Source organism: Ranitomeya variabilis, chromosome 3, assembly GCF_051348905.1.
Source record: "Ranitomeya variabilis isolate aRanVar5 chromosome 3, aRanVar5.hap1, whole genome shotgun sequence".
Classification (NCBI taxonomy): Eukaryota; Metazoa; Chordata; class Amphibia; order Anura; family Dendrobatidae; genus Ranitomeya; species Ranitomeya variabilis.
In genome coordinates, this window is record NC_135234.1 from 160,006,843 (window position 1) to 160,287,406 (window position 280,564).

The window sequence follows — 280,564 nt, forward strand, 5'->3', positions numbered from 1 at the left end:
AAAATATGTGGCACTGAAATACGTGATACGTGGCACTGAAATACGTGATACGTGGCACTGAAATACGTGGCACTGAAATACGTGGCACTGAAATATGTGATACGTGGCACTGAAATACGTGGCACTGAAATACGTGGCACTGAAATACGTGGCACTGAAATACGTGGCACTGAAATACGTGATACGTGGCACTGAAATACGTGGCACTGAAATACGTGGCACTGAAATACGTGGCACTGAAATACGTTCAACTGAAATACGTGGTACTAAAATATGTGGCACTGAAATACGTGATACGTGGCACTGAAATACGTGATACGTGGCACTGAAATATGTGATACGTGGCACTGAAATACGTGGCACTGAAACACGTGGCACTGAAATACGTGGCACTGAAATACGTGGCACTGAAATACGTGGCACTGAAATACGTGGCACTATGACTGTCAGAAAATGTTCATTAAACGGTTAGGGGTGAGGTTAGGGGTAGAGTTAGGGTTAGGGTTTGGATCCCTTTATCACCTTGATGGTGGTGGGTGGCTTTTCAGTGTGTTTTCTGTTTTTTTTCGAAAAAATGCATGCGTTTTTAACGCAAACAAACGCATGTGCTTAAAAACGCAAGAAAATACTGCAGGTTGTATTTCTGAAAATGAACGCATGCAGAAAAAAAACGCATGCGTTTGAAAACGCGACCAAACGCGTACAAAAAAACCGCATGCGTTTTCAATGTTAAATATAGGGAAAAAACGCATGCGTTTTTTTGTGCAAAAAACGCTGCAGACAAAAACGCAAGTGTGAAACCAGCGACGCTTTTTATAGCAAAAAAGTTTTTGCGTCTCCACATTTTGAGACCTATAATTTTTCCACATTTTGCTCCACAGAGTCATGTGAGGTCTTGTTTTTTGCGGGACGAGTTGACGTTTTTATTGGTAACATTTTCGGACACGTGACCGTTTTTGATCGCTTTTTATTCCGATTTTTGTGAGGCAGAATGACCAAAAACCAGCTATTCATGAATTTCTTTTGGGGGAGGCGTTTATACCGTTCCGCGTTTGGTAAAATTGATAAAGCAGTTTTATTCTTCGGGTCAGTACGATTACAGCGATATCTCATTTATATCATTTTTTTATGTTTTGGCGCTTTTATACGATAAAAACTAAAATATAGAAAAAATAATTATTTTGGTATCGCTTTATTCTCAGGACTATAACTTTTTTATTTTTTTGCTGATGATGCTGTATGGCGGCTTGTTTTTTGCGGGACAAGATGATGTTTTCAGCGGTACCATGGATATTTATATCAGTCTTTTTGATCGCGTGTTATTCCACTTTTTGTTCGGCGGTATGGTAATAAAGCGTTGTTTTTTGCCTCGTTTTTTTTTTTTTTCTTACGGTGTTTACTGAAGGGGTTAACTAGTGGGGCAGTTTTATAGGTTGGGTCGTTACGGACGCGGCGATACTAAATATGTGTACTTTTATTGTTTTGTTTTTTTTATTTAGATAAAGAAATGTATTTATGGGAATAATATATATTTTTTTTTTATTATTTATTTAGGAATTTTTTTTTTTTTTTTTTTACACATGTGGAAATTTTTTTTTTTACTTTGTCCCAGGGGGGGACATCACAGATCATTGATCTGGCAGTGTGCACAGCACTCTGCCAGATCGACGATCTGCTGTGCAGGGCTGCAGGCTTACGAAGTGTCTGCTCTGAGCAGACACTCGGTAAGCCACCTCCCTCCCTGCAGGACCCGGATGCCGCGGCCATCTTGGATCCGGGACCTGCGGCGAGGAGGGAGGTAGGAGACCCTCAGAGCAACGCGATCACATCGCGTTGCTCCGGGGGTCTCAGGGAAGCCCGCAGGGAGCCCTCTCCCTGCGCGATGCTTCCCTATACCGCCGGTACACTGCGATCATGTTTGATCGCGGTGTGCCGGGGGTTAATGTGCCGGGGGCGGTCCGTGACCGCTCCTGGCACATAGTGCCGGATGTCAGCTGCGATATGCAGCTGACACCCGGCCGCGATCGGCCGCGCTCCCCCCGTGAGCGCCGCTGATCGGTGATGACGTACTATCCCGTCGGCGGTCATACGGGCCCACCCCACCTCGACGGGATAGTACGTCAAATGTCGGGAAGGGGTTAATGAGACCATGAGCTTTGTCCCATTCCTTTGAACACAATCTCTCCCATTCTTGGTATATTTCTTGTTTTAACCCTATTTTAAAGTTGTTTTTAATTGTTCTTCTTTGTCTGGTTTTTATAATAGTGAAATAGTTTCTTGGGGCGTTTTGTCTTGTTATGTTGTTTATATTAATTTTTGGATTAGTAGCAATATGTTATTGCATACCCGTGTGGCCCTGATAAATAAGTTTATGATTATGTCTACTTATATTGATATTTGATCTGCTATATATCTGATGGGTGTATAGCTTAATCACAATTCATCTATATATAAGTGTTTCCTATGGGTATATGGTTATTTATGGTATATGCAATACTATGGTTATCCATATGTAATGTATGATATATGATGTGGTATCATGTGGATACACGAATGCCATGTGTGTATGTGCATGCACCTGGCTGTGTATGGATACATATATGTGTCTGTGTGCTACTGTCATTATTACATGTGTTATACTTTGGTCTTAATATGTGGTCCTTATCTATTTAATTTTCACCTATATGGTGTAAATGTATATATATATACATATATGTCTTATGGTTATCTATGTATTAATTTGTATTTTCTTCTCTTTTTTCTTTTTCTTTTTAGATCTTTCGCCATATTTATTATAAATATTATATAAATATTATGTCATTATTGTATTTTGTATACTGTATCGACTGGTGGTAATAAATGTTTAGTGTGCACTTTACATTGCACTTATGCACTTTATAGTTATATGGATTTTATATATTGTTGCTTAATATATGTATCATTTAACACTGCTGCTACATATTACTTTGGCGGTACACTTATCTTTTGTCACGTCACTCTCCCCTCACGACTTGTTTGCGCTCCAGCTTGGAGCGCACGCTGATGCTTCTTTCCCCCACGTGGTGCGCTCCATGGAGACGCGTCAGGTGGGCGGAGCCTAGCTTCGGCGTTACCATGCATGGTAATATTCACGCGGCTTTGATTAGCTGCTCGATTCACTTCCGATTTACACGCCACTCCTGATTGGTTGGCTGTTATTTAAATACCACACCACCAGTGTCCAGTTTATTCCCTCGTCAAAGCTCAGGCGAAACGCGCGTCGGGCGGGTGCCGGCTGTCACAGGACCTTCTACATGGTTAAGTATCCTATTTCTTGTTTCAGGTTTTTACCTTTCACCTCTTAAACCCATTTCATGGTCCCTTGTGTCCATAACTACTGGAGAATATTATTGAATCGCAGCATGTTATATGCCAATTGCATTATGCTGGTACATGGGCAATTTTGTGTTGCTGCGACTACACTCCATTTTTGTGCTATATAAATAAATTACACTATGTTAGTACAATTTGATGGACATGTTTGGTGATCATCTAGTGTGAAATCTGATACTTAACCCTCACATATATAGAGAAGTATTTATTTAACCAGTCCTCTCCCCCCTTTTTTATGTATATAGAGAGACATGATATGTTCACTTTCTGTGCGTTATTATTGGATATAATATGGTCTGGACTGGCTATAAAACTTACCATCATTGGTCTTTGTGAGGTTTGGCACTTTTCTCCACTTGTTTTTGCTTCCCTTTTTGTATATGTTATATGGTAATTTATGATTGTTAATAAAGAAACTTTTTTCATAATTTTTTTGAGTTGTGCATTATGTTGTAGGTTCAGTATGTCCTAATGTAGTTCGTTTTTTTTTGTTCTGACAGCCTGTGGAGACACGGGGGGTCAGTGGGTGCTCTTGTCCACTGGCCCAAGACCATATGGACCAGGGCTTATCCCACTGAATGCCCGCACTCCATTCCCATGGGTTGAATACTACTCAGACAACACAGGGTTAAAGAGTAAAACAGTGCGGCAATACTTTATAGAACCACCAAATAGACAATAATAATTTGAACAGTCCCAGTAAATGCACAAGATGGTGCAAAATTAGAATCTCTCACCCTTACGCTGGCTCATCAGGATTATAGCAGCAGCAAATTCGGGGATTCCAGGGCCGATTACTCCTGCCTGTGGCACCCCACTTTTTGTAGGCACCCGCAGAGTGGAGTGTAAGCTAAAGAAGCTGACAGTCCATTGAGGCACGTTGACAGGTGACTGGATGACCCCAACCTGGCTTCTCCAAATGTCTCCATGGAGCCAGGTGACTAGATAGTCCAAACCAGGTTTCTCCAAACATTTTCATGGGGATCAGTTGACCGGAGGGTCCCAACCTGGTTTCCCCAAACATATCCATGGGTTCTGTGATAGTCAATGGTCATGTTGCCCTGGTAGAGCTTTCCTTTATGGAATCACAGTGTCCTGGCTGTTGTTCTGTCAAGTCACTCTTGATACAGAGGCATATCCCTCTTATATAGTTAACAGATAGGTCCTTCAAGTCATCATGCACAGGTCAATGGGAAGGTGTGATGAGATTATCTATCATAGGCAGGTAACATATGGCATTAGACCCAGAACAGATAAAGGTTCAAAGGCACATAGCATAGATCTATCATCATGATAGCAGTAAGCATTAGAGGTACTTATGGTTTTAGATGCTTATCAGGAACCTCATGAGGTTATGCCTATGTTATTTATTATACAACTGTCCTGTGGATTAGCTGAATTATCAATAGGGATTCCCAGGGACAGTCATCGTTGAGCGGTGGCGCCATATCCGCTGGCAAGTAGGGTGCCTACCTCCGCTGTTAGGCAGGAGTCCAATCAGCAGGGAACAGTATAGCGAGGTACTTGTCAATTCTTTTGCACATGTCACTTTATCAGTGTGATATTGTTCACCTTTTTTGCACATCTTTTATTATTGCCGTCTACCCTTATTATTAATCCTTATACGGCATTCCCTGTCTGCTCCTTTCCCTCTATATGCACAATAAGTGGTTGCATGACTCACCAGCATAGGGTCTTCTAGGAGTCTTAGGGATAGCCGCCGAGGAGCGGGGGTGCCATCACTCGAGTATTTGTCTCAGGATCCCAACCTCTGCTGACAGATAGGCGTTGTATGCAGGCAAACTGGTGCAGGGTGAACAGAGCCAGCATGGTTGCTTGTATGGTGATTGATGGTTACATTTTTTAGAGGAATTTATTAAAAGTTAAATTTTATCTGATTAATCTTTAAGTGGTATAGGGTTAAATTGTTAGCTTTCTTGATTCATTGACCTTATTAGATTATTGTTACAATAATTTTTCAGTCCCTGTTGAGGGCAGAGCAAAGTCCTACAGTGTGCAGGCGCTAGGCCTCTCTGACCTTTCCTGGCGCCTGAACACTGCTGGACTTTGCCGTGATCTCAGCAGGGCAGAGAAGTATGTCTGCGCAGGTAGCTGATGCAGGGACAAGTCATCCACACGAACCAAGAAGGAGAGCGGCGATAGTAAGAAGATGGGAGGTGCCGGACCAGGACCAGCGACACCCCAAGGACCACCCCACCCCACCCACAGGTGAGTATAATAAAAGTTATTTTTCTTCTCTTGCAGGTCGGGATGGGGGCAGATATACAACATTATAGATTGCTTTATATCAGCCCTGAAAGGTGATGGCCGTAACTCATATCGGCCAAACCTGGTGACAGGTTCACTTAATTGTGATAAAAATTACAATATATTTACCAAGGAGATGGTTACTGATAGAAGGATAGGTTGAAACTCAGGACTTTTGTGCACATCTCTACTCACCATATAAATGAGATGTGTTTAGAAATATATTTATCAAGCAGGAAGTATACATTTTCCTCTAAGTGTCGCACTTGATCATACTGCGAAAGAATATTCAAGTTGGCAATTTTAACTAATAGACGCCTCTGTTTACAGCACAGCTTAGTAAAGTATTACAAATCTGCTATATTCATCAGATATTTTATCACTGCCATTAAGATAATCTTGTCAAAAGGAATGATGTTTATTACATCCATGTCACAAACGGTTACTTCTAAATGATACACTTTTTTCTAGCCTGTCACTTTATTTCACAATAAATGGAGAGACATAATACAAGCTATTTGTATTGTATTTAGAGCCAATATTTGGGGCACAGTGTAATTGTCATTGTAATTCTTATCTGAGGGACATACAGGAGTAATTATATATTTTCTAATGATATACTTTATTAATAATGAACTGTACAGTTAGTAATTTTGCTACCAAAGACGACGTGCAAAATAGTAACTAATAATATGGTGCTATGAATCAGCAGAAAATCAGGGTGATAGCAGAACAAAGGCTGAAGATCATCTGGATATAAGACCAATGGTACATTTAGATGAGTCAATAAATGGCAAATGAGCGCTCAAAGGAATACTCGTTTTTAACTATCGACCCATTTAACGGGTCAGAAATCACCCAAATGAATGTTGGGTGCGATGAATTTCAGAAGCATGAATAGTATCACGCTATCGCAGTCACATATCGGGTTTTGCATTTGTTATTGACATATGCCTTGCCTCATTTAACACCAGCCAGTTTCTAAGCAACAGATATTTGTGTGGAAAAAAGGTGCAATATTTGATAAGCGGGAGGTCAGATCCAATATAATTTTCATAGCAGTTCCTATTCTATTATTAAGGGCAAAGATACGTGTATTTATGAGTGTATATTTACCAAAATCTTACTGTCACTTCCTTCAGTGGCACCTACTGTATATCAGCATCTTAGTGTCTTCCATTTTTTTCATTTTCTGTTTGGCAGATTCCTGGCTACCAGAGAGACCTTATCATCTCTACATTTTCAATTCCGGATTGGAGTGTCCACCCTTTCTGGGATTGTTGGAGATACCTGCCGTGCTTTATGTGACGTTCTGCGTGCAGAATTCCTCCCCCAACCCACAACTGAACTGTGGATGGAAAATGCTGCAAAATTCAAGGAAATTTGTAATTTTTCAAACTGTGTGGGGGCTGTGGACGGCAAACACATTCAGGTTATGAAACCTGCTGGAAGTGGGTCTGAGTATTTCAATTACAAAAAATACTTTTCAATTGTTCTCATGGCGATTGCAGATGCTGAATGTCGATTTGTCGCCGTTGACGTTGGCTCATTTGGACGAGGAAATGACTCACAGACTTTCAAAAACTCTGACATGGGCCAACGTTTGTATGGTAATAATTTCAATTTTCCATCGCCACAACCTCTTCCGAACACTGAAGGACCGCCAATGCCTGTTATTGTTGTTGGGGATGAATCGTATCAAATGTGTGCCAGCCTCATAAAACCATACTCGAGTCGGGACTTGAATCACACCAAAAGGATTTTCAACTACCGACTGACAAGGGCACGAAGAACTGTGGAGTATGCCTTTGGTTTGCGGCATCTAAATGGCCCATTTTGGGAACACCAATCAATCTAAAAACTGAGAAAATTGATGTTGTGGTCAAAGCGTGTGTTGTTCTGCACAATTACATCCTGGCAAAAGAGCGTCAACAATTAGAACTTGGCGAAACTGTTGCTAGCACTTTGCATGATTACCGTGATCACCCTCTGAGGCAAATTTTTAAGGCAAAGAAGTGTAATATTCTGCAATGCCAGAAACAATCACCAGATGTCAACCCCATTGACCATGCATTTCACATGCTTAAGATAAAACTTAAAGGGAACCTGTGGGCAGGATTGTGCACAGTAACCTACAGACAGTGTCAGGTCGGCGCCATTATACTAATTAAAATAATACCTTGGTTGATGAAATGTTTTCTTCATCAGGAAATTATCACTAGAGGAGAACTGGCCTTGTGCCTCCTGGTCCAACCAAAGCTCCAGCATTGATTAGCCACTCTCTCACTTTACAATGCACACAGAAAGCTGTGGTATGGACAGGTTATACACAGCTCAACAACTGAATTATACTAGATCTGCAGGAAAGAAGACGGTGATTCTATTATAACCGCTGCACCCAGTAAACTAAGTGATACAGATGCTAGTATCAGGCTCTCTGTCCCTATATTATGCTGCTTTCAGATTACATAGAAAAACCTTCTGACAGAGTCTCTTTAAGAAGGAATCATCACCTTTTGTGCATTTCCTCTTTTATTCCTTGTGTAAAGGCAAGGTATTGTAAAGGTAAATGGAATAGGGTGTTCTGTCATGATCTCTGCAGGCAGAGATCATAGCAAGCCTATAGAGGGACAAGCTCTCGGAAGATGGAACTATACTGACCATGAACTAAGCCTGCCGCGCAACTAGAAATAGCCAGGTAGCATTTCCTATTTATCGCTAGATGCCCAGCTCTGGCCTAAGACCTAAATAGCTAGCAGAGGGAAATATAAGACCTGGCTCACCTCTAGAGAAATATTCCAAAGAAGACAGTAGCCCCCCACATATAATGACGGTGAGTTCAGATGAAACAACAAACGCAGCAGGAAAATAGTCTTAGCAAATTTGAGGTCCGCTTACTAGATAGCAGAAGACAGATAGTATACTTTCATGGTCAGCAGAAAAACACTAACAAAACACCATCCAGAGATTACCTTAAACTCTGGCATTAACTCATAACGCCAGAGTAGCAATCCCTGATCAACGAGAGCTTTCCAGACACAGTAACAAAACTTCAGCTGTGAACTGGAACAAATAGGCAAAACAAAACATGGACAAAAGTCCAACTTATCTAGTAGTAGTCTAGAAGCAGGAACAAGCACTGAGAGGCATCAGATAACATTGTTGACCGGCAAGAAACCACCAGAGAAATGAGCTTAAATAGCGACACCCACTACTGATGGAATCAGGTGAAACAGGAAAGAGGATGACAAGTCCAATTCCACAAGCGGCCACCGGGGGAGCCCAGAATCCAAATTCACAACAGTACCCCCCCCTCAAGGAGGGGGCACCGAACCCTCACCAGATCCACCAGGGCGACCAGGATGAGCCCTATGGAAGGCACGAACAAGATCAGAAGCATGAACATCAGATGCATTGACCCAAGAATTATCCTCCTGGCCGTAACCCTTCCAGTTGACCAGATACTGGAGTTTCCGTCTGGAAACACGAGAGTCCAAAATTTTCTCCACAACGTACTCCAACTCACCCTCAACCAACACCGGAGCAGGAGGCTCAACTGAAGGTACAACAGGTACCTCATACCTGCGCAATAACGACCGATGAAAAACGTTATGAATGGAAAAGGACGCAGGGAGGTCCAAACGGAAAGAAACAGGATTAAGAATCTCCAATATTCTATAAGGGCCGATGAACCGAGGTTTAAACTTAGGAGAAGAGACCCTCATAGGGACAAAACGAGAAGACAACCACACTAAATCTCCAACACAAAGCCGAGAACCAACACGACGATGACGGTTGGCAAAACGCTGAGTCTTCTCCTGGGACAACTTCAAATTGTCCATAACCTGCCCCCAAATGTGATGCAATCTCTCTACCACCGCATCCACTCCAGGACAATCCGAGGATTCCACCTGACCGGAGGAAAATCGAGGGTGAAACCCCGAATTACAGAAAAACGGGGACACCAAGGTGGAAGAACTGGCCCGATTATTGAGGGCGAACTCTGCCAATGGCAAAAAAGCAACCCAATCATCCTGGTCAGCAGAGACAAAACACCTCAGATATGTCTCAAGGGTCTGATTAGTCCGCTCGGTCTGGCCATTAGTCTGAGGGTGAAAAGCAGACGAAAAAGACAAATCTATGCCCATCCTAGCACAGAATGCCCGCCAAAATCTAGACACAAATTGGGTACCTCTGTCAGAAACAATATTCTCAGGAATACCGTGCAATCGGACAACATTCTGAAAAAACAGAGGAACCAACTCAGAAGAAGAAGGCAACTTGGGCAGAGGAACCAAATGGACCATTTTAGAGAAACGGTCACAGACCACCCAGATGACAGACATCTTCTGGGAAACAGGCAGATCTGAAATAAAATCCATCGAGATGTGTGTCCAAGGCCTCTTAGGAATAGGCAAGGGCAACAGCAGTCCGCTAGCCCGAGAACTACAAGACTTGGCCCGAGCACAAACGTCACATGACTGCACAAAGACTCGCACATCTCGTGACAGAGAAGGCCACCAGAAGGATCTTGCCACCAAATCCCTGGTACCAAAAATTCCGGGATGACCTGCCAATGCAGAAGAATGTACCTCAGAGATGACTCTGCTGGTCCAATCATCCGGAACAAACAGTCTATCAGGCGGACAACGATCCGGTCTATCCGCCTGAAACTCTTGCAAGGACCGCCGCAGATCAGGAGAAACGGCCGACAAAATTACTCCCTCCCTAAGGATACCTGTGGGTTCAGAATTACCAGGAGAGTCCGGGTCAAAACTCCTAGAAAGGGCATCTGCCTTAACATTCTTAGAACCCGGTAGGTATGACACCACAAAATTAAAGCGAGAAAAAAATAAAGACCAGCGCGCCTGTCTAGGATTCAGGCGTCTGGCAGTCTCAAGATAAATCAAATTTTTGTGGTCAGTCAATACCACCACCTGATGTCTAGCCCCCTCGAGCCAATGGCGCCACTCCTCAAACGCCCACTTCATGGCCAAAAGCTCCCGATTCCCAACATCATAATTCCGCTCTGCGGGCGAAAATTTGCGAGAAAAGAAGGCACAAGGCCTAATGACGGAGCAGTCGGAACCTTTCTGCGACAACACTGCCCCAGCTCCGATCTCCGAAGCGTCAACCTCAACCTGAAAAGGCAGATTCACATCAGGCTGACGCAACACAGGGGCAGAGGCAAAACGGCGCTTAAGCTCCTGAAAGGCCTCTACAGCATGAGGGGACCAATTAGCAACATCAGCGCCTTGTCTGGTCAAATCAGTCAGTGGTTTAACGACATCCGAAAAACCAGCAATAAATCGGCGGTAAAAGTTGGCAAAGCCCAAAAATCTCTGAAGACCCTTAAGAGAGGAGGGCTGAGTCCAGTCACAAATAGCTTGCACCTTGACGGGATCCATCTCAATGGAAGAGGGAGAAAAAATATACCCCAAAAAGGAAATTTTCTGGACCCCAAAAACGCACTTAGACCCCTTCACACATAAAGAATTAGACCGCAGAACCTGAAAAACTCTCCTGACCTGCTGGACATGAGAGTCCCAGTCATCAGAAAAAATCAGAATATCATCCAGATATATTATCATAAATTTATCCAGAAAATCGCGGAAAATATCATGCATAAAAGACTGGAAAACTGAAGGGGCATTAGAAAGACCAAAAGGCATGACCAAATACTCAAAGTGGCCCTCGGGCGTATTAAATGCGGTCTTCCACTCATCCCCCTGCCTGATCCGCACCAAATTATACGCCCCACGAAGATCAATTTTAGAGAACCACTTAGCACCCTCTATACGAGCAAACAAATCAGTAAGCAATGGCAATGGGTATTGATACTTAACAGTGATCTTATTCAGAAGCCGATAATCAATACATGGTCTCAAAGAGCCGTCTTTTTTTGAGACAAAGAAAAACCCAGCTCCCAAGGGAGAAGAAGATGGACGAATATGTCCCTTTTCCAAAGACTCCTTTATATATTCCCGCATAGCAGCATGTTCCGGCACAGACAAATTAAACAAACGACCCTTAGGATATTTACAACCCGGTATCAAATCTATGGCACAATCGCACTCACGGTGCGGAGGTAACGACCCAAGCTTGGGTTCGTCAAAGACGTCTTGATAATCAGAGAGGAACTCAGGGACTTCAGAGGGAATGGACGACGAAATAGAAACCAAAGGTACGTCCCCATGAATACCCTTACATCCCCAGCTCAACACAGACATTGCTCTCCAGTCCAAGACTGGGTTGTGAGACTGCAACCATGGCAATCCCAGCACCAAATCGTCATGTAAATTATACAGCACCAGGAAACGAATAATCTCCTGGTGATCCGGATTGATACGCATGGTTACTTGTGTCCAGTATTGTGGTTTATTATTAGCCAATGGGGTGGAGTCAATCCCCTTCAGAGGAATAAGAGTCTCCAAAGGCTCTAAATCAAAACCACAACGATTGGCAAAGGACCAATCCATAAGACTCAGAGCGGCGCCAGAGTCAACATAGGCGTCCGTGGCAATGGATGACAAAGAGCAAATCAGGGTTACAGACAAAATAAACTTAGACTGAATGGTGCTAATGGAAACAGACTTATCAAGCTTCTTTGTACGCCTAGAGCATGCTGATATAACATGAGTAGAATCCCCACAATAGAAACACAATCCATTCTTCCGTCTAAAATTCTGTCGCTCGCTCCTGGACAGAATTCTATCACACTGCATACTTTCTGGCGTCTTTTCCATAGACACCGCCAGATGGTGCACCGGTTTGCGCTCCCGCAGACGCCTATCAATCTGAATAGCCATTGTCATGGACTCATTCAGACCTGCAGGCAAAGGGAACCCCACCATAACATCCTTAACGGCATCAGAGAGACCTTCTCTGAAAGTTGCCGCCAAGGCGCACTCATTCCACTGAGTAAGCACAGACCATTTACGGAATTTTTGGCAGAAAACTTCAGCTTCGTCTTGCCCCTGAGATAGTGCCATCAAAGTTTTTTCTGCCTGAAGTTCCAAATGAGGTTCCTCATAAAGCAAGCCCAAGGCCAGAAAAAACGCATCCACATCGCGTAACGCAGGATCCCCTGCTGGCAATGAGAAGGCCCAATCTTGAGGGTCACCCCTGAGCAAGGAAATCACAATCCTAACCTGCTGAGCAGGGTCTCCAGCTGAACGAGACTTCAGGGACAAATTAAGCTTACAATTATTTCGGAAATTCTGGAAGCTAGCTCTATTCCCTGTGAAGAACTCCGGCAAAGGAATTCTCGGCTCAGATACCGGAGCATGTACCACAAAATCTTGTAAATTTTGTACTTTCGTGATGAGATTATTCAAACCCGCAGTTACACTCTGGAGATCCATTATTGTCAGGTGCACACAGAGCATACAGAGATTAGGAGGAGAGAGAGAGAAAAGACTGCAGCAAGGCAGACTGGAGGAAAAAAAAAAAAAAAAAAAAAAAATTTCAGCAGACTTCTTATAACTCTCCTTTCTCAACCTGGGTCTTTAACACTTTATGGGCCGGTCAAACTGTCATGATCTCTGCAGGCAGAGATCATAGCAAGCCTATAGAGGGACAAGCTCTCGGAAGATGGAACTATACTGACCATGAACTAAGCCTGCCGCGCAACTAGAAATAGCCAGGTAGCATTTCCTATTTATCGCTAGATGCCCAGCTCTGGCCTAAGACCTAAATAGCTAGCAGAGGGAAATATAAGACCTGGCTCACCTCTAGAGAAATATTCCAAAGAAGACAGTAGCCCCCCACATATAATGACGGTGAGTTCAGATGAAACAACAAACGCAGCAGGAAAATAGTCTTAGCAAATTTGAGGTCCGCTTACTAGATAGCAGAAGACAGATAGTATACTTTCATGGTCAGCAGAAAAACACTAACAAAACACCATCCAGAGATTACCTTAAACTCTGGCATTAACTCATAACGCCAGAGTAGCAATCCCTGATCAACGAGAGCTTTCCAGACACAGTAACAAAACTTCAGCTGTGAACTGGAACAAATAGGCAAAACAAAACATGGACAAAAGTCCAACTTATCTAGTAGTAGTCTAGAAGCAGGAACAAGCACTGAGAGGCATCAGATAACATTGTTGACCGGCAAGAAACCACCAGAGAAATGAGCTTAAATAGCGACACCCACTACTGATGGAATCAGGTGAAACAGGAAAGAGGATGACAAGTCCAATTCCACAAGCGGCCACCGGGGGAGCCCAGAATCCAAATTCACAACAGTGTTCCTATTCGGTTGTCATTGACTAATCGCTACCAAATGTTTACAAGTGAGTGACATCATTTTCGTACAACCAACATCAGTTCCATATCCACAGATATCTTCTATAACTGAGCATTAATAATGGAGGGTAGGAAACATGTTTCATATTTTGGCTATGATACAAAGATATTAGCAAAACCGATGCGATTTTGTTGTCTGATCATTCTGTATCATTACTATAGAGTGATCATCACTGTGAACATGAAGTTCAGATTGTATCTACCACCCACTGGAAGCCTACAGAGCTCTGATCTAAGCTAATCCTTGTTCATGGCTTTAACCTCAGCTATCACAGTGATAATGACAGAATCTTTTGGGTGGAGGGGAACTGTTAGTGCTCAATTCACATTGCGCTTGCAGTGTCAATTTTCAACAGCACCTTTTTTCAGACTCCAGTGGATGTATTCTGAACATCATGCTAAAAATAATCTGTATTGCTGCCTTATTAAGATAACAGTCTTAGGGCATACTTTATCCACCTCCAGACATTTCAGATCTGACCTCCACACTGCCAGACCAGCAACCATAGATGAAGGGTGAAACAGGCTGTTGTACACACTTGCAGCAGCCCTACCCTCCCCCATAGGCTCCACTTAATTTATGCATCTGTGTCTGGGCCTGTTTCCACCCTTCAACCATGGTTGCTGGTCTGGCAGTGTGGAGGTCAGATCTTAAATGTCCCGGCGTCTTATCCGGACCTGGTCGGCTTTTATCTGCGCTTGCCCTTTTGGCGCCATGGGAGTGCTTCAGAAATGCTTCAGGTACATTTGAATTTAATATAGTCTGGCTTTTAATACATTTTGGAGGCCGTAATGGCACAGTGTATATACAAAACGTAGAGTAGGACTGCCCCATTATGAGAATGCCGTGACGTGGCGGGGTAGCTCAAAGAATTGATCAATTGTTTCCTAAAAGTCTCAGTTTAAAGTTCAGTTAGAAATTAATTTGTGCACATGCACCTTATGGATTGCGTGCTGACCATAGGCAGTGCTGGCTTCTTGGCTTTTTCTTTACTTAAAGAGGATCTTCCACCAGTCTTAGCATTAGTTAAAACTGACCACAACACAAGATTGTGGCTGCGGATCTGAATAAAATATTTTTTTTATTTCTTTATTTATCCTATCCAATGCAAATATTAGCTTGTAAAGTTTACATTATAATCCATGATAAGCTAATATGGATGTTAGAAGATTATCTTCTCTGGGGGCATGTACTTCTACCCATGGATGATGTTGACCAGTTATAGGCAGTCCCTGGATAAAGCATTTCCATGCGGAACTTGCGTTGGGTGCAGTGTGTCCCAGATTCTTTGTCTTTGCTTCTTGTTAGGCATATCTTGGTTACGTATCATTACTTATATGTTATCTATACCTAGTTCCACTTAGAACATAGATACTACTTAGATAGTTCTACTTAGAACCTCTGCATGTATACAGCTCTGGCAAAAATTAAGAGACCACTGCAAATTGTTCAGTTTGTCTGATTTTTCTCTTTATAGGTATATTTTTGAGTAAAATGTAAATTGTTCTTTTATTCTATAAACTTCTGACAAAATGTCTCCAAATTTCCAAGCAACAATTATTGTATTTTTTTCTGACAAAGAAAAATGGTCAAAATTTTTAAAAAACCCAGTGCTTTCAGACCTCAAATAATGCAAAGAAAACAAGTTCATAATCATTTAGAAACAACAATACTAATGTTTTCAGGAAGAGTTCAGAAATCAAAATTTTGTGGAATAACCATGATTTTAATCACAGCTTTCATGCATCTTGGCATGCTTTCCACCAGTCTTTCACATTGCTTCTGGCACAAAAATTTAAGCAGTTCTTTGTTTGATGGCTTGTGACTATCCATCATCCTCTTGATTATGTAGCGCCCCCACTGCCGCAGGGCCGAGGGGTACCCGGTACCGGGCCTCTGAGTCTCTGCTCTGGGGTTGTCAGGGTGGCTAGACCCGGTCCGTGACCTTGCTGAGGGGCGCCCAATGAAAGGTGTGGGTGGTGATGATGTTGTAGTGGTGCGGTGCAGGTCACAGTAAATAACAAGGACACCAGGTTGCAGTCTCTTTACCTCTTTACTGAAGGCTTCAGGATCCTCAGTCCGGAATACGGTTAACCAGGCTGCGCAAGTCCGGCCGGTCCGATGGCACCTCCAGAGTTCCCTTTGCAGGTGGAAATCTGTGCCTACCTTCTAGCGCTTGTGTGTTGTGGTCCTTCCCTGCTGTGCTTACGGGATAGTCCCCACAACTGTTGTGTCTGTTTCTGAAGTTCCCTCACAACTCGATTATGATGTTCTTCTTCGTCCCCCAGATGATATGGCTAGGACGCACCCGTATGACGGGTAGGCTCGGAGCTCTTCCTGGACCCTAGTGTCGCCCCTCTCCTGTTGTTGCCCCCTATGTCTTCTTAGGTGATTTGGGTGAGACAGCCCGCCTATAACTGACTGTCCTGCCGTAGGTTTGAAGTTAGGCCTGGAGCTCTATACTTCCTCGGCGTTCTGGCCACCGGCTGCGCGCCTCAGTAGGATGTTGCCTCGTCTTACAGCACGACTCCTACTGGTGTTTCTCCTTGTTGCGTTGATCTCGTTTCTCACTCAGCACAATAAACCTCGCTTCTTGTCCTTTCTTAGGGCACCGCCGCTATCTCGTGCAGGCGCGGTCCCGTAACGTTCTTTCTGTTCGCTAGGCCTCTGTCAGGATCCCACCCCTGACAGGGACCCCCCTGAATCTTCCCCTGCAACACCCTCTGCCACAGGATGTTGCCTGGCTCCAACCCAGTCAGCTTCTCTCTAACTTCCTGTCTAACCCCCAGTTTTACCAGATTGTGAGGAGTGGCCTAATACATAGCGCCCTTAGCTCCCCCTGGAGGCCAGACTGTGAAGTGCATTGGTGTCTGTGATACCTGGTCAGGTGAACTCCTTCAGTGCCATCAGACGTACCATAGCCCCCCTTAGCGGCGGAGCATCAGTACTGCAACGACCAGAACTCTGGGGCGCTGCAATTACATTCCAGAGGCTTTCAATGGGGTTCAGGTCTGAAGATTGGGCTGCCCATGACAGGGTTTTGATGTGGTGGTCTCTTAATTTTTGCCAGAGCTGTATAAATATATATATATATATATATATATATATATATATATATATATATATATATATATATATATATATATACACACACAGGTCCTTCTCAAAAAATTAGCATATAGTGTTAAATTTCATTATTTACCATAATGTAATGATTACAATTAAACTTTCATATATTATAGATTCATTATCCACCAACTGAAATTTGTCAGGTCTTTTATTGTTTTAATACTGATGATTTTGGCCTACAACTCCAGATAACCCAAAAAACCTGTCTCAATAAATTAGCATATCAAGAAAAGGTTCTCTAAATGACCTATTACCCTAATCTTCTGAATCAACTAATTAACTCTAAACACATGCAAAAGATACCTGAGGCTTTTAAAAACTCCCTGCCTGGTTCATTACTCAAAACCCCCATCATGGGTAAGACTAGCGACCTGACAGATGTCAAGAAGGCCATCATTGACACCCTCAAGCAAGAGGGTAAGACCCAGAAAGAAATTTCTCAACAAATAGGCTGTTCCCAGAGTGCTGTATCAAGGCACCTCAATGGTAAGTCTGTTGGAAGGAAACAATGTGGCAGAAAACGCTGTACAACGAGAAGAGGTGACCGGACCCTGAGGAAGATTGTGGAGAAGGACCGATTCCAGACCTTGGGGAACCTGAGGAAGCAGTGGACTGAGTCTGGTGTGGAAACATCCAGAGCCACCGTGCACAGGCGTGTGCAGGAAATGGGCTACAGGTGCCGCATTCCCCAGGTAAACAGCGGCAGAAGCGCCTGACCTGGGCTACAGAGAAGCAGCACTGGACTGTTGCTAAGTGGTCCCAAGTACTTTTTTCTGATGAAAGCAAATTTTGCATGTCATTCGGAAATCAAGGTGCCAGAGTCTGGAGGAAGACTGGGGAGAAGGAAATGCCAAAATGCCTGAAGTCCAGTGTCAAGTACCCACAGTCAGTGATGGTGTGGGGTGCCATGTCAGCTGCTGGTGTCGGTCCACTGTGTTTCATCAAGGGCAGGGTCAATGCAGCTAGGTATCAGGAGATTTTGGAGCACTTCATGCTTCCATCGGCTGAAATGCTTTATGGAGATGAAGATTTCATTTTTCAGCACGACCTGGCACCTGCTCACAGTGCCAAAACCACTGGTAAATGGTTTACTGACCATGGTATTACTGTGCTCAATTGGCCTGCCAACTCTCCTGACCTGAACCCCATAGAGAATCTGTGGGATATTGTGAAGAGAAAGTTGAGAGACGCCAGACCCAACACTCTGGATGAGCTTAAGGCCGCTATTGAAGCATCCTGGGCCTCCATAACATCTCAGCAGTGTCACAGGCTGATTGCCTCCATGCCACGCCGCATTGAAGCAGTCATTTCTGCCAAAGGATTCCCGACCAAGTATTGAGTGCATAACTGAACATTATTATTTGATGTTTTTTTTGTTTGTTATTAAAAAACACTTTTATTTGATTGGCCGGGTGAAATATGCTAATTTATTGAGACAGGTTTTTTGGGTTATCAGGAGTTGTATGCCAAAATCATCAGTATTAAAACAATAAAAGACCTGACAAATTTCAGTTGGTGGATAATGAATCTATAATATATGAAAGTTTAATTGTAATCATTACATTAGGGTAAATAATGAAATTTAACACTATATGCTAATTTTTTGAGAAGGACCTGTATATATATATATATATATATGGTTGGTGTGTTTGGCACTATTTGAGTACATGCATTAAGCTATCCAGATACCTGTATATCTTCCAGGGATACTGAACAGGTAAAATACACATGATTTTCTTTAAAACAAAACCACAAGATTCTTTTAATGTGACATCCATTTTCTAAACACGAACATGAAAGAAAATATAGTTTCTGTTCCTGTTTTTGCTACTGAAAACTACAATTCACTCCACTATATGACTAAACCTGAGTTATTCACTTTTCCTTCCTCTCTATCTATTCAACACTTTGTTGGCATTTTTATAATGCCTCGGAAGTCTTGAGAAATGGGGAAAAGCAGTTGTGTGCTGTGCGAGCATTCGGGTCTGCGTTACAGAGAGATTCAATGCTAGCTAACTACACTGCTCAAAAAAATAAAGGGAACACTAAAATCCCACATCCTAGATATCACTGAATGAAATATTCCAGTTGTAAATCTTTATTCATTACATAGTGGAATGTGTTGAGAACAATAAAACCTAAAAATGATCAACGTAAATCACAACTGATATCCTACGGAGGTCTGGAGTTGGAATGATGCTCAAAATCAAAGTGGAAAATGAAGTTACAGGCTTATCCAACTTCAGTGGAAATGCCTCAAGACAAGGAAATGATGCTCAGTAGTGTGTGTGCCCTCCACATGCCTGTATGATCTACCTACAACGCCTGGGCATGCTCCTGATGAGGCAGCAGATGGTCTCCTGAGGGATCTCCTCCCAGACCTGGACTAAAGCATCCGCCAACTCCTGAACAGTCTGGTGCAACGTGACATTGGTGGATGGTACGAGACATGATGTCCCAGATGTGTTCAATCAGATTCAGGTCTGGGGAACGGGCGGGCCATCCACAGCGTCAATTCCTTCATCTTGCAGGAACTGCTGACACACTCCAGCCACCATGAGGTCTGGCATTGTCCTGCATTAGGAGGAACACAGGACCAACCGCACCAGCATATGGTCTCACAAGGGGTCTGAGGATCTCATCTCGGTACCTAATGGCAGTCAGGCTACCTCTGGCGAGCACATGGAGGGCTGTGTTGCCCTCCAAAGAAATGCCACCCCACACCATTACTGACCAACTGCCAAACTGGTCATGTTGAAGGATGTTGCGGGCAGCAGATCGCCCTCCACGGCGTCTCCAGACTCTGTCACATCTGTCACATGTGCTCATTGTGATACAGAGTATATCGTAGCACTACTGTGAAGGTGCACAAGTAGGTTCCCAGGCCCAAAGTGTAATAATATAAAACATGGCACTCAAATTAGTTTTTGCAATCCAGTAATATTTTAATGCAGTCATGTCACAGTAACATGAGACGTTTCGGTCCTATATGGACCTTCCTCAATTGGACTGCTGAAAAGATAGGAATATATACAGTGGAATGTTTAACTGTATACTATGGAGTCAGGTCTCAGCAGAACATTGCTTTGATCAAGATGAAGAGATAGTGGGTAGCGTCTGTTTCTTCATCTTGATCAAAGCAATTTTCTGCTGAGACCTGACTCCATAGTATACAGTTAAACATTCCACTGTATATATTCCTATCTTTACAGCAGTCCGACTGAGGAAGGTCCACATAGGACCGAAAAGTCTCATGTTACTGTGACAGGACTGTATTAAAATATTACTGGATTGCAAAAACTAAGTTGAGTACCAAGTTTTATGTTATTATATTATGTGCTCAGTGTGAACCTGCTTTCATCTGTAAAGAACACAGGGCACCAGTGGCGAATTTGCCAATCCTGGTGTTCTAGAAGTCAGACCATCCTCATGGAGTCAGTTTCTAACCGTTTGTGCAGACACATACACATTTGTGGCCTGCCGGAGGTCATTTTTCAGGGCCCTGGCAGTGCTCCTCCTGTTCCTCCTTGCACAAAGGCTGAGGTAGCAGTCCTGCTGCTGGGTTGTTGCCCTCCTACATCTCCTGGTGTACTGGCCTGTCTCCTGGTAGTGCCTCCAGCCTCTGGACACTATGCTGACGGACGCAGCAAACCTTCTTGCCACAGCTCTCATTGATGTGCCATCCTGGATGAGCTGTACTACCTGAGACACTTGTGTGGGTTGTAGAGTCTGTCTCATGCTACCATGAGTGTGAAAGCACAACCAACATTCAAAAGTGACCAAAACATCAGCCAGAAAGCATTGGTACTGAGATGTGGTCTCTGAGAGAGACTGCTCTACCTTTACACCAAGGCACCTATATTCTTGAGAGGTTATGTCCGCCACTGCAGAATACCCTTACTAACCTGGACAAATTCCCCTGATGAACCCCCTGAACAGGGGAGGAAACGTGTTGGGAAGAAGAAGGGAGACATATTTTCCAGGGTGGCTACATCTATCAAGGGCATTATAGAAAAACAGGCTCACACTTGGGTACTGCCCTTGTTAGGGCGGGAGTTTCTTTACACTGGGCACGACAGGGAAAGTAGAACCTAGTGTACCTCCCCCCCTCCTGCATCCGGATCCTGAGGTTACAGGAACCTCCAGTAGATCGTGAGGCGACAATTGGGTGAGATTGTGCCATTTTTTTCTAGTGCACTGCTAACCATGAGCACTTTCAGTAAATGTTTTATTTAAACTGTTTTTAGGTATACATATTAAAGGCTAAGTTTTATATTTATCTAGTGGCTGGCTATGCTGTTGTGCCTGAATTTTTGATAGTCAGATTGGTTTGGAGCCTGACGTTCCGGTCTTGTTGGCTGATATATATTAGAAAGTGAATTACCCACTGCAAGGTGGAGATCACCATAAATTACAGCTGAAAAAAGAAGTCAGATGGATTATTCATCTTAATACCCAAGGTTCATTAGGTTTGAATGACAGGATTGATCTGTCAGTATTTTTATAATGTAATGTCGGATTTATGATTGTTTGTATTGTAACTTTGAGCTGATGACGTCTAACACATTACTGCTCAAATAGGAAGTAGTTTTACATCACCACTTGTTAGGACCCATAGAAGCTTTGGAAGAACGCGAAACGGCCATCCTCATTCACGGCCTTTGCTGCCACCTGCACTCCCCATCTATGTCTTCTAAATAAGAGTAAGGGACTGTTATTGCGGATTGGTGAGTGCTGCTTTTTCCGGTTCTATTTTGCAATGTACTATACAGTAAGATACCGCTAGTGATCGCTGCAGGGATAGAGATATGGCCCTTTTTATTTAGTTCTAATTTTTATTGTCTGTACCAAGGAGGTGTTAGGGTATTCTCTGGTAATGTGTCTTTAAACTGCTCTGATCATAAAAATTAGCACCAACAAAAAAGGCCCATTTTTTAACTGTATGAAAGATTAAAAAAATACTTGGGAGCAGTGGGAATAAAATAAGCAAAAACTGTCAAATTGTGACCTGGTGATGGGTCTTCTTTAACCACTGACAGGACACATAATAGCAAGTGCAGTGCCCCAGAGTCCTATTCATTGCAGTAATGTCGTTCTTCCACCAGGGGGAGTGATGTTATGTCTGAAGGCAATAAAGGAGATCACTTTACCAGGTATCACAAACAACACAACACACTTCACACTCCAGTCCACCAGGGAGAGCTATGCTTCTATCTATTAGGGCACTCTTCACAATTAGGTAAAACTGGTGAGCTGGATAGGAAGTTAGGCAGAAGCTGACTGGGCTTCACCCAGGCAGCACCCTGTCAGGCAGCCAGAGGGGAAGGAGGAACATCAAAGAGCTGCAGATAAAGAGGTCCCTGACAGGGGTGGGATCCTGTCAGAGGCCTAGCCAGAGGGTCACGGAGCTGCGCCTGCCCCACATGCGACAGCATCCTAAGAAAGGACACAAACGAGAATTGTATTGCGGAGGGTGAGAAACAAAGTCATAGCACAAGGAGAGGAAAACCAGAAGGAGTTCTGCCCTGCAAAAGGCTGCCTCCTTTCTGAGGCGCAGGATCCGGTAGCCGGAACACCGAGGGAGCAATCTTCTCCAAGCCTTGCTCCAAAGACCGGCAGGACAGATAATTCCACGTTACCTGCCCGACCTATACCCAGGAGGCACGGAGGCAACTTGTGGGGGCTGGGGCGTGCTAGAGTCCCTGTAAAAAGCCTCAGGTCATCAGTCATACGGGTTGTTCCTATCCATCTGGGGGACAGAGAGAAAGACATAACATCTAGAACATCTACAGCAGTTGCGAGGACCTTATGAGAGGCTCAGCAGTAAGGTACTACAACATCCAGGCGCTAGAGGAAGGCTACTGATTTCCACCTGGATAAGGGGATTCTAGATTTGCCTTCAGACCGGCCGGACTATGCCTACCCTGTGGTCTGTACCCTGGACTGTGGATGCTGAAGCCTTCAGTAAAGGTAAAGAGACTGCAACCTTGTATCCTCGTTCTTCACTGCGCCTCACACCATCCACTATCTACACTCTGGGAAGCTCTGGGGATACACTTCACCTGTGGGAAGGTATACCATCTAGCTGCGATAACATCACCCCAGCGGACCCCTCACAGCAGCGTCGGTCACCCTGACCGAATACCACAGGTGGCGTCACGTCACGAACATACCCCTTTAAAGACCTTTCCCTCATTTACAATGGACGTCCCTAGGGCCACGGACCGGGTCAGCCACCGTGACATCCCCATCGAGAACCGAAGGGCCCGATTCCGAGTACCCCACTGCCCTACTGGGGGCGCTCCACAAGCATGAGTCATGCTTTCTCCACCCACATAGAGTGATTGACAGATTTTCATATATGAGTATGCATACAGGAAGAACTGCTGATCACTTTGTCTTGGCAGTCAAAAGCTAAATAATACTGTTTTTATAGCATGTTTATATTATTGTCATTCTGTGTCCAAAATGGGTCTTTACAGTAACAATCTATGCAGGATAAATGGCCACCTCCCTGTTGATCTCTATTGCACATGCAGCAATGCAGAACAGACTGCTGCACTGCTCAGATTGTGTACCAGTAGAAAAGGATCTTCCTTATGGTCTGTGATGACACAGCATTTGTTCTTGATTAGGCCAGATGTGTATCAGTCCATGTAGCTTGTTGTTATGCAAATGTTGAAGGACAAACTATGCAGGTCATGTGAACACTCGAAGAATGAGAGATGGTCTCCCCCCACCTTCCCCCAATCCTGTGGAAAAATGCCTGAATAAGAGCTATGAACTATAAAAGGAGGATCTGCCTCTGCTTTCCAGATTGCTACATGACAGTAGCCACGGCACCATGGCTCCAACTGGAGTAATACAGAGTGACACTCTACAGGATTTCAGCTTAAGGGACCACGGCCCCTGCTGGAGGAATACAGATCTGCTGAATTGACCATCACTGAACCCTCAGAGACATTTAGAGAATCCAGGTTGGGACAATCATGTATCCTGGTCACATATCTCAATGGACTCTGTCAGCTTCCTAAGCTTGCCACTACCCCCACTCTGTGGGTGCCCGCAAAAAGTGGAGTGCCAATGGTTTCGGGAAGTTGGCCCCAAAGTTGCAGATGTTCTAATTCCTGGCGAGCCAGCATAAGGGTGAGACTCTGTCATTTGCACCATCTTATGTACTTGCTCGGTCTATAGTACTATATGCCATTGTCTATTGGTGTTTCAATAAAGTATTGCCATACTGTCTACCCTTACCCTGTGTTTTCTAAGTAGTATATTGCCCATGGGAAAGGAGCAAGAGCGTTCAGTGAGATGAGCCCTGGTCCATGCGGTCTTTCTAAAAGACAACCAGGCCCGTGGATGAGAGCACCCAATGACCCTCGTGTCTCCACATGGTCCTTATTCGATTTTACTCCAGTTTCCCTATTGCATTCCACTGAAAACAGTAAGCTTATTATAGATAACAGACAGTACTGTAGTGAATTAATTCATGCTCCTATTATATTCTGTTTTGGCATTCACTTTCATGATATTTACAGCATATATTTTCCTTATATCATCATATTGTTATTGCACATGAAGTTTGCAAGAGGAAACAAAGAACAGCCTCATGCTCGGAAAATATACCTCATTTCTGATCATTGGGAAACATACTAATTTTTTGGCAATGTGTAAAAATTGTTAGTTGTGAATTATGAAAGTTCATTGTGCTTGGCCCATAACTCCTGTACAGCTGGCATTTGTCAGGTCCAGTGGCCGGGCTTTAGGAATACTCCTCAGAAGCTGTTTTCTGTGATAAACTGCAATTTCTATGTTCTATTTTTGTGGATTATCTACAGCAGCATAGTGCAGTATTCAGGGATTCCTGGCTATATAATGCTTATCATAATTATCCATATAATAGTCCTGAGTATAGTCACTGAATGCATTACCTATGCTGTCACTGAGCACAGTCAGGTTTCAGTCTTTTTCCCTATCACCAGCATGAACTCATCACTCAATACCCATATTCATGCTCTTATATTCAGAGAAAAGATACCGATTTAGTTTTTTTTAGTGAAGGCTTTTAGAATGTAATAAAAGCATTAATCTTGTACCACTAAATTTTTCTATAAAGCCAGATCTGCTTGAAGGTCTCAATACCAAAATCTTTAAAGACAAACTAAAAAAATATAATTGATCTACAATATAAACAGCGCTTAACTTACCCCCACTGACCATTTTTATATTTACTCATGCCCATTATGATGTTAGCCACAGTTTACCCCTGGCTATGGCAGTTAGTTTACTTATATAGTGCTATTCTACTCCACTGCACTTTAAAGACACTGTCCCCATTGGGGCTTGCAATCTAAATTCAGTATGTCTTTGGAGTGTGGGAGGAAACCGAAGTACCCGAAGGAAAACAAACATGTGGAGAACATACAAACTCCATGCAGATGTTGGTGGGATTTGAGCCAAGGACCCCACCCTGCTGAGTTACAGAGCTTATCACTGAGCTGCTGTCTATTTTCACCCTTAGGGCAGAGGCACACTGCCATATTTCTCGTGCGATAATCGCATCGCACTGCATGGACTGGCTGGCACCTATCCTGACCCGAGCATGACAGCATGATGGATTACTATGCAGCTGTCAAGCTCAGGTCAGGAGAGCTGACAGCCAGTAGGAGTTTTACAATGCGCTTCTCGAACGAGAAATACGGCAGTCTGTCTCTGCCCTTACAGTGACCCACATTCAGAGTGGGACCCCGGAAGAGGTTCATATGACATGAATGTGCCTCAGTGCCTCTTTTACCAGAACCATGGTATAAATTTTCAGCTAATAGTTAGAATTAGGGCTCAAGTCCACTTGCGTTGAGATCGGATGAATTCAATCCGTTAAAAAATCGGATTGAATTTGGACCAATGTTAATCTATGATTGTGTGCTCATCTAAGTTTTTTTTTCCAGCTCGGATCGGATCACGATCGGGCTGGAAAAAAATCGCAGCATGTTGCGATTGTAATCAGAAAACGGATCGCATCCCACAATAGAAGTCAATGGGTGCGAGAAAAAATCGCACAGCACTCGCACCATATATATCTTTGTATTGCATAGAGATATAGATAGAAGAATAGCCGGTAATTCCTTTGTCGGCTTCTGTAAAATCAATGCAGAAGCCGACAGGATAGAAGACATGGATTACATACAGTAAATCCATGCAGAATAGTTAGATATTTAGATGTCAGTGACCAATATAAATAGTATAGTGTGTGTGCAAATTAGGGGACATGTATGTATTTAATAAAATAATCTTTTCGGGGAAAAATGTCGTAGGCTCCCGCGCAATTTTCCAAGCCACAGAGGGAAAGCCAGCGACTGGGGACAGATATTCATAGTACAGGAATGGACCATGGTTATTGGCCCCCCTGGCTACAAACATCTGCCCCCAGCCACCCCAGAAATGGCGCATCTCTAAGATGAGCCAATTCCGGCACTTAGCCTCTCTCTTCCCACTGCCCAGTAGTGGTGGCATATGGGGTAATAGTTGGGGGTTGATGCCCCCTTTGTATTGTAAGGTGACATTAAGCAGGCTTAGTAATGGAGAGGTGTCAATAAGACACCTATCCATTACTAATCCTATAGTTGGTAAAGGGTTATATAAACACCACACAGTAAGAATAAAGTATTTTAGTGAAATCATACACCACACAGTTTTGCCATCTTTATTAGACTGCTAATCCATGCGAAACCCTCGATCTCCTGTAAGAAATAAAAAAATAACAAACCAACAATATACCCTTACCTGTCCGGCATTCAGTCCCACGCCATAACTCATATCTGGAGTATATACAGTTTACAACGGGAGCGGTGCTAATGCTAGTAAACTACTGGCTGTAAACTACTGGGGAATGAATGAGAAGCTGCCGGCGCTTGCTTCTGAGACAAGCGCTGACGTCACTGAGTCTGCGCTCCCTCACAGCCTGAACTCAGATGAACTCTTCAGCGTGGGAAAATGCCAGCTGATTTTCCCACGCTCAAGAGTTCAGTGCTAGTTAGGCTATGAGGGAGCGCAGCATAAATGACATCACCTCTATTCACTGAAGCTGTTCTCGCAGCCAGCATGAACTGCTGTGACTTCAGGACCATGGGAAAATGCCAGTAAATTACAGATAATTGATGAATGTAAATGCTCATCTTAAAATCGCATTGCAATCGGATAGCAAATGCACTGCACTCTGATGTAAATCGGATGCTAGGTGTGAAAAATCAGATTATACTCGCAGAAAAAATGCATGACACTTGCATGACAATTACTTTGCACTTGTCTGACTCTCCTGCATCAAAATCAGACCGATTTTTAATTCGCTTGTATGTCTCCAGCCTTATGTTGCAGATCATCCAGAAAGTTTTTCACAGGGATTAGTCCTGTTTTAATACAACAGAACTAATTTACGGCTTTTCTGAGCAGAATCCAGAGCGGTAAAATCTGCAGTTCATTCATTATACGGCATAGCATGTGAATGGAGCATAAAATTCCCCATTCACATGCATTGACAGCCAATTGTTAGTTGAATCCTGAAATTGTGACTGTCATGTCAGCTAGTAAAACTCAAGAAAACTCAAGTTAAAACGAATATGTTAGTTTTATATTTATATGCTCTGTTACAGAATATTCTTTATAAATGTCATTAGATAAACACTATTGCCATTTATCCTATTAACCTATAGGATAAAATCTATAACCTATAATAAAATAATAGCAGTCACAGACTTGACTTTACAAAATAACATTAATTAAAAATAATGCGCAGAAGTGCCCCTAAAATGACCCTAATGTATCAGATTTTCTATCTAATGTCAGGTCCAAACTTTTGGTTTTTGAGATCCTAGCATGCAGAGGAGGACAACCCTCACAACTATCACAACCCTTGGCGGTCAAAGCGAGAGATCCCGCATGTTATCATGAAATCTGGTGCTTTCAACTAAAACAGTTCTGCTGCATTATATACAGTGGGTACGGAAAGTATTCAGACCCCTTTAAATTTTTCACTCTGTTTCATTGCAGCCATTTGGCAAATTCAAAAAAGTTCTTTTTTTTTCTCATTAATGTACACTCTGCACCCCATCTTGACTAAAAAAAACAGAAATGTAGAAACTTTTACAAATTTATTAAAAAAGAAAAAACGAAATATCACAGGGACATGCACGGGGACAGTAAGTAGGATTTTTTTTATGTACTTTTCTGACGGGTTCCATACATTTCCTGATGGGTGCCAACCTATCGGCGCCCGCGAACATGTCACAGGGGCGCCAATGGGCAGGTCTCTTGATGCACTTCCGACGGGGCCATGTTAAGTGCCTATGTCAGAGACAGCCGTATTTAACATGTTAACAGCCGAGGGTGGATCACAATTACACCCACGGCTGTTAGAGGCACATGTCAGCTTATGAAATCATCTGTTATTTGCTGGAAAATATGTTGGCTCGGTGCTGGAGTCCGCATCATACAGGGGGAGGTGACCTATGGCGTACCGATACATCATAGTTCGTAAAGGGGTTAAATGTTTTTAATTTGTATTTCGATTGTTTTGTCATTGTTAATTGTAATAAACTATTTTTGAAGGTGATCACCATTGCATACATACGTTTTTCTTGCTTTATTATATAGACAGCAGTTACCGTCAGCTATATTGATGTTACAGAATGATAACTGATGTGTAAATAATGCGGCAACAGTTTTAGTTAAAAGTGTGAGGTGCCAAGATGAAACATGAAATCTTGTGCTTTGCCAATGACGGTCGAGGGTTTTAGGATCCTTTTTATAGAATGTCAGATTCTTTAGGGTTGCATTAGGGGCACTTCAGTGCATTATTTCCAGTAAAATCACATGTCTGTGGTTACCCACTGCCCACTGTTTCTTAAATAAGGATAGCCCCAGATAGGTGAAACTATAGATCTAGCTTGAACTCCCAGATCTTTTAGACCATGCAATACCATTGTAGGCTGTGGTGCTGCTTGGCCAAGTGCTGGTGCCTATCCTTGACATTCCTCTCTGTGAACCAAAGCTAAGAGCCACATCCAGTGTCTGGCTCAGCTCTGAAACACTTCGCAGCCCTCAATAGACAATCATTGAGTACAAATTTTCATTTTCCCTGCAAAAGAGCAATAAATGTGTCTAAGGAGAACCCACGGTTTGACCTGGGGTTGGCCAAAGGTAAATGTCTTCTCCATGGCCTTTGGATATACATTGTAAAGACATGTCATCCTCTAAGTATTGAGATAAATTGTTATCCCTTTGTAACCACAGCTCTTTCCAATACTATGATGAATGAGCACTATCCTACACTGCGCCGTACAGCTTATTTAATACTGTGTACTGTGCTGGAGGATTATAGCTACGAGTCTGCCTCTGCAAGAATGTCCACGGAGATGCAGACTGTCTGGAGTAGGATATGAATCTATCTACAGGATGGGTGGCATTAAATGACCACACAAAGTCACAGTTTGTAAATGACTTTTATTGGACATTGTCGCTAATGCTTTCTATAAATATGGCTGTTATTGCTTCTTTATAGGTTGTGTGCATCTGACAGGTCGTTAGTGACACTAACGTGGTATATAATCGCTAATGTGCATACATTTGCAAACTGACCTTTAGATAGGCAATTTCTTTGCCCAGGTAATATACCTAACATCTGTATCAGAAATGCCTTGTCAGACATACAGCATCTAGAAATGGTAAAATACATAGCTAATTTTATGATTTAGCATGGAGAGAAATGCTTTACCTTGGAAGTTATAGCTTTTGGAAGAAGGAGAGGAAAAAATGAAAGCGCAAAAATAGAAAATTGCCCCATCAGGAAGGGGATAAATAAAAGTAAACTGTTGACTTATCTCTTTTCCTAAACTTATTTATAGGTTTGTAATACATCCTGAATTTGAAGAGATCCATCCCTTTTTAAGTCATAGTAATAGAACATGTCAAAGAAGCATAATGATGCTAACCTTGGTTTCCCAATTGTTAGTTTTTTTATTCCAATGGCACGAAATGGTCTCTTTGCTCACTTTAAAGTAAATACAATCATAGGCAGCAAAGTTGCTTTGTAGCTCTGGGTTCTAATCCCACCAAGTACAACATCTGCAATAAGTTTATATCTTCTCCCCATGTTTGCGTGGGTGTAACACTGCGTAATGCTGGTGGGTGTGGACTGCGCCATGGGCCGCGCTTCCCCTGGAGGGGCTGACTAAGCAATAAGTGTTCACTAGAGCCTCTCATGGTGATGTTAGGCTTGGCCGCAGATAGTTGCCAGGTACCACTCCAGGGCAGTCTCCATGTCTGCAGAAGCTGAAGGGAGGGTCAGAGGTGTGGTACAGGGAGGCAAAGACAAAGCACGGTCAAATGGTCTGAGGTCAGTGCAGGCAGCACAGGATCAGTGTGAATAGCCAGAGTCAGGAGCAGAGAGATCAGACAGGGTGGGTAACTACAATCAGAATACGGGATAACATGCACAGGAACAAACGGGGCAGGAGCAAACATTAGGGCGAGGAATGGTAGAATGAGCTACCTTAAATAGAACCTGCTCACACGAGATAGGCTAGGGAGCCATATCTCTGCGGGACACAGCAGGGTTAAATTCCTGCAGAGACTGGCCACCCCCTTCTATGACCAGATGAAACATCATGCTTTAGCAGCCTATAGCAGGGAGGTGCAGGTGTAAACCAACTTTTGTGGACTGGCCTGTTGTGAGAAGAAATTGCATGGTGAGTGGGGTGGCACTAAGGAGCTATGCAAGTTGTACCATGAATGTGGGTTTCCACCGGTTTTCTACCACACTCCAAAAACTTACTGATAGGCAATTTAGATTGTGAGCCCCAATGGGGACAGCGATGGTGATATCTGTACACTGCTGTGTAAATTATTGAAGTTATATAAGCAAGGAAAATAAATAATTAGCTATGGTTGTTGTTTTTTCTGCAGTGTTATCACATTCACCATTCTCTGTTGACTGGTAGCAATCTATGTGTCTGAAGAAGGTCTGTAGACCGAAACATCACATGTTGCGCTTATGATAGCTTGATTCAAAAAATGATCATCACTATCTTTGCCACTAATTGGAGTCCTGGGTTCTTCTGTTATTATTGTACTTATGTATATATCTCAATAATAAAATATGTAGAAAGTTTGAGTAGCTTAACGAGTTTTCTCAACTTAAAATGTTAAAGACCTCTCACCAATACCAGATTGGTCGGGTTTGACACCAGTCACCCCCACAAATCCGGCGGTGGTTGGATTTAAACAGTTAATAGAGACAAACGGCACAGCCAGGGTCACTTTGTAGTGGCAGACAGACTTTGCTGTTTTTGTGTCTGGTCTGGTCACTTCCTCTTCCCGACCTGAGTTAGGACCTGCAGTCCCACAGTGATTTATCCTTGAGCCTCCGTCTCAGGACATTCAACCTTTCCTGTCCATCAGTATGTGGCTTCAGTCTGCTGTCTGTTCATTCTGTATTCGCGATCCTCCTTTCATTTCCTCTCTCCTTCACGTCTGTTCGGGTTGAGAGCCCCGCCTCGTGTGCCATCTGTAATCTCTCAATATGTTCTTAGCTTGGGTGGCACAGTCAATTCATCACGATCTCTTCAATGACCCGTCTCATCACCAGCATTCACCATGATTCACATGCAAATTAAAGTCTTCCTCAATTTCGACATCTTTTCTTGTTTTTGATTGTCGCACAAATCTTTGTCTGCGAATCCTTCATCCTTATCATATAAATTACCCACTGCACCCGCTAAGCCGTGCAATCTGGAACGTATAGTGTTAAAAACGGAAAATACAACAGATTTTCGCAATAGCGCTTCAACGCAGAATTTCCCATTAACTCTTTCTTATCCTGATTCCTCATCTTAGAGGCATCATTGTTATTAACTCTTGATTTATCTGTACAAATAGTTGATTTTATGATGATTTCATCACAAATTTGTTAATTTCACAATTTCAACTTGTTCGGTGGTAGGATATGCTGAGACTTGTAGTCTAACATCATTGGGAAAGCCAAAGATTAGTTTGATTAAACAACTTTTGACAAATCGTGTAGCATCCCTTAGTATAAAGTAACCTAGATTTTTTTTCAAGAATTCTTAATTCTTTTTCATTATTATGTTCGTTTCTTTAGAATATGTGGAAAATACGTTGTAAGGCTTCCAAAATGTGGACGGGTTCGGTATACACCAGGGCTTGGGAAGAACACAAATGTGCGCAATCCTTTATCTAAAGTGAAATTTCTCATTATCACGAAATGCTTCTTGGGGTGGCGAGAGAAGTAATACTTACAATATAATGTATGAACGGTTTTGTTTGGCTTCAAATGTCCATGAACCTCAAGCCGATTCTCTTGAATGTCACCGCTCATAGAGTTTCATGAGCCTCTATAAATAGCGCAATCTAATTTGGATTTCAGACTTCCTAATAAAAATACACAACAAATGCACAGAAATGGCTCGCTTTTGCCATCTACAGGCATTTTGAAAAAATAGCAATACAAATTCTAATCCATCCATACGATTAGCAGCATCATTCGCTAAAATCTAATATTAGACACAACCACATAATAGGAAACATCTTCTCCCATTGATTCAATAGAAAATCTGAGTTCTGCTGAAATCTTCATGGCACTATTCAAATCAGTATGGCCTCCCAAAAATAGAATTTCATGCGTGCATCATTGTCTAATAGAGGACCTGTCCCTTGCTAAAAAAATTAGTTTAATACCTTGTAAAAGTCCCTGAACTCCCTTAATTTTGCATCTTTTTTAAATTTTCACTCCATTGCAGAGATATTCACATTTGTTTATTCTGGAGTGCAGTATGAGACGTCTCTGATTGCAGTCCAACTGAGAGTTACTTCACAGTTGTCTTTGGGAAATTGGTCCTTTACCCATCCGTCCCAGATTATGCCAATCAAAGCTCAGCAGCTGATTTAGCAGTCTCAGACACAGCTATGATTGGGAGCCTATAGGAGGGAGGGGTGAAATCTCATGCTCTCAGAGAAGACTCTAAAAAGAACGCCCACTTGGACTGCAAGTAGAAATTTCACATAGTGCGTTCCAGATTAAAGAAAGGTGAATATCTCTGCAATGGAGCAATGCTGCGCGAAAATGAAGAGTGGCAACATCCGGGGAGCTCAAGGATTTTTACAAGGCATGTAACTACATTTTTTTTCTACCAAGTGACAAGTACCCTTTAAATTGAAATTCCAAGCTTTAATTGGCTGCTGTAGACACAGAGGTCCAGCATCATCATAGTTGTAAAGTGTTGCAGAATATGTTAGTGCTATATAAGTAAAATTATTATTACTGTTGTTTTGTTGTTAAAGTGTTTCTCACTTTCCTGGAGTAATTTGTTCTCCATCAGTGGCTTTGCGCCATTTTTTAAGTTGTCTTTTTTTTATTTTTTCCTCGAATACTTTATTCATGCAGATATTTTTAGACAGAACCATTAAATGAGACTTGTTAAAATGTTTGCATTCCCTGGGTCCAGTAAAGTTTATGGCAGATTTTTATTTGGCGCAGTTGAGGATTGTGCAACTTTTTATGTTAAAAAAAGTCACAGCAATCATAAAAGGTGAAAAACAGCATTTTTTATTTTGTGCAAAATTTCTGAACCCCGTGCACCATTTTCAAGAATTGGGAGCAACAACGTAAACGAAATACCACCAGACAAAAAATGAAAAGTGACTAAAAATTGCAAATGATAAATTGAGCTCAGAATCATTCCAGAAAGAAGCTGTTACAAAATAAATCATCTCTTGCTCAGATTTGATGTATCTAGATTTTTTGTAGCTAAAGTGGTTGCCTGGGATTGCAAAATAATTTATCACAAACACTTCCACTTATGTCTCGGGGTTGTTTTTTTTAAATACCTGAACTTTAGCTTTATTTGCTTCAGTGAAGCTGAGTTGCAATACCAAACACAGACCATAAGGAAGAATGGCGCTGTTTCTGAGAAACAAACTAACTCTGTTTCCTTACTTTACCTTCCTTAAAGGGAATCTGTCAGCAGGTTTTTGCTATGTAATCTGAGAGCTGTGTGATGTAGGGGCAGAGAGCCTGATTCCAGTGATTTAACACTTAATGGACTGCTTGGTATAGTCTTGATATAATCCCTGTTTTCTCTTGTGTAGATGTAGCAGTGGTCAGAATGCTGAGCCCTGTATAATTGAGCCCACACACCTGATTGGCAGTTCCTTATGTACACTGTGCAATATCAGCAAGCTGCCAACCAGTGGTGAGGGCGGGATTACACAGATTAGCCTGACTGGTGTGCACGTGAGACCTAGTCCTGCATTGATAATCTCCTGCTGATTGTATTGAAACTACAACGCACAGTTTAATAAGTGACACATCAATGGAATCAGGCTCTTTTGCTCTATATTATGCTGATCTCAGATTAAGAGTACATTCTCATCCAGAAAAGTGGTTCTATTTTTTTCTCACTTGTCATTCGCGTGCTGTCCATTTGCAATATAGTTTTTAACTCAGCAGCTATTAATCATTTATAGGACCATGTACAGTTTCCCATCTTACAGAATTATAATGTTTCTGTAAAAATCGGATGCTATTCTGTGGCTCAGCATGGTATCTGATTTTTTCCTCACACCCATCAGATTTCGGAGTGAAATTGCAGCATGGTGCGATACTTTTTCTCATGCCGAATACAGCTGAGAAAAACCGCAGATCTGCACTTCCTCAACATTAGACTGAGTGCAATACATTTTTTTCTCTTGTTCCACCCGTCCGATTCATACGCGAGTCTGAGTGAGTGAACCCTGAACAGCAAAAACCTACTGACAGATTCCCTTTAATAATCGGTTCTGACATAATGAGCCCACCTCCTACCCCAACACACTCACTCACTGACCACTCCATCAATGGAGGATTTTATTTTTGTCAGTACACAGTCTACTATAGCAGCTAGAGTATAGCGTCAATTTCTATCTCAGTCTAGTTCAGTTTCCTCACCCAATGTCAGTTTATACAGTACATGCAAGCAGTGCAAAGTATAGCAAAAATCAATAGTGTACGGACATGGCGACTACCTTAGATAATAATGGAGGAGATTCGGAGCCATAAACCTAGAGCAGCTCGGCCTTTACTACCACTGATTAATATTTCTCTGCTCCTTACGTAGTCTGCTGCGTGCTGTCAGCGATCCTGACCGTACCAGTGTTTGCTTTGGCCGTTGCTTTATTGAACCAGTGTATCATTAACTAAGGTTGATTGTGTTTCTTGTTTGTCACTTTGCCATTACAGATGCCGGTGTTTATGGCCAGGGCAGGGGGTCTTTATACCCTGATTTGTGCCAAGCTACCTAAGGTTATGTGCTCTTAAGTGTGTCTATTCCTCACACGTCTGCTTTAGCTAATTTAACAAACAACCAGTACAGAGGACATTATAGGACAGCTAAGCTCATTCATTTATTTAATAAGCATATTATATTATGCCCATATGTAATATTTCATATAGAATAATATTTTTTTTACTTGCCAAAATTTAAACGCACTAAAGAAAACTGTCTGACTGGTCCAAAGTAATTAGGAAGCCAAGCTAATAACTATCCAGCAAGTAGTGACATCACTTAGGCCCATTGCTAGTTAAAGGGTTGTCCAACCCTGAGGATGCTTTTGCCCATCCCTACAGCTTCCTGAATCCTAGTGGGGTTTATTGTATACACTGTTCACATTCAACTTCAGTGGTAGCCATGTGATCAACAGTGCGACTTGCGTAGTTGTAGCCACGTGCCAGATAGAGCCTCAGCCGCTTCTTTCAATAGCACATTGAGCTCAATGTCTAAAAATCTTGTGGGCATGTGACTGCAACTGCAACTATTCAATTTGCATACTGGGCTTCATGTGACTACCACTAGAACGGGCAAGTGGAGCTGTATAGTAGCAGATTACAAACTGCTAAGATTATGTAAGCTGCTGGTCTTGCTAAGGGGGTAACGACCGTAGTTGCAGGGGTCACTGCTGCGACCGAGCCTGGAAGGTCAGGGGCCTGCCAACGTCAACAGAAACTTCAACTGGATGCGCATCCTTGGATGCACATCCAGTTGAAGTGTATTGTACCGCACAGACCCATTGGTTTCATGCATGGCAATACATGCTGGTGGTCGATCAGAGGCAAGAAGCTGACGCCGATATGCGCGTGACTGGGGTGCATAGCAGTGACATCATGAGCTTCTGTCGCATGCTGAAGTCAGTTACTGGCTTCAGAAGAGGACACCACACGTTGGGAAAGTGAAGGGAAGGGAAGTATTTATGTATTTTAAATCAGTGGCCATACTACTACATGTATGACTATGGGCCGCACATTATACTGCGTGGCTGACTATGGGCTGTGCATTATTCTTTATGGATGAATATGAGGTGCATTATACTTTATAGAGGACTATTGGCTGTGAAGTATACTATATGTAGGACTATGGGGGTGTGCATTATACTATAGGAAGCACTATAGACTGTGCTTTATACTCTATGTAGAACTATAGGGAATGCATTATACTTCTGCTATGGAGCCCCATGAATTCTTTGTTCACCCCTAGTGAGTATAATAGTTTTTTTTGTCTATACACTAAAGAACAGCGGCAGAATGGGTGGATATACACCAGGTTGGTGGATATATATACCAGGACAGGGCCCAGGATAGGGGACATATACCAGGATGGGGGATATACATACTAGGATGGAGGGCAAATATATATAATATATATAAATATTATTTATTCAGGATGGGGGTCCTGGTCCAAATCTTGCATCGGGGCCCATCAGACTCTAGTTACGCCCCTGGGTCTTGCTAAAAATTTCCTCAAGGGTGGACAATTAAGGCTTAACTGATGTCACTGGTTCTTTGTAAGGTATATTTTAAATTAACCATCAGGACAGTAAGATATATATACCTATACATTTTCCAAGTTTGTCTGCACCCTCTCAGCCTAGAATTTATAGAATTTATAAAAACTAATTTACCACATTATAGATATAATTTCCACCCACTCACATTCATACATTAAACTTATCCATTGACTCATATCGGAACATTCAATTTGATGCGCACTAAAAGAACAAGTTAGGAAATGTACAATGCACAGCATGCCTAAGCAGATCTCTGATCACATCACAGATGCAAAAGTTTAGTGTTATGTCTACAGCTTGAGTATCAGATCGAAGCTTTACATATAGATACAAGTCCAAAACCAAGCAATTATCAAAAATGCAGCACCAGAACTAAGTTTTTTAAATGTATGCAACACCAAAACTCAGCTCATTACATAACAACAGCACAAGGATCAATCTTAAATGGATTTTCTGATTGATCCAAAGACACTAATTATGCTAAAGTAACTAAACATGCTATACTGAACAATTTAATGGGTTCCAGTGCCATGTTTTTTGTCCTCCACACCATCTTCTGTTTACCTGGCTGCAGCGATGATGCCCCATGTACTCCTTGGGCTGTACAACTTTAAGGCTAGTTTAATAGGTTCACCCTGTACGGGAAACATTACCCTTTGCATTGTACACAGCACCATCACTTTGTAAAATCAAATGCTATTTGCTTGCTGAAAAGAATGTTGAAAATGGTCCAACTATCCATGAGAGGACTGCCTCCTGCAGAAGAATGCAGGAAACACAGTGGTGTAATTGCTTCATTTACCTCCTGGTAGAAGGCACTGAACTTAGGGTCCACATGCACCCATCAGTGCCTATTAAAATACTCAACTGTGTTTGCCTTATGAGTGACCTAAGAATGCAGATATCATTGAAGTCCGTGGTGGAGCGAGTAGGATTGAGATCAGAATCTGTTATTTTAAAAATCAGATTGGGAGTAAGGGGAGGAGAAGCAGACATATTCCAGAACGGGCCTTCCTTGCTCATTGCACCTTTACTGAAATTGTGACCCTGAACAATTTTCTCATCCTACGGTATTAGTACCTACTGTGTGACATATGTACTTTGAAAATATGCAAAAATAAAATCCAAAGTAATATCCCCATGTATCCTAGGATATAATCCATTTATCCCTCTTTTTTAACTGGCTCTAAAGGCCCCGTCACACATAGCGAGATCGCTAGCGAGATCGCTGCTGAGTCACAAGTTTTGTGACGCAACAGCGACCTCCATAGCGATCTCGCTATGTGTGACACGTACCAGCGATCAGGCCCCTGCTGCGAGATCGCTGGTCGTGTCGGAATGGCCTGGACCTTTTTTTGGTCGTTGAGGCCCCGCTGACATCGCTGAATCGGTGTGTGTGACAGCTCCCCAGCGACCACACAACGACTTACCAACGATCACGGCCAGGTCATATCGCTGGTCGTGATCGTTGGTAAATCGCTTAGTGAGACGGGGCCTTAACATAACTGGCTGCAGCGGGACCCCCCCCCCCCCCCCCCCCCCGCCTCATAGACATGATCTCCCGTTGTTTATCATTAATTTCAAGGTTTTGTGCTTCTTTAATGGGGTTGTTCCATCTGAGACAAGCTAATTCCTATTGCAGTCAGGAAAGAAGTGTCCATCCAGTCGTTGATGAAAAGTCAACCCATGTTCATGAACGGCTAAAAGAACAATCCATTATTTTATTTTTATTCTTTGATCCAATTGTAAGTACATCAGGTACACAGTTGTGCGGTTCATTTATTCCTGATTCCACTCGTTTGATGTCTATAAATCATAATACCAAATAGACCTCCACTGTCTTCTTTATAATAACCATACACACCAGCACTCTACTTAGTGTCTATGTGAGTGCAAGAGATAGCCAAAGTCCCTTTTTCTTGAGTGGTGGGGTCCCAATGGTAGGACCATCAGTGATCAGCAAGATTGCACTTATTCTAGGTAGTATAAGTAATCGTTTTATCTCTTTATACAACCCTTTTAAAGGGATTGTCCACCTTTGGGGATATTTGTTTTACTTAAATGCATGTATTTTGGGCTAAAAATAATTTTTGCATTTAGTTTTTATTACAAATTTAGCACCATATATTTTCTATATCCTTTGTGTTGCAGTCTATTGCTGACTGTAGAATGAGAGTCCCTCAGTGAGCTAATTCAGGTTGAATAACGGGAGAATTTGCTACTTTTTTCTGTGCCCTTCTCAGCTAATTTATGGATCATTCTGACATCAGTTTTCATGTATAAGGGCTTTCACGTGAATCACTCGTATCTATGACTAGATGTTTCCAGCCAGCTAACGCTCGGCACGCTCATTGCTATCTAAGGCTACTTTCACACTAGCGTCGGGAACAACCCGTCGCTGCGCGTCGGGCCGACGTTCCCGACGCTAGTGTGGTCTCCGCCGCACAACGGGGGCAGCGGATGCATATTTCCCACGCATCCGCTGCCCCATTGTGATGTGCGGGGAAGTGCGGGGAGGTGGGGGCGGAGTTCCGACTGCGCATGCGCGGTCGGAAAAAGCGGACCGTCGGGAGCAAAAAACGTTACATGTAACGTTTTTTTCTCCCGACGGACCGCTACCATACGCCCAAACGCCGCCAAACGCATTCACCGTTTGGAAATGCGTCGCAAATGCGTCGCAAATGCGTCGCTAATGTTACTCTATGACGAAACAACGTATCCAGCAAAAACTTTTGCTGGATGCGGCGTTTCGCAAAAACGACGCATTTGCGACGTATTGCAGTTAACGCTAGTGTGAAAGTAGCCTAACGCTGCTGGTGATTAAACTAAAGTAAATAATGACAACATTCAATAGCGCTTACGCAGGTGGTAAATTAACTTAAAATGAAGTTAATAACAATAGTGTGGTGATGTGTTGGGGGGCGGGATTATGTGTGGTAATGGGGTGGGTGGGCGGGATTATGTGTGGTGATGTGTTGGGGGCGGGATTATGTGTGGTAATGGGGTGGGGGACGGGATTATGTGTGGTAATGGGGTGGGGGACGGGATTATGTGTGGTAATGGGGTGGGGGGGCGGGATTATGTGTGGTGATGTGTTGGGGGGGCGGGATTATGTGTGGTAATGTGTTGGGGGGCGGGATTATGTGTGGTGATGTGTTGGGGGGTGGGATTATGTGTGGTAATGGGGTGGGGGGGCGGGATTATGTGTGGTAATGGGGTGGGGGGGCGGGATTACGTGTGGTGATGTGGTGGGGGTCGGGATTATGTGTGGTGATGTGTTGGGGGCGGGATTATGTGTGGTGATGTGTTGGGGGCGGGATTATGTGTGGTGATGTGTTGGGGGCGGGATTATGTGTGGTGATGTGGTGGGGGTCGGGATTATGTGTGGTAATGGGGTGGGGGGGCGGGATTATGTGTGGTGATGTGTTGGGGGGCGGGATTATGTGTGGTAATGGGGTGGGGGGGAGGGATTATATGTGGTGATGTGTTGGGGGCGGGATTATGTGTGGTAATGGGGTGGGGGGGGCGTAATTATGTGTGGTGATGTGTTGGGGCGGGATTATGTGTGGTGATGTGGTGGTGGTCGGGATTATGTGTGGCAATGGGGTGGGGGGCGGTATTATGTGTGGGGATGTGTTGGGGGCGGGATTATGTGTGGTAATGGGGTGGGGGGCGGGATTATGTGTGGTGATGTGGTGGGGGGGCGGGATTATGTGTGGTGATGTGGTGGGGGGGCGGGATTATGTGTGGTGATGTGTTGGGGGCGGGATTGTGTGTGGTGATGTGGGGGTCAGGATTATGTGTGGCAATGGGGTGGGGGGGCGGTATTATATGTGGGGATGTGTTGGGGGCGGGATTATGTGTGGTGATGTGTTGGGGGCGGAATTGTGTGTGGTGATGTGGGGGGGCGGGATTATGTGTGGTAATGTGGTGGGGGCAGGATTATGTGTGGTGATTTTATGTGTGGTGATGTGGTGGGGGCGGGATTATGTGTGGTAATGTGGTGGGGGTGGGATTATGTGTAGTAATGTGGTGGGCAGGCGGGATTATGTATAGTAATGTGGGCGGGTGGGATTATGTGTGGTGACATGGTGGGGGGGCAGGATTATGTGTGGTAATGTGGTGGGGGGCGGGATTATGTGTGGTAATGGGGTGGGGGGGATTATGTGTGGTGATGTGGTGGGGGTGGGATTATGTGTGGTAATGTGGTGGGGGGGCGGGATTATGTGTGGTAATGTGGTGGGGGGCAGGATTATTTGTGGTAATGTGGTGGGGGGCCTGGATTATGTGTGGTGATGTGGTGGGGGGTGGGATTATGTGTGGTAATGTGGTGGGGGGCTGGATTGTGTGGTAAAGTGGTGGGTGGTGGGATTATCTGTAGTAATGTGATGGGGTGGGATTATGTGTGGCAATGTGATGGGGGGCGGGATTATGTGTGGTAATGTGGGGGGGCAGGATTATGTGTGGTAATGTGGTGGAGGGCGGGATTATGTGTGGTGATGTGGGGGGCGGGATTGTGTGTGGTGATGTGGTGGGGGGGCGGGAATATGTGTGGTAATGTGGTAGGGGGCGGGATTATCTGTGGTAATGTGGTGGGGGTGGGATTATGTGTGGTAATGTGGTGGGGGGCGGGATTATCTGTGGTAATGTGGTGGGGGTGGGATTATCTGTGGTAATGTGGTGGGGGGGCGGGATTATGTGTGGTAATGTGGTGGGGGTGGGATTATCTGTGGTAGTGTGGTGGGGGGCGGGATTATGTGTAGCAATGTGGTGGGGTGGTGGGATTATGTGTGGCGATGTGGTGGGGGGGCAGGATTATGTGTGGTGACATGGTGGGGGGGCGGGATTATGTGTGGTAATGTGGTGGGGGGCGGGATTATGTGTGATAATGGGGTGGGGGTGGGATTATGTGTGGTGATGTGGTGGGGGTCGGGATTATGTGTGCTAATGGGGTGGGGGGGCGGTATTATGTGTGGTGATGTGTTGGGGGGCGGGATTATGTGTGGTGATGTGGTGGGGGGCGGGATTATGTGTGGTGATGTGGGGGGGCGGGATTTTGTGTGGTGATGGGGTGAGGGGGTGGGATTATGTGTGGTGATGGGGTGGGGGGCGGGATTATGTGTGGTGATGTGGTGGGGGGGCGGGATTATGTGTGGTGATGTGGTGGGGGCGGGATTATGTGTGGTATGTGGTGGGGGGCGGGATTATGTGTAGTAATGTGGTGGGCAGGCGGGATTATGTATAGTAATGTGGGCGGGCGGGATTATGTGTGGTGATGTGGTGGGGGGCGGGATTATGTGTGGTAATGTGGTGGGGGGGCGGGATTATGTGTGGTAATGGGGTGGGGGGGATTATGTGTGGTGATGTGGGATTATGTGTGGTAATGTGGTGGGGGGGCGGGATTATGTGTGGTAGTGTGGTGGGGGGCGGGATTATTTGTGGTAATGTGGTGGGGGGCCTGGATTATGTGTGGTGATGTGGTGGGGTGGCTGGATTATGTGTGGTGGGGGGCGGGATTATGTGTGGTAGTGGAGTGGGGGGCGCGATTATGTGTGGTGATGTGTTGGGGCGGGATTGTGTGGTGATGTGTTGGGGGGCGGGATTATGTGTGGTGATGTGGTGGGGGGCGGGATTATGTGTGGTGATGTGGTGCGGATTGTGTGTGGTAATGTGGTGGGGCCGGGATTGTGTGTGGTAATGGGGTGGAGGGCAGGATCATGTGTGGTGATGTGGTGGGGGGCGAAGCTACTGTGCAGGGGGCGGGATTAGCGAGTAATCATGATGCCTCTTATATATAGATAACACTGGTCTACAAAAAAAAATAAATTTCTGGCATAGACTTTAAGAACAGTTTTAGACTAATTTGAGGGTGCTGAATTCAAATCTGATCTTATAATTTTTCTACCTCATCACATTTTTGCGCTATAGGTATATAGCCCATTTTCATGAATTACATGATAAATATAAAGCGTAATTTTCTAAATTTTCTTTGGGCGCACGCAGGTTCAGGTTTTGATCTCCCCCAGGTATACATCAAATATATTTTATATTCATGTATATTGCTGTGCTGTCCTACATTAGCAATTGGCTACCTATTGTTTGGCCTGAATATAGGCCTACATAAGTGGGCACCTTGTTACATTGGGTTATATAATCCCTGGCTATTATGCACTTTTTTTGCACTATTTTGCACAGCGCTATAAAGTTAGTTTACTTTTTGCACATAAATTATTAATATAATCTTACAATCACGGTTTTTTGGATACTGTTTACACCTTTTATTGGTACCTTTGCATTTTATGACATGCACAGCTTAAAATGAGATAGTGCACTGGGGGTTATTCTATTGAGCATTTTGTCTCCCTGACCTCGTAAGTAGGGTATATATACCTTTTATATGTGTTATTTTTTATAAATTCTTTTATTATTGTATGTAATTGTTGCCAATTGTATAAATAAAGGCCTATTCTTTTATTCCCGTATTTCATTGATTTTTTCTGGTGATCTCCTATCCACGGTGGTTTGGTATTTGTCTCTGATGATAAATATAAGTAGTGTATGAAAAGTGCCGGTTTATACGGTTCACTAAGGTAAATTTAGTTTTCATTTAGTCTCCCAATAAATGTGAGAATATCTTTGTTTTCTTTGAACATGCATTATTCTCATTTATTATGATAACACCCTTGTTTTCTGTGCTGCTGGGACAGTAGAGCTACAGCAGAGCATTGGGTGAAAACTGAATGGCCTCAGCGACAGAGTTTGGCATCTGGCGATAAGAATGTCATCCATGATCCTCGAGTGGATATGAAGGACATTGTCTTTTCTCCCTTACATATAAAACTTGGATTGATGAAGCAGTTCATCAAAGCTCTCAATAACAGAGGAGAATGCTTTAACTATACTGTATACAGGTCCTTCTCAAAAAATTAGCATATAGTGTTAAATTTCATTATTTACCATAATGTAATGATTACAATTAAACTTTCATATATTATAGATTCATTATCCACCAACTGAAATTTGTCAGGTCTTTTATTGTTTTAATACTGATGATTTTGGCATACAACTCCTGATAACCCAAAAAACCTGTCTCAATAAATTAGCATATTTCACACGTCCAATCAAATAAAAGTGTTTTTTACTAACAAACAAAAAAACCATCAAATAATAATGTTCAGTTATGCACTCAATACTTGGTCGGGAATCCTTTGGCAGAAATGACTGCTTCAATGCGGCGTGGCATGGAGGCAATCAGCCTGTGACACTGCTGAGATGTTATGGAGGCCCAGGATGCTTCAATAGCGGCCTTAAGCTCATCCAGAGTGTTGGGTCTTGCGTCTCTCAACTTTCTCTTCACAATATCCCACAGATTCTCTATGGGGTTCAGGTCAGGAGAGTTGGCAGGCCAATTGAGCACAGTAATACCATGGTCAGTAAACCATTTACCAGTGGTTTTGGCACTGTGAGCAGGTGCCAGGTCGTGCTGAAAAATAAAATCTTCATCTCCATAAAGCATTTCAGCCGATGGAAGCATGAAGTGCTCCAAAATCTCCTGATAGCTAGCTGCATTGACCCTGCCCTTGATGAAACACAGTGGACCAACACCAGCAGCTGACATGGCACCCCACACCATCACTGACTGTGGGTACTTGACACTGGACTTCAGGCATTTTGGCATTTCCTTCTCCCCAGTCTTCCTCCAGACTCTGGCACCTTGATTTCCGAATGACATGCAAAATTTGCTTTCATCAGAAAAAAGTACTTGGGACCACTTAGCAACAGTCCAGTGCTGCTTCTCTGTAGCCCAGGTCAGGCGCTTCTGCCGCTGTTTATGGTTCAAAAGTGGCTTTACCTGGGGAATGCGGCACCTGTAGCCCATTTCCTGCACACGCCTGTGCACGGTGGCTCTGGATGTTTCCACACCAGACTCAGTCCACTGCTTCCTCAGGTTCCCCAAGGTCTGGAATCGGTCCTTCTCCACAATCTTCCTCAGGGTCCGGTCACCTCTTCTCGTTGTACAGCGTTTTCTGCCACATTGTTTCCTTCCAACAGACTTACCATTGAGGTGCCTTGATACAGCACTCTGGGAACAGCCTATTTGTTGAGAAATTTCTTTCTGGGTCTTACCCTCTTGCTTGAGGGTGTCAATGATGGCCTTCTTGACATCTGTCAGGTCGCTAGTCTTACCCATGATGGGGGTTTTGAGTAATGAACCAGGCAGGGAGTTTTTAAAAGCCTCAGGTATCTTTTGCATGTGTTTAGAGTTAATTAGTTGATTCAGAAGATTAGGGTAATAGGTCGTTTAGAGAACCTTTTCTTGATATGCTAATTTATTGAGACAGGTTTTTTGGGTTATCAGGAGTTGTATGCCAAAATCATCAGTATTAAAACAATAAAAGACCTGACAAATTTCAGTTGGTGGATAATGAATCTATAATATATGAAAGTTTAATTGTAATCATTAGGCCATGTGCACACGTTGCGGATTTCTTGCAGAAATTTCCTGAAGAAAACCGGAAATTTTCTGCAAGAAATCCGCATTTTTTTTTTTGCGTTTTTTTTCAGTTTTTTTCGCGTTTTTTTAGCATTCTGCAAGCGTAATTAGCTTGCAGAATGCTAAAGTTTTCCAAGCGATCTGTAGCATCGCTTGGAAAACTGACTGACAAGTTGGTCACACTTGTCAAACATACTGTTTGACAAGTGTGACCAACTTTTTACTATAGATGCAGCTTATGCAGCATCTATAGTAAAAGATAGAATGTTTAAAAATAATAAAAAAAATAAAAAAATGCTTATACTCACCCAGACATCTCATAAGCGGCGTCCGTTCGTCTTCCAATAGCTGGTCTGTGCGCACAGGGCCTTCCGTGACGTCACGGTCACGTGAGCGGTCACATGACCGCTCACGACCAATCACAGGACAGTGACGTCATCGGCAAGGTCCTTCGCCGCACACCAGCTACAGGAACCGAACGGCAGCGTGCAGCGGTGAGGCGGGAACACTGCGCGGGACATCGAGGGTGAGTATAGGACTATTTTTTATTTTATTTCTTATTTTTTGACCAGTTATATGGTGCCCAGTGCGTGGAGGAGAGTCTCCTCTCCTCCACCCTGGGTACCAACCGCACATAATCTGCTTACTTCCCGCATGGTGTGCACAGCCCCGTGCGGGAAGTAAGCAGATCAATGGACTCCTAGGTGTGCGGAATCCCTGCAATTCCGCATTTTTAATGAACATGTTGCTTTTTTTTCCGCTATGCGATTTTTTCGCGGAAAAAATCGCAACATTTGCACAAAAAATGCGGAATACCTTGTAAATAATAGGAGGCATATGTTAGCGTTTTTTTCGCGTTTTTATCACGTTTTTATAGCGAAAAAACGCGAAAAAAACGCTAAAAATCCTGAACGTGTGCACATGGCCTTACATTATGGTAAATAATGAAATTTAACACTATATGCTAATTTTTTGAGAAGGACCTGTATGTTCAACTTTTCCTGGTCTAAGTGAAGAGAAGAAAAGGGCTGGAATATTTGATGGACCTCAAATAAGAACACTTGAGAGACCCAAATTTTATCACATCAATGAATGAGACAGAAGAAAGAGCTTGGAATGCATTTTGTAATGTGGTGCAGAATTTTCTAGGGAATAAGAAAGCAGACCACTATGAAGAGATTGTAGAAGAGCTACTAATGAGTCTGCGAAATCTTGGATGTAGAATGAGTATCAAGATTCACTATTTACAAAGAAATTTGGACTTTTTTCCAGAGAACCTTGGGGATGTGAGCGAGGAACAAGGGGAGCGTTTTCATCAGGACAATAAAACAATGGAAGAACAGTATCAAGGCCGTAGGGACTCACATATGATGGCTGACTATTGCTGGAGCTTGATGAGATTAAGAGACAACCCAGAAGCTGTACATCACAGATCAGCCAAGAAAAGATAGTTCAAATAACTGCCATTTGTCATTCACCTGTGTGCCATATATACAGGTCCTTCTCAAAAAATTAGCATATAGTGTTAAATTTCATTATTTACCATAATGTAATGATTACAATTAAACTTTCATATATTATAGATTCATTATCCACCAACTGAAATTTGTCAGGTCTTTTATTGTTTTAATACTGATGATTTTGGCATACAACTCCTGAAAACCCAAAAAACCTGTCTCAATAAATTAGCATATTTCACCCGTCCAATCAAATAAAAGTGTTTTTTAATAACAAACAAAAAAACCATCAAATAATAATGTTCAGTTATGCACTCAATACTTGGTCGGGAATCCTTTGGCAGAAATGACTGCTTCAATGCGGCGTGGCATGGAGGCAATCAGCCTGTGACACTGCTGAGATGTTATGGAGGCCCAGGATGCTTCAATAGCGGCCTTAAGCTCATCCAGAGTGTTGGGTCTTGCGTCTCTCAACTTTCTCTTCACAATATCCCACAGATTCTCTATGGGGTTCAGGTCAGGAGAGTTGGCAGGCCAATTGAGCACAGTAATACCATGGTCAGTAAACCATTTACCAGTGGTTTTGGCACTGTGAGCAGGTGCCAGGTCGTGCTGGAAAATGAAATCTTCATTTCCATAAAGCATTTCAGCCGATGGAAGCATGAAGTGCTCCAAAATCTCCTGATAGCTAGCTGCATTGACCCTGCCCTTGATGAAACACAGTGGACCAACACCAGCAGCTGACATGGCACCCCACACCATCACTGACTGTGGGTACTTGACACTGGACTTCAGGCATTTTGGCATTTCCTTCTCCCCAGTCTTCCTCCAGACTCTGGCACCTTGATTTCCGAATGACATGCAAAATTTGCTTTCATCAGAAAAAAGTACTTGGGACCACTTAGCAACAGTCCAGTGCTGCTTCTCTGTAGCCCAGGTCAGGCGCTTCTGCCGCTGTTTATGGTTCAAAAGTGGCTTTACCTGGGGAATGCGGCACCTGTAGCCCATTTCCTGCACACGCCTGTGCACGGTGGCTCTGGATGTTTCCACACCAGACTCAGTCCACAATCTTCCTCAGGGTCCGGTCACCTCTTCTCGTTGTACAGCGTTTTCTGCCACATTGTTTCCTTCCAACAGACTTACCATTGAGGTGCCTTGATACAGCACTCTGGGAACAGCCTATTTGTTGAGAAATTTCTTTCTGGGTCTTACCCTCTTGCTCGAGGGTGTCAATGATGGCCTTCTTGACATCTGTCAGGTCGCTAGTCTTACCCATGATGGGGGTTTTGAGTAATGAACCAGGCAGGGAGTTTTTAAAAGCCTCAGGTATCTTTTGCATGTGTTTAGAGTTAATTAGTTGATTCAGAAGATTAGGGTAATAGGTCGTTTAGAGAACCTTTTCTTGATATGCTAATTTATTGAGACAGGTTTTTTGGGTTTTCAGGAGTTGTATGCCAAAATCATCAGTATTAAAACAATAAAAGACCTGACAAATTTCAGTTGGTGGATAATGAATCTATAATATATGAAAGTTTAATTGTAATCATTACATTATGGTAAATAATGAAATTTAACACTATATGCTAATTTTTTGAGAAGGACCTGTATGTGTTTTTAGATTGTGTAGTTTAATTCTGTAACTATATTTGATTTGCTGTACATAGACTTTGTAATCTTTGTTATTCCTTGATTAAAAATATACAAAATATAGTACCGAAAATCATGTGTTCTTATCATAAAACATTAGGAGTAATTTACATAAAAAATTGAAAATATCTCGAAATCCTGATGTGATAGCCAAAAACGGAGTTCATATTCGTAATCAGCAGCCAAAATTGACTTAAAATATGTTTTAAAACCTTTTGCCAGAAGAATTGCGTTGACCAGTGTAATCGATGGGCTGTTAAGATGTCAGTAATGTTTTGCAGACCCAGTGGTCTGTGCACCATTGTGGAGACATCCATGCCAGATATTAATATTGATACGAATGTCATATCAAACTCAGCAATGGAAGGCTATAGGTTCGTGAAAAAATCGGAAAGCAGTTGGATGCCATCTGTGTGACATCCGTCTGTCATTGAATGATAGATAGGAGAAGGTAGTGACATTTTTTTTTCTCATCCCTGAAAAACTGATGGATCTCTGACCAAACTCTGAAGAAACTGAGCAAAATCACTGATCAAACTCAGTTTGTTTTTATTCAGTCGCCATGACAGCACAACGAGAGAGGGGATCCGCCCTTCAGGGACAGGAAACCTCAGGCATAAAAAGGGCGGCACCTCACTCCCCCGCCAGTTGGTTTCCTGTCCCTGACGGGGAACCTCTTCAGGCAGACCCTATGAAGAGGGTTGAAGATTTAAAGAAGAGATCCCACATCTGACAGACCGATGCAGGTAGCGGGGGTCCCCTACCTCGGTCTGATCAGGTTGTGGAAGCACCACACGGCAGGGGCACTGTCTGTGTCGGTGACAGCAGAGAGAAGCGGCCTCTGGGGGTAGCCGACTTCTATTGTGGGCCGCATGTACCTGGTGAGTATTGGGGCTGCTTTCCTGGGGTCGTGCCTGCCGGTGCCTCAGGGGATCTGTGCGCTATTCCACGGGCGCGCTGTCTACTCCGGGCGGTACTGGCGTCTCCTCGCGCGTGTCGGCCGGCGTTGCTGCAGTCGCAACCGGAAGTGACGTTTCCGGATGTTGCGACGGGCGGCACGGCTTGATGACGCGACGGGGCATGCGCAGTAGTGCCGTCCCCGAGTAATGGCGGCGCCCTGTCGTCCGGATGGCGCCGGATCTCAGGGGCGTTGCGGGGGGGCCCTGGGGAGCGTGCCCTATTTGCACTTAGTGCAATTCGCACCACCTGGATTCCCTGCTGTCCCCCATCAGGGGGTGGTACCGTGGGGGTTTATTAAGGAGCTCGTGTGAGCTGCAAGCTGCTCCTGATTCTTCATTTCTGCAATGGATTCGTCGGACGGAGCATCGCGGCGGCAGCAGCAGCAGCAGCAGCAGCAGCAGCAGCAGCAGCAGCAGCAGCAGCAGCATGAATTGGAAGAGCCTCGGGTCAGCTCCCAGCAGCGGTCTAGTGGCAGTAGTCGCGCTGGTGGAGCTAGATCGGCTCAGAGATCATCAAAGTCCTCAGGCCGTAAGGAACCTCCGGCTGATAAGGACCCCCCAATTACGGTACCATTCGCTACAGGGACGGGTAAGTGAGCTACGTGAAAGTATGCCTTCTGATTGCTGTCCCTCCTTGTATTCCCTCTCTCCTTATTAGGGGAGAAAATGTACCTCCAAATCCAAGCATAGGGAGTGCGCCATATGTACGGAGCCACTTCCAGAGGGACATAAAAAGAAGCTGTGCAAATCCTGCATACAGCATCTATTGGAGGAGGAGGCCCCTGACCTAACGTCTACTCTTAGGGACCTGGTTAGACAGGAGGTCAGAGATTCCATGAATTCCAGCTCTCAAAAAAAGGTCACCAAAAGAAAGAAAGAAATTTCATCCCCAGTGTCAGATGTGGATTCTGAGTCAGGCGGTGTGAGCTCGGATTCACTTCCGTCTTCATCATCCTCTGAAGGAATAGAGTCCAGCCGAGCCTGTCTGTCGCTAGATAGGGTTAATCATCTAGTGAAAGCTGTTAACAACACCATGGGGATTGAGGAAACTCAGTCTGAAAGTTCTATTCAGGACATCATGTTTAAAGGCATAGACCGTAAATCCAAAAGGTTTTTTCCGGTAGTAGAAAAAATCAAGTCGCTGATTACGAAGGAGTGGAAAAAGCCCGAAAGGAAGGGGTCACTACCACCAGCTTTCAAAAGAAGGTATCCTTTTGAGGAAGAGGCTTCGTCTTCTTGGGACAAGGTCCCAAAATTGGATGCTGCGGTGGCCAAGGCGTGCAAAAAATCGTCTCTCCCATTTGAGGATTTAGGCAACTTGAAAGACCCGCTTGATAGGAAAGCTGATGTGTTCCTTAAAGGAGCTTGGGAGACATCTGCGGGATCTCTGAGACCAGCAATTGTGGCCACCTGCACGGCCCGGTCGTTGATGGTGTGGCTAGGCCACCTGGAAGACCAACTTAAAGATAAAACTCCTAGAAGTGAGATCCTGTCATCTATGTCCATAATTCAGGATGCGGCAGCCTTCCTTTCCGATGCATCAGCGGATTCCGTCAGGCTGGCCGCAAGATCCTCAGCCTTATCCAATGCAGCCCGCAGAGCACTCTGGATAAAATGTTGGCCAGGAGATTTGCAGGCCAGGTCAAAATTATGTGGCATCCCCTGTGAGGGGGTTCATTTGTTTGGTCCAGTGCTAGATGAGCTGCTTGAGAAGGCTGGTGACAGTAAAAAACGATTCCCTTTTTTGGGGAGACCCTTTTACAGGAAGGATTACACCAGAGGATGGTCTTATCGCCGAAGATCCGAGAGGGAGCCGAATAGAGATTCGACCAGATATTACAACAGCAGACGAAGAGGTAGAGGTTATATGTTTAACTCCTCTCGAGACTCCAAAAAACCTCAATGACGGGCGGACCAGGTGGGTGGTAGGCTTCTAGCCTTCTATCCAGCCTGGTTGAAGATCACCAATAGTCCATGGATCCTCAGTATCATCAAAGAGGGCTTAGAGTTGCAGTTCCATCAGATGCCTCAGGACAAATTCAAATTAACTCCTATCCGTTCTTCTTCCGCAGAACAATTGGCTTTGGAGTCAGAAGTCCATGATCTCCAAAAAAAGGGGGTTCTGATTAAGGTACCCACAGAGGAACGAGGTAAGGGGTTTTACTCCCCTTTATTCCTGATTAAAAAGCCAGATGGGTCGTATCGCACCATCATCAACCTTAAAGGCCTGAATGAATTCTTGCTGATCCCATCCTTTAAAATGGAATCTGTGAAAACAGCAATAAAGCTACTTTTTCACAATTGCTTTATGGTCGTCTTAGATCTGAAAGACGCCTATTACCATGTCCCAATACATGTAAATCATCAGCGCTTTCTCAGGGTGGCGGTTTCTCTTGCCGGCACGGTACAGCACTTTCAGTATCGAGCACTCCCTTTTGGTGTTGCAGTTGCACCCCGGGTTTTCACTAAAATCATGGTAGAGGTTATGGCACACCTTCACGAACAAAACATACTAATAATTCCATACTTAGATGACTTGTTAATTGTGGGACGTTCAGAGTCACACTGTAAAGACCAGTTGGGAAAAGTGATGACAGCATTACATGGCTTAGGATGGGTTATTAATCTCAGAAAATCGCGTCTTCAGCCCGTAACATCACAGGAGTTTTTGGGTCTTATTGTGGACTCGGTTCAGCAGGAATGTCGCCTGCCGGACTCGAAAGTCCACAGTATTCACCGACTGGTCACCAGAGCGATTAATAATCCTGTAATCTCCTTAAGGGGGGCGATGTCACTTTTGGGTTCTCTTACTTCGTGTTTTCCGGCAGTACTCTGGGCACAATTTCACACTAGGACTCTGCAGTGGGATGTGCTACATAATTTTCGTCGGCTGGGCGCTAGCCTAGATAACAAATTTTCTCTATCGGTTGAGGCCACTGATTCACTAGTTTGGTGGACACACATTCCAAATCTTCGTCGAGGAGTACCCTGGTCAAATCGGGTCACGCGAGTAGTGACAACTGATGCTAGCCCCACGGGTTGGGGGGCTCACTGGGAAGATAATTGCGTGCAGGGATTGTGGTCCCAGTCTGAGCGAGCGTCATCCTCCAATCTAAAAGAATTGTTGGCGGTAGAACGTGCCTTAAACGAGTTTCTTATACCTCTACAGGGTAGACATGTCAGACTACTCTCTGACAACCAAGTGACCGTTGCCTATATTAACCACCAGGGAGGTACGCGGTCTAGATCATTAATGGATGTTGCAAATCGTATTTTTCAGATGGCCGAGAATCACCTGCTCTCCCTTACAGCGCTCCACATAAAGGGAAAACTAAATACCAGGGCCGATTATTTAAGCCGCAACGAGCTCAAACAAGGGGACTGGTCTCTGAAACCGGCTGTCTTCAACCAGATCGTACAGTTATGGGGATGTCCGGAAATAGATCTCTTTGCCAATCGTGGAAACAGAAAACTACATCACTTCTGTTCCCTAAGTCCAGGGGACAACCCATACGCAGTCGATGCTCTCTCAATCTCCTGGAACTTCAGGCTCGCCTATGCTTTTCCCCCTCTAAATCTGATTCCTTTAGTTCTGAGGAAAATTCGGGAAGACAGGGCCCGAGTGATTCTGATAGCCCCGTTCTGGCCCAGAAGATCGTGGTTCCCATGGCTGAGAAACATGTCCATTTCCCAGCCATGGATCCTACCAGAGATACCAGACCTCCTCTCCCAGGGTCCAGTCCTACACCCACGAGTAACCAACTTACACCTAACAGCGTGGAATTTGAGAGGTCACTTCTGAAGGGGAAGGGATTCTCTAAAAATCTTATCAATACACTGCTAAAAAGTAGGAAAACCTCCACGACTAACATCTATGTCAGGGTCTGGAGAAGATTCCTTTCAAGTTCGGGGGCACAAATTGATCAAAAACCTAATATTACGCAAATTTTAGAATTTTTACAAAGGGGCCTAGAGATGGGTTTAGCCACCAGTACCCTCAGAGTTCAGGTTTCAGCCCTGGGGGCGCTATATAATACTGACTTAGCCAATAATCACTGGATATCTAGATTCTTCAAAGGTGTTACCAGATCCAGACCAGTTATTAAACAAAGAATAGTCCCATGGGACCTAAATCTCGTGCTCTCAGCTCTAACACAAGCCCCGTTCGAACCTATTGATACTGTTCCAATTAAAATCCTGTCGGTCAAAACAGCCCTCTTAGTTGCCCTCACGTCTGCGAGAAGGGTTAGTGACCTACAAGCATTGTCGAGACAGCCTCCATATATGCAGTTTAGGGAAGATAGAGTGATTATGAGACCTGACCCCCTTTATCTTCCAAAGGTTGCCTCAAAATTTAATAGATCCCAAGAGGTGGTCCTACCTTCTTTCTGTTCTAATCCCTCTAATGATAAGGAACATCGGTTTCATTGTTTAGACGTACGTAGGTGTCTTCTCAGATACATTTCAGTAACAGACACCTGGAAAAAAGATCACTCCTTATTTGTATCCTACCAGGGAGTTAGGAAAGGGCTTAGAGTATCGAAAAATACACTATCCAGATGGATTAGGGAGGCGATATCTCTTGCTTATACCGCAGGTGGCATGGAAATTCCGGAAGGTATAAAGGCTCATTCCACTCGAGCGGTAGCCACATCCTGGGCTGAGAGAGCTGACGTGTCGATTGAACACATTTGTAAGGCGGCCACATGGTCTTCTCCATCCACCTTTCTTAAGCACTATAGATTAGATCTAGGTGACTCCTCCGACCTCACATTCGGGAGAAGGGTGCTGGAGGCAGTAGTCCCTCCCTAGTCACTTTTTAACTTCTCTGAAAGTCTCTCGTTGTGCTGTCATGGCGACTGAATAAATACGTACGCTACTTACCTGGTAGCAGTGTTTTTTCAGGAGCCATGACAGCACCCTTATATTCCCTACCCTTTTCTTTATTGGGATCGACACTTCCTGTAGTAATTCCTAAGTTTACTCACTGGGTGAATTGTACCATATTTAATATTGTTGTGTATTACTAACCTAAAAGGTCCGCTTGTACTCTGTAAACCAACTGGCGGGGGAGTGAGGTGCCGCCCTTTTTATGCCTGAGGTTTCCTGTCCCTGAAGGGCGGATCCCCTCTCTCGTTGTGCTGTCATGGCTCCTGAAAAAACACTGCTACCAGGTAAGTAGCGTACGTATTTCTCGCATATAAAAAAACTGACATCTGAATGAGGCTTTTTAGCATCGGACCACATCAATGCTGAATATGTTGTGAAACAAGCCTCCTATTTAATGAACAATGAATGCAAAATAAAAAGCAAATATGATTTTTACCCCAAATTCATGCATTTTCATTGCATTTTATTCATGCAATTTATGTGAAAATGTTCCCAAAGATGGATAAACCCTCTAATGTCTCTACCAGCACATGGTGAGGCTTATAGAGAAGAAATCAGTGTTTAACATATGCAAATAATAAAGGCCCGGGGGAAAAATGGTAAAATGCTCAACACGAGCAAAAGGCCTCAGGCCAAATACATTTTTCCTTTAATTTTCCTTTTTGCTGCCTGATGTTTGTTCTCATTATGTTCCTGATGGAATTGGAGCACCCACTTGGACCGTGGGGTACTCGGTACCGGCTCCGGTGGTACTTAAAGGGGTGGTCACAGTGGCAGTGACCTGGTCCGTGGCTCTGGGAGTCCAGTTAAAGGGGATGTGGATGAAAAGTGGAAATAAAGTCTTTAACGGATGATTTGTGATGCCACCTGTGGTGTTCGGCCTAGATGGCCAACGCTGCTTAAAGGGACCACTGGGGCTGATGTTAATGCAGCTTGGATGGTTCTGCTCTCCACAGGTAGAACGGGGCCCCAGGGCTACCTGATACAGTTGGTAAGGTATGGTAAACGATGGGGTGCAGGACTGAGGGCGCATGTAATGATTGAGGAACACAAGGGTAGCAGTTTCCTTTAACTTTTACTGGTGAAATACAGGTACCATCCAGGGTACAGGTAGCATGTGGTGTTGGGGTCCGGGCAGCCTGGAAAAAGCTTGGGATCCACTTAGCCAAGTGGGTTCAGAGGCCTTCCTCCTGCACTTTGTACTCTGACCCTTGCTGCCTGAAGCTCTGCATTAGTCCTCTCAGTGTCTGTACTCCCAACCCGTATGGCTGACAGCTTGAGCCTGCCATGTGCACTGCCTATTCACTGGCAGCCCCAGGCTCCTGACCTGCTTTGTTGCCTCCAGGTGTCAGTTGGGGTCAGGAGACTTGGAATCTCCTGCCCTCCAGATTCGGTGGCTGGGTATGCAATCCTCTCACGACCACAGACTCCGGTGTCCGGTTTCTTTGCGCTTTATCTTGGGGTAAGCCCAATCACAGCTCCAGACCCGTCTCTCTCCTCATGTCCTTTTTTTCCCTTCAGTCAACTCTCTAACCCCACCTCCAGACCAGAACCTATAGGGAAACTACCCTGAAACCGGGTTTAGAGCCCCCCCTTCTGGTCTGGAGTTAGATAGGTGTTGTATGTTTGTATTACCTGCCAAGTGGATCCTTCCTTACCTCCAGGCATGACATCACCCCCCCCCCGTGAGGAAGGCAATGCCATTGTGGCAACCAGACACATGGGGTGCCATAGAATAGTATGTCAGTTCATGGCACAACACTCTACATCAGCAGTTCCCAATCTTTCTGTGAGCATGTTGCGGGATGCAGTAACAGACAGGAGGCAGAGCAAGGGTTAACAGTTTTTACTGTGAACAGATTTTTAATCCACGCAATGAGAACTATGGTAAATGGGAGGGTGAGGCAGGGTATGGGTATGCAGGTAGACTGGAAAGTAACAAACATTTCTTAAACGGATAACTTATCTGGTCCAGGAGACTCCCAGACTGGAATGTCCACGAGCAGTAAGATGGCGCCAACAACAATCAGTGTGCGGTGAGTCCGGCATAGTTCTCTAGACGTGGATGAGCAGGGTCCTGAGGGAGCGGCGAGTCCTTGCTGTCTGCCGTGGGTTCTAGGTTCTGGGAAAGCAGGGTCGGCAGAGGAATAAAGTTCAGCGTCTGGCCAGAGCTTAACGAGGCTTGACTGGTGGGGACCGGGGTTTCAGGGTACAGTTCCCGATAGCAGGCCCGATCTTTCTTAGGTGGCAAGCGCGCAGCACTTACAGGCCCGGAGTCTCTGTCACTTTCTCTTTTGGGAGGCAGAGGACGCTCAGCAGGTTCTCAGTCACAGTCTCTGGCAATGCTAGCGTGAATGATGCAGTGTGGGCCTGCTCTACTCCTGTGCTGCACTTCTACCTGCCGAGCGCTGTCTCTTCCCGCCAAGTCTCTCTGCTTCCGTGCGCTCTCTCATTTAACCTAGCCACGCCCCCTGCCAACAAGTGCAAAGGTCTCTAAGCTTACCCCCGGCCAACAGAGGAGACGGCCCTGACAGTTCCGGACCCGGCATAAAAGAGGTACCCCCGGCCCGATGCTTCTTCTTACATTTTTTACATTGACAACAGCATTCGACTCTGAGACATGGTCACAAGCCTAATCCAGGCCCCCTCCATACAATACTAGCCTACTACCATACAGCACTACTGACACACCATTACTTGTATGAAGACAGCCAAAACTTCCCCACAAATATCATACTGAAACCATGTGCATCCTTGTCATTATCCTTACATCCAAGGGTTCTGCAAGGGTTTGTTATTTTCATATGAAAGACATTGACACATTATCACATCCGACTTCAAACTCCCCTCTAACAGTACCATCCTATTAGCAGATTCATATTTAGTTCTTGCCTCCTCCCACGTAACCCCCACAAGCATATGATACAACCTGGATACCTTCTCTTCATAATTGGTTGCTAGACCAGGTGCTAATGCACCAAGCTGGCCACAACTCTTGGACCCACCAGCCACATGTGGCCCCCAAGCCACAGGTTGGTGACACCTGCTCTACATGATTGCTCATGTAGAGATGGGATATGTAATACTAGGCCCAGTGACGGACACTGACAGCTTGGGATCCCTGTGTTATATATTATGAGGCAGTGACCGGTGTTACATGTAGGGGTCGCTGTATGTTCCCCCCAGGATGTGCATGGAGGCATATTGAGGCCATGGGAGTGCATTACAGTCACAGGCGTAGCTGTGATTGCAATGCAAAATAAAAAGTAAGTGTTAGTCCTGGACAAGTTATTTGTCCAGGGAAGATTGACTTTGACTTTGGTCCATGGGTCCCTTGTTGCCGAGGACAACCCCAAAGGACGGAAAGTAGAGGTGATGGGTATCCATGGGGAAGTACGAGAATAACCAACTGCAGAGGTTAATTTTTCCACCCCATGTGGTGACTTTAAACATGTGGTGGGAGTGGTGAAGACCCTTCTATATGGGCTGTGTTGGGAAGAAACTTGCCCCTGTTCTTGTCCCTGTGGGAGACCAGGGTCAACCCTCTCAAGGTAAATGTTGTGCCAGGTGCAGAACCCTAAGATCCCAAGTCAGGGATACCTGCCATAGTGGTCGCCAACCTAGGGCCAGAGTGTAGCCCTGATAGATTTCCGCTAGAGGTAATGGCAGGAGAAGTCAAGGATGTCGTTTGGGGTGCAGAAACTGAAGATCCCAAGTCAAGGATACCTGCCATAGGGGTCGCCAACCTAGGGACAAAGTGTAACCCAGATAGGTTCCCCTAGAGGTTGTGGCAGGAGAGTTGGAGATCCCACTGAACCCCGAGCTGGAAATGTCCCCTGGTCAGTTCGGGACAGATCAGTTCCAGGGTCCCACACAAAGACGCAGGTATAAAAACGCACGTATAAAAAGAAAGCCTGGAGGAATCAGGAAGGAGTGGTCGTGGAGGCAACTAGGGATGTACGCATGAGGAACCCTCTGGCACCGGCCAAGGATGTGGCGGGGTTCATGGTAAAATGGAAAGAGCTCTCGCTAGATAGCAGCATCGAGACGCTCGGGTTCGGGTGCGACATGGTACGGATGTACGCCTGGAGTTGCTGGGGAGGACCTCGGTGTTTTGGCGGGACGTAGTCACCGAGGCACGGGTAAGGGTACATAGGAAATGATACCAGATGCCCGAGGGCATGTTTTTAGGTCACGGAATGAGCAGCAGAGTTAGTGAACCCCAAGTAAACAAGGTCGAGACCACCCAAAACTGGCTCAAATCTGTTAGTCAGGAAAGTGGGCGTGTCTTCTGCAATGGAGAACGGTTAGGTGGGTGGTCATGTAACAAAGTATGGAGGAGAAACGCAAAGGGGAGGGATGCTTGTATCAATCAATGGTTCAGGACTCTACTTTGTTTTCTCGATACTGTGTCGGGTGGGGGTGTCACAGGGACGTGCAGATGCCCTGTCACACGCTCAAGTGGGGTGACAATTGTTCAACCCCACTGGTTTGAACAGAAGGGATATGTGAGGCAGTGACCTGTGTACATGGGGTCGCTGTATGTTCCCCCCAGGATGCGTACGGAAGCATATTGAGGCTATGGGAGTGCATTATAGTCACAGGCGTAGCTGTGATTGCAATACGAAATAAAAAGTAAGTGTTAGTCCTGGACAAGCTATTTGTCCAAGGCAGATATAAGAAAGCCTGCTGGGCTTTTGTGTTTTGAAACAAACTACAGGATGGTAGTCATGCAGTTCGTTTAATTCCTGACTGAGTTTTCCATGTGGCTGAAGGCCACAGGTTGCTTGTAAACAAACCCTGAAGCAGAAGGTTGGGTGTGTCAGGTTCAATGTCAGTTTCATGTTGGCAGTAGTACAGAGCAGGAGGCTCTGCAGAGCTCCACCTGTGTGAGGCAACACAGGCAAGCGGACCCAAACAGTCACAGTGCAGTCACCCACAGCAACTGGTCTCAGGAGGTGAACTGGCATGTTTATTGGCTGCAGACTGGAGGATATGGTTCCCGTCTGTGATCCGGAGGATATTGTGTATTGTGTAATGCTGTGAATTGAACATTGAAGAGACTTTTGTTTTGACCTTTGCTGGGTCACTGCCTCATCACTGCACAGGGTTCTACCATTGCACTACAATATATATATATACACATACAGTGCCTTGCGAAAGTATTCAGCCCCCTGGAACTTTTCAACCTTTTCCCACATATCATGCTTCAAACATAAAGATGACAAATGTAAATTTTTGGTGAGGAATCAACAACAAGTGGAACACAATTGTGAAGTTGAACGAAATTTATTGGTTATTTAATTTTTTTGTGGAAATTCAAAAACTGAAAAGTGGGGCGTGCAATATTATTCGGCCCCTTTAGCTTAATACTTTGTTGCGCCACCTTTTGCTGCGATTACAGCTGCAAGTCGCTTGGGGTATGTCTCTATCAGTTTTGTTCATCGAGTGACTGAAATTCTTGCCCATTCTTCCTTGTCAAACAGCTCGAGCTCAGTGAGGTTTGATGGAGATCATTTGTGAACAGCAGTTTTCAGCACTTTCCACAGATTCTCGATTGGATTGAGGCCTGGACTTTGACTTGGCCATTCTAACACCTGGATACGTTTATTTGTGAACCATTCCACTGTAGATTTTGCTTTACATTTGGGATCATTGTCTTGTTTGAAGACAAATCTCTATCCCAGTCTCAGGTCTTTTGCAGACTCCAACAGGTTTTCTTCAAGAATGGTCCTGTATTTGGCTCCATCCATCTTCCCATCAATTTTAACCAACTTCCCTGTCCCTGCTAAAGAAAAGCAGGCCCAAACCTTGATGCTGCCACCACCATGTTTGAGAGTTGGGATGGTGTGTTCAGGATGATGAGCTGTGTTGCCTTTACACCAAACATATCGTTTGGCATTGTTGCCAAAAAGTTAGATTTTGGTTTCATCTGACCAGAGCACCTTCTTTCACATGTTTGGTGTGTCTCCCAGGTGGCTTGTTGCAAACTTTAAATGACACTTTTTATGGATATCTTTGAGAAATGTATTTCTTCTTGCCACTCTTTCATAAAGGCCAGATTTGTGCAGTGTACGACTGATTGTTGTCCTATGGACAGACTGTCCCACCTCAGCTGTCCAACCTCTTGGCTGCATCTCTGATCAGTCTTCTCCTTGTTTGAGATGAAAGTTTAGAGGGACGGCATTTAGGACAACATTGGATCATTTCGATATCCACAACGAACTTCTGGAGTGAGTTTGCTGCACTGAAAGTAAAGGGGCCGAATAATATTGCACGCCCCACTTTTCAGTTTTTGAATTTCCACAAAAATTTAAAATAACCAATACATTTCGTTCAACTTCACAATTGTGTTCCACTTGTTGTTGATTCTTCACCAAAAATTTACATTTGGTATCTTTATGTTTGAAGCATGATATGTGGGAAAAGGTTGAAAAGTTCCAGGGGCCGAATACTTTAGCAAGGCACTGTACATTTATATATCTTACATAGTCTCCTTTATTATGTATATTGCCGTTTCTTATTACACAGTGCCCTCTCTTGCTATGTACAACTCTGTCCCTTATATATGGGATTATATAGAGCCATGTACCATTCCATCTTGTTAGCTATATAATGCAATGACTGCTGATGGAGCATGGGAAAGCTTCTTTTCTAATGGAGGAGCTGATGGACTGGTCGTCTGGTCACCAGCTGCTCTATCAGCAGACATTTTATATCTAACAAGAGAGGGGGCTATGTAATAAGAGAAGGTGCTGTGAATAACAAAAAATAACAAGAATACACTATTTAAGAGACAGCACTGTACATAACTGCAGATGAAGCTATATAATAATAATTGCCGCCTCGCCATTGCCAGAGCAGCCGCCCCATCACCGCCAGAGCTACTGCACCTCCGACCTTCTGTCTCTTCCCCACTATCCCATAGAATGTAAGTCCGCAAGGACAGGGTCCTCTCCCCTCTGTACCAGTCTGTCACTGTAAACTTGTTTACTGTAAACAATATTTATAAACCTGTATGTAACCCCTTTCTCATGTACAGCACCATGGAACTAATGGTGCTATATAAATAATAATAATAATAATAATAATAAGGGACAGCACCATACTGTATATAACTAGAGAGGATGGTGCGTAATAAGGGACGGTGTTATACATAGTAAAAAAGGAAACTATGTAACTAAGGATGGCGCTTTACGTAATAAGTGAGTTCAATATATACTAAGGGACTGTGCTATGCATAATAAGTGAGTACACTATATAATAAGAGACTGCACTATACATAATAAGTAAGTCCACTATATACTAAGGGACTGTGCTATAAATAGTAAGGTTACATTCCTCAGTCCTTGTGTAGTGTCACTGTGCTGCCCACTTTTACAGACTCATTGAGCATGTCCTATGCTGATCCTCAAAATCGGATCAGAACAAAACATTCTCAGATCTGTGATTTTCATGTGTGCATGAGTGGACCTATAAAACTCTACGAGTCCGTGTGCCATACAATAAAAAAATCTGGAAGCACACAGACATTTCACACAAATGTTTTAATGTAGATTAAGGGATTTTACAGATAACATTATCACTCCACGTCACACAGTGCAGATACAGAATAAAGGCCCCGTCTCACATAGCGATTTACCAACGATCACGACCAGCGATATGACCTGGCCGTGATCGTTGGTAAGTCGTTGTGTGGTCGCTGGGGAGCTGTCACACAGACAGCTCTCTCCAGCGACCAACGATCAGGGGAACGACTTCGGCATCGTTGAAACTGTCTTCAACGATGCCGAAGTCCCCCTGCAGCACCCGGGTAACCAGGGTAAACATCGGGTTACTAAGTGCAGGGCCACGCTTAGTAACCCGATGTTTACCCTGGTTACCAAAAAAACAAACAGTACATACTCACCATCTGATGTCCGTCAGGTCCCTTGCCGTCCGCTTCCTGCTCTGACTGAGTGCCGCCGTACAGTGAGAGCACAGCACAGCAGTGACGTCACCGCTGCGCTCTGCTCTCACTGTACACCACCGCTCACCTACACACACATACACACAGAGCACCACTCACCTCTCTGCACATTTCCATGCAGCTGCAGCATCTTCGTCGCCAGCAGCTTTCTATCTGACACAGAAGCGCGCTGTATGCTGACGTCATCCAGCCACGCTGCTGTGTCAGACAGGAAGCAGAATGGATCTCTGCAGCTGCACTCCGCTGTAGGCATCGCTCCCTGCCCGCTGCATATGGGGCAATCTGGCCAAGGGCCCCCCCCCCCCCCGAAGCATCGGGACCGGAGAAAAAGGTCAGACTGCCCTCTTTATTAGCCCCCCTGCAGAGGCCCCCCCCTCTACTTCCGGGCCCCGATGCAGCGGCTGCACATGAGGTATGTTCGCCCCTGACCAGGCTCCCAAGCCACATGTTGGAGACCCTGCTCTACATCATTCTTCATGTGAAGAGCTGAGATATGTAATACCAGGCTCCCAAGCCACATGTTGGAGACCCCTGCTCTACATCATTGCTCATGTGAAGAGCTGAGATATGTAATACCAGGCTAAATAATCCTTCTGCATTTGAATATTCCAATGAGCACACGCTGCATTCCAGCAGAAACCCCAACACGCAGCTAAGCCGCTGGCCCAGATACGAGAAATGTATCATTAAGGTGTGGGAGAAGATAAATATCTCCTGGTCAGGCCCACGTCCTCATTCCTATTCAATTTCATGTAACATTTCTTTTGAGAACGTATCTCTTAACAGCATCTCCTTTCATATTCCGTTCCCATCAGCTCCGCAGTCAGCAGGATATTTTATTTCTATTTTTGCATGCAAGTGCATAACCACAACAATTTTGCAATGCAGTTGAGAGAGGAAGAAATAGACCATTGTAAATTTGTTCCCGTACACTCAACCGTGTGGCAACGAAGCGGCGGAAGAGGCTTTTCACTTGTTATGTCAGCATGTGCGATCTGCAGAGGGAAATTAGACAAGCTCCGACATAGACGGCAAGGGCACTGCTAGGAATTATGGGTAATGATTAAAAGCATCTCAGCTGGACTGAGCTAACAGCTGCTCCTTTTTCCGCCTCCAATTCTCAGCTGGGAGACCAATCACCTTAGGGGCCGCATGTTTTTTTTTTCCTTTCCCTACAGCTAATTCCTCCTCATTAATTAAATTATTAAATGACTTTAGTATCTTTGTTTAATGCCTTTGCTTGCAGGTGAATATATAAATTGTCACTCAGCTTTGTGCCAGAAGCAGAACATAATACTGTCTGTGAAATTAACTGGGAGTAAGGGTCTGCGTTGCTCCTGCCCAGAGCACTCGAGCAATTTAATAATTAAAGCTAAACCTCGGATAGCCGGCCCAGCAGTTAAAATGATATTGCTCTCACTGTGAGAGTCTTCTTGTGCCCCCAGAGTTTGTAGCAGCCCTTTAGATATATGGCATTGTTAGGCGCTGACTGCCCCATATGACACAGACTATACCAAAAGTGATTCGATGCGCAAGACCAAACTTTGGGATAAAGCTTCATGTTACTCTAGTCTTCGTCAGTATGAATGTTATATTTTACTTAACATTCATATTATCAACCTGGCACACTATGCAAGCTAATTGAGATACTATGCTATTACTTAAAGTAGAAATAATGAACAGTTAAAGGGATGAACTGGTCAGTAAACATCATGCTTTTTAAATTAAAGAAGCACTCGCATCAAAGTTTTTATCCTGTTCACATATTGCAGTCATCATATTATACAGCACTATGTACTTACAATTGCTCATTTTGCCTTTCTGTCTAGCTAATTCTTCTCATTTTTTCTGCACTATGTAGAAGCAGGAAGTATCTCTTCCCTGCATTTATCATTCCACTCTTCAACTCCTGACCTAGCTGCTCATGATTCATACAGGAAAAAGAGACTTCATGTTTCTACATAAAGCTTAGAATGATTCAGCAAGTTAGTTTTTAATCACGTGATGTCATAGACCTAATGGAAAAGAGAAGAATTAGTTGGGTAGAAAGGCAAAATGAGCAATTGTAAGTACACAGTGCTATATCATATGATAACTGCAATATATTAAGAAGATAAAAATTTTGATGGGAGTGTTTCTTTAAAGGCAACCTGTCAACAGGATTTTGCCAAGTAAACTACTCACATGGCCATATTGGCCAATACCTGTGATGAAGAAATCTAGTTTGTGGATTTTGTGTAATCAGGGTTTGAAGTTTTCTTATAATGATGGCATGATATAAGATGGCACCAATGCAAAGTTTAAACCAGGATGACAGTAAAGACAACAGGAGCACTGGAGGGGCCAGAGCAGAGCCGAAGACCCTACCTACAGTCTTGGCCCGATACACTGTATAATATGATAATATAGTGTAGTGGACTGAACAGAAGGGCTCCTTCTATTACTCCTCATTCCGGTTCAAGTGAAGCTGTCTGTATGATAATAACACTAACCTCTGGTCTCTGTGAAGGTGATATTGACAAATCTGAGGTAAATGTTAATTTTTGAATAAAAAAATTGTTGAAACTGAGTTTTAGAATATTTAATGAGCAACTAAATTTTTACATTATATACTGTATATAATGGCCACATGGGATAATTTTTGGACACTTTACGAGACTTTATATAATTTGATTTTCTGTTGAATTTACACAAGAGGTTTCAAAATTGTTTGTGACAAATGTCAGAATGGCATTATATGTTTCTCCATATTGACAAGTAGCCTCCAGTCATTGTATTGTAAAACCTGCAATTCTAATTTTTTTTCCAGCACCTCTAGTAATTTTGAAACTGACCGGTGAACTGCACTGGAATTTTTAAACTTTTTTTTTATTATTATTGTGTTGTTGTGCATGAAAGCAAAGTAATGCATCACACCATGTTCACCCGGCCCAATTTTCAATGCCAAAGCTACTTTTAAAAATCAAAAGAATGGCACCACAACCAAGTAAAGTCTTAGAAGACGTCATGAAGCATCAAATCAAGCACAGCAGTGTTCCAAAGACCATCCAGGCAGTATTAACAGTAACCAGCTTAGATCCGCCTGCCCAGCAGTGAAGTGTCTATGGACATTACTTTAAAATGTCTGCAAATATTAAGCAAGGCAAATGTGAAAGAGCGGAGGCACGCCATAGGACTGGAAATTGCTTTGTGCTGCGTGTGACTTGGATCTTAACGTCTGCTGCAGGTTTTAATATCATTTCCTGTTGTGCAGGGTTTCATCTAACATATCCTCGCAGTGGAATCTATGCAGGCCAGTCACATAGCGATGAGAAGACATGAAAGCGATTAAGGCCTCATACACAATGGCATTTACATAACTGCCTGTGGTCTTGGGATTTCTGTTGCTGTGTTCGCCAAATTATGAAAGTCGCACAAGTTGAAATATAAAGGAAAATCATTGGAAGCCATCAATATCACCTAACTGAGCTGCGGGTGATAGGGGATCATTGCGATGACCGGAGCGTATTGCCATCTATAGACTTAGATAATAGTTGGCAGATCGTGCTTTTCTTTATTTTAGCTGAGCCTCTTGGTATTGGACATCTGTTACCCATCAGGATAGCATGGGAAGGACATTCACAATCATTGCCATGTGAGTGCACTTGGCATCAACACCTTAGTGGTAGTATATACCGTATACGCGGTATATACAAACAAACTTCTGGTAATTGTCGCTCAGTCACTTATCCAATTATATCAAACCTAACTAGTGGCAAAACAGAGCACCCCTCACCTCTCTGCACATTTCCAGGCAGCTGCAGCATCTTCGTCGCCGGCAGCTTTCTATCTGACACAGAAGCGCGCTGTATGCTGACGTCATCCAGCCACGCTGTGTGTCAGACAGGAAGCACGGCCAGGAAGCAGGATGGATCTCTGCAGCTGCGCTCCGCTGTAGGCATCGCTCCCTGCCCGCTGCATATGGGGCAATCTGGCCAAGGACCCCCCCAAGCATCGGGACCGGAGAAAAAGGTCAGACTGCCCTCTTTATTAGCCCCCCTGCAGGGGCCCCCCTCTACTTCCAGGCCCCGATGCAGCTGCACCGGCTGCACATGCGGTATGTCCGCCCCTGACCAGGCTCCCAAGCCACAGGTTGGAGACCCCTGCTCTACATCATTCTTCATGTGAAGAGCTGAGATATGTAATGCCAGGCTCCCAAGCCACAGGTTGGAGACCCCTGCTCTACATCATTGCTCATGTAAATAATAAAGTTGTGGCATACATATTACACACATGGGGCACACAAAATCTCATGCATCAAAATTGATACCAGCACTAGTGTACCATGTGCGTATGCTAGGACCAAGAATAGGGACAACTGAAAAACAGAAATCCTAACACTCCACAGAGAAACAGTCAATAGGTCCCATACAAAATAGCTTTATTAAATATATATTAAAAAACAACAACATGGAAGGAAAAGGTACATAGGGAAAAATGGGGCTGGTGAAAAACTGTACGACAAAGCATAGTACACATAGGGCTACAAGGTACCACCCACCGCAACAGCACACAGTATATTACTGACGTAGACCACACAAGGTGGATGAAAACATCTAAAAACACACATACACCGATCAAACTCCATGAGGCCGATACACAGTATATTAAGTATAGTGCAAGTGCACAGAAAAAATGCAATCACTGAATAACAGCCATTTACCGCGGTGATACATGTTACAGGGATATTACCTGATGTGCGTTGAACGGTGGGGGACCCTGAGCCCACCTTCGTCGCCGGCAGCTTTCTATCTGACACAGAAGCGTGCTGTATGCTGACGTCATCTAGCCACGCTGTGTGTCAGACAGGAAGCACGGCCAGGAAGCAGGATGGATCTCTGCAGCTGCGCTCCGCTGTAGGCATCGGTCCCTGCCCGCTGCATATGGGGCAATCTGGCCAAGGCCACCCCCCCGAAGCATCGGGACCAGAGAAAAAGGTCAGACTGCCCTCTTTATTAGCCCCCCTGCAGGGGCCCCCCTCTACTTCCAGGCCCCGATGCAGCTGCACCGGCTGCACATGCGGTATGTCCGCCCCTGACCAGGCTCCCAAGCCACAGGTTGGAGACCCCTGCTCTTCATCATTGCTCATGTGAAGAGCTGAGATATGTAATACCAGGCTCCCAAGCCACATGTTGGAGACCCCTGCTCTACATCATTGCTCATGTGAAGAGCTGAGATATGTAATACCAGGCTAAATAATCCTTCTGCATTTGAATATTCCAATGAACACACGCTGCATTCCAGCAGAAACCCCAACACGCAGCTAAGCCGCTGGCCCAGATACGAGAAATGTATCATTAAGGTGTGGGAGAAGATAAATATCTCCTGGTCAAGCCCACGTCCTCATTCCTATTCAATTTCATGTAACATTTCTTTTGAGAACGTATCTCTTAACAGCATCTCCTTTCATATTCCGTTCCCATCAGCTCCGCAGTCAGCAGGATATTTTATTTCTATTTTTGCATGCAAGTGCATTACCACAACAATTTTGCAATGCAGTTGAGTCATGGCAACTGATACTGTTAACTTTACCTGAAACCTTCCTTATAAAATCTGGTGATGGGTTCTCCTTTAAGAAAATGTTTGCAGACTGTAAGAGTGAAAAATACGATCTGACGTCTTTTTTTATTCAATAATGGAACAAACTCAGGAGGTATACTATACATGACACATCACACTTTACGGTCACAGTTCACTTTGATAGGCACAATATTTATTAAAGTTACAGTTCACTGTTTGGAGGTTGTTATAAGTGATGCTGTTTCTCTTGTTTCCTGATCACCCTAGGTGGCACAGAGCAATCAAGGAGTACCTAAACACTTTTCCTGTAAAGCTGTTGCAAAGTTATTACTTTTTGGAATATACTCTATGCCCAGTTTGAGCTCCTATAAAAGCTGCTTTCAGCTGCTGCTCAGTGAGATCCTTACAATATTTTAAACAATCTGTGCATAGGACTTCTCTTTTCTAGAGGCTCAGAGAGTGAATGTCCCATGTACAGATTGTCTGAATGTAGTATAAACATTTTGATGAACAGCAGTTAAAAGGAGCGACTAAAGGAAAAGAAACTGGGCATTGAAAGTAGTGTAGCATGAACTAGCATAGTGTCTAGGAGACAAAATAAGCTAATGAAGTCTATTTGAAAACTTGATAACTTTGCAACAACTGATTGATAATTGTATGTATATATATATATCTATATCTAGATATACAGTAATAATAGCAAAAAAGTGAGAGCAGCACAGAAAAGAAAAACAAAAATCAGGGTGCAGGGCCCCTCAGGCTTGTACCAAACCTTGCCTTGAGAAAGGCTCTCCACGGGCCGAAACGTTGCCATTATGGGCTATTAAATTTAAATACCTTCATAACTTTATCCAGAATGGTGTGCTGCCTCTGATTTTTAGATATACAGTAGATATACAGTACAGAGCAAAAGTTTGGACACACCTTCTCATTTAAAGATTTTTCTGTACTTTCAGGACTATGAAAATTGTAAATTCACACTGAAGGCATCAAAACTATGAATTAACATATGTGGAATTATATACTTAACAAAAAAGTGTGAAACAACTGAAAATATGTCTTATATTCTAGGTTCTTCAAAGTAGCCACCTTTTGCTTTGATGACTGCTTTGCACACTCTTGGCATTCTCTTGATGAGCTTCAAGAGGTAGTCACTAGGAATGGTCTTCCAACAATCTTGAAGGAGTTCCCAGAGATGCTTAGCACTTGTTGGCCCTTTTGCCTTCACTCTGTGGTCCACCTCACCCCAAACCATCTCAATTGGGTTCAGTCCTGGTGACTGTGGAGGCCAGGTCATCTGGCGTAGCACCCCATCACTCTCCTTCTTGGTCAAATAGCCCTTACACAGCCTGGAGGTGTGTTTGGGGTCTTTGTCCTGTTGAAAAATAAATGATAGTCCAACTAAATGCAAACCGGATGGAATAGCATGCCGCTGCAAGATGCTGTGGTAGCCATGCTGGTTCAGTATGCCCAATCCCCAATCCCCAACAGTGTCACCAGCAAAGCACCCCCACACTATCACACCTCCTCCTCTATGCTTCACGGTGGGAACCAGGCATGCAGAGTCCATCCGTTCACCTTTTCTGCTTCGCACAAAGACACGGTGGTTGGAACCAAAGATCTCAAATTTGGACTCATCAGACCAAAGCACAGATTTCTACTGGTCTAATGTCCATTCCTTGTGTTCTTTAGCCCAAACATGTCTTTTCTGCTTGTTGCCTGTCCTTAGCAGTGGTTTCCTAGCAGCTATTTTACCATGAAGGTCTGCTGCACAAAGTCTCCTCTTAACAGTTGTTGTAGAGATGTATCTGCTGCTAGAACTCTGTGTGGCATTGACCTGGTCTCTAATCTGAGCTGCTGTTAACCTGCGATTTCTGAGGCTGGTGACTCGGATAAACTTATCCTCAGAAGCAGAGGTGACTCTTGGTCTTCCTTTCCGGGGCGGTCCTCATGTGAACCAGTTTCTTTGTAGCGCTTGATAGTTTTTGCAACTGCACTTGGGGACACTTTCAAAGTTTTCCCAATTTTTCAGACTGACTGACCTTCCTTTCTTAAAGTAATGATGGCCACTCGTTTTTCTTTACTTAGCTGCTTTTTTCTTGCCATAACACAAATTCTAACAGTCTATTCAGTAGGACTATCAGCTGTGTATCCACCAGACTTCTGCACAACACAACTAATGGTGCCAACCCCATTTATAAGGCAAGAAATCCCACTTATTACACCTGACAGGGCACACCTGTGAAGTGAAAACCATTCCCAGTGACTACCTCTTGAAGCTCATCAAGAGAATGCTGCCAAGAGTGTGCAAAGCAGCCATCAAAGCAAAAGGTGGCTACTTTGAAGAACCTAGAATATAAGACATAATTTCAGTTGTTTTACACTTTTTTGTTAAGTATATAATTCCACATGTGTTAATTCATAGTTTTGATGCCTTCAGTGTGAATTTACAATTTTCATAGTCTTGAAAATACAGAAAAATCTTTAAATGAGAAGGTGTGTCCAAACTTTTGGTCTGTACTGTATGTGGCCGCTGTAGCCTAATGTTTCATTTAGACATGAGAGAAAGGAATAACATTTGGCTTTACCCTGAACATGGTGTCTTAGGTTGCAAGGCAACTCTGCACCAAGTGCAGGTGCGTAGAAAATATATTTCCAGTGTCATGTCTGTCTTGTGTGTATGCTTCCCCCTGCTTGGGGGAAAAGGGGATGTCTTTAGGCTATTCTTTATTATTACCCCTTGGTATATCCCACAAAAATTATCACTAAATAAAAAGGCCCATATCTCTGGAACTGTATGGCAGATTTATAAAGAAAATCGAAAAAGGGGGGAATAGCAGGAATGAGATAGAAGCAAAACTGGGAACTTTTGACTTAATGAAAATTTCTCCTTAAAATGGGCTGATACTATCAGTATGGGTGCAGAACAATCATTCATAAAAACGTTGTATCCCTATCCAGTTAGCATATTGATTTGCAATTATTTACGGGTCACTCAGCCATCGGACGGGTGTTTTGCTCACTCGTCAGCTTATTGGTGTCATGTTTTCTCTAAACAAAGATCAGGAGGGAGAAATCTTATGAACGTTCTTTTAGCTGATTATATTGGCCCATGCGAAAGGGTCTTGACAATGACCACTGTGGTGATATCTATGTGGACAGCACTTTACTGCTGTGGTTAATGTTTTCTTTGTTTAAATCTGCTGTAAAACCCCTTGAATATACAAGGAGGAAAGGAAAAGCTATTTAATTGATCTGATACTCCATTTGATTAGAACTTAGTAAAGCAATGTAAATAGCAAATCTCTACCAGTGTTTTTTATAACAGCTTTAATGTGCAATATTGTTTGACAGAAAAATCATGATTTCCTTCTTCACATTTGTGACTGGCTTTCAGATAAAAGTAGGCACTAGATTGCTTAAACTTAATTGATTATAAATTTGCATTGAATTAAATGTAAACCAATTCAGAGCCACGATCTTAATTAAAATAAAATATATTTGTTTTTCTGCTTATCCATCAAAGCTGCAGGCATGAAAAGAAATACACTACAAGAAACATTCAATTTCAGAATTCAAATAAAAAGAATTTATTTTTCTCTGCAGCCATCCTTATGAAACTGTGTTCTTTAAAACAAACTGAATGTACCATGCATACTATTTAAATGATTAGTAATGATAATTTGTAAAAAAAAAATAAAAAATACATAGGATTTATGCAGAGAGGTAAATCATTGTTAATACAGCTCACCTAATTTTACAATTACATCATTTTACAATCTCATAATTTACATAGTTTGTATTCACTTCCCTGCTGTTCTCAAGATTATGTGGTCCCAACAAAAGGGCTAGGCCAACGTGGCGATACTGGTCATGTAACAGGAGATCTTAGACAAGGTGTGTGACCAAAAATAGGTGTGTGACTTGTCTATGATTTGTTATAATGTAAGAGGAAGCAGTGATATGCATGAAGATCCCTTCCGCGATGTGACCATAGCGAGGAAAGACCACCATCTCCTGGCCTGGCTAAATCAAGTGGAACCAATTTGTACTGGAAGAATTGCAGGGGGAGCAGCTTGGTGTGCTGGACCTGGTAAGGTAACTCACAGGACAGAGTTCTGGGATATAAAAGCCCTGCTTGCAAAACTGCAGACAGATTTGGAGCCAAGAGAAGAGCAGACACGGACCAGGGAGGGAACTGAGGTCAGCCTGATAGGCCTCAGCTGGAAGTCTGTACCACCTGGGTGCTGGTCAGCACCTTACAATGTTCAGACTACGTCCAGGAAAGTTCAGAGGTCCAACTATGCTGGCCAAGACCAGGACCTGTGCCAAACGCTAGTCAAGACCCAGAATCCAGAAGCTGCCTGTCAAGACCCGAGCCCCAGTTCCATCTACTGCAGGCCCAGTAGACATTCACCAATGGTTATGCAACGAAGATTCACGAGGAGACGATGATTAGAGAGGCACGCCTGCGATTGCAGAGGGACAGGGCAAGTGAGCAGGGCCGTAACTTTCAGCTTTAATGTATGGTACCGGTGTCAGGACAGCAGGTTGAAAGGGGGCTGTTTGGTGTGTGGGAAGCTCAACGTGCTTTAATAGACTTCATCAGAAAGACTTGCGGCCTAGCGGGAAAACTCGATGACCCCACTAGGGCCAGAGTGGAAGAGAGAATCTACGTGGTAACTCCCGTGAATGTGCATACCACCTTCGGAAAGAGGACATTATTATTATATAAAGGCACAGATGATTGGCCTCGGGGAGACCAAAACATCCAACACCGCGGAGACACCATCACGTGTTTCTCAACGCAGTGATCCAGAACACTGCCCCCATCCCTTATGAGAAATATGCAAATGCATGTAGGATAGCTGCGGAGACACCATCACGTGTTTCTCAACGCAAGCAGTGAATAGCCAGGCCTTTCCCCGGGAAGGACCAACCACGGGAAGGGCAGCATCCAATAAAGGAAAACATCCAATACAGGAAAACCACCTATGCCAAGCATGGTATCCATCCACAGACAGCTGTTTCGGGGTGTTTGCCCCTCATCAGTGTGGAGTAGGAATCTGGCTATTAGGAGCAGTGCCTAGTAAAAGGCTGTAAAGGCACAGATGATTGGCCTCGGGGAGACCAAAACATCCAACACCGCGGAGACACCATCACGTGTTTCTCAACGCAGTGATCCAGAACACTGCCCCCATCCCTTATGGGAAATATGCAAATGCATGTAGAATAGCTGCGGAGACACCATCACGTGTTTCTCAACGCAAGCAGTGAATAGCCAGGCCTTTCCCCGAGAAGGAACAACCACGGGAAGGGCAGCATCCAATAAAAGAAAACATCCAATAAAAGAAAACATCCAATACAGGAAAACCACCTATGCCAAGCATGGTATCCATCCACAGACAGCTGTTTCGGGGTGTCTCCGCGGTGATGGTGTCTCCGCGGTGTTGGATGTTTTGGTCTCCCCGAGGCCAATCATCTGTGCCTTTACAGCCTTTTACTAGGCACTGCTCCTAATAGCCAGATTCCTACTCCACACTGATGAGGGGCAAACACCCCGAAACAGCTGTCTGTGGATGGATACCATGCTTGGCATAGGTGGTTTTCCTGTATTGGATGTTTTCCTTTATTGGATGCTGCCCTTCCCATGGTTGTTCCTTCCCGGGGAAAGGCCTGGCTATTCACTGCTTGCATTGAGAAACACGTGATGGTGTCTCCGCAGCTATCCTACATGCATTATTATTATATAGTGAATAACTTTCATTGCTATTTCACTTGTATCGTTATTTGGTTTATTTGTTGATTCGCCTTGTTATTATCACCAACTGTATAGTATTACTGTAAATTACTATTGTATTTACAATATATCATTGCCTGACCGTTCCTGCCTTGCGTTATCTGTGCGTTGCATCCATTCACCTGCACTGCAATTACACACAATTTTAGAGCTGCGAACTAGTTTTGTTGTAGTTTTTGTTTCTTTGGCCTCAGGTCACACTTGATTTTGCCCCAATATGCTTCAATGTAAGTCATGTGTGACATGTCTTGTGGCCCACCTCAACTAGGCGTATACGGATGAAAATGCTGCATGACAGAGGACACCGTGACTCCGTCTGCATCATTATAGTCAATGACTCTGTCAGCGCATGGATGTAAGCCCCGACAGAGCTACTGAACGTAAAGGCAAATGCTATGTGAACCCAGACTTTGACTCCTAACTGCACATTATAATGTGCAACTCAATCTGTCAGATTTGGATTCTTTGGGTCCAACACAGAAAATTAGTCAGAGGAACCAACTTTCCTTGCACAAATTTATAAAAGGCTAATTTTTTTTATGTAGGGCATACAAATTGAAAAGAGGTATTCCCATCTAAACCATTCTCAGCAGCACTAGTTCTATAACGTCTATAGATTTACGTAAAAGCATAGCAGAGGATGTTCAACTGTTTATGAAGTTTCCATCAGCAGTGAATATTGGGGTGAAGTAAGTGTGAGTTTATTTTGCTGTTATTGCCAAAAATTGGGCTTTGAAGAACTGGAAGTGCAGCAGTAACGTATGGGGGCACAACATACTATAGGGGCAGAGACCCTGGACTTCAGCTAGTTATCACTTACTGTGCTTGGACCTGGAGAAGTGCTGTGCGCTAGGCGCGAAATGGCTGTTGTTCTTCACTTCCCCGCTCCCCATTCATGATAAAGGATTGTCCCGCCACATGGAATAAAGGACATTACCCTTTTTTAAGAAGCAATGGTAAGTGCTGTTGCTTTTTTCAATATTGAACACACTTGGTCTTCAACATATTTTCATGCACCACCTAGCTCAACATTTTGTGGCATGCTTCATATTAAGGACTGATTCAGACTGCAGTCAACAGTTTGGTGCCATTTCTTCTGTTGTTTTTTTTTCACTTACTGGGCTGCTTGCTGCAGTTTAGATCTACCAGTTCTTTGAATGCGGAGCTCTGTATAAATCCGCCCACATCACTGATTGGCAGCTTTCTGGGTACACTGCGCATAGGCAGAAAGCTGACGATTGGTGATGGGTCACGGTTACATAGAGCTCATGAATATGTAGAACTACCTGGCAGGAGGTTTACGAGAGCCTCTAATGATAATCTCCTGCTGATAAAAAAGTGATTTTATCAAAAAAGCAGAAAGCAGCCCAGTAAGTGATACGCCACTGTCACAGGGTCTCGGTCTTTACATTATGCTGCTCTCAGAGCGGCAAAAACCTGGTGACTGATTCCCTTAATGACCTGCACTTAGGGCTGTCACTAGGAATTTCGGAGCTCCATACTGTCAAAATTTTCGGGGCCCCCTTGAGACTCCACCCCTTGAACTGTCCACAGTCAAAAGATTTTTAAAGCCGCCACCACCACGACAAGGTCAGACCCTATCCTACTCTAACCTATTAAACATTTGTTAAAATATCCAATACAATTTAGGTATATTTTTATTTATTTTTCAATTTTTAAATGACCAATACCACATACAGGGGACAGATACCACCGCACCATGACCAGACACCATATTACCACCACATAGTGACCAAATAATAGCACATACAAGGAACAAATACCACCACACCATGTCCAGACCACATATTGTTAGGTGTCGAGTTCCCGCCACTGCACAGGGGGAATCTCGAACCATGTCCACTGCGGTCTCCCATTCTCCAGCCGCAGTGGAACCTGCTCAGCAGAAATGTCGGTCCCAGCATCTGGCTCAAGCTGATACTGTGCGGATGGTTCTGCCTTTGTAGCCAGCACTGATCAGCAGCGAGCAGGCCTTTCTGGGACTAAGTCCTGCTTTTCCCATACTGAGCATGCCCACGGTACGACCTCCCATTGGAGGTCGGGCGTCACATGCTCAGGTCCTGTTGTGGCTCCTATTGGACCATCAGGAAGGTCCTGGAGTGCTACTGCTATAAAAGGTTTGCATGGCCATGCGCTAGTGTAAACTTGCTAATGTGTGTGTGTGGATGTATGCCTGTCGATGGATGAAAGCTCCGAATCATTCCCATCCATAGTGTTATTGCCTGCTCGCGAATGGTGGAAGCTACCTAGCGCCAGACAGTGCTACTCTGCACATCCAGCACACAATTCAGCATCTCTCAGCAGCGACCACCAGTGCGGCGCCATGCACTTAGTGCGCTTTCCTGGCCCTGGTTAGGGTGGTTAGTGGCATCCGCCAGAGCGGCATTTTACGCACTCTTGTGCGGTAAATTATTAGTTCTGTTCTATCCCTGACACCACAGTAACGGCGTCGAGCGTAAGAGGTCTAGAGGAACTCTGTCCCCGTGTCTTGGGAGAGAGTTCTGTGACTTTTTACTTGCGCTCTCTGCGCGGTATCGCAGCCCTATGACGCAACAGGGTTTGCTTCCTTCATACCGGGTGAAGCTAACCCGTGTGTGTATTCACATTATACCGCCATCTAGTCCGCCATTACCGAGCAGCAGGTATCCTTTCTGCATGGTGGACCCCAGACTGCGAACGCACCTTATATCCTCTCTATTTATTATTTGGTGCGTTCCGCCAGTCCTAACACATATTACCACCATATGATCACCAATAACACCACATACAAGGAACAAATACCACCGCACCATGACCAGAAACCATATTATCACCACATAGTGACCAAATAATAGCACATACAAGGAACAAATACCACCACACCATGTCCAGACCACATATTACCACCACATAGTGAACAAATAATAGCACAAACAAGGAACAAATACCGCCACACCATGGCCGGACAACATATTACCACCACATAATCACTGAATACTACAACACCGATCAGTAATAAAAAAAAACAACACAATGCTAATATCACCATAAGTGCCAGTATTCACAGGAGATCTTAGTATGCAGTGTCTGTGTACAGGTAATACAGTGATCACGGGTGACATTGTACACAGGACCGCTGTATATAGTATACAGTATAGCATCAGTGTACAGGTAACACACTGACTCACCAGTGACATCTCTAGGTGAAGTCCTTCATCTTTGCTTTTAATCTTCATCCAGCACAGACCGCCGTCACTTTATCCAGCCAGGGCTCGTCTCTACAGGAAATAACAGTTATCTAGAGCACTACTTGCAGAATACATTACTTATTTTTTTCCGAAATACTAAGTTACAGCAGATGAAGAAAAAAAGCAACAGTGTTGCTCTGCACAGTAACAGGACCCCCCCCCCATTTAAAACAGTATCCTCAAAAAAATAAAATAAATACATCACTGCAGTAATAATATCCCTTAGTTAGCCCCTATGGTAATAATATCCCCATCCTGGCCTACGTTTGTCTCATTCCTGGCTCCAGCCATATGTTCTCCTATCCTGCCCCCATGTGATGTCCCTTCCTGCCCCATATGATCTCCCCATCCTGCCCCATGATCCTGCCCCATCTGTCCCATGATCCTGCCCCATCTGTCTCCATCCTGCCCCATATTCCTGCCCCATCTGTCTCCATCCTGCACCGTGTCTCCATTCTGCCCCTGTGTCTCAATTCTGCACCGTGTCTCCATCCTGCCACATCTGTCTGATGATCCTGCCCCATCTGTCTCCATCCTGCCCCATATTCCTGTCCCATCTGTCTCCATCCTGCACGTGTCTCCATCCGGCACCATGTCTCCATCCTGCCCCCGTGTCTCCAATCTGCCCCCGTGTCTCCATTCTACCCCCATGTCTCCAATCTGCCCCTGTGTCTCCATTCTGCCCCAGTGTCTCCAATCCTGCCTTGTGTCTCCATTCTGCCCCGTGTTTCCAATCCTGCCCCCGTGTCTCCAATCCTGCCCCGTGTCTCCATTCTGCCCCGTGTCTCTATTCTGCACCTCGTGTCTCCAATCCTGCCCCATGTCTCCATTCTGCCCCCTGTCTCCATTCTTCCCCTCGTGTCTACAATCTGCCCCTTGTCTCCATTCTGCCCCCTGTCTCCATTCTGCGCCGGGCTGGATGGAGACACATGGTCCTGTCGGTGAAACATTGTGGCTTACCGCTTTCAATAAAAATAATTTAAAAAAACAAACAAAAAAAACCCCTTTTTTCTTACCTGGCCGCACTCCTGCGGCGTAGATCCCTCCCGGCGTTTCAGCGTGCTCTCGCAGACGAATGACAATGATGGCATACGCCAGCGATGCACGCTGATGTCAGCTGCCAGTCTCCGATTGGCTGGAAGCTTTAACCATTGCCGTGCGGGCCCTCATGGCAAACTGAACCTGGTTCAGTTACCGATAGAAGCCTGCCGCTGGGGCCCAGGCCCGATGAGGCAGAAGATCTGGGGCCCGATGTGGGCCCCCTCTGCCCACCAGGCCCGATACGCCAGTCAGGGCAGTAATGCCCTGATGGCGGCCCTGCCTGCACTCATTGCCAGGGACAGCCCTTCATCTCCTGTACTGTTGTGAATTCCGTTCTCGGGCTCCCTCCTGTGGTCGTGAATGGTACTTTGGTGAGTTCTGTCCTTGGACACCCTCTGGTGGCTTTGAATGGAACTGCTGATCTTTGAGGTTGGCTTTCTCAGCTGCCCTCGTTTATTGCTTCTGCTCGCTTCCCTGTCATGATCTCAATGGCAAGAGAACATAGCATAAGCATATATAGGAACTAGCTCTTGGAAGATGGGAACCGAGCTGACCATGAACTAAACCTAACGCACAACTAGCAGTGGCCGGGTAGCATGCCTACGTTGGTTCTAGATGCCCAGCCCAGCCGGAGGACTAAATAAAGCTAGCAGAGGAAAATATTAGTCCTAGCTCACCTCTAGAGAAATACCCCGAAAGGAGACAGAGGCCCCCCACATGTATTGGCGGTGAGTTGAGATGAAATAACAAACGTAGTATGAAAATAGGTTTAGCAAACTTGAGGTCCACTTACTACATAGCAGAAGACAGAAAGGACACTCTCATGGTCAGCTGAAAACCCTATCAAAAAACACCATCCAGAAATTACTTTAAAACTCTGGCATTAACTCACAACACCAGAGTGGCAATTCCCGTTCACAAGAGCTTTCCAGACACAGCAACGAAACTACAGCTGTGAACTGGAACAAAATGCCAAAACAAACATGGACAAGAGTCCAACTTATCTAGTAGTTGTCTAGGAGCAGGAACAAGCACAGAGAGGCTTCTGATAACATTGTTGACCGGCAAGCAACTAACAGAGCAGCAAGGTTATATAGCGACTCCCACATCTTGATGGGAACAGGTGAACAGAGAAGATGAAGACACCAGTTCAATTCCACCAGTAGCCACCGGGGGAGCCCAGAATCCAAATTCACAACAGTACCCCCCCCTCAAGGAGGGGGCACCGAACCCTCACCAGAACCACCAGGGCGATCAGGATGGGCCCTATGAAAGGCACGAACCAGATCGGAGGCATGAACATCAGATGCATTCACCCAAGAATTATCCTCCTGGCCGTATCCCTTCCACTTGACCAGATACTGGAGTCTCCGTCTGGAAACACGAGAGTCCAAAATTTTCTCCACAACGTACTCCAACTCACCCTCAACCAACACCGGAGCAGGAGGCTCAACGGAAGGCACAACCGGTACCTCATACCTGCGCAATAATGACCGATGAAAAACGTTATGAATAGAAAAGGATGCAGGGAGGTCCAAACGGAAGGAAACAGGGTTAAGAATCTCCAATATCTTATACGGGCCGATAAACCGAGGCTTAAACTTAGGAGAAGAGACCCTCATAGGGACAAAACGAGAAGACAACCACACCAAATCCCCAACAGAAAGCCGAGGACCAACACGACGGTGGCGGTTGGCAAAAAGCTGAGTCTTCTCCTGGGACAACCTCAAATTGTCCACCACCTGCCCCCAGATCTGATGCAATCTCTCCACCACAGCATCCACTCCAGGACAATCCGAAGATTCCACCTGACCAGAGGAAAATCGAGGATGAAACCCCGAATTACAGAAAAACGGGGACACCAAAGTGGCAGAGCTGGCCCGATTATTGAGAGCGAACTCCGCCAATGGCAAAAAAGCAACCCAATCATCCTGGTCAGCAGACACAAAACACCTCAGATATGTCTCCAGGGTCTGATTAATCCGCTCGGTCTGGCCATTCGTCTGAGGATGGAAAGCGGACGAAAAAGATAAATCTATGCCCATCCTAGCACAGAATGCCCGCCAAAATCTAGACACGAATTGGGTCCCTCTGTCAGAAACGATATTCTCAGGAATACCATGCAAACGAACAACATTTTGAAAAAACAGAGGAACCAACTCGGAAGAAGAAGGTAACTTGGGCAGAGGAACCAAATGGACCATCTTAGAAAAACGGTCACACACCACCCAGATGACAGACATCTTCTGAGAAACAGGCAGATCTGAAATAAAATCCATCGAGATGTGCGTCCAAGGCCTCTTAGGAATAGGCAAGGGCAACAATAATCCACTAGCCCGAGAACAACAAGGCTTGGCCCGAGCACAAACGTCACAAGACTGCACAAAGCCTCGCACATCTCGTGACAGGGAAGGCCACCAGAAGGACCTTGCCACCAAATCCCTGGTACCAAAAATGCCAGGATGACCTGCCAACGCAGAAGAATGAACCTCAGAGATGACTCTACTGGTCCAATCATCAGGAACAAACAGTTTATCAGGTGGGCAACGATCAGGTCTCTCCGCCTGAAACTCCTGCAAGGCCCGCCGCAGGTCTGGAGAAACGGCTGACAATACCACTCCATCCTTAAGGATACCTGTGGGCTCAGAGTTACCAGGCGAGTCAGGCTCAAAACTCCTAGAAAGGGCATCCGCCTTAACATTCTTAGAACCCGGTAGGTATGACACCACAAAATTAAACCGAGAGAAAAATAATGACCAGCGCGCCTGTCTAGGATTCAGGCGCCTGGCGGTCTCAAGATAAATCAAATTTTTGTGGTCAGTCAATACCACCACCTGATGTCTGGCCCCCTCAAGCCAATGGCGCCACTCCTCAAAAGCCCACTTCATGGCCAAAAGCTCCCGATTCCCAACATCATAATTCCGCTCAGCGGGCGAAAATTTACGGGAAAAGAAGGCACAAGGCCTCATCACGGAGCAGTCAGAACTTTTCTGCGACAACACTGCCCCAGCTCCGATCTCAGAAGCGTCGACCTCAACCTGAAAAGGTAGAGCAACATCAGGCTGACGCAACACAGGGGCAGAGGAAAAACGGCGCTTAAGCTCCCGAAAGGCCTCCACAGCATCAGGGGACCAATCAGCAACATCAGCACCCTTCTTAGTCAAATCGGTCAATGGCTTAGCAATATCCGAAAAACCAGCAATAAATCGACGATAAAAGTTAGCAAAGCCCAAAAATTTCTGAAGACTCTTAAGAGAAGAGGGCTGCGTCCAATCACAAATAGCTTGAACCTTGACAGGATCCATTTCAATGGAAGAGGGGGAAAAAATATATCCCAAAAAGGAAATCCTCTGTACCCCAAAAACACACTTAGAACCCTTCACACACAAAGAATTAGACCGCAAAACCTGAAAAACCCTCCTGACTTGCTGGACATGAGAGTCCCAGTCATCCGAAAAAATCAGAATATCATCCAGATACACAATCATAAATTTATCCAAATAATCGCGAAAAATATCATGCATAAAGGACTGGAAAACTGACGGAGCATTAGAAAGACCAAAAGGCATCACTAAATACTCAAAGTGGCCCTCGGGCGTATTAAATGCGGTTTTCCACTCATCCCCCTGCCTGATTCGCACCAAATTATACGCCCCACGAAGGTCAATCTTAGAGAACCACTTGGCCCCCTTTATGCGAGCAAACAAATCAGTCAGCAACGGCAATGGGTATTGATATTTAACAGTGATTTTATTCAAAAGCCGATAATCAATACATGGTCTCAAAGAGCCGTCTTTTTTTGACACAAAGAAAAAACCGGCTCCTAAGGGAGATGACGATGGACGAATATGTCCCTTTTCCAAGGACTCCTTTATATATTCTCGCATAGCAGCATGTTCAGGCACAGACAGATTAAATAAACGACCCTTTGGGTATTTACCACCCGGGATTAAATCTATGGCACAATCGCACTCTCGGTGCGGAGGTAACGAACCAAGCTTGGATTCTTCAAAGACGTCACGATAGTCAGACAGGAACTCAGGAATTTCAGAGGGAATGGATGATGAAATGGAAACCACAGGTACATCCCCATGAGCCCCCTTACATCCCCAGCTCAACACAGACATAGCTCTCCAGTCGAGGACTGGGTTGTGAGATTGCAGCCAAGGCAATCCTAGCACCAAATCATCATGTAGATTATACAGCACCAGAAAGCGAATAATCTCCTGGTGATCCGGATTAATACGCATAGTTACTTGTGTCCAGTATTGTGGTTTATCATTAGCCAATGGGGTGGAGTCAATCCCCTTCAGAGGAATAGGAGTCTCCAAAGGCTCTAAATCATACCCACAGCGTTTGGCAAAGGACCAATCCATAAGACTCAAAGCGGCGCCAGAGTCGACATAGGCGTCCGTGGTAATAGATGACAAAGAGCAAATCAGGGTCACAGATAGAATAAATTTAGACGGTAAGGTGCAAATGGAAACAGATTTACCAAGCTTTTTAGTGCGCTTAGAGCATGCTGATATAACATGAGTAGAATCACCACAATAGAAACACAACCCATTTTTCCGTCTAAAATTCTGCCGCTCGCTTCGGGACAGAATTCTATCACACTGCATACTCTCTGGCGACTTCTCAGTGGACACCGCCAGATGGTGCACTGGTTTGCGCTCCCGCAAACGCCTATCGATCTGAATAGCCATTGTCATGGACTCACTCAGACCCGCAGGCACAGGGAACCCCACCATAACATCCTTAATGGCATCAGAGAGACCCTCTCTGAAAGTCGCCGCCAGGGCGCACTCATTCCACTGAGTAAGCACAGACCATTTACGGAATCTTTGGCAGTAAATTTCCGCTTCATCTTGCCCCTGAGATAGGGACATCAAAGTTTTTTCTGCCTGAAGCTCCAAATGAGGTTCGTCATAAAGCAACCCCAAGGCCAGAAAAAACGCATCCACATTGAGCAACGCAGGATCCCCTGGTGTCAATGAAAAAGCCCAGTCTTGAGGGTCGCCCCGGAGCAAGGAAATCACAATCCTGACCTGCTGTGCAGGGTCTCCGGCAGAGCGAAATTTCAGAGACAAAAATAATTTGCAATTATTTCGAAAATTCTGAAACCCGGATCTATTCCCCGAGAAAAATTCCGGCAAAGGAATTCTCGGCTCAGATACAGGTGCATGACAAACAAAATCTTGCAAATTTTGTACCTTCGTGGCGAGATTATTCAAACCTGCAGTTACACTCTGAAGATCCATTACAAACAGGTGGACACAGAGCCATTCAAGGGTTAAGAGGAGGTAAGAAGCAGCTAGACAGCAATTAAGGGCTAGGCAGCAAAACTCTGAGGGGAAAAAAAAAAAAATTTCCCTTCAACACTTCTTTTTCTCCTGCTTCAGCCCAAACAATTAACACTTTGTGGGCCGGTCAAACTGTCATGATCTCAATGGCAAGAGAACATAGCATAAGCATATATAGGAACTAGCTCTTGGAAGATGGGAACCGAGCTGACCATGAACTAAACCTAACGCACAACTAGCAGTGGCCGGGTAGCATGCCTACGTTGGTTCTAGATGCCCAGCCCAGCCGGAGGACTAAATAAAGCTAGCAGAGGAAAATATTAGTCCTAGCTCACCTCTAGAGAAATACCCCGAAAGGAGACAGAGGCCCCCCACATGTATTGGCGGTGAGTTGAGATGAAATAACAAACGTAGTATGAAAATAGGTTTAGCAAACTTGAGGTCCACTTACTACATAGCAGAAGACAGAAAGGACACTCTCATGGTCAGCTGAAAACCCTATCAAAAAACACCATCCAGAAATTACTTTAAAACTCTGGCATTAACTCACAACACCAGAGTGGCAATTCCCGTTCACAAGAGCTTTCCAGACACAGCAACGAAACTACAGCTGTGAACTGGAACAAAATGCCAAAACAAACATGGACAAGAGTCCAACTTATCTAGTAGTTGTCTAGGAGCAGGAACAAGCACAGAGAGGCTTCTGATAACATTGTTGACCGGCAAGCAACTAACAGAGCAGCAAGGTTATATAGCGACTCCCACATCTTGATGGGAACAGGTGAACAGAGAAGATGAAGACACCAGTTCAATTCCACCAGTAGCCACCGGGGGAGCCCAGAATCCAAATTCACAACACTTCCCTATTTAACTCTGCCCAGGTCGTTAGTTCATGCCAGCTGTCAATGTCTCAGTACTGGTTCAGATCTCTCTTGGAATTCTCAGATGACCTGACTACTCCAGCAGAAGCTAAGTCCTTGCTAGTCATTTGCTGTTCATTGGTTTTTGAATATATTTTTCAGTACATGCTATGTTTCAGTCCAGCCTGCTATTATGATATTTCCTTGCTAGCTGGAAGCTCTGGGGGTGCAGAGCTGCACCTCCACACCGTGAGTCGGTGTGGAGGTCTTTTTGCACAATCTGCGTGGTTTTTGTAGTTTTTTTACTGACCGCATAGTTCCCTTTCCTATCCTCTGTCTTTCTAGAGAAGATTCGGCCTCCTTTGCTAAAATCTGTTTCATTCCTGTGTTTGTCACTTCCCTCTTAACTCACAGTTAATATTTGTGGGGGGCTACCTTTACTTTGGGGAATTTCTCTGAGGCAAGGTAGGCTACTATTTCTATCTTTAGGGGTAGTTAGCTCTTAGGCTGTGAAGAGGCGTCTAGGGAGAGTTAGGTACGCTCCACGGCTATTTCTAGTGTGTGTGATAGGATTAGGGATTGCGGTCGGCAGAGTTACCACTTCCCCAGAGCTTGTCCCAGGTTTTCTGTTTTAACCATCAGGTCACTTCGGGTGCTCCTAACCACCAGGTCATAACAGTACAGCTGGCCCACAAAGTGTTAATGCATCTCAAAAGAGGAATAAGAGAAGTTCTGAGTCAATTTTTTTTTCTTTGCAGCTTGTTTTGTCTTTCTTTTCCCCTTAACCTCTGGGTGGTTCAGGACTCAGGTGTAGATATGGATATTCAAGGTTTGTCCTCTTGTGTGGATCAACTCACTGCTAGGGTACAGAGTATTCAAGATTATGTAGTTCAGAATCCGATGTTAGAGCCTAGAATTCCAATTCCTGATTTGTTTTCTGGGGATAGATCTAAATTTTTGAATTTCAAAAATAATTGCAGACTGTTTCTTGCTCTGAAACCCCGCTCCTCTGGTGATCCCATTCAGCAAGTAAAGATTATTATTTCTTTGTTGCGTGGTGACCCGCAAGACTGGGCATTCTCCCTTGAGCCAGGAAATCCTGCATTGCTTAATGTGGATGCATTTATTCTAGCGCTTGGATTGCTTTATGACGAACCTAATTCTGTGGATCAGGCAGAAAAAATCTTGCTGACTCTATGTCAGGGTCAGGATGAGGCAGAAGTATATTGCCAGAAGTTTAGAAAGTGGTCTGTGCTTACTCAATGGAATGAATGTGCCCTGGCAGCAATTTTCAGAAAGGGTCTTTCAGAAGCACTTAAGGATGTTATGGTGGGGTTCCCCACGCCTGCTGGTCTGAATGAGTCAATGTCTTTGGCCATTCAGATTGATCGGCGTTTGCGCGAGCGCAAAGTTGTGCACCATTTGGCGGTGTCCTCTGAGTGGAGGCCTGAGCCTATGCAATGTGATAGGACTTTGACCAGAGCTGAACGGCAAGAACACAGACGTCAGAATGGGCTGTGTTTTTACTGTGGTGACTCCTCTCATGCTATCTCTGATTGTCCTAAGCGCACTAAGAGGTTCGCTAGGTCTGTCAACATTAGTACTTTGCAGCCTAAATTTCTCTTATCTGTTACTCTGATTTGCTCACTGTCGTCCTACTCTGTTATGGCATTTGTGGATTCAGGCGCTGCCCTGAACTTGATGGACTTGGAATTTGCCAGGGGCTGTGGTTTTTCCTTGGAGCCTTTGCAGAGTCCTATTCCCTTAAGGGGGATTGATGCTACGCCATTGGCCAAGAATAAACCTCAGTACTGGACTCAGCTGACCATGTACATGGCTCTCGCACATCAGGAAAATATCCGCTTTTTGGTGTTGCATAATTTGCATGATGTTGTCGTGTTGGGTTTGCCATGGTTACAGGTTCATAATCCAGTACTGGATTAGAAATCAATGTCTGTGTCTAGTTGGGGTTGTCAAGGGATACATGGTGATGTTCATTTGATGTCAATTTCTTCTTCCACTCCTTCTGAAGTCCCTGAGTTTTTGTCGGATTACCAGGATGTATTTGATGAGCCCAAGTCCATTGCCCTACCTCCTCATAGGGACTGTGATTGCGCTATTAATTTGATTCCTGGTAGTAAGTTCCCTAAGGGCCGACTGTTCAATTTATCTGTGCCAGAACATGCCGCTATGCGGAGTTATGTAAAGGAGTCCTTGGAGAAAGGGCATATTCGCCATCTTCGTCGCCGTTGGGAGCAGGGTTCTTTTTTGTGGCCAAGCAGGATGGCTCTCTGAGACCCTGTATAGATTACCGCCTTCTCAATAAAATCACGGTCAAATTTCAGTACCCTTTGCCTCTGTTGTCTGATTTGTTTGCTCGGATTTAGGGGGCTAGTTGGTTTACCAAGATTGACCTTCGAGGGGCGTATAATCTTGTGCGTATTAAACAGGGTGATGAATGGAAAACAGCATTTAATATGCCCGAGGGCCATTTTGAGTACCTGGTGATGCCATACGGGCTTTCTAATGCTCCATCTGTGTTTCAGTCCTTTATGCACGACATCTTCCGGAAGTATCTGGATAGGTTCATGATCGTATATTTGGATGATATTTTGGTCTTTTCGGATGATTGGGAGTCTCATGTAACGCAGGTCAGGATGGTGTTCCAGGTCCTTCGTGCTAATGCGTTGTTTGTGAAGGGCTCTAAATGCCTCTTTGGAGTTCAGAAGGTTTCCTTTTTGGGCTTCATTTTTTCCCCTTCTACTATTGAGATGGATCCTGTCAAAGTTCAGGCCATTTATGATTGGACTCAACCTACATCTGTGAAGAGTCTTCAGAAGTTCCTGGGCTTTGCTAATTTTTACCGTCGCTTCATCGCTAATTTTTCTAGTGTGGTTAAACCTTTGACTGATTTGACGAAGAAAGGCGCTGATGTGGTGAATTGGTCCCCTGCGGCCGTTGAGGCCTTTCAGGAGCTTAAATGTCGTTTTACTTCGGCCCCTGTGTTGCGTCAGCCAGATGTTTTGCTCCCTTTTCAGGTCGAGGTTGATGCTTCTGAGATTGGGGCAGGGGCTGTTTTGTCTCAGAGAAGTTCTGATGGCTCCTTGATGAAGCCGTGTGCTTTCTTTTCTAGAAAGTTTTCGCCTGCCAAGCGTAATTATGATATCGGCAATCGGGAGTTGTTGGCTATGAAGTGGGCATTTGAGGAGTGGCAACATTGGCTTGAGGGAGCCAAACATCGCGTGGTGGTCCTGACTGATCACAAGAATCTGACTTACCTCGAGTCCGCCAAGCGGTTGAACCCTAGACAGGCTCGATGGTCACTGTTTTTCTCCCGTTTCGATTTTGTGGTCTCATACCTTCCGGGATCTAAGAATGTGAAGGCTGATGCCCTTTCTAGGAGTTTTTTGCCTGATTCTCCGGGAGTCCCTGAGCCGGCTGGTATTCTTAAAGAGGGGGTGATTCTGTCTGCCATCTCCCCTGATTTGCGGCGGGTGCTGCAGGAGTTTCAGGCTGATAGACCTGACCGCTGCCCAGTGGAAAAACTGTTTGTCCCTGATAGATGGACTAGTAGGGTTATTTCTGAGGTTCATTGTTCAGTGTTGGCTGGTCATCCTGGGATTTTTGGTACCAGAGATTTGGTTGCCAGGTCCTTTTGGTGGCCTTCATTGTCACAGGATGTGCGTTCTTTTGTGCAGTCCTGTGGGACTTGTGCTCGGGCCAAACCTTGCTGTTCTTGTGCCAGTGGGTTGCTTTTGCCTTTGCCTGTCCCGAAGAGGCCCTGGACACATATTTCCATGGATTTTATTTCTGATCTTCCTGTCTCTCAAAGGATGTCTGTCATCTGGGTGGTTTGTGATCGGTTTTCTAAGATGGTCCATTTGGTACCCTTGCCTAAATTGCCTTCCTCCTCTGATTTGGTTCCATTATTTTTTCAGCATGTGGTTTGTTTGCATGGCATTCCGGAGAACATTGTGTCGGACAGAGGTTCCCAATTTGTTTCTAGGTTTTGGCGGTCCTTTTGTGCTAAGATGGGCATTGATTTGTCTTTTTCTTCAGCGTTCCATCCTCAGACAAATGGCCAAACCGAACTAACCAATCAGACCTTGGAAACCTATCTGAGATGCTTTGTTTCTGCTGATCAGGATGATTGGGTGACCTTCTTGCCATTGGCCGAGTTCGCCCTTAATAATCGGGCTATTTCTGCTACTTTGGTTTCGCCTTTTTTTTGTAATTCTGGTTTTCATCCTTGTTTTTCTTCAGGGCAGGTTGAGTCTTCTGACTGTCCTGGTGTGGATTCTGTGGTGGACAGGTTGCAACAAATTTGGACTCATGTGGTGGACAATTTGACGTTGTCTCAGGAGAAGGCGCAACGTTTTGCTAACCGCCGTCGCTGTGTTGGTCCCCGACTTCGTGTTGGGGATTTGGTTTGGTTGTCTTCTCGTTATGTTCCTATGAAGGTTTCTTCTCCTAAGTTCAAGCCTCGTTTCATTGGTCCTTATAAGATTTCTGAAATTATCAATCCTGTGTCGTTTCGTTTGGCCCTTCCAACTTCTTTTGCCATCCATAATGTGTTCCATAGGTCGTTGTTGCGGAGATATGTGGCGCCTATGGTTCCTTCCGTTGATCCTCCTGCTCCGGTGTTGGTTGAGGGGGAGTTGGAGTATGTGGTGGAGAAGATTTTAGATTCTCGTATTTCGAGACGGAAGCTTCAGTACCTGGTTAAATGGAAGGGCTATGGTCAGGAGGATAATTCCTGGGTTGTTGCCTCCGATGTCCATGCTACCGATTTGGTTCGTGCCTTTCATTTGGCTCGTCCTGATCGGCCTGGGGGCTCTGGTGAGGGTTCGGTGACCCCTCCTCAAGGGGGGGGTACTGTTGTGAATTCCGTTCTCGGGCTCCCTCCTGTGGTCGTGAATGGTACTTTGGTGAGTTCTGTCCTTGGACACCCTCTGGTGGCTTTGAGTGGAACTGCTGATCTTTGAGGTTGGCTTTCTCAGCTGCCCTCGTTTATTGCTTCTGCTCGCTTCCCTATTTAACTCTGCCCAGGTCGTTAGTTCATGCCAGCTGTCAATGTCTCAGTACTGGTTCAGATCTCTCTTGGAATTCTCAGATGACCTGACTACTCCAGCAGAAGCTAAGTCCTTGCTAGTCATTTGCTGTTCATTGGTTTTTGAATATATTTTTCAGTACATGCTATGTTTCAGTCCAGCCTGCTATTATGATATTTCCTTGCTAGCTGGAAGCTCTGGGGGTGCAGAGCTGCACCTCCACACCGTGAGTCGGTGTGGAGGTCTTTTTGCACACTCTGCGTGGTTTTTGTAGTTTTTTTACTGACCGCATAGTTCCCTTTCCTATCCTCTGTCTTTCTAGAGAAGATTTGGCCTCCTTTGCTAAAATCTGTTTCATTCCTGTGTTTGTCACTTCCCTCTTAACTCACAGTTAATATTTGTGGGGGGCTACCTTTACTTTGGGGAATTTCTCTGAGGCAAGGTAGGCTACTATTTCTATCTTTAGGGGTAGTTAGCTCTTAGGCTGTGAAGAGGCGTCTAGGGAGAGTTAGGTTCGCTCCACGGCTATTTCTAGTGTGTGTGATAGGATTAGGGATTGCGGTCAGTAGAGTTACCACTTCCTCAGAGCTTGTCCCAGGTTTTCTGTTTTAACCATCAGGTCACTTCGGGTGCTCCTAACCACCAGGTCATAACACTGTACACCTTCCAGACATTCAACTAAAGCCACCACAGCACATGTCACCACTGTCCCCCCTCTGGACCATCCAGCTCAGCCCAGTAGAGGAGGACATACAAGAAATGGTGTGCACTCCTTTTAGTCCATGTGTCGGATAACCACCCTCCTTAGGCCACAGCACAGCTGTATACAGATTCACTGCTCTGCATACTCAGGCTTCAGAAATAAAACAGGCCGACAGGTACTGATGGGCTCCTTACATACATTGACATGTTCTCTGTGAGTCGTCCGCCCGGGCCGTGGGGTACACGGTACCGGGTCCAGGGGGCCACAGCTGCATCTGGAATTTACGTGTGGCTTCCATCCTCCTCTGAGCAAGTGACATGCTGGCTGCAAGAGAGGCCAACATTTCACCCACTTCAGCTACTGCCCGGCAATGCAGCAGTGCTCTGGCAGCCCACTCTGTTGGTGCTCCCTCACCACTCCATGCTCCAGCAGCCACTCCACTTCCACAGATGCCATCAGCTGCTGTCATAATGGGTATACTTGGTCTCTTAGAGCAGCTGCATCCCACAATTGCCTCTCACACTTTTTAAAGCCAATGTTAACAAAATAGAATTTCAGGCACATGGATAGAAGATGGTGTCTAGGAGATAGTGATGGAGTGCCCGCTAGGACCGTGGGGTACTCAGTATCGGGCCAGTTCTGTTTTAGAAGGGGTGGTCACGGTGGCTGTGACCCAGTCTGTGGCCCTGGGCATCCAGTAAAAGGGGGTTTAATGGGAATGGGAATAAAGTCTAATGTAGTATGTTCGTGACGCCACCTGTGGTACTCGGTCAGGGAGGGCCGACACTGCTTAAAGTGGTCCACTGGAGATGATGGTATTACAGCTTAGATGGTACAGCTCCCCACAGGTAAAGCTTAGTCCCCGGGGCTCTTGGTGCAGTTAGAAAGGATGATATATGGTGAAGTGCAGGAAAGAATTGGAGGACACAAGGTTTCAGTCTCTTTACCTTTTACTGATGCAGTTCAGGTGCAGGTTACATGTGGTCTTTGGAATCCGGGCAACCTGGAAGCGATTCGGAATCCCCCTAGTCAGGTGGGGTTGGAAGCTTTCCTTTCTGTGCTGTGTTCTAAGTCCCTTGCTGCCCTAGGCTTCATACAAGGTCCTCTCTCAATCTGTCCTTTTAGGTGGACAGGCAGCTCGAGCCTTTTTACAGGTGTCCCTTCTCGTGGTGACTCCGGGCTCTATCTGCTGCTGTGCCTTCAGGTGTAGTTGTGGTCAGGAAACTTGGAATCTCCTGTCCGCCAGTTTCTGCTGTGGAGCATACAGTTCCCCACAACCTCGGACTTCCGGCCTTCGGTTTCTTGGTGCTTTATCCTGGAGGGAGCCCACTCGCAGCTCCCCTCCAGTTTATCTCTCCTCCTTTGCTCCTTCTCCCCTCACTGTCTCCTACAGACTCACTCCTGTCAGGAGCTACAGAGCCGCACGTCTGCTTGGCTCCAGTTTTCCTCACAGACGCTCCTCTAACTCCTCCTCCAGACCAGAATATATAGGGAAGCTATCCTCAAACCGGGTCTAGAGCTCCCCCTTCTGCCTTCGGGTGTAGTTGTGTCCAGGAAACTTGGAATCTCCTGTCCTCCGGTTTCTTGATGCTTTTTCCTGGAGGGAGCCCACTTGCAGCTCCCTTCCAGTTTCTCTCTCCTCCTTTGCTCCTCTCCTCACTGTCTCCTACAGACTCACTCCTGTCAGGAGCTGCAGAGCCTCATGTCTGCTTGGCTCCAGCTCTCCTCACTGACTCTCCTCTAACTCCTCTTCCAGACCAGAATATATAGGGAAGCTATCCGCAAACCGGGTCTAGAGCTCCCCCTTCTGCCTTCAGGTGTAGTTGTGTTCAGGAAACTTGGAATCTCCTGTCCGCCAGTTTCTGCTCTGGAGCATACAGTTCCCCACAATCTCGGACTTCCGGCCTCCAGTTTCTTGGTGCCTTTTCCTGGAGGGAGCCCACTCGCAGCTCCCCTCCAGTTTCTCTCTCCTCCTTTGCTCCTTCTCCCCTCACTGTCTCCTACAGACTCACTCCTGTCAGGAGCTACAGAGCCGCACGTCTGCTTGGCTCCAGCTCTACTCACAGACGCTCCTCTAACTCCTCCTCCAGACCAGAATATATAGGGAAGCTATCCTCAAACCAGGTCTAGAGCTCCCCCTTCTGGCCTGAAGTCAGAAAAGTGTTGTTTGTATGTGTTACCAGTTAAAGGGATTCTTGTCGCTTCCAGGCATGGCATCACCCTCCGAGTGTAGAAGGCAATACCACTCTAACAAATGAATTCTTGGGGTGTTACAGTGAAAGGAAAGTTAGATTTAGAAACCTGAGCTGCCATCAGTTCTCTGTAACTTGTGATGCACCCCATCTTTCTTCTTATCCTGGTCACATCCAGTCCTGTCCTCATAAACTGTTAGGTCACTGTTTTCCACCCACAACATCAGCAAAGTTACCTCACGCTGCGGTGATCATTCCAGCGATCTGCAAGATGTTATGATGTTTTCATTATTCCATTTACGACGGCCTACTACATTTTTACAGCAGGCTGACATGGGCTTTAAACCTAAGCTCTGTAATTTTATAGTGCATGGGAATGGTGGCAGCTCACTGCCGTGTGTTGTCGTACATCTGTAGCAGGGCCGTCAATGACAGCACGAGACGCCAGAGACTTAGACGGTACGAAGAATAAATGGATGATTAGATAAGAAGGTCACAGAATAAGAGCAGCACAAGCAGAATGCTGAATTTTATATAGGAGATATACAAAACGAAAAGATGTCCCTTGGAAAAAAATAAAGGCTACATAGTGCGACAACAACACTGTGTTAAATATCTATGACAGCTCTGTGGATCCGAGGACACAGACGGATTCTGAACAGACCGTTCTCTAGTTCAAAATTAGTAAAGGAGAGAGGAGTAGGCTCTACTCTGAAACTCGTTGCAATAAATTGGAAGATTTTTATACTTACCACCTGGATTAACCTTTGTCAGCGGCAGCACTGGGGATTTACCACACTGCTCTCTCCTTTACTTGTTATGTCCTCTCCATGTGGTGTGAGTACAGCGACCAAAGCAGCAGCCACAATTGGATTATACATCACGCTTCACTTTGTTGTGCCGCGCGCAACCTCACAAGGTGAGCAACCAACCATCCAACGCACCCTTACCTGTTGCCCACAGTGTTACACAGGGAGCTCCCCTTGTTTTTATCTCTCTAGTTCAAAACTAAGGACAGAAAAATAAAGCTTACAACTGTCCAAGTGCCAAGTTGCCCATCATTTGCTAAAGTTAGAGGGGTAGCTGTGGGTTTTGTTTTTTTTAAGAGCCCAAGATCGTGCTCTTCACCCAATTGCCCTTAAAAAAGTGAACAGCGCCACATAAAAAAAGCCCAAGTATGCGGCCTATCGCAACCCATTCCCAAACGAGAAGGGCCCCAATAAACTTTTCTCCAACTCTCCTGCCCAAAAGTAGAGTAAGTGATCGATGACCTCCCCTCACCGAAGCTCAGGGAGAGCCAGTCATGGCCACAGTATCCACCTAGGCCTGCCATCCCAGTGGAACTAGGACCTCTGCCTCCTGGAGAAGGAGAGCTGGAGCTCTGCAGCGGGGAGTGGACCCTGATGGCCACACACTCCCACTCCAGACCGATAAATAATAAGGGATCCGCCAAGTTGTATTGATCCATTTATCGATTAGTGTGAAGTCCATTCAGCTGTGATTTTTGCTACTGGTTTCTGAAATTGTGGCAAAAATGCTGCAGTTTTGCAGCACTTTTAGAAAAGCACACAGTGGTTGCAACATGGATGCAAAGTGTTCACACAATCTAGAAGTTTTACTTTTTTATATGAACTTTACTATTTATCTTTGGGCTCATTTCCACTGGCGAGGAAAACGGACGAGTGCAATCCGATAAAAAATCGGATTGCACTCGGACCAATGTTATTCAATAGGTGTCTTTTCATTTGCGATTTTTTTCTCAGCCGAAATCGGACTGAGAAAAAAATCGCAGCATGCTGCGTATTGCTGCGATTCTCGGACGAGACTCGCCAATGCAAGTCAATGGGTGCGAGAAAAAAATCGCACAGCACTCGCACCATGCGAGTTCTGTCCGATTTTTACGCACCGGAGTCCTTTGAAAAGCAGGTAATTCAGCGCGGTGTACAGTAAAATCACACTGACAGGTTAGAATAGAATAGATATATACACATAGAATAGGTATATATACATATATATATATGTCAGTGAGACACCTATATATGTATATTTATATTTAATGCAGCGCAAGATAGCATTAAAGCCGCTAATTCAATTGCCGGCTTTTCATTTCTCCTTCCCATACCCGACATGATATGAGACATGGTTTACATACAGTAAACCATCTCATATCCCCCTTTTTTTTTGCATATTCCACACTACTAATGTTAGTAGTGTGTATGTGCAAAATTTCGGCGCTGTAGCTATTAAATTTAAGGGTTAATTGGCGGAAAAAATTGGCGTGGGCTCCCGCGCAATTTTCTCCGCCAGAGTGGTAAAGCCAGTGACTGAGGGCAGATATTAATAGCCAGGAGAGGGTCCATGTTTATTGGCCCCCCCTGGCTACAAACATCTGCCCCCAGCCACCCCAGAAAAGGCACATCTGGAAGATGCGCCAATTCTGGCACTTGGCCACTCTCTTCCCACTCCCGTGTAGCGGTGGGATATGGGGTAATGAAGGGTTAATGTCACCTTGCTATTGTAAGGTGACATTAAGCCAGATTAGTAATGGAGAGGCGTCAATTATGACACCTATCCATTAATAATCCAATTGTATGAAAGGGTTAAAAAAACACACACACATGATTAAAAAGTATTTTAATGAAATAAACACACAGGTTGTTTTAATATTTTATTGCTCTCTCAATCCATCCGGAACACCCTCGCTTGGAAAAATAATAAACCAACAATATACATACCCTCTCTGATGAACTGTCACGTCCAACGAGGTAATCCATCTGAAGGGGTTAAAATATTTTACAAGCAGGAGCCCTGCTAATGCAGCTGTGCTCAGTGCCTGTAAGCCCCGGGGAATGAAGGAAATGTAGGTCAATGACCTATAGTTACCTTCAGTCGCGGTGATGCGCCCCCTGGTGGATGTCCTCATGAACAGCAGCCTGGGAACTTTTTCCCACGCTCGAGGTCATATGAGGACAACCACCAGGGGGCGCATCACCGCGACTGAAGGTAACTATAGGTCATTGACTTACATTTCCTTCATTCCCCGGGGCTTACAGGCACAGAGCACAGCTGCATTAGCAGGGCTCCTGCTTGTAAAATATTTTAACCCCTTCAGATGGATTACCTCGTGGGACGTGACAGGTCATCTGAAGGTATGTATATTGTTGGTTTATTATTTTTCCAAGCGAGGGTTTTCCGGATGGATTGAGAGAGCAATAAAATATTAAAACAACCGGTGTGTTTATTTCATTAAAATACTTTTTAATCATGTGTGTGTGTTTTTTAACCCTTTCATACAATTGGATTAATAATGGATAGGTGTCATAATTGACGCCTCTCCATTATTAATCTGGCTTAATGTCACCTTACAATAGCAAGGTGGCATTAACCCTTCATTACCCCATATCCCACCACTACACGGGAGTGGGAAGAGAGTGGCCAAGTGCCAGAATAGGCGCATCTTCCAGATGTGCCTTTTCTGGGGTGGCTGGGGGCAGATGTTTTAGCCACGGGGGGGCCAATAACCGTGGACCCTCTCCTGGCTATTAATATCTGCCCTCAGTCACTGGCTTTACCACTCTGGCGGAGAAAATTGCGCGGGAGCCCACGCCAATTTTTTCCGCAAATTAACCCTTAAATTTAATAGCTACAGCGCCGAAATTTAGCACATACACACTACTAACATTAGTAGTGTGGAATATGCAAAAAAAAAGGGGATATGAGATGGTTTACTGTATGTAAACCATGTCTCATATCCTGTCGGGTATGGGAAGGAGAAATGAAAAGCCGGCAATTGAATTAGCGGCTTTAATGCTATCTTGCGCTGCATTAAATATAAATATACATATATAGGAGTCTCACTGACATATATATATGTATATATACCTATTCTATGTGTATATATCTACTCTATTCTAACCTGTCAGTGTGATTTTACTGTACACAGCACTGATTTGCCGGCTTTTCAAAGGACACCGGTGCGTACAAATCGGACAGTAATACGGATGTCATACGGATGATGCGATTCCAAAAAACGGATGATGCGATTAAAAATCGCATTGCACTCTCATGACACTCGCATGACAATCGCATACGCTACATCCCTTTTTTCGGTCCAGATTACGGACCGATTTGTCTCTCGCCAGTGGAAATGAGCCCTTTGTGTTCCAATCTAAGTGATATCTAGACATTCTGTATTTAGTATAGAAGCTATGGCAGTAGGGAGACAGAAGCGCAGAATTGCAGATTTTCTACTACATTTCCAGCATACGCATTAAACATATCACAAATGTAGAATCAGTGTTGGAAACATGGCCTCTGGTTTGCAGTACAATAGTGACATCATGTGGTGAGAATGGGTATTGCCAACATATTTTAAAGGAGAAGCTTCCACTTACCATGTGCTGCTCACTCTGCAGTAGTTACAAGCACACAGAGACATGAACGCGGAAACATGTATTTTGGCTAAATATGATTCTTATTATTTGCATAGTGCTGTATACTTGGCGTCTATTTATGCAGAGAAGTCGACCGAGTAGAGCGCCTAATGGGCTGAAAATGGTGGGTTGCTGAAAAAATAGGAGTGGTCTTTTTGACCAGATCAGACCTCAAATAATTTCAGACCTTAACTTAATTACCACTCATCGTTCTTGTGTCCTCTTCACTTTCATACGTTCCGGCACACATGTTCCTGGGCAGTTTCAAGACACTCTGTGTGGCTACACACTACATACGTTTTGCACGTCAGTCTATGGTATGTTTTCACGGGGCATATTGCTTGAGTATTTGCTGCGGATTGGACGCTGTGTACAGATGTTACAGCATAGTGGAGGGGATTTTATGAAATCCCATCTCCACTATATGTACAAACACGCAGGCGGTAAACCTGTGTATACGCACATGTGGCACATCTTTCTAGACCGCAGCATGTCTATTTATCTTGCCGAGATGCTCCGTCTCTGCAAGATAAATAACAGTCTATGTATAGGATGCGGTGATAATGAACACATGCGGAATTACCGTGCGTACAAAAGCCGGCAGCGCTTTGGGTGGAGCGGGATATCTGCTGCATCCAAAGCGCTGCCAATACGCCCTGTGGACACATAGCCTTAGGCTACTTTCACACTTGCATCGGTACGGGTCCGTCGCTAAGCATCGGCGCGACGTACCGACGCACGTTGTGAAAATTTGGCACAACGTGGGCAGCGGATGCAGTTTTTCAACGCATCCGCTGCCCATTGTAAAGTCCTGGGGAGGAGGGGGCGGAGTTCCGGCCGCGCATGCGCAGTAGGAAATGGCGGTTCCGAGGTACAAAAAAGTTACATTGAACGTTTTTTCGTGCCGACGGTCCGCCAAAACATGACGCATCCAGTGCACGACGGACGCGACGGACGGCTATCCGTCACAATCCGTTGCTAATAGAAGTCTATGGGAAAATGCAGGATCCTGCATTCTCAAAAAACGACGGATTGTGACGGAAGCTGAAAAACGCAAGTGTGAAAGTATCCTTAATGAATGGGGCTGCTAAAGTAAGATGCGTCTAATTAAGAAGCACATGCAATGAAATTAGCTGTATTTTACAACTGATGTGCACCGCCAACAGAAATGCTACTGTGCATCCGTCACACATCGAGCACTAACTAGTGGGTTTTTTTCCCATTTATACTATTCTATCCCAGATTCATTTAGGATTGCATCTGCATTATTTTCAATTATTATAGATACCGGTTTTCATCTCTTATGGGCATATGTTGATCCTTATATGGACAATATGAGAGGAGATAGACATATATTTTGTGTATGTATATAAAAGTGTTTCCCACATAGAATTTGACGCAGATAGTTCAGTGTCTTGAATTATGATGGATGCGATACCCATATAAATATAAGTTTATATATATATATATTTATATATATATGCAATTATTGATAACTGAGATTATGTTTATTTTTGTTATGGATTTTTCCACATATTTGTTCTTTTTCATTTTCTTTTTACATGGATTCACTATATGATGTGGGACATAAAATGTGATTTTAATCAGTTTATTTATGTCATTACAGATATAGGTATTTCTTGATAAAGGCTTAAACAAGCTGAAACGTTGATTTATATACCTTATTCACTTACAATATTTGGCCACCGAGTATTGGACGCATAATAAATTGCATCATCCCTTTTTGGAAAACGCGAAATAAACAGCATCATTTATTTGGAACTTTAAGTGTGCCAGAGTTGTTTTTTGATATCTATTTGCTATTTTTCTCCTGAGCACCTCACATTAAGCAGTGAGCACCCCCTATATTCTCTAACAGAAATGCTATGCCAGCCAAGGACTGGAGTACATTTCTGTCATAAGTCATGGATCAGTTTTGATGAATTTACAAAGCTGGTCTCGCCACACTCTGTCCCACCCAAGATCTGCCACTTTGGAGGCGCTAGTCGGGTCTGCTGTAAGAACACCGAAAATCACAACAGCAGCAGATCACCTTCAGTTACGTATGTGTTATGTAATTACATATATAATGTAAATGATAACACAGGTCAACAAAAAAAATTTTTTTTTCTGGTGTCCAAAATATTTTAATGAATTTGGGGTATTTTTGGGGTGCTGATTCTGAATATGTCATCAGTTTTGCCAGATTGGCTCAAGTTTTTTACATTTTTGGTATCTTATTTATAGCACTTGTTGGTAAATGCGACGCATCATCTCATTAATTTCTTTGGATTAGTACTTGAACTGAGCAGTTCTCAATATAGTTTTGTGTTAATTAGTGTTCTAAAAGTTTGTTCATAGCTTGATTTTTGCACTAACTTTATGTTGTTGTCTGTTTTCCAGTGAAAAGCATGAACTCATCAAGAAGAAGTTGTCTTAACGATCCAGACTCATTCTGTTACATTTGTGGTGAATACACACTGCCAAAACATAGAAGAAACATAACAGACTTCGTAAAAAAAAGTGTATTTTGCCTATTTTGGGGTTATGCTTGGGGACCAAGACAAGTTTTGGGCACCACACATAGTGTGCAAAGCATGTATCGAATTATTACGAAAATGGAGCAAAGGACAAAGAAAAAGCTTCAAATTTGGTGTTCCAATGGTGTGGAGAGAGCCAAAAAATCATCATGATGACTGTTATTTCTGTGCAGTGCAAGTGCAAGGATTCAATAAGCATAAGAAACGAAAATGGGAGTAACATGGAATCTGCAAGAAGGCCTGTCCCTCATTGTGAAGATGTGCCTGTACCTGTGTTTACCATAAATAACAGTCATCATGATGATTTTTTTGGCTCTCTCCACACCATTGGAACACCAAATTTGAAGCTTTTTCTTTGTCCTTTGCTCCATTTTCGTAATAATTCGATACATGCTTTGCACACTATGTGTGGTGCCCAAAACTTGTCTTGGTCCCCAAGCATAACCCCAAAATAGGCAAAATACACTTTTTTTACGAAGTCTGTTATGTTTCTTCTATGTTTTGGCAGTGTGTATTCACCACAAATGTAACAGAATGAGTCTGGATCGTTAAGACAACTTCTTCTTGATGAGTTCATGCTTTTCACTGGAAAACAGACAACAACATAAAATTAGTGCAAAAATCAAGCTATGAACAAACTTTTAGAACACTAATTAACACAAAACTATATTGAGAACTGCTCAGTTCAAGTACTAATCCAAAGAAATTAATGAGATGATGCGTCGCATTTACCAACAAGTGCTATAAATAAGATACCAAAAATCTCAAAAACTTGAGCCAATCTGCCAAAACTGATGACATATTCAGAATCAGCACCCCAAAAATACCCTAAATTCGATGAAATATCTTTGGCACCAAAAATGCTGTTGACCAGTGTAATCTATGATTCATTAAAGCTTTTGAAGCAGCACAGTTAGGGCTCCTTCTCACTTGCGAGCAACTCGGATGAGTGTCGCATGGTTAAAACCTGGCTCTGGTCCCGGCAGTCAGATCGCAACGTGCGGCCGCATAGAATTACATGCAGCCGCACACTGCGCTCCTCTGTGCTGGCAGCAGCGCAGGGGTATTGCTCATCCGAGTCTCGCACAAGTGAGAAGGAGCCCATAGAAACATTTCTGTTCTCAGCTCCCGGGAACATCTGGCATAAGAGCTGAAAAAAGTTAATTGTGAAAAAGCCGTGCAGATGCTGGAATGGTCGGTGGCCACAGAGGTCAAGACAAGTGTAGCTGCTTTACTACGAGCTCAGTGAGGGAACAGTTATGTGTATTTTACTGTTTTTTAAGGTAAATTTCACCACTACCAGGAGGCTTAACATCATTTGCCTGTGAAAATCCATGAGCAATGATCTGATCACTATTATCTAGTTTCAAAAAGGGTTTTATTAGTCAAACTTTACAAGTAGCTGTCCAAGACCAACAAGCTTAGGTTTTCCATGCAGGGGATAAAACCAACATTAGGTTAACTATGGTACTTGGAATCATAGAATGTTAGGGTATGTGCACACGATCAGGAATGGCTCAGTGTTTGTTCACGATTTGATGCAGGTGAAATCTGCACATGAGGTCACTGGCAGGTCACCTGCTTTTTTTCCGCATGCATTTTTGATGCGTTTTTTCATTGCATGCTATTTTTTTCTCAATTGAAATAAAGTTACCGTATTTTTCGGACTACAAAACGCACTTTTTCCCCCCCAAAAAAGGGGGGGAAATAGGGGGTGCGTCTAATAGTCGTAATGCAGGCTTACCCGCAGTGGTGTGGTGGCGGCGGCAGAGGTGCGGGGATGAGGAGGCGCAGTGAGCTGTATGGCGTGAGCGGGGTCCCTTTCACAGGTGAGGTGATGCAGCAGCCCGGTAAGCAGCAGAGGCGGGTGAATCATGTTGTGATCGGTGGTGGCGGCCATCTTCCTGAGGCCGCGCGTGCGCAGATGGAGTGCTCTGCTTCCCGGGGCTTCCGGAAAATGGCCGCAGGAGGCCGCGCGTGCGCAGATGGAGATCGCGGTGGCCATTTTCCTGAAGCCGAGTTCGCAGATTTAGATCTTGACTTCAGGAAAATGGCCACCGCGATCTCCATCTGCGCACGTTCGGCCTCCCGCGGCCATTTTCCTGAAGCCCCGGGAAGCAGAGCACTCCATCTGCGCACGCGCGGCCTCAGGAAGATGGCCGCCGCCACCACCGATAACAACATGATTCACCCGGCTCTGCTGCTTACCGGGCTGCTGCATCACCTCACCTGTGAAAGGGACCCCGCTCACGCCATACCGCTCACTGTGCCTCCTCATCCCCGCACCTCTGCCGCCACCGCAACCCTGCCGGTAAGCCTGTATTAACCTGGCTCCGCTGCGTCACCTCACCTGTGGAAGGGACCCTGCTCACGCCGTACCGCTCATTATCCCCACACCTCTGCCATCGCCACACCACTGCTGCAACCCTTACATGGACACCAGGCCGTGGCGTCACCCACCTAAGCAGGAAGGGACCCTGCTCAGGTGCACGCCGTACTGCATCACCGCACCTCTGCCGACACCATGCCTCCTGTGACCCTGCTCCGCCACCGCCAGCCCTCAGGTGAGATACCGTAAATTCGGACAATAAGATGGACCCCATCTTATAAAAAAATCTTTTTTTTCTGCAATTTTCCACCCAAATTTCGGGTGCGTCTTATGGTCCGGTGCGTCTTATAGTCCGAAAAATACGGTAATTGAAAGCTGGCTTCTGGGAAGAAAAAAAAAATGTGTTTTCCTGTTTGCAGATATATTGGGGTATGTGTCTGATGACCGGAGATAACCCTGTCCCCAGCGCTCACGTGCACTGCAGCTCTTGCTATCAGCTGATCGCGAGAACTGCAGTGTATGTGTGCTTCCGGCTAAAACAAAATTTACCATTATTTAAAATAGTACACTTGTAGTAAGCTGCGTTACCGCACTTAATACGCATGTGATTAGGAAGATAATGCGGTTTTACAGCATCTAATGAAAATCTATGGGTATTTTACGCAGCCGAGACTGAGCATTTCCGCTACATAAATTGACATGCTACGGTCTAGAAAGATGCGCTGCATGTCCTCCGTGGGTGAGCCTCGGGCATCAGTGCACACTAGTGATGAGCGAATATACTCGTTACTCGAGATTTCTCAAGCATGCTCGGGGGTCCTCCGAGTGTTTGTTAGTGCTCGGAGATTTAGTTTTTCTTGCTGCAGCTGAATGATTTACATCTGTTAGCCAGCATAAGTACATGTGGGGATTCCCTAGCAACCAGGCAACCCCCACATGTACTTATGCTGGCTAACAGATGTAAATCATTCAGCTGCAGCAAGAAAAACAATCTCCGAGCACTAAAATACTCGGAGGACCCCCGAGCATGCTCGAGAAATCTCGAGTAACGAGTATATTCGCTCATCACTAGTGCACACATAGTGGGCATGGGATTTCTTGAAATTCCATCCACTATGCTGTAACAGCTGGACACTACGGGTTGGACGCTGTGGATGTACGCAGCTTCCAACCCGCAGCGTTTACAGACCGTGGTAAAATACCCTTCGAGTTGAAAGGGACCTTCAGGGTCATCGTGTAGAACCCCCTGCTCAATGCAGGATTCAATAAACCATCTCAGACAGATGTCTCTTCAGCCTCTGTTTGAAGACTTCCATTGAAGGAAAACTTGCAACTTCTTGTGGCAGCCTGTTCCACTCATCGATCACCATCACTGTCAAAAAGTTTTTTCTAATATCCAATCTGTATCTTACCCATTTCAGTTTCATTCCATTGCTTCTTGTGCTTCCATGTGCAAATGAGAATAATGACCGCTCTGCACTGACATCCCCCTTCAGATATTTATAGACTGCTATTAAGTCTCCTCTTAGACTTCTTGTTTGCAAGCTAAACATTCCCAGATCCTTTAACCGTTCCTCTTAGGACATACTCTGCAGTCCGCTCATCATCTTGTTAGCTCTTCTCTGAACTTGCTCCAGTTTTTCAATGTCTTTTTTAAAATGTGGTGCCCAGAACTGGACACAGTATTCCAGATGAGGTCTGACCAAGGAGGAGTAGAGGGGGATAAATACTTCATGTGATCTAGACTCTATGCTTCTATTAATACATCCTAGAACTGTGTTTGACTTTTTTGCTGCTGCATCACACTGTTGACTCATGTGCAGTCTGAAATCTGTTAGTTTATCCAAGTCTTTTTCACATGTTCTGTTGCTTAGTTCTATTCCTCCCATTCTATAGAGGTAATTTTCGTTAATCTTGCCCAGATGTAGAATCTTGCATTTCTCCCTGTTACTATTTTATTAGTCACTGCCCATGGTTCAAACTTATCTAGATCCTTCTAAATCCTTTCTCTGTCTTCTCTAGTGTCAGCTATCCCTCCTAGCTTTGCATTACCTGCAATTTTGATTACTTTACCTTCACTTCCCTTGTCTAGATCATATATAAAAATGTTGAACAATACTGGGACCAGGACAGAGCCTTATGGTACCCCACTTGAAACACTATATTTTTCTAGTATATTATTTTTGTATTGCTTACTAGATCCCTGTTTATTTTGGCCTACGAAAGTGATGTAAGAACTCTGGAGCACAATGCTCTGAAGGAGATTCTTTACCAGGAGTAGATATATTGGGGTATATAACGGCCCTCTTGGAACAGAACTTATCAGTTCCCAGTTTTTGAAGTCCTAGCAGGTGCTGGACTAAGTTTGTAAAGCAAGGGTGGGGAACTTCTGGCCTTTTTCTGTGGCTCCAGGCAGATTCCTGGGGACTGAAGTGCTCGGGCTGCCAGCCCTTTAATCCCCCACTTGCACAGTGAGCACCACATGCAGCATTCACTACTAGAGATGGGCGAAAACAAATGTTCGGCTTGTACCGGACAGCGACTCTTTCTGCTGAAGAGAAAGAAAGAGAAAGAAGATCAGGTATCCATTATTTTCAATTGGATTCGGGTACTGTTCTGGTACAGGAACTGAACTTCCTAAAAAAGTTCAAACTCAGGTACCAGAACCTGAACTTCAACCAGTCCACCCATCCCTATTCATTACTAAACACTGCATGCGCACGCAATGAAGGATTACATTCTCATGCTGCCCAGTGTCTGAGATGTATATGCCCCCTAGCCCTCCCCAGTGATGTATATGTCCTCCAGCCCTCTCCAGTGATGTATATGGCCCCAGTGATGCATATGATTACCAGCTCTCCCCAGTGATATATGTGCACCCAGACCCCAGTGATATATATGCCCCCAGCCTCCAGTAATTTATATGCCTCTCAGCCCTACTCAGTGATAAATATTCCCCACAGCAATGTCTATGCCCCAGCCCTCCCCAGTAATATATATTCAATCCAGCCCTCCCCAGTGACGTCTATGCCCCACAGTGATGTATATGCCCCTTAGACCCCACTAATGTATATGCCCCCAGCCCGACCCAGTGATATATATTCCCCCAGCAATGTTTGTGCCCTCTGCCCTACCCAGTGATGCATATGCCTCCAAGCCCTCAGTAATGTATATCCCCCCAGCAAAGTATATGCCCTCAGCCATACCCAGTGATGTATATTCCTTCCAGCCCTACCCAGTGATGTCTATGCCCCCAGTCTTACCCAGAGATGTCTGTGCCCCTCACAGATTCTCAATTGGATTACGGTTTGAGCTTTGATAAGCCACTCTAAAACATTCATACGTTTCCTCTTCACTCGAGTGGTGCCTTAAGGTACCGTCACACTAAGCGACGCTGCAGCGATACAGACAACGATGCCGATCGCTGCAGCGTCGCTGTTTGGTCGCTGGAGAGCTGTCACAAAGACCGCTCTCCAGCGACCAACGATGCCGAGGTCCCCGGGTAACCAGGGTAAACATCGGGTTGCTAAGCGCAGGGCCACGCTTAGTAACCCGATGTTTACCCTGGTTACCAGTGTAAAATGTAAAAAAACAAACAGTACATACTCACCTTCGCGTCCCCCGGCATCCGCTTCCTGCACTGACTGAGCGCCGGCCCTAACAGCAGAGCGGTGACGTCACCGCTGTGCTGTACTTTCATTTTGCGGCCAGCGCTCAGTCAGTGCAGGAAGCGGACAGCGGGGGACGTGTGACAGAAATCAGAGGGTGAGTATGTACTGTTTGTTTTTTTACATTTTACACTGGTAACCAGGGTAAACATCGGGTTACTAAGCGCGGCCCTGCGCTTAGTAACCCGATATTTACCCTGGTTACCATTGTAAAACATCGCTGGTATCGTTGCTTTTGCTGTCAAACACAACGATACACGGCGATCTGACGACCAAATAAAGTTCTGAACTTTAATCAACGACCAGCGACATCACAGCAGGATCCTGATCGCTGCTGCGTGTCAAACTAAACGATATCGCTAGCCAGGACGCTGCAACGTCACGGATCGCTAGCGATATCGTTTAGTGTGACGGTACCTTTAGTAGTATGCTTTTGTTCTCAAATCACTGATAGACTGGAACAGGTTTTGCTCTTGAATAACCCTGTATTTTACACCATCCATTTTCCCCTCAACTCGGACAATTTTTCCTGTCCCTGCTGCTGAAAACATCCCCCCACAGCATGATACAATTTTTGTGTGGCCAGCTCTATGGAGTGTACAACTATTCTAGTCTCTGCTTGGAAACACTGCAACTTCTTCAGGGTTACCTTTGGTCTCTGAGCTACCTTGCCTATTAATTCCCTCCTTGCCCGGGCTGAGTTTTGGTTGGCGGTCCTTTCTTGACAGGTTTGTTGTGGTACCATGTTCTTTCCATTTGATGATAATGAATTTGATAGTGCTTCAGGGGGATCAGAGATTGGGATATATTTTTTTAATACAAATTCTCAACATTTTCTGACTTGTTTGGAAATCTCTTTGGTCTTCATGGTGTTGTTTGGTTAGTGGTGACTCTTGCTTAATGCTGTGGCAGCCTCTGTGACCTTTCAGAAAAGATGTGTATATTGACAGACCATGTGACACTGATTGCACACAGTTGGACGTCCTTTCACTAAGCATGTGACTTATAAAGGTAATTGCTTGCACCAGAAATTTATAGGGGCTTTATCGCAAAAGGGGTGATACATTTACACATGACAATTTTTAGATATTTGATCCCATAAATTTAATTTATGCCTATATGTTTCTCCCTCCACTTCACCAGACTATTTAGTGCTGATGCATCACACACAAATCGGATTCCAAAAATATTTAAACAAGTTATAATGTAACAAAATAGGTAAAAAGTCATGCCACTGTATATACTGCAGTCACAGTGTCTCCCATGATGTATATACAGCAGTCCCAGCATCTCCTGTGTGATGTATATGCTTAAAAAAAATTATTATCACAAAGAGTTCACTACGCTCCAGACCAACGCAAACCTGGAAAAGCAGTAGTGAGAAACAAAATGCTCAATATCGCCGAATATCAAAGCCGCACCAAAGAGGAGCAGCTTCAGCCACCACATTAAGAGGGGTAAGTTAACTAATTGTTTGCCCAAATATAGTAGGGTATTTTTCAGGTTTATAATTTTGTGCAGCACCCAAATTATGGTAGAAATTCCCAAATGGCTATTAGCAGAAAAAAGGTTCCCCACCCGTTGAAGAGGAACAGGTGTGGAGAAGGCATAAGATAGAAACAGCAATGAGGCTTGCATTTCATGTGGAGGCGATTTCTCCACTAGCATTTCAAGCAATCAACAGTTTGCTGTTTCCAGCCACCTGTGCCCCATAGTTTCATCCCAATGAGACTTCGCGCCATCAAAAGGTGTCTTTGCAGAAGCAGTGGAGCTTTAGGCCGGCGTCACACTAGCGAGTTTTACGGACGTAAGAGCGCAGAAAATACGTCCGTAAAACTCGCCAAACAAACGGCACAATTATTCTCAATGGGTCTGGTCCTATCAGCCGTATATTACGGATCCGTATTATACGGCTTTCTACGGCCGTACAAAATCGCAGCGTGCTGCGTTTGTCAGCGTATTGCGCAAATAAGACGCCAATGAAAGTCTATGGGGGCGAGAAAAATACGGATTCCACACGGACCAGCAGTGTGACTTGCGAGAAATACGCAGCGGTGTTAGTGAAAAGCCGATAATTCAATTGCCGGCTTTTCATTTCTCCTTCCCCAACCCGACAGGATATGAGACATGGTTTACATACAGTAAACCATCTCATATCCCCTTTTTTTTTGCATATTCCACACTACTAATGCTAGTAGTGTGTATGTGCAAAATTTGGGCGCTGTAGCTGCTAAAATAAAGGGTTAAATCGCGGAAAAAATTGGCGTGGGCTCCCGCGCAATTTTCTCCGCCAGAGTGGTAAAGCCAGTGACTGAGGGCAGATATTAATAGCCAGGAGAGGGTCCATGGTTATTGGCCCCCCCGTGGCTACAAACATCTGCCCCCAGCCACCCCAGAAAAGGCACATCTGGAAGATGCGCCTATTCTGGCACTTGGCCACTCTCTTCCCACTCCCGTGTAGCGGTGGGATATGGGGTAATGAAGGGTTAATGCCACCTTGCTATTGTAAGGTGACATTAAGCCATATTAATAATGGAGAGGCTTCAATTATGACACCTATCCATTATTAATCCAATTGTCTGAAAAGGTTAAAAAACACACACACACGTTATTAAAAAGTATTTTAATGAAATAAACAAACAGGTTGTTTTAGTATTTTATTGCTCTCTCAATCCATCCGGAAGACCCTCGCTTGGCAAAATAATAAACCAACAATATTCATACCTTCGGATGAACTGTCAGGTCCCACGAAGTAAATCCATCTGAAGGGGTTAAATCATTTTACAGCCAGGAGCTGCGCTAAAGCACTCGCTCGTGGTTGTAAAAACCCCGGGTGCTGAAAGGAAAGCAGGGTGATCTGTACTTACATTGAGTTGCGGTGAGGCGCCCTCTGGTGGATGTTCTCATGAACTGCAGCCTTGGAAAAGTTCCCACGCTTGAGTTCATGTGAGTTCATCCACCAGAGGGCACCTCACCGCGACTCAATGTAAGTACAGATCACCCTGCTTTCCTTTCAGCACCCGGGGTTTTTACAACCACAAGCGAGTGCTTTAGCGCAGCTCCTGGCTGTAAAATGATTTAACCCCTTCAGATGGATTTACTTCGTGGGACCTGACCGTTCATCCGAAGGTATGTATATTGTTGGTTTATTATTTTGCCAAGCGAGGGTCTTCCGGATGGATTGAGAGAGCAATAAAATACTAAAACAACCTGTTTGTTTATTTCATTAAAATACTTTTTAATAACGTGTGTGTTTAACCCTTTCAGACAATTGGATTAATAATGGATAGGTGTCATAATTGACGCCTCTCCATTATTAATCTGGCTTAATGTCACCTTACAATAGCAAGGTGACATTAACCCTTCATTACCCCATATCCCACCGCTACACGGGAGTGGGAAGAGAGTGGCCAAGTGCCAGAATAGACGCATCTTCCAGATGTGCCTTTTCTGGGGTGGCTGGGGGCAGATGTTTGTAGCCATGGGGGCCAATAACCATGGACCCTCTCCTGGCTATTAATATTTGCCCTCAGTCACTGGCTTTACCACTCTGGTGGAGAAAATTGCGCGGGAGCCCACGCCAATTTTTTCCGCGATTTAACCCTTTATTTTAGCAGCTACAGCGCCCAAATTTTGCACATACACACTACTAACATTAGCAGTGTGGAATATGCAAAAAAAAGGGGATATGAGATGGTTTACTATATGTAAACCATGTCTCATATCATGTCGGGTTTAGGCAGGAGAAATGAAAAGCCGGCAATTGAATTAACGGCTTTTCACATATATCGCGCTGAATTAAATATAAATACATAATATATATATGTGTGTCTCAATGAGATATATATATATATATATATATATATATATATATATATACACACACACACACACTGTATATATGTTTTAACGGACATTTGAGCGCATAAATCCATTAGATGACGGTTTTGCAAGCCTGCCAGAAAATATCGCAGTACAGATGCCATACGGATTACATACGGAGGATGCCATGCGCAAAATACGCTGACACACCCTGCCTACGGAGGACATACGGATCACTATTTTGGGAACATTTCTCCGTATTACGGCCATAAAAAACGGACCGTATTGTCTTACGCTGAGTGTGACGCCGGCCTTACACTTCACTAATGCACAATCATATCTGAAGACATCAACAGGACAGAAGTAGGACCGTGCTTTTCCTTTCGACTGAAAATGGGACGAAAAAAAATAGCCGGGTGTCAAAAATGATGGCCGAAGGTGAGGCTCATGGTGGGATCAAGAACATCTCTTGATTGATAATTTTCTTTTGCCAGAAGATAGCCATTACTAGTGTAACAATGAAGTAATAGCCATTACTGAAGGTTGAGGGGGATTAAGTTTTGGTTGGCTCTGATGTAGGGGGCATTTCTGGCCCCAAAATAACACCCCTTAGTCTCTTGAGGTCTCTTCTAACATCACCAGAAGTCTAGAATAGCTAAAAAGTATATTCATGGCCACGACTACTAGCAACTAGCTGTTTATTTATCAGTGGATGTAACAATGGAGGCCTGAGGTCCTGCAATGCCTGCATTCCTGCAATGCCTGCATATGAGGAAAGAAACATAGCAAACCAAAAAAATTACACTACACTTCTAATTAGAGGTATTTGTTACTATTATTACTACAACTACTACATATTGGGATAGGATCATGGAGCTGGGAATATCCCTTTAAGTAGGGGATTTCTGGCAGCATTATTATGTGCTTCACCTATATTAACCCCTTTCTGCCAGCTGACGGAATAGTACGTCAGCTGGCAGATCTCCTGCTTTAAGGTGGGCTCCGGCGGTGAACCCACCTTAAAGCCGCGACATGTCAGCTGTTTTGTACAGCTGACATGTGCGCGCAATGAGCGCGAGCGGAATCGCGATCCACCCGCGCCCATTAACTAGTTTAATGCCGCCGTCAAGCGCTGACAGCGGCATTTAACTAGCGCTCCCGGCCGCGCGGCCGGAAGTGCTCGCACCGCTGACCCCCGTCACATGATCGGGGGTCAGCGGTGCATTGCCATAACAACCAGAGGTCTCCTTGAGACCTCTATGGTTGTTGATGGCCGATTGCTTTGAGTGCCACCCTGTGGTCGGCGCTCAAAGTACACCTGGATTTTCTGCTACATAGAGGTGATCTGTACTTCACCTCTATGTAGCAGAGCCGATCGAGTTGTGCATGCTTCTAGCCTTGTATGGCGGCTATTGAAGCATGCCAAAATTTTAAAAAAGTGTTTAAAAATATAAAAAAAATAAAAAATATATAAAAAGTTCAAATCACCCCCCTTTCGCCTCAATCAAAATAAAACAATTAAAAAAAATTAAACATACACATATTTGGTATCGCCGCATTCAGAATCGCCTGATCTATCAATAAAAACAAAGGATTAACCTGACCGCTAAATGGCATAGCGAGAAAATAAATCAAAACGCCCAAATTATGTTTTTTTGGTCGCCGCGACATTGCATTAAAATGCAATAAAGGGCGATCAAAAGAATGTATCTACAGCAAAATGGAATCATTAAAAACGCCAGCTCGGCACGCAAAAAATAAGCCCTCACCCGACCCCAGATCATGAAAATTGGAGACGCTACGGGTATCAGAAAATAGCGCAATTTTTTTTATTTTTTTTTAGCAAACTTTGGAATTTTTTTTCACCACTTAGATAAAAAATAACCTAGACATGTTAGGTGTCTATGAACTCGTTATGACCTGGAGAATCATAATGGCAGGTTATTTTTAGCATTTGGTGAACCTAGCTAAAAAGCCAAACAAAAAACAAGTGTGAGATTGCACTTTTTTTGCAATTTCATCACACTTGGAATTTTTTCCCCATTTTCTGTTACACGGCATGGTAAACCCAATGGTATCATTCAAAAGTACATCTCGTCCCGCAAAAAATAAGCCCTCACATGGCCATATTGATGGAAAAATAAAAAAGTTATGGCTCTGGGAAGGAGGGGAGAGAAAAACGAAAACGAAAAAAGCTCCGGGGGTGAAGAGGTTGATATCTTTTTACTTGGGACTTACTGCATGTCCGCTATATTGTTTTTGCTGTATTTTGGTGTATTTTGTACTCAATAAAATGATATGTTTGCATTACGCAGGGGTGCTTGTCAAGAAGTAATCCCTTTTTTCTCTACTTATTTTTTTTTGGTGCATTAATGCTAATCCCAGCCAGCTTCACCAAAGTAGGCAGAAAATGGGCAGAATGAGAGCATGGTAATGTCCAACCATCTAATTTATGTTTACTCGTGGCATACGTTATGCCAGAAACCTGGCACACATCACTTGTAAGAGGTTCTTAATTAATTAAGTGGCATGTGCCTCTTAATTAACCAGGAGCCTCTTACTTTACCATGCCTCTTCATTGAGACTGGCATGTACAATGCCAGTCGCAATGAATCAGTGTGTATTTGCTGCAATCTTCCAATCAGGGGCGGCTGGCTAGCAAACTTTGGCCTGGGGGGCAATCACAAAGCAGTGGCCTTTGAGTTCAGCAGCCCATCTTTAGCTTGCTTATTTCTGGTACCTGCATTAAAGCACCAGAGGTAACAGGCTTTAAAGACAATGGCTGGAACATGAATATGGGAACAGAACAGCGCTTACTACATGGTGTTAGGCTAGGTTCACATTGGGTTAAAGCAGCCCGTTCAACACTTGCGATAAACGGGCTGCGTTAACGCAAGTGCTGACATGCCATCGCGCTAGCGCAGATAGAGCTAGCAGATGCTCTATCTGCGCTAGTGGTGATGGACCCGGGAAATGCTGCAGCCTATGTCCGAGGGTCCGTCACTCAATGACGGCACATTGCTAGGGCACACCCATTTTGGGCGTGCACTAGCGATGTGCCCGAAATAGGGCTTAATGGCAGCGTTAACGGACTACGTTACACTGTTATGCTGCGGTGTAACGCAGTCCGTCTAACGGACTGCTTATAACGTAATGTGAACCCAGCCTTAGGGGTTGATACGCTTAGCTGCTTACTCAGGTTTATTAAAGTCTCCATAGACCAAGGCAGGCTTCAGAAAACAAAACCAGAGTCTTCCTGGATTAACAGAAAAACAAAACAAACAAAGTTCAACAGAGTCCTTTCTCTGCTGGTTTCAACCTGCAGACACCACACACTGTCCTCAGCTCCTCCTTGGAGCTACATGGGAGTGTTTCCTCTCCCAAGACACCACTGACTGAACCACAAGTCCAGGTATACATCACATGTACTAGTCATGTGATCATGACATCACTGCAGGTCCTCATACACCAGCAGGTCCTGCAGGGAAAAGGGGTACAGTGAGCACCCTCCCTCCAGCACTGTGTGTGCTCACATAAAACCAGCCCATTAAACTCTAATACCTCTCAGCACCTAGTGTGCTGGAAACACAAAAATATTCCGGTTTCACATCACTGACTGTTGCATGCGCAGTGACAAGTACCTCCCTTCCTCCACAAAGCCAGTGACTCTGTCACAATGGATACTGCAACAGAACAGAGCTTACTGCATAGACACAAGAACAGAACGGATCCTACACAGATACAGTACCAGAACTGAACCTACTACATAGATACAGGAACACAACTGAACTTACTACATACATACATGTGAAATAAGTATTGAACACGCTACAAATTTTCTAAAGGTACATTGACATGAAATTCCCACCAGATGTCGGTAACAACCCATCCAATCCACACATGCAAGGAAATCATGTGTTACTCACTGCGCTTGTAACATCACCACTCCACATGCAGTTTGCCTACTTACAATCACGTGCCAGCTGCTTTGTCTCTATGCAAATTGCATAAGGATTGGTAATGTGATGAAAGCAGAGAGTGTCAGAACAGCCGAATCCTAATAGTGCTTAACACTGTGTTGGGAGTGATATCCGACAAGTGTCCTGGACATCTCTTTAAAGGGAACCTGTCCCTTCGAGAAACGCTATTTATTAGCAGATATGGGTTTAATCTACAGGTATTTAGAGTTTAAAGCCTGATTAGCTGGCTTACTGTGAAAGCGTTGGCTACAAAGAGAAAATTAAGTTTTATTCTCCCTGCTGCCATTCGCTTCCTGTTATTCAATCGGTGCAAGAAGCCCTTACAGTCACCACTCACTAGAAAGTGAGCTTGCTGTAATAACGTGCCAGGATTAAGGCTGGGTTTCATAAAACTACCAACATTGGCAGTAACATATGACAATCCATCAGCAACACGCAAATGTGTTGCGTGTGCTGATGGGAGCTGGTGAGTGTATGCAACAGCCATCTAAATGCCGCTATTAATGACTGACAAGGGCAATTCACTATTTCAAACAGCAGCAATCAAGGCGAGCTCTGATCACTGAACGTTACAGGCAGATGCTGGCTGTGAATCGCATCCATCTGCCTGGTATTGAGCAGACTCAGCTGTGTACAAGCACATCCCTATCGTGACATAGTCACGTCAATGTGCGCACAATGTGTGTCCTAAACTTGGAAAGACAAATGAAATTCCTTAACACTAATTTTGAATGATCGCTTATAGATTTAGTAAATGTGCCCTAAACAAATGAATGTTTTTACGCACCACAATACGCTATTACATACAACAGAGGCAGATCTAGGTTATCTGGTACCCAGGGTAAGAAGTCAAGTGGTTTGAGTAGCTGTCATGTGATCGCTTATATGCGATTTACATACTCAGTCATGTGCCAACTAGCTTCTTTTCAGAATTCTCTCATTCTTGTTCAGTGAAATACTACTGCCTCTGCTTCACTGAGAAAAGCATCAAGAAAAACTAGTGGTCACGTGACCGTAAATATGAAAATCGCATATAAGTGGTCATATGATGATCGTCGGACCCAGCAAGCAGAGCCAAATCCTCACAGTATATTACATGCTGTTAGGATTGGGCATGTTACAGTGCTTGTTTTATTTAAAAGGGGTTCTCCAGATTTGTGATTAAAGTCTGCAGTCACTGTCACAGTTCGTGTACTGCACACTTACAGAATGCTCCCATGCCAGTGGAAAAAGTGGACGGTCATGTGAGTGCAAGTATGCAATTTGCTTCCGGACACGTTCCAACAAAAGGTGTTCGACTTCACTTGTATTGAGCAAGGCATTGCATGTCTAGTCGGCAGAAGAGACCTCCCAGTCTCACGGTCGGCATCAGAGAATCCTGGCAGCATGCACTATGAGAATTCAAAAGTCAGAGTGACTGCAGACTTTCATCACAAACTTGGACAGCCACATTTCCAGTTTTTAGAGAGTCCTGTATTTCAGCTGATGTTATTTGTGGGCTTTTCTTTGTATCCTGAACAATTTTCCTGGCAGTTATGGACAACATTTTTGTTGGTCTACCTGACTGTGGTTTTGTTTTTACAGAGCCCCCGATTTTCCATTTGTTAATCACAGTTTGAATGCTGCTGACTGGCATTATCAATTCCTTGGATATCTTTTTGAATCCCTTTACTGTTTTATACAGTTCAACTACCTTTTCCCATAGCTCCATTGACAATTCTTTTGCTTTCCCCATGACTCACAATCCAAAAACTTCAGTGGCTGGATGAAAGATGCAAGAGTCTGTCTGGATCCCAGAAACACTCAGCTTTTATGCACACACTGATTACAAGCAAACAGGTCACAGGTGAGGATGTTACCTTTAGTAGCCATTCAAACCCATTTGTGTCAACTTCTGTGCACGTTATCAGGCCAAAATCACAAGGGTAAACTTTTGATCAGGGTCATTTGGATGTTTTGGGTCATGATTTAAAAAGAGAAAACACAGTAGTTTGACAAGAAATGGCTTCACCCAACCAATAACCATGGGTGGTGAAAAAGTTTTGGTGTTATCACTCACATTTTCCGAAAAGAGGCCAAGAAAGCAAAAATTCTGCCGGGGTATGTTAACTTTTGAGCACAACTGTACATGTGAACAAGTATAAAGATTTCAGTTCACGTCTACTTGCAAGTTAAGAGCATTATGGGGTCCGTGGTTGTTGTGTGAACGGGTGTGTGGCCACAAGGAGCAGATTGACCTAAAAATTATGCCACAATACGGATTCTACCTGAAGCCAATTGTAAAGTATGTCTTTAACCCCTCTACGTAAAAGATTAAAGCTAGGGACCTATATAAACGGTGGACGCTACATGTGGTACCAGCTGAAAAGGCTACTAATACCAGATTTAAGAGCAAAGTGCTATAAAAGGAGTGATTGTGAATTCTCATTATAAAGTTTTTCTTAAATCAAAGATTTTTTTTTTAAAATAAATGTGTTAATATTCCAAGATATATCAAACATCCTTTTTGATTTTGTTTAAGATTTCTGGTAAATTTGCTCCCTTCAATTATACATGGGAAATTATTTGGCTGATTGATCCTTGTAAATTGTATGATTTATGAATAGTTTAGACATTGGTGTCCAGCTCGATGATTCATTTGGCAAACATTCAGCAGAATGCTTCTATAAAACATAGAATACAGTTCAATAAGCAGAGATTAACTAACTGATTTACTGACCATCTCTGTATGCTGACTCTTAAGATTGTGGGGCTCTAGTCTACAATGAACATGGAATTGATCATTTCTTGCATGACAGTTCTGGATCAAAAGAGTGATTTGGTTTTTTTGCACAAGTCATATTTGTGTAAAAATGAGACTTACAATCAATAGATTCATAATGATAATACTTATGAGCCATGACGGTTAGCATGTATTCCTTCCTAAACACAACATGTTTCCCCTTGTTAGTCTCAAGGTTCATCAGGAGGATCGGTGGAGATAGGAATGTTCTATCACAAAGGCCACAAGGATGCGCAGAGCACATTATTATTTGAATAAAAATAAGTTCCATCATTGGATTTGTTTAAAAAAAAAATGTTCCTGTGCTGAGGAAGCAAGAGAGTATACAGACATAATACGGGATTGAAGCGGATTCTTTGAGGTAAAACATTGCTTAAAAACAGGCAATGAAATGTTTTGCCTCACAAAAAGAATCAGCTGTGATCCCATGCTGTCCTGTCTGTATACTCTTGCTTCCTCCCCTGCCCAGGAGATGTGCTATGATCAGACCATGTTCCTGCACCATCAGACACGGCCATTACACAATACACAGCAGGGGCACATTTATAAGATTATCTTAGCACAGGAACATTTTATTTAAGCACATCCAATTGTGGAACTTATTGTTATTCCAAGATCTATTGATTAAAATGCATTTGTTCATGGCAAACCCCACTTAATGCTTAGCTCGAAGCATATTAATATTCAGTATGTCCAATCCTTTGACTAAAATTTGCCTTCGGGGAACAGTTGAAGACTCGTTCAGATGCAAGTGATTTTTCTTGTGGGTAAAAAATGGTCTACAATTCATAGGTGTTTTGGTTCAGATTTTAGGCAGTGTGTCAGATTTTACCACCAGAGTCTCTTTATTTTTTCTCGTATGAAAAAAAACAAAAACAAAAAAACAGTCCTTGAAAAATGGACAGCACATGGATCGCATCAGAGTGCGGTCTGATTATTTTCATGGACTCAGACTTCAATCGGCAAGTTTGACCTGTGTCTCAGATCAAAACCTGACACTCAGTTTTTCTTCATGTGCTCCGCCTCTTTCTCCAATTTCTTCCCTCCTTTCCAGACATCTATAACCAACAAGTATAACCTGACCCCTCAGAGCAGACCGATTTATAGACAGATTTGAACAGTTTTTCAGAGTGAATGATCGTAGCAGGAGAAAATTAGTGTGGCGGAAGCATTTTTCTGTAAAAATATATATTACAAAGCTTTTCATCTTCGATCATACTGTTGATTTATAATAAAAAAAAATATTACCAATGTAGTTACTCTTTAAGGCACAATAAAAAGTTTGTATTACGATCAGTGTTTTGCATCAGTAATAATAAACCAAAACAGGGAATGAAACAAAATACCATGGGCTGTGTCAAGTATAAGCATATATGAGTTAATACTTATGGAAACAGTGACCGATGTCCGGCTGCAGCTCTAGAGTTTATAACAAAAAACTTCCTGAAATAGAACTAGAAAAAGTCTACTGCCCAAATGACTGTCACTTACTGTATGGAGTGCCAGGCTCGAATTTATGCTGCCCGTGGTTTGGGCACCATGTGTCACGACTCTGTTGTTGGGTGTCAGCAACGCTAGGGGTGACCTAGCTCACCCTGTTCTCCAGATTACTTCTGATGGTGAAGACACTAGGGCTACATACCTTGCCTTAGCTCCTGAATCCGCCTTCAGTCTGTACCCCTCTCCCACCCAATGAAGAGGGGAGTAGCAGTGTACAGTAATACACCAACCATAACAAGGTAATACGAAAAAGGATAAAGGAAAATACCAATCATACAAATACACACACAAACAACAGAGGAATGCACTAGGGAGTGGAGGATGCGGTTAAACCAAAGTAGGAAAAACAAGATGTAAGGGATCTCACAGGGGAAGGGGGGGGGGGGGAGTTGACTTCGCTCACCTCGAGGGAGGGGAGAGAAGGACCGAGCAGGGATCGGCTCTCTGGCGCCACCACTTGCCTCAGGTCAATCAGGGAACTGCACTGAGGGCAAATAGTCGCCTTATAGGTACGAGTTAGTGAGGCGCTCCCAGTGAGGGGGAATATATATCATCAGTCCAGCCTGGGGATATATATCTAAACTTCCCGGCCGTCACTGCCAGAGCTCCTCACTAAAACAGTATGGTATTTTGCCACCAATTTCTCATTTAAAATAAGCCCCATCCGACAGCAGGCTTATCCCAGGTCAGGAACCAACCCTGGGGTAGCGTATAACATGACCAACGGAGTGTGCAGACGTGGGGATTCGTGGATCGAGATAAAAGAGCAGCCCAAGATTAATTTTATATTTATTCGCCGAAGAGGCGTACTAGAAAATACAGCTATACATACAAGAGCAAATATATACAGTCAGGAGTGTAGTACAAGGATAGGGTATAGACAAGATGCAATTACCGTGTTATGTAGCATGTGACCACAGGGAGGCGCTGATGGATCACAGGTCCAAATCTTAGTTACAGGCTTTCCGGGCTGCATCAGCAAACGTAACCTCCGGCCATCAGAAAAACGCAGTCCAAAATGAGGGGCTGCCTTATATCTCCTAGGCTGCTACCTCACACATCTGCTCCCACCCCTGGGTGGTGCAGCCTCTCTCCTCCCATGTCTGAGAATATGATTTTCTGCCTAGAACTGTGGCTGGCCCATATCTTTGCGCCCGAAGCTCTATATGGGTTGGTTGTACCGCCACTGGGTTCTGCTGTATTTTATCTGCGCATAGAGACTAAATATGACTACAGTATGTAATTATTGCTAGCTATACTTTATAACTACATGATCCAGAGTGCTACAGGTGGCTAACTAATATGTGCACGTGGGAAAAGGAACGCCGATTCAGAATATGTGCTTGGTTCATCATAGACATATTGCATTCTGTTATAAGTTATTTTCCATATTTAATAACTCATAGCTTTGCTGTGCCATGTGCTTGGTCACACAAAGAGGTTCAGGTTTCTATAGTTGCAAAAGAGTTCGCACCCTTGTGTTAACAGCTTTAAAAGAGCTTCTCCTAGCTCGTTTAATTAAAAGAAAACAAGGAGCCTGTGGAATCCAAAGGGTGGGGGGCACATTCAAGATGTCCTGAACTTAGAATCCAAAATGGATTGTCCCTTGTCCCTCACACAAGGGAATTATTACACACTCAAAACCTAGCAAACGTCTCAGATAAACCCAACAAACGCGTTCTCAAACAACCACCAACCTCCAGCCATGCAGCATAAACTAGATCTGACAATGAGTGCTAGACAGGGCCCAGATTATATAGGAGATGGGAGTGGCTAACCGTGCACAGCTGAGAGCTTAAATGATCCCAGAGCTCTCAACTGAGCAGATTAACCCCTGCACTGCTAAAATAAATGTATACTGTTTAATATGAAGGTGAAGTGCTTGCTTCTAATCAGTGCAGGAGTCAGAACAATCAGATGCTGCAGTCTTCTGGCTCCTCTCTGTTGCGGTAAACCAGTGATACCATGAATTAAATGACAGGTTACCTTTAACAGGTAAAATTCTGAACACACTATTGCATAATGATACCAAAAACTGCAGATCTAATTAACAAAAATTCGGCAGTGACATGAGGCCACTTAGAATGTATAAAATGACTAGGACGGTATGAAATCAAATGTTTTTTAAGGTAGGTTATAAATAAAAGTAACAAAATATTTCTTTGTAGTTCAGTTTATTTATATATTTATCACAAATGCTCACAATATCAAAGCATTGTCCTCAGCATGCTAGATGGAGACATTATAAGAAAAAAATTATCATATTTTCTAATTTTATATTTAAAAAGGTCTGAACATTTCCATTATCTGTCCTTACCCAAGTTTTCACACTTTTCTGAAAATATCAATTTGGTTGCTATACTTCCAAAGCAACATGTGGGGAACAAAACTGGAGGAACATTAGGTAGGAATAACGAAAGGAATCGGCATGACGGCACAATTGAGGTTAGCTGTACACTAAAGGATAAAAAAGCATCAATATATTGCCTTCACAGTAAGCAACAACAGTTTAGTAACAGTGAAACACAAAAATTTGGAATCTGAAGCAAATAATTCACTAGACAAAGATCATTAGCATTAGGCATACAGCACAGAGTAAGAATCCAGGGTGCAGCCTAGCTTTAGGCCTACTGGATGCCATTCAAAGCACAACATAGCTCAACATGACTCTTCAAGTATTGTAATATCACAGATTTATTTTAAGTAATGTGGTATATGGCAAAATAAAAAAAGAAGTATGCCTTGTAAATAAATATATAGAGATATATATATAAAAAAGATTAGATAGGCTATATTTGTTTTTCTCACGTACTGATTTATATAAACGTATAGAACATTTAATAAATCGTTGGTAAGGACGTCTCCGTCCCTTCGCTTGTATCAGCCACTGCATGCACAGCCAGGTCGAGGCAGTTAATGGATTATCATAGTAACAATACAACTACAGTATGACTAAAGAACACACATAGTGCCATCATACGAAAAGCCTTCCCGGGAGGAAGTGTGCAGTTAGACACTATATAGGCTACTCTTCATGGCACAACTTTACTGGAACGGATGGTTACACTACAAAATGGGAACACGGAGTGCTTGGTAAATGTGTCGTGTGCTCTAACATTCTGTAAATTCCTTCTTGATTCCTTCAGCTTCTCATGTAATAATGGGTGGATCCTGGGAAGACAAAGAAACAATGTATCACATACTTGCCACTAAATATATTCAATAACTTGCCTTTTTTTTAACAAAAAGAAAAAACAACACAGGCAAAAGGAGAACCACACTTTGGACTCATGCACATAGCAGAACTCAGGGTATGCCATGCAAGCTTTGTGGGCTGTGTGTGGAAGGAGATATTTCCTCCTAGACATAAGCATCCAATGAAGCCTGCAGTATTTTGTTTCTGTTGAATTAGCATAAAATCTGCCTGAAAAACCCCCCCTCAGAACGCCTTTGCCTCAGGTACAGTAGAGGCCCCTGTATCTGCATGTCCTGTGCCCCTTATCGGGAGCCATGGTCACATCCACGCTCCCGCGCACTATGGACCTGATGGCCGGGTCACGTGGATGCGCAGTGGCTGGCGGGGCACGTGTGTGCCGATATAAATTAGTCCCATTGGCTGGTTGTCGGTCACAATGGCTTCCCATGTGACCTATTATTCTGATTCCAAAAAAGTTCTGTCATGTAATACCATAAAATGTCCTCTTGAGAAAGCTGTATGCATTGACTACGCGAAACGCGCGACAGGGTGGTTGCTCTCTGTGTTTTGGTGACCACCCAAGCCTCTTTTCTCCTTGTGTGGGTATAAAGGCTTCTATCATTAACATGTTGATCAAGTCTGAATGGATTTAAACTATATATTGGAAAGGTTTGACTTACTCCTCTGGATATCGCATGGGATGTGTCCATTTTATGTGATGCGGAGTTAATCTTAACATATTATACTTATTGAGTAGACAATACCCAGATATTTTAGATGCTTCTTAAGACATACCAGGGAAGCCATCTTTTTTGCCCACTATTTACATTTGTATGGTTATATTTGAAATATTCTTCTGTGGCTTGTATCACTTGTTGTCTGTCTTTTCTATCTTTTTAAATATTTAAAAAAAAAATTCTTTGATATTCAATAAAATTTACCAATTTTGAAACATGCATACTCTGTATTCTAAGAGTGACACTGTGCAGGGGACAAGTATAAAAGGGCCGCACTTGTTATGGGTCAAATACCCCTTTTGGACTGAGTGCACCACTGGAAAAATTAAAAGTAAATTATAAACTTGTATATTTTCCCTATGTTTGGCAATCAAGCAATAATGTTGTATGTAGAAAATTACATTAACTCTATTTTCTATTTTATAGATGAAAAAAGCAAGCGCGCATGAGCAATATATGCAAGTGCCTCACTCGCACCAATAAGGCAGACTGATTAGTTTTAAATCACAGCAATTTTAAATCAAATACAATTCAGGGCTTGTAAGTGACGGAGGGTGCCGGAGCCTCATGCTAGACAGAAAGAAAAAGGTGCAAATTTACCATGTTACACCATCTCGTATTGATTTGCAGTGATGAACCGGGAAAGACAGCACGCCAACAGCATTCCAATCAGCTGCAAGACAAAAGCATAATCCATACATTAGGCGGCAATCATGAACCACTTTATCTTAATAAATGACATCTAGCTTTCAGTGCACGAATTATTGTTTACAACAGTAATACATGTAAAACTGCTTATTAGTGGAAAACCCCGTAACATGTATTTTATCTAGCATCCAATAAGTCATTTCCACATATTCCAGATTGTCGGAGGAACATAGTTAAAGACAGTCTAACGAATTTGAATGAGGCATCAGTTGAGCACGTGTGATGCCACTCTACTCATAGATTGTGGCACTGACGGAAACCACTGAGCACAATGACCAGATCTCCACTAATCTAACATGGATAAGCCATTGTCGTTTTAGGCCAGGTGCTGACGAGTCTATGAAAATTCGCCTGTTTTTATCCAGAAAAATGGCCGATTCTCTTCCATATGTCATCTGTGTGACCGTATTTTACATTCATGTTACATGTTTTTATACATCAAAACGTAAAAAAAAAAAGTACATGACCAAATACAATCGCCTACGTCAATTGTAATAAAGCAGTAAAAAAACGGATATAAAATGGTTTGTGTTTTTGGGCTTCGATTTTTTTTTTTGTTATATTTTCAAGCACATATCTGATTTTAACATGGACATAGCATGTACGTAAAATACACCGAACCTGCCCATAGATCTTGAGTAAACCTTTAAAGGGGTTGTCTGGTATAAAATGAAAAGTCTGCAGTCACTCTGTGACTGCAGACTTATAAATCCTCCCCAGTGCACGCAGTGTGTGCTGTAAGGATTTGCCCGTTTCTAAGCCAGGAACAGCGGTGATGTATGCGTAATGCATATTCCTGAACAGAGCCCAACTAGTGGGTGCGACCTCGCTCCATAGCTTTGGATTGAGCGATGCCATACCCATTAGACAGGGTGCGGCCTTGCTCTATTCATGTGTATGGAGCAGGGCCGCACCCACTAGATGGGTTTTGTCTGGGAGTATGCATAACGCATACATCACTGCCATTCCTGGCTCATACACCGGCAAAACCTCACAGCACACTATAATAATAATTGTATTTATATAGCGCCACAGTGCACTACAGTGCCTTGCGAAAGTATTCGGCTCCCTGGAACTTTTTAACCTTTTCCCACATATCGTGCTTCAAATATAAAGATGCCAAATGTAAATTTTTGGTGAAGAATCAACAACAAGTGGAACACAATTGTGAAGTTGAATGAAATTTATTGGTTATTTTACATTTTTGTGGAAATTCAAAAACTGAAAAGTGGGGCGTGCAATATTATTCAGCCCTTTAACTTAATACTTTGTTGCGCTACCTTTTGCTGCGATTACAGATGCAAGTCGCTTGGGGTATGTTTCTATTTGTTTTGTACATCAAGAGACTGAAATACTTGCCCATTCTTCCTTGGCAAACAGCTTGAGCTCAGTGAGGTTTGATGGAGATCGTTTGTGAACAGCAGTTTTCCGCTCTTTCCACAGATTCTCGATTGGATTGAGGTCTGGACTTTGACTTGGCCATTCTAACACCTGGATACATTTATTTGTGAACCATTCCATTGTAGATTTTGCTTTAGGTTTGGGATCATTGTCTTGTTGGAAGTCAAATCTCCGTCACAGTCTCAGGTCTTTTGCAGACTCCAACAGGTTTTCTTCAAGAATGGTCCTGGATTTGGCTCTGTCCATCTTCCCATCAATTTTAACTATCTTCCCTGTCCCTGCTGAAGAAAAGCAGGCCCAAACCATGATGCTGCCACCACCATGTTTGACAGTGGGGATGGTGTGTCCAGGGTGATGAGCTGTTTGGCATTGTTGCCAAAAAGTTCGATTTTGGTTTCATGTGACCAGAGAACCTTCTTCCACATGTTTGGCGTGTCTCCCAGGTGGTTTGCTGCAAACACTAAACAACACTTTTTATGGATATCTTTGAGAAATGGCTTTCTTCTTGCCACTCTTCCATAAAGGCCAGATTTGTGCAGTGTACGACTGATTGTTGTCCTATGGACAGACTGTCCCACCTCAGCTGTAGATCTCTTCAGTTCATCCAGCATGATCATGGGCCTCTTGGCTGCATCTCTGATCAGTCTTCTCCTTGTTTGAGATGAAAGTTTAGAGGGACGGCTGGGTCTTGGTAGATTTGCAGTGGTACGGTACTCCTTCCATTTCAATATGATCGCTTGCACAGTGCTCCTTGGGATGTTTAAAGTTTTGGAAATTATTTTGTATCCAAATCCGGCTTTAAACTTCTCCACAACAGTATCCCGGACCTGCCTGTTGTGTTCCTTGGTCTTCATGATGCTCTCTGTGCTTCAAACAGAACCCTGAGACTATCACAGAGCAGGTGCATTTATACGGAGACTTGATTACACACAGGTGGATTATATTTATCATCATTAGGCATTTAGGACAACATTGGATCATTCAGAGATCCACAATGAACTTCTGGAGTGAGTTGGCTGCACTGAAAGTAAAGGGGCCGAATAATATTGCATGCCCCACTTTCAGTTTTTGAATTTTCCAAAAAAATGTAAAATAACCAATACATTTCGTTCAACTTCACAATTGTGTTCCACTTGTTGTTGATTCTTCACCAAAAATTTACATTTGGTATCTTTATGTTTGAAGCACGATATGTGGGAAAAGGCTGAAAAGTTCCAGGTAGCCGAATACTTTCGCAAGGCACTGCATGAATGCACTGGGGAACATTCATAAGTCTGTAGTCACACATTTTAGAAAAAAAGATTTTCTATTGGGTTTAGGTCTGTAGACTGGCTACGCCAGTCCAGGACCTTGAAATGTTTCTTATGGACACAGTGGACCTACATACACCAAGTACCAATACAGTACCTGGTTTAAAAACAACAGTATCACATGCTTGATTGGCCAGCAAACTCGTCTGACCTTAACCCCATAGAGAATCTATGGGGTATTGTCAAGAGGAAGAGGAGAGACACCAGACCAAACAATGCAGATGAGCTGAAGGCTGCTATCAAAGCAACCTGGGCTTCCATAACACCTCTGAGGTGCCACAGACTGATCACCTCCATGCCACGCCGCATTGATGCAAAAGGAGCCCTGACCAAGTATTGGATGCATTTACTGAACATACATAGATTTTTCTGTATTTTCATGACTATGAACATTGTAAATTCACACTGAAGGCATCAAAACTATGAATTAACACATGTGGAATTATATACTTAATAAAAAAGTGTGAAACAACTGAAAATATGTCTTATATTCTAGGTTCTTCAAAGTAGCCACCTTTTGCTTTGATGACTGCTTTGCACAAATTTTTCCAATTTTCTACATCAGTAATGCAATTTAAAATTTCATATATATTCATGTTCGTATGCTAAAGCGCTACAAATGGCTACTTTATTTGTTGGTTATGACAGGTTAGCCTACTGCCCAATCAGGGCTGGCATTGCTGTCTCCGCCTTTCGAGAAATAGAACATCAAGTGGAAGTGAGAGAGCACCAGCAGCCCTGACGTCCTCTTGATGTTCAACTTGTCCAAAGGTGGGGACAGTGACATCGGCGCTGATTGGGCGCCAGGCTCATGTGTCAGAACAAGTGCATGAGTACCCTGGAAACGTGAGTGCCGACACAGGTAGCGAGTATAACCTTTTTTATTTTTATCAGGTCCAAGCAGCAGATCTTGAGATGGAAATCATAATATAAATGTAATTATTGTTTCTTCAACCAATGCAATTTACAAGAAAAAACAAACAAAAACAAAATACTTTAAAGTACTACTACAAAAAGGATATAAAAAATTTATATCGTTACGTGATACCCCATATTAACACCTATTCTCATGAAAGTGGTGGGCTATAGAAGATGAGCAGTCATACCACCAATTAAAGGAGAGACTACTTCCATGACTATGGGTTTTACTTCAAAACATGTTAGCACACATAAAAAAGATACTTTTCTAAATATAAATGTAAGAAATACATGTATTTTTGTTTGGCATAGACTATGCAGGAAATATAATTCCACACAGGAGTTGGGTTCCAACATCTGGGCAAGAGCTCTCGTCATACCCAATGCTGCTCCCAGAATCTTCCTGGCAGTATATATCTTCAGATTAATTTTTTTTCCCACAATCTTTTATGTATACTGCTCACATGTATTTTTTGCAAAGAATGAGATTAAATTCTACGACTGTAGTATATAATCAGTATGACCGAGAAAAAAAATTCAAAGCAAATCTTTATTCTGTTACACCAGATGGAACTAATTTCCACTGGTCGGAACTAATCGATTTTTATTACATGCACAGAACATTAATCCCTAAGGATTGACTTTTCAGGTCACATCAAACAAGTTTTGTGCATGGCCACTTAAACAGAGATCAGGAGGTTTTGGAGAATTTTCCTGACATTTTGTAATTGCATCCTACTTTATCAACGTTAAAAACTGCGGAATTTTTCTTAGTATATACCCGAAATCGTATGGACCCTTTTATTCTAAAGATTCATACATGAGGGAAACTTGAGAAAACCTAACAGAGAAGCCATAAAAACATCTGCGGTAGCCTCAAGGAGGGGGGGTTTGTGAAACATCTGGCATTACTACAATCGGACATTATTACACATTCTGAACCTTTATGTATGGATAAGATTTCAAGATGTAAATCATTTCAAAGAAATTCAGTTTTAACAGGTCACTTCCAGACCAAATAACGAGCGGCTTTTTTCAGCTCCGGGAGTAGGAATAAAAAAGCAAAGGAAATATCATTATAAATAAATTCCTAAACATTTTTAATTAGCAAATCACAATTGTTTTTTCTATGAAAGTAATCATAGAATTAAAATTACTTTCTTTATGCTGTCCTAGACAGTTGCCCGAGAGTGTGTGCAGTTGGAGCTCCACTTTGACTTGAAGATACACATTTATTGTTATTCATAAAAGACAGACAGACAAGGTAAACAGCAGTGTGAGCAGCCTCTACTTACCTCAGCACCACTGGTATCTTTAGTATTAGACCAGACAGACAGGGTGAACAGCAGTGTGAACAGCCTCTACTTACCTCAGCACCACTGGTATCTTTAGTGTTAGATCAGACAGACAGGGTGAACAGCAGTGTGAGCAGCCTCTACTTACCTCAGCACCACTGGTATCTTTAGTGTTAGATCAGACAGACAGGGTGGACAGCATTGTGAGCAGCCTCTTCTTACCCCCCCCCCCCACGCCAAAATATTTTCCTCCCAAATTCATATTTTCCCTATTCATTTTGCACACTATAGCTTTATTGCAAAGTTGTATAGTGTGACCTCAGTTGAATAACTATCCGGTGCCCCATCCTGGGATATATTTGTCCCCTGTACTACCATTGTTATGTAATGTATAAAAGAAAATAAACCATTATACTCATCAGGGGTTAACATAGACGTCATGGGGATCCATATAAGAAGTATAATGCACCCCCATAGTCCTCCTTATAGTATAATACACTCCCCATAGTCCTCCTTATAGTATAATACACTCCCCATAGTCCTCCATATAGTATTGTACACTCCTCAGTCCTCCATATAGTATAATACACTCCTCAGTCCTCCATATAGTATAATACACTCCTCAGTCCTCCATATAGTATAATACACTGCTCATAGTGCTCCATATAGTATAATGCACCCCTCATAGTCCTCCATACAGTGTAATACACTCCTCAGTCCTCCATTTAGTATTATACACTCCACAGTCCTCCATATATTAAAATACACCGCTCAGTCCTCCATATAGTATAATACACTCCTCATAGTGCTCCATATAGTATAATGCACCGCCATCGTCATCCATGTCGCACAATTCACTTCCCACAGTATAATGCACCCCATAGTTCTTCATATAGTATAATATATTCCCCATAGTCCTCGATTCAGTATAATGCAGTCCACACATAGTATAATGCAGCCACCCCACAGAGTATACTGCAGCCCTGCCATACAATTCAATTTAACCCCCATAGAATATAATGCAGCCCCCCTCATAGTATAATGCAGCCCCTCCATACAGGGGCAGTGAGAAAGACACGAGCAAATGGTGAGGAGGGGGCAGGGGTGAGGGCACAAGGGGGCTAGGGGAGACAGGCACAAGGGGACACATGGGGGCTAGGAGGCAGGGGAGATGGTTACAAGGGGACTAGTGGGCAAGGGAGACTGACACAAGGGGCACACGGGGACTAGTGGACAAGGGAGACTGGCACAAGGGGACACAGGGACTAGTGGGCAAGGGAGACTGATACAAGGGGACACACGGGGACAAGCACAAGGGGACAAGGGAGACAGGCACAAGGGGACACACAGGGACTAGTGGGCAAGAGAGACTGACAAGGGGACACACGGGGACAAGGGATACAAGCACAAGGAGACACACAGGGACAAGTGGGAAAGGGAGACTGACAAGCACAAGGGGACAAACGAGACAGTCACATGGGGACACACAGGGAATAATGGGCAAGGGAGACTGGCACACGGGGACAAGGGACACAAGCATAAGGGGACAAGGGAGACAGGCTCAAGGGGACACACGGGCCCCTGACGTGCCAGAGCCGCTTGCAGCGGCGACCGTGGTAGTTACGCCCCTGCCTCACTCACACACACACACACACAATACAGATATCACACACATACTACAGATATCACACACACACACACTACAGATATCAGACACACACACACCAGATACCAGCTCATATACACATCTCACACTCTAGTCTCTGGTACAGGGGAGGCTGATATAAACCTGCAGCTCCTCAGCTTCTCCTGCTTACAGCAGCTCTGTCCCGCACCTCCCCCTGCTGTCGCCTTCTGTCCCGGGGCTGCAGAGCAGGAGAAGCTGTCTCACCGTGCTGACTGGAGCTGCTTCCCATCTCTCATATACCCTGGCTGCCCCCTCCCCCTAGATACGCCTCGGACTGTTGCCGTGCAGGAGGAATCTCTTGCACTGCAACATGGTGTTGGGTGCCTCTGACCCAGAGGTGTATCTAGCCTTTCCTGCACCCGGGGCAAAGGATCAGTTTGCCCCCCCAAAAAACCTCCCCCATTTGAACCTTAACTCTACTGAAACTGTATGACCAAGCCAAGGTACATTCCTGAATCTGTGACATAAATTCCCCTTAAAATTCTTAAATATTTTATTAGAGTATATAATAAAAATACCACTTCCCAGTGTAAAACAGAAAAAAGGAAAAATGTTGCAAAAAAAGACTCAAAAAAAAAAAAACTCTACTACTAGGTGCACCTACCCTAGTAATATCCCTTCACTCTCCTGCTATCCCTGCCTGGCAGTGGAGGTTGGCACCCTGATAGAGTATTTGGCGCCCCCACTCCGCGGCGGCTGTGACCTGCTGACCCTATAATATATCTAGCCAGCTGCAGGTAAGAAAACAATAAGCAAATAAAAGTGATGAAGAAAGCAGGAGTGAAACAAATTAGGTGCACACTAGGAGAAAAAAGCTATCAATCCTTCATATCAAACAGCCCCACTCAGGACAAGAACACTAAGGATGTAAGGCCAAACTGGCTAATAAACATTAGGTACTAGTCCTCCGCACCATCCAACAAGCACATATAGGATGGTGTATACAAAGGTAGTGGGTAAATTGAAGGATAATTAAATATAGTTTAAATGACCTGGTTAGGTCCAAATGGAAAACTGTACATGCCCACGCTAGCTGACATATATTATTTAATACTACTCAAAGTAATTGCATGTAGAGATAAATACATAATATTACAGGGGCGCCTGCATTGAAGAACAACAGATAGGTGCCGCAGGCAGTATTAGCAGGTAGTCAGCATCTACGTTTAGACACAGTACAGTGGACCCATACACATAATTGATACACAAGACAGCCAAGAAAGATAAAGGTGTTGTCCCCAAAACAGGACACTTAGCTGTCAGTGGAACGCCCCGACGCGTTTCCCCGTCATACGGTTCCTCAGGGGGCAAAGAATGGATACAAGACAACCGGAGGTCAATGATGCAGGTGCCCTGATAACGGTCTGTCCCGTTATCAGGGCACCTGCATCATTGACCTCCGGTTGTCTTGTATCCATTCTTTGCCCCCTGAGGAACCGTATGACGGGGAAACGCGTCGGGGCGTTCCACTGACAGCTAAGTGTCCTGTTTTGGGGACAACACCTTTATCTTTCTTGGCTGTCTTGTGTATCAATTATGTGTATGGGTCCACTGTACTGTGTCTAAACGTAGATGCTGACTACCTGCTAATACTGCCTGCGGCACCTATCTGTTGTTCTTCAATGCAGGCGCCCCTGTAATATTATGTATTTATCTCTACATGCAATTACTTTGAGTAGTATTAAATAATATATGTCAGCTAGCGTGGGCATGTACAGTTTTCCATTTGGACCTAACCAGGTCATTTAAACTATATTTAATTATCCTTCAATTTACCCACTACCTTTGTATACACCATCCTATATGTGCTTGTTGGATGGTGCGGAGGACTAGTACCTAATGTTTATTAGCCAGTTTGGCCTTACATCCTTAGTGTTCTTGTCCTGAGTGGGGCTGTTTGATATGAAGGATTGATAGCTTTTTTCTCCTAGTGTGCACCTAATTTGTTTCACTCCTGCTTTCTTCATCACTTTTATTTGCTTATTGTTTTCTTACCTGCAGCTGGCTAGATATATTATAGGGTCAGCAGGTCACAGCCGCCGCGGAGTGGGGGCGCCAAATACTCTATCAGGGTGCCAACCTCCACTGCCAGGCAGGGATAGCAGGAGAGTGAAGGGATATTACTAGGGTAGGTGCACCTAGTAGTAGAGTTTTTTTTTTTTTGAGTCTTTTTTTGCAACATTTTTCCTTTTTTCTGTTTTACACTGGGAAGTGGTATTTTTATTATATACTCTAATAAAATATTTAAGAATTTTAAGGGGAATTTATGTCACATGTTCATTTTGATTTCCCTTGTGTATAAAAATTGTTTTTCTTTATGCTTTACATTCCTGAATCCCCATAATGTTAAAATAGACACCAATACAAGTAAAATTAATTGAGACATCAGTAGGTTAAGTGTTTTTGAATATCCATATTGAATCAGGAGCCCCATATAATGCTCCATACAGTTCATGATGGGCCCATAACATGCTCCATATTAAAATATGCCCCATATAATGCTGCATAAAGGTTAATAATGGCCCCATAAGATGCTCCATAGACACATTTGCTCAATATAATGCTGCAGAAACGTTGATTATGGCCCCATAAGATGCTCCATATGGACACTTGCCCCATATAGTGCTGCACAAATGTTATGGCCCCATAGATGCTCCATACAGACACTTGCCCTATTATAGTGCTGCACAAATGTTATGGCCCCCATATAGTGCTGCACAAACGTTATGGCCCCATATAGTGCTGCACAAACGTTATGGCCCCCATATAGTGCTGCACAAATGTTATGGCCCACACAAATGTTACGGCCCCCATATAGTGCTGCACAAACGTTATGGCCCCATATAGTGCTGCACAAACGTTATGGCCCCCATATAGTGCTGCACAAACGTTATGGCCCCCATATAGTGCTGCACAAACGTTATGGCCCCCATATAGTGCTGCACAAACGTTATGGCCCCCATATAGTGCTGCACAAATGTTGTGGCCCACACAAATGTTATGGCCCCCATATAGTGCTGCACAAATGTTAAGGCCCCATAGATGCTCCATACAGACACTTGCCCTATTATAGTGCTGCACAAATGTTATGGCCCCCATATAGTGCTGCACAAACGTTATGGCCCCATATAGTGCTGCACAAACGTTATTGCCCCCATATAGTGCTGCACAAACATTATGGCCCCCATATAGTGCTGCACAAACGTTATGGCCCCCATATAGTGCTGCACAAACGTTATGGCCCCCATATAGTGCTGCACAAACGTTATGGCCCCCATATAGTGCTGCACAAACGTTATGGCCCCCATATAGTGCTGCACAAACGTTATGGCCCCCATATAGTGCTGCACAAACATTATGGCCCCCATATAGTGCTGCACAAACATTATGGCCCCATACAGACACTGGCCCCATATGCTGTTGCTGCGATAAAAAAAATAAATAAAATCACATACTCACCTCTCCGTCGCACAGGCCCCCGGCACTTTCAATATTCACCGCTCCTCGTTCCATTCGCCGCTCCATTTTCCGCCTCCTCTGCACTGACTGTCAGGCAGAGGGCGCGCACTAACTACGTCATCGCACCCTCTAACCTCAGCGTCACAGCAAAAGACGGAGCGGTGGCTGGAATGAGGAGCAGGTGAATATCGCCTTTATACTCACTTGCTCCTGGCGCGGTGCAGTCCCCGCTTCCCCGGCGCTGCTTCTTCCTGTACTGAGCGGTCACCGTTACCGCTCATTACAGTAATGAATATGCGGCTCCACCCCTATGGGAGGTGGAGCCGCATATTTATTACTGTAATGAGCGGTACCATGTGACCGCTCAGTACAGGAAGAAGCCGGGGTGCCGGGCAGCCAGGGACCTGCAGGGACTGCGCCAGGAGTAGGTGAATATTATTAGACAGTCCCCGCTCCCTGGCCCTGCCAACCCCCTCCTTGGACCGCCGCATCATCAGGCGGCCCGCTGGCGCCCCCCTGTCAGCTGCGCCCGGGGCACATGCCCCGGCTGCCCCCGGATACGCCACTGCTCTGACCTGCCGGGCCCCTGACCTGCCGGGTCCGGTCGCAGCGGCGACCGCGGTAGTTACGCCCCTGTCTAGTACCCCTTTGCCATGTTTTTTGGGAGTCGTATAGGCATAGGCAGCGACTTCGATGACAAAACTCTCAACATACTGGTGAGCTTTTTCATTCCAGTCACTGCCAATGAGTAGCAGATGACAAATCAACAAACTAAAGTTTTTACTACTTTTTTATCCTTAATTAGGATTAGAATTAGGAATTCATTTAAAGTTAGGATAAGGGCTAAAAGGTAGGATTAGGGCTAAGGTAATTAAATAATTAATTATATAAGAAAAAGACAAATGTAATACAAAAATAAGCAAAAACTTAAAAATTACAATTAAAAAAATATATGTCCAACGGTCCACGGGTTACTGGACCCCAGCTACTTGCCTTGCCACTGTAAATCCACGCTACACCACTGGTTGAATGAAGTTGGCATAAAATGACTTTGGAGGTCAGCCAACTGATTGTAAATAAAATGGCATGGATTTTGTCAACTACAAACAATAGAAGCATTGTTTTCTCTACACACTAGCGTCACACTCACTAATCCAGGCTTGCATGCATGTAGGAGAATTTTTGAGATTTTAATTGGCTATTAGTGATGAGCGAGTATACTTATTTCTTGGGTTTTCCCTAGCATGCTCGGGTGATCTCCGAGTATTTGTAAGTGCACGGAGATTTAGTTTTTGTTGCCTCAGCAGCATGATTTGCAGCGGATAGACAGCTTGAATACATGTGGGGATTCCCTAGCAACCAGGAGATCCCCACATGTAATCAGGCTGACTAGCAGCCGTAAATCATGCAGCTGAGTCAACAAAAATGAAATCTCCGAGCAGTTACAAATACTCGGAGATCACCCGAGCAACGAGTATACTCGCTCATCACTATTGGCTATACTAAAAACGTTAATGTCTAATGTGAGTAAGGTGAATTAAGGAGATTAATCAAGATTTAGTTCTTTCTTTGCAATTCTTTAGCCTTCCCCAATGATAAATATAAGCAGAGTTGTCAGGCAGCGGTATACCTGGCTCCGACTACTGAACTACTACTGGGTAGCCTCAACAATCCAGAGACTATATGAGCTGCAGTGCCGATTTAGTGCCGTGGCCTCCTGACAGGTTTTCCTGTTTTATTGTAACATCACTGCATTAAAGAGAAGGATAGCATCAGGGGTGTCACTGTGCAGGTAAAACTGTATAGGTGTTGCAGTGTTCTAGCTAGGTCTGTGGGCCCTTTAATCAGAGAGATATATATATATATATATATGTTATAGGGGTCCTCAAAGTTGGATGTCCAGCAAGTGATTGTCTATCCTGGATAATTGTAATCACTTTCTATGATGAAAAGACCTGTCTGATAATTAAATTGTCCAAATGTCTATGACCAAAAAAGAAAATTTTGCTGCAAAGTCCGTCCCTAATTCAACATCAGAGGAACATGTTACCAGACAGTATATTAAACCTAGGATATAACAGGATGGAGTTGCTGTTTCCAGACGTCCATATTGTGCCTGGTAATGGGGAGTCGATTATTCAGCTGACAGCTGCCCAATTCCAATGATGAGCTTTAGGTAAATGGTGATATGGACCTAAACAGCGTTGACACCGTGATTTACAGATAAGGCTTCCATATCTTCATACCGCGTGATGAATTGCTGACATTACCACCTATATGGTGTTGGTGCTAAATTATTCTCTTAGCATACTGCCATGAAATGCAGGTGAAGTGACAAGTAGTTGTGGTTCACTATCATGATAACCAAATTTAACCTCAAGATAGTATCTATATTATAACCACAAACAGAACCATACTGTTCTGTAAGAATTCACAAGAGTTCCTACTAGATATCGTTGCCTTCAGCGTAACGTGGCGATGGCTGGGGCAAAGTGGTGACATGTGCTGCGCGACAGTAATTCTTGAACATGTCATGTGATCAAAAACATTTGCGCAACTTGTCACATGGGACTTATATTGGCTTAATGGCAAGTGAGTCACATATAATTTGCGATCAGTTACAGAAAATGTAACACATTTGGAAATATTTGCGACGGTTTTGCAGCAGGTCGCAATTCGTCACTATAGGAAATAATTGCATGTGATGAAGCAATTCGACACCGAGATTTCTATATAGAGAGACAGGTGTCACCAGCTTTAATGTGGGACATGGATCTCCTCTGGTATCTGCAGTCTTATAATATGGATTTTTGTTGGACTCTTGATAATTTTGAGATCTGTAAATATGGGTCTATCAGCTGTTCTTATTCATGGTAATTGCATATAATGATTTTATCTGATCACTATTACAAGGATTCAACATATAAACCTCAACCCCTTGTAACTGCATTGAAACACTAGATTAAGACAGAAATTGGCCATAGAGTTGACTCGCAACCTGAGGGTTAATTGCTAGTTGAGATCCAGCTCTGTGAAATGCGCTGGCCAGGAAGATCTGATCGACCATGGAAGAAGATGTAGGATTTCACTCCTAAGTAACTGCCACAGTGGTCTATCTAAAGTCTGTTTTACAATTATGGAGCGGAACAAAGGTCGTTTCCACTCCGGTTACAGGTAATGTGGACACCACAGGTCACCCACTCTGCCTGCCCGTGGATCAATGCTGCCTGCAATGATGAAGCACATTGTCTTCTTCACTTCAATATTTTTTTACTGGATTATTCCGGCTCTGTACAGAGGCCCAGCACAAAGCAAACTGCTGCCCCTGCACTGTGGTCGGTGTAGCCTTGGGTATTATTAACCCTTTGTTGTCTAGTATTTGTATCATGTCTCAAGAGAAATACAAAAAAGGATTCCAAAGGAGCCCTTTCATGATATCCCAACAGTATGGCTTGGTGAAAACAAACAAAAACACGGCCTAGCTATTAGTGGCACTTCCACAATTGAATGCATAACTACAAATATACAGGAGCAGATGCCAAGAATTTAAGAAAGTACATAAATCTTTACTGAACAGAAATATTACATAAAATAAAAAGAAAAATAAACAATTCAATGGGAGACAAGTTACAAAATGGATCTGCAAACACAGGGTAGTTATATAATGTCCTGGATATCACCCTTGAAAGCAATTAAAAAATATATATTTTTTTAAAAGAATGAAAAAGGTGATGAAAAAAATGAGCAAAAAGAATTTTGTGAACAAAATAATATATAAATGCGCAAGAAAAAAAATATAATATACATATATACAGTATATACACACACACACACGTATATCAAAAAATAAGGGGAACACTAAGGCTATGTGCACACGTTCCGTTTTTTTCGCGATAAAAACTCATTAAAAACGCATACATTATGCATTCTATCATTTAGAATGCATTCTGTATGTTTTGTGCATATGGTGCGTGTTTTTCTGCGAAAAAAAATGCATTGCGGTAAAAAAAGCAGCATGTTCATTAATTATGCAGATTTTCCGCGTTTTTCCCACGATTCTATGCATTTGGAAAAAAAACGCACAAAAAAAGCATCGAAAACTCTGTAAAAATGCGGTAAAAACGCATGCGGATTTCTGGCAGAAATGTCCGGTTTTTGTCAGGAAAATTTCTGCCAGAAATCCTGACGTGTGCACATAGCCTAAGATCACACATCATAGATATCACTGAATTAAATATTCCAGTTGTTAATATTTACTCATTATATAGTGGAATGTGTTGAGAACAATAAAACCTAAAAATTATCAACGTAAATCACAACTAATATCCCACGGAGGTCTGGAGTTGGAATGATGCTCAAAATCAAAGTGGAAAATGAAGTTACAGGCTGATCCAACTTTAGTGGAAATGCCTCAAGACAAGGAAATGATGCACAGTAGTGTGTGTGGCCTCCACATGCCTGTATGACCTCCCTACAACGCTGGGCATGCTCCTGATGAAGCGGCAGATGCTCCTGATGAGGCGGCAGATGGTCTTCTGAGGGATCTCCTCTCTGACCTGGACTAAAGCATCTGCCAACTCCTGGACAGTCTGTCGTGCAACGTAACGTTGGTGGATGGTGCGAGACATGATGTCCCAGATGTGTTCAATCGGATTCAGGTCTGGGGAACAGGCGGGCCAGTCCATAGCTTCAATGCCTTCATCTTGCAGGAACTGCTCACACAGTCCAGCCACATGAGGTCTGGCACTGTCCTGCATTAGGAGGAACCCAGGGCCAACCGCACCAGCATATGGTCTCACAAGGGGTCTGAGGATCTCATCTCGGTACCTAATGGCAGTCAAGCTACCTCTGGCGAGCACATGGAGGGCTGTGCAGCCCTTCAAATAAGTGCCACCCCACACCATTACGGACCCACTGCCTAACCAATCATGCTGAAGGATGTTGCAGGCAGCAGATCGCTCTCCACGGCGTCTCCAGACTCTGTCACATGTGCTCAGTGTGAACCTGCTTTCATCTGTGAAGAGCACAGGGCGCCCAGTGGCCAATTTTCTAATCCTGGTGTTCTGTGTCAAATGGCAAGCGTCCTGCACGGTGTTGGGCTGTGAGCACAACCCCTATCTGTGGATGTTGGGCACTCAGACCATCCTCATGGAGTCGGTTTCTAACCGTTTGTGCAGACAAATGAACATTTGTGGCCTGCTGGAGGTCATTTTGCAGGGTTCTGGCAGTGCTCCTCCTGTTCCTCCTTGCATAAAGGCTGAGGTAGCAGTCCTGCTGCTGGGTTGTTGCCCTCCTACGGCCCCCTACACATCTCCTGGTGTACTGGCCTATCTCCTAGTAGCGCCTCCAGCCTCTGGACACTATGCTGACAGACATAGCAAACTTTCTTGCCACAGCTCGCATTGATGTGCCATCCTGGATGAGCTGCACTACCTGAGCCACTTTTGTGGGTTGAAGAGTCTGTCTCATGCTACCACGAATGTGAAAGCACAACCAACATTCAAAAGTGACAAAAACATGAGCCAGAAAGCATTGGTACTTGGATGTGGTCTGTGGTCCCCACGTGCAGAACCACTCCTTTGAGTGTGTCTTGATAATTGCCAATAATTTCCATCTGTTGTCTATTCCATTTGCACAACAGCATGTGAAATTGATTGTCAAACAGTGTTGCTTCCTAAGTGGACAGTTTCATTTTACAGAAGCTTGATTTACTTGGAGTTATATTCTGTTGTTTAAGTGTTCCCTTTATTTTTTGAGCAGTGTATACATACACACACACACACACACACACACACACACACACACACACACTTCCCTTATATGTATTTAACCCTTATTCATTAGACAAAAATACTTGTATGTTTTTAGACTCTCACAGAACGTATAAGAAGAGAAGCAATTTTCTAATACTAGTGAGTCTAAGTATAATTAGACCAATGTGATTATTTAGGCTGAATAAAATATTTTTGGGGGGGCCTAGTAGCAGTTTGAACAGCAGATAGTATATATCTAAATGGACACAAATTGAATGCACTAATGCAGAGGGTCCAATTAGAGAGGACACTAGTGTGAGATTCAACACCAGAAAGAAGAAAAATGGGTATTTAATCAGGACATATTCACTATCGCAGTTGGTGCTCATGAATTTGTTGTATAGAGCAACCTAATCCTCACTAAAAGTAATGCATACAGATGTTATATATCCAATATGTTTTTGAAGGTACAATTTACAAAGCTCAGAGATTCCAAATGAAGTTAATGGCAGTAAACTGTATCTGGGATGAGTCCCATGGTATTAGGAGTATACATAGTACTAAGGTGCATAGTGCCACTATGAGTGCTAGCCGGTTAGGTAGATGGTGAGGGAGAGAAGGGAGCTCTTAAAAACAAAAGGCATACATGACCTGGTTGCAGATAGGTGCCCCCTGCTTGGTGATGTGGCAGGTGAATTTAGGCAGATATCAAATTTAAAATGAACCTATTTCAGTGTGTTACCCATTTTTCCCAAATGAGTTGCTATACTGTCATAAAAGTATTTTGAGGATATACAAACATTTATTTTCCCAAGATGTCTGATCTTTTAGTAAGTCTATAGAATTAAAGTCATAATGGATGGATATCGTATACCAAATAAGAAAGCAAGGGGGAGCCAGGTGGGGCTTGCTAAGATGTTTCCGTAACTTGGTAAGCCCGAAATGGGGTGAACCACCTATGCCGGACGCCTCCAATTAGTTTGCTACTGGATGCATTCACGTCTGATAGATTTGCTTTCAGAATGGGGGTCAGGTCATGAACCCATTGAGCACATACTGCAAGATACCCTTTAATAGAAATCTAATTCAAGCCAAGAATAAAAGTAAAAACAGTGAAAATGTCCCAAATGAAAAGGAGAAAAAAAGGCCTGCTCTCAATCTTTTACACATATTAAGGAAGTTGCTTCTGCTTACATAAATAGCACATAAATCAATCCAGAGCTACATTTAAGATTGACAGTGAACCAATATTATTATGTACTAGAATGCCAGGATATATACAATGAAGACTCTGGGTGTTACTAGCTGGGGGGTCCTGGATTACTGATGCTGGCCAATCAGCGCTAATGAAACAAACCCTTTAACATGGAGAATGGCAACACCCAGATGCCGATGTTATTCATACATGTCAAGGTAACAGGGGCACAATGCAGAGTTAATAAATTAGAATATATCTAACTCTCTATATATATTCCAAAAGTATTCACTAAACCAGACACAACGTGTTCTCTTTAGGAACATCCTGTACAGATGTCTACGGTTCTCGCTGCACATAAAATGAATTTATTGGCTAAATGCAATTAAATACTAATGCTTTATACTTAATTAACAAGGACTCCAATTAATGCTAACAAGTGGAATCAAATTAAAGACAAACCTGCCTGCTAATACATCTCATTGCTCCTTCGTTTAAAGCCACAACATTTCTATTAGAGAGAAATATACTTATACTTTTTACTAGGGACCATTTTTATCTGTTTAAGTTAATAATTACACATAACGATAGGGCTGTACAGGCAATACGGTTGTGAGGGTCCCAAATTAGGGGCTCAAGTCTCCTGTGAGTTGCCAGCAGCCCTACACCCACCTGTTGCTAAATAATAGGGACAAAGTTGGAAATTATATTCTCTAATTGCAAATCATTTTATTTTTGATGTTGCACATTATTATGTCTGAGCTTCGGTTAACAGCATTTAGAGATACACTTTACAGCAGCCAATTGTCTGGGGATGTACATCGACCTCTAGGGAAGAGATTTCTAGGCACAGTGTGTGATCCATGCAGAGGTCACTGTGCATGGAGGGGATGAAGGGAGCGGTGACCATCACCTTTTGTGAATGGTGGATATTATATATATATATATATATATATATATATATATATATATATATATATATATATATATATATATATATATATACACACCTCTGTCACGTGCAGCGAGTAGAGATGACTACACCTCAGCTTCACCGAGCTTACTGCTCTGGGCTGACATTTTGTTCATATCCATAGTCTTACCTTTAATTTTGGTTTTCCGTAATAAAAAAAAAATGTGTCCGGCTGATTTTTACAATGTTGCTTAAAAAACAACCCAACAAATTGACAACTCTGCTACTATTACTATAAGAGGTTATCAGAATGTCACTTAAGGAGTATGTGAAGCTTTTTAAGAGAGATGGGGAGATGGTGGGGGGGACAAAGAGGTGAAATTGAAATTGCTCATGCTTGCTTGCTGTGAAATCAATCATTCCTACCTGTGAAAATGCAATTCCAAAAGCCACTCCAGCTATAATCCCCATATTAGTCTCCATGAAGTCAGTGACCAGTTCATAGCACCCCTAAAAGCACAAGAGATTTATTTAGAAATAACCGGGAATCTTTATTTATTATGTTCAAAAAAACCTTCTAAAATGAGAGAAGCAAAGAGGGCTTTAAAAGTTAAAGGGAACCTACCGAGTGAAAAAACGCTATTAACCTGAAGATATGGGATGAATCTGCAGGTTATAGCGTTCCGAACCTGCCCAACAAGGGCTCTTACACCCCCGCTGCAAGGAGGAACTTAACTTTATATCTCCCAGTATTACAGCCATCATCCCTTTTTTGATTGGGCAATCACCTTAGCATATTGGTACATCAAGATGCATTAACTGTTTATGTTCCCTTGAAGTACTAATATATTAAAAGGCAAGGTATATGGAGATTATAAAAAAAAAAAAAATACATGGGGTACTGAGCCACATTCTTGGATCTTTCTTTTCCCAACCTATATCCTGCTGATCGTGTAGGAAACCACATATTATACGAGGAGTACTCACCCTCTGGTAGACTTTTGTAGGAGCGATCGTCATGTTGCGCATATCTGCAGGATTGCAATCGCTCATGTTGGAGCAGCAGCTAGGTGGGATACCATTTTCATGAAAATAAATACTGATAGTCCAGTTGGTGTAGCTCTGAATTCCACAGCAACTCAACTGCAAAGAAAGAGACATATGAAGCCCATAGACACTAGGTCATCATAGTGATGAACAGGGGCATAATGATCACAGATTCAGAGGTCGCGGTTGGGCCCATGCAGGTGGGGGGCCCACCGATACCAGCACAAATTTCAACTAGATGTGCGTCCTTGGCCAGCAGCTGATGTGCACGTGACAGGGGGCGCATGGCAGTGACATCATGCGATCCCGACACTGAAGTGAGCTGCCGGCTTCAGAAGAGGATGCCACGAGGCGGGGGAGTGGAGGGAAGGTGAGTAGAATATATATTTTTTCCATGCATTAAAGGACAGCGGCAAAATGGGGGATATATATACCACAATGGAGCCAAAATGAGGGACATATAAACCAGGATGGGGGACATATATACTAGGATGGGCCGAGATGAGGGATATATACGAGGAAGAAAATCAAGATGGTGCAACTTGTACAGGCCCTTCTCAAAAAATTAGCATATAGTGTTAAATTTCATTATTTACCATAATGTAATGATTACAATTAAACTTTCATATATTATAGATTCATTATCCACCAACTGAAATTTGTCAGGTCTTTTATTGTTTTAATACTGATGATTTTGGCATACAACTCCTGATAACCCAAAAAACCTGTCTCAATAAATTAGCATATTTCACCCGACCAATCAAATAAAAGTGTTTTTTAATACCAAACAAAAAAAAACATCAAATAATAATGTTCAGTTATGCACTCAATACTTGGTCGGGAATCCTTTGGCAGAAATGACTGCTTCAATGCGGCGTGGCATGGAGGCAATCAGCCTGTGACACTGCTGAGATGTTATGGAGGCCCAGGATGCTTCAATAGCGGCCTTAAGCTCATCCAGAGTGTTGGGTCTTGCGTCTCTCAACTTTCTCTTCACAATATCCCACAGATTCTCTATGGGGTTCAGGTCAGGAGAGTTGGCTGGCCAATTGAGCACAGTAATACCATGGTCAGTAAACCATTTACCAGTGGTTTTGGCACTGTGAGCAGGTGCCAGGTCGTGCTGAAAAATGAAATCTTCATCTCCATAAAGCATTTCAGCCGATGGAAGCCTGAAGTGCTCCAAAATCTCCTGATAGCTAGCTGCATTGACCCTGCCCTTGATGAAACACAGTGGACCAACACCAGCAGCTGACATGGCACCCCACACCATCACTGACTGTGGGTACTTGACACTGGACTTCAGGCATTTTGGCATTTCCTTCTCCCCAGTCTTCCTCCAGACTCTGGCACCTTGATTTCCGAATGACATGCAAAATTTGCTTTCATCAGAAAAAAGTACTTGGGACCACTTAGCAACAGTCCAGTGCTGCTTCTCTGTAGCCCAGGTCAGGCGCTTCTGCCGCTGTTTATGGTTCAAAAGTGGCTTTACCTGGGGAATGCGGCACCTGTAGCCCATTTTCTGCACATGCCTGTGCACGGTGGCTCTGGATGTTTCCACACCAGACTCAGTCCACTGCTTCCTCAGGTTCCCCAAGGTCTGGAATCGGTCCTTCTCCACAATCTTCCTCAGGGTCCGGTCACCTCTTCTCGTTGTACAGCGTTTTCTGCCACATTGTTTCCTTCCAACAGACTTACCATTGAGGTGCCTTGATACAGCACTCTGGGAACAGCCTATTTGTTGAGAAATTTCTTTCTGGGTCTTACCCTCTTGCTTGAGGGTGTCAATGATGGCCTTCTTGACATCTGTCAGGTCGCTAGTCTTACCCATGATGGGGGTTTTGAGTAATGAACCAGGCAGGGAGTTTTTAAAAGCCTCAGGTATCTTTTGCATGTGTTTAGAGTTAATTAGTTGATTCAGAAGATTAGGGTAATAGGTCATTTAGAGAACCTTTTCTTGATATGCTAATTTATTGAGACAGGTTTTTTGGGTTATCAGGAGTTGTATGCCAAAATCATCAGTATTAAAACAATAAAAGACCTGACAAATTTCAGTTGGTGGATAATAAATCTATAATATATGAAAGTTTAATTGTAATCATTACATTATGGTAAATAATGAAATTTAACACTATATGCTAATTTTTTGAGAAGGACCTGTATGTCCTTGTAGGATTTAGAATGCTACGAGGGTGCACACATCTGACCAACATGCCGGGTGGTAGAGGGCAAGGTCTAAAATTTGCATCGAGGCCCCTCATACTCTAGTTATGCCACTGGTGATGAAAAGAGCTCACTACCACCGCAAATCCAGCTTACTGCTGTGCTTTAGAGGGGATCTAAAAAGACCATCAGAAAGCAAGGGACCCACAAACTGTGACAACTCCAAATAGACAATGTGGAGTCTGCTTGAAAGACATGTCTGCAGAAAGGCAAATGGGTCATAAAAGATTAATTTTCAAAGCAACATTAATAAAGTGCATATATTTAATACAGTAAGGGGATGCAATGTTCCAGTGACCCAAAAGTAGTTTTTCTATGGTAGTAAATATTTTTGTAGTAAAAAAAATAGCAAGTGGTAATTGTGTTTACTGTACTTTTCTAATGTACCAATCATTTTGGAACCATAATAACTATAAAAAAAAAAAAAAAAACATTACCCAGGGCAGAGTACTGACACAAACAAGGCTGTATAAAGTGCAAGAACGAAACGGTAATAATAATAATAATAATAATAGCTAAAATAAACAAACACATGTTGGTGGGTAAATCAACAGGGAAGCCCCCAAGAACACCAATCGCACATTTCACAAAGGCTTTTTTTTTTTTTATATATCCTTAATAACCAATCCACACTATCCCCAACTCAAATATGTAATACATTTTATATACTCCTTTGTCATTGATGCCCAAATATCCAGTCTCTCTGGAACGAACACTTATATATGGAACTTACGCTTTTTTGAACATCATCAACTGCGCGACTTCTTTCATCCTTGCCGTTGTAGTTCTGGATCGCTTCGGTGTAAGTTCTCAGGAAAGTGTCCTTGATCTTTAAAAAAGACAAAAGGTGTAAGAGTAAACATCAATTTAGATAACCTTGGTATAAACATTAACAGTGTTAATACGCTTTCACTAGCAAACAAAGGAAAATTAACAATCATTTAAGGGCTCTGCTCACACCCGCATTGTGGTTTCTGGCAGAACCACGATTCATTGCTGGACAATGGTGGCAGCTGACAGACCTCACTGACTCACAATGGGGTCATTTGGGTTCTACTGCAGTGTTTTCCGACAGTGCTGTGCACCGGCTCTAATGATTTGTCACTCCTGGCCATCTCACTACATCTAGTGCGGAGCGGTACTGTGCGATTCAAGAGTAACGCTAAGCAGTTTGCTTACTGTAGGTGGAAAAATGATATATACCATATACTACTGGTCATGTGAACGATCAAGGAATCGTCTATTTGGAACTGATCCAGTAATCAAGAAATGGATGAAAAACTGACGTCTAGTTATCGGATCAGTTTTCAATATTAAAAAAAGGATCCAACTGAAACCAAAAATGTTGCATCTGCATAATGTTTTTGTCAACACATTGCTGCTGGATCCGTTCTAACAACTGAACATGTTAACAAAGCCAAATGGCGACCAAACATGTTAAATCAATGTCTGCTGAGCCGGCCCTAAATTCAATGAGACCGGCCAACCTTATAATGTGACTCCTGATGTTCAGACTCTCCCAGATAGCAGATGTCAGGGGAAAGAACATTTATGCTTCTTAGATTTTTGGTCCCACAAGGATAAGAGATGGGCTGTGAGGCAGAGCGGCTTGCGCCCACCATCCTAATTAGTACACATGCACGCTCAGCCAGGTGCGCGTGTCCATAGCCGAGAGACGACCAGAGGTCCACTTGTGCAGCCGACAGTTATCCAAGACCCCCTAAGACTGCGCCACCAATTTGTGCCACTAATTACATGCCATCTCAATCCCAAGGAATTTGCAGATAACAACTAGTTCCGGGGAAATAATGAGGAGCATATTTCCTACTGTTAATAGCATTTTAGGAAGAAGATTCCCTTCACAATCGTTGGGAATATATTTTCTGTACAGTGCTGCAAAATATATATGGCCATTATATATTACAGATAGATAAAACTTCTGAACTACCATAACATACGCTGCCATATTGTCATATTTTCAAGCATTTCCTATAGTCTGTACATTGACTTTTTACTAGATTACAGTTTTCCAATCTTCTCAAACAAAAATTATCCAGAATTAATTTTCCCAGTGAGATAATCGTCTGCGTCCGCACTTACCAACAAGATTTCAAGGTAAAATAAGAGGGTTATACAGGCAACGAACATGGATTTACATCCTCGTAGCAGTGAAGAAATAAATTTACAACCATCGCCACCCTACGGCTGACCCAGGGAGATTTCTTTTTGCACTAGACATATGAAGAAAGCTGTATATGTCCTTGGCTAGTTCTCAGTGCCGTCAAATTTGTATGGAGCAGCGGGGCATGTGCCGAAGAGTACAGGGGGCACAAATCCTGCAATCAGACAATAGTTGGGGGTTCCAGCAGTTGGACCCACAATGATCTAACACATATCACCTATCCTTTACCAATTATTTCTTAGTTTTTTGCATGCAGTGAGAAGACTTTGGTGTCCTACCCCCGTAAAAAGGGTATTTAATATGGTTTTTATCCCATGGGCTGATAGGGAGAAGTTATATTTTTAATTGTAGGTGGAGTGCTTGCTTTAAAGTGGTGTAGATTGGGCGTAAATATACTTGCTGATAAAATTAATTTTCACTTACCTCATGTCGAAACACAAAACCTGAGATTCCGGCAATCAGTTCAGCCAGGAATACCAAGGATAAAAACATTGCATACTGCAAGAGAAAGACAAAGTTACAATGATTATCATACATCACGGATAACATCCATTAGAAATTTACAGACGTGGCCAATGATGAAAGCCACCAGGGATAGAGGATCCTGGAAGTGTGTCTGATGTGTTATATGTCTCATGGATGCTCCTAAAACTGGCTAAAAAAAGTCTCTACGTCAGAGAAAAAAAGGTCTAAAAATGGCCATAAACATAAGCTCAATGTCATAATATCACATTTTGGCAGGTCATCAACAGTCTAAAGTTGTAAAATTGTGTCATAGCTCTTCTCGCGTAGCTTGAATGCTGATTTTTTTTTACGCAGAAAATCTGCTGCATTGAAACTGTCCAAGATTTCATGAAACTCATCCCCTCTTTGCTTTGAAAGACCCTAATTCATGATGCGTTGCTTTTTTATAGGTTTCTATATGGAGGCTTGGAAAAAAAAAAATTGTAAAAAAAGGCATTTGCTTTTTTAGATGTAGAATCAAGATTTTGTGTAGTAAATGAAACAAACGCAAAATACTGCTTCAAATCAGCATCGGAAATGCATAAAATAAAAGGGGAAAATGCATAGAAAAAAACATCAATAATCAGAGAAGATTGTTTTTGTGTATTTTTGTAGAAAACATAAAATGCACATAAAAAGCAGCAGAAAGTAAGCAGCATTTATGCTACATGTGAACACAGCCTCAATGGAGTTCTCAATGTTCTGCAGGATCCGTCATATACGGTCATGGCCGAAAGTGTTGGCACCCTAGAAATTGTTCCATTTTTGTTCCAGAAAATTACACAAAAGAAATAAAAAATAGGTGTAAGGCAAATTGGACAAAATTTAAACACTAAACCCCAAAAAGAGGCCTTTCCAAAAACTGCGAGTAAACAAATTTGTTTCAAGCATGTGATGCTCTTTCAAACTCACCTATGACAAGTAACAGGAGTGAGCAATATGAAATTCACACCTAAAACCATAAAAAGGGGAGAAATGTACTCAATCTTTGCATTTTGTGTCTGTGTGTGCCACACCAAACATGGAGAAAAGAAAGAGAAGAGAATCGTCTGAGGACTTGAGAGCCAAAATTGTTGAAAAATACCGTATGTACAATCTCAAGGTTACAAGTCCATCTACAGAGATCTTCTTGTTCCTTTGTCTACGAAACACAATAGAATATAGAAGTTTCCCAAGGCACTGTAGCTATTCTCCCTGAACATGGGCAGCAGAGAAAAATTGCTGAAAGGTTGCAAAACAGGATAGGGTCTGGTTATCCACCATCCAGACTATCAAGTTCCAATGAAATTCAAGCTGTCCTGCATGCTCAGGGTACATCAGTGTCAGAGCAAACTATATTTTGATATTTAAATTAAAAAAAAAAACGCTATGGCAGGAGACCCAGGAGGACCCACTGCTGACAGAGACATAAAAGCTAGACTGAAGTTTGCCAAAATGTACTTAAGTAAGCCATAATCCTTCTGGGGAAGCGTCTTGTACGTTTATTGAAAATGGAATGAGGCCTACAAAGAAAATAACATAGTACCTACAGTCAAATATGGTGGAGATTCAAATATGTTTTGCTACCTCTGAGTGCCACTGGGTCCCTTTCCTGAGTGCAAGCCCTCATGAAATCTGAAGATTACCAAAGGATTTTGGGTTGCAACGTGGTGCCCAGTGTCAGAAAGCTGGGTTTGTGTCCTAGGCCACGGGCCTTGCAGCAGGACAATGATCCCAAACATACTTCAAGAAGCACCCAGAAATGGATGAAAACAAAGTGCCGGAGAGTTCTGAAGTGGCCAGCAATGAGTCCGGATCTAAATCGCATTGACCACCAGCGGTGAGATATTAAAATTTCTGTTGGGAGAAGGCATCCTTCAAACATGAGACACCTGGGCAGTTTGAAAAAGAAAAGTGATCCAATATTCCAGCTGAGAGGTATAAGAAACTTGCTGATGGTTATAGGAAATTATTGATTACTGTTATTTATTCCAAAAAGGGTGTGCAACCAAATATTAAAGGGAACCTGTCACCCCCAAAATTGCGGGTGAGATAAGCCCACCAGCATCAGGTGCTTATCTACAGCATTCTGTAATGCTGTAGATAAGCCCCCGATGTATCCTAAAAGATGAGAAAAAGACGCCTCCCATCTTCATCAGATGACGTCCTCTTCTGGTCTTCACGCTGCGGCTCCTGCGTAGGCGTACTTTGTCTGTCCTGTTGAGGGCAGAGCAAAGTACTGCAGTGCGCAGGCGCCGGGCCTCTCTGACCTTTCCCGGCGCCCACGCACTGCAGTATTTTGCCCTCAACAGGGCAGACAAAGTACGCCTACGCAGGAGCCACAGCGTGAAGACCAGAAGAGGACGTCATCTGATGAAGATGGGAGGCCCCGGACCTGGACCGCGACACCCATCGGACTGGACCGCCCCTGGGTGAGTATAATCTAACCTCTTTTTCTCATCTTTTAGGATACATCAGGGGCTTATCTACAGCATTACAGAATGCTGTATATAAGCCCCTGATGCTGGTGGGCTTACCTCACCCCCGATTTTGGGGGTGACAGGTTCCCTTTAAGTTGAGGGTGCCAACATATTTCGTCTGGCCCATTTTTGTGGTTTTGTGTTATGTCCAATTTGCCTTTTTTCCGTGTGTTGTTCCAATACCCACAAAGGAAATAAACATGTGTATAATAAAAAAAACTTATGTAATTGCAATAATTTTCTGGGAGAAAAACAATTTTCCGGGAAAATTTCCAGGGGCGCCAACACTTTATTTCAATAACGATATTTATTAAACATGCATGTTCAGCTGTTCTAAGCATGCATGTTTATGGAGAGTCAATAGAGATAGCCTTCATCTGAAAACGGCTAACTTATGTCTATGGGCAGCTCCGAAAACAACTTGTTATTATTGCAGAACTTGTAAGTCTACTTCACACTCAGTGATGCAAGAAAATATCACAGCTGGTTCTCTGCTGCAGCTCCCACACAATGTACTGGCAAAAACTGCACAAATTAATTGGTCCATCACTGCTTGGGAAAAAAAAGTGCTCCTGCTGTTCTTCCATACTATAAAAAGATATTTCTCCTGGGAGCTGCACGACATAAAACCCCCTCAGAATAGGATGGCTTTACAATTCCCTTAGCAAGGAGGAAATCTTTTCTATGGAGGCAAGACAAGGAGAAGCAATATCCGTAAGCAGAATAAGAAATCCTCTTGCTGAATACAATGAGAAATAAAGCAAAGGAACATCAAGATAAACTGGCAGCTGCGTCTCCGTACAGGAAATCATGCCTAAATTGGACGGATGTCCTGACGGGAAAACCAACAAGCGGTTTACGTAGACTTGAAAGAAGCGCAAAGTTCTGCATCAGACACCACAATATGTACACAGTAGTGATGAGCGAACAGGCTGGGATAAGGAGTTATTCGAGCATGCTCGGGTGATAACTGAGTGTATACGGAGCGCTCGAAAAACATGTTCCAAGTCACTGCCTCTGCATGTCTCGCGGATGTTCGAGACATGCAAGGATTGCCCGTTTGTTGGTAGTCAGCTAAATAGCCAGGCAACCACCCTGGAAGGAAGGGTGACACCTGGATGAAACCCAGAGGCCCGGCCTGACTGAGCTGCTGGGCAATAATATAACAATAGCCGAGCACGCCTCTACATACTATACTATCCATAGTGTGGCTGAGCTGTCACTCATTGCATCCCTAGGACACAGTGAGTGGCGGGATCATGACCGAATCCCTTATAATTCTTATTTTTTTCTACAAGGGTCACTCAATGAATTACATCAGATCGGTCACCAGATTTCACACTATAAACTTATTCTTTATGAATTAGATCTCTTCAGCCTGATGAGAATGGTGTATTTACTGTGAAAATATATATGTCAGAATGGCACTAAAATCCACATGATAGGAAGATGAACACATTTGGAGGAATCCAGCTATAGAATAAAACAGGCACTACACACACAAGCCTGAATGACAGCTGTAGCTTGTACTGAGCAGTGTGAGATCTCAGCAGCAGGAGGGACATTGAGGAGCTGTCAATCTGGTTAGGTAGAGATTTTGTTAAACTTTCAGAAAGGATTATACAGCAAATTTGATATGAACTTTTCAAAATAAACACACCAGCCTCATTAGACCTGAGACATCTATTTAGTAGTGTACGCAGTTTGTATTGTGAAATACGGTAACAGATTTAAGGAGCTTCCTCATCGCACATTTATAGTGTAAGGCTATGTGCACACGTTCAGGATGTTTTGCGTTTTTTTCACGCAGCATGTTCATTCTTTCTGCGGAATCGCGGGGATTCCGCACACATAGGAATGCATTGATCCGCTTACTTCCCGCATGTGGCTATGCCCACCATGTGGCAAGTGGGGTAATAGGGTTGGAGTTAATGTCATCTTTGTATTGTCAGGTGACATCAAGCCCAGGTATTAGTAATGGACAGGAGTCTATGGCGAGATCACTCTGTTCTCAACGTGACTTGCCAGTGACACGCACTGAGGCTAGTCTTCTTACAGCGTTGTCTTCCAAGAACGTGGATTTCCTTAGATTGAGCTGTTCAACCAGAGTCAGAGGTGGAGGACTAATCTCCTCCCAAAAAAACCTCTTCCTCTCTTGGACCATAAGTATGCTGAGTGCCAAAATAGAAAATAGAGCACATCTCCACTACAGAGGCACTAAACAAAAAACATCGGAAGTTTCAGGGCAGAATGGAGATTTGGGAGAAAATCTGTTTTTTTTTGTACATGTGTTAGGTTCTCTTTATGTGGTTATAAAATAGTGCAAGCAAAGTTCCAGCAGGCATAACACAAAACTAGAATAATCTAAACACTGTAAATGGCCTCAATTATATAATGCAAAATGGAATTAAAAAAAGTTACAAAAGCTCCTTACCAGTTTCAGCATCCATGGGCTACCACGGCAAGTGGCAAAGCATCCAAAGAGTCCGAAGACAATGATTGTAGTTCCAGTTCCGATGAGGACATAGGGAGCATTGGTGGAGTTTTCAGCGATGAGAGAGATATATGTTCCTAATGTAAGTTTTCCCCACACTCCCACCGCTAGTAGGATGACACCGGTAATCTGCAATGCAAAAACATAGAAGCATTACAATTAACTAAGTGTAAGTGCATCTCCTGCTTTAGAGGCAGAAACAGTTAGTGCCAGGACATTACAACCATTTCATTAACCATTACAAGAGATTACAACCATTTACATAACCATAATTATTTTGTAATATTAGTCACATGATCCATGGCTGGCGTACAAGAATTCTGGTTCTAATGATTCACCACCATTTAAAGGTCTAGTAAAGGAGGAGATCACAAACTATAAAAGAGAAAACAGGAAAGTGCTTCAAAGGGCAGGAATCCGGATACACGGGTTATTGGTCTCCTTGTGCCCCTATGTGTCATCTCTCACCTTTTTCTGCCGTGTTTAGGACACAACACCTACAGCCTTTGGACAGTAATGAAACTGCCACTAGCAACACTTTTCCCAGATTCTATATGTTCCATAATGGGAAGCGGGGGATTATTTGCATTCTGTAAAAACGTGAAGGGTTTTAAAATGCCGCCATGTTCCCAGCCAGTAAACATTAAATGTGGCGCTCATTTCAGCAGTATTCTTTATTTCGAGGTTAAAATGTCAGTGGACATCAACCCCTTCTTCAGGACCTCATTATCAGGGCCCTGAGAAATAGTCCTAATGCAGGGTCCGTACAATCCAGTTTCAGGATCCTGATAAAAATTCCCGATGAAGTGGTTGGTACAATCCATAAACGGGTTGGCATTTTACCCACAAAATAAAGAATACTGCTGACAAGAACACAACGTCCGGTGTTAACTACCTGGGAGTGGCGCAGTATTTCAAAGTCCCTCAAGTTTTCACAGAATAAGATTCATATTAAAGGAGGTATGCGGGGGAGGGGCGGGCCGAAATCCGGGAGAACGCGCCAAACCCAACAAAATAAATCTTACTAATCCAAGCCAGTTTACCCTACCATCCTCAGCCGAAAACATCTTACTTCACTCTGCTCCAACGGGAGAAACCCTCTGAGCCCATTATTGTGTCGCTGCAGCCCCACCATCACCTGAGGCCTATCCATGGGTCCGAAACTGTGGCCATCATCCCTGCAGCCCTCCTTAGCAACAGGACTCGGAGCAACAGTGGGGCTTTCGGGAGGTAGGAGGCTCACTGACCCCCTAACCGGGTCAATACCCCAACGGCACACACACCGGAAGGTTAGGACCTAGTATGGACTAGCTGGCCAAGATACGAGCACTCCTATCAGACACAGCGCACTTTACTGAGGAGGGAATCCAACCCTCCCCCTGCAACCTCTGCGGCTGCAGCCAACAGCTTCTTTTTGCCCAACAGTCTCCCACACATTCCTCACAGAGGGACTAGAGGTGCCAGCGGAGCCCATACGTGCTCCTACTATCCTTCCCCGCTAGAGGAAGACATCTTACAGACAACTTGGTGGGGCAAATCCAGAGGCCGTTGTGGCGGCCCCATAAGAAGACACCTAAATCTCATTTATTCTATTTTTAAGGAACAACTCCTGTAGACTGCTCCCCCAGTAACTCCAAATAACCATTATAAGGCTGAAGGGGGAAAAAAGAAAAAACCTTCCAATTTATTACTACACAATCCAGATAAAACAGCCACTGAATCCATAATTCTTTACTGACATCTGGTGGCTGTTTACAGAAGTGCATAATGTTTTTCAGAAATAATTGCGGTCACACTTTTTTCCCCTACTTGATGCTTTGAGCTGTAACAAGGGCCTCATCCAACATTAGACCACCACCTAACACAAAGTTCTGCAGTTTTTGTCTGTAACAACTATTTAAAAAGGTGTAGCTCTCACCGGTCTCCCCGACTACAAATAAGGCTCAATAATACTCAGCCTTTAAAGAGGCAGCTAAGAAGTTGGGCCTAGATACAAGCCCTTACGAGATGCAGGGAAAATGCACATGACTAGCACCACATGGGCCTAGACACCTGACACGGACTCTATCTATACACATATGTTTGGAGATGCCCAGAAAACACCAAGACTACACAAAACTAGTCCTTCTTTGGCTAAAATGGCACCAATACCCAATACGCCAGTCAGCACATGGGGAGACGACCTCATGATGCTGCTCCCAAGACCGGGAATGATATCCACTTCATCATCCGCATCTTTGGGCACCTCCCCACGTGTCTTACATGGAGGACTCTGGCTCACTACAGACTTTGCAGAAAAGCCTGCAGCGGCCGACGGTCTCCCCCACCAGCAGCCGACGGTCTCCCCCACCAGCGGCCGACGGTCTCCCCCACCAGCGGCCGACGGTCTCCCCCACCAGCGGCCGACGGTCTCCCCCACCAGCGGCCGACGGTCTCCCCCACCAGCGGCCGACGGTCTCCCCCACCAGCGGCCTTCAATATACGTTCTATGTTAAGGTCCTAGACTTGGAATTGGTGAAGGTCTTATTTTAGCACGGTTAGTTCCTTGTGATTGTTCCACTTGTTTCTTTTATAAAAAAAAAAAAAGATAATTTTAAAATAAAAATAGGGAGGTCAATAGGGGAAATACGAGGGAATACACAGCCTAGCCATGGCTCCATTCATAGCCAACAATATCTAATGCTGCACCAACGTAACCAAACTACAGAGAAGGAGCCTATGTACCGTATTTGTGATAAATTTGAGTTTTCATGTTCAACTCGTTGAAAGTAAGACCTTCTCTGACCCCAAAGACCCTCAAAAACATTTTAAAATTTGCCCTTTTGTGTTATGTAAAGTTGAAATCTAAAAAAACTATTTTTGACAGTAGATCGACACCATAAGGACCCATCATTTCACCATTACCAAATCACAAAAGGGACATTGAACTGACAAAGATTGCCACATCTAAGGCAACTAGAAAAACTTAAAAAGCAAATAATGTCTCTTAAGATCAAAATTGTTGACATGATTAATGCTGGCTTGATGAAGAGACACCGTTTATTTATACGGTTTCTGATGAAGAGACGTCACCACCACAGATGTGGGGCAACCTACCATGTGGGAGAAAGGACGCTCTAATAAATGGCTTTGGGCAATTAAAAAAAATTGTAAGTACTTCTTTACAGCATCTGTAACCTCATTGCTAAAAGATGAAAGTGTCCACAAAACTCTTTCCTTTTGGGCATGAGGGAAAAAAATGACTGATCAAGAGGTGTCAGAAGTTAATCTCAATACGTTTTGAGAGATCGAAGCATCCTGCCAGCTGGAGGGCTCCTTGGTGGGTGCAAGATGCGCCCAATGACTGAACCTTACCAATGAGGACAGATGCTCTTTTAAACTATCAATTTCTGAAGTAGACAACATTTCAGCCTCATTTATGCTGCCGTCAGCATTGACCTAGTTCTCACAGGCTGCCTTCCAAGAGCGGAGGACATATTATCACAACTACCTTTGGGCCAAGTACAAAGGAGAATATTACATTTAAAATGGAATCTATAACTAAGGCATGGGACATATTTCCATCTATAGAAATCCATCTTTAGCTTTGACAGATCTAAAAATATTTTTAGCTTCAGCCAATTACAGCCCAGGGTTTCAGGTCATTCATGTATTTGTTTCTCAGTAAAACCATCTTTGATTGGACAGAACTTTGTGCTCCTGGGTGTTGGCGTTCTCTCACCTCGTGCCTCGCCTAGTGCTTACAATGTATTTATAGGCGCTCACTTCTCGTCTCTGCAGGATTATTGTCATGTCCTTGAGAAAGGCTGAAGATTCAGAGACGCAGGGTACAAAATGAAAACTCACACCGCACCCTGATGGATCCTGGCGCTGCCCGTTCTTCACTGACTGAAAGGAGAAGGCCGAGAACCCACCATCGTTTATTATTTTCTATAAGCGAAAAAATGATGAAATACTGATGATAAAAAACGGACACTGACCAATTTTTCATAAGACTATCAGTGTTTTTTCGCACTAAAAAAAAAAATAAATAAATGGATGCGTGAAAGCGGCCTACGGATGGATGCTCATATAGAGGGAAAATCAATTTGTGCATTTAGCTGCAAATCCACAGCAAAATCCACATGTGCAATATGGTGACTGCTGTGAATATTAGATTTCCCCACTATGTGCAAAGGGAGTCAAAACTGCAACAGAAATTGACGTGCCGCAGACTTCTGGTCAATTTCAATAGTCTAAAAGATTCCACAGCATGTGGATGAGCGTTACTTAAAAAAAATGCATCACATGGCTTGTACTATATTCCACTGTGGCTTTTCTGTGTGTATATCTGTCCCTTGTGGATGTACTTTAACTCCCTTATCACAGGAAGCCCTAGCGGTGTTACTTTGGAAGCATAAAATGCGGGAAATTGTATATAACCCGGGTTGGGACTCTATGTACACATATGGTGTGTGAAAAAAGTAAAAGAAATGTATACAGCACAGACAGGGGCGTAATGATTGTGACTGAAGATGTGCGACCGCGACTGGGCTGGTGCAGGAGGGCCCTCCAACACCAAGTTCACCTGGATGTGCATCCTGGAATGGGTCAAGGATGGGGGGCACTATACCAGGAAAGAGGGTCAGGATAGGGGCATTATACCAGAATGGGGACATTATACCGGGAAGGGCCCAAACTGGGGGAAAGTGTAATAAGATTAGGAAATGGACCAGGATGGGGGGACGCATTATCACTGGAAGGGGCCAGGATGGGGACATTGCTTCCCATACAATAAACAGATGACTTATAGGATCTAGAACAATACAAGGGTCCATACATCTGACCAACATGTATTTTCTCTTTCTCCCCTTCGCTGCCCCTCTCTCCCCTACTCTAAGAGGTCCAAATATTGCACTGGGGCCCATCAGACTCTAGATACAACACTGAAAAACAATAGGATTTGTGTGCTCAATGGGAATAAGACATGTGAGAACACTCATGGTGTCAGCAGTCTAAATTCTTCCTGTAAGATTAGTTTCGACAAAAATAATAAATGCAGCATGCGTATTCTTCAATCTGGTAATAAACTTTTTATATCTTAACCCTTACAGTACTTGGATATTGGATAATGGATTGGACAATTGAAACACAAAATGCAGCATTATTCCAAAAGGTTTCCCAGAGGACTATTTTTCTCTTTACAATGAGACTAAACCACAGATTTAATTAAAAAAAAAAAAAAAATTATATATATATCTCAACTTTCCATCTCTGTTGTAAGAGAAAAAGGTGCCCCTAATTTAACAGCCAAGTGTGGCTCCATCTGCATCGAAATAGTCCATGTGTGCTCACTACTAAGAAACGAGACGCACAATTAGTGATCCCAGTAATCTCCTTTATGGTTGTTCATTTTTTTTAAAAATTTTAGACTATACGTCAGAAATAAAACTCTGATGTACATGCTACAAATGTCTGTACGTCTTCACTGATCAGAGGGGCTAAAGAGCGTCTGATTGCCTCTAACTGGTCAGTATACCGAAAAAAAAAAAAAAGTGGTGAAGGGTGCGATCCCATCCCATGGAGGTCCAGTAAAAGGTTCATCGCACAGCATGTGTTTTAACATAAGAGCCATGGACGCCACTCTAGAGCATCCGTCACAGGCATCCATTAAACATACAGTATATACATATATTTGTCATCGCTTTTAGCGTGATGTATTTGGTGAACTAATCCTATTTAAGCCTATGGCTGACAGATCCCCAACAATGGCATCCATAACCCATAGGCTTTAAAGGGACTGTCAGCACAGAATCACTGTCCAAACTACGGTAAGTCCTGCCTACTGCTGGGTGCTTCACAGTAAGGGGGCAATTATTGAAATACACCCGCTACCTGCTCCTTTCCCCTCTGTCTCCAGCCCCCTTATTTGATTGACAGCTCTGGCTTCATAGAGCTAGGGGAGGGGAGATATTATTTATTATTATGCTTTGCCGATATACTGCCATTATTTCCACAGCACTTTATATACTTTAACATTCCAAAATTTTGGGGGCGAACTTCAGATTTTTTTTTTTAATCACCACTAAAATAATAAAAGAACTGGATAGGTTTGGTATCGTAATCGTATTGATGGAGAGAATCATATTGCGTGGTCATTTTTACCACACAATGTAAACTGTAAAAACGATACCCAAAAAAAAAGTCAGAATTAGTTTTTTTGTTGTTTTTTTTTTCACAATTTCAACTTGGAATTTTTTCCTGTTTGCGGACACTATTGTGGTAAAATGAATAGTCTCATTGAAACGTACAACTCGGCTAGCAAAAAAACAGGCCCTCATATGTCTATGTGGACAGAAAAATAAATAAAAAAAGAGTTAAGGCTCTGGGAAGAAATAATAGAAACAAAAAAAAAAAAAAAGTTGTGAAGGGGTTAAAATGGTTGCCGAGCTAAAAATATCGATAGCTTATTATTTATTTTTTTTAGGATAGATCATCACTATTAGATCTGTTGGGTCTGACATCCAGCATCCCCAAAATCTGCTGTCATCAGTACCAGAGACAGCTGGATATAAAGAGTGGACAAAGTTCAACAGAACAGCTTCACCCGCTGTGTTGTGGATGCTGCCAGGTACTGCAGCTCGGCTTCTATTCTCTTGGAAGGAGTTACCTGCACACACCCTCCGATCCTCTCAAGATCTCCTTCTCTACTCCCCTCTCATCTCTTCTTCCCACAACCGCATCCAAGACTTCTCCCGTGCTTCCCCCATACTCTGGAACTCTCTACCCCAACGCATCCGACTCTTGCCTACCACTGAAACCTTCAAAAAGAACCTGAAGACTCACCTCTTCCGACAAGCCTACAGCCTGCAGCAAACCTCAACCTACTGAATCGCCGCACGCCCAGCTCTACCCTCTCCTAGTGTATCCTCACCCATCCCCTGTAGGCTGTGAGCCCTCGTGGGCAGGGTCCTCTCTCCTTCTGTACCGGTTAGTGCCTTGTATTTGCTCATGTTTAGTTGCATTTGTCTATATTTGCCCCCTTTTCACATGTAAAGCGCCATGGAATAAATGGTGCTAAAAAATGTATAATAATGATAATAATAATAATAATAATAATAACTATAATAATAATAAAAGGAGATATCATTGACCTGACTAGCCGCTAACAGTAACGTCATGAAAAACTAATGACCAGCTAATCTGGGCGTTCGTCACAGTCTTCATTGAAGGCAGATGTTGGGGCTTTTCTGGCCGTGCACATGCTATACAGTAATTAGTAGGCACACACTGTTACCAAGTTTTAGCTTTTTAGGCATTTCTTTGCATTGTCCCCCCTTCGTGTATTCTAGGATAGCTCCACAACCTGATAATTTTTCATGTACTTTTACCGGGAAAGGTCTCGTTTCGCTGCCTCGGACCTAGCGGAGCACACACAAACAGCATGGCCATTACACAATAATTACCAGCCCGGACTAATGTAGAAGCGGTGCTTGCTGTGGTTTAGGTTTATGTAAGCAGTCACGAGGCATCACGTGCAGGCAGGATGGAGGGAGAGGAATTAGACCGCAGTACCTTTCCCTTTTGCTGTGCTTCCACTACAAACATTTCCTGAGGAACACATCAATGTGAACATCTCAGCGTGTGTAGGTGTAAACAGGTCACCGAGCTAATGCTTGGCTACAGTCAAGACGTCCCTTTAATGCGGGCAGGCTCTGATGCAGAGCCTACAATTGGAAGTGATTACATCAGGTTTCCACAATGGTACGTGCAAGGTAAGCAGTTCTGGCCTAGCAGCTAGAAAGCCTGTTGGTGGCTTTATCCTTATTTTACCTGATTTATGCTACAGCTTGTCAAAGCCTGTAGGGTTAAAACAGAATTTCCACCTATGTGACCTGTACGTAGCTTCTATATGACGTATACTTGTATATTAGATACTGGCTGTAGTCTAGAACAAGCCCACTCCTGAGAACTGAGCCTCGTATAGTACCAGCAGAAATTAACATTGGTAATTAAAAAAATTACCAATGTTATCAATGCAGTTACCAACTCCGCACAGTGTCTGCCGCACACGACTTTTGTCCAGAGGTGTTGGGCAAAACAGAGGCTTCCTTTTCAATCCCACCGAGTGGGTTATTGGGGTGTAATATCTGAGAGTCCGCTAGCTAATGGTACATACATCAGTGACACCACTCCGGCGCTTAAATAAAAATGCAAAAGTGTTGTATTAAAAGGAAAAAGCCAATTACCAAGTTTTCCCACTTGTGATATTGACGACTTAGGTCTACGATAGGTCACCAATATCCCATCGGTGGTACCCGCATTGATCAGCAGATAGAAGGGGTTGTGGCGCTTCGGCCTCTTCATTGTTTACCAGGTATAGCTCTGCACATTTTGCAGCGAATTTGCCTGGTAGTTCAATTCTCTCCAGATCAGTCCTTTTTAAAAGGAGTTGTCTAACGAATAGTGTTTTTCAAAACAACATAACGTGCGAAAAGGAGTGGAGTTGCAATATACATCAATTATACATTTTGATGGGTCTTCTAATAAATAACATTTTTATCAATTTTAATAGCATCCTATACTGATTTTCCTGTGGCTTGAGTGGAGGTCCACTCTCAATGATGGACACTCATGAACAGCAGCTTCCCTGCATTTACTGTAAATTCATCTGACAGTGAAAAGGCCAATACCATGTGGGGAAGAGAGAAAAAGTGGAGAGAGGGGCAGCGGAGGGAAGAGAGGCCCAGAAGAAGGGAGAGAGAGGGCCAGCCGAACAGAGAGAGAGGGCCAGCCGAACAGAGAGAGAGGGCCAGCCGAACAGAGAGAGAGGGCCAGCCGAACAGAGAGAGAGGGCCAGCCGAACAGAGAGAGAGGGCCAGCCGAACAGAGAGAGAGGGCCAGCCGAACAGAGAGAGAGGGCCAGCCGAACAGAGAGAGAGGGCCAGCCGAACAGAGAGAGAGGGCCAGCCGAACAGAGAGAGAGGGCCAGCCGAACAGAGAGAGAGGGCCAGCCGAACAGAGAGAGAGGGCCAGCCGAACAGAGAGAGAGGGCCAGCCGAACAGAGAGAGAGGGCCAGCCGAACAGAGAGAGAGGGCCAGCCGAACAGAGAGAGAGGGCCAGCGGGACAGAGAGAGAGGGCCAGCGGGACAGAGAGAGAGGGCCAGCGGGACAGAGAGAGAGGGCCAGCGGGACAGAGAGAGAGGGCCAGAGGAACAGAGAGAGGGCCAGCGGAACAGAGAGAGAGGGCCAGCGGAACAGAGAGAGAGGGCCAGCGGAACAGAGAGAGAGGGCCAGCGGAACAGAGAGAGAGGGCCAGCGGAACAGAGAGAGAGGGCCAGCGGAACAGAGAGAGAGGGCCAGCGGAACAGAGAGAGAGGGCCAGCGGAACAGAGAGAGAGGGCCAGCGGAACAGAGAGAGAGGGCCAGCGGAACAGAGAGAGAGGGCCAGCGGAACAGAGAGGGCCAGCGGAACAGAGAGGGCCAGCGGAACAGAGAGGGCCAGCGGAACAGAGAGAGGGCCAGCGGAACAGAGAGAGGGCCAGCGGAACAGAGAGGGTGAAAATTACACAGGAAAATGACATTTTGCATCGATATTGTTAAAGTAATGATGTGTATTACTGTAAAAGTCGGCCAGGGCAGTAGTCGAGGCTGGGTCTCTTGGGCAAGATATACCCTGGCCTCCCCTTACAGAAAATTCACATCTCTCTGGCACTTTACTTGACTCTTCATTCCTGGCACCGACAGGGCCTATCCTGCTTTTAGTGGGGTCGCCTTTGGCTTCATTTGAATGAACAGAGACACAGTCCAAGTATAACTCAAAATGCAAAACTTTAACTTTTGGATCTTCGCAGAACATCCAGATACATTCCATCAACAACAATAGTTTCCACGTTACACGATACTGCATCTCTCCCTTCTCTTTTCTCCCTGTCACACGGCTCGAGATCGGGTCGTACCTCACTGTACGTTTTCCCGGTGTCCCTGTTGTGTATGCTCACTGTATGCAGGGGAGTCCCTCATCCGTTTCGCGCCAGCACCAAGGGAATCCACCCATGCTAGCAATCTCCACATCCTGAGTGACCCGCCCATCTGTCCTGTCGCATTCTGTCCTGCAGTATTCTTCCTGGGAAACTCAATCCTTTGTTCATTCAATCTCTTCTATCTGCATCTGTCACTCCACTAGGTAACCCACTGTCTCTGGATGGCTGGGCTTCTACTTCAATGTTGTGGGGTGCTAGGTTGCTCAGGCATATCGCCCACCCAAGCACTACGGGCTTCCCACCCCTGACTGACTAAACCTCAGGAAGTCCGGCTATCTTACTCCCCAGCTAACCCCTCCTATGTTAACTCTCTACAGGCAGGCTAACACTCAAGAATTCTGTGCCCCCATCTAGTGTCTAAACTGTGAAGTGCACCCAATAAACCCTAAACTGTCCCTATAAAATACACTGTACAGCAGAAAATATATTAAAATATTACACATGACTTAAGGGGTATCGCATAGTCCTTGTAACCCCTTACATTACTCCAAAATAAATTATTTTTTTTTAGTTCTTGGTATTACTCTAAGTGAATAGGACTGAACTGTATTAACAGGCACAGCCACTACAAAATGTACAGCACTGTGCTGAGTAAATGATGAGGCGTCCAGAGCAACTCAGCTGGTCATGGAAAAGCCTTTTAAAGCATATACCTTCATTTTTCACCTCAACTCCCACCTGACCATCTTGACACCCCCCTGCACGCTGGGACAGATCATTGCCGTTGCCAGTGTGCCGTGCTCAGAGTATCCCACACAGGGACAATTCTATTTATCTGGATTTGTGCTCAATATTCTTCTGGTGGGATACGGTTACCACGCCAACTGTACTTACTGCCCAGCATGCAGAAGCGCCTCACCACACCATATGGTCAGGTTGGCAGGAAGATTAAAAGTGTAGTCACAATATAAATAAGTAACTGACAAACCGGAGAGGGCTCCGAGGTGAGAGTCAACGCTCATGCACACAGCAGACTACTTTAGGATTGTTGCTATTGACCAAACAGAATATGCCGCATGCCCGAAAAAAAATGTCCCCATATTAGTCTATATAGTCTAACAGGCTCTTAAATGACTACGGGCATAGTATCTCTCCACAGCACTTCTATCCAAACCATTCATTGTTCACTGTGGTAACTAGCCTGATAAATGGATCGCAGTGTGAGACCGGGTGCGGACTTTGGAAAACTGCACCAGAATAAAGTCAGTCTACCCGCCAAGGATAATATAATGCAGACTAGAAGAATGACAAATATAAAAGCAGCGTTTTTTCCATCTAAGCTTCCTACACGGACTACACTTCATCAGAAGAATGCTAATTATAATAATAGGATTATGTTACAAGCAATTCCCAGCGCATATGAAAGACATGGAGGCCAACTGTACTCTTAGCTGAAATACAGCCATAGAGTTCTGGGGACCCCTACAGACGGTTATAAACGTTACATGACTTTCCTTACAGCGGTTTTCCAAAGTGAGTGCTTTTATATGTATGCAAGATGACAAATGGAGCAGGTACTCATCATCATTAGGTTCAACGCTCTATGACTCTCTTAGGCTAGGTTCACATTGCGTTAATGAGTTAAAGCTAACGGACTGCGTTGCACGGCGAAATTGTCGCAATTAACGCCGTGCAACGGGTCCGTTAGCGCAGTTTCAGTGATTTGTCTGCAGCAGTGACATCACATCATCAGTTTACATCACATCATCAGTTTACGTCACCGCTGCAGTCAATCATTGAACGCAACAGCTTTGCCAATGTAGACATGAGCTTACAAGGTCAGTGATTGGTTGCAGTGGTGATGTGAACTGTATACATTTCGTCACCACTGCAAAAAAAAAAAAAAAAAAAAAAAAGAGATGTTGCTGGACATCATGAGAACGAGTACCTGCTCAGTTTGACATCTTACATGTTCTTTTCCTGAAAAGAGGAACACCCTTTAAAAAGGACTACAATTTCTCACAATACAAATTTGAAACATTTTCACGTGGCATAATGAAAATCCAATTAAACGATTTTTTTTTTCCCAAAGCAAATTATCTTTTTCATAGGCTCAGAATATCCCAAGATGAATAGCAGGAGATAACGGAGTACAAATCTGGTCCTTATAACTATAAATTTAGGCACAATCTTTATAGTCACACGTTACAATGACTGGTCTTCAATAAGTAAGCTTTTCAATATTTCACATCTAAAGCATCTCATGACAGCCAGTTTCACAAGTATTGAAATAAGTCTCTCCCCACTGCAGCTGTCATCTGTCGAAAGCACAACTGGTCCAAACTTTAGGAAGGAAGCAATGAAGCACGAATCCTTCACACATGTTAAAATTGACTTGCACTCCACACCTGCTTAGTGGATCACACTACAGTCCTACTTTCCTGCACACCTCTAGGTTATTTTTTCCATACCAACTTCCTATCTGTCAGGCTCTCGTGGTGGTCCACTGTCACTCTCTGATTCACACATAGGAGCGGTTATAAAAACTTTACACTGAAACCTAGGATATTGAGCTAATTGGGTATAAACACACTGGACAGCTCATTTTTTCCTAAGGCTACTTTCACACTAGCGTCGTGCACTGCACGTCGCTATGCGTCGTTTTGGAGAAAAAAAACGCATCCTGTGCTTGCAGGATGCGTATTTTCTCCATAAACTTTTATTAACGATGCAGTGCGACGCATTGCCACATGTCGCAACCGTCGCCACCAAAAAACGTTACATGTAACGTTTTTTGGTGCATCGTCTGCAGCATTTCCGACCGCGCATGCGCAGCCGGAACTCCGCCCCTGCCTCCCCGCACCTCACAATGGGGCAGCGGATGCGTTGAAAAACAGCATCCGCTGCCCCCGTTGTGCGGCGCTTCAACAGCTAGCGTCGGTGCGCCGCAATGTCGCATAGCGACGTGCAGCGCACGACGCTAGCGTGAAAGTAGCCTAAATGGCAAATTAGTATTGCTACTATAATTGTGGGATGTCCGAAGTTGATTTCACATGAGCGTATGAAAGAAAATAAAATAAAAAATCCGATTTTCATTTGCTCCCAACCCCCCCCCCCCCCAATAAAAAAAGAATGATTTTTTTTCCGCCTGTGTGGTCATCCATATACAATATTGATGGCATACGGATAACAATACAGATGAAAAATCAGCAGTGAATACATTTCCAAACATCAAAAACAGTTTCCTATTTTAAAAATGGCAACATATCTGTAAAACTCGAGAAGCTGCAAGGGTGATCCACATGGGATCCCATTTTTTTTGAGCACCCATACAGAACTAGGAGAGTCTCATCCAAAATATGAAACAGACTAAGGCCGGTTTCACACGTCAGTGTCTCCGTGTAGAGACAGTTTTCTCACGTACCGGAGACACTGACACACGTAGACCCATTCAAATGAAAGGGTCTATGCACATGTCAACGTGTTTTCACGGACCGTGTGTCCATGTGCAAAACATACAGACATGTCTGTATTTACCCGCACACACGGGCCGCAAAACGAGCCACACACGTGCACACTGAGAACAGTGCACACTGTCCTCAGTGTGCACGGACAGGCCACCGGGGAAGTAGCGCTACTGTAAGCGCTGTTCCCCTGCGTGTGGTGCTGAATGCCGCTTTCATCCACTTTCCCCTGCTCTGCCGGCGAGCAGGGGACAATGAATGAATGAATGAATGAATGAAAAACCCGATGCGGGGTCCCCCCCATGTTGTTAAACCAACCCGGCAAAACTCAAAAGGTGCGGGCTGCTATTCTCAGCCAAGACACAGTCATATTATGTAGCTGAACTACCCTATCCCCATAGGTGGGAGGTGTGTGTGGTTAGCCAGTCCCATCCAGCTCTCTGACTAAACCCTGTAAGCCCCCCCTTTATAAACAAAAACAAAGCTTGTAGAACTGCAGGTCCCAGAGCAACATTTCCAGCTTACAGCACAGAGGACCTCCCCTTCTGCAACACATACCGGCCATTTACAACAATGCCGGTCACTGTCTCAGAGGGTAGGAAAGGTCCAATGGCTGAATGTTATACAGGACAAATGTACAAGAAGGATGGGAGATTTTGCTAAATGAAATTGGCACAGAACAATTGGTAACAATTCCGAAAACAAAGAAGAATTGTAAGCATTTAAAGAGACCAGGACAGATGAACATTGAACTTAATCACTTGTTAAGAAGGAAAAAAAAAAAAAGTATATTAAATGGAAAGTAAACAAAAAAGTTGCACTCTGTCGTGCTAAAGCATGTCAATATGAAATACATGAACTATGAATAGCAATACTGCTTCTAGATGCTAGGAAAAAATGAGACGCTTAACACATAGTTAGGCCAATTCATGCATGGCCATCAACCAACAACAAGGTGGTCTCAAAACAGATGGGTCCTAACGAGTCTAATGTAAATACCTATCTAAGACTGAAGTCTGAATTCCTGGGTAGATGCAAATACCTCTCTTCAAAGTCTGATTTTATGGGTAGGTAGAACCCTGCTGCAATTAAAATCCACCACATGCTGAAGGGTGCTGCTCCTAGTTGGCACCTGTTCACATTAGCTTGTAAGTGACAGTCTTTTTGTAATTGTATATTAAATGAAAGGAGGGGGGGCATATCTAAAGAAGAATATAATGCTGTTTACAGGGAATGTATGACAAGCGTTAGAAGAGCTAAACCCAGAAATGAAGTAAGGCTTGCAAAGAAGACCAAAAGCAGTAAGAAGGATTTTGGTGGTTTGTCAAAAGCAAAAGAAAAGTCAAAGATGCTATAGGATTTTTACAGGATGAAGAGGGTGAAGTTGTCAAAAATGATGTTGAGAAGGCCGAACTTTCAAATTCCTATTTTGCATCTGTCTTCTCTAAGAAAGCAAATGTAACATCAACTGATCTTCGTGGTGCTATCGAAGAAATAAAATAATCCACTCTATCCATAAACAGAGAGATGATGAGGGAACACTTAGCTAATTTAAAGCCGCACTGCTTCTCTGGGAAATATGCAAATTGTCTCTTCAGAGAGGAAGAGGACTAGAACTCTAGTGCCACCTATTGGAAGTAGCAATCCTAACAGTCAATGTCGACCCTTTAACGAGTCTTGTCACATGACTTAGGATAAAAAGCACACCAGGATCTCAATTTGCAGAGTGTTCCCGGGTACTGCCCCTCGTCAGTGCAAAGTGGCAAAAGTTTTTATCCTAAGGGTACCGTCTCACAGTGGCACTTTGGTCGCTACGACGGCACGATCCGTGACATTCCAGCGATATCCATACGATATCGCTGTGTCTGACACGCAGCAGCGATCAGGGACCCTGCTGAGAATCGTACGTCGTAGCAGATCGTTTGGAACTTTATTTCGTCGCTGGATCTCCCGCTGTCATCGCTGGATCGTTGTGTGTGACAGCGATCCAGCGAGGTGTTCGCTTGTAACCAGGGTAAACATCCGGTTACTAAGCGCAGGGCCGCGCTTAGTAACCCGATGTTTACCGTGGTTACCATCGTAAATGTAAAAAAAAAACCAAACAGTACATACTCACATTCCGGTGTCACGTCCCTCACCGTCTGCTTCCCGCACTGACTGTGAGTGCCGGCCGTAAAGCAGGGCACAGCGGTGACGTCACCGCTGCGCTCTGCTTTTACTTTACGGCCGGCACTCACAGTCAGTGCGGGAAGCAGACAGTGAGGGACGTGACACCGGAATGTGAGTATGTACTGTTTTTTTTTTTTTTTTACATTTACGATGGTAACCAGGGTAAACATCGGGTTACTAAGCGCGGCCCTGCGCTTAGTAACCCGATGTTTACCCTGGTTACCCGGGGACTTCGGCATCGTTGGTCGCTGGAGAGCTGTCTGTGTGACAGCTCTCCAGCAACCACACAACGACTTACCAACGATCACGGCCAGGTCGTATCGCTGGTCGTGATCGTTGGTAAATCGTTTAGTGTAACGGTACTTTAAGTCATGTGACAAGGCTCGTTAAAGGGTTGACATTGATGGTTAGGATTGCTACTTCCAATAGGTGGCACTAGAGTTCTAGTCCTCTTCCTCTCTGAAGAGACAAATGGAAGAACCACTAGACAGAATCTTTGAAAAATCCTGGAGAACAGAAGAAGTCCCAAAAGACTGGAGAAGTGAAAATGCTGTCCCATCTTCAAAAATGGAAAGAAGATGGAGCCAGGAAATTACAGGCCAACGAGTCTTACCTCTTTACCAGGAAATATCTTTGAACAAATTATTAAACAGCATGAATGCGATCAGCAAATACCGTACTATTCGTGCGAGTAAATTCGCTCGTCACTAACAGGCACCTATCTTTTTACCACTCTATTACAGGTTTCTGGCAATGTAACAAGACAGTGGCCATTATAAAGTTCTGTAGTTGCCTCAGTAAGCAGAACAAGTGATCCCAGCTAATTAATAGTATTTAAGATTTATAACAACTTTAAAAACAAAAAAATCTATTCCTGAAAAACCCATTTAAGAGGTAATCACCAATCTACAAATTACCACTTACTATCAGCTCTGATCTAATCTAGTAAGAAATGCCGACGTGCATGAACAGCTATACCAGGATGGCCTGGGACACAGATCAAGAATGGTCTTGTGGTCATGGGGACACTTTCAACCACACAGGAGGAAGAAAAATCATGAGATCGCATAACACAGACAGTATGCAGACATGTGGCTTATTAGAGCCACAGTGGTAATGTGGCTTGGCTTTTTGTGTTGGAAATCCACCGTAGGGTCCAAGATACAAACTAAAAGCACAAAATGCACAGTTGTTTCTTAAGAGCTATAATCAGAAGATAATCTTTGAAGAACCACAACACAATCCGGATCGTAGATGAACCCATTTATTTGCAACGCAGCCAAATCTGAGTGTCCAAGCAGGCCGGACACATCCAGACTATCTGCGGAGAAACAGGTAAACTACAGATATCTTGTGATGTAATAATGTAATGAATATATTTTCCAGGTGGGCGAGAGAGTGGGACCCTTAATAACAAATGGCTGACAATGAGCGGTTTACCGACCTACATAGGCAATGATAGAACAGAATGAGTTAAGTAGATGGCACTGACAATGGCTAAGGTATGCCAAGTGCGCAGCGTGGACCGTGCACTCCACACGGATACTCTACGGTTCCTGATAGGCCGTGTCATGCCTTGCCTCCATTTACATACATGCCATCAGTATTCCTGGAGTGTTGCTTTCCTTTTCCTGGTATTATGGTTGTGGATACAAACCATGGTTGCTGTGTAGGTAGTGTTCCTGAATAACAACATATTGTATTTCTTACAGCACTAACCCCATTCCTCTTGCCCCTTTCATTTTATTTTTATGCAAACACAAGCAACCCCTTTAAAAGGGAACCCAAGACGTTTACAGACTTGCCCATTTTCGTAAGTCATTGTACTGCCCATACTATACCAATTCTGGGGTGTCTTTTCTTAGGACTGTAAGTTGTGACGTTCCTCTATTATTCCTCTTAGACATAAATTCATACATGGATAGTTGTTACCAGTTGGGGGTGGAGTTGTTAATGTACACTGATATTGTCCAATCAGTGCTCTCAATTTAAGCCCATCATACACTTTAGATAGCTACCAGCCGCACAAATTGTTCAACCCATAGTTTGGCTGACCGCCATCTTACCCCACTATTCCAACAGAAGCGCTCAGTCTGCTGAGACTTCCCTTAGCAGAGGCTCATCCCTTAAAGTACCTTCACACTAAGCGACCTTACAACAATATCGCTAGCGATCCGTGACGTTGCAGCGTCCTGGATAGCGATATCGTTGTGTTTGACACGCAGCAGCGATCAGGATCCTGCTGTGATATCGTTGGTCGGAGCTAGAAGGCCAGCACCTTATTTCGTTGCTGGATCACCCACTGTCATCGCTGGATCGGTGTGTGTGACAGGCAGCAGCGATCAGGATCCTGCTGTGATATCGCTGGTCGTTGCTGAAAGTCCAGAACTTTATTTCGTCGCTGGATCTCCCGCTGACATCGCTGAATCGGTGTGGGTGACACCGATCCAGCGATGTCTTCACTGGTAACCAGGGTAAACATCGGGTTACTAAGTGCAGGGCCGCGCTTAGTAACCCGATGTTTACCCTGGTTACCAGCGTAAATGTAAAAAAACCAAACACATACTCACATTCCGGTGCCCGGCGTCCGCTTCCCTGCACTCCTCCTGCATCCTGTGTAAGTGCCGGCCGTAAAGCAGAGCGGTGATGTCACCGCTCTGCTCTGTGGGAGATGCCGGAGATGTTCGGCGCTGACACAGGATGCAGGAGGAGTGCAGGGAAGCGGACGCCGGGCACCGGAATGTGAGTATGTGTTTTTTTTTTTACATTTACGCTGGTAACCAGGGTAAACATCGGGTTACTAAGCGCGGCCCTGCGCTTAGTAACCCGATGTTTACCCTGGTTACCAGGGGACTTCGGCATCGTTGGTCGCTGGAGAGCCGTCTGTGTGACAACTCTCCAGCGACCACACAGCGACTAAACAGCGACGCTGCAGCGATCGGCATCGTTGTCTGTATCGCTGCAGCGTCGCTTAGTGTGAAGGTACCTTTAGTCCACGTTCACATGTTCAATATTTGGTCAGTGTTTTACCTCAGTATTTATAAGCCAAACCAGTAGTGGGTGAGAAATACAGAAGCTCGTTTTGGCTTACAAATACGGGTGTAAAATACTGACCAAATACTGAACATGTCCTTAGAAAATAAATGGATCAGCAGTCTGAAATTGGACATGTGTATCTCCTCCGACAATCTGTGGGTGGTGGGGCCCATTCACATTCGACTGTCAATATCAGCAGGTATGTGGTCGTGAGTAGTTTTTATTACTACAATTGCTTTATAACTGTATTTTTCAAAAAGAAAAAAATGCACTACGTCAACAGGTGAACACAAACTTAGTCTGTATATGTTCACAAGAGGAATGGTAATACCAATACCATACAAATTGTCTCTTCAGAGAGGAAGAGGACTGGAACGCTAGCAACACCTGTTGAAAGTAGCAATTCAAAAAGTCAATATCGACTCTCTAATGAGCCTTGTCACATGACTTAGGATAAAAGCCCAAACTAAAATGTAAATTTGAAGACCCTGTTTCGGGGTACCGACCCTTGTCAGTGCAAAGTATGAGATTTGGTTTGGCTGGGTGAGAGGTGTCTGACCGGGATCCTAGGGGAGAGTGACATGTTAAGACGAAAATGCCAAGGTGAGGAGACTTAAGCCTTGCAATGCTCCTCTGGGAAATACGCAAATTGTCTCTTCAGAGAGGAAGAGGACTAGGACTCTAATGACACCTATTGGAAGTAGCAATATTGACTCTCTAACGAGCCTTTCCACATGATAAAAGACAAAAGGAGAAACGTTACTCCTTGGTTCCCGGCCAGATGCCTCTCACCCAGCCAAACCAGATCCCACACTTTGCATTGACAAGGGGCAGCACACCGAAACAGGGTCTGCAAATTGAGATTTTGGCTTTTATACCAAGTTAAATGGCAAGGCTTGTTAGAGGGTCGATTTTGACTTCTAGGATTACTACTTCCGATAGGTGGCACTAGAGTTCTAGTCTTCTTCCTCTCTGGGGTGACAATTTGTATATTTCCCAGAGGAGCATGTCAGGCTTGACATGTCACTCTCTGCAAAGAGAAACATTACAGCTTGGTTCCCAATTCCATACATACATGGAAGAAAAACAGGAATGTCACGAAGCCAAGTTCTACACTAAAATGTAAGAAGAACTGATGTGTCCTTAGGCAGGCAATACAATGGCCTGGAAAGTTCATAGATAAATATACTTACCATATTCTTAATGTCTGAGCAAAAGATTAATAATATAAGAACCTACCCCAGGGTAATGCTAAACAGCTTAATTGTTTAACATTTTATTTTGTGCATGAATGAATTGAAGGGTGAGTACGAAGGATTGCTTTATCGAGAGCAACTTCTCAAAGATTGTGTCCTCAGAGCTTCACAGATGTAAAAATTAATGTTTGTTTCAGAGCCGCAGGGACATCACCATGTAATTTAGCGCTTGTATGTCCAGAATGCTATGGCTGGAAGGTCATGAAGAGCCTATGCTTTTAGGCCGCTCAGTACCCAGAGGAGCTGCACACCATCAGATATATCACTGCTGGCCACTTTTTAGGCCGCACAGTACCCAGAGGAGCTGCACACCATCAGATATATCACTGCTGGCCACTTTTTAGGAAGCACAGTACCCAGAGGAGATGCTCACCATCAGATATATCACTGCTGGTCACTTTTTAGGCCGCACAGTACCCAGAGGAGCTGCACACCATCAGATATATCACTGCTGGTCACTTTTTAGGCCGCACAGTACCCAGAGGAGCTGCTCACCATCAGATATATCACTGCTGGTCACTTTTAGGCCGCACAGTACCCAGAGGAGCTGCTCACCATCAGATATATCACTGCTGGTCACTTTTTAGGCCGCACAGTACCCAGAGGAGCTGCACACCATCAGATATATCACTGCTGGTCACTTTTAGGCCGCACAGTACCCAGAGGAGCTGCTCACCATCAGATATGTCACCTCTGGACACTTTTAGGCCGCACAGTACCCAGAGGAGCTGCACACCATCAGATATGTCACTGCTGGTCACTTTTAGGCTGCTCAGTACCCAGAGGAGCTGCTCACCATCAGATATATCACTGCTGGTCATTTTTAGGCTGCTCTGCACCCAGAGGAGCTGCTTACCATCAGATATGTCACTGCTGGTCACTTTTAGGCTGCTCTGCACCCAGAGGAGCTGCTCGCCATCAGATATATCACTGCTGGCCGCTGTCCACATCCACAGCTGACATACATGTTTATTCAAGAAGTATTCTTAGCGGCTTATCACAAGTCACTCGGCTTATCACAAGTCACTCTACAGCAAGCTTTGTCCACATAAATTGCTGCACGCTATCGGGAAGTTTCCTCAGAGAAAAATGCTCAGAATACAAAGCATGCTGCCATCACAGGAACTCCGGGTTATAAAACATTTCCTAATGTTCTTGTTTTTACCAGAACAATTAAAAAAGAAGTGCACTTTGTGCTGCATCGCTCTCCATTTTTCCTTTCTCATCTCAGTGACTTGTACAGTATTAACAAATTGATCCACTACTTAAGAGGCATACCTCAATGATAGATCACCATTTAATAAGAATTAGCTCACGTTACACCAATGTGACGAAGCTCCAGAACTTTCCAACCAATACTTGACAATACTAATAATATTATCTTTACCATGGAGGAAACACAAAAACGGTCTCGGGTCTGTTCACATTATCATCATGTAGCTATGGTTGTAATTAAAGATCAATTTTTTCACCTGTAATGGAGTCTGACTGATTTCCATTGGGGTTCATGTATTTCACCCATTCCATTATGGAAATCCGCAGGGGCAAAAACGCATGAAATCCGCACAGAATCCGCAAGAAAAACGTATCAAATCTGCACCTGAATTTCTGCCAAGAAATGCAGAATCCGCACAGAAAAAATTCCAGAGGCAAATCTGCAACGTGTGCACATACCCTTAAAAGTTCATGATTAGTTTACTTGATATGTCCATTTTACTAAACACTAATGTTCTTCATAAAAAAAGAATTGTGGAGCATCTTTTCTAAGAACTCTGCTTGTGCCTTTCCTCAGTTATTCCTCCCAGAAATTTAGGAATAAATTGACAACCGGTTGTGTAATTTGGGGCATGTCCCTATAATGAATGACATAGTCGAATCGGTGGACACACCTCTTTGGCAAAGGGACTAGTAATTTATTCATTATATTTTAAAAGTAAATAACATAGAAACAGTAGAATGAAGAGTGTAAAGGGACTCTGTGAGCGACTGTTCAAACCAAGCACAGGCACTTGACCCAGTGCTCCTCCTCACCTGCTTGGTTTCCATCCATTCTCCACCTCTCTGAAGTCTGAGCTGTCAATCAAAGAAGAGGGTGGGAGGAGATGGATGGAAAACAAGGAGGTGTGAAGGTGCACGTAAATGTTGGGTCGCACCATGATGCACCAGACGCCTGTACTTGCTTTGAACAGTCATTCTGAGCTGACAAAGTCCCTTTAAGAAAGGTCTCTCCACAATTGTTATTTCATGTGGAACACTGCAACAGACTTATCAGAAGTTGCTGCAGATCCTCTCAAAGGCGGCATACAAAATACCCCAAACTCTGCAAAGCGAACACCACAAATGTGAACTGAGCTTTAGACTAAAGTCTCACTAGTGTCATCACTCACATTTATAATGTTGACATTCAGTGCTGGATCTGTCATGACCCCAAGTAGTAATGGATAGGTCATACCGAGTTACCATGGGGTCTGTCTGTGTTCCATCAAGGTTTATGAATATATTAAAGGGAACCTGTCAGCAGGATTGTGCACTGTACCCTACAGTGTCAGGTCCGTGCCGTTATACTGATTACAATGATACCTAATCTTGCCTTATGCAGGCATGTACTATGGAGGACAGAGAATGAACTTCAATCCAATATTGCAGCCAGCATGCAGCCAGCGGGTAAGGAAAGGGTGAATCAAACACCCGAAAACCCCGCCAATATGACTGAAAATTGTTCCCTCCAAATTCAGGTGACAGAGTCCCTTTAAGGGAGCTTAGTTTCCAGAAACGCGTTGAGATTCTTACCCATATGGTTCGTGCTGAAGTCTGTATCCTCTATGTTTAAAGTTTGTGAATAAAGAAAACTCTTTTTTACGGATTCGGTGAAGCTAGACATTCCCTTCTTCTTTGAAAAAAAAATATCCACAAATCTTCTCTTTGCAGACTTTAAAAACAAAAAAAAACAAACAAAAACAAACTGCTTTATCTTTCTTAAAGGGAATGTGTCCCCACATTTGATCTATACTATTCCTCTGGGCGCACAGGTTACAGCCTGCTGCGGAGTCCTACCTGTATGACTCAGATCAGAGGGCTGGTTGCTGATGAATCATCTTTATGACTTTACACAAATGACCTCTGCCATGCTGTGGGGCGTACGCTGCCTGGAAGATAACGCTGCCTCCTCACTTCATTATCCTGGCTTTCTTTTCCCACATCGTCACTGTCACTACGACTTCAGGTGTGCATCCAGAAATCCTGCGCCCGTCATGGCTCCTCTTCACTGTTCCACTCTTCGATGGGAATTGGCTTCACTATTGTTCTGCGCAGGCACTGGATAGTCACAAACTTCTGCTCCCGTGTTCTCCGGCACCCAGAAAAGGTGCACACAACACTATTACTATGTAGGGTGGGAAGAAGGACGTCGGGAGTTCACCTTTTCTGTGCTCCGGAGAACGCTGGGAGCAGAGGTTATAGTGACTCTCCGGCGCGTGCGCAGAACAAAAGTGAGGCCAATGCCTACAGAATGGTGGAACAGTGAAGAGGGGCGACGGCAGGTGCGGGATTTCTAGACACGCACCTCATAGGGACACAGTGACTATGTGGGAGGAGAAAGAAAGTTTAATGAAGTGAAGGGGTAGCGTTATCTAATGGGTCTGGTCCCTATCCCAACCGAGGACAGGCACAAGTTTTATACCATCTCTTTGTACACTAATGGACTATTAAGCCTTTTCTTAATTGTGAGGGGTTTCTTATCCTGATACCTGTTTTTATTCTTTATGCTGGCAGTTTATTTGTTTGCTGCTTTGATTTTAGGCAAATTCCCAATTGATATCTGCTGGGTTTTATTTATGGATACACTACCGGATTTTGATAACAGGGTATTTATACATTGCTGATTTTTTTCTTGCCTCTACAGATGCATTCTGGTAATATACAAGTGATTATTTATTAAGCGTTTTTATGTATTTCGTGGCTTGTGGTTTTGTATAAATAAAATATTTGTCATTTTAGTGGGATCTGTGTTTTTGCACCTCTTTTCTGGTATACAATACTATATGCATTGCGCTGATCTCTGGTTGGTGCCCGCCTCAAACCTAGATCTATTATCTTCCGGACAGCGTGCACCCCATAGCCTGGAAGAACTCATTGACAAAAAGTGATACAATTATGTAATTATATATTTTTTGTGCAGAAAGAGAAAAGCGAGGAGGGTGGGGTGGATGATACTAGAATTATACAAATGTACTGGAAACTTTGCCCTTGCAAATACTTAATGGGGATAATTATACAAAGTGATATCAGCAAAAATTCCAAGAGGGAAGCCATTAGAAGCGAAGAGTATGAGCGCATCGAAAGCGAAAAGTCCTAAAAATAGCTATTCATTAAAATAAGCACCTTTTTTCAATGCTGCATCTCTTCAACTCATCCATCTCATTTGCCACGTGTTCTCCGCACACTAACCAATGCATTTTAATCACACTTGCACAAAGGAAAGGTCACCATTTATAAGACATCTAAAGACGGAATATTATAGTGTTCACAAATGATATTGAAAATAACTTGTAACAAGACCCATTCAAGAACATCTGCGAAAAGCTGCTTCTTCTAGCATTAGTTTTACGTGAATATTATGAATTATGGTAAATGAGCCAATACTTATAGGGCACCAAAATATTTGACACTTTTTTTTTTTTTAAATGAGAAGGAAGCAGAAATCAGTTTCTGTATGGCCTTACAACATATATAGCCATACAGTATTCCATAATCCACGTGGCACCCGTTTTCATATTTTTTTGTGGTGGCCCATGGTATAGGCATTAGAGAGACACCCGCCACCCTCAGAGTAAAAGTCTTAGATTCTCCAGTAATCCAGTATTTATCAAAAACATACCAATTATTCTGGTCTTACACAAATACCTCATTACCAGGGCATTTGAATACCCCAATAGAGATCCTATATCAAAGTTGCTTTCACCGCAGAAATCCTTGCTAATGCCCCTTCATGAATTTGTAGCCCCTGACTCCAGAGCATCCTCCACCAAAAATCTGGGTCCTAATGTAAGTAGATATCCTCTTAATATGACTTCAACTTAGAAAGCGAATCTATTAAAAGCGAGGGGTTAAAATTGTTAGACCCCCCACTGACCCACCCAAATAGACAGTCTGTCCCCAGCAAAGACACGCCAGGTTCTTGTCACTCTTCGGGAAATATGGAAACCGCCAAGTGTGTCGGAAACTCATTAACTCATGTAAAAGCCAACAACAAATTTGAGATCATAACTTTTATATTTGTCAAATCTTCAAAAAAAAAAAAAATGAACTAAATGATTATTTTGTATTCATGACATTCTTATCCTGTTCTGCATAATTTATGTCCAACGCCTAATGTACAACATGAATGCGAAGATTAGAACAAACCGCTCACCCTGAATACAGAGCGCTCTCTGCAGAAAAGAAGATATGCACATACATGACTGTCCGCTCCCCGCATGGGAGACGCAAGGCTTTAACAATATTACGGCTCACAATCAATGGCAAGAGATTAAAAAGTGTGAGACTTGACGATTTTCTAAACGCACAAACAAGGACAAGGGGTTAAACGAGGTCGTGGAGTTAATGAAGTGTAAAAATGCCAATATCATGGTTAAGTGGAAAGCAAGGCCTGATTTAGCACGTAAAGCCTTTCATGCCAGAAGCAGAATGGGAAGAAAACAGTGGAGGACATCCAGAGAAACATCAATAACCTTCAATATGTGACGTTACTACTGTCTAAAGTGAAGAAAAAAAATAAATAACACTAAAAGATGGGGCCACTTTTTTTTTTTTTTTTTTTTAATCGCCGTTTCAATACATAAAAATACACTAAAACTCTGTCCTTTTGACGGGTAGCACTCGCCTCCATGTTATTCTATGGGGCTGTGCGGCATGCACGACTTGCCTCCGATCGGGTGGCACTTACCCATTCATGTCTTTGGGTCCAATTTTCATAACAAAACTGAATTGAAAAGATGGAAAAACTTTTTTTTAATTTTAAAATTTTCCACATCCGAGAAAATTTGATTCACTCAGTGTGATCAGAGGTGGAGAAAATGCTCATCTGCACCTGCCTTTTAGTCAGTCATTTAAAGAGGTTGTCCACTACTAGGACAACCCCTTCTTAAACTAAATGTTCGGCCCTGATAAAAATAATTAAGCCTATACTCCTCCTGTGCTGGTGCCGTTCCTGCAGTGCCAGCACTCGCGGTCCCGGGGCTGTAATGGGGTGGAATCACACATGATGGCCGTCACCCAATCAGCACTGGTGCCACTGTCTCCGCCTTCAGACAAACTGAACATGAAGAGGAAGTTTGGAATGAGCGGCAGCCCTGACTTCCTCTTCATGTTCAGTTCATACGAAGGCGGAGACAAACGCCACGCTGACTGGGCACCAGCGTCACATCATCGCGTCATTGCCCCGTGAGGGCAAGTGCCAACCCTGCGGGAATAGCGCCTGCACGGGAGTCACGTATAGGCTTCATTATTTCAGTGGGGCCAAACATTTAGTTTAAGAAGGGGTCGTCCTAGTAGTGAACAACCTCCTTAAACAAGATCTGCACAGTTCAAGCTTCAGGGCCTTCATGGAACAGGTTACATTTTGAATGAGGTCGGTCAAGTATTTGCTTTTTTTTTTTTTTTGCATAATGATCAATGTGACAACTTCTTTTTTCAGTTACTTTTACTCCATAAAATTTTCTGAAAATTAACAAATACCATATAAATGTTGCTGGATTTATAGTTAGGGCTTTGTATGTTTGGCTTGTAGAGGTGCAATTTCTTAATTTGTATGAGCGGATAAAGTAATAAGTGCACAGTAACTTCACAATTAGAAACCATTACCAGCGAGTAGAAGCGGCGTGTGAGGAATGCCGGGAGGGCGTTCTAATGGGTTCACTGTACACTACAAGTCCAGCATCACGGCCAACAAGCGAACACATTGGCTGGAGCGGCTTTGCTGTAGGAAAAGCACTTACATGCTACAAACCCCAGCCCCCTGCCAGATCCGAGCACGGACACCGTATGTATGTCAGCTTTGTGACTGCAGGCAGAAGAATGTGGCACATTCCCATAGACCCTTCCCACTAACCTCGGGCCTTTATTAACTGTAAACAGTTACACTCCGATCAGACACATTGCTGTAGTAATCCGTAGTCACCTTAGTCCCCAGTGAGGATGTGTTATATCACACGTAATGTGTTTATATTGAAGGTCACACATTATAGATCCGGACCACCCTGGATCCTATATCGCCTATCTGCAGAGAAAGTTAGAAAGGACAATGTTGTAGGCTGCCAGAGGGGGAAGAAGACAGATACTATACAAAGTCTGCCTGTCAGAAGCACCAAGAAGATACCATGCTGAAAACAGTATTTTTATATGGTTGAAAAACTGTTAATTAATTACCTACAACAGCTACTAACAGCAACTCTTGACTTTTGGTAAAAAATAAAATAAAGTTTCACATTTTTAAAGAGAATCTTTCACTGGATAAATTAATTTCAACCTTGAGTACATCCTCCAATTAGTGTTGCTCCATTGGTTTTGGAGCGGTTATTCTTTTTTTTTTTCTGTGCCCCTCCATTCCAAAATTATGCTCCCAGTAATAAATGGGCAACCACTCTGTTGGCGCAGCCGTGTTTTGATTGGCCAGTGTCACAGAAGAAAAAGCAAAATGCCCACAGAGATGTTCTCTGGTATACACCCAGTTGGCTAAAGAGAAAATGTTCACCATTACTTCCGAGGGGGGTCTAACTTTGAAATTGAGGGGCACAAAAGAAAAAAACTGTTCCAAAAATCAATGGAGCAGCTGATATCCAGCGAAAGGTTCTCTTTATGTCAAGGGCTGTACATTGCGGTTTGCTTTTTGATACCTTTGGTGTATGGAAACAGGAGATATAAGGATGCATGTAAAGATTGCAGTACTTTGTACCAATGTTCTAGAAACGCTGGCATATGACACAGATCCGTGATGTAAACTCCAGTGCTAATAAGCCCTTCAGATCTCATTATGTATTTATGAAGAATGTATTCCTGTGCTGCTCTCCATGAGGTGTGCAATGGAAACATAAAAGGGAAAGAATCTGATAGTATATTGCAAACAAAAGCCTTTCCATCATGGCTATAAGTTTGCTTCACTATGGCAGAATTTGGAGACTTTAATTTAAAAGCCCAGACTCGACAATTAAAGTAAGCAGTGATACAATATGGCCGCTAAATACTTGACCCCACTCATGTTTGGTTATGGTTATAACTGACTCTTCACGCGTGGAAATACCCAATTCTTAAAGAGTACCTATCACCAATCTGCGGCTCCCCACTATTTTCTTAAATAAAAAGGGCAGCCACAGATTGCCGATAGGTCCTCATTAAAGCCTCATATTATAAATACTGCTGTAAAGTAAGATCTCTGAAACCATCACCCATATGGCAGGGAAAAGTGGTCTTCTAGGAAGCCGCCTTCTGAATGAAAGCCAGTATGTCCAAAGAGGTGGAGAGGATTTAGGAGATGTTGCAATGTATATATGTACAATTTCTGGAACTAGTGCTGCATGTTATAAAATGGTGAATATAATGTATATAAAGAATTGCTAAGCCAATATGGGTAGTGAGCCAGCTTAACATTTCTTAATGGGGTCTATAGTTTTGTTGTTTTTCATTGAGGGTTCTGCACATATGGCTCCTGAGACAAAATAGTGGACATTGCAGTTTATATTCCCTGCAGCGATCACTACATGGACGCCCCAGTTCCGCAAGAGCCGAGCAGTTCTGAATCACAAGGAAACTTCCCAGCGTTCATGACGTCTTGACAGCAAGTGAAAATGACTTGTCAAGATAAGACAATGCAGCGATAAAACTTAATTATCGATCTATGCCCTAATTAAAAAGAGAAATTAAACCTTAATAGAACCATACTGAGATGAGATATTGCTAGGAGATAAAAGTTCCATTACATTCACTTTGCCCAATCCTCCTGGTTCACCTTGTCCTTTCTTAATGGTACCCTTAAATGACCAAGGACTATATTTCTGTATTTAACAATCCCACAAATTCACCTTGTCCAAGAGTCTTCATGAAGGATTTTCTTCAGCCCCACAAGCTCACATCCTTTGAACTATTGTGCATGGGAGCGTTAAAGTATTTTGCTTCTGAAAGAGTGCACCCTGATCAACCTCACCGAAATCGCTAAAACAAGGAAAAATACCAGTACAGCTGTAGCATGCTGCCCCATAACACTACCAGAGCTTTGATAGACTTTACCTATACTACTACTAGAATTTTATCAGAAAAACTCAGAATACTTTTCAAAAGGAACGGTTACACATGGTCACTGAAAATGGTCTAATTTTTCTCATCTGAAATATGAAGAAAGCCCAATGTGCTCAACCAGCCGTACACCAGAAGCTTCCAGGAAAATCAATCCTCTCCAGAAACTACGAAGTAATTGCAGGTTAGCAGCTCTCCAACTGAGTCTCTCCTTCATAATCTTAGCCGTTCCTCAATCCCACTAGCTCACCAGGAAATTCCTGCAGAGAAAATAGACATCCAATTGGGTAATACGAGTCAACAATTTCCTTAAAGTGGATGTCATTTCTCTTGTCAGGTCTATTTTGTAAAAATGTATTTCTCACAAAATTTCTGGAGCATCTTTTCTCAGAACTACATTGTGCTCTTCCTGTTATTCCTACTACCACTACATAGACAACTGGGTGTTAACACTTGGGGCTTGTACCTCCATACTCTCACACTGGCCAACCAGTGGTGACTCTGCAGGGACACAACCCATTTCACATGGATGGTAACACCTGGTTCATGCCTAAAGTTCAATGCACAATGCAGAGTTAGGAGAACTTGCTCCAGAATTGTGTTTCATGGGCAAATATTTACTTATACATCTGATTTTTATTCTTACTATAAAGTTGAAATTCAGTACTTAAAGGGAACCTGTCACCAGGTTTGGCCGATACGAGTTACTGCCACTGCCTTTCAGGGGTTATCTACAGCATTCTATAATGCTGTACATAAGCCCCCGATCCAACCTGCAAGAGAAGAAAAATTACTTATTATACTCACCTGCAGGGCGGTCCGGTCCGATGGGTGTCACTGGTCTTGGTCCAATGGGTATCACTGGTCTTGGTCTGGCGCCTCCCATGTTCTTGTGATGACGCCCTCCTGCTTGCTTCATGGCTCCCCGGCATCGCGCTCCTGCGCAGGTGTACTTGTCTGCACTGTTGAGGGCAGAGCAAAGTACTGCAGTGCGCAGGCGCTGGGCCTCTGACCTTTCCCGGCGCCTGTGACACCCATCGTACCAGACCGCCCTGCAGGTGAGTATAACAAAAGTTATTTTTCTTCTCTTGCAGGTCAGATCAGGGGCTGATATCTACACCATTCTATAATGCTGTATAAGTCCTGAGAAGTGATGGAAAGGTTCACTTTAAAGAGGACCTGTTACTTCCCGAAAATAACAAAATAAAGTTTGTTTGTTTTTTACCTGATGTAAATGCCGTTTTTTCTGATTCTTGGTGTTTTGTTTTTGTTTGTTCCTGCACTTCTCTGTTCTGCAATATAGCTCCCTGCTATTGCCTTTATATCAATTTAATCTTTTTTTTTTTATCCAAGTGGTCATGGTCCTCACTTTTCTGTGGGCATCTTCTTAAAGCATAACTGTCGTTTTAATTTTTATTTCATAAATCAATAATATGCATAAAAATAAGCAAATTTGTAATATATCTTATCAGAGAGATCTGCTTCTTTCTCTGCCAGAAGTGATCAGTCATTATCCAAATTCTCATTTCTGGGGTAAAATCTGTTTTAGGTGAAAACAGACTTTCTAATTACTAAGCTAGTAAGTCCACTACTTCACTTTAACCACATCACGCACGGTATGGCTGTATTCACACATCCGAATGTTACCATCTGGGTTGTATCTGATGTTTTCGCATCCTAATATTTTCTATTGAAGCTGTACTTTTTTAGCCTTTGATTTAACAATGGATCAACCCTTCTGGAGTACCAAGTAGGTCTTTAATAAGTCATCCTTTTTATAGGGTTCCTCAGACTTTAATGGCAGAACCTGACCCTTAAAACCGAGAAGAATGGGACATGTTCTTAATCATGCGGACCAGAGACCTGTACACATTTTTAAAACTGATGCATGCAAGGATCAATGACACTCTCTGGGTTCATGCGCGGTCCGAAAAAAACAACAAACAGCACTAGGATACGTCACAAGGGTGTGTGAATCCAGCCTAAACAGGATTTAATTCACCCTGCCTAATATGAGAATGATAAATTGAAAGCTTCATTATTAATAATATGATCTCAGCATAACATTTTCCATTTTACTTTGGCATAACAAAATTAAAAATCTATTAACCATCCCTGAAAATAATCATATTTTTGAGCAACTGCAACATTACAGCATTGACATACCATGGCATATAAATCAATTTATCATTTCATCCATGAATGGATAAAGCAGCCATCATTATGATGCATTTAAACACATTTTTTTTTAAAAAATCAACTGGTTTTTCCAATAAATATGGAGGAAGACATAACCAATGATATAGATATTAGACAATTTTAATGAATCATGTATATAATATAGATAACTGAAGCAGAGCCATGAGATGCTGCGAAAAGTAGATATTATTATGGCCTACAAATTGTCCGATTTAACATGATCTAGTTTTTATTGCGAACAGTGAAGTTAAAGCATATACATAATGATAAAATACTTGTAGGGTTTCCATAAGAAAATGTAAAACAGCTACAAAAGTGTTCCTGAAAGAAAGAATTACCGGTATTCCCCAAGCATTCAATTAATGGTCAAAAATAAAAGAAAAGTGGATGTGACAAAACTGGACAAATCCTTACAGTTGAGAAATCAAGAAAATTTGAGGTTGGTTTCTACATTTTGGGGACCCTACTATTGCAGTCAATAAAAGTTTTACTAGCCTGCCCCCCCCCCCAAAAAAAAAAGATATATATCTCCTATTCTAAAAAGGTCCAACTGGCTTCCAAAGCCTATTGTATTTCAATGCACGTTGGGTGCTTACAATACTGTCAAATGCCAGATTATGTTTAGTTGGGCCAACCACATCTGAGTGGACTTTCTGGTATCTCCAACCATCTTCTGATGTCATCAAGTATCTTACAATCAAAATTCCTACCCACAATTCATTTACCGCCAATTACTCAACTTTGCAAAAAAGCATTTACAGTCTTGGCATTGAAAAGAATTGTGGCTTCAGATAATAAATACACAACTTGGTCTCCAGCGTTACCGGGAGCGCGGACTAAGGAGGATCATAAATTAAGAAGAACAAAGTTTTAAACCTAATGTGGAACAATGATTATTTCTGCAGGTCCGTTCCTAGCAGACTTTCAGGTCCTATTATATCTGTCCTGAAATGTGAGCTGATTATTTTTAGAGTTCATCAACATGGAGCCAATTTTCTGCTTTCCTGGTGGCTGGAAGGTTTTTAGTATACACTAAAATAAATTCCAGGAGTGGTCATAAGACTAAGATGTTGAGGGCTACACAAAGACTATTCCTCTGGATATGTGTCAGGAGATCATATACGTACGGTAGTTGACAAACAGACCTCTTTGTACATGCAGAACAACGACTACTCATTGCCAAAAAAAGTCTCCAGACCTAATAATAAAGAGCCAGGAAACACTGGCTAATAATTAAATATGATGTTTTCCATAAGCAATAAATTACATTGCTTTCCTTGCCATACAGGATTCATTCTACATAATGCAGGCGCCTGTTCGGAAACAGATTCTGCAGACTCCATGACCACAACCATTTTAAAAAGGTGCGAATGTAACTGTGTGGTTTGGAAGTCTGCACTGAGCCTTAACGAAACTCGCCATGATAATCTTAGACTCGTGTAACTACAAAAACAAAGTAGAGGAAAGCAGGAGGGAGATATATTCACATGGGAAACACTTTCTACAAACTACATCTGCAGCACTTGTGTAGATACTTTAGACATGATTCTATACACAAGTACAGCTAGCTGCCCACTCAAGCACCGTATATTCAATGACATGAAAGTACCAGCCAATAAAAGCTTTTTAAGCTAACCTGTCACCAGGTATGACAGATATGAGTTACGGCCACCACCTTTCAGGCCTAATATAGAGCATTCTATAATGGGGTATATCTGCCCTCAACCCGACCTGCAAGACCTTTTATTATACTCATATTTGAGGGGCCGGCCGGTCCGAGGGTTATCGCTGGTCTTGGTCTGAAGCCCCCCTTCTTGCTTTGAATGGATGTCACGTCCCTATATCGTCCAGTCTCCTCGGCATTTCACTCCCGCACAGGCGTACTTGTCTGCCCTGAGAGGAGAAGAACGCCTGCGCAGGAGTGCGATGACGGGGAGACTAGGTGAATGACGTAGGGACGTGTCATCCACACGAACCAACAAGGAGGACGGCATTGAATGAAGAAGGGAAGCGCCAGACCAAGACCAGCGACACCCTTCAGACTAGACTGCCCCGCAGGTGAGTAGAATATAAGGTCTTTTTCTGGTCTTGCAGTTCTGGTTGGGGGCAGATATACAAAAAAATTGAATCCTGTACGTCAGTCCTGAAAGGTGGTGTGCATATTTAATATTGGTCATACCTGGTGACAGGTTCATTTTAAGATAAAATCTTATATGAAACCTGTCACCAAGAGAAAAAAAAATATCCAGGCTACAGGCATCATGTTCTACAGCAGAGGTCCCCAACCGTTCTGAGCTCGAGAGCCACATTCAGCTATAAAAGAGGGTTGTGAGACACATCCAGCTCCTGCCCCACTCACAGTAGTGACACCCAGAGCCCCTATTACCGGTATAATGACAGCCAAAGTTTTACCATTGAAATCACATCACGGCAGTATACCAAGCACCAAGGTTTCCTATCTTACCCCCCATTCAGATCTGCTCTTCAGTGCAGGGCTACCTTCAAAAGTCACCATCTAGGAATCTACTGTTAATATCTGTTTGCTACACCTGGTGCTAATGCACCAAGCTTCCAGACAGCCGCAAGCCACGCATCACAGGCCCATGAGCCACATGTGGCTCTCGAGCTACAGGTTGTGAACCCCTGTTCTAGAGCATCATGAGCACAGCAGATTGACAGTTTTATGGGAAAAAGAATCAATATAATTTGTGACTTATAAATTGAAAACCCTGTTTCAAAGCTCAGGAGTCCAATGGGCAGTGACAACGATTAGGACCACCCACTCGACTCCACAGCACAATATGCCTGTTTTTGGTCACCTCTTGCACAAGCTGTAATAAGCTGTAATTAAAAAAAATGCCAAATTTCCACTTCCAGAAACACATTGCTAGTAATTCATGAGCTGTAACTGAACATTTATAGACACTTTGAAGAACTGAATGGCCAGTATCACCTAAAATGTGTAGGGCTAAAAAGGTGGAACAATCTTCACCCAAAGAACATTCGCTCAATAGCCGTTTAATTTTAATTTCTAGGTCATGTTCACAGCCACCCTACGTAATACTGAGAACAGAATGAGGTTAAGCCCTTATGAGGAGTTTCTGACGCTGCGTATTTTTGCTGAACAAAAACCGCAGCTTCTTACAGTTCAAGCTAAGTGAATGGAATTAATAGAAATCTCTGGTCCACTGATTTATTTTCCCCTTTACACTGACTTGTGCTGCGTTTTTGAGAGCTACAACATGCCAAAATGTGACTAATTTTAGGAGATGATTTTTCTCATAGAAAAGCATCAGATGCAGAAAACCCGCAGGTAAAAAAAACACGTGTTTTTTCAGTACGTTTCCACTTGCTCCATTTTGGTGCATACTGCGTACAGTAGTTATGATGTCACACAGGAACCTACCAATCCATTTCTTTTTTTGGATGTACAATAGCTGTGGCTACTGTAGTACTGCAGTGCGCGGGCGCTGGGCTTCTCGGACCTTTCCTGGCGCCTGTGCACTGCAGTACTTTGCGCTGCCCTTAACAGGGCAGATAAAGTATGCTTGCGCAGGAGCCGTGACAGGATGCCAGGAAGAGGACGTCATCACATGATGATGGGAGGTGCCGGACGCGGACCGCGACGCTCATCGGACCGGATCGCACCAGGACCGCCCCTTGGTGAGTATAATCTAACTTGTTTTTCTTATCTTTCAGGTTACATCAGAGGCTTATCTACAGCATTACAGAATTCTGTAGATAAGCCCCTAATGGCGGTGGCCACAGCTTATATACGAAAAAGTAGCCGACAGATTCCCTTTAAATCTAAAATAGATCTTTGATCAAAGCCCTTTTTACAGACGGAAAAAGCTATTTCCAGAGAATACAATCTGTTCTAGAAAGAAATAGACCTGCATTACACAACCTGTTGTCTTCTACCGACACAGGCATCCGAATTACACATTAATGCTCCTCGAAGAAAAGCCAATTCAAAAGAATGAATTGCATTCACCTCTCCAGATTCTGCTTTTTTAGGAATAAGGCCAATATTTAGATTGCCAAACACAATACTAATAAATCAACATTGTCTTATCCTGAGCAGCATTGCTCAGCAGGATTGCTTTCCTAAATCAGATGAATTAAATAAAGCAGCCATGAATTAATCGCCAAAACACGGACAAGTGCAGTACAGCAGTTTTATATACATACACAGCTAACACCTTTTTACTTACTTACATTTGTACTGTCTAAACTATTAATATGAATTTAAAAAAAACTGACAGTCACATCCAAACACAGAATAAGTGTGAACAGGTGCTGAACCTAGAGTCACCAACTCATATACAGTCAAATAAATAAGGCAGCACACTGCGGCGCTAAAACATGCAAACATGAAAATTGAACTGCATTACTGCATTAGAAATATGAAAAAAAATCAGAGCGTTTAGCGCATAACTTGGCCAATTCATGTGTACCTGGTAACCACATTAAGGCATCTTGAATACCAGGTCCTAAACTTTCCTTTCCTCACTGAGAATAAACGTCTTCATCTGAATGGGAACCTACTGTGAATCCTCTTCTTCGACTAGGTCTAGGTCCTGGTATACGAGACATGCCTTAATGTGGCTACCAGGTACAATGAATTGGCCAATTTATGTGCTAAACGCTCTCATTTTTTCATATTTCTAATGCAGTAATGCAGTTCAATTTTCATGTTTGCATGTTTTAGCGCCGCAGTGTGCTGCCTTATTTATTTGACTGTATACAAGTTGGTGACTCTAGGTTCAGCACCTGTTCACACTTATTCTTTGGATGTGACGGTCAGTTTTTTTAAATTTGTATTCATTAGCCTTCTGACTGAGCACTCTTCCGCCTCTTAACCACAGGTGTTTTAATCGCAGCAGGACCATTACCCCTCCACAGAGAGAGAGAGAGATCATAGTCTAAGAAGAGGATTCACAGTAGGTTCCCATTCAGATGAAGACGTTTATTCTCAGCGAGGAAAGGAAAGTTTAGGACCTGGTATACGAGTGATGCCTTAATGTGGCTACCAGGTACACACGAATTGGCCAATTTATGCGCTAAACGCTCTAATTTTTTTCATATTTCTAATGCAGTAATGCAGTTCAATTTTCATGTTTGCATGTTTTAGCGCCGTAGTGTGCTGCCTTATTTGACTAAACTATTAATATGGGCATACAGGTTATAGACAGCTAAAAAAAGTCCTACTTATGCGTCTCATATCAGACGTGGAAGAAAACAGAAGACCACCATTGGAATGGATGGAAGAATAGCCAGAATGGCAAAAGCTCAGCCAATGATCAGCTCCAGGATGATCACAGACAGTCTCAAGTTACCTGTGAGGACTGTGACAGTTAGAAGACGCCTGTGTGAAGCTAATCTCTTAGTAAAGAAGTCCATGCAAAATCCCACTGTAAAAAAAAAAAAAAAACACATACTGAAGCGGATACAAAACATATCAACTGGTCCGGTAGATCGGGTGTGATGCATGCATCATACCGCAACAATCACACTGCGCCAATCCCATTCTTTAGAAGGGATGTGAGGGATGCAAACAAGTAATACAGTACAATGTTCGCACAATTCTGGTGAGAAGAATGCGGACTACCAACGTGGCCTCTGAATTCGGGTCCTTTGATTTTAGAAGCATCTGAAGTACAGGATTCAGATTAACATTAGTTATAGTTTGAGTGATTTAATAGTGTAAATTAAATTCTATTAATGAGAAAACTATTTTACAATTGATTCTGGTCAGTCCTAAATCATTTGATACTGATCTCAGTTACTTGTATATATACACGACTACCAGGGAGATGAATTACAGAGTCTGCCACATTATAAATGTATGGTTCTCCAAGAACGGCTGAGTCTGCAGAGTGATGTGAATATGAATAATGTCATCTGACGCGGAGACAAAGACTCCTGTTTATGAAGGCAAAGACGAGCATTCAATCACACCGAGCTCGGCTGTTAATCATCCCATTACTAAAGCCGAGGCAGAGGAGAGTTAGAAAGTTCCTTTCATGTGGCACAATTCACATATGCTCTAGGAAGATAACACAAAGCCCTGGAAGATAAATGATGATTTGCTAAGAAGTTATATTTTCTTGCAATAGGATTTTTCCCCCTTTTTACTAAAACAAGGATGAAGTACATTCTGTTGAGCACAGAGCAATAAGCGAGTAGCTTCACCTTTAAAGGGTCATGTACCGGTTCTGTACCAGCTCACTAATCACAAGGTAACGTCCTAGCACAGAGAGCGGAAAGTATGTGAAATTCACTAGTTAGAGAATAAATTACCATTATATATTACCATTATATGGATGGAAAGTAATTCAGTCCATATAGTGTAAGTGTGGGAAAACACACGCACAGCTAATACATCTACACATTCACTGGAAACCCCCACTAGGTTACAGATCACAAAAAAGATCAACTAAAGAGATTTTCATTGACCCCTGATGAAGCCACTCTAGTGGCGACACGCGTCGGGTTTTCGTTTTTCTTATCATGTCTGGTATTATCTGAGGGCTACTAGGTCTGCTTGCCACATGGAGGGATTATGGATTTGCTGATTCTGGTCTTAGTTCATTTGTGGGTAACTAACGTACTTGGAATGCTATTCTCTTGTTATTTCTAAGTTGGATCCCTTTATGGGACATGGTGGGTATTGACATTTGTCCCTCTGACTGTACTAAGAGTGTGCATTTATTACGTTTTGGTACCTGTGGGCACATGCACTTTATGACTGCTCACTTTAAGGCCTTATAATAGACCTATTTTCAATCTCTTTAAACAATACTCATTTGCATATATGTATATTTTTTCCACACTTACTAGGGTCGTGTGATTATTATTATTGTTGTCTACATACCTCTGGTTTGAGTAATATGCTGTCCATATGGATCCTCCATGACTAGGTGTATATGCATATATGTATATATTATTTTCATTTCCCATAACATTGGTTCCAGGCATGTGCCTTATTTTGGGCTATGATCTTTCTTTTTCTAACTGGTTTTAAATGTTTTTTATATTTTCACTATCTATGTTATACCTTAATAAAGTTGTGTCATTTTTTTTGCACACCATCCTGCTGCCTGGTGATCCCCATTTTTTATGACCAATGCTTGTTTCTTCTGTGTTGAGATTTTCATTTTCTGCACAATTGCGTAAAGTTAAACCTCTCCGGACAACCACAACTGACTAGTCCTTCAATCAACAGAAGTCATATTTTATGTCTGTCCATATGCAAACCATAACGTATACAGACTGTACACGGACTAATGAAAAAGTCAGTCAGGCCACTTCTGCCTTACTCAAGCGGAGGTCAAAATGGTCTCTCAGGCTGCAGCATTTTTCCACCCCAGGTAGTGCGATTTGGCTGGCTCCCTGCTTTTTCCATTGAATTATATTTGTAAATTACAATTTTGAGACATAAATTTTCATATTTTAAAATACAATTGAAAATATGAGCAGTGCACAGTCACTATGGGGGCTGAAGAGCACTAATCAGCCCCCTGCCGAGACGTGCAATGGCGTAATGAGGTAAGGAAACAACTCTGTAGTGGAGCCGAAGCTTCAAAGGCCATTTACTGTAGACAAGCAGGGGAGGACACAGGGTTTATACAGTGTGAGGGCACTGTATAAATAGGGGGCAGCATGGCGGGGGACACTGTGTAGATGGGGACAGACTCTAGGGAAAGAGTTTGGGGAGGTGGAGATAGGGATAGCGTGAACGGGGAACAGTGTAGTGGTTAGAGGTCATAAGGGCAGAAATTATAATTCATAAGGGGGGACGGTGTGGAGGTTATGGTTCAAAAGGGAGGACAGTATGGTGCTTACCATTTATAAGGGAGGACAGTGTGGCGGTTATAGTCCATAAGAAAGAACAGAGTGGAGGCTATAGTTCATAGGGGGTGGTGTAGAGTGTGTAAGTCATAAGGAAAGTGTGGCAGTAATAGTTCAAAAGGAGTGACAGTGTATAGGTTATAGTTCATACGGGAGGATGGTGTAGAGGTTATTGTTTATAAGGGCAGACAGTGGACAGTGTTGCAGTTACCGTTCATAAGGAATGGCAATGTGGCAGGTATAGATCATAAAGGGTTAGAGTTCCTAAGTGCAGATGGTGTAAATGCAATGTACCATAAGAGGTTATGCATTTCTGCACTGATGTTGGCTCTGGTAATGTATTCCTGTACTGATGGTGGCTCTGGCAATGTATTCCTGTACTGATGGTGGCTTTGGTGCTGTACTCATTCATAAAAAACAGCGCTTCATTTTATTTACTACAATACATTAGTATTGCTGTGAATATTATAAGTGATCATCCGATTGCAGATTCAGATTCCCTAAAGGGGACACTGACTCCAACTCCACAGCCCTGGGTACCATCTTCTTTCCATTTGATGAAAATGGATTTGATGGTGTATAACTAACCTAACCTCGACTGGTACTTCTCAAAAAACTTTGCCCCTGACTTGTTTGGAGATCTCCTTGGTCTTCTTTGCTTACTGGCATTGCAGTCTCTATCGCCTTTCAGAAAAGAGGTGTATATACTGACACTTACATTGCACACAGGTGGGTTTCCTTTCACTAAGCATGGGACTTATGACGGTAATTGCTTGCACCGGAAATATTTAGGGGCTTTATCGTAAAAAGGGTGAATACATATGAACATGCCAATTTTTAGTTACAGTATTTTTCGGACTATAAGAAGCACTTTATTCCCCCCAAATTTTTTGGGGGAAATGGGTATGCATCTTATAAACTGAATGTAGCATACCTGGGGCAGCGGTGGCAGGAGTCAGGAGATACTACGGGCGATACGGTGGTCCCTGCGCTGGGAGATGGGTGGTGTTCGGCGGTGTGACGCTGCGAGTCCCAGACTGGTAGGAGATGGTGTTCGGTGGTGCGGGGGGCTCCGCCGATATTTTGTGAAAACCCAGAGCCCCTGCACTTCCATGCTTTCAATGTGGTGGACTCCGGGAATGTGGCTGCCGTAGGCGGCGACGCATGTGCAGAGTGAGATCTCAGCTCTCGAGAACGTGCTCATGTGACGCCTTTATATTTAAACACAGATTGCAGTTAGTGATGAGTGAGCACACTCGTTGCTCGGGTTTTCCACAGCACGCTCGGGTGGTCTCCGAGTATTTGTGAGTGCTCGGAGATTTAGTTTTCGTCACCTCAGCTACATAATTTACAGCTGCTAGACAGCTTGAATACATGTGGGGATTCCCTAGCAACCAGTCAACCCCCACATGTACTCAGGCTGGCTAGCAGCTGTAAATCATACAGCTGTGTCAACAAAATCTAAATCTCCAAGCAGTTAAAAATACTCGGAGACCACCCGAGCGTGCTCGGGAAAACCTGAGCAATTAGTACACTCGCTTATCACTAGTTGTAATGTAACAAAATAAGTAAAAAGCCAAAGGGGGTGAATACTTTGCTAGCCACTGTATTTGTACACACAAAGCCTGTATGGTAGTGCTTGGAGGAGGTACAGAAAAGTGCCAGGCTGTCCGAGCCCTTGGAATACAGATATTTTTACATTGGCCACCTTTATCTTTAGATTTTCCACATGTATTTTAATACAAAGAAACCACCTTGCAAAACTGCATCGAGAACATGAAATTGCACATTATGGAGGATGAGTCACAAATCATGATACCATAATATGTCATTAGCTTGTAGGCAACAATTTAGTCCCAGTAGAAAAAAAAAAAAAAAAAAACACCCTGCGTATTAGTAAAAAAAAAAATGCATATGATCCTATGCATCTGTCATACAAAGAAGAAGTAAAATTCTGGTCACGTGTAGCCAGTGCTGCAGTCTGCTATACTTTTCATTTCTCTTCTCGGCCAGACAGACAGGGCTCCTGTTGACTATACATTGTGCCGTCACACTGGTTTCCTGCCGAGTGTAGGTTTCTGCACCAGGGATCAATAAAGCCACATTTAGCTAAAAACTTTCAAGATGGTCATAAACATGTTCCTCTAATTCTCTAGTGACACATCAACAGTTTTTCAGACCTCTTTTTCCCAATCTATTTATTCATACTCATACGGTGTCATCCTTGTGTGATCTGCGAACAAAAACCGGATGACAGGTTCATCTAAGTGCGGCCTACTGTTTCCATATTCGCAACCACAATGAGAATTCTGGATGGGAACATCTCATTAATGTTGAACTACTATGCTGCCTTATTTAAAAAAAGAATACTATAGGGACAGGTTCGCTCCACAAGTCCCTATAATTATATTATAGCGACACAGGCAAAACTGGTAAAGAGCAATAAGGAAGATATCATTTCCCCATGAAGTTAGGCTGGATTCACATATATGTAGGGCAGAACAGCGGAGGACTGCATAGTTACTCCGATAAGCCCCGCCCACTGCCACACCTCTTCCATTCAGCTCCGCCTACATCTGCGCCGTTTTGACGCTGCGCTGACTGCAACAAAATGCAACATGTTGCGTTCGGCGCAGAGTCAAAACGACGCATGTGGAGGCATCCGCTTACATCCACATGGCCTGCATACCCAATGCTAAAGATAGGTACGAAGAACACATGCCGACGTAGGCGGAGCTGAATGGAAGAGATGCGGCAGTGGGCGGGGCTTATTGGAGTAACTATGCAGTCCTCCGCTGCTCTGCCCTACGCAAATGTGAAACCAGCCTAACAGTCATTTTGGCCTCCAGTACCCATCCAAATGGGGCAGTTTGTGGCATATGAGATGAGACATCAAGCCCAATTTTTGGGTAGAAGGCCGTGGCACAAGGTGCACTCCATGTACAATACTCATTTCTATGCAGGAACCTTGTTCTCTTAGGCATGCCATTCTTGTATGACCTCATGCCCATAATTCCGATTATGTCACCCCACCTTTTGCATGACTTAATTTGACCATTATGTGATATATGATTTCACGACTAAGATTTTTAATTATGGCGATTTGCGCAAATTTTTTTTTTTTGGGGTGTAATCTTTTGTTACAAAAATAGCACAATCTGTAATACTATAGTTGCCAGGAAAATCACTAGGACCCGGACGTTACCCCCACAGATGCCAATAAATTCAATGTTGTTTGTTAGAGTATGTTTGGATCTGTCTGAAAACAGATCCGTCCTAATGTCATAACTTTCATTTACTTGCCAGCAATAGGATCTGAATCAGCCATGCAGGAATATGATATATGACATACTACAAGGTTCTGTCAGCACGTCACCACAGTATCTATATCTGTCAGTCAAGTATATGATGATGGTGTCCTAGAACGTAAACGAGGGTTGAAGATTAAAACGCAGATAATGTATGGCTAGTACAAGAGCTCAGATCACACTGGCAAAACACAGACTTCACAAAGATGCTGTCCTTGGCCTTGGATTGCAACATTTACCTATAATCTACAAAACAAGTTGTGTAACTTTGAAAATACATTGGGTTACTAATCTTGTTGACAAGACTGTAGGCTTCACAGCTGAAATCGTAAAGCATTCCTTGTTGGAAAAATGCCAGGAAAAACTTATACTGACAAAACCTAGGACAAAAACAATGAGCAAATACCCTGCAGTAAGTACGGTAAATAGTAATAGTACATGTACATAACATAGGGTTCTTGGTTGACACTAGTTTGATCAAAAAAGCATAAATGCCATCCCACCAGCACATTTCTTTGGTTTTACTTTAGTTCCTTGTACTTTGTACATATGGATGTGTGGCCCGCCATTTTGGGGCTGTGCATTTAGTCTATACAGCTTTCCCCGGGGCAGGTGCAAAACAGTCAAGCCTGGTGTGAAGAAAACTGGTTCCTCCCACGTCACCAATCCGTGACAAAACTACACAGGCACAGCTCTCCGGCGCCCCCTTCGTCTCTCAGGTCAATAAGGGAAGTTCACCTAGAGCAAATGGCCGCCGGGGAGACTGCCCTGTTACCCACACTGGGTATTCTAAGATTCGCAATCAGAATAAAAAGATCAGCCCAAAATTAATTTATGGTTTTATTGCCTTAAGGGCGTACTAGATAATTACAAGAAATATACAGTAAAAATATACCAAGAGTTACAGTCAGAGTAAAATATAACAATAATAGTACAAGGCTTAGAGTTATAAAGCTGGAGGTCAATTTACCAGGTTGAAGGTCGCTTGTGGAGGCCGGGGAGCTCTGCGTTCCACAGGTACAAGACTTCTAGTTGCCAGGCAGCCCCCAAAAAGCATGTGCTTGCTCCCCTCTGGCTGGCATATGCCCTGTTCCTTATTTCATCATCATCATTGTTGTGTATCCGCTTTTTGGGCTCCCCTGGTGGTTGCTGGTGGTACTGGTGACTTGTTTGCACTTTGCTGCTTCTGTTCACCTGCTTCCATCAGCGTTTGGGAGTTTCCTATTTAGCCTTGCTCTCCAGTCATTTCCTTGCCGGTCATCATTGTAACCAGAGCCTTCGGTTGCATGTTCCTGCTACTAGTCTGCTGATCAGCTAAGTGGACTTTGTCCTTTTGTTTTGTATCTTTAGTCCAGTTTGCAGTTTTTGTAATTCTCTGTAGCTGGAAGCTCTTGCGGGCTGAAATTGCCACTCCTGTGTCATGAGTTGACACAGGAGTCTTAAAGTAATTTCACGATGGTTTTTTGAAAGGGTTTTCAGTTGACCGTGAAGTCCTCTTTTGTATCCTTCTGCTATCTAGTAAGTGGACCTCTCTTTGCTAAATCTACTTTCATACTGTGTATGTCTTTTCCTCTTATTTCACCGTTATTACATGTGGGGGGCTGCTATCATCTTTTGGGGTATTTCCCTAGAGGTAAGCCAGGTCTGTTTCTTCCTCTACCAGGCTTAGTTAGTCCTCCGGCTGGCGCGTGGCATTTAGGAAGCCGTAGGTATGCTCCCTGGCTACTATTAGTTGTGTGGTAGATTTAGCTCACGGTCAACTCGAGTTTCCATCACCCGAGAGCTCGTTCGTTATTTATATGTTTCTTACGTTCCCTTGCCATTGGGAACCATGACACATCATCTTCTGTTGTGTGTGACTCTCCATGTGTCCTCAGCTCTTAATCCTTCTGTGTCCCTCCCCCCTGTACCTGGGTGGGCTAACAATCTCCACCCTTCAGCTTCCCTGCAGAATCTATTCCCAATACCTAATAAATGGAATAAATTTGCTCAGGATGATCGGATCAGTACACGGGCGGTACCAGGGCATGTGGTTTGTTCTGCCGGTCGTACAGGGATCAAACCTGGACCCATTCGATCACTGTGGGAGGCTCATCTGTATATCTCAGGTTCCAGAACTCTCACTGACCCAGGAGTTGCACTGTCAGATGCGCAATTTCTTCAGGGTTATGAGGATATTTTCTATGAGCCTGTACCTCGGACGATGTGTCCATAATTCATAATTTTATGTTGTAGACGGTCCGGCTGGGAAGACAATAGACGTGTCCTCCTGTAGCCATCTGACATGTATGCTATAATTGAGCCCCCAGGCACCTCCATGCCCCCTGCTGGCGTGACTTCCTCATTCAAGTTTTGAAGCGCCATCTGCCTGCTACACTGGTCTCAGTCCATTACCTTACTAAAGGGTCTTCATTCAAGTAGGGAAAAGGTGGGGGCCAGGAGTGCTCATGTCCCTGCAGACGTGTGACCAGGTGAATTCTGATATGAGACAAAATGGAGTCAGGCCAATCTCTGATAGGAGGCCAGCATTATGCCCAATATTCAAGATGGCGGCTGCTCCCCCTTCACACCTGGGTCCTGCTCTGCCCCATTTATTGAGGCCTGCCGGCACATACAGAGATGAACTACTACACATAGGACCATCCTAATTGGACATACCATGTTAAGGTGGGATGACTTTTACAATTTTTTTAACAACATAGTGTCAACCAAGTACCCTATGTTATTTACACGTACTACTATTTACTTACTGTAGGGTATTTGCTCATTGTTTTATCTGTTAATGGCCACAGTGTGAATGTGCACCTATACCAACAGATGTGCCAGCCCATTTCTTCCGTCGGATGAATGCGCCGATATCAACGGGTTCGGTAGATAGTTTAAAGTCTAAGGGAGCCCAGAACAATTTATTGTTGGGGGAAATATCGATTTGGACGTGTATGGCGACGGCTCGCTCGTTGAGAAAACGGGAGCACTCAGCCGAACGAGTGCTCCTGTGTATGGGAAAAAATGTCTACAGGCTGAACAATAGTCAAATGATATTAGATGACTCTCCTTCAGCCTGTGTATGGCGGTCTTAACAGTCCTGCTGCAATATATAAGCTGTGAACACATACACAAGGTAGCATCTCCCGAGTCCCTCATAAAAAAGGACATTCGGGTTAGACCCCTGGGTTCTCTAGATCACAGAGACTCCTCTTGCAGCAACTTATCTCCTGCCAGGAGAAAAAAAGAAGAATCCTATTCTCCATCATCTACTGGGGAGACTTGAGAAGTTCCTATACACATTAAGGGCCATTAGATAGCTGCAAAGCGGCAAGACATCCCCCCAACTTTTCAATACACAAACATTCAATCTCAGCCAAACGTTCTTGTATTTTCAGTGTAGAGAGAACAACAAGTTGCTGTCAGACTTCATGGACATCGGCTTCTCCAGCCGAAAAAAAAGGCATTTGAATTGAAATCACATGGTTCTTCCCTCCTGTGACATCGTGCGTCAGGGAAGAGTCAGGAGGTTCCAATACACTTTAGCTGTACAGTAAACGCTGCCAGAATCGGGTAATTAATGTATATGGGGAGTTTTAGAGAGGTGTCTGCGGTAACAGTTTCCAGTAGTAACCAGTCGATCTATGGATATAGTAATAGTAATACAAGACTAGTGAAACACCAGTACAGAAATGAATTGGGTTCTTTATGTAAACTGATAAACTGTGCCGATATCCTGTATACAGTCACACCAGTGGTCACAGTATGTAGTGACAGCCTGCTTTAACAAAGGACAATGATAACACCCAACAGTCAACGTATTCGTACATTTTGAGGAGGAATAACAGAGGAAGAACACAACACACTTTATAAAAAGGCTTCAGAACTGGGATTTTAGGGGGAAGATAAGGATTTACTCGAACAGTTACACAAATTTGCTAAAGAAAAAGCTGAATCAGCATTCGAGATGCTTTGTGTAGACATGACACTACACATAATGCGGTAACCAGCATCGTCGGCATCAAAATGATCCCAGAAAATATTCCAAGCTCCCATATAGCCAGTCATTTATATGCAGAAGATGTTGCGGAGCGCCTGACGACATCAGTGACCAAGACGGAGATGAGGAGAAGAGAGAACATTAATAAAACATTTCGGCGAGAGGCACATTAACACACCGCAAGCCAGAGGAGAATCAATTGCTTTTTCACAGTAATTCCCTGGAGGAGAGCGCAGTTGTACATCAAAAAGAAAACATTACATTTACATTTATATTTTATTTCAGGCAAGAATCTGGAGAACCTGTTAGAGAAGGCGTACAAAAATCTTTGTCAGGAAAAAAGGGACACGCAGCCCGTAGTAACCAAACTGATGAAGAAAAGCTAGATTGGTTGGATGGCAGATCTGGTTTTTCCCTTGGACTTGATAAACGTGTCCCTCGGCAGATTTGCCCCAATTATTACTAATGATTCACACACAGTGCAGATAGGAGAACTAGTTGTTTTATGATCCATGGAAACAAAGCCCAGCACCAACAGAGCTGCACTAAATGCACCATGTGGGGATCTACAATGCTCCTTCCAAGCGTTTTACATTACACCATAAAAGAAACGGACACTCAGGAGTGATCTAGATCGGCACACGTAGATGACATTTCTTAGGTCTCCATTTACTTATATGGAGAATGAATCCAAACCAAGTATTCAGCAACACTGGGGTATAGTTTTCCACGCCAATGCACCTTTTCAGAAGAGCCTGCACCAACAAACGGCAGTTTCAAGCCTTTGTAGGTAACTTCCACTTTATTTACAGGGAACCTTTCAAATTCCCCACCCCATCCCAAACTATTAATATTATGCATCATTTCAAAAAGGATAAGCCAATCAATTCCTTTATGAACCTCAAAAGCACTGCATCAATAACAAATTACGTTTTGAAGTAGTGGGTGGAAGTAAATTGGGGCGTAACGATGCACTTCTAACTTCTTAACCTCATGCTGTATTTCCTACCTAGAGACACTCTCCTCTAGTTGATTGACAGGTCGTTTGCTCTGATACATGGCCGCTGACCTGTCAATCAGTTAGGAGAGGGTGTCGATAGGTAGGAAATACAGCGTGTGGCTGACAAACTAAAAGTGCACTGTCACACCCAAATGCACTTCCAAGATGTCAAAATGTGATTTATCTTGCGGAAGCGATGCTTTGGGGGCTATAAAGGGGTAAACTGGCTTATCTTCTAAAGGGTAACAAATGATTTGGAGGGGTTAAAAAGTACCTAGCAGCAGTCACTAATTAGTATGATGGAGTTATGCTGTTCTACAGGTAAACTGTTTCATCCAGCCGCTGATGGAGATGGTAACGCCTGATCGGTATGGGGTACCAGGCATTAGATCCCAACTGATCTGATATTGATGACCTATTTCAGGGATAGATCATCAATATCATAGTAGCTGAAACACTAATTTCAACGACTTGTTCTGTATCTCAATCATAAAACAAAAGTATGTGCAATCTCTGGAATTTTGATTATTTCCAGACATGAGTCTTCTTGTTGTATATTGCATTTACTTATATGGAAAGGCAAGATATTACCAGGGCAAATGTCCTAGCCAGGAATTTTACAGTGACCAAACACAGGGTAAGGCAGCAAAATATAGCATTACTTAAAGAATACTAAATATAAAAAGCCACTCCAAACTTTTTTTTTTTATGCTGTAAGTAGAGAGTACCTAATGTTGTTACCCAGCATGGAGTACACTTTATGGCTCTACCACAGGCTGTGAACTTCAAAGGATGGTCTTAAACAGCAAGTATCTGCTTAAAGGAACGCTAAAGCATGTCACAAATGGCTGTTATTAAAAGGGCTGCCTGTGCACTAATGGACTTTATTTCTAAAGCAATTTACAGTCACTTCACAGGCTTAGTAAGAAATCAGCAAAAGCCAAAATGTAAAGCAAAAAAAGGTCAAAGGATGCGGGGCTGTGGGACATCTCCGTCCATCAGTAGTAGCGAGTACAGACATCTGCTGGTGCTGGTTCATGGCATCACATGTGATCATCTAAAGAGGTTCATGTCCATCAAACCCAATTTTTGCTTTTGCCAGAGAAGAATATGGCAGGGGCCTCTGGCTATTTCTCCCCAACATGTTGCTTTTAGGACTGTGGAAATTAGAATTTGACAAGTGCACACAGTTTGATGAAAAGATGGCTATGTTCAGCGTTCACTGAACCCCCTTTCCTTAAAGACCGAGATATATCAACATACTATGAATGCCCATGGGTAATAATGCGAGCCATACACAGAGGACTTCTGTCTGCTAAATGCTTCTTTGCATCCTCCATAGAGATGTTTGTTTTAGGAGATACCAACCTTGGCAGCAACTTCCCAGTTATGGAGCAAAGTAGTTGGCATGTTGCAAATGCCCAATGCCCCTCAGATATCTCCCCTCCATATACATTAATTCTTTGAACAAACCTGTCATAAGCATCATTTTTCTCCTTGATGAGAATGCCACGCTCACACAGGGAGATTTAAGGTTCAGACAATGCTACCCGGGAAACAAGTCAGCAAATAGCCTCTTCAGATAGGATGAGAACAGTGTATATAGTGCCACTTATTGGGATTAGCAATCCTAGCAGCAGGGGCATAACTATGGGGGTGCAGGGACAGAAAGCCTAGGAGAGCCCGATAGGCCGTGTACTCATTTCTTCCCACAATCCAAAAACACATGGATATGTTTTTGTATAGGGAACACATATGAAAAGGGATCATCTGGGCAAAACAAAACATTGACCAGGGGACTGGATGTGTGAAAAAAAAAAAAAAAGTTAACTGATATTCCACTACCGGCACCAACCTGGATACAGCACTAGCTAAGAAGGCACAGGAAGACGTCACCGTTCAACCAGCCGCCACATTGCTCTGGTCTGTGATTGGCTGCAGCAGTCTAGCGGCTGGTTGAATGGTGGTGACGTCTCAGGATAGGTCGGTTGATCCCCCAATAATCAGACAATTATGGCATATACTACAGATATGTCATGAGCATTATTGTTGGAAACCTCCTTTTTATTTGCAGGAATAAAAAGCTTTTCCTAAATAAATTGTAGTACGGTAATTGCAGATCAAACAGTCAAAGCGCGGAGGCGATGCTCAGGCTACACTATGCCTGGAGGCCTCCAGCATCAAATCGAAAACAAATTTACTCTTACATTTAACTTGGTAAAGCTTTTCTGTGTCTGCTCGTTGTTAATAAGAGTAATACTCATTTCAAGCTCCCCATCTATGAGCACTGGATCAATATGCGAAGACTCAATGCAATCGCATTTAGCTTGAGAAATTCTATGTGATACATTATTGAAGAGTGAGACAATCCTCAGCTTTACAAGCAGGATTCTGGGAGTCAGACAGCTGGCAAGCAAGTGCTGACCTAGATACTTAGCAGTACACATAAGGGGACATTATGAGCCTTTTAAGAATCAACACTTCCAAGGAAAGATTAATTTAACCCTAGATCCCGAGTAACTAGCCAGAAGAATATGCATGTGCACAATTTAACGTAATGCTACAGTTTGCATATAAAATTATCTTACACAGAAAATTATGTAACTTAGGAAATATGGGGCATTACCTATCCTGTACTGCACTAATCCAGAGTTACGTCCGGTAATGTAATCCGGAGCTACCTTTACAACTCTGCAGGCTTCAGAGCCGAAATCTTCCAGTATGCATTTCTACCCCAATGTCTGCACAGAGCTTAATTTGGTGAATTACAGTCATCTTCAAATGTGTGAGCAAAAATATCCCAACTCTAAGCTTTTGTGAACAGCTACATCCAGTGCAGATGTTACATACAGTAATGAGCATGTGGCTTAGGTCTGCCCCCTTGTAGCTACATGTCTTATCAGACAGTCAATAGTAGGGAATTCGGGTGACATGCATTAAAGAGAACATGTCACCCCCCTCAGGCGTTTGAAACTAAAAGAGCCACCTTGTTTAGTTCTGGGTGCTGAAACTGCAGAAATAATCCGTTTTGTAATTTGTCAGAAAATACCTTTCGTCAGGCCTTTCCCCCCCCTGCTGCAGACGCCACACAGCCGTCACTCAAGTCTTCTTGGCGCCGTCTCCTCACCGCTGTTTTGAAATGAGCCGGCGCCTGCGCTCTTTTCTCCTGCCTTGGGCAGGCGCAGTGAGCGCTGCCCGTCCTCTGTGCTCATATGCAGTCTAGCTGACTGCGCGGCCGCCCTGCCTGCGAATCCCCGCCCCGCAGTGAGAATAAATCAGAAGACACTGCGGGGCGGGGATTCATAGGCAGGACGGCCGCACAGGTGCAGTCAGCTAGACTGCATATGAGGATGGGCAGCGCTCACTGCGCCTGCACCAGGCAGGAGAAAAGAGCGCAGGCGCCGGCTCACTGCAAAACAGCGATGAGGCGGCGGCGCCCGGCGCCAAGAAGACTCGAGTGACGGCCGTGTGGCGTCTGCAGCAGGGGGGAAAGGCCTGCCTCCTTGACTGAAGACCAGGTATTTTATGACAAATTACAAAACGGATTATTTCTCTAGTTACAGCACCCAGAACTAAAAGCCACCTTGTCAGAATGCAGCACTACTGCTGCACAAGGTGGCTCTTTTAGTTAAAAACGCCTGGGGGGGGGGGGGCGTGACAGGTTCCCTTTAAAGTTTCTTTTCTAAAAGAGGGATTTCAGCACATGCTAGACATCATATAGCAATGTATCATATCTTCTATCATTGCCTTCCGCCATCAGCCACGGCAAGGAGTATTTGCAATAGAAAAACAAAGAAAGGTTTTCTATATTCAACCATAAAAAAGTCCATGGTTTGCCTTCAGAAAGGCTAAAAATTTAATTATCCCCTACCCAAATATAGCTCCTGGCCACATTAAGTGGTCGTTTTACCTCCGGATTTTTCAAAAACGGTGTGGAAAAATCTGCACACGAATCCGCAACGTGGACACATAGCCTTAGGGTTGGGGTTGGGATTAGGGTTAGGGGTGTGTTGGGGTTAGAATTGAGGGGTTTCCACTGTTTAGGCACATCAGGGGTCTCCAAACGCGACATGGCGCCACCATTGATTCCAGCCAATCTTGCGTTCAAAAAGTCAAATGGTGCTCCCTCCCTTCCGAGCCCCGATGAGTGCCCAAACAGTGGTTTACCCAAGCATATGGGGCATAAGCGTACTCAGGAAAAATTGCACAACAACTTTGGGGGTCTAATTTCTCCTGTTACCCTTGGGAAAATAAGTTGGGGGCTAAAAAATGATTTTTGTGGGAAAAAATGATTTTTCATTTTCACGGATCTGCGTTATAAAATTCTGTGAAGTACTTGGGGGTTCAAAGTGCTCACCACACATCTAGATAAGTTCCTTGGGGGGGGGGGGTCTAGTTTCCAAAATTGGGTCAGTTGTGGGGGGTTTCTACTGTTTAGGCACATCAGGGGCTCTGCAAATGTAACATGACGCCCCCAGACCATTCCATCAAAGTCTGCATTCCAAAACGTCACTACTTCCCTTCCGGCCCCGACGTGTGCCCAAACAGTGGTTCCCCCCCATATGGGGTATCATCGTACTCAGGACAAACTGGACAACAACCTCTGGGGTCTAATTTCTCCTGTTACCCTTGTGAAAATAAAAAATTGCGGGCTAAAAAATAATTTTTGAGGAAAGAAAAATGATTTTTTTATTTTCATGGCTCTGCGTTATAAACTTCTGTGAAGCACTTGGGGGTTCAAAATGCTCACCACACTTATAGATTAGTTCCTTGGGAGGTCTAGTTTCCAAAATGGGTTCACTTGTGGGGGAGCTCCAATGTTTAGGCACACAGGGGATCTCCAAACGCGACATGGTGTCCACTAACGATTGGAGCTAATTTTTCATTCAAAAAGTCAAATGGCGCTCCTTCCCTTCTGAGCCCTGCCGTGCGCCCAAACAGTGGTTTACCCCCACATATGAGGTATCTGTGCACTCAGGAGAAATTGCCCAACAAATTTAAGGATCCATTTTATCCTGTTGCCTATGTGAAAATGAAAAAATGGTGGCTAAAATAAATTTTTTGTGAAAAAAAAAGTACGTTTTCATTTTTACGGATCAATTTGTGAAGCACCTGGGAGTTCAAAGTGCTCACTATGCATCTAGATAAGTTCCTTGGGGAGTTTAGCTTCCAAAATGGAGTCACTTGTGGGGGAGCTCCAATCTTTAGGCACACAGGGGCTCTCCAAACACGACATGGTGTCCGCTAAAGAATCAGAATCCTAGTCATCCACAAAGTAACGATATTATGAGTTAGTTGTCCTGATAGATCACCTGCTATAAAAAGTTGAATGTTTCCTTCCCCATAACAATAATAAAGTAGAAGAGGCAAGATTGTAATGTAAACTGAAATCTAGTGATGGGCCTACAGGTGGATTACTATTCACGTAACTAAAAGCAAGCATCCATTTACACTAGACCAAAATTTCCTGAAGGTTCTAGTCTACTATATACAGTCATATGAAAAAGTTTGGGCACCCCTATTAATCTTAAGCTTAATGTTTTATAAAAATTGTTTTTTTTTGCAACAGCTATTTCAGTTTCATATATCTAATAACTGTTGGACACAGTAATGTTTCTGCCTTGAAATGAGGTTTATTGTACTAACAGAAAATGTGCAATCTGCATTCAAACAAAAGTTGACAGGTGCATAAGTATGGGCACCCTTATCATTTTCTTGTTTTAAATACTCCTACCTACTTTTTACTGACTTACTAAAGCACTTTTTTGGTTTTGTAACCTCATTGAGCTTTGAACTTCATAGCTAGGTGTATGCAATCATGAGAAAAGCTACTTAAAGTGGCCACTTGCAAGTTGTTCTCCTGTTTGAATCTCCTCTGAAGAGTGGCATCATGGGCTCCTCAAAACAACTGTCAAATGATCTGAAAACAAAGATTATTCAACATAGTTGTTCAGGGGAAGGATACAAAAAGCTGTCTCAGAGATTTAACCTGTCAATTTCCACTGTGAGGAACATAGTAAGGAAATGGAAGAACACAGGTACAGTTCTTGTTAAGGCCAGAAGTGGCAGGCCAAGAAAAACACCAGAAAGGCAGAGAAGAAGAATGGTGAGATCAGTCAAGGACAATCCTCAGACCATCTCCAGAGAGCTGCAGCATCAACTTGCTGCAGATGGTGTCACTGTGCATCGGTCAACTATACAACACACTGTTTTTTTGCCGCCATGCATAACGCCTTTTTGTATTACCAAACAACTCAATCTTGGTTTCATGAGTCCACAGGACCTTCTTCCAAAAGGAAATTGGCTTCTCCAAATGTGCTTTTGCATACCTCAGCCATCTCTGTTTGTGGCGTGCTTGCAGAAACGGCTTCTTTCGCATCACTCTCCCATACAGCTTCTCCTCGTGCAAAGTACGTTGTATAGTTGACCGATGCACAGTGACACCATCTGCAGCAAGTTGATGCTGCAGTTCTCTGGAGATGGTCTGAGGATTGTCCTTGACTGATCTCACCATTCTTCTTCTCTGCCTTTCTGATGTTTTTCTTGGCCTGCCACTTCTGGCCTTAACAAGAACTGTACCTGTGTTCTTCCATTTCCTTACTATGTTCCTCACAGTGGAAATTGACAGGTTAAATCTCTGAGACAGCTTTTTGTATCCTTCCCCTGAACAACTATGTTGAATAATCTTTGTTTTCAGATCATTTGACAGTTGTTTTGAGGAGCCCATGATGCCACTCTTCAGAGGAGATTCAAACAGGAGAACAACTTGCAAGTGGCCACTTTAAGTAGCTTTTCTCATGATTGCATACACCTAGCTATGAAGTTCAAAGCTCAATGAGGTTACAAAACCAAAAAAGTGCTTTAGTAAGTCAGTAAAAAGTAGGTAGGAGTATTTAAAACAAGAAAATGATAAGGGTGCCCATACTTATGCACCTGTCAAATTTTGTTTGAATGCAGATTGCACATTTTCTGTTAGTACAATAAACCTCATTTCAAGGCAGAAACATTACTGTGTCCAACAGTTATTAGATATATGAAACTGAAATAGCTGTTGCAAAAAAAATTTTTTTTATAAAACATTAAGCTTAAGATTAATAGGGGTGCCCAAACTTTTTCATATGACTGTACCAACAGAATATCAAGGCTCTGGCCAGGGCTACCTGGTGACTCGCAGACAAAAACATTTGTTACTTGCAAATTGCTGTCATATGATAATTTTATAGCTACAATGGAGTTGTGAAAACAAGTCTTATCACAAACTGGTTGTACTTGACTTGCACTGAAGTTTATGGGTGCAAAGCTATGTGTAACTTGCAACTAAACATCCAATAGTGCTTTTTTTGTGAAGGACACATCACAGGTCTCAATACAACTCCAATGATAGTTAGCAGTGATGAGCGAACATGCTCGGATAAGGTGTTCTGCTCAGGTGCTAACCGAGTGTCTTCGGCAAGCTCGAAACATATGTTCAATTCCTCACAGCTGCATGTCTCGCGGCTGTTTAACAGCAGCAACACATGCAGGGATTGCCTGTTTGTTGGGTGATCCCTGAATGTGTTGCGGCTGTCGAACAGCCATGAGACATGCAGGAGCAGGTACTAGAACATGTTTTTCTAACAGCCAGAAAAAGACTTAGACCCCAAGTCACAAAGCAATTTTACCAAAATTCTGGTCACAACAATTTCTTCCCGTCTCATCAAAATGGGTGGAGCTGGGGTGTGATATCACAACTCATCATTCATTACAATCTGTGGCGTTTCTTACACCAGAAATCTTACTTAAAGGGAAGGTGCCGCAATTTTTTTTTTTTGTATTAAAAATTATTTTTTATATAAACAATTTTTTTTTTTTTTTAACTTTAATATCTTTTTTATTATTATTTTTTCAGCCACTGGGCGCCGCCATTTTGCTTTGCAGGAGTGTAAAGGTACCGTTACACTAAACGATTTACCAACGATCACGACCAGCGATACGACCTGGCCGTGATCGTTGGTAAGTCGTTGTGTGGTCGCTGGGCAGCTGTCACACAGACAGCTCTCTCCAGCGACCAACGATCAGGGGAACGACTTCGGCATCGTTGAAACTGTCTTCAACGATGCAGAAGTCCCCCTGCAGCACCCGGGTAACCATCGGGTTACTAAGCGCAGGGCCGCGCTTAGTAACCCGATATTTACCCTGGTTACCATTGTAAAAGTTAAAAAAAAAAAAAAAGTACATACTCACATTCTGATGTCTGTCACGTTCCCCCGGCGTCCACAGGGTTACGCGCTGCTGCTCAGAGCTTCCTGCACTGAATGTGTCAGCGCGGCCAGAAAGCAGAGCACAGCGGTGAGGTCATCACTGTGCTCTGCTTTACGGCCGGCGCTGACACAGTCAGTGCAGGAAGCTCTGAGCAGCAGCGCATAACCCTGTGGACACCGGGGGACGTGACAGACATCAGAATGTATGTACTGTTTTGGTTTTTTTTACTTTTACAATGGTAACCAGGGTAAATATCGGGTTACTAAGCGCGGCCCTGCGCTTAGTAACCTGGTTACAAGTGAACACATCGCTAGATCAGCGTCACACACGTCGATCCAGCGATGACAGCGGGTGATCTAGCGACGAAATAAAGTTCTGGACTTGTAGCTCCGACTAGCGATATCACAGCAGGATCCAGATCGCTGCTGCGTGTCAAACACAACGAGATCGCTATCCAGGACGCTGCAACGTCACGGATCGTCGTCGTTCTCGCTGCAAAGTCGCTTAGTGTGAAGGTACCTTAAGAGTCTCAGCACGACAGTTACACTCTGCAAATAGGACTGCCCTGGGCATAGACATCTGCCGTCCGCCGCCGACCCTATACTTTGTATTGAGCTGCTCCCTGCTGTGATCCAGCCATGCCCCCTGGGCTGTCCACATCACAGCAGACGTAGGAGATTGGCGCCATCTTTCTGGAGTATCTGTGAGCTCCACGTGAGAGCTGCGCTGTTGGAGGGGCATCTCCATCTGTCTCCCCCTTCACACTGTCAGCAGCGGCCATTCACTGTCCTCTTCTATGCTGTGGCTGTAATCTCTAGAATCGCTAGAGAGGGTGAAGGAGTGCTGCGGTCCGATGTCCTCTTATCAGGAGCTGCAGAGAGGTAACAGAGGGGGAGAATCTCTGTGCTGCTCCCGCCCTGCCTCTCACTGCAGCTCCTCATCAGGACATCAGACCGTGTATCTATTACTATACTGTGTAATACTGACTACTGACTCATGTATCTAATCCTATACTGTGTGATACTGACTGCTGACCCATGTATCTAATCCTCTCCTGTGCGATACTGTCTGCTGACCCGTGTATTTAATCCTATAATGTGTGATACTGACTGCTGAGCCGTGTATCTAATCCTCTCCTATGCACTCCTCTCCCTCTTTTCCCCCTTGCATGTCTTTCCCCATTGCACACACAGCTCAGTGCGTGTGATAACAGGAGCTGCAGGGGTCATGCTGTATTATGGCATTATGTGTGATCTCTATGACGGTATTATATGTGATCTGTATGGTGATATTATGTTTGATCAGTATTGTGGAATGATGTAAAAGCTATATGACGGTATTATGAGAACTATATTGTGGAATTATGGGTGATCTATGTGGCAGTATTATGTGAGAATCATATGGTGGTATTATGTGTGATCTATATGGCGGCATTGTGTGAGAACTATATTGGCGGCATTATGTGAGAACTACATGGCGGCATTATGTGAGAACTACATGGCGGCATTATGTGAGAACTACATGGCGGCATTATGTGAGAACTACATGGCGGCATTATGTGAGAACTATATGGTGGCATTATGTGAGAACTATATGGTGGTATGTGAGTACACTATGGCAGCATTATGTGTGATCTATATGGTGGTAGTATGTGAGAACTATTTGATTGTATATTGTGTGATCTATATGGCGGCATTATGTGAGAATACTATGGCGGTATTGTGTGATCTATATATCGGTATTATGTGAGAACACTATGGCGTCGTTATTTGCGATCTATATGATGGTATGCGAGAACTATAGGACAGTATTATGTGTGATCTGTATGGCGGTATTATGTGTGATCTATATGTCGGTATTATGTGAGAACTATAGGACAGTATTATGTGTGATCTGTATGGCAGTATTATGTGAGAACACTATGGCAGTATTATCTTCATAAAGAGGACCCATTCTAGGGTTGTTCTGGTTGAGCAGCTGCACACGGGTCTGGGGTAATAGAGGGGGCAGCATGACCTCCAGTTAGGTGCATTCAGGGGAGGGCTGGTGAGGCAGCTGAAGAGAGGGGTCTCATTTTTATCAATAGTATATGGCTACATTTCCTCCCAGCGTCACCCCAGACTGCGCCTGTCGCTTCGCTTTCACACATCGCCAGGACAAGATCTGAGGAGGGGAATGGGGTCTTTGCATGCAATGTCTGGATCAGAACTGCCCATCAATCCGCAGAAATGTTTCCTGGATTTCTGTGGAGCAGACGGTCCATCCATGTGTATAAAAGACAGCGTCCATGTACAATCCCTGGCTGCTCCGCGCACGGAACAGGGTGCCCCCCATAGACCAGCATACTGCTCTCCTTAAATACTCTGTGCTGCTATCACCCTGCTCCCTCCACCATATCTCCCAGAATCCTTGCCTTCTGCCATCCTCGGTGACTGTCTACTTGTCAGTATAACTTTGCAATCATCAACAAAATGGCTGCTCACTGGGTTCCTGAATATCATCCTCTTATCCCTTAGCAAACACCCAGAAGGGGAGGAGAGGAGACATCACACACGTCAGCAGACTCCGCCCATAATTACTGCAGTGCAGTAATGTGAGCTAGTTGTACACTAGGTTTTTGTCAAATTTCACTAGCTGCTCCCCCTAGTGTTTAAAAGTGGAAAAGCCAAATTTTTTCAAATTATTTTTCATATTTCACTAAATTATAAACAAATGATAATATTTTTTAAGAAAATGTAAACATTTACATTTTTTCAATTGCTGGAAAAAAATTTTTTTTTTTTGATGGCACCTTCCCTTTAAGTCAATGACTGGATTAAGATTTCTGGTGTGGCACACAGAGGCGCACACCACTCATCAGATGCTGCGATTCATGTAAAGGAGTGTACCTCTTGATGAATCAATAGTGTCTCATGCCACCACACCTCCCTCAACATGACTGGTGAGAAAAATTGGTGGTTTTGATAATAAGGAAATGTCCACACAAAGGACCCAAGGTGGCCATGAGATCTTGAGATCTGTAATTTCTACTTGGTGATGTATATAATTTTAAAAAGTTGTGTGTACCTGGGATTCCTCAAGTTTCTTCCCAAAATTATGCAGATAAGTGACAAATTAACCCATGATATTGTACTTTTTCTGTGTATGTGTGTCCAAAATACGGAAAATTAGACAGACAGTGAGCCTCATTTGGGACAAAATCAATGGAATTTAATATATCAGTCTCGGCATGCATGACGTTATAATGCATAGGATGAGATTAATTAAGAATATATCCAGAAAAAAAATAAAAATCTCATATCAGAGGTACATAAAACACCCGTGTGGAAGAGCCGCAGCGAGAAAGGTAGGAGAGGTAATACGAGAGCAACGAGTTATATTTCTGTGCATTACATAGACACAAGGACATCAGCATTGTTAGTTTCAGAACACGCGGCATAAAGGCAAACCTTGAAGTCATCCATTTTATTTACTGTACATGGTTTTCCCACAAAAGACAAATAAAAACCATTTAATGTGTTTGCCAGCTTAGATCCCCCATGTTCAATGATGGTGAAAACAGATGGGTCTCATATGATATTTTATTTCTATCTTTATAGGATTCAGAGACATGTTGTTTAGGTGACCCACCACTATGGGTTCAATCACAAAAGACAGTGGTCCTCCGCGGTGGCTGCACATGACCAGGGCCGTATTTAGAGTTTCTGCTGCCCTAGGCACATTTCGTGCCGCCTCCCCCACTGGTGAGTATGACTAATGCAGACACTGTCGGCAGTGACTTGGGCTACTTTCACATCAGCGATTTTTACCATTCGTGGCCGATCCGGCAGTTTTTCTGCATCTGCCACGTAATGCATCACTTACGGCAACACTGCGTTCGGTCTCATTCATTCCCTGTCGGACTTGCGGACATGTGCCGCACTTGCAGTTTTGCCACGATCCGGTAAATGCGGTACTTGCAGCAACGGAAAAAAACGCTGCTAGCAGTGTTTTTTTGTCTCATCGTAAGGCCATGTTCACACTTTGCGGGTTTTACCGCGGATCCGCAGCGTTTCTGCAGCTGCGGGTCCGCAGCAGTTTCCATTGCGTTTACATTTACATGTAAACCCTATGGAAACCGCAATCTGCTGTGCACATGCTGCGGGAAAAACCGCGCAGAAATGCAGCGGTTTACATTCTGCAGCATGTCACTTCTTTTGTGCAGAATCGCGGCGATTCTGCACACATAGGAATGCATTGATCCGCTAACTTCCCGCATGGAGCTGTGCCCACGATGCGGGAAGTAAGCGGATCATGTGCAGATGGTACCCGGGGTGGAGGAGAGGAGACTCTCCTCCAGGCCCTGGGAACCATATTTGTGTAAAAAAAAAAAAGAATTAAAATAAAAAATGATATACTCACCTCTCAGCGCTGCACGCGGCCGTCCGGTCGCAGGGTTGCTGTGCGAGCAGGACCTGCGGTGAAGTCGCGGTCACATGACCGTGACGTCACGAAGGTCCTTCTCGCACAGCATCTTTGGAACCAGACCGCCGCGTGCAGCGCCGAGGAGATCCCGTCCCGTCAGAGGGTGAGTATAAACCATTTTTTAAATTATTTTTAACATTACTATTGATGCTGCATATTGCTGCATATGCAGCATCAATAGTATAGGAGTAAACCCGCAGCGGAAACCGCGGAACAAACCGCGATAAATCTGCAGGGATAACCGCAGCGGTTTTGCCCTGCAGATTTATCAAATCCGCTGCGGGAGAACCCGCAGAGGACCCGACCTACGTGTGCACATAGCCTAAGTGTAAAACCGCAAGTGCTGCACATGTTCGCAAGTCCCATAGGGAATCAGTAAGGGGTCCAAATCTATGTATATGCCCATGTAGCTCTTTCAAAGACAATTTCAGCAATATTTTTACATGTTCAGTCCATTCATCTGAAATCAGTTTGCATACATATGCAAATGAGGGAGTAAATCTGTTACTCAGCTCTATACCCCCTTATATACTCACCCTCCGGAGTCCACCGAAGCTGTCCCGATGCGCGTGATGCTGCCGCCAGCTTCCGTTCCCAGTGATGCATTGTGACCGTCAGCGGAGACCGTCAAGTCATCTGGGTAATTTCGCAATGCATCACTGGGAACGGAAGCTGGCGGCAGCATCGCGCGCATCGGTGGACAGCGGAAGGTGAGAATAGCACAATTTTTAAATTATTTTTAACATTATATCTTTTTACTATTGACGCTGCATAGGCAGCATCAATAGTAAAAAGTTGGTCCGGGATGGGGCGACACACTGGCACTGACAGCTCCGCACACACGTACAGCTCCACACAGACACACACATACATACAGCTCCGTGCACACACACACAGCTCCGCTGCCCACGCGCACACACACATACAGCCCCACACACATATAGTTCCACACACACACATACAGCTCTGCACACACACAGAGCTCCGCACACACACACACACACAGCACCGCACAGACACACATACATATAGCTCTGCACACACAGAGCTCCGCACACACACACACACATACAGCACTGCACAGACACACATACATACAGCTCCGCACACACAGAGCTCTGCGCACACAGAGCTCCACACACACACACATACAGCACCGCACAGACACACATACATATAGCTCTGCACACAGAGCTACACACACATACATACAGCTCCGCACACACAGAGCTCCGCACACAGAGCTCCGCGCACAGACACACATACATACAGCTCCGCACACACAGAGCTCCGCACACAGACACACACATACAGCTCTACACACACACACACAGCTCTGCACACCAGCACTGGCAATGTTTGCTCCCAGGACCCAGATAGAGTGAGTGGGGCTGTATTATACCCCACCCCCACCACTCACTCTCTGGGTCCGTCTGCCGGGAGCAAAGATCAAACAGACATCATACATTCAGGGCTGCTGTGTTTGCACGGCTCCTCCAGCCTCAGGCACTACAGGAAGAAACGAGGCTGAGGAATGTGAGGGAAGAGGTGAGGACCGTGAGGTGAGTCACAGGCAGCCGTGCAGCAGGCAGCGCGCGGGCAGGAGCCAGGAGGGAGATGATTACAGACAGAGACAGTACACTACTTACTACTGTGTATGTACTGCTCTACTGTCAGCGAGTCCTCCAGCTCCAGGCCAGCAATGTGTGAGTCCAGGACAGGACCGAGGGTCGGAACACAGGGCGCCGCCGCTCCACCTCAGCAGTCACATTCCGGCCGGCACCACCAGTGAGGCTGTGAGCAGGGGGTCAGTGAGGTCACTGTGTCTCAGCAGGGGGAGTAGGGAGAGTCGGCCACCACCACGTGTTCTGGCTGCCGCTCTGCCACCCCCTGTCTTCAGGAAGGGACCCACAGGACTAGTATTAAAAAAAAAAAAAAAACTTGCTCAGGTGCCGCCCCCCCCGCCTGTCCCCGCCCTAGGCACGTGCCCTCAAGTGCCTAGTGGCAAATACGGCCCTGCACATGACCATGGCTGCTCCATTCAGAGTTTATGTAACTGCTGGAAATAGCCACTCCCATAGACAATGAATGGAACTGCTGCACCCATGAGCGATGGTCACTCCATTCAAAAGGGGGACGCAGCACCCCCGTTCTTATGATCAGTGGGGGTTCTTTAGTTGGGATTCCTAGTGATCAGATTCCTATCACCATGAATAGGGCCTAGAAACATAGGAGACCCACCTCTATAATATAGAAAAGAGAAGAAATAAGATGTCCACGATTCTCCCACCTATCTGCTCCATGTGATTAACGTTTTTTGTACTTGTGTGTAAAAATGTAAAAATATTATGCAACACAAATGTAAATTACATAAACGAGTTTATTCCACATCATGCTCCTTATTAAGTGAACAATCACAAATTAAAGAAGCACTCCTCCCATCAAGTTCTTAATATATTGCAATAATATTATACACTCACCGGCCACTTTATTAGGTACACCATGCTAGTAACGGGTTGGACCCCCTTTTGCCTTCAGAACTGCCTCAATTCTTCGTGGCATAGATTCAACAAGGTGCTGGAAGCATTCCTCAGAGATTTTGGTCCATATTGACATGATGGCATCACACAGTTGCCGCAGATTTGTCGGCTGCACATCCCAAAGATGCTCCATACAAGGCAGGATGGATCCATGCTTTCATGTTGTTTACGCCAAATTCTGACCCTACCATCCGAATGTCGCAGCAGAAATCGAGACTCATCAGACCAAGCAACGTTTTTCCAATCTTCTACTGTCCAATTTCAATGAGCTTGTACAAATTGTAGCCTCAGTTTCCTGTTCTTAGCTGAAAGGAGTGGTACCCGGTGTGGTCTTCTGCTGCTGTAGCCCATCTGCCTCAAAGTTCGACGCACTGTGCGTTCAGAGATGCTCTTAGGCCTACCTTGGTTGTAACGGGTGGCGATTTGAGTCACTGTTGCCTTTCTATCAGCTCGAACCAGTCTGCCCATTCTCCTCTGACCTCTGGCATCAACAAGGCATTTCCGCCCACAGAACTGCCGCTCACTGGATTTTTTTTCTTTTTCGGACCATTCTCTGTAAACCCTAGAGATGGTTGTGCGTGAAAATCCCAGTAGATCAGCAGTTTCTGAAATACTCAGACCAGTCCTTCTGGCACCAACAACCATGCCACGTTCAAAGGCACTCAAATCACCTTTCTTCCCCATACTGATGCTCGGTTTGAACTGCAGGAGATTGTCTTGACCATGTCTACATGCCTAAATGCACTGAGTTGCCGCCATGTGATTGGCTGATTAGAAATTAAGTGTTAACAAGAAGTTGGACAGGTGTACCTAATAAAGTGGCCGGTGAGTGTATAGCACTGTGTACTTACAATTGCTCATTTTGCCTTTCTACGCAGTTAATTCTTCCCTTTCTCTGCTATGTAGAAACCGGTAGTTTCTTGTCCCTGGCATTTAGCATCCCCCCCCCCTCTTAAAACTCCTGACCCAGCTGCTCGTCCTCCCCTGCCAGAGACTTCTGCAGCAACTAATGACTCATACAGGGAAAATTGACCTCCTGTTTCTGCATACAGATTAGAAGGATTCAGCTAGCCAGTTCTTAATCATGTGATGTCATAGACCTAACGTAAAGAATTAAAGGAGTAGAAAGGCAAAATGAGCAATTGTAAGTACAGAGTGCTATAGAATATGATGATTGCTATGTATTAAGATAATAATTTTGATGGGAGGAGGGCACCCCTTAATGACAGCCAATACGTCTTTTAACTGACCTGAGATATAAGAGAATAGCCTCCCCATACAGGAGACAATCCAGCAGCTGTCGGCTGGACACTATAGCTGACAACTTGCTGCATCAGCCATGATCAGTGTTTGCACCGTCCAACTCTGTTTAACCCCTTCGATGCTGCTGTCAATAATGACTACATCCTATAAATGGTTAACAGAGTGTGGGGGCTTCCTATTTATCCCAATTGGTGCCCTCAGATCATGATTGTGTGGTCCTGATGTTTGCCATGGCAATTCATGACCAAATAGCGGCCTTAGAGTCTGACTACTATAGTAATCTGTTCAGAAGTTACAGGCATTTAGGTGGTAAAAATACAAAATTTTCATTTCTGTCATGCCACTTTGTATTAATTCCTGAAAATCACCCGAAGGGTTAATAAACTACCTGACTGCAGTCTTCAATATGTCAGGGGGTGCTGCTTTTAAAATGGTATAACTTTTGGGGGTTTCCCAATATATGGGACCCCTAAAGTCACTTCAAACATGGATAGGTCCCTAAAAAAATAAATTGTGCAAATTTCCTTGAAAAAAAATGAAAAATTACTGCTACATTTTTAAACCTCCTAAAATGCTAACAAAATAAAAGAAGATTTTATAAATGATGCTGATGTAAAGCAGACATGTGGGAAATGTTATTTATTAATGTTTTTGTGTGTTATGCAGGGCCGTATTTAGAGTTTCTGCTGCCCTAGGCACATTTCGTGCCGCCTCCCCCACTGGTGAGTATGACTAATGCAGACACTGTCGGCAGTGACTTGGGCTACTTTCACATCAGCGATTTTTACCATTCGTGGCCGATCCGGCAGTTTTTCTGCATCTGCCACGTAATGCATCACTTACGGCAACACTGCGTTCGGTCTCATTCATTCCCTGTCGGACTTGCGGACATGTGCCGCACTTGCAGTTTTGCCACGATCCGGTAAATGCGGTACTTGCAGCAACGGAAAAAAACGCTGCTAGCAGTGTTTTTTTGTCTCATCGTAAGGCCATGTTCACACTTTGCGGGTTTTACCGCGGATCCGCAGCGTTTCTGCAGCTGCGGGTCCGCAGCAGTTTCCATTGCGTTTACATTTACATGTAAACCCTATGGAAACCGCAATCTGCTGTGCACATGCTGCGGGAAAAACCGCGCAGAAATGCAGCGGTTTACATTCCGCAGCATGTCACTTCTTTGTGCAGAATCGCTGCGATTCTGCACACATAGGAATGCATTGATCCGCTAACTTCCCGCATGGAGCTGTGCCCACGATGCGGGAAGTAAGCGGATCATGTGCAGATGGTACCCGGGGTGGAGGAGAGGAGACTCTCCTCCAGGCCCTGGGAACCATATTTGTGTAAAAAAAAAAAAGAATTAAAATAAAAAATGATATACTCACCTCTCAGCGCTGCACGCGGCCGTCCGGTCGCAGGGTTGCTGTGCGAGCAGGACCTGCGGTGAAGTCGCGGTCACATGACCGTGACGTCACGAAGGTCCTTCTCGCACAGCATCTTTGGAACCAGACCGCCGCGTGCAGCGCCGAGGAGATCCCGTCCCGTCAGAGGGTGAGTATAAACCATTTTTTAAATTATTTTTAACATTACTATTGATGCTGCATATTGCTGCATATGCAGCATCAATAGTATAGGAGTAAACCCGCAGCGGAAACCGCGGAACAAACCGCGATAAATCTGCAGGGATAACCGCAGCGGTTTTGCCCTGCAGATTTATCAAATCCGCTGCGGGAGAACCCGCAGAGGACCCGACCTACGTGTGCACATAGCCTAAGTGTAAAACCGCAAGTGCTGCACATGTTCGCAAGTCCCATAGGGAATCAGTAAGGGGTCCAAATCTATGTATATGCCCATGTAGCTCTTTCAAAGACAATTTCAGCAATATTTTTACATGTTCAGTCCATTCATCTGAAATCAGTTTGCATACATATGCAAATGAGGGAGTAAATCTGTTACTCAGCTCTATACCCCCTTATATACTCACCCTCCGGAGTCCACCGAAGCTGTCCCGATGCGCGTGATGCTGCCGCCAGCTTCCGTTCCCAGTGATGCATTGTGACCGTCAGCGGAGACCGTCAAGTCATCTGGGTAATTTCGCAATGCATCACTGGGAACGGAAGCTGGCGGCAGCATCGCGCGCATCGGTGGACGTCGGAAGGTGAGAAAAAAATAATTTAAAAATTGTGCTAAACATTATATCTTTTTACTATTGACGCTGCATAGGCAGCATCAATAGTAAAAAGTTGGTCCGGGATGGGGCGACACACTGGCACTGACAGCTCCGCACACACGTACAGCTCCACACAGACACACACATACATACAGCTCCGTGCACACACACACAGCTCCGCTGCCCACGCGCACACACACATACAGCCCCACACACATATAGTTCCACACACACACATACAGCTCTGCACACACACAGAGCTCCGCACACACACACACACAGCACCGCACAGACACACATACATATAGCTCTGCACACACAGAGCTCCGCACACACACACACACACACATACAGCACTGCACAGACACACATACATACAGCTCCGCACACACAGAGCTCTGCGCACACAGAGCTCCACACACACACACATACAGCACCGCACAGACACACATACATATAGCTCTGCACACAGAGCTACACACACACACATACAGCACCGCACACACACATACATACAGCTCCGCACACACAGAGCTCCGCACACAGAGCTCCGCGCACAGACACACATACATACAGCTCCGCACACACAGAGCTCCGCACACACAGACACACACATACAGCTCTACACACACACACACACAGCTCTGCACACCAGCACTGGCAATGTTTGCTCCCAGGACCCAGATAGAGTGAGTGGGGCTGTATTATACCCCACCCCCACCACTCACTCTCTGGGTCCGTCTGCCGGGAGCAAAGATCAAACAGACATCATACATTCAGGGCTGCTGTGTTTGCACGGCTCCTCCAGCCTCAGGCACTACAGGAAGAAACGAGGCTGAGGAATGTGAGGGAAGAGGTGAGGACCGTGAGGTGAGTCACAGGCAGCCGTGCAGCAGGCAGCGCGCGGGCAGGAGCCAGGAGGGAGATGATTACAGACAGAGACAGTACACTACTTACTACTGTGTATGTACTGCTCTACTGTCAGCGAGTCCTCCAGCTCCATGCCAGCAATGTGTGAGTCCAGGACAGGACCGAGGGTCGGAACACAGGGCGCCGCCGCTCCACCTCAGCAGTCACATTCTGGCCGGCACCACCAGTGAGGCTGTGAGCAGGGGGTCAGTGAGGTCACTGTGTCTCAGCAGGGGGAGTAGGGAGAGTCGGCCACCACCACGTGTTCTGGCTGCCGCTCTGCCGCCCCCTGTCTTCAGGAAGGGACCCACAGGACTAGTATTAAAAAAAAAAAAAAAAAAAAAAAAACTTGCTCAGGTGCCGCCCCCCCGCCTGTCCCCGCCCTAGGCACGTGCCCTCAAGTGCCTAGTGGCAAATACGGCCCTGGTGTTATGACTATCTGGATTAAAGGGATAATCTTTCAAAGTTTGAAAATTGCTAATTTTTTAACATTTTTATCAAATTTCTGATTTTTTTTTTTTATAAGTAAGCACAAAACATATCGACCTAAATTTACCATTATCATAAAGTATAATGTGTCACAAAAAATAATCTCAAAATCACTGGGATATGTTGAAGCGTTCCAGAGTTATTACCACGAAGTGACACTGGTCAGATTTCAAAAGTTTGGCTCCGTCACTAAGGGGTTAAAGTGGTCATCCAGGGATAAACTTTGACATTGGGCATGAAAAGACCCAACTGAATTTTGGATAGGAAACTTGAAGAGGATACTGTGCAATGTCCAATTCTAATTATTCGGACCAGTACACAATGCTGGCTGGGCATTGGATGGTTTCCTTGGCAGTGGTTTTGTGAGATCAGGAAGAAGAGTATTCCTGGACTAACACTTTAATCCATATCTGGCATCATGGTGGCTCAGTGGTTAGCTGTTCAAATCCCACCAAGGACAATATCTGCAAGCAGTTTCTATGTTCTCCCCATGTTTTTGTGGTTTCCTCCGGTTTTCCGCCACACTCCAAAGACATACTGATAGGGAATTTAGATTGGGAGCCCCAATGGGGACAGCGATGATGATGTCTGTAAAGCGCTGTGGAATACGGCATTATATAAGCGATAGCTTAATAATATCTGCCATTCACAGGCAGAAGCCTTCTTCATATACAACACTGCTGCCTAGAAGTATCCCTAACAAGTGGTGCCAAACATCACTGTTATATATTAACAAACATGCCGATCCGTAATAGGTGGCAAATATATATAGGGAGGACACAAGCCCCTCAATCTGGCCTTGTACCCCTTTAGATGAACAAGATTAATTAACAACTAATATATAAACTTGAACTCTTATGAAATTATCCCTCAAAAAGATGATACAAGATTCCTCAATGTAGATATGTATGAGGGAAGGTGACACAGATGTAAAGGTGTACACAGGAACCACAGCTCCTGGTGAAGACATTGCTACACAGTGATTTCGCTATCCAGGCCCCTGGGTGGGGTTACACCGTAAACTTTCATGTAAACAAGGAGCATTTCGAGTGCGACTATGATTAGATGACGAGGCACCCACACCTACAGAGAGTACCGGGAGAGTAGAAAGAGGAAATCTGAGCTCACTCTGTGCCTCACAAGCCAAGGTTAATCTGGTCTTTATTACAGGACACACATTGACGCTTACCTCAGCCGCTTGTGTAAAGGTACCTTCACACGAAGCGACGCTGCAGCGATAGCGACAACGATGCCGATCGCTGCAGCGTCGCTGTTTGATCGCTGGAGAGCTGTCACACAGACCGCTCTCCAGCGACCAACGATGCCGAGGACCCCGGGTAACCAGGGTAAACATCGGGTTACTAAGCGCAGGGCCGCGCTTAGTAACCCGATGTTTACCCTGGTTACCAGCGTAAAAGTAAAAAAAACAAACAGCACATGCTCACCTGCGCGTCCCCCAGCCTCTGCTTCCTGACACTGACTGAGCTCCGGCCCTAACAGCAGAGCGGTGACGTCACCGCTGTGCTTTCACTTTCACTTTAGGGCCGGCGCTCAGTAAGTGTCAGGAAGCAGAGGCTGGGGGACGCGCAGGTGAGCATGTGCTGTTTGTTTTTTTTACTTTTACGCTGGTAACCAGGGTAAACATCTGGTTACTAAGCGCGGCCCTGCGCTTGGTAACCCGATGTTTACCCTGGTTACCAGTGTAAAACATCGCTGGTATCGTTGCTTTTGCTTTCAAACACAACGATACACAGCGATCGGACGACCAAATAAAGTTCTGAACTTTATTCAGCGACCAGCGACATCACAGCAGGATCCTGATCGCTGCTGCGTGTCAAACGAAACGATATCGCTAGCGAGGACGCTGCAACGTCACGGATCGCTAGCGATGTCGTTTCGTGTGAAGGTACCTTAACACGGGGTGGGGGCAGGAACTACAGGTGCATCTTTACTGATTACCATTACAGTCCACAATGGCGCACAAAATCCTCCAGAAAAAAAGGCTGTAAGTAACGCATCTTGCATTTTATTCTGGTAACTAATGTCAGCTGCAGTGATGGAAATACCATACACCAGTGATATTCTCAAGTGTAGGACATGTCTCATTATGGGATGCTTGTATGGGAATGTTACATTGCCGAGACAAATCTAAACCAACTAACACATGTGCAAATGGAAGCGGCCCTGTACAACCTCCTCTGGTCATATGGACATGACACGATGGTCACCGTTCCAGTGGTCACACACTCTTCCCAGCCGGAAGAAGCAGCTTGGGGGAAGGGGTATGAGTGGAGCAGCTGGGGAGTATTCGATTAATATATATTTAAAAATGGTAGAGAAGACCCACTTGTGCTTGATATACGGTACATATAACATTTAAAGTGGACCAAGTCAAAAGTGGCCATTTTGTGGTAGCATTTTATTCCTTCAGCGCCCTTGAGTATTAGATTTTTGTTTCGCTTTTAGCCACTATGGTTTCAAGGGTTATGGGCCTTTTTATTTATTGCCAATTTTTATTGTCTATATCAAGGAGATATTGCACACCAGGATCCTCTGGGAGGGTGTCAATAGATTATTACCCTGGCAGACATAATAAATAGATCCATAATACTCAGGGAAGCAGACGGATTAAAACCAAAGCAAAAACTTCACACTGTTGAGCTGGTGACAGGTCCTCTTTAATGTTGGGAGGCAAAAAACAGATAGGAAATACAGCTTTATTATGTTGCTGGGTGCACATCATGAAGAGAGAAGTCTCCTGTGATCTGGAGCCAATAATGGCCAGCTTGCCTTGATTGTCACACAAGGCACTTTTTACTTTGTCCTGAAGCTACGTCAATCAAGGCAAGCCAGGCAGGATTACAGGATAATTTCTCAATAAACTACAAACTGTTTCAAGGCAGATTAATATTTTTTTTTCCATATTTAGCAGTCTGACCATTGGCTATTATTACATTTCAAACATTTTAGGGTGTATGACACCGATGACAGGTTTCCTTTAAAGCATAATTTAAAAACAAAATTCTCTTTCAGTCCTGTTTTTATAAATCCGTAACACTGAAATTCTCTGCACGTTCATAGATCATATACAACGGGTGAAAAAAGTATTGATCACGTCACCAATTTAAGTAAATACATTTCTAAAGGTGCTATGTCCATGTCTCACCAGATATCTGTAAATCTTATCCAATCCACACAGGCAAAGAATTCAAATCACATATGTCCATAAATTAAGTTATGTGTATTAATAAGAAATGACACAGGGGAAAAAAGTATTGAACACCTTAGTTAATTAATACTTGGTATAAAAGCCTTTGTTGGCGATGACAGCTTCAAGACACCTTCCATAAGGAAAAACTAGTCGCATGCATTGCTCGGGTGGGAGTTTGGCCCATTCTTCCACACAAACACTATTCAAATCCTGAAGGTCCTGTGGGATCCTTCTATGAACTCTGAGCTTTAGCATCTTCCATAAATTTTCTATTGGATTCAAGTCAGGTGATGTATTCTCTCTTTTAAACCAATTGAGAGTCTCCTTGGCTGTGTGTTTGGGATCATTGACTTGTTTTTTTTTTTAAGAATGTCTTACTACATTAATACTTCTTTCAATTATATGAAGTTTGCCAGTGTCATGCGTTGAAAGACAGCCCCCACCATGATGTTCCCAGCTCCAAACTTCACAGTTGGTATGGTGTTTTGGGTGTGATATGGAGTGACTTTTGACCTCCAAAAATGGTGTCTCTTATGGCATCCAAAGAGTTTAATTTTGGTCTCATCTGACCAGATTAAATTGTCCCAGTATTTCACAGGCTTGTCTAAATGTTGTTGAACAAACTTTAAAAGAACTTGAACAAGCTTTTTATTCAGCAATGGACTCTTGCATGGTGAGCGTGCATACAGGCCATGGAGGCTGAGTGCATTACTTATTGTTTTCTTTGAAACAATGGTACCTGTTGATTCAAAGTTTTTCTGTAGCTCTCCACAGGTGATCCTTGGCTCTTGGAAAACTCTAACGGTAACTCTTTTCACTTCTCTGTCTGAAATCTTGCGGGGAGCACCTACCTGGTCATGGCCGGTTTATGGTGAAATGCTGTTATTTCCACTTCAGGATTATGGCTCCAAAAGAGCTCACTGGAGCTTTCAGTAATCTAGAATTTCTTCTGTAACCAATGCCATCAGTATGTTTTGCAACAATAAACAGGTTTGAGACAGCTCACTGGTTTTACTCATCATGAGTAGGGATGAGCGAACGTGCTAGGATAACGAGTTAGCAGAGCATGCTGGGGTGGTATCCGAGCATCTTAGGTGTGCTCTAAAAATATGTTCAAGTCTCCGTGGCTGCATGACTCACATCTGTTAGACAGCCGCAACACATGCGGGAATTGCCTGTTTGTTAGGCAATAACACCCACACATGCTCGGATAACACGTTATCGGAGAACGTTCGCTCATTACTACTCATGAGAGGTTTCTTGTGTGGCACCTTGGTAAATGAGACATTATTATAGGCCATCACTTGAACCAGCAATGCTATTGACTGGCAGTGGAGTCAGAGATTCAGGGGTTTAAATAGCTGACTGTCCGGCCCAGAGCTCTCAGGAAGGAGTGATCACACCTAGAACAAAATTAACCTCACAGCTCCCTAAAAAGCAGCAAAAGGAGTCCCAGGGAAAAAAAAAAAACAGGACGGTGTTGTCACATGTCACAAGCAACAAAGGAACACTGCTGCCCACAAGCCAAAAGCAGAAACAGAAGAGGCACGAATTGGCACAGAATTTACAGAATTTTGTTTTAGTGTATGTGCACACGTTGCGGATTTCCTGCAGATCCGCAGCGTTTTTTGCGGTGCAGAAACGCTGCAGATCCGCAAGTGATTTACAGTACAATGTAAATCAATGAGGAAAAAAATAAACCGCTCTGCTAATGGTGCGGAAAATTCTATGTGGAAACGCAGTAAATCCGCACAAAAAACACGTCAAATCAGCACCTGCGTTTTCTGCCAAGAGATGCAGAATTCGCACCAAAAATTCCTAAGCCTAATCCGCAACGTGTGCACATAGCCTTGAGGTTAACCTTTCATTATTTACATACCCCCTAAAGTTCTCCAACCATGATATAGGCAATGGTGAGATTGCTAAATATAGTATATGTGCCATAAAATAGAAAAGTTACCTACAAAAATCAAATGAAGTGTTAATCTGTCCTGAAACCGTTTTCACAGTATTGAGAAGCGTCCTGTAATCCTGCCTGGCTTGCTTTGATTGACGTAGCTTCAGGACAATGTAAAAAGTGCCTCGTGTGTCAATCAAGGCAAGCTGGCCATTATTAGCTCCAGATCACAGGAGACTTTTCTGTTCATGACGTGCACCCAGCAACATAATAAAGCTGTAACTCCTATCTGTATATCGCCTCCCAACATTAACTGCCATCTGTATACCAGGAGCAATCTATAAAACCATCAATCCCATTGATCCCGTATATAATATCACCACAAATACGACACATTGTAACAAACTGATCATTTTTGATTGCCCCCTGCTGATCTCTGCACCGAAAAGATCTCATTACCTTCTGAAGGAAAATAGCAGAGACTGGTGAAGATTGTCCTAACCTAAGCCATAGGGCACAGTACGATGTGGAAGATGTGCTGCATTGCAATTCCCTAGGTAACTGGTCACTAGGTATCCAACCTAATGGCATCCTGTTATGTATCCGTGTCCTAGATTTAGCTCTGTGCAAGAAATCAGATCTTCCAAAGTGCCATTCCCTTGTAAAGAAAGAAGGCTAAAGATTCACCGACACAAAAACAAGAAGTCTACTGGAAATTTCCACAGTCAGTAAAGTATTCTTGCACTTCTAGGGCCAAGCAAAACGCAGACATAGCCAATGTATAGAGAGCGGGCCCCTAAGGCAAGATACAGAGATCGGTACATTCATATGAATGATGCATAATAACAAGAGCTTAAATCCACTGCTCGGCTCGAATTCTGTGGACTAAGTCATAGAGCAAGAGAAAAAAGAGGATATTTATGCATTGCCAACCTTTAAAGGGGATTCTCAAGATTGGAAGTTATAACCTCATGATCGCTGGGGGTCTAAATGCTAGGACCCCCACGGGTCTCAAGAACCACAGTTCTGAAGAGCCACATGTGAACAGCAGAGGTTGGTCATGCGACTGCTGCTCCATCCATACTTATGGGTGTGCCAAAGGCCAACTGAGTACAGTGATTGGCGATCGCCATCGGACAGACTAAAGGGGTTGTCCAATCTTAAACTACAAGTCTGCAGTCAGTCTATGTGACTGCAGACTTGTGCATCCTCACATCGCATGCACTACTCCAGGCCAGAGCGTTTCCAGCCTTGTGCAATACACTTACATTACACTTACACCCCCAATACACTTCTAGACTGTTTCGGACCTTGTGCAATACACTTGGCTTGAGTGACCCGAAACAGAGTAGTCGGATTCTGGCCGGGAGTGTGCATATCGAAAACTTATGGTCACGTGCTGACACCAGAGAATCCTCACAGCGCGCAGTGCACGCAATGTAAGGATTCACAAGTCTGTAGTCACATAGAGTGGCTGCAGACATGTCGTTTTAGATCGGACAACCCCCTTAAAGAATGAATACAGTAGTAGTGCTCATGAGCGACTAGCCCACCTTTAACTAAACCCCGGTTCTCAGGATCGGTGTGGGTTACAGCACTATTACCCCCAGCATATACAATCATATGAAGAAGCAAGAGGTTATTTAGACATTTTATTTCCAATGGAGCATCTAATGGCCAATAAAAGCCTCCCTACGGCCTCTTGGCGGTCTCCTTCAGGAGAAACTCTACTCCATACACTCTCATAGCGTCACATCCAGCAGACACGGGCCAGTAGTTAGATCATGAATGAACAATGTAGTGCTAGTCCCAAAGTACAAAGCCTCCTATTGTGGTGTCTGCCAATGGCAACATGCAGCTGACTTGTTTCTATATCCAGAAAAGAACATTCTCATAAAAGCCCAAAGTTGTATTAATGGTTACTTCTTTACAAACAAGTCATTTTGTAAGATTGTCTCTTGTCCTATTAAGGCTTTGCTAGAGTGACAGTATATCAAATGGTCATGGTATATAATAATTATTGTATAACGGTAATTAACTTACATTGTCTAGTTGTTCCTAGCCTGAGCTCCTCAAATCCTTCTGATAATCTCATCTACCAGTTCTCCAGGATTATCTCACGAATGACACAAATGATGCCACCTAACAGCCATACATATGGAAGAACAACCCTGAGAACAATATAGCTGAACTACAGGATCCACCTCATATCACAGACTTAAAGAAAAAAAAAAATTCTTTGTGGGTCACTGGATTCATGTGCCCCTGTTAAATACTAATAACTGCTGGGATAGGTGTACATTGCCGCAGATATTGCTTTAAAGGAGAACGGATTGCAAAATCATCACATTGCTATATCTCATAACTAATGTGTCTTACTAATGCAACCAAATCCTGTTCCCAAACCGGTTCTCTGCAAATTACCGTAAACTTCTCAATTACAAATAAAAGGAAATCCAGGAGTAATTAAAGCCTTCTGTTGTAAATATGGAGTTAACAATGATGCAAGCATTTGTACAATATTATACATGTATAACAATGTTCAGCCTGTAGGCATTGCCCAATTATAAAATTTAACCATTTTTGAGGAGATCTGCAGATGTACCGGTAAGTATATGTAATGTGTATAACTATACGTTTGAGTAATATGTGTATGTGTGCATTTTGTGTGTACTATGTATGATCTGCTTAAATATGATATGCAATTTTTACATGTGTGTTTGTATTGGGAATAATGTATACACATGTATAGGACTTTTTAGCAACTCCACGTCTGGCTTCAGTACGGAGTTTCCTTTGTCGGTCTGGTCATCAGTACTGTACGCGAAGGGGAATGGCTTAGCTATTAAACGAGCCAGTCAGCAAGAACCTTCATACACAGCACTGGGCAAAAGCCGACACTGGAAACTGGTTTGACTAAGTGTTTTACTGAAAGTGGCTATCCTCAGCGCTCTGCAGATCTAATGTTTGAGTGCTCGTAATAGGCCAGATTTTCCAATTTACTACAAGAGTTCAATGTCTGGTCACGACTACCCACCACTACCAGCACCAACTCTATAGCCAAAGCTCTGCTCAAATAACCATTATGGGGTTCTGACCTCTGCTAGGCCTTTTTCATCAAGAACAGTAAGGATGTGTGCCCACAAAGTCTTTTCCAGGCTTATTCCACTCAGGAACCTTATTAAAAAAAAAAAGCAATACCCAAAGGCTCAGAAGAAATATATATAAGCACAGCTATGTAAAAATGACTTGCTGTGCATATATTCGGTCTTTTGTGCTTATGTTAACTGCTTCAAGTTTCAAAACACACAAAGTGATTAAAAGAAGTGAGCAGAAAATTCTTTAGGCCTTTTCCGCTCGAAAGACACTCAATACTTTATAACAAAAGGCAATGGAATGGCTAAAAGACGCTCAGGCATCTTTTTGCTTGAATAAACACTACCAATTTCTTCCCCATGAAAACTCGGCGAGTTCGTCTACCTGAAAAAGATTTTGTGTTCAAACACCCTCAAGGTTTTATGGGGCGCCCCATCAAATTAACTTAATGCACAGCAAAGTCAAAACAGCATTATGGTGCACACGATTAGTCTCATGTCAATTCTTTTAACCACTTCAAGGTCCAAAAGGTGATACGGTCATACTTTGGACGGCTTCTGCTCTTTATACTTACCGGTATAGAATGAAAGCTCCTGGCAGAAAAATCACCGCAAGAACGTCACCAATGCCGCCTCAAGAAAACAACAACCATGTTCACATATCGTAACAGTAATAAATCCCAAATGTTATCCTTTTCAAAACTTTTCTCTTGATACCTCTTCTGGGTTGTATTACTATTCTTGATACAGATAAGTTTCCAAAAGTGCAAGTGTGTATGTTAACAGTCTTAAAGGGCCGGGTCCCACATACTGAGCTACAGTTGAATATACTTCAAGGCGTTGTTCGAGCTTGGGGTACAAGTCCGAAGTCAGTCTATATTGCTGAAGTCTTGTGAATCCTCACAGTGCGCACTATGAGGAATATTTAATGATGGGAGCAGGTGGTCATGTGACCAAAAGTATGTGAAAATATGTGCCTGGTCTCACTCAATAGCCTTTCATTGAGCGAGGCCGCACATGCAAATCACATACATGAAGTCACACGTCCGCCGCCCCCAGCACCAGATAATCCTCACAGCGTGTAGTGAGGCTCTGAGACTGTGCGACTGCAGACTTGTAGCCCAAGGTTGGACAACCCCTGTGAATAATGGAAGACAGACCCCATTGATATTTTGGTCTCTTTGGTTTCCATCTTCTACATTGTCCTATTTGGACCCAGATTTTAGGTCTAATCCATGGTTAATCAACTGAATTGGGCCTTCAAAGCAAATGTGAACAAACCCTATTGCGTCAACAATCTGTCATGTTTTCTTCTGCTATAAATTTAGATCTGGAAATGGTGACACTTTCTTTTCTAAGCTTGCTTTGCATATATTGAATTTTAGTGCTCAATGAGGTTTGGTTAATTAAAATCCTGTTAGGTGTCCTTTTCAGGAAATGAAAAAACAAGTCAAGCTGTACCATTTGTTAAAAACACTCTTTTTTCTCCAAAGGAAAAAAAATACATTATTCAAGCGTTAGCTAAAGGCAAAAACATTTTCCAAAGCTCACTAATTATCTACAATATGTTATTATTAGGATGTTCATGGTCATTGCTGTGCCACTATCTGAAACAAAGTGCTAATGGATTCATCATCCCCTTTAGTGTGGAGAGTGCTGAAAAATGTAATACAGATTACTAGGAAATATATTTTGCATCGTGCAAAGTGAAAAACGTCAAAAAGTTAGGACTTTACTAATGACGTCATAAATGGAGATCTATACAGAGAGGAAGAAATTAAGAGTCAGGATTGGTAGAAGATGGTCATGGTCACCAAAATCGCGCAACATGGTGGCTTGGTCAGCGACACATATCATACGGCCAAAGATTGATATGGTAAATGAGGTTACATTGCAACAAGTAAAGGAACTAGTTGGATTATTTTTTTAGACTTTCTTGCTGTGGTCGCATTGCAATCCTATTTCCTTGCTTTGTATCAAGATTAGTGATGAGCGAATATACTCGTTACTCGAGATTTCCTGAGCATGCTCAGGTGTCCTCCGAGTATTCTTTAGTGCTCGGAGATTTAGTTTTCATCGCCGCAGCTGAATGATTTACATCTGTTAGCCAGCATAAGTACATTTTTTTGTGTTCAAGGACTGCCCCTTCCTACAGCTCCAGGGCACTGCAATGGGGGCTACTTGTGCGCCCTCATATGCAAATCTGTTCCTGGGGCTGTGGGAGAGGGAAGTGGTCCTTGACACACCAGGTCACAATCACCTCATCTCGTGGTCACGCTTTATAGATGATATATTTTTCATCTGGCAGGGCTCCACATCGCAGTTGGAAAGTTTCTTGCAACTATTAAATTGGAATGATTTAAACATCAAATTAACATGGAAATACAGTAGGACAAGGATTGAATTTTTGGACATTCTGATAATAAAAAAAGATTGACGGAATGTTGGCCACAGATGTCTACCTTAAAAGTACAGCAACTAATGCTTTATTGCATGCTGATTCATCCCACCTGCCAAATCTAAAAAAATCTATACCAGTTGGCCAGTTTCTGAGGATCCAACGGATATGTTCAAATAACCTACGTTCCATCAACAAGCAAAAAATCTTACCAACAGATTTGTAGAACGGGGTTATAAAATAAGGGATATAAGAAAGGGCTATTCTAGAGCCATTAATACAAACAGTCAATCCCTCCTGACGTACAAACTACAAAATCAAAAAGATGAAAGGAATGAAATGAAACCTCGTTTCATCTCTACCTTCAATGCCAACTGGAAACAGGATCCGGTTCTTAAGAAAATTGTACCATCTAGACCCGCCATGTCTTTTAGGCGGGCTAAAAATTTGAGTGATCACCTTGTCTCCAGCCACTACCCTGAGCGCCCGTTGCCTACCTTCTTAGATAAATTTAGAATGAGTGGTGGTTGTGTTCCGTGTGGCAAGTGCGTCGCCTGTCCTAACATTGACCGGTGCAACAGATTTACCAACTCTGATGGCACTAGGTCTTTTGAGATCCGCCAACGTATTACGTGTACCACTAGGTACGTGCTATACTATGCCACGTGCCCATGCGGCCTGATTTATGTTGGACTAACAACGCGCCAACTTAAGGTCCGCATGAGGGAGCATGTGTTAGGTATTCAGGCGGCGGCAGGCCACATGGACGCTTCCACCCTCAAGACGATACCACGGCATTTTAAAAATCAACATAATTGTGATAGTACCCTATTGAGGGTACGTGGTATCGATGCTTTGAAAATCAATATCAGAGGTGGGGACTTATCTGGGCGCCTGGCGAGGCTGGAGACAAGGTGGATTTGGACATTAAATACGGTTCACCCGTGTGGTCTCAATGAGTGCTTGTCATTTGCCCCTTTTCTGGAGTCCCCTGGGTGATGTGTACCAGTGAGTGCGGGTTTTCCCATATGCATTTGTTTTTAATTATGTTTTAACTGTTTTTTTCTTCTCCTTATATTCTAGTGACAATTTTTCTACTGCCGTGTGTGTTGTGTACGCCATGGGAAAGAAGTGGCCCAAGTGTTGTCATCTGTGTACATTCTATGTGCTTATTTTTTGTGGTTTATGCGGTCTATGTTATTTTTCTTAATGTATATCCATATTTTGTTTAGTGGTATAATAAAATCGATACAGTATGTACCCATTACATCATGTTTACTTGATATGCGTATCTGTGCATTTATACATGATGCTGTGTATTTTCTTTGTATTCTCTGTAATACTTTGCTCCGTTATCGTGTAATTACGTTATTTTTATATACACATTTATATTTTATGTGATGATGGAGCGGGTAATAATTACCATCTGTATACTAGATTGAGCCAGGTTTAACGTATATGTATAGTTGGTTCTTGATGTTCACATTGTGGTACTTGATATACTGTTGTACATGTATACCTGGCTATTTACCCACTTTCAATATGGCCACTTGTTTGCATCGGTCGGGGGGCTATGCTTGCCGTGCCCTTTGGCTCCGCCCGCTATCTGATGCGTTGGTCACATGGGGCTCCATGTGATCTGGCGTCCATGGTTGGGCAGCGCCTTCGGGTGGGCGCTGTTTGCCGCTCGGTCATTGCACTCATTTCACCTAGGGCTACATTATGGATGCTTACTGTTTTGTTGCCCGCATAATGGTGCCTATATACGCCTTAATATATGCACAATTGGCTGCTGCCCTAGACAAAGATGGCCACCGGTATGCGCTGCTCGCTGGGCTGTGCCTCACCTCACCCTCGGCTCCGCCCGCTGTCTGACGCATTGGTCACATGGGGCCCCATGTGATCTGGCGTCGGCTGTTGGATACGGCGCCTGTGGGTGGGTGTTGTTCTGCCTATCGGCCGGCGCATACTTCCGGCCCTGGGCTATATTTATACGCGCTTGTGCCTCTTCACCCATGCCCCCTGAGGAAGGAAGTTGTACTTCCGAAACGCGCGTCGGGGAGGGCGGGAGATTGCATGTGCCCCTGCTGTACCATTAGGTATGTGACTATATATGCTGCCACTGTGTATTATGTTTTGGGCTAATACTGATTAGATCTTCATGTTGTTGTTCAGGGTTCTCATGTGTTCTCTCACACCCGATTTTGCAATAGGATTATCTGTCACTTTTTAGCCTTGTTCCTGTCATTTGTTCTGACATATTTAATAAATATCTTTGCAATATACTTGTTTGTGATTGGACTCTATTGCACTGAATAGTGTTTGTGGTGTTTCCTACTTGGATTTCAGTGTGTCTATATGTGTCCTGAGATGTACTATGGGATATATATACACTAGTAGCATTTTGTGTTAATATGCTGCAGCCCCATAGTTTTGTGTGTTTTTCTGCTTATTACCTTAAACAGAAAAATTGGCCGATCCTTCTAACAGATAAGGATCTCAGGTATCATCTGACTCACACACCTTCAGTTACGTGGAGGAGATCCCGCAACTTAGGTGATATTCTAACCAAAAGTCATTATGTCCCGCCAAAAAATAATCAATTCCTCTTTGGTAGCAGGGGCCCACAATGGGGTTCATATTCTTGTGGGAAGTGTTCGATATGCAAATATCTACCTAAGACCACTCACTTCACAAACACTAAGGGTGACAAATCCTTTAGGATAGTGCACAATATCTCATGTCTCACAGAATCTGTTATTTACCATCTCACCTGTCCCTGCGGCCTTATTAATATAGGGATGACCACCAGGACCTTAAAGGTTCGCATACAAGAACACATCAGAGACATCTTAAATGCCAAAAAGGCGAATATAGACTTCGCAATTTTAAAGAGCATCCCGAGACACTTTCATGAAAGCAATCCTAAGGGTATACGAGTCTGTGGAATTGATCGAGCCTATATGGGTAGCAGGGGCGGAGATGTTAAATGTAAACTTCTGCAATTGGAAGCAAAATGGACAGTGATTCTTAACACAGTAACCCCTTCTGGTCTTAACGAACACGTTAGCTTCAAGTCTTTCTTATAAACATCTTACTGCGCTATTTTAAATGTGTTCCCTTGTTTGTTTGTTTTTATTATCAATATCTAATTGTTATATTGTTTATTTAGTTTTCTAGTTATTACCTTCAATAGTTTCCTTACCTGTGTGGTGTCTATTTTGGAGTTCCGTGGTGTGGATTCTTTTGGTGTACTGTTTGGCGATATACTATGAATAATCCAACGAGAGGGATATGGACAAGGATTATGAAGAAAGAAAAAGAAAACAAAGAAGGACCATTACCCTATTCGTTATACATAGTGTTACATTTACGGCTCTTTTAACTATGTATAGTTCAGTATTGAGCATTACTATTCCCTCAGATTTGCTAATCATTATTATGATCTTATTGGTCTATCTAATGTTGTTCTTTGCATTGTTAGGGCTGTTTTAATTACTTTATTGCGCCCAGATGCGCCGTCCCGGACCGGCAACCGGCCCGGTGATCGGCTGCCCTGGGGATTGGGGAGATGATATTTTTCCTCTCTCCAATCCTGCGGGGTGCTGGTTATCGGGGTCGGACGTTTTGAGAGCAGGGTATAACGAGGAGGCACACCGATTGGTGCATTACTATACTACAATTTTTTGGGGGGTAAATAGCCAACATGTGATCATATCCAGAACGGCCATTGGTTCAGCCTTCAAAGGTCCTTCATGCACTCACCTACTACTATCCGGTACATGTGACCTGATCATGTGATCTTTTTGAGATCTCCTATTGGTGGAGACCTTAAAGGGAACCTGTCACCTGAATTTGGCGGGACCAGTTTTGGGTCATATGGGCGGGGTTTTCGGGTGTTTGATTCACCCTTTCCTTACCCGCTGGCTGCATGCTGGCCGCAATATTGGATTGAAGTTCATTCTCTGTCCTCCGGAGTACACGCCTGCGCAAGGCAATATTGGCTTGCGCTGGCGTGTACTCCGGAGGACAGAGAATGAACTTCAATCCAATATTGCGGCCAGCATGCAGCCAGCGGGTAAGGAAAGGGTGAATCAAACACCCGAAAACCCCGCCCATATGACCCAAAACTGGTCCCACCAAATTCAGGTGACAGGTTCCCTTTAAAATGTCCTTGCAACCAGTAAATCCTAAGGAAAATTTATGGCTTTGCATATGCTGACCCTATGGCCAATAGCCATACTAACGCCCTAATTACACACCAGTTCCATATACACTCTAATAGACGGCACTATAGGGAACTCACTTCCCTCATGTTAGCCACGCCTCCTGATGAAGCCTTAGTGGCGAAACGCGCGTCGAGGTGCCCACCAGCGTGACAGCAGGGAAGATACACCAGCTTTAGCTATGGCCACAGGTACTACATGAATATTTGTTCATGCTATGACCAGTTGTGACTCTTTCACAAGTTGGTGACTATACTTAGTTATAGGCTTATACAAGTTCCACTATTTGTGTATTGTGTTAGGGACTTATGCTATATTAATGATGATATGTTGGTATAGTTTCTCCACTTGTGTAGATATAATTTGATATCCCTGGTCTCAGCTATCTATATACTTTACCATAGGTATATTTATGTTTCCTCTCACTGAGGTTTTTCATGTGTTCCATCTCTAGTACCATTGGCTTATTGGCACCCCCGGCTAGTCCCACTATGGTGGATGTTGTTGTTTTGTCTTGGATTGCCTTCTTTGTACTTGCTCACAGTATTTGACTTGTCCATGTGATTTTACATATTATTTTGATATATATAATAAAATTTGCTATATGTGTACAGACTATTATTTGGTCTCCTCTTCAATCTATATAGCCCGGGATGCACTAAGCAACATTATTATGTTGTGGCAAATCTAGGACTATGCGGCGATAGGTAAAATAAGTACATGTGGGGGTTGTCTGGTTGCTAGGGAATCCCCACATGTAATCAAGCAGGCTAATAGATGTAAATCATTCAGCTGAGGTGAGGAAAACGAAATCTCCGAGCACTAAAAAATACTCGGGAGGACCCCCCCCCCCCCCCCCCCCCGAGTGTGTTCGGGAAATCTCGAGTAACGAGTATATTCACTCATCACTACTCAAGATGTGAAAGTGGCACAGAGGGATTCTTGATTGTGCGACCTAATCCACCCTGTAGCCATGGCCGTACGGTAGACTGCACACAAGATTACTGGCTGCTATAGGAAAACCCGTCACTTTTCCTCATTACTAGCGGCAAATGGCTGTTAAAGCTTCTTATGCTGATCAAAATAAGAAGGATTTATCCACGCATATATACGTGATGTTTATATAGGTCAATGAATCAACCTTTGGACGGATAGTCAATAGGCATTGGTTTAAAAGGCCGAGAACTCAAAGCTTCTAAGAACCATGTAGAGTCTTGTCAGGGAGAAAGACATGTGCCTCATGAGAAACGAGGCAAGTATCCTCCATGAGCACAGGTCAGCTCTGGTTGCTTGGACATCAAAGTCCTAGTATGGGATTGGCACCAAGTGCTTGCTATACTCTAAGGTTGCCATTAGCAAAAACACCTTTGTCAATTTATTCATTTCTAGGGGAAGGTAACAATCAAAGCAAATTTCCAAGAAAATTCTTATTTGGTTGGGAATACTATTATTTCCTATATCAGACAAGTTAGGAAAGTCCACAGATCCTCTTTAAAGGGGGTAGAAGTATCTCCTGATGACAAACTGATCAGTGGGTATTCCCACTGAAATCTATGGAGGAAGTAGGGAACCTGTCACCATGAAATTACATTCCAATCTTGGAGCAGGAGGAGCTGAGCAGATTGATATATAAATTTCATCAGAAAAGATTCACTATAGACGGCGTTTTAATCCTCTGCTCTTTCCGGAATTTTTGGCCTAGTGGGCGGACCGATCAGTGACTGAAAGCTTTCTTTGTATAAGTGTGCATACTGAGCTAGCTATCAGTCACTGGTAGGACCGCCCACTGGACCACAAATCCCAGAAAGAGGAAAGGATTAATCATTAAACATGGATTATTTTGAATCTATTTTCTCAAAGCTATATATCAATCTGCACAGGTCCCCCTGATCTGTAACAAGGTGCCTTCAGATTGGAATGCATTTTCATTGCGACAGGTTCCCTTTAAGTTTCCAGTGTCACCATAGGGTAAATAATCCTCTACATCATTTGCATTGAAATCAATAGGCTTGTCTTGTAAATGAGTGAAAATGTCATCTTCTCCACAGATCTTCAATCAATAGAGGAGCATCTCAAGCTGATGCAACAGTCCATTGAGATATTAAACACCTGTAATGGTTGTATGAAAACATGAACCTTTTATGACTTATGATGTTCACATTCATTGCGTTTGAAGAGTTTCTGATGGTGAAACAAGTTTAGTCTCAGTGTTGCTTCATCTACAAGTAGCACATCCATCACAAGTAGGAGATGATTATTTTCCTTCCTTGCCTTATCCAACCCAGACTGAATAAACCAGCACACTAGGCCAGAGGCCTGACCCCACATCTACCCAGCGTTTTAATTAATTTTAAAATTTATATTTCTGTGCCTGGGAATCTGAGTATTTTTTAGAATGTTGTGCCACATTTCCAAAATCAGAAATCTCTGAACAGGGACACATGGGCCATTATTTGTGTAAATCTCTGAATTCATGTCAGAAGAAGCAGCTCATAAGATTGATAAATCAGGTATAGGAAAGGAATCGAGTGCTGTGTCAGATGAAATGGCCTCCACAATCACCTGATCTCAGCCCAATTGAGATGGTTTGGGACTAGTTAGGGTATGTTTCCACATTAAGGATTCGTTCAGGATTTGCTGCGGATTGGACGCTGCAAACAGCCGCAGTGTCCAATCCGCAGCGTACAGATGTTCCAGCATAGTGGAGGTGATTTTATGAAATCCCATATCCACTATGCATGCAGGGACGCCTCCGGCGGCACTGCGTAACCAGACATGCGGCCCATCTTTCCAGACCGCAGCATGTCTATTTATCTTGCGGAGACCCTCAATCTCCACAAGATAAACAAACCAGTCTATGAATACGATGAGGTGATTACGCATGTGCTCAATGAACGCATCTGGAATCACCGCGCGTACAACAGGGGGTGGCGCTTTGGGCGGAGCGGGGTATCCGCTGCGTCCAAAGTGCAGAGATTATGCCCCGTGGAAACATAGCCTTAGACTGCAGAATGAAGTAAAAAAAAAAAGACGACCAGATGAAGCTGTGAAGCTAATTCCAAATTCTCTAGCATACCCAGGCCTGATTACTGCCACACCTGACAGAGTGAAGTACACCAAAAGACCCTAAAAAACTAGACATCATGCTGCTATCCAAAGAAATTCTGGAACAAATGAGAAACAAAGTATTTGAGATCAATCACTCTGGGAAAAAGGTTATAAAGCCAGTTCTAAAGCTTTAAGACTCCAGTGAACTACAGTGAGAGACACTATCCACAAATGACGAAAACATGGTACAGTGGTGAACTTTCCCAGGAGTGGCCGAACGACCAAAATTACTCATCCAAGGGGTCACAAAATGTCCAACAACATCCAAGGAACTGCAGGCCTCACTTGCCTCAGTTAAGGTCAGTGTTCATGACTCCACCATAAGAAAAAGACTGGGCAAAAATGGCCTGCATGGTAGAGTTCCAAGACAAAAACCACTACTTAGCAATAAGAACATAAAAGGCCCGTCTCAGTTTTGACAGAAAACATCTTGATGATCCTGAAGACTTTTGTGAGAATACTCTGGAACAACAAGACAAAAGTTGAACTTTTTGGAAGATGTTTGTCACATTACATCTGGTATACAAGTAAGACAGCATTTTGGAAAAGGAACATCATACTAACAGTAAAATATGGTGGTGGTGGTGTGATGGTCTGGGGCTGTTTTACTGCTTTAGGACCTGGAATACTTGCTGTCTTAAATGGAACCATGAATTCTGCTGTCTACCAAAAAATCCTGAAGGAGAATGTTTGGCCATCTGTTCATGACTTCAAGCTAAAGCGCACTTGGGTTATGCAGCAGGACAATGATCCAAAACACTCCCAGCAAGTCAACCTCTGAATGGCTTAGGAAAAACTAAATTAAGACTTTGGAATAGACTAGTCAAACTCCTGACCTTAATCCGATTGAGATCCTGTGGCATGACCTTAAAAAGGCCAAAATTCCTCCAGACCATTGTTAGACTCATTGTCAGCTACCGCAAATGAGTGATTGCAGCCGTCGCTGCTAAGGGTGGCTCAACCAGTTAGTAAAGCATATGAACAAAACTATGAATGCAAAAGGGAAATCAAAAAGTATGTGACATAAATACCCCTTAAAATATTGAATCTTTAATAGAATACCTTAAAAATACCACTTCCCAGTGAGAACAGAAAAAATATATATATATGGACTACAAAAAATGCTAGGTGCACCTAACCTGATAGATGACCCTCTGCTATGCTGCTATCCCTGCCTGGCAGTGGAGGTTGGCACCCTGATAGAGTATTTGGCGCCCCCACTCCGCGGCGGCTGTAACCTGCTAGCCCTGTTGACTGGCTCAACCAGTTAATAGGATTAATGGGCAATCACTTTTTCACCCCGGGCTCTGTAGGTTTGGATTTCTTTTTCCCCTTAATAAAGACCTTCATTTATAAACTGCATTTTGTGGTTATCTTTGTGTAATATTAAAGTTTGTTTGGTGATCTGAAATATTGAAGTGTGAAAAACGTGCAAAAGAATTTGAAATCAGGAAGGGGGAAAACACTTTTTCATACAATTAATATATATTAATAATCCAGAGAAGTGGGAGGGTTTTCTTTTTACTCACTTGTCATCCGTGTGCAAACCATTTCTTTTACAGCAGCAGCTATTAATCATTTACAGTTTCCCATGTTATAGAATTGCAATGCATAAGTAAAAATCAAATGCTATACTGTGGCTTCATACGACAGATGGTTTTTTTTGCACCCATAAACTTGAACCAGAGTCTCGTCCAATTTATGTAAAACTAGTGCATGCTGCAATCAACTTAATCTTGGTTCATAGTCAACAATAAATCCATAAATGAACATTTGGCACACAAATGACTGCACACAATAGGTCAAAGACAAATGACAGAATTATTGCGTGACACACTTTCCAGTTCCTGTTTGTTGCCGGGCTTCCTTACTTCCCAGCTCCTGGCATTTGACACAGATTATACATGTGATGTTCACGTCTATTCCATGGAGACCATGTAATGATGGTATCAGCCCTGCGCCAGCCTGCAATTAACACTCCTCACGCCATACTGACCTCAAGGCTTATAATTGAGCCCAGCAACCGCTGATGGCATACAATACAGCGCTAGTGCCGAACGCTGCACAATGCAATAAATAATACCTGTATATACACATTATACACCAGTGGATTGTATATGCCTTTTGCGTTTTTGTTCCATCATTTTCAGAACGTTTTTCCAACTATTTGTGCAGTCGGTGTTTTTCTCCATGGTGTCATCTTTTTTACTATCAATTTCCGGTCGTTTTTTGTTGTTTTTTTTTCTTCACTCCATTGAACAATTAGGAAACTGCTAATTTTTTTTTTTCTTTAAAAAAAAACAAAAAACAAGGCAAAATGCTCCCAAAAAACATCTGGTCGTCTTTTGAGCTTTCTCTGCGTCTTGTATTGTAAATGACAGAATGTCTTCTGGGCAGAAAACGCACATACTCTCATGGAGGACTTGCTAGGGATTCATAGCAGAATCTGGTTTTCTGTTTAGGGCATGCTCCCAAGTGTCTGACTCTTTCTACAAGAGATCTCTGAAGTAGGACTTGTCCCCAGGTCAACAGTGACCAGTTTTTGCTCTCATTTTATTCCCGCCGCTCCCTTGGAGTTTGCCTTTTTTTTGTTTTGTTTTTTATTCTGCTTTATGGTCCCAGAGAATATTATTTAGTGCCGACTTTTAGGCTACGTTCCCACAATGAGCTAGTGAATGTGACCCTGCAGAATTTCTGCACCTATTATATAATATAGGTTACATGTGGTTTTTCATTGCAATTTTTATGCTGGTTAGTTTTTACTCTTTTTGGTGTGTCACACGTTAAATAAAGCTGTTTTGTTTTTTAAACTTCTTGGTATTTGGTTTTGCCAACATTTTTATTGATATACTTTAGTGTCAATTACCATACATGTATTTTTTACATTCTTTTCAGCCATGGCAACACAGTAAAAACTCATCTTTTTACCTGCAGATTTTCCGTATTTAGTACAAGTCTATGGGGAAATTCTGCATATGAAACTCCCCGTCTCTCCCTCAAGAGAAACGAACATGCTGCGGATTTCAACCTCGCGTCGCAGGTCAGTTTACGTGGCGTAAAATAAAGCACAGTGGGCAAGAGATTTCTATAAATCCCCTCCACTGGCTGGAACTGTAAGACACTGCATTTCTGACACTGCCAAAATGTACCCAAAGCTCATTGTGGGAACGGAGCCTTGTGGTCTTTACAATGGGGCGAGGATCACAGGATTTTCTGGGGTGTGTCTTTATGGGGCGCTGCATTATTAACCATGCCTCCTTACTAAAGGCTATAAAAATAGTACTAAATTAAAAAGCCAGTATCTCTGAAACCTGATGGTGGATTAAAAAAAAGAAAAAAATCAAAATCGATTACTCAGGGGAATAGATGGAAAAAAAAAAATAAGACTGCCCACTTTTTAGATGGTGACATTTCCTTTAAATGTGTCCTTAACTGACATTCTGATTAGCAGGGACATAGAAGCGTCTCATCAGCGTAGGTCTATTGCCATTTTAGGCATCTATGGAAAAACAAAGGTGGACCATTCATAGTAATGTAGAGAAGACGGCAACTCCCAACATGCCCTGAAGGGAATGTGATCCCTAAAGTTTTGGAACGGCTGGAGGGCTACAATGTAGATACCCCTGCGCAATCTAATGGCCCACCAGAAACAGGCCAAAGTGAGCCCAAAATAAACAGCCGTGCACGGAGATCCCCACCAATAAACGTCTGACTCAGCCCTAAAACATCTCAGAATCTATGCAAAATTGTATGGAGACTATTTTTTCCAGCATTTTTTCCCCATTTTACAATATTTCAAACATGCATTTTCTTTTTGGAATCATGTAGAGTCCTTGGAAAAAAAATGCCAGAAAAATTGCCATTCCTAGAACCTACTGCTTATAAAAAAAAAAATGGCACTGACTGCACATTGGAACTAACGTCTGGCAGTGGCGTCCTTAAAAAAAATAAAATAAAAAAACAGAAAACGTGACAAAAAGCAACAAAATGCTGTGCATCAATCTAGAGACACTGACTAATCAGAGGCTGAGTTTTCCAGCAGTTTCTGCAGACTATTGGGCATTTCGCCCCATGTTCCTCCCGGTACAGACTACCAGCAGATATTCGGAGGCATTATGATTTGCAGGGCTCATCGGGCTGTAGTGGGAACAAATGGCTGAGCTTCCAATACAATAAAACATGCCGCCGTCACTCCTCGTCCTGCTTCCAGGGCGGCTTTTCCATTTTCAAGCTTTACTACTGACAATGTGTCTATAGAATAAAAACCGTCTGGGCTTTACATGGCGAACCCAATAGTGTTAGCAGGCGTCCTTACGAGTGAGTGCCGCAGCTAATCAGATTACAGAAAGAACATTGAGATATAGTCAGATATTTCGCATTTCTTCATTACTGAATATCATACGAATCCATAGTGAAATCACAGACAGCCGCAGCCCTGATCCCAATGCCCAGTAATTACCCATTAACACCTGAAGCCAAGTTCTATTTTTAATTTATTATATTTTATGATGCAAAATGCAGCGCCTGCGTACGCTGTAAGTAACCCGAGATCTTCCAGCACGCTGTACACACCTATAGCCATTCTCATTCATTCCCAGCCTGTCAGATGGCACATAGATCCATGGCATTTGGTAGGAATACTGCATTTCATGCCCACCCTTTGCAGTAGATGTTCTCCCCCGGTTATTATAGTCTCCTTATTACATACAGTGTCCCTAGCAACGCCATGGATAGGGGCCCGACCCCATAATGACAGCGAGGCGACAGACAAGCGATGATACACTGGAATCGATAGCAATGTAATGATGGATGACACGTCCCCCGAAGCCTGGCCGTATAAGGTCCCCTTACCCACCGGTACGAGGACCCTATAGACGGCCAGGATTCCAGTTATTGACACCTACAGTAGTAGGGACCCCACACTAAGGGCTGGAGTCAGTACCATAAGCCCCAGGTAATGTGTGCCAGCTGTAGGCAGCAGAAGGGTTAACCAGCACAGCCATGGATGGCAGCAGGGCAATATTAGCACTAATCCCACTGCAGATGGCCGGTAACCTGCCGGGATGGCCCCTCACCCTGCGCCCCACAGGGCACCCCATTCCCCAGGCTGCCAGGAGCTGGCTCCTATTTGGTGCAGTAAACACGGTCAGAGCAATGCAGAAGGATCGGAGGGAAGACAGAGAGGAGGAGGAGGAGGTACAGCCACTAAATATACCTAGAGCTTATTAATGGCACATTTCCCCCAGCCGGGCAGGGTGCAGTGGGCACCGGCACTGGCAGTGCCTCCTCAGGGGTGCAGCACAGGCAGCGTCACTCACCCAGAAGACGAAGGAGTAGATGATGAGCAGGGTCTTCAGACACGTTATGACTGGCTTGGTCTCCATTCTCCTTGATGCCATGCTACTGAGATCCGGTCGCCGGGTGTTACTGTTGCTGCTCTCGGCCCCTCCTGCCGCAGCTTATCCCCAATCCGCAAGAGGAGGAAAGAAGAACCGGATCCGCCCCCCGAACCGGAGCCGCCAGTCAGCCACTGCCCGGCCTCGTATGCAGATCTGGGGCGTCTGGCACTGCCCCTCCGGGCGCCCGAGCTGCTCTTATCAACCGGGGGAAAACACTGGATTCATATAAACTGCGCTGTCATCCTGGTGGTGATCACCTGATACATTCAGAGCGTGCAGTGTAATAAGGGGGCGCCGTGTAATAAGGGGGCGACGTGTAATGAGGGGGTGCCGTGTAATGAGGGGGCGACGTGTAATGAGGGGGTGCCGTGTAATGAGAGGCGCCGTGTAATGAGGGGGTGCCGTGTAATGAGGGGGCGACGTGTAATGAGGGGGCGCCGTGTAATGAGGGGGTGCCGAGTAATGAGGGGTGTAGTGTAATGAGGGGGTGCAGTGTAATGAAAGGGTGCCGTGTAATGAGGGGGCGACGTGTAATGAGAGGGTGCCGTGTAATGAGGGGGCGACGTGTAATGAGGGGGCGACGTGTAATGAGAGGGTGCCGTGTAATGAGGGGGCGACGTGTAATGAGGGGGCGACGTGTAATGAGGGGGTGCAGTGTAATGAGGGGGCGACGTGTAATGAGGGGGTGCCGTGTAATGAGAGGGTGCCGTGTAATGAGCGGGTGCCGTGTAATGAGGGGGTGCCGTGTAATGAGGGGGCGACGTGTAATGAGGGGGCGACGTGTAATGAGGGGGCGACGTGTAATGAGGGGTGTAGTGTAATGAGAGGTGCCGTGTAATGAGGGGGTGCCGTGTAATGAGGGGGTGCCGTGTAATGAGAGGGTGCCGTGTAATGAGGGGGTGACGTGTAATGAGGGGTGTAGTGTAATGAGGGGATGACGTGTAATGAGAGGGTGCCGTGTAATGAGAGGGCGACGTGTAATGAGAGGGCGACGTGTAATGAGGGGGCGACGTGTAATGAGGGGGTGCCGTGTAATGAGAGGGTGCCGTGTAATGAGGGGGCGACGTGTAATGAGGGGGTGCAGTGTAATGAGGGGGCGACGTGTAATGAGGGGTGTAGTGTAATGAGAGGTGCCGTGTAATGAGGGGGTGCCGTGTAATGAGAGGGTGCCGTGTAATGAGGGGTGTAGTGTAATGAGGGGGTGACGTGTAATGAGGGGTGTAGTGTAATGAGGGGGTGCCGAGTAATGAGGCATGTAGTGTAATGAGGGGGTGCCGAGTAATGAGGGGTGTAGTGTAATGAGGGGGTGCCGAGTAATGAGGGGGTGCCGAGTAATGAGGGGTTTAGTGTAATGAGAGGGTGCCGTGTAATGAGGGGTTTAGTGTAATGAGAGGCGCCGTGTAATGAAAGGGTGCCGTGTAGTGTAATGAGGGGGTGCCGTGTAATGAGAGGGTGCCGTGTAATGAGAGGGTGCCGTGTAATGAGGGGTGTAGTGTAATGAGGGGGCGCCGTGTAATGAGGTGGTGCTGAGTAATGAGGGTGTGCGTGTAATGAGGGGGCGCCGTGTAATGAGAGGGTGCCGTGTAATGAGGGGGCGCCGTGTAATGAGGGGTGCCATGTCATGAGGGGGTGCCATATAATGAGAGGGTGCAGTGTAATGAGGGGGTGCCGTGTAATGAGGGGATGCCGAGTAATGAGGGATGTAGTGTAATGAGAGTGCAGTGTAATGAGGGGGTGCCGTGTAATGACAGGGTGCCGTGTAATGAGGGAGCGCTGTGTAATGAGAGGCGCTGTGTAATGAGGGGGCGCTGTGTAATGAGAGGGTGCCGTGTAATGAGGGGGCGCCGTGTAATGAGGGGGTGCCGTGTAATGAGGGGGTGCCGTGTAATGAGAGGATGCAGTGTAAGAGTCAGTACCATGTAATGAGGGGGTGCAGTGTAAGAGAGTGCACTGTAATGTGAGAGGATGCAGTGTAAGAGAGTGCAGTGTAATGAGTGTGTGCAGTTTAAGGGCTCATTTCCACTGGCGAGGAAAACGGACGAGTGCAATCCGATAAAAAATCGGATTGCACTCGGACCAATGTTATTCAATAGGTGTCTTTTCATTTGCGATTTTTTTCTCGGCCGAAATCGGACTGAGAAAAAAATCGCAGCATGCTGCGATTTGCTGCGAGTCTCGGACGAGACTCGCCAATGCAAGTCAATGGGTGCGAGAAAAAAATCGCACAGCACTCGCACCATGCGAGTTCTGTCCGATTTTTACGCACCGGTGTCCTTTGAAAAGCCGGAAATTCAGCGCGGTGTACAGTAAAATCACACTGACAGGTTAGAATAGACTAGATATATACACATAGAATGTGTATATATACATATATATATGTCAGTGAGACACCTATATATGTATATTTATATTTAATGCAGCGCTAGATAGCATAAAAGCCGCTAATTCAATTGCCGGCTTTTGCCCTCTCCTTCACAAACCCGACATGATATGAAACATGGTTTACATACAGTAAACCATCTCATATCCCCTTTTTTTTTGCATATTCCACACTACTAATGTTAGTAGTGTGTATGTGCAAAATTTGGCCGCTGTAGCTGCTCAAATAAAGGGTTAAATGGCGGAAAAAATTGGCGTGGGCTCCCGCGCAATTTTCTCCGCCAGAGTGGTAAAGCCAGTGACTGACGGCAGATATTAATAGCCAGGAGAGGGTCCATGGTTATTGGCCCCCCCGTGGCTAAAAACATCTGCCCCCAGCCACCCCAGAAAAGGCACATCTGGAAGATGCGCCTATTCTGGCACTTGGCCACTCTCTTCCCACTCCCGTGTAGCAGTGGGATATGGGGTAATGAAGGGTTAATGCCACCTTGCTATTGTAAGGTGACATTAAGCCAGATTAATAATGGAGAGGCGTCAATTATGACACCTATCCATTATTAATCCAATTGTTTGAAAGGGTTAAAAAACACACACACACACACACACATGATTTAAAAGTATTTTAATGAAATAAACACAGCGGTTGTTTTAATATTTTATTGCTCTCTCAATCCATTTGCAGACCCTCGCTTGGCAAAACAATAAACACACAATATACATACCTTCTGCTGACCCGTCACGTCCCACGAGGTAATCCATCTGAAGGGGTTAAAATAATTTACAAGCAGGAGCCCTGCAAATGCAGCTGTGCTCGTGCTTGTAATTCCCCGGCGAATGAAGGAAATGTAGGTCATTGACCTACATTCCCTTCAGTCGCGGTGATGCGCCCCCTGGTGGATGTCCTCATATGACCTGGAGTGTGGGAAAAAGTTCCCAGGCTGCAGTTCATGAGAACATCCAGCAGGGGCGCATCACCGCGACTGAATGTAAGTATAGATCACTCTGCTTTCCTTTCAGCACCCGGGGATTACAGGCACGAGCGAGTGGTTTAGCGCAGCTCATGTCTGTAATATTAGTTAACCCCTTCAGATGGATTACCTCGTGGGACGTGATAGGACATCAGAAGGTATGTATATTGTGTGTTTATTATTTTGCCAAGCGAGGGTGTTCCTGATGGATTGAGAGAGCAATAAAATACTAAAACAACCTGTTTGTTTCTTTCATTAAAATACTTTTAAATCGTGTGTGTGTGTGTGTGTGTTTTTTAACCCTTTCAGACAAATGGATTAATAATGGATAGGTGTCATAATTGACGCCTCTCCATTATTAATCTGGCTTAATGTCACCTTACAATAGCAAGGTGGCATTAACCCTTCATTACCAAATATCCCACCGCTACAGGGAGTGGGAAGAGAGTGGCCAAGTGCCAGAATAGGCGCATCTTCCAGATGTGCCTTTTCTGGGGTGGCTGGGGGCAGATGTTTTTAGCCACGGGGGGGCCAATAACCATGGACCCTCTCCTGGCTATTAATATCTGCCGTCAGTCACTGGCTTTACCACTCTGGCGGAGAAAATTGCGCGGGAGCCCACGCCAATTTTTTCCGCCATTTAACCCTTTATTTGAGCAGCTACAGCGGCCAAATTTTGCACATACACACTACTAACATTAGTAGTGTGGAATATGCAAAAAAAAATGGGGATATGAGATGGTTTACTGTATGTAAACCATGTCTCATATCCTGTCGGGTTTGTGAAGGAGAAGGAAAAAGCCGGCAATTGAATTAGAGGCTTTTAAGCTATCTAGCGCTGCATTAAATATAAATATACATATATAGGTGTCTCACTGACATGTATATATGTATATATACACATTCTATGTGCATATATCTACTCTATTCTAACCTGTCAGTGTGATTTTACTGTACACTGCGCTGAATTGCCGGCTTTTCAAAGGACACTGGTGCGTAAAAATCGGACAGCAATACGGATGTCATACTGATGTCATACGGATGATGCGATTAAAAATCGCATTGCACTCGCATTGCACTCGCATGACAATCGCGTACGTTACATCCGTTTTTTCGGTCCAGATTACGGACCGATTTGTCTCTCGCCAGTGGAAATGAGCCCTAACAGAGAAAGTGCAATGTAGGGGGCTGTGGAGTCAGTAAGCCAAATCTCCTACTCAATTTCCCTAAGGCTGGGTTCACACTGTGTTAGCAGCAGCCCGTTCAGCACATACGCTAACGGGCTGCTGTTAACGCAAGTGCCGACGTTTACATCGCGCTAGCGCAGATGGAGCATCTGCTAGCTCCATCTGCGCTAGCAGTGACGGACCCGGAAACGCTGCAGCCCGCGTCTCAGGGTCCATCACTCAATGACGGCACATCCCTAGCGCACGCCCATTGTGGGCGTGCGCTAGCGATGCGTCCGACATTGCGGTCAATGGCGGCCATTACGGACTACGTTACACCGCGTTTATGCCGCGGTGTAACGTAGTCCGTCTAACGGACACCATTAACGCAATGTGAACCCAGCCTAACTCCGAATCCCTGATACTTAGCTCATGTTTAAGTGATACATTTACTGTAGTAAAATGGTAACATCAGGCTTTTAATCACCATTATGATACAATAATCAAGCCATTTATGTAGAACATACAATATATTTATTGGAAGACAACTTTTGAACACAAAAAAACTTTAAGAAATTGTAAATATGCAATATTCTATTCAGTAAGTGGGAAAAAACTGTTTTCAACAAAAATATAGTGAATAACAGATTATAGAATGCTGTAGATAAGCACTGAAAGGCAGTGGCCGTATCTTATATCAACCAAAACTGCTGACAGGTTCCCTTTAAATACTGTACCGAATTTATTACATATTTTAGGAGTCAAAGTCGGTCCATTTTATACCGACTCTGACCCCACCAAAATGGACACCGACGCCACGACTTTGACACCACAGCCCTGGTAATGAGGGTGTTCAGTGTAACAGAGAGTGTGAAGATTATGGGGGGCTATAATTTCTTGTCAATCAACTATCGTATTTGGTTCAAGATTATAGTTCTCTTACAAAGTGTGAAGCTTAGGCTACGTTCACATTTGCGTTGTGCGCCGCAGCTTCGGCGACGCAACGCACAACGCAAACAAAAAAGCAACAAAACGCACGCCAAAACGCTGCGTTTTGCGACGCATGCGTCCTTTTTTGCCGAAAGTTGGATGCAAAAAAAAATGCAACTTGCTGCGTTCTCTGCGCCCAACGCTTGCGGCCATGCGTCGCAAAACGCAGCACAACGCATGTCCATGTGCCCCCATGTTAAATATAGGGGCGCATGACGCATGCGGCGACGCTGCGGCGCCCGACGCTGCGGCGCCGAACGCTAATGTGAACTTAGACTTAGGGTACCGTCACACATTGAAATTTTCATCGCTGCGACGGCACGATCCGTGACGTCGCAGCGATCGTATGAATATCGCTCCAGCGTCGTAGACTGCGGTCACACGTTGCAATCACGGCGCTGGAGCGATGCCGAAGTCTCCGGGTAACCAGGGTAAACATCGGGTAACTAAGCGCAGGGCCGCGCTTAGTAACCCGATGTTTACCCTGGTTACCAGCGTAAACGTAAAAAAACAAACAGTACATACTCACCCGTCGGTGTCCTTCAGGTCCCTTGCCGTCTGCTTCCTGCTCTGAGTGCAGCTGTACAGTGAGAGCAGATCGCAGCACCGCTGCGCTCTGCTCTCACTTTCCGGCCGGCACTCAGAGCAGGAAGCAGACTGCAAGGGACCTGAAGGACACCGACGGGTGAGTATGTACTGTTTGTTTTTTTACGTTTACGCTGGTAACCAGGGTAAACATCGGGTTACTAAGCGCGGCCCTGCGCTTAGTTACCCGATGTTTACCCTGGTTACAAGCGAAGACATCGCTGGATCGCTGTCACACACAACGATCCAGCGATGTCAGCGGGTGATCAAGCGACGAAAGAAAGTTCCATACGATCTGCTACGACGTACGATTCTCAGCAGGATCCCTGATCGCTGCTGCGTGTCAGACACTGCGATATCGTAACGATATCGCTAGAACGTCACGAATCGTAACGTCGTAGCGATGGAAATTTCAATGTGTGACGGTACCCTTAGACAGGAAACCATTCTCAGTAGGTGGCCGAGATACAGTGGCATGTAAAAGTTTGGGCACCCCTGGTCAAAATTACTGTTATTGTGAACAGTTAAGCAAGTTGAAGATGAAATCATCTCCAAAAGGCCTAAAGATTAAGAGGACACATTTCCTCTGTATTTTAGGAAAAAAAATATATATATTTTCTCATTTTTTACATTTTAAAAATTACAAAAAGGAAATTGGGCTTATGCAAATGTTTGGGCACCCTTGGAGATGTGTATGCTCAGAGATAACTTTGACTAATGTTTCAGACCTCACTTAGCCCGTTAGAGTTATGGCTTGTTCACTATCACCGTTAGGAAAGGCCAGGTAAAACAAATTTCCCAGCTTTATAAAAACTCAGCCTTCTCTAACCTTGTGCCGAAAAAACAGCAGCCATGGGTTCTTCTGAGCATCTGCCTAGCAGTCTGAAAATGAAAATGGTAGAGGCCAGCAAAGCAGGAGAAGGCTGTAAGCAGATTGCACAGCGTTTTCAAGTTGCCCTTTCCTAAGTTCAAAATGTAATTAAGAAATGTCAGTTTACAGGAACAGTGGAGATCAAGATAAGGTCTGGAAGATGAAGCAAAATTTCAGTGAGACCTGCTCGTAGTATTGCTAGAAAGGAAAATCATAACCACTGCTTGACTGCAAGAGACCTTCAGAAAGTTTTAGCAGGCTCTGGAGCTCTGGCACATTGTTCTACTGTTCAGAGACACCTGCACAAATACAACCTCTCCTGCATTCTCACCGTAAAATTTAGAGTCAAAAGTATGCAAAAAGACATCTAAACATTCATTGTGGAAACAAGTCCTGTGGACCGATGAAGTTAAAATAGAACTCTTTGGCCACAATGATCAAAGGTATGTGTGGAGAAAAAAGGACACAGTATTTCAGAAAAAGAACATCTCGCCAACCATTAAGCATGGGAGTGGATCAATCATGTTTTGGAGTTGTCTTGAAGCCAATGGGATGGGGAATATTTCACAGGTAGAGGGAAGAATGGATTCAATTACATTTCAACAAATTCTTGATGCAAATATGCAAAAAAGCTGAATTTGAAAAGAGCATGGCTTCTACAAATGGATGATGATCCTAAACACATGTCAAAATCCACAATAGACTACTTCAAAAGGCGCAAGCTGAAGGTTTTACAATGGCCCTCACAGTCCCCTGATCTGAACATCACTGAAAATCTGTCGCTAGACCTCAAAATAGCAGTGCATGCAAGACGACCCAGGAATCACACAGAACTGCAAGAATTTTTTTTTAAAAAATCCCTCAAACAAGAATTGAAAGACCCTTGTATGGCTACAAAAAGTGTTCGCAAGCTATAATAGTTTAAAAGGGGGGCTAATAGGTACTAACCATGCAGGATGCAACTTTTGCATGAGCCTATTTTTTTTTTTGTAATTTTTAAAATGGAAAGATGAAAAAAATATATATTTTTTTTACAATAATACAAAGAAAATGTGTCATCTTAAACTTCAGGCCTTTTAGAGATGATTTAATCTTCAACATGCTTAACTGTTCACAATAACAGTAATTTTGACCAGGGGTGCCCAAACTTTTACATGTCACTGTAAATTCATGCCTCCAGCAGATAGCTGGGACCAAGCTATTCCTGGAAGGATGGATCCTGTAGTGCAGCGGGGTTGGTGCAGTGTGACAGGCAGTGACCCAGGAAAGTTCAAAACAAAGTCTCTTTTAATAGTCAGTGTATCACAAAACAGAAAGTAAATAGGATCATTCGGATCGCAGCTGGGACACAAGACAGTCCGTAACAGAGACTGTTGCCGTGGACGACTGCACCATCGTGTACGCTAAGGGGTGCCAGGCCTTTTGGCTCCAATTGGCTGAGTTCTGCAGAGCCTCCAGCTCTGCACGCTTGCAAACCAAAACTGACACACCCGACCCTCTGCTGCAGGGGAATTCTACAAGGAACCTGTGGCCGTAGGCCACATGGAAAACCTGACCGGGGAGAAGCGGACCTCTCCACTACCATCCTGTAGTCTGCTTCAAAAATAAAAGCCCATGGCAGGTTTTCTTAAATCTGCCTTGGACAAATAGCTTGCCCAAGACCAACTCTTACTTTTATTTTGCATTGCAATCACAGCTATGCCTGTGACTGCAATGCACTCCCGTGGCCTCAATAAGCTTCTGTGCGCATCCTGAGGGACATATAGCGACCCTCACTTATAACACCAGTCACTGCCTCACAATCCCTATTCAGAATGTAAGTCTAATTAACTGATGAAAGAATACCCCCAGCCGTAATTTGATAAGGAGTTATGGTCTTATCGTACTTCCTAGCTGTTTATCGGTTACATTTTCAAGATCTCGGGAACATGCCAAATGCATGATGGGGTCTTGACCCATTCTAGTACCCAGGGGTTGGGAGATGCATCGAACAGCTAGTAGAAGCCAGGTAGCGAAGCAGTGTTTGGTGTTCAAGTGTAACAGGGGCCCAGCTGGATCCGATGGTGCAAAAACCACTACCCTATGACCTTCCATGGAGAAATTATGATCCATCATAGGTTTTGGAGTAACAGCTGCCAGAGTAAGTGGGAGGGAAGCTAGGACCATCCTGAGGGGGGCGGGGAAGGGAATGACTAACCAAGGAAGTGCTGTGGGCCTTGGCTCTTTACCAAGGGAGATCACGACATGCACATGTTGGAAGAAACCAGAAATAGCTGGCCCCTACACCTCTCGTGGTTGTTAGCATCCAACAGCCAAACATCAAATCGGTAACTGACTTTTGTATCATCTGCTTATATCTTTTGTACTACCAACTGTATTTGCATATCTGATCATTGTATATGTATATCCATTGTGTATATAGTGTATTGTCTAGTGTGCCCTTAAAGCGATTGTGTAGTTTAACCTTGGGCTTCTCTTTTATCTCGATCCATGAATTCACACATCCTTGTTCTCTGTGCAACGTCACATGCTACCGTGGATGGTTTCTGGCCCAATATAATCCCGTTAATGGACCGGGCTAATATCAAACAAGGAACTGTTGGCAGTCCTACCGGGCTAGTAGAGCTCTGTTTCACTGGTCCTAGTGAAAGGGGCCTCTCAGCTTGTCAGGGTTGTGAGCTAGTGTGGTGCCACGTTAGCGGCTGCATGGACCACCTCAAATCACTCCTCATACCTCCCTAGGCCCATGTGGATAGGGGGTATCTTTGTTAAACTGTACCGAGCTGACCTCACGTGTGCCCAGGGGGTGAGGAACGTCATGTTGGTGAAAGTGGGGGGACCACACTACGTGATCCATCTGATGTAATAGTGACATTAGGTGTGGTGGCAAAGTGCATTTTCATCACAAGAGGGCAATATGATTATAGGGGTCCTGTCTGATTATGGGATTCAGGGTGATGAGAGTGCAGTGTGATTATAGGGGTGCTGTGTAATGAGAGTGCAATGTGATTATAGGGGTGTTGTGTAATGAGAGGGCAATGTGATTATAGGTGTGTTGTATGAGGAAAGGGCAGTGTGATTATGGGATGCAGAGTGAGGAGAGGGCAGTGTGATTATGGGATGCAGTGTGATTATAAGGGTGTGAGTCACCCGCCAGGACCTGGGGATACTCGGTAATGGGTCCGGTCGTCGTTAAAGGGGTGGTTGCGGTGGCCGTGACCTGGTCCGTGGCCATGGGTGCCCAAGTAAAAGGGATAGATTTTAAAGGGAGATGTAAAGCAATAAAAGTTTGTGACGCCACCTGTGATACGCGGTCAGGGGTGACCGACGCTGCTTAACCCCTTAATCCCATATGATGTACTATCCCGTCGAGGTGACCTGGGACTTAATTCCCAGTGACGGGATAGTACGTCATATGCGATCGGCCGCGCTCACGGGGGGAGCGCGGGCGATCGCGGCCGGGTGTCAGCTGACTATCGCAGCTGACATCCGGCACTATGTGCCAGGAGCGGTCACGAACCGCCCCGGCACATTAACCCCCGGCACACTGCGATCAAACATGATCGCAGTGTACCGGCGGTACAGGGAAGCATCGCGCAGGGAGGGGGCTTCCTGCGTGCTTCCCTGAGACGATCGGTACAAGGCGATGTACTCACCTTGTACCAAGCATCTTCTCCCTGCAGTCCCCGGATCCAAAATGGCCATGGGGCTGCATCCGGGTCCTGCAGGGAGTACTTCCGGGTCCACAGCAGGCGCTGGTAAGCCTGCACGGCTGTATGTCAGATTGCTGATCTGACAGAGTGCTGTGCAAACTGTCAGATCAGCAATCTGTGATGTCCCCCCGGGACAAAGTAAAAAAGTTTTAAAAAAAATTTCCACAAGTGTAAAAAAAAAATAAAAAAATTCCTAAATAAAGAAAAAAAAAATATTATTCCCATAAATACATTTCTTTATCAAAAAAATAAATAAATAAATAAAAGTACACATATTTAGTATCGCCGCGTCCGTAAGACCCAACCTATAAAACTGTCCCACTAGTTAACCCCTTCAGTGAACACCGTAAGAAAAAAAAAAAAAAAGAGCCAAAAAACAACGCTTTATTATCATACCGCCAAACAAAAAGTGGAATAACACGTGATCAAAAAGACGGATATAAATAACCATGGTACCGCTGAAAACGTCATCTTGTCCCGCAAAAAACGAGCCACCATACAGCATCATCAGCAAAAAAATTAAATAGTTATAGTCCTCAGAATAAAGTGATGCCAAAATAATTTATTTTTTCTATAAAAGCGCCAAAACATAAAAAAATGATATAAATGAGATATCGCTGTAATCGTACTGACCCGAAGAATAAAACTGCTTTATCAATTTTACCAAACGTGGAACGGTATAAACGCCTCCCCCAAAAGAAATTCATGAATAGCTGGTTTTTGGTCATTCTGCCCCACAAAAATCGGAATAAAAAGTGATCAAAAACTGTCACGTGTCCGAAAATGTTACCAATAAGAACGTCAACTCGTCCCGCAAAAAACAAGACCTCACATGACTCTGTGGACCAAAATATGGAAAAATTATAGGTCTCAAAATGTGGAGACGCAAAAACTTTTTTGCTATAAAAAGCGTCTTTGTGTGTGACAGCTGCCAATCATAAAAATCCGATATAAAAAACGCTATAAAAGTAAATCAAACCCCACTTCATCACCCCCTTAGTTAGGGAAAAATAATAAAATTTAAAAAAATTATTTATTTCCATTTTCCCGTTAGGGCTAGGGTTAGGGCTAGGGTTAGGGCTAGGGTTGGGGCTAGGGATGGAGCTAAAGTTAGGGTTACGGTTGGGGCTAAAGTTAGGGTTAGGGTTGGGGCTAAAATTAGGGTTAGGGTTTGGATTACATTTACGGTTGGGATTAGGGTTGGGATTAGAGTTAGGGGTGTGTCGGTTAGAGGTGTGTTGTGAATTCTGCTCTTGGGCTCCCTCCGGTGGTTGTAAGTGGTAGCGCTGCTGTCTCTGAATCGCAGTATTTATCAGGTGTGTTCACGTTTTGCAATTCTGACTGAGCTATTTAGTCTTGCTTCACCCTTTAGTCAGTGCCAGTTGTCCATTGTTCCTGGAGGATTCACATCTCTGCCTGGTCTCTCCTGCTTTGCAGTTCATTTCAACAAAGATAAGTTCTGGCCTTGATTTTTTTGCTGTCCACATGCTGTGGCCTTATTGTTCAGTTCTTTTCCATGTTTTTGTCTTGTCCAGCTTGGTCTGTATAAGGATTTGTTTAGCCAAGCTGTTATCTCTGGAGATGCAGATATACCCTCCATATCTTTAGTTAGCTGTGGAGATTTTGTATTTTCTGTGGTGGATATTTTCTAGTGTTTTAATACTGACCGCATAGTACTCTGTCCTATCCTTTCTATTTAGCTAGAAGTGGCCTCCTTTGCTAAATTCTGATTTCAGTCTGTGTATGTTTTTTCCCTCTCCTCTCACAGTCAATATTTGTGGGGGTCTGTCTATCCTTTGGGGATTTTCTCTCAGGCAAGATAGTTTTCCCTTTTCTATCTCTAGGGGTAATTAGTCTTCCGGCTGTGTCGAGATGTCTAGGGAGCGCTAGGTACATTCCACGGCTACTTCTAGTTGCGGTGTTAAGTTCAGGCTCTGCGGTCAGTACAGGTACCACCTTCTCCAGAGTACGTCTCATGCTGCTCTTAGGCCACCAGATCATAACAGTACAACTGGCCAACAATGAGTTAACCGCATCTCAGAAGAAGGGAAGGAAAGTGCTGAGCCATTTTTTTTTCTGTAGTCTGTTGTGTTTTTTTTTTTTCTTCCCTCTTTACCTCTGGGTGGCTCAGGAGTTCGGCGCTGGTATGGATGTTCAGGGATTGGCTTCTCGTGTGGATCAACTTGCTGCTAGAGTACAGGGTATTTCCGATTATATCGTTCAGACTCCGGTTTTAGAGCCTAGAATTCCAACTCCTGATTTGTTTTTTGGGGATAGGTCCAAATTTCTGAGCTTTAAAAATTACTGTAAACTGTTTTTTGCTCTGAAACCCCGTTCCTCTGGTGATCCCATCCAGCAGGTTAAAATTGTTATATCTCTGCTGCGTGGTGACCCCCAGGATTGGGCATTTGCCCTGGAACCTGGGAATCCGGCGTTGCTTAATGTAGACACCTTTTTTCAGGCGCTTGGTTTATTGTATGACGAACCTAATTCAGTGGATCATGCTGAGAAGACCTTGTTGGCCCTGTCTCAGGGTCAAGAAGAGGCAGAATCATATTGCCAGAAGTTTAGAAAATGGTCTGTACTGACTAAATGGAATGAGGATGCCTTGGCGGCAATCTTCAGAAAGGGTCTTTCTGAATCCGTTAAAGATGTTATGGTGGGGTTCCCCACGCCTGCTGGTCTGAGTGATTCTATGTCACTGGCCATTCAGATTGATCGGCGCTTGCGCGAGCGCAGAGTTGTGCACACTATGGCATTGTCTTCCGAGCGGAGTCCTGAGCCTATGCAGTGTGATAGGATTGTGTCTAGAGCTGAACGACAAGGATTCAGACGTCAGAATAGGTTGTGTTTTTACTGCGGCGATTCTGCTCATGTTATTTCTGATTGCCCTAAGCGTACCAAGAGAATCGCTAGTTCTGTTACCATCAGTACTGTACAACCTAAATTTCTGTTATCTGTGACCCTGATCTGCTCATTATCGTCATTTTCTGTCATGGCATTTGTGGATTCAGGCGCCGCTCTAAACTTAATGGACTTGCCAGACGTTGTGGTTTCCCCTTGCAGCCTTTGTAGAGTCCTATTCCTTTGAGGGGCATTGATGCTACACCGTTGGCTAAAAATAAACCTCAGTTTTGGACACAGCTGACCATGTGCATGGCGCCAGCCCATCAGGAAGATTGTCGTTTTCTGGTGTTGCATAATTTGCATGATGCTATTGTGCTGGGTTTCCCATGGTTACAGGTGCATAATCCAGTATTACATTGGAAATCTATGTCTGTGACTAGTTGGGGTTGTCAGGGGGTTCATGGTGACGTTCCTTTGATGTCAATTGCCTCCTCCCCCTCTTCTGAAATTCCTGAGTTTTTGTCAGATTTCCAGGATGTATTCAATGAGCCCAAGTCCAGTTCCCTTCCACCGCATAGGGACTGTGATTGTGCTATTGACTTGATTCCAGGCTGTACGTTCCCTAAGGGCCGCCTTTTCAACCTGTCTGTGCCAGAACATACCGCCATGCGGAGCTATGTTAAGGAGTCCTTGGAGAAGGGGCATATTCGGCCATCTTCTTCACCATTGGGAGCAGGTTTTTTTTTTGTTGCCAAAAAAGATGGCTCCTTGAGACCCTGTATTGATTATCGCCTCTTGAATAAGATCACGGTCAAATTCCAATACCCTTTGCCTTTGCTTTCTGATCTGTTTGCTAGGATTAAGGGGGCTAGTTGGTTTACTAAGATTGACCTTCGAGGGGCATTATTATTATTTTATTATTATTATTTATTGTTATAGCGCCATTTATTCCATGGCGCTTTACAAGTGAGGAGGGGTATACATAATAAAAACAAGTACAATAATCTTGAACAATACAAGTCATAACTGGTACAGGAGGAGTGAGGACCCTGCCCGCGAGGGCTCACAATCTACAAGGGATGGGTGAGAATACAGTAGGTGAGGATAGAGCTGATCGTGCAGCGGTTGGTTGATCGGTGGTTACTGCAGGTTGTAGGCTTGTCGGAAGAGGTGGGTCTTCAGATTCTTTTTGAAGGTTTCGATGGTGGGCGAGAGTCTGATGTGTTGTGGTAGAGGGTTCCAGAGTAGGGGTGATACGCGAGAGAAATCTTGTATACGATTGTGGGAAGAGGAGATAAGAGGGGAGTAGAGAAGGAGATCTTGTGAGGATCGGAGGTTGCGTGTAGGAAAGTACCGGGAGATGAGGTCACAGATGTAAGGAGGAGACAGGTTGTGGATGGCTTTGTACGTCATGGTTAGGGTTTTGTACTGGAGTCTCTGGGCAATGGGGAGCCAGTGAAGGGATTGACAGAGGGGAGAGGCCGGAGAATAGCGGGGGGACAGGTGGATTAGTCGGGCAGCAGAGTTTAGAATAGATTGGAGGGGTGCGAGAGTGTTTGAGGGGAGGCCACAGAGCAGGAGGTTGCAGTAGTCAAGACGAGAGATGATGAGGGCATGGACTAGGGTTTTTGCAGATTCTTGGTTGAGGAATGAACGGATTCGTGCAATATTTTTGAGTTGAAGTCGGCAGGAAGTGGAAAGGGCTTGGATATGTGGTTTGAAGGAGAGATCAGCGTCAAGGATAACCCCGAGTCAGCGAGCTTGTGGGACTGGGGAGAGTGGGCAGCCATTTACTGTAATGGATAGGTTCGTTGGGGGGGTCACGTGAGATGGGGGAAAGATGATGAATTCTGTTTTGTCCATGTTAAGTTTCAGAAATTTAGCGGAGAAGAAGGATGAAATAGTGGACAGACATTGAGGGATTCTGGTTAGTAGGGAGGTGATATCTGGTCCAGAGATGTAGATCTGTGTGTCATCAGCATAGAGGTGATACTGAAAGCCATGAGATTCTATGAGCTGTCCCAGGCCAAAGGTGTAAATGGAGAAGAGCAGGGGCCCAAGGACTGAACCTTGTGGGACTCCGACAGAGAGGGGGCGAGGTGAGGAGGTGGTGTGTGAGTGGGCATATAATCTTGTTCGTATTAAGCAGGGTGACGAATGGAAAACTGCGTTTAATACGCCCGAAGGCCATTTTGAATACCTTGTGATGCCATTCGGACTCTCTAATGCTCCATCTGTGTTTCAGTCCTTCATGCATGATATATTTCGGAATTATCTTGATAAATTCAAGATTGTATATTTGGATGATATTTTGATTTTTTTCAGATGATTGGGAGTCTCATGTGAAACAAGTCAGGATGGTATTTCAGATCCTTCGTGATAATGCCTTGTTTGTGAAGGGGTCTGAGTGCCTCTTTGGAGTACAGAAGATTTCTTTTTTGGGCTTCATTTTTTCTCCCTCATCTATAGAAATGGATCCGGTTAAGGTTCAGGCCATTCATGATTGGATCCAGCCCACATCCGTGAAGAGCCTTCAGAAATTTTTGGGCTTTGCTAATTTTTATCGCCGTTTCATTGCCAACTTCTCCAGTGTGGTTAAACCCCTGACCGATTTGACGAAGAAAGGCGCTGATGTGACGAATTGGTCCTCTGCGGCTGTTTCTGCCTTTCAGGAGCTTAAACGCCGATTTATTTCTGCCCCTGTGTTGCACCAGCCGGATGTTTCTCTTCCTTTTCAGGTTGAGGTTGACGCTTCTGAGATTGGGGCAGGGGCCGTTTTGTCTCAGAGGAATTCTGATGGTTCCTTGATGAAACTGTGTGCCTTCTTTTCTCGAAAGTTTTCACCTGCGGAACGCAATTATGATGTCGGCAATCGTGAGTTGTTGGCTATGAAGTGGGCATTTGAGGAGTGGCGACATTGGCTTGAGGGGGCCAAGCACCGTATTGTGGTCTTGACCGATCATAAGAATCTGATTTATCTTGAGTCTGCCAAATGGCTGAATCCTAGACAGGCCCGATGGTCCCTGTTTTTCTCCCGTTTTGATTTTGTGGTCTCGTATCTTCCGGGTTCTAATAATGTTAATAATGTTAATGATGCCCTCTCTAGGAGCTTTTTGCCTGATTCTCCTGGGGTCCTTGAGCCGGTCGGTATTCTGAAGGAGGGGGTGATTCTTTCTGCCATCTCCCCTGATTTACGACGGGTTCTTCAGGAATTTCAGGCTGATAAACCTGACCGCTGTCCAGTGGGGAAATTGTTTGTTCCTGACAGATGGACTAGTAAAGTGATTTCGGAGGTTCATTGTTCTGTGTTAGCTGGTCATCCTGGGATTTTTGGTACCAGAGATTTGGTTGGTAGGTCCTTTTGGTGGCCTTCTTTGTCACGGGATGTGCGTTCTTTTGTGCAGTCTTGTGGGACTTGTGCGCGGGCCAAGCCTTGCTGTTCCCGCGCTAGTGGGTTGCTTTTGCCTTTGCCGGTCCCTGAGAGGCCTTGGACGCATATTTCTATGGATTTTATTTCGGATCTTCCGGTTTCCCAGAGGATGTCAGTTATCTGGGTGGTTTGTGACCGGTTTTCTAAGATGGTTCATTTGGTACCTTTGCCTAAGTTGCCTTCCTCTTCTGATTTGGTTCCGTTGTTTTTTCAGCATGTGGTTCGTTTGCATGGCATTCCGGAGAATATTGTGTCCGATAGAGGTTCCCAGTTTGTTTCTAGGTTTTGGCGGGCCTTTTGTGCTAGGCTGGGCATTGATTTGTCTTTTTCTTCCGCATTTCATTCTCAGACAAATGGCCAAACCGAGCGAACTAATCAGACTTTGGAAACTTATTTGAGATGCTTTGTGTCTGCTGATCAGGATGATTGGGTGGCTTTCTTGCCATTGACCGAGTTTGCCCTTAATAATCGGGCTAGTTCTGCTACCTTGGTTTCACCCTTCTTTTGTAACTCTGGTTTTCATCCTCGTTTTTCTTCGGGGCAGGTTGAGCCTTCTGATTGTCCTGGGGTGGACTCTGTGGTTGACAGGTTGCAGCAAATTTGGGCTCATGTTGTTGACAATTTGGTGTTGTCTCAGGAGGGGGCACAGCGTTTTGCTAACCGTCGTCGGTGTGTTGGTTCCCGGCTTCGGGTTGGGGATTTGGTCTGGTTGTCTTCTCGTCATGTCCCTATGAAGGTTTCTTCCCCTAAGTTTAAGCCTCGGTTTATTGGCCCTTATAGGATTTCTGAGATTATCAATCCAGTGTCTTTTCTTTTGGCCCTTCCAGCCTCTTTTTCCATCCATAATGTTTTTCATAGATCTTTGTTGCGGAAATATGTGGTGCCCGTTGTTCCCTCTGTTGATCCTCCTGCCCCGGTGTTGATTGATGGGGAGTTGGAGTATGTGGTTGAGAAGATTTTGGATTCTCATTTTTCGAGGCGGAAGCTTCAGTATCTTGTCAAATGGAAGGGTTATGGCCAGGAGGATAATTCTTGGGTTGTTGCCTCCGATGTTCATGCTGATGATTTGGTTCATGCCTTTCATTTGGCTCGTCCGGATCGGCCTGGGGGCTCTGGTGAGGGTACGGTGACCCCTCCTCAAGGGGGGGGTACTGTTGTGAATTCTGCTCTTGGGCTCCCTCCGGTGGTTGTAAGTGGTAGCGCTGCTGTCTCTGAATCGCAGTATTTATCAGGTGTGTTCACTTTTTGCAATTCTGACTGGGCTATTTAGTCTTGCTTCACCCTTTAGTCAGTGCCAGTTGTCCATTGTTCCTGGAGGATTCACATCTCTGCCTGGTCTCTCCCGCTTTGCAGTTCATTTCAACAAAGATAAGTTCTGGCCTTGATTTTTTTGCTGTCCACATGCTGTGGCCTTATTGTTCAGTTCTTTTCCATGTTTTTGTCTTGCCCAGCTTGGTCTGTATAAGGATTTGTTTAGCCAAGCTGGTATCTCTGGAGATGCAGATATACCCTCCATATCTTTAGTTAGCTGTGGAGATTTTGTATTTTCTGTGGTGGATATTTTCTAGTGTTTTAATACTGACCGCATAGTACTCTGTCCTATCCTTTCTATTTAGCTAGAAGTGGCCTCCTTTGCTAAATTCTGATTTCAGTCTGTGTATGTTTTTTCCCTCTCCTCTCACAGTCAATATTTGTGGGGGTCTGTCTATCCTTTGGGGATTTTCTCTGAGGCAAGATAGTTTTCCCTTTTCTATCTCTAGGGGTAATTAGTCCTCCGGCTGTGTCGAGATGTCTAGGGAGCGCTAGGTACATTCCACGGCTACTTCTAGTTGCGGTGTTAAGTTCAGGGTCTGCGGTCAGTACAGGTACCACCTTCTCCAGAGTACTTCTCATGCTGCTCTTAGGCCACCAGATCATAACAGGTGTGTGGTTAGGGTTACCGTTGGGATTAGGGTTAGGGGTGTGTTTGGATTAGGGTTTCAGGTAGAATTGGGGCGTTTCCACTGTTTAGGCACATCAGGGGCTCTCCAAACGCGACATGGCGTCCGATCTCAATTCCAGCCAATTCTGCGTTGAAAAGTAAAACAGTGCTCCTTCCCTTCCGAGCTCTCCCGTGCGCCCAAACAGGGGTTTACCCCAACATATTGGGTATCAGCGTACTCGGGACAAATTGGACAACAACTTTTGGGGTCGAAGTTCTCTTCTTATCCTTGGGAAAATAAAAATTTGGGGGGCTAAAAATCATTTTTGTGGGAAAAAAAAGGATTTTTTATTTTCACGGCTCTGTGTTATAAGCTGTAGTGAAACACTTGGGGGTTCAAAGTTCTCACAACACATCTAAATAAGTTCCTTGGGAGGTCTAGTTTCCAATATGGGGTCACTTGTGGGGGGTTTGTACTGTTTGGGTACATCAGGGGCTCTGCAAATGCAATGTGACGCCTGCAGACCAATCCATCTAAGTCTGCATTCCAAATGGCGCTCCTTCCCTTTCGAGCTCTGCCATGCGCCCAAGGAGTGGTTCCCCCCCACATATGGGGTATCAGCGTACTCAGGACAAATTGCACAACAACTTTTACAGTCCAATTTATCCTGTTACCCTTGTGGAAATACAAAACTGGGGGCTAAAACATCATTTTTGTGAAAAAATAAAGAATTTTTATTTTCACGGCTCTGCGTTATAAACTGTAGTGAAACACTGGGGGGTTCAAAGTTCTCACAACACATTTAGATAAGTTCCTTGGGAGGTCTAGTTTCCAATATGGGGTCACTTGTTGGGGGTTTGTACTGTTTGGGTACCTCAGGGGCTCTGCAAATGCAACGTGACGCCTGCAGACCAATCCATCTAAGTCTGCATTCCAAATAGCGCTCCTTCCCTTCCGAGCTCTGCCATGCGCCCAAACAGTGGTTTCCCCCCACATATGGTGTATCAGCGTACTCAGGACAAATTGGACAACAACTTTTAGGGTCCAATTTATCCTATTACCCTTGTGAAAATACAAAACTGGGGGCTAAAAAATCATTTTTGTGAAAAAAAAAAAGAATTTTTATTTTCACGGCTCTGCGTTATAAACTGTAGTGAAACACTTGGGGGTTCAAAGCTCTCAAAAAACATCTAGATAAGTTCATTAGGGGGTCTACTTTCCAAAATGGTGTCACTTGTGGGGGGTTTAATGTTTAGGCACATCAGGGGCTCTCCAAACGCGACATGATGTCCCATCTCAATTCCAGTCCATTTTGCATTGAAAAGTCAAATGGCGCTCCTTCCCTTCTGAGCTCTGCCATGCGCCCAAACAATGGTTTACAAATTGCACAACAATTTTTGGGGTCCAATTTCTTCTCTTACCATTGGGAAAATAAAAAATTGGGGGCGAAAAGATCATTTTTGTGAAAAAATATGATTTTTTATTTTTACGGCTCTGCATTATAAACTTCTGTGAAGCACTTGTTGGGTCAAAGTGCTCACCACACATCTAGATAAGTTCCTTAAGGGGTCTACTTTCCAAAATGGTGTCACTTGTTGGGGGTTTCAATGTTTAGGCACATCAGGGGCTCTCCAAACACAACATGGTGTCCCATCTCAATTCCAGTAAATTTTGCATTGAAAAGTCAAATTGCGCTCCTTCCCTTCCGAGCTCTACCATGCACCCAAACAATGGTTTACACCCACATATGGGGTATCAGCGTACTCAGGAAAAATAGCACAACAATTTTTGGGGTCCAATTTCTTCTCTTACCCTTGGGAAAATAAAAAATTGTGGGTGAAAAGATAATTTTTGTGAAAAAATATGATTTTTAATTTTTTCGGCTCTGCATTATAAACTTCTGTGTAGCACTTGGTGGGTCAAAGTGCTCACCACACATCTAGATAAGTTCCTTAGGGGGTCTACTTTCCAAATTGTGTCACTTGTGGGGGGTTTCAATGTTTAGGCACATCAGGGGCTCTCCAAACGCAACATGGCGTGCCATCTCAATTCCAGTCAATTTTGCATTGAAAAGTTAAATGGCGCTCCTTTCCTTCCGAGCTCTGACATGCGCCCAAACAGTGGTTTACCCCCACATATGGGATATCAGCGTACTCAGGACAAATTGTACAACAACTTTTGGGATCCATTTTCTCCTGTTACCCTTGGTAAAATAAAACAAATTGGAGCTGAAATAAATTTTGTGTGAAAAAAAGTTAAATGTTCATTTTTATTTAAACATTCCAAAAATTCCTGTGAAACACCTGAAGAGTTAATAAACTTTTTGAATGTGGTTTTGAGCACCTTGAGGGGTGCAGTTTTTAGAGTGGCGTCACTCTTGGGTATTTTCTATCATACAGACCCCTTAAAATGACTTCAAATGAGATGTGGTCCCTAAAAAAAAATGGTGTTGTAAAAATGAGAAATTGCTGGTCAACTTTTAACCCTTATAACTCCCTAACAAAAAAAAATTTTGGTTCCAAAATTGTGCTGATGTAAAGTAGACATGTGGGAAATGTTACTTATTAAGTATTTTGCGTGACATATCTCTGTGATTTAAGGGCATAAAAATTCAAAGTTGGAAAATTGCAAAATTTTACACCGCATATACTCGAGTATAAGCCGAGATTTTCAGCCCAAATTTTTGGGCTGAAAGTGCCCCTCTCGGCTTATACTCGAGTCACGGTCTGTGGCAGGGTCGGCTGGTGAGGGGGAGAGAGCGCTGAGGCATACTTACCTAGTCCCGGCGATCCTGACGCTCCCCCTGCCCGTCACACTGTCTTCGGGTGCCGCAGCTCTTCCCCTGTACAGCGGTCATGTGGGACTGCTCATTAGAGAAATGAATATTCATTTCTCTAATCAGCGGTGCCGGTGACCGCTGATAGAGGAAGAGGCTGCGGCACCCGGAGACCAGCTGCCCGGGGGAAGGAGCGGGACGCCGGGAGCAGGTAAGTATCGCATAGTTACCTGTCCTCGTTCCACACGCCGGGCGCCGCTCCATCTTCCCGGCGTCTCTCCGCTCTGACTGTGCAGGTCAGAGGGCGCGATGACGCATATAGTGTGCGTGGCGCCCTCTGCCTGATCAGTCAGTGCGGAGAGACGCCGGGACGGGACGCTGAGGAGCTGCAAGCAAGAGAGGTGAGTATGTGTTTTGTTTTTTTTATTGCAGCAGCAGCAGCAGCGTTATATATGGCACAGATTTATGTGGAGCATCTATGGGGCCAAACTGAAAGCTGCAGAGCATTATATATCGGGCAGCTTTATAATGAGCATCTATGGGGCCAAACTGAACGGTGCAGAGCATTCCATATAGGGCACAGCTTTATAATGAGCATCTATGGGGCCAAACTGAACGGTGCAGAGCATATAGGGCACAGCTTTATAATGAGCATCTATGGGGCCAAACTGAACGGTGCAGAGCATATAGGGCACAGCTTTATATGGAGCATCTATAGGGCCATAATGAATGGTGCAGAGCATTGTACAGGTCCTTCTCAAAAAATTAGCATATAGTGTTAAATTTCATTATTTACCATAATGTAATGATTACAATTAAACTTTCATATATTATAGATTCATTATCCACCAACTGAAATTTGTCAGGTCTTTTATTGTTTTAATACTGATGATTTTGGCCTACAACTCCTGATAACCCAAAAAACCTGTCTCAATAAATTAGCATATTTCAACCGTCCAATCAAATAAAAGTGTTTTTTAATAACAAACAAAAAAACCATCAAATTATAATGTTCAGTTATGCACTCAATACTTGGTCGGGAATCCTTTGGCAGAAATGACTGCTTCAATGCGGCGTGGCATGGAGGCAATCAGCCTGTGACACTGCTGAGATGTTATGGAGGCCCAGGATGCTTCAATAGCGGCCTTAAGCTCATCCAGAGTGTTGGGTCTTGCGTCTCTCAACGTTCTCTTCACAATATCCCACAGATTCTCTATGGGGTTCTGGTCAGGAGAGTTGGCAGGCCAATTGAGCACAGTAATACCATGGTCAGTAAACCATTTACCAGTGGTTTTGGCACTGTGAGCAGGTGCCAGGAAGCATGAAGTGCTCCAAAATCTCCTGATAGCTAGCTGCATTGACCCTGCCCTTGATGAAACACAGTGGACCAACACCAGCAGCTGACATGGCACCCCACACCATCACTGACTGGGTACTTGACACTGGACTTCAGGCATTTTGGCATTTCCTTCTCCCCAGTCTTCCTCCAGACTCTGGCACCTTGATTTCCGAATGACATGCAAAATTTGCTTTCATCAGAAAAAAGTACTTGGGACCACTTAGCAACAGTCCAGTGCTGCTTCTCTGTAGCCCAGGTCAGGCGCTTCTGCCGCTGTTTATGGTTCAAAAGTGGCTTTACCTGGGGAATGCGGCACCTGTAGCCCATTTCCTGCACACGCCTGTGCACAGTGGCTCTGGATGTTTCCACACCAGACTCAGTCCACTGCTTCCTCAGGTTCCCCAAGGTCTGGAATCGGTCCTTCTCCACAATCTTCCTCAGGGTCCGGTCACCTCTTCTCGTTGTACAGCGTTTTCTGCCACATTGTTTCCTTCCAACAGACTTACCATTGAGGTGCCTTGATACAGCACTCTGGGAACAGCCTATTTGTTGAGAAATTTCTTTCTGGGTCTTACCCTCTTGCTTGAGGGTGTCAATGATGGCCTTCTTGACATCTGTCAGGTCGCTAGTCTTACCCATGATGGGGGTTTTGAGTAATGAACCAGGCAGGGAGTTTTTAAAAGCCTCAGGTATCTTTTGCATGTGTTTAGAGTTAATTAGTTGATTCAGAAGATTAGGGTAATAGGTCGTTTAGAGAACCTTTTCTTGATATGCTAATTTATTGAGACAGGTTTTTTGGGTTATCAGGAGTTGTAGGCCAAAATCATCAGTATTAAAACAATAATAGACCTGACAAATTTCAGTTGGTGGATAATGAATCTATAATATATGAAAGTTTAATTGTAATCATTACATTATGGTAAATAATGAAATTTAACACTATATGCTAATTTTTTGAGAAGGACCTGTATATGGGGCACAGCTTTATAAGGAGCATCTATGGGGCCATACTGAACGGTGCAGAGCATTCTATATGGCACAGCTTTATATGGAGCATCTATAGCGCCATAATGAACGGTGCAGAGCATATAGGGCACAGCTTTATATGGAGCATCTATAGGGCCATAATGAACGGTGCAGAGCATTGTATATGGGGCACAGTTTTATAAGGAGCATCTATGGGGCCATACTGAACGGTGCAGAGCATTATATATGGCACAGCTTTATAAGGAGCATCTATGGGGCCAAACTGAACGGTGCAGAGCATATAGGGCACAGCTTTATAAGGAGCATCTATGGGGCCAAACTGAACGGTGCAGAGCATATAGGGCACAGCTTTATAATGAGCATCTATGGGGCCAAACTGAACGGTGCAGAGCATATATGGCACAGCTTTATATGGAGCATCTATAGGGCCATAATGAACAGTGCAGAGCATTGTATATGGGGCACAGCTTTATATGGAGCATCTATGGGGCCATAATGAACGGTGCAGAGCATTCTATATGGCACAGCTATATATGGATAATATATGGGGCAATAATCAATGGTATGGAGCATTATATATGGCACAGCTTTATATGGAGCATCTATGGGGCAATAATCAATGGTATGGAGCATCTATTTTTATTTTTGAAATTCATCGGTAGCTGCTGCATTTTCCACCCTAGGCTTATACTCGAGTCAATAAGTTTTCCCAGTTTTTTGTGGCAAAATTAGGGGGGTCGGCTTATACTCGGGTCGGCTTATACTCGAGTATATACGGTATATCAAATAAATTTTACCACTATCATGAAGTACAATATGTCACGATAAAACAATGTTAGAATCGCCAAGATCCGTTGAAGCGTTCCAGAGTTATAACCTCATAAAGAGACAGTGGTCAGAATTGTAAAAATTGGCCCGGTCATTAACGTGCAAACCACCCTCGGGGCTTAAGGGGTTAAAGAGGTCCTCTGGAGGTGATTGTACGGCAGCAGGATGGTATCGTTTCCCACAGGTGAAGCTGGGTCCCCAGGGCTCCCGGTGTGCTGGGCAGGGATGGTGTAGTGCTGGTAGTAAACTTAGGGCACGCAGTTGCAGTTTCTTTACCTGGTTTACTGTTGTAGACAGCCTCAGTCCAGGGTACTGGCAACAGGTGTCGATGGAGTCCAGGCAGCCTGTAAACAAGTGGGAATCCCTTTGCCAGGTCAGTTTGGGAGCCTTCCACTATGTGCTGGTTACTAGTCCCCTGCTGCCTGTGGCTTCCTGACAAGGTCCTCGTTTACTCTCTGTCCTGGGACAGTCCCTGCATGGTAGGCAACACGAGCCGTTCCCTTGGGGTCTCTATATTCGGTGACTCCAGGCTCTGGATGTTGCTGTACCTCAGATGTAGTGTAAGCAAGTCACTTTCAGCTTCCTGCCCTCCGGTTCTGCCGTGGAACTTGTAGTTCCACACGGCCTTGGGCTCCCGGTGCCTGGTTTCTGCGCCTCTGTCTGGAAGGAGCCGAGTCACGGCTCCCTACCAGCTCTGTAGTTCTCCTGTGCTCCTTCACTGTTCCTTGTCTTCACCAGACTAACTAACTCCTCCTCCAGACCAGAATGTATATAGGGAAGTTCCCCTTAAACCAGGTTTTGAGCTCCCCCTTCTGGCCTGGAGTCAGAATATGTTGCATGTACAGCTTACCTGCCGAAGGGACTCTCCTCGTTTCCAGGCATGGCATCATCCTCCCCGAGAGGAAAGCAATACCACTGTGGTACCTGAACTCCTGGGGTGCCACAGGTGCAGTGTACAAGAATGTGCAGGAGAGCACAATAATGAGAGATATGAAGCTAGGCAAAAATATATAAATGTAGAGAAAAGGACAATCTTTATACAGTAAACTTGATTAAAAATGAAAACACTTTATAGGGAATAGGAAGGGTGTCTTAGTGTGATATGAACATGACTGCAACAGGGTTCTGAATACAAAGCTAACTGTATGCAATGCATAATGCCCAAACATATAACAATAAATACATAGATATCAGGTAAGTATAACATGCAAGTAAACTTGCTGTCAAATGGCATGAATAGAAATGTACAATACTGTGTCTTGGAAGGATATTTCCAATTTTAGCTGTGTGTTACATGATGCATAATCACAGCTTGGTACTTTGGTAAATCATTTCATCTAATGCCCCTGCACCAAAGCCAGGTAGGACATGGTTAAATCCCAACTTTACAGGGTTTGATCAGAGGCACCTGCATATCTTTTTAAAAGAAGTAGGTTTATTTAGTGTCTAGTGATGAGCGGATGTTAGCTGAGTATCTTGGGTGTGCCCGGATAATATGGTTGAGTCCCTTTTGGCTGCATATTTGCTTCTGTTAGCCACATCATATGAGGAGTTTACTGTTTGTTGGACAGCCACAACACGTGGGGATTGCCTAACAGCCGCAAAACATGCAGCCGAAGGGACTTGAACATATTATTCGAGCACGCCCAAGATACTCGGATAGCACCTTATCCGAACACCTTCGCTCATCACTATTAGTGTACAGTGTGCTGAGGAACTGAGCAGAGTGTAGATTCTGCTGGGAGCTGCAGAGTACCATTTGTTGCGAACTAAACTGAGCCAGGTGAAGTGCCAGAAGTGCCGCACGGGTGAGAGCATACGTTCCAACTTTTGAAGAAGGGAAAGAGGGAGAAAGGTAGTGGCGCGCTGAGCGCGCCGCAGCAAATTTTAGGCCATGCCTCTGACCACACCCATTTCACAACTAACCACACCCATATCCATGCCCCAACCACACCCATTTAGCACTGCTGATCACACTGTTTCATAAACAATAATTATAAACAAAAAAGTGACCACACAGAGCTTCATACTATATAATGGCCACATAGTGCTCTATACTGTATAATGGCTATACATAGTGCTCAATACTGTATAATGGTCACACATGATGCTCCATACTGTATAATGGCCACACATGATGCTCCATTCCATACTGTATAATGGCTACTCATAGTGCTCCATACTGTATAATGGCCACACATGATTCTCCATACTGTATAATGGCCACACAAGATGCTCCATACAGTATAATGACCCCACATAATGCTCCATACTGTATAATGGCCACACATAGTGCTCCATACTGTATAATGGCCACACAGTGCTGTATACTGTATAATGGCCACACAAGATGCTCCATACAGTATAATGACCCCACATGATGCTCAATACTGTATAATGGCCACACATAGTGCTCCATACTGTATAATAGCCACATAGTGCTCCATACTGTATAATGGCCACACAGTGCTCCATACTGTATAATGGCCAAACAGTGCTCCATACTGTATAATGGCCACACACTATGCTCTAGACTGTATAATGGCCACACATGATACTCAAGACTGTATAATGCCCACACATTATGCTCCATACTGTATAATGGCCACACATTATGCTCTATACTGTATAATGGCCACACATGATGTTCAATACTGTATAATGGCCACACAGTGCTCCGTACTGTATAATGGCCACACATAATGCTCCATACTGTATAATGGCCATACGTAGTGCTCCATACTGTATAATGGCCACACATGATGTTCAATACTGTATAATAGCCACACATGATGTTCAATACTGTATAATGGCCACACAGTGCTCCGTACTGCATAATGGCCACACATAATGCTCGATACTGTATAATGGCCACACGTAGTGCTCCATACTGTATAATGGCCACACATGATGCTCAATACTGTAAAATGGCCACACAGTGCTCTATACTGTATAATTACCACACATTATGCTCTAGACTGTATAATGGCCACACATGATGCTCAGTACCGTATAATTGCCACACATTATGCTTCATACTTTATAATGGCCACACATAGTGCTCCATACTGTATAATGGCCACACATGATTATTAATACTGTATAATGACCCCACATGATGCTGCGTACAGTATACTGGCCTCATGTGATGCTGTATACAGTATAATGGGCCCACATGATGCTGCATACTGTATAATGGTCCCACACTGTATAATTGAGATTCTTACCCATATGGTTTGTGCTGAAGTTTGTATCCTCCATGTTTAAGTTTGTGAATAAAGAAAAAATTTTTCACGTATTCGGTGAAGCTGGACATTTTCTTCTCTTGAATACTGTATAATGGCCTCACATGATACTTTGTACAGTATAATGGCTCCACATGATGCTGCGTACTGTATAATGGCCCCACATCATGCTGCGTACAGTATAATGGCCTCACATGATGCTTCATACAGTATAATGGCCCCACATGATGCTAGGTGCAGAATAATGGCCCCACATGATGCTGGGTACAGTATAATGGGCCCACATAATACTGCGTACAATTTAATGGCAACACATGGTTACCCCACCCCCATCATTGCCCTCACACCCCCATCATTTCCTTCTCCATCACTACACACACACCTACACTAACACACCTTTCAACACGCTCCCTCGCAGCAGCCGGCAGCTTCCATGATGTCACCCAGCCACACCGCTGACTGCTCACGTCGCTGCAGCTCTGGTACACCACTGATAAAGACCTCTCCGTGTCTCCTGTGCCAGTCAGTGTCAGAGCGAGGAACAATATCTGCTCCGATCCGACACACCTAGCGTCCGCTCCGTACACCTCGTACACACGCGGCTCCACTTGATACACACACGACTCCGCTCCGCACAACTTGCACACACGGCTCCACTCCGAACACCTCGTACACATGCAGCTACGCTCCGCACACCTCGTACACATGCGGCTCTGCTCCGTACATCTCGTACACACACAGCTCTGCTCTGTACACCTCGTGCACATGCGGCTGCGGTCCGTGCACCTCGTACACACACGACTCTGCTCCGTACACCTCGTACACACGGCTCTGCTCCGTACACCTCGTACACGGCTCTGCTACATCCACACTGTAAACACCTGACCCCACACATAAATTTACCCTCATCCAGCACCATGACAACCAGCAGAGTCCTGCATGCATATACGGAGGCCCCGATCATGTGACCCCTGACTCCTCCCCTCCTGTTACCTCATCACAGGTCCTGTTCAAACAGAGCAGCCATATATGTGGTGTGCTGCTTTGGGTGGAGGGATGAGGCTGAGGCTGACTTTGCAGTGTGGGAAAACTAATATTCCGCCCGTGACCTCGGGGGAGACTCTCAAAATCTGGACTGCCCCGCTGGATCCGGGACGGTTGGGAGGTGTAGGGAGGTGTGGGTGAGAGACTGTGGCCTGTGTCTGGAAAGATAGGTGAAAAGACCTCTTGGTGCAGGTGGACATTAATCTGAACACTAGCCTGCATATGGATTGTTTATTTTGTTCCTTTATGCCAGAGAAAGGCTGTTTGTTTTCTGTTCTGCTGAAAGTTTATGCACTTCAATAAACCTCCCTGTATAACCCAGAAACTATGAGCCTGTGTGAATGCTACCAGCTGCCTAAGGGCTCATACTCATTTGTGAGAAAAAAAAACGGTCCGATTTCCAGACAGAAAAAAACAGACGAGTGCTATGCGAGTGTGATGCGATTTCTGTGCGTTTTTTCCTCAGAACATCCATATGGCATGCGTATGCAATGCGATTTTAAAAGCCGTCAGATGCCGCGTGCAGTATAGAATAGAATATGTTAGAATAGAATAGAGTTTAAATATACACATAGTATAGGTGCATATATACATATATATATATATATATATATATATATATATATATATACACTCACCGGCCACTTTATTAGGTACACCATGCTAGTAACGGGTTGGACCCCCTTTTGCCTTCAGAACTGCCTCAATTCTTCGTGGCATAGATTCAACAAGGTGCTGGAAGCATTCCTCAGAGATTTTGGTCCATATTGACATGATGGCATCACACAGTTGCCGCAGATTTGTCGGCTGCACATCCCAAAGATGCTCCATACAAGGCAGGATGGATCCATGCTTTCATGTTGTTTACGCCAAATTCTGACCCTACCATCCGAATGTCGCAGCAGAAATCGAGACTCATCAGACCAAGCAACGTTTTTCCAATCTTCTACTGTCCAATTTCGATGAGCTTGTACAAATTGTAGCCTCAGTTTCCTGTTCTTAGCTGAAAGGAGTGGTACCCGGTGTGGTCTTCTGCTGCTGTAGCCCATCTGCCTCAAAGTTCGACGCACTGTGCGTTCAGAGATGCTCTTAGGCCTACCTTGGTTGTAACGGGGGGCGATTTGAGTCACTGTTGCCTTTCTATCAGCTCGAACCAGTCTGCCCATTCTCCTCTGACCTCTGGCATCAACAAGGCATTTCCGCCCACAGAACTGCCGCTCACTGGATTTTTTTTCATTTTCGGACCATTCTCTGTAAACCCTAGAGATGGTTGTGCGTGAAAATCCCAGTAGATCAGCAGTTTCTGAAATACTCAGACCAGCCCTTCTGGCACCAACAACCATGCCACGTTCAAAGGCACTCAAATCACCTTTCTTCCCCATACTGATGCTCGGTTTGAACTGCAGGAGATTGTCTTGACCATGTCTACATGCCTAAATGCACTGAGTTGCCGCCATGTGATTGGCTGATTAGAAATTAAGTGTTAACAAGAAGTTGGACAGGTGTACCTAATAAAGTGGCCAGTGAGTGTATATACAGTATATGTTAGTGACACACGCATATATATATATATACTAGCTATTGAACCCGTTCTACGCCCGGGTGGCGAGCATTTATATTGGTATATGGTCTCCATCCTGGTATGTGCTGCTCCCATCTTGCTCTCCCATCCTGTCATGTGCTGCTCCATCCTGCGCCCCCATCCTGTCATGTGGTGCTCCATCCTGCATCCCCATCCTGTCATGTGCTCCCATCCTGCTCCCCCATCCTATTATGTGCTGCTCCATCCTGCGTCTCCATCCTGTCATGTGCTCCCGTCCTGCGCCCCCATCCTGTGATATGCTGCTCCATCCTACACCCCCATCCTGTCATGTGTGTGCGCCCCCATTCTGTCATGTGCTGCTCCCATCCTGTGCCCCCATTCTGTCATGTGCTGCTCCCATCCTGTGCCCCCATCCTGTCATGTGCTGCTCCCATTCTGTCATGTGCTCCCATCCTGTCATGTGTGCGCCCCCATTCTGTCATGTGCTGCTGCCATCGTGCACAATCATTCTGTCATGTGCTGCTCCCATCCTGCGCCCCCATTCTGTCATGTGGTGCTCCCATCCTGCGCCCCCATTCTGTCATGTGCTGCTCCCATCCTGTGCCCCCATTCTGTTGTAATGTGCTGCACCCATTCTGCCTGTTCCTGTTTCCATTCTGCCATATGTTGCTCTCATCTTTCTCTCTCCGGCTCTACTGCCCGAGTGCGGCTGTGCTGAGTGCGGGCGGCTGTGCTGAGTGCGGGCGGCTGTGCGTGGCTGTGCTGAGTGCGGGCGGCTGTGCTGAGTGCGGGCGGCTGTGCGTGGCGGTGTTGAGTGCGGGCGGCTGTGCGTGGCTGTGCTGAGTGCGGGCAGCTGTGCGTGGCTGTGCTGAGTGCAGGCGGCTGTGCGTGGCTGTGCTGAGTGCCGGCGGCTGTGCGTGGCTGTGCTGAGTGCCGGCGGCTGTGCTGAGTGCCGGCGGCTGTGCGTGGCGGTGCTGAGTGCGGGCGGCTGTGCGTGGCTGTGCTGAGTGCCGGCGGCTGTGCTGAGTGCCGGCGGCTGTGCGTGCCTGTGCTGAGTGCGGGAGGATGTGCGTGGCTGTGCTGAGTGCGGGCGGCTGTGCTGAGTGCGGGCGGCTGTGCTGAGTGCGGGCGGCTGTGCGTGGCGGTGGTGAGTGCGGGCGGCTGTGCGTGGCGGTGGTGAGTGCGGGCGGCTGTGCCTGGTGGTGCTGAGAGTGCGGACGGCTGTGCGTGGCGGTGGTGAGTGCGGGCGGCTGTGCGTGGCGGTGGTGAGTGCGGGCGGCTGTGCGTGGCGGTGGTGAGTGCGGGCGGCTGTGCGTGGTGGTGCTGAGAGTGCGGGCGGCTGTGCGTGGCGGTGGTGAGTGCCGGCGGCTGTGCGTGGCTGTGCTGAGTGCGGGCGGCTGTGCGTGGCTGTGCTGAGTGCCGGCGGCTGTGCATGGCTGTGCTGAGTGCCGGCGGCTGTGCTGAGTGCCGGCGGCTGTGCTGAGTGCTGGCGGCTGTGCGTGGCTGTGCTGAGTGCGGGTGGCTGTGCGTGGCTGTGCTGAGTGCCGGCGGCTGTGCTGAGTGCCGGCGGCTGTGCGTGCCTGTGCTGAGTGCGGGAGGCTGTGCGTGGCTGTGCTGAGTGCGGGAGGCTGTGCGTGGCTGTGCTGAGTGCGGGAGGCTGTGCTGAGTGCGGGCGGCTGTGCTGAGTGCGGGCGGCTGTGCGTGGCGGTGGTGAGTGCGGGTGGCTGTGTGTGGCGGTGGTGAGTGCGGGCGGCTGTGCCTGGTGGTGCTGAGAGTGCGGGCAGCTGTGCGTGGCGGTGGTGAGTGCGGGCGGATGTGCGTGGTGGTGCTGAGAGTGCGGGCGGCTGTGCGTGGCGGTGGTGAGTGCGGGCGGCTGTGCGTGGTGGTGCTGAGAGTGCGGGCGGCTGTGTGTGGCGGTGGGGAGTGCGGGCGGCTGTGCGTGGTGGTGCTGAGAGTGCGGGCGGCTGTGCGTGGCGGTGGTGAGTGCGGGCGGCTGTGCGTGGCAGTGGTGAGTGCGGGCGGATGTGCGTGGTGGTGCTGAGAGTGCGGGCGGCTGTGCATGGCGGTGGTGAGTGCGGGCGGCTGTGCATGGTGGTGCTGAGAGTGCGGGCGGCTGTGTGTGGCGGTGGTGAGTGCGGGCAGCTGTGCGGGGTGGTGCTGAGAGTGCGGGAGGCTGTGCTGGGCGCCGAGTGCTGGGGGCCTGAGCAGGTGGGGACACCGGCGCGCTGTGGGGGTCAGGTGCCGGAGTCGCCGCTAGCTCAGGCCCCCGACACTTGCTATATTTACCTGTCCCCCGTTCCACTGCTGCGCGCCTCTCTGTCTTCCGGGGTCCTCTGCCTGTGACTGTTCAGTCAGAGGGCGGCGCGCATTAAGCGCGTCATCACGCCCTCTGAACTGAACATCGCAGGTGGAGGATGGAGCAGCGCGCAACAGTGGAACGGGACAGGTAAATATACTCACTCTCCGCCTCCTGGCTCGTCCCTGCTTCTCCGTTGGAGATCGCGGTGTGCGTTCAGCGCTTACGCATACCGCGATCTCCTGGGAGTGTCGCTCTGTGGGGTCCAGACTGCGCCGGCGCTTGCGCAGTCTATAAAGGCTTCGGACAGAGTGACGCTCCCAGGGTTATATTATAGATATATATATATATATATATATATGCATATACAGTATATATATATATACTAGATGGTAGCCCGGCTCTAACGCATCGGGTAGTATGGAATATGTATGTAGTTTATTTATGAAGATTTTAGCATAATACATTGAATACACAGGATTTGGCCAACTGCGACCAATTAGCAAAGCGTGGTTCAAATCCCGTGCCAATTCGCGGCCGGACTGAGCCTGACGCTGATTGTTCACGGCCGGCCACGTAGTATATAGCACAACCACGTAGTATATAACAGCCCATGTAGTAAAAAGCACAGCCAAGTAGTACATAGCACAGCCACGTAGTATATTGTACAGCCACGTAGTATATAGCACAGCCACGTAGTATAAAGCACAGCCCATGGAGTAAATAGCACAGCCACGTAGTATATAACAGCCCACGTAGTAAATAGCACAGCCAAGTAGTGCATAGCACAGCCACGTAGTATATTGTACAGCCACGTAGTATAAAGCACAGCCCATGGAGTAAATAGCACAGCCACATAGTATATAACAGCCCACAGGGTATATAGCATAGCCCATGGAGTGTATAACAGCCCACATAGCATATAACACAGCCACGTAGTTTATAACAGCCCACGTAGCATATAACACAGCTCTCGTAGTATATAACAGCTATGTCATCTCGCGAGATCGCAATGCATGGAGCGGTCAACTGAGCGTCACGAGGAGCGGGAAAGGCCTGTTCTGGATCCAAGGGGCGGCGGAGGGTGAGTATATAACAATTTTTTATTTTTTTAATTATTTTTAACAGATTTTTTTACTATTGATGCTGCATAGGCAGCATCAATAGTAAAAAGTTGGTCACACAGGGTTAATAGCAGCGTTAACGTAGTGCGTTACACCGCGGCATAACGCAGTCCATTAATGCTGCCATTAACCCTGTGTGAGCGCTGACTGGAGGGGAGTATGGAGCGGGCACTGACTGTGGGGTGTAAGGAGCGGCCATTTTGCCTCCAGACTGTGCCCGTCGCTGATTGGTCGCGGCTGTTTTGCCGGGACCAATCAGCGACTTGGGATTTCCGTTACAGACAGACAGACAGAAAGACGGAAGTGACCCTTAGACAATTATATAGTAGATATATCTTAATATTTCATAGAGAGTAAGGTAGCAGAAAAGCCGGTAATTCAATTGGCTTCTGCATAATCATTGCAGAAGCCGACAGGTTATGAGACATGGTTTACATACAATAAACCATTGCATATCCGTTAGATTTTTTATATGTCCTTCACTAATAATGTTAGTAGTGTGTGTCTTTAAAATTTGGGAGCTGTAGGTGTTAAATTAAAGGGAACCTGTCACCCCCCCTCAGGCATTTGTAACTAAAAGAACCACCTTGTGCAGCACAAATGCTGCATTCTGACAAGGTGGCTCTTTTAGTTATGATGCCTGCACACGCTGAACTAAACGTTTATAAGAAGTGCCCCCTCATACCGTGAAACCGTCCCGGAGGCGGGATTTTCCTTCCTTATCAGACGCAGCACAGCCGTCACTCCGGGCCTGTGCGCATTGGGCGCCGCCTCCTCTTGCAGCATTATCGTCCTCGGCGCCTGCGCTGTAAGTACAAAGGGCAGCGCAATTGCGCAGGCCCGGAAAATAAAAACTCAATGCGCAGGCGCCGAGGACGATAATGCTGCAAGAGGAGGCGGCGCCCGGCACGCACAGGCTTGGAGTGACGGCTGTGCTGCTTCTGATAAGGAAGGAAAGTCCCGCCTCCGGGATGGTTTCACAGTATGAGGGGGCACTTCTTATAAGCGTTTAGTTCAGCGTGTGCAGGCATCATAACTAAAAGAGCCACCTTGTCAGAATGCAGCATTTCTGCTGCACAAGGTGGCTCTTTTATTTACAAACGCCTGAGGGGGGTGACAGGTTCCCTTTAAAGGATTAATTCACGGAAAAAACTGGCGTGGGCTCCCACGCAATTTTCTGCGCCAGAGAGGGAAAGCCAGTGACTGAGGGCAGATATTAATAGCCTAGAGAGGGACAATGGTTATTGCCGCCCCCTGGCTAAAAACATCTGCCCCCAGCCACCCCAGAAAAGGCGCATCTGTAAGATGCGACTATTCTTGCACTTAGCCTCTCTCTTCCCACTGCCCTGTAGCATTGACATATGGGGTAATAAGGGGTTAATGTCACCTTGCTATTGTAAGGTGACATTAAGCCAGGTTAACAATGGATAGGTGTCAATAAGACACCTATCAATTATTAATCCAATAGTATGAAAGGGTTAAAAATACACACACATTAAGAATAAAGTATTTTAATGAAAGAATGGAACACACAGGTTTTAACATCTTTATTGCACTCTCAATCCAAGCGTAGCCCTTGTTCTCCTGTAAAAATATCCAAAATAAAAAAACAACAATATCCCATACCTGTCCGCCATACAGTCAAGTCCCACGTTGCAATCCATCTCAAGGGGTTAAATAGTTTACAACCAGGAGCGGTGCTAATGCGACCGGCCGGCTGTAAACCACAGGGAATGAATGAAAAGCTGCTTGCGCAGCCTCACCGCCTGACTGGACATGAACTCTGTAGCGTGGGAAAGTTTCTGAATATTTTCCCATGCTGTCAGTCCACCGCGGGTCAGACGGGGAGTCTGCACATGCTCAGTGACATCAGCGGTAGTCGGCCCTGCCTGACCTGAGGTGAACTTGACAGTGTGGGAAAAAAAAATATACACATATTTGGTATCGCCCCATTCAGAATTGCCCAATCTATCAATAAAAAAAGGATTTGAAAAAACTGACCGTCACATCCAAACATAGACTAAGTGTGAACAGGTGCTGAAACTAGAGTCACCAACTCTTATACAGTCAAGCAAATAAGGCAGCACACTGCAGCGCTGAAACATGCAAACATGAAACACGAAAATTGAACTGCATTACTGCACTAGAAATATGAAAAATGTAGAGCGTTTAGCGCATAAAAATGGCCAATTTTATGTGTACCTGGTAGCCACTTTACGGCATCTCTCTTATACCAGGTCCTACGCTTTCCTTTCCTCGCTGAGAATAAACGTCTGCATCTGAATGGGTACCTATGAAAACCTCTTCTTAGACTAACATTCTCTCTCTCTGTGGAGGGGTAGTGGACCTGTTGCAATTAAAACACCTCTGGATAGAAGGCGGAGTGCTCGGTCAGAAGGCTAAATAATACATTTGAAAAAACTGACCGTCACATCCAAACATAGACTAAGTGTGAACAGGTGCTGAACCTAGAGTCACCAACTCTTATACAGTCAAGCAAATAAGGCAGCACACTGCAGCGCTGAAACATGCAAACGTGAAACACGAAAATTGAACTGCATTACTGCACTAGAAATATGAAAAATGAGAGCGTTTAGCGCATAAAAATGGCCAATTTTATGTGTACCTGGTAGCCACTTTACGGCATCTCTCTTATACCAGGTCCTACGCTTTCCTTTCCTCGCTGAGAATAAACATCTCCATCTGAATGGGTACCTTTGAAAACCTCTTCTTAGACTAACATTCTCTCTCTCTGTGGAGGGGTAATGGACCTGTTGCAATTAAAACACCTGTGGCTAGGAGGCGGAGTGCTCGGTCAGAAGGCTAAATAATACATTTGAAAAAACTGACCGTCACATCCAAACATAGACTAAGTGTGAACAGGTGCTGAACCTAGATTCACCAACTCTTATACAGTCAAGCAAATAACGCAGCACACTGCAGCGCTGAAACATGCAAACATGAAGCATGAAAATTGAACTGCATTACTGCACTAGAAATATGAAAAATGAGAGCGTTTAGCACATAAAAATGGCCAATTTTATGTGTACCTGGTAGCCACTTTACGGCATCTCTCTTATACCAGGTCCTACGCTTTCCTTTCCTCGCTGAGAATAACCGTCTCCATCTGAATGGGTACCTATGAAAACCTCTTCTTAGACTAACATTCTCTCTCTCTGTGGAGGGGTAATGGACCTGTTGCAATTAAAACACCTGTGGCTAGGAGGCGGAGTGCTCGGTCAGAAGGCTAAACAATACATTTGAAAAAACTGACCGTCACATCCAAACATAGACTAAGTGTGAACAGGTGCTGAACCTAGAGTCACCAACTCTTATATAGTCAAGCAAATAAGGCAGCACACTGCAGCGCTGAAACATGCAAACATGAAATAGGAAAATTTAACTGCATTACTGAACTAGAAATATGAAAAATGAGAGCGTTTAGTGCATAAAAATGGCCAATTTTATGTGTACCTGGTAGCCACTTTACGGCATCTCTCTTATACCAGGTCCTACGCTTTCCTTTCCTCGCTGAGAATAAACATCTCCATCTGAATGGGTACCTATGAAAGATTCAGATTCAGATGGAGACGTTTATTCTCAGCGAGGAAAGGAAAGCGTAGGACCTGGTATAAGAGAGATGCCGTAAAGTGGCTACCAATTACACATAAAATTGGCCATTTTTATGCGCTAAACGCTCTCATTTTTCATATTTCTTGTGCAGTAATGCAGTTCAATTTTCGTGTTTCACGTTTGCATGTTTCAGCGCTGTAGTGTGCTGCCTTATTTGCTTAAAAAAAGGATTAACCCGATTGCTAAACGGCGTAGCGAAAAAAAAAATTGAAATGTCAGAATTATGTTTATTTAGTCACCGCGACATTGCATTAAAATGCAATAACAGCCGAACAAAAGAACATATCTGCACCAAAATGGTATCATTAAAAACGTCAGCTCGGTGCGCAAAAAATAAGCTCTCTCCCGACCCAGATCACGAAAAATAGAGACGCTACTGGTATCGGAAACTGACATTTTTTTATTTTTTTTTTAGCAAAGTTTGGAATTTTTTTTCACCACTTAGATAAAAAAGAACCTAGACATGTTTGGTGTGTATGAACTTGTAATGAAGCGCGTTTCGCAAGTATAAACACTCGCTTCCTCAAGGGGGCGAGTGTTTATACTTGCAAAACGCACGTTGGGTTTGCGGTTACATCGTGGACAAGAGGAGACACAATATGGGTAATTAACCCTTGATTTATTGATGCATACCTTATGCTATTTATGTCTGATACATTGTAATGGTTTTTAGCAATGGATGCTAGCGCTAAACATCGTGATAACTATAGATGGAACTGATTAGTCTTGGTACAAACAAGTGACTAACTGATTGTCCTAGCTTTTTAAGTTACATTGCTTATGTGCATTGCTTTCTACATGTATATGTAATTATTTAGCATAATATTGTAGCGCCCCCACTGCCGCAGGGCCGAGGGGTACTCGGTACCGGGCCTCTGAGTCTCTGCTCTGGGGTTGTCACGGTGGCTAGACCCGGTCCGTGACCCTGCTGAGGGGCGTACAGTAATAGATGTGGTGGGTGGTAGTGGTGCGGTGTAGTGCCGGTCGCAGTTAATAACGAGGACACAAGGTTGCAGTCTCTTTACCTCTTTACTGAAGGCTTCTGGGTCCTCAGTCCGGAATACGGTTAACCGGGCAGCGCAAGTCCGGCCGGTCCGATGGCACCTCCAGAGTTCCCGTTGCAGGTGGAAATCTGTGCCTTCCTTCTAGCGCTTGTGTGTTGTGGTCCTCCCCTGCTGTGCTTACGAGATAGTACCCCACAACTGTTGTGTCTGTTTCTCGTGTTCCCTCACAACTCGATTCTGATGTTCTTCTTCTTCTCGCCCCCCAGATCTT

At 44.2% G+C, this 280,564-nt stretch overlaps 1 protein-coding gene across 1 annotated transcript; it reads right to left on the minus strand.

Annotated features, from left to right (window-relative positions):
• Positions 1-119,356: 119,356 nt before the first annotated feature.
• Positions 119,357-241,829, minus strand: TSPAN7 (tetraspanin 7). The gene is made up of 8 exons (XM_077294775.1): positions 241,523-241,829; positions 150,621-150,809; positions 145,647-145,721; positions 143,775-143,870; positions 140,759-140,914; positions 140,198-140,281; positions 121,733-121,805; positions 119,357-120,370 (listed from the first exon to the last, which is right to left on the minus strand). The coding sequence occupies exons 1-7, from the start codon at positions 241,601-241,603 to the stop codon at positions 121,737-121,739; spliced, it is 750 nt and encodes a 249-aa protein (XP_077150890.1). The 5' UTR covers positions 241,604-241,829; the 3' UTR covers positions 119,357-120,370; positions 121,733-121,736.
• Between the last annotated feature and the right edge of the window lie 38,735 nt (positions 241,830-280,564).

What these genes read in the sequence shown, in the direction of transcription:
- TSPAN7 (XM_077294775.1), bottom strand. Translation starts at nt 241,603, where the DNA reads ATGGCATCAAGGAGAATGGAGACCAAGCCAGTCATAACGTGTCTGAAG. An exon ending in CTACAAAAGTCTACCAGAGG is followed by an intron (nt 140,282 to 140,758) that starts GTGAGTACTCCT and finishes TTGTGCTTTTAG; the next exon opens with GGGTGCTATGAACTGGTCAC. An exon ending in TTGGAATTGCATTTTCACAG is followed by an intron (nt 121,806 to 140,197) that starts GTAGGAATGATT and finishes TTTGTCTTGCAG; the next exon opens with CTGATTGGAATGCTGTTGGC.